This window comes from Nycticebus coucang, chromosome 17 (assembly GCF_027406575.1).
Source record: "Nycticebus coucang isolate mNycCou1 chromosome 17, mNycCou1.pri, whole genome shotgun sequence".
Classification (NCBI taxonomy): Eukaryota; Metazoa; Chordata; class Mammalia; order Primates; family Lorisidae; genus Nycticebus; species Nycticebus coucang.
The window spans coordinates 36649199-36910993 of NC_069796.1; the positions used below are offsets into that span (position 1 = coordinate 36649199).

The following is a 261795-nucleotide window of genomic DNA, read 5'->3' on the forward strand; positions in this document are numbered from 1 at the left end:
TATAATTTAAGGAATTATTGCTAACCCTTTTAAAGCTGACATCCAGGCCAGGTATGGTGGCTCATACCTGTAATCCTAGCAAGACATCAGTTTATTAAAAGACCAGGGCAGACTCAGCACCTGTAACTCAGCAGCTAGGATGCCAGCCACATACACTGGAGCTGGCAGGTTCAAATCCAGCCCAGACCTGCCAAACAACAACTACAACCAAAAAACAGCCAGGCGTTGTGGTGGGCACCTGTAATCCCAGCTACTTGGGAGGCTGAGACAAGAGAATTGCTTAAGCCCAAGTGTTTGAGGTTGCTGTGAGCTGTGATGCCACTGTACTCTACCTAGGACAACAGCTTGAGACACTGGCTCAAAAAAAAAAAAAGAAAGAAAGAAAGATGACCAGGGCAGTTGTGTAGAACATTCCATCTTCTGAATTTTTCTTTTCTTTTTTGGGGGGAGACAGAGTCTCTTTTACCCTGGGTGTGGCGTCATAGCTCACAGCAACCTCAAACTCCTAGACTCAAGTGATCCTTTTATCTCACTCTCCCAGGTAGCTGGGATACAGGCATCTGGCATAATGCCAGGCTAGTTTTCTTATTTTTAGTAGAGACTATGTCTCACTCTTGTTTAGGCTGGTCTCAAACTCCTGAGCTCAAGCAATCCACCCTGCTCAGTCTCCAAAGGTGCTGGAATTGCAGTGGTAAGCCATTGGGCCAGTCTTTCTGATTACATCTTTACAGTGTCCTGTAGACCAGTGTATCTCCTACATTATTGTAAGTCAAGAATTTGGAGTAAAGGCTTGATACATGGTACAGGCTGGGTGTGGTGGCTCATGCCTCTAACACTAGCACTTTTAGTGAGGCTGGAGGATCACTTGAGGCCAGAAATTTAAGACCAGCCTGGGCAACAGCAAGACCCCATCTCTACAAAAATTAAAAAGTTATCCAAGCATGGTGGCATGTGCCTGTAGTCCCAGCTGCTTGGGAGGTTAAGGAGGAAGATTACTTGAGCCCAGGAGTTTCAGGTTGCAGTGAGCTACTACTGATGATGCCACTGCACTCCAGGCTGGGCAACAGGGCAAGACCTTGTCTGAAAAATTAATAAATGGGGCGGCGCCTGTGGCTCAAAGGGGATGGGCACCGGTCCCATATGCCAGAGGTGGCGAGTTCAAACCCAGCCCCGGACAAAAACTACAAAAATAATAATAATAATAATAATAATGAAAAATAAATAAATGAGGCCAGGCGTGATGGCTCACACCTATAATCCTAGCACTCTAGGAGGCCAAGGCAGGTGGGTTGCTTGAGCTCAGGAGTTTGAGACCAGCCTTAGCAAGAGTGAGACCTCTGTCTGTACTAAAAACAGAAAAGCTAGCCAAGGGGGTGGCACCTGTGGCTCAAGGAGTAGGGTGCTGACCCCATATATCAGAGGTATCAGGTTCAAACCTGGCCCCGGCCAAAAACTGCAAAAAAAAAAATAAAAACTAGAAGAGAAAAACTAGCCAGGTATAGTGGCACACATCTGTAGTCCCAGCTACTTGGGAGGCTGAGGTAAGAGGAGTATTCAAGCCTAAGAGTTTGAGGTTGCTGTGAGCCATGATGATGCCACAGAACGCTAGCTACCCAGGGCAACAGAGTGAGATTCTGTCTCAAAAATAAATAGAAATAAATAAATAAAATAAGGTGCACATTTAGTCTAGAATGCATCACAGATGAATAATATTTCATTTTGCATTCAATCAAGAGATATATAATATTTGAATGCATTACATTCATACAATGTAATGAATTTTCATATTTCATATGAAAAATTGATGATTATGATAATGATAGTCATTATCATAATCATTCCTTCCCCAGGCCCAAATGTATTTTATAAATAGTTTTGTGGGTTTTTTTTTTCTTTTTGAGACAGACTTTCACTTTGTCTCCTCCGGTAGAGTGTGGTGGCATCATAGCTCACAGCAACCTCAAACTCTTGGACTCAAGCGATTCTCTTGTCTTGGCCTCACAAGTAGGTGGGACTATAGTTGGCCACCACAACACCTGGCTATTTTTTAGAGATGGGGTCTCACTCTTGCTCATGCTGGTGTTGAATCTGTGAGTTCAGGCAATCCACCTGCCTCGGTCTCCCACAGTGCTAGGATTACAGGCATGACCCACTGTGCCCAGTGGTTTTATAATTTTTTTTTTTTTTTATTGAGGCAGAATCTTACTTTGTTATCCTTGGTAGAGTGCAGTGGCATCATAGCTAACAGCAAACTCAAACTCTTGGGCTCAAGCAATTTTCTCCCCTCAGCCTCCCTAGTAGCTGGGACTACAGGCACCCACCTGGCTATTTTTTGTTTTGTTTAGCAGACCTGGTCCAGGTTCAAACCCACCAGCCCTGGAGCATGTGTGCGGCGCCCTAACTACTGAGCTATGGGCACCAAGCCAAGTTTTATAAAAAGTTTTAAAGTAGGCGCCTGTAGTCCCAGCTACTCGGGAGGCTGAGGCAAGAGAATCGCTTAAGCCCAGGAGTTGGAGGTTGCTGTGAGCTGTGTGAGGCCACGGCACTCTACCGAGGGCCATAAAGTGAGACTCTGTCTCTACAAAAAAAAAAAAAATAAAAAAATAAAAAAATAAAGTAGGGCGGCACCTGTGGCTCAGTGGGTAGGGCACTGGCCCCATATACTGAAGGTGGTGGGTTCAAACCCGGCCCCAGCCAAACTGCAACAACAAAAAAAATAGACGGCGTTGTGGCAGGTGCCTGTGGTCCCAGCTCCTGGGGAGGCTGAGGCAAGAGAATTGCCTAAGCCTAGGAGTTGAAGGTTGCTGTGAGCTGTGATGCCACAGCACTCTGCCGAGGGTGATAAAGTGAGACTCTGTCTCTACAAAAAAAAAACAAAAACAAAAACAAAAAAAGTTTTAAAGTAGGGTGGCACCTGTGGCTCAGTGAGTGGGGCACCAGCTGCATATACCGAGGGTGGTGGGTTCAAACCCAGCCCGGCCAAGCTGCAACAACAACAAAAATAGCTGGGCGTTGTGGCAGGTGCTTGTAGTCCAAGCTACTTGGGAGGCTGAGGCAAGAGAATCGCCTAAACCCAGTAGTTGGAGGTTGCTGTGAGCTGTGATGCCAAGCACTCTACAGAGGGTGATAAAGACCCTCTACAGAGGGTCTCTTAAAAAAAAAAAAGTTTTAAAGTAAAGTTTAAAGAACAGTATGATGAACGTTTGGGTATCTCTCACCTAGAATGAACAATTGTTAATATTTTGCTAACTTTGAGGTAAGAAAATTGCTTAAACACAAGATTTTGAGGTTGCTGTGAGCTGTGATGCCAAAGCACTCTACCGAGGGTGACAGCATAAGACACTGTATCAAAAAAAAAAAGTTTGTGCTGACTTTGCTTTATCTGTACATGTGTCAAAACACTTTTCTGGGGCAGTGCCTGTGGCTCAGTGGGTAGGGCGCCGGCCCCATATACCAAGGGTGGAGGGTTCAAGCCCGGTCCTGACCAAACTGCAATAAAAAAAAATAGCTGGGTGTTGTAGTCCCAGCTACTCCGGAGACTGAGGCAAGAGAATCGCCTAAGCCGAGGAGTTGGAAGTTGCTGTGAGCTGTGTGACACCATGGCACTCTACCAAGGGCCATAAAGTGAGACTGTCTCTACAAAAAAAAAAAAAACACTTTTCTGGGCTGGGCATGGTGGCTCATCCTTGTAATCCCACCACTTTAGAAGGTCAAGGTGGGAAGACTGCTTGAGGCCAGGAGTTCAAGGCAAGCCTGAGCAATATAGAAAGAACCCAACTCTACAAAAAATAGAAAAATTAGCCAGGCATGGTGGTACACATCTATAGTCTCTGCTACTTGGTAGGCTGAGACAGGAGGATCACTTGAGTCCAGTAGCTGAAGGCTGCGGTGAACTATGTGTGCTACTATACTCCAGCCCAGACAACAGAGTAAGAACCTATCTCAAAAAAAAAAAAAAATTAAAATTAAAATAGCTCACTGGAGCCTTGGCTCATACCTGTAATCCTAACACTCTGGGAGGCCAAGGCAGGTGGATTGCGTGAGCTCACAATTTGAGAGAAGCCTGAGTAAAAGGGAGACTCTGTCTCTATTTTTTTTTTCTTTTGTAGTTGAGATTTTATTGGTAGTGTTGAGCATCAGTACAGATATTTCAATTTGTACACTTTTTTTTTTTTTTTTTTGGCCGGGGCTGGGCTTGAACCCGCCACCTCTGGCATATGGGACCGGCGCCCTACTCCTTGAGCCACAGGCACCGCCCTGTACACTTTTTTTTTTAAGAGACAAAGTCTTTTTTTTTTTTTTTTTTTTTTGAGACAGAGCCTCAAGCTGTTGCCCTGGGTAGAGTGCTGTAGCATCACAGCTCACAGCAACCTCCAGCTCCTGGGCTCAAGTGAGTCTCCTGTCAGTAGCTGGGACTACAGGTGCCCGCCACAACACCCAGCTATTTTTTGGTTGCAGCCATCATTGTTGTTGGGCAGGCCTGGGCTGGATTCGAACCTGCTAGCTCAGGTGTATGTGGCTGGCGCCTTAGCCGCTTGAGCCACAGGCCCCGATCCTAGAGACAAAGTCTTACTTTATCGCCCTTAGTAGAGTGCCATGGCATCACAGCTCACAGCAACCTCCAGCTCTTGGGCTTAGGCAATTCTCTTGCCTCAGCCTCCCAAGTAGCTGGGACTACAGGAGCCCACCACAATGCCCAGCTATTTTTTGTTGCAGTTTGGCCGGGTCTGGGTTTGAACCCACCACCTTCGGTATATGGGGCTGGTGCCCTACCCACAGGTGCTGCTCTGTACACAATTCTTTTTTTTTTTTTTTTGAGACAGAGCCTCAAGCTGTCACCCTAGGTAGAGTGCTGTGGCATCACAGCTCACAGCAACCTCCAACTCCTGGGCTCAAGCGATTCTCCTGCCTCTGCCTCCCAAGTAGCTGGGACTACAGGTGCCCACCACCACACCCGGCTATTTTTTGGTTGCAGCCATCATTGTTGTTTGGCGGCCCGGCTGGATTAGAACACACCCCCACCCTCAGGTGTATGTGGCTGGCACCTTAGCCACAGGCGCCAAGCCTATACACAATTCTTAACATACATATCTAAAATCTAAAAAGCCATTTATTGTCTTTTTTTTTGTAGAGACAGAGTCTCACTTTACTGCCTTCAGTAGAATGCCATGATGTCATAGGACTCACAGCAACCTCTAGCTCTTGGGCTTCCACGATTCTCCTGCTTCAGCCTCCCGAGCAGCTATAATTCTTTTTTAAACAGTTATTCCAGTGACTTTCCAGATTAACATTTGGAGGCAAATTTTCCTTAAGAGGATACCAAATACCAGTATCTTCAAATGTTGATAAGCTGTTAGTAAGTCGCACCAATTGACACTTGATTACCATATATGCTATATGCTCAGATTTTCTGTCCTTCACAGCACAGAAACAAAGTTATTAGGAAAACAGAAGTATCACAACCAAAGATGTTATAGAGTGTACACAGTTCTGACAGGAGAGCCATGATCACAGGAGTGGTTTTCTTTAGGAAACAGTTCTACCACAAAACAACATGGGCACAGAAATAATTTAAAATGTTCAAACATTAAATGCAGGACTGGGACTCCGTACTACCATTTAGTATGCTTTGTATTAAACGATATAAAAACTAACCCACCCCCACCCACCGGGCGGCACCTATGGCTCATTCGGTAGGGCACCGGTCCCATATACCGAGCATGGCGGGTTCAAACCCGGCCCCGGCTGAACTGCAACCAAAAAATAGCTGGGCGTTGTGGCGCGTGCCTGTAGTCCCAGCTACTTGGGAGGCTGAGGCAAGAGAATCGCTTAAGCCCAGGAGTTGGAGGTTGCTGTGAGCTGTGTGATGCCACGGCACTCTACAGAGGGCCATAAAGTGAGACTCTGTCTCTACAAAAAAAAAAAAAAAAAACTAACCCCCATCTATGGGATGTTAAGCTCATACCCAAGACAGTCAAAGCCTCCCATTAATTCAACATCCCACACTATTTTCTGATTGTACCAAAAAGTAAACCAGCAAATGACTTCACCTCTTAAAAAAAGCATTTACACTTAAAAAATGGGATGAGGTGGGCGTTGTGGCGGGTGCCTGTAGTTCTAGCTACTTGGGAGGCTGAGGCAAGAGAATCGCTCAAGCCCAAGGGTTTGAGGTTGCTGTGAGCTGTGACACCAGAGCACTCTACCCAGGGTGACATAGTTAAATAAGGAAGTTTCTTTTTTCTTTTTTTTTGAGACAGAGTCTCATTATGTCGCCCTTGGTAGACTGCTGTGGTGTCACAGCTCACAGCAACCTCAAACTGTTGGGTTCAAGCGATGCTCTTGCCTCAGCCTCCTGAGTAGCTGGGACTACAGGTGCCCACCACAATACCCAGCTATTTTTAGAGATAAGGTCTCACTCTTCCTCAGGCTGGTCTCCAACTCCTAATCCACCTTGGCCTCTCAGAGTGCTGAGATTACAAGCATGAGGACTGCGCCTAGCCTTCTTTAATACTTATTTTTAAAGACATAGTTTATTTCTCTTGTAGTTACTTAAACCTTTAGAAATAATGTTTTTTTCAAAAAGTAGAAAAAAGGCCAGGCTTGGTGACTAATGCTTGTAATCCTAGCACTTTGGAAGACTGAGATGGTTGAACTGTTTGAATTCAGAACTTCAGAGACCAGTATGAACAAAAGCAAGACAGGTCTCTAAAAACAGCCATCATTGGTGGGCGCCTTTAGTCCCATCTACTCAGGAGGCTGAGACAAGAGAATTACTTGAGCCCAACAGTTTGAGGTTGCAGTGAGCTATGATGCCATGGCATACTACTAAGGGCAACGTAGTGAGATTCTGTCTTAAAGACAAACAAACAAACAAAAAAAACCCAAAAGTAGAAACACAGCCTTTTATAGCAAGATAGTATGTGATTTATTCTTTTGAAGATTTTATTTCAATAAGGTTCTTCTGTAATAGGATAGTGCCAAAGTTTAGGTTTGTTGGGATTATTTTCTAGCAGCCAATCAGCTAACCACACCTACGGAAAAAAGAAAAACAACCATAAATTAAAAATGTTTAAATTTCTTTCAATATATATCAACTAGAAACCTAAACAGTTTTCAGAATTAAGAATAAGAAAATGACCACTAAAGGCTTGGTGCTCGTAGCACAGTGGTTACAGCACTAGCCACATACACCAAGGCTGATGGGTTCAAAGCTGCCCGGGCCAGCTAAAACAATGACAACTGCAACCAAAAAAAAAAAAAAAAAAAATAGCCGGGCGTTGTTGCAGGCGCCTGTAGTCCCAGCTACTTGGGAGGCTGAGGCCAGAGAATTGCTTACGCACAAGAGTTTGAGGTTGCTGTGAGCTGTGACACCATAGCACTCTACGAGGGTGACATAGTAAGAAAAGAAAAAGAAAATGACCATTAGAAATCGAAACATTCTTATTTACATTATGTAAAACTGTCAAGAATAGATCCAAATTGGAAAGGAAGAAGTAAAACTATCTCTATTACAGAAGGCATGATCCTGAATCTTAAAAAACCTCAAAGAATTAGGCGGCACCTGTGGCTCTAAGGAGTATGGCACTGGCCCCATATACAGAAGGTGGCGGGTTCAAACCCGGCCCCGGTCAAAAGCTGCAAAAAAAAAAAAAAAGAAACAATTTGACGAGAATATTTCAGATTGTATATGAAACCAGCACATTGTACTCCTTGATTGCACTAATGTACACAGCTATGATTTAACAATTAAAAAACAAACTCAAAGAATTCACAAAAAAGCTATTAGAGCTAATAAATTCAGCAAGGATGCTTCCTACAAGATCAATAAACTAATGCTGTGTTATATATATCAGCAATGACAATCTAAAAAAGAAATCACTTGCATTTACAATAGCATTAAAAATACCTAGGAATAAATTTGACCAATGAGGTGAAAGACTCATGCACTGATGAAAGAAGGAAAATCTATATATATGGAAAGACATCCTATGTTCACGGATAGAAGACTTAATATTATTAAGATGTTAGTACTTAATAATATTAAGATGTTGGTACTACCCAAAGCAATCCACAGATTCAATGCAGTCCCTATCAAATTTCCAATAGCCTTTTTTCCCAGACATGGAAAAGCCAATCCTTAAATTCATGTGAAGGGCTCTGAATAGCCAGAATAATCAAGAAAAAAAACAAACTTGGACAACATGTATTTCCTGATTTCAAAACCTCCTATAAAGCTGCAGTTATCAACAGCACAGATATCAAAGTTGTAATGACGGGCGGCGCCTGTGGCTCAGTGAGTAGGGCACCGGCCCCATATGCCGAGGGTGGCGGGTTCAAACCCAGCCCCGGCCAAACTGCAACCAAAAAATAGCCGGGCGTTGTGGCGGGCGTCTGTAGTCCCAGCTGCTTGGGAGGCTGAGGCAAGAGAATCGCGTAAGCCCAAGAGTTAGAGGTTGCTGTGAGCCGGGTGACGCCACGGCACTCTACCGGAGGGCGGCACAGTGAGACTCTGTCTCTACAAAAAAAAAAAAAAAAAAAAAGTTGTAATGACATAGGAAAGATTAGCATGGTTCCTGTGGGAGGTGACATGCAATTTGTAAAGCATTCCATGAAAAGAAATGAGAGAATCCATTTATAAACCCATGCATTTATGGCCAATTTTTTCTTTTTTAATGAGACAGGGTCCGTCTCTGTCACCCAAGCTAGAGTGCATTGGCCCAATCACAGCTCACTGGAACCTCAAACTCTTAAGCACACGTGATCCTCAGCCTCCTGAAGGATTACAGGTATGAGTCACTGTGCCCAGCTCTTTCTGTGTGTGTGTGGTAGAGATGGTTTTTTTTTTTTTGTAGAGACAGAGTCTCACTTTATGGCCCTCTGTAGAGTGCCGTGGCCTCACACAGCTCACAGCAACCTCCAACTCCTGGGCTTAAGCGATTTTCTTGCCTCAGCCTCCCGAGCAGCTGGGACTACAGGCACCCGCCACAACACCCGGCTATTTTTTGGTTGCAGTTTGGCCGGGGCCGGGTTTGAACCCGCCACCCTCGGTATATGGGGCCGGTGTCTTACCGACTGAGCCACAGGTGCCGTCCTAAAAATGCTTATTTTAAAAAGGCTCTCATACTATCAATGTTTCAGAGAACACAATGTTTTAAACAGGAAAACTACAGACAATATTCTTTAGTGTGAATAAAAAGATTTCTTACAAAAGGATCTGCTGGTTTTTGCTTACAAAGCTCTGTGAGTCCTCCAAGCAGAGTTGGTGTTACGTATAAATTTAAATAGTCCTTAGCAGACTGTCCAATTGGAATTGGCTCAATAATCACTGCAAATACAAATGTATTCTTATTAAAACAAACATAAATGATTAAATATTATATAGTCACTAATACATTCTTTTTTTGTTGTAGTTGAGACAGAGTCCCACCCTATGCTCTGAGCAGAGTGCAATGGTGTCATAGGTCACTGCAACCTCAGACTCCTGCTGTGGGCATCCCACTGCCTCAGTCTTCAAAGCCAAAGCCACTGGGTAACAGGCGTTTGCCATGGCGCCCCGCTGGTTGTTTTTTTTTTTTTTTTTGCAGTTTTTTTGGCTGGGGCTGGGTTTGAACCCACCACCTCCGGCATATGGGGTCAGCGCCCTACCCCTTTGAGCCACAGGCAGAGCCTGTTTTTTTTTTTAAGGAGTTGGGGTCTTGGGCGGAGCCTGTGGCTAAGTGAGTAGGGCACCGGCCCCATATATTGAAGGTAGCAAGTTTGAACCCAACCCCAGCCAAACTGCAACAAGAAAATAGCTGGGTGTTGTAGCGGGTGCCTGTAGTCCCAGCTACTTGGGAGGCTGAGGCAAGAGAATCACTTAAGCCTAAGAGTTTGAGGTTGCTGTGAGCTGTGACACCATAGCGCTCTACCGAGGGCAACACAGTGAGACTCTGTTTCAAAAAAAAAGATAACTCAAAGGAATGGATACGGAATATGTGACAGATTGGTAAAACAAAAATATGTTAAGTAGACAAATCCATCTGTATATAAATATCTATTTCAAAAAGTAGTTTCTGTTTGCTTAGAATCAGGGACCTTCTTGCTTTTGATTAAAAAAATAAATGAGGGCTTGGTGCCCATAGCACAGTGGTTATGGTGTCAGCCACATACACTGAGGGTGGTGGTTTCGAGCCCAGCCCCAGCCAGCTAAACAACAATGTCAACAGCAATAAAAAAACAGCCAGGCATCATGGCAGCACCTGTAGTCCTAGCTCCTTGGGAGGCTGAGGCTAGAGAATTGCTCAAGCCCAAGAATTAAAGGTTGCTGTGAGCTGTAATGCCACAGCACCTCTACCAAGGGCGACGTAGTAAGACTCTGGCTCAAAAAATAAATAAATACATAAATAAATTAAAATAAATAAATAAATAAGAAACTTTTCAGGCTGTACAGAAAGGAAAGCAGTAGGCCTTCACCTGAGAGAATTACATAAGCAAAGGAACAGTTATTAAGCAGGCTGAAGGGCCAGTGCGGTGGGAAGTTGACAAGTCATTGTCAGGTCAGGTCAGCTTCACAATGTCACCAATTCTGTTACGACTAAAAATTAATAGATGAAGTGTTCAAAAAACGAAATTTATTTATTTAGAATTCATAAATTCAGGCGGCGCCTGTGGCTCAAAGGAGTAGGGTGCCGGCTCCATAAACTGGAGATGGCAGGTTCAAACCCAGCCCCAGCCAAAAACTGCAAAAAAAAAAGTTTAGAATTCATAAATTCCAGGCAGTGCCTATAGCTCAGTGGGTAGGATGCCACCCACCTACACCAAAGCTGGCAGGTTCAAACCCGGCCCGGGTCAGCTAAAACAACAATGACAACTGCAACAAAAAATAGTTGGGTGTTGTGGCAGGTGCCTGTAGTCCCAGCTACTTGGGAAGCTAAAGCAAGAGAACTGTTTGAGGGCGGCACCTGTGGCTCAGTGGGTAGGGCTCCAGCCCCATATATCGAGGGTGGAGGGTTTGAACCTGCCCCCAGCCAGCTAAAACAGCACTGGCAATTGCAACAAAAAATAGGCATTGTAGCAGGTGCCTGTAGTCCAGCTACTTGGGAGGCTGAGGCAAGAGAATCGCTTAAGCCCAAGAGTTGGAGGTTGCTGTGAGCTGTGATGTCACAGCCTCTACCGAGGGCGACAAAAAAAAAAAAAAAAAAAAAAGAATCGCTCGAGCCCAAGAGTTGGAGGTTGCTGTGAGCTGTGACACCACAGTCCTCTACCCAGGGTAACAGCTTGAGACTATGTCTTAAGAAAAAAAAAGAATTCATAAATTCCAGGTCAAAAAAAATAGAACTCATAAATTCCAGGTTGTATCATAAGTTATTCAATAAATGTGAAATCACCAAAAAAAAAAAAAAAAATCAGAGGCAGCACCTGTGGCTCAAGGAGTATGGCGCTGGCCCCATATACTGGAGGTGGCAGGTTTAAACCTGGCCCCGGCCAAAAACTGCAAAAAAAAAAAAAAAAAAATCAGGAGCTTATAAATCTCCAAGATGGTTTTTAGTTTTCTGAATGAATTGCCAAGACAGTTTTCAGTTTTCTAAATGTTCTTCAGTAGAAAATACTGAGGAACAGGTCTAAATGACTCAGGGAAAAATTACATGCCAAAAAAAAATATTCGAAACTGTTTAATGCTTTAAATTTTTTCCTCTATAATGAAAAAAAATCACTAAATTTACTTTTGCGCTAAAATATTTTTTAAAAAACCCAAAACCTTGGTATTTTTCCTCAGTCTATCCATTTTTAAAAGATTCACAACTGGGCGGTGCCTGTGGCTCAGTCGGTAGGGCACCGGCCCCATATACCGAGGGTGGCGGGTTCAAACCCGGCCCAGGCCAAACTGCAACCAAAACATAGCCGGGCGTTGTGGCGGGCGCCTGTAGTCACAGCTACTCAGGAGGCTGAGGCAAGAGAATCGCTTAAGCCCAGGAGTTGGAGGTTGCTGTGAGCTGTGTGAGGCCACGGCACTCTACCGAGGGCCATAAAGTAAGACTCAGTCTCTACAAAAAAAAAAAAAAAGATTCACAACTTCCATGAAAGGATAGCAACAAAAAAGAGCCCAGTTATTCATTTTACAAGTACATGAGACTTTTTTAGGCAAACAATAAGTTTGTTACAGAAGATGGTAATTACTGAATAATTATTGAATTACTAAATTATTATTACTGAATAATTCCCAAGAGATATTTTTTTCATGTGTAACAAACTTTACTGAAGCACTAGGGTTAACTAGAAAGAGTTACAACAGACAATATTTTTAGTCCAAGAGAAAAGAAAGAAGGAAAAAAAAAATCAAGCTCTTCTCAAAAGATTCCCTAGAGGGCACAATTTAATTTTAAGGAACTATTAACTTTTCCATTTATAACTTCAAATTTTTAGGTAACCACAACTTGAAAATATCAGAAAATATATTGGGAAAAAATCCTTTTATATTCCTTTGAAGCTACATCCCTCGAATAAAAGAAAGAACAAATAATAAAGAAATGCAGTTGACAGATTAGTCATTTGTAACTTACCTTCAGGAAACATGAAACGAATTTCTCTTTCTGCTGCAGCAAAGTCATTACTCCCATGAAGTGCATTTCTTAGGTCATCTGTGCCATAAATTGCTCTGAGACTAAAAACAAGGTAGAGGTGATATCTATCCAATCTGATATCGTTTCCTTACTTTATATGCATGCCTTCTACTTAGGAACTTTATAAAAGCATTGCCACCATCTCACATATGGGGCCTTTGATCTATTTTATTTTTATTATTTTATTTATTTTTTTGAGACAGAGTCTCACGTTTGCCCTCAGTAGAGTGTCATGGTATCATAGCTCACAGCAACCTCAAACTCTTGCCTCAGCCTCCCAAGTAGCTGGGACCACAGGTGCCCCCACAATGCCTGGCTATTTTTAGAGACAGGATATTGCTCTTGCTAAGGCTGATCTCAAACCTGTGAGCTAAAGCAATCCACCCACCTCAGCCTCCCAGAGTACAAAGACCTTCGATCTATTTTAAATTTAAGCTTAAAAATATCTAGATGAGGATCAAAGAAAATAGAACCTCCATAGTTGAACATCTCCCTACACTCACCACCTCTTAAGTTGACCTAATTTTCAAAGGCTAGACATGCACCACATGTATGTATTAGTACAGTAGGCCTAGTTCCTTATATTAACCACCTCCATATGTCTCCTTGGGTTCTACTGTAGGTTCTACTGTATATTTAAATCTGCAGGAGGGGCTTGGCGCCTATAGCTCAGCAGCTAGGGTGCCAGCCACATATACTGGAACTAGAAGGTTCAAACTCAGCCCGGGCCTCCCAAACAACGACAAGTCCAACCAAAAAATAGCCAGGCATTGTGGCAGGCACCTGTAGTCCCAGCTACTTGGGAGGCTGAGGCAAGAGAATCACTTAAGTCCAAGAGTTTGAGATTGCTCTGAGCTATGATGTCACAGCACTCTACCGAGGACTGCATAGTGAGACTCTGTCTCAAAAAAAAAAAAAAAATCTGCAGGAGGGATACACTGGAAAAATAGGGAGTTCTCCGGGTGAAAAAGAGATGTTGTTTTTTGAAGAGAAAGCAATGTATATTCAAAAGTGCAAGAATTCAATGTCCTCTTATTTCTAGACATTAGTGATAATGCTGAAAATGCTCCTATATTACCATTATTCTTTTAAAATACCATCTCAATCACTCCATGAAAAATTCTACTTCAGTGGCAGTAGAGGATGAGAGAAGAATAAAACTAATCAACCACAAATCAGACATTTTCTGAGGCCTTTAGTTGTATGTGGCATTAAGATAGACATCTTAATAGTTAATATGTAAAATGAACTCCCTCCCCACCAAAATAAAAGTTAATTTAGGGCAGCACCTGTGGCTCAGTGGGTAGGACGCTGGCCCCATATACCAAGGGTGGTGGGTTCAAACCCGGCCCCAACCAAACTGCAACAACAACAAAAAAATAGCTGGGTGGCAGGCGGCTGTAGTTCCAGCTACTCAGGAGGCTGAGGCAAGAGAATCGCCTAAGCCCAGGAGTTGGAGGTTGCTGTGAGCTGTGTGACGCCATGGCACTCTACCAAGGGTGATAAAGTGAGACTCTGTCTCTACCAAAAAAAAAAAAAAAAAGTTAATTTAAGTAAACTTCTGTATGGGCGGCACCTGTGGCTCAGTGTGTAAGGCGAGGCGCTGGCCCCATACACGGAGGGTGACGGGTTCAAACCCAGCCCTGGTCAAACTACAACAAAAAAATAGCTGGGCGTTGTGGCGGGCGCCTATAGTCCCAGCTACTTGGGAGGCTGAGGCAAGAGAATCGCCTAAGCCCAGGAGTTGGAGGTTGCTGTGAGCTGTGACGTCACAGCACTCTGCTGAGGGCGATAAAGTGAGACTCTGTCTCTACAAAAAAAAAGAACGAAAACTTCCGTATGAAAAGAAATTCCCATCACAATAAAGTCAGATTTATTTTCATTTCCACAGATTAGATTTCTGGGATTTTTGTTTTGTTTTGTTTTGGAGACAGAGTCTCACTTTGCCACCCTCGTTAGAGTGCTATGGGGTGTCATAGCTCTTGGGCTTAAGCCATCCTCTTGCCTCAGCCTATCGAGTAGCTGGGGTCTGCCACAAGGCCTGGCTATTTTTAGAGATGGGGTCTCACTCTTGCTTAGGCTGGTCTTGAACTCTTGAGTTCAGGCAATCTACCTGCCTTGGCCTCCCAGAGTGGCAGAATTATAGGCATGAGCCACCACGCTTGGTCTCCACAGAAATTTCATCCTACCCACACCATACCCTCCCTCATTTCCTAGGAAAATTACCTGTCTGGGTGTGTCTCCTTAGCTACTAAGCTATTACTTGGTCCCAAGAGTTCTTTCCAGAAAGAGATGGCTTTATGTCTAGCTAATATCATGGCAACAAGTGGCCCAGAACTCATATAAGCTGTTAAATTGGGAAAAAACATTTTTCCATACTGTTCCACATAAAAATTACTACATTGCTCAGGGCTGAGATGCAGTTTTCTTCTCTGTAAGAGAAACAAAAGTTAACAAAAGCATTTAAAATGACAGTTCAAAGATACCTCACTAAGTCATTAATAACTTGAAACTAATACCAATCTGATTATGAGATTTATCCTTGTATTGTGTTGTTTTGTTTTTTCAGAGATGAAGTCTCACTAGGTTGCCCAGCCTGGTCTCTAAATCCTCAGCTCAAGTGATCCTCCCACCTCAGCCTTCCAAGTAGCTGAGATGATAAACACGCACAACCACACCCAGTTCTATCTTTCTATTTTTAAGAAAGGACATGATAAAATCATTAAATGTATGATGTAAATAAGAGAAATTATGGCTGGGTGTGGTGGCTCACGCCTGTAATCCTAGCACTTTGGGAGGCCGAGGCAGGTGGACAGCTTGAGCTAATGAGTTCAAGAACAGCCTGAGTAAAAGAGAGACCCCGTCTCTACTAAAAATAGAGTGAGTCAAGCGAATCACTTGAGCCCAAGAATTGGAGGTTGCTGTGAGCTATGACACCACAGCACTCTACCCAAGGCAACAGCTTGAGACTCTGTCTCAAAAAAAAAAAAAGAGAGAAATTATTTAATCTATGCAAGAAAAATGATTTCAGTTTGGCAGCCTCCCTCAGCATATGGATTCTTAATGACAAATTTATCATATCTCCTTCTTAAAATAAATAACACGCCACTGAACAAACTGGACTTTGGAATATTCCAAATTCATCTTTCCCTATGTATTTTTGTTATTTTCCTATTTTTGGTGAAATTTTCCTTCATTATTTTTGCTTATCTGTGTCATTCCAATTTTAGTATATGTGCTGCCAAATCAAGCAGCCTCCATTATTTTTGGAGCTCCAATATTTCTGATCATGGTACCTAGAAATAACATACAGTATATTGATACAGTAAAAAAAAAAATTTCACTTTAAATATATGTGTTCTTTTTTTCTGGTTCTGCCATAAATATGTTGAATCACTGTAACCCTAACAAAAATTACTTGGTTGTATGTTTCTCAATTTGAAAGATTATGAAATGTTTTAGACAAATACATACTATAGGGAGGCGCCTGTTGCTCAAAAAGGAGTAGGGTGCCGGCCCCATATACCAGAGGTGGTGGGTTCAAACCCGGCCCTGGCCAAAAATTACAAATACATACCATGCCTTTTACAAAGAAAAGACTACAAAAATTCATGGTATCTGATTCCACCATTCTAATCTGAAAGTATGCTTTCCTGGGCTGTGCCTGTGGCTCAGTGAGTAGGGCGCTGGCCCCATATGCAGAGGGTGGTGGGTTCAAACCCAGCCCTGGCCAAACTGCAACAAAAAAATAGCCGGGCGTTGTGGCGGGCACCTGTAGTCCCAGCCGCTCGGGAGGCTGAGGCAAGAGAATCACGTAAGCCCAAGAGTTAGAGGTTGCTGTGAGCCGTGTGACGCCACGGCACTCTACCCGAGGGTGGTACAGTGAGACTCTGTCTCTACAAAAAAAAAAAAAAAAGTATGCTTTCCCTAAAAGCAGCTATTTTTGAGTATAGTACTTAAAAAAAATCAACTATTAAGGTTGAGGGAGGTGGTTCATGCCTATAATCCCAGCACTCTGTGAGGCCGATGCAGATAGATTGCCTGAGCTCACAGGTGGAGCAAGAGCGAGACCCCGTCTCTAAAAATAGCTGGGCCATCATGGCAGGCACCTATAGGTCCCAGCTACTTGGGAGGCTGAGGCAAAAGAATCACCTAAACCCAAGAGTTGGAGGTTGCTGTGAGTTGTGATGCTATAGCACTCTACCAAGGGCAACAAAGTGACACTCTGTCTCAAACGAAAAACAAACAAACAAAAAAAACAACTATTACTGCTGTTTTTCAAGCCGGAAGTACTAGGATTAGGCATTAGCACTAGGTGTGAGCCACCATGCCTAGCTAAAATCCTTCCTGATTAAGGCAGAAATCCATCTTTCTAAAATGGGTTAGATTTTCCTGAGAACATAGTATGAATTTTACCAAGTGATTTATCCCTAAAAGCCCTTTCCAAAACCCGTTTCCTCAGGTTTCAGAAACTTGGTAAAACTGCTTGATTTACAGCAAGTGATCTAAACCGCTGAGAGTAAGTTTAGAAACATGCTTACCTCTGTAGCTCAGCATTGCTATGAAAAGGACCTGCTGGACAGTATAATATTCTCATCAGCAAAGGACTAGTTACTATGAAAAAAGGTGCTGATGGCCTGGTTCTCATAGCTCAGTGGGTAGGGCAACAGCCACATACACCAAGGCAGGTGGGTTCAAACCCGGCCTGGGACTGCTAAACAACAATGACAACAACAACAAAAAATAACGGGTGGCTCGGTGCCCGTAGCTCAGTGGTTAGAGTGCCAGCCACATACACCAGGGATGGTAGGTTCAAACCCAAACAAAATAGCTAGGCATTGTGGTTGTGGCAGGTGCCTGTAGTCCCTGCTACTTGGGAGGCTGAGGCAAGAGAATCTCTTAAACCCAAGAGTTTGAGGTTGCTGTGAGCTGTGATGCCACAGCACTCTACCAAGGGCAACATATTTAGACTGTGTCTTAAAAAAAAAAAAAAGTGCTGACATTTGCTCTCATGCTGAAATTCATATAGTGAAGAAATGAAAGATGTCTGAAAAGTTACAAAAACATGATTTAGCATAACTTTTGATTCTATTATCCTATAAAATTAAGACCTGAAAGTCTTAATTCTTATGCATGTTGGTGTTTTTTTGTTTGTTTTGAGACAGAGTCTCACTATGTCGCCCTTGGTAGAGAGCCCTGGTGTCACAGCTCACAGCAACATCTAACTCTTGGGCTTAAGTGATTCTCTTGCCTTAGCCTTCCAAGTAGCTGGGACTATAGGTACCCTCCACAAAGCCCAGGTATTTTTTTTTTTTGTCGTTGTTTAGCAGGCCCAGGCCAGGTTCAATCCCACCTGCCTTGGTATATGTGGCGTGAGCCCTAACCACTGAGTTACAAGTGCCGAGCCCCCGACTCCCTTTTTTGGAGATAGAGTCTCACTTTGTCACACTTGGTGGAGTGCTGTGGCATCATAACTCACAGCAACTTCAAACTCCTGGGCTTAAGTGATTCTCTTTCCTTAGTCTTCCAAGTAGCAAGGACTATAGGTGCCCACCACAATGCATGGTTATTTTTAGAAAAGGGGTCTTGCAGGGCAGTGCCTGTAGCTCAGTGAGTAGGTTGCCAGCCCCATATACTGAGGGTGGCGGGTTCAAACCCGACCCCAGCCAAATTGTAACAAAAAAATATCCGGGTGTTATGGCAGGCGCCTGCGGTCCTAGCTACTTGGGAGGCTAAGGCAAGAGAATCACCTAAGCTCAAGAGCTGGAGGTTGCTGTGAGCTGTGACGCCATAGTACTCTACTGAGGGCGACAAAGTAAGACTCTATCTCAAAAAAAAAAAAGAAAGAAAGAAAGAAAAAAAAAGAAATGAGGTCTCACTTTGGCTCATACTGGTCTCGAACCTGGGAGCTCAGGCAGTTCTTTGGTCTCAGCCTCCCAAGTGCTGGGATTAAGGTATGAGCCACTTTGCCCAGCTATATTGGTGTTTCAGGTTTTTGGTTTTTTCTTGCTGAGTTTAAAAAATAAAACCTCATTTATTGCAATATAAACCCTTACCTGTCACATGCTCCTTAACAACCGGGGGAAAGTTCCCTTTACAGGTATGCTAGCCAATGCAGCATATATATATTTTTATTTTAAAATATTTTATTTTATTTAAAAACATTTTACATAAAAAAATAAATACTGCAAACTGGAAAGGCCTTACCTGTGAACTGTTTCAGTGTTTTTGGACTTGGTACTCGGTTGAACTGCCTTGGGGAGAGCTTCAGCAGGAGTGCGGAGAACTTTGGGCATTGTCTAGGGCCCCAGACTGAGCCGCTGAGCCAGACGGAGCTAACAGTATTCGGCTGTGGGCTACAGGGAGCCACTGTGAGAGAACTGCCCTGGCAAGCTCCGCCCTCAGGGTCGCAGAGCAAGGCTTGGGTGGGAGCTAGTAACCTAGTGACTGAGCAGCCTAAAGGCGGGGACTGAGCTGCCTTACAGCCTTAACCCTCAGGGGCAGAGTGAGACTGGTTTTGGCACACTGGAGCCTCGGGCTGTTGCCCTGGGTAGAGTGCCGTGACATCATAGCTCATAGCAACCTCAAATTCCTGGGCTTGGCACCACCTGGACCTCCATAAGAGCTGCGCCCACCGGGCCTCCGCATGCCCTGAACAAGAACTGTGGGAACCGCACAACCCTGAGTCCTCCCTCCTGTACTCTCCCTGCCTCCACACCGGCCCGCTCATCTGGCCAGGGACACTGGTAGCCGTGTGCCCTCTGGAGCCCTCCCTGCCTCTGCGCAGAGCCCTTCTCCTGGCTAGAGACTGCTGAAGCCTTGGGCAATCTGTGCCAAACTCACTGGGCGCCAGGCACTCCCAGAACCGTGTGCACCACCTCCCGCCCTATTGCTGGATTTGGGTGTGTCACACTCCGGAACTGCTTCCAAACCAGAACTCTCTAGCTGGGGCACCCACAGAGGAACTACACAGGGTCACTCCCTATAAAGATCAAGCAACAATAGAGTGATCCCGCTGGGGTCTAATCTTGGAGAGACACCTCCCCAACTCTGAGGACGGCCAGAGGCAATGGTGAAAAACAATCATGAGGCGAAATCAACAGAAAAACTCTGGCAATATGAATAATCAGAGTAGATCAACTCCCCCAAGGATCAATGGGGCAGACACAGCACAAGATCCCATGCACAAACAAATAGCTGAGATGTCAGAAATCGAATTCAGAATCTGGATAGCAAATAAGATCGAATTAGAATTCCAAGCAGTAACCCAAAAGATATCTCAAGAATTTAAGGAATTCAAAGACCAAATGACCAAAGATATTGATACATTGAGACAAGAAGTTGCAGCCCTCAAAGATCTGAGAAACACAGTAGAATCCCTCAGCAACAGAATGGAGCAAGCAGAAGAAAGGATTTCTGACATTGAAGACAAAGCTTTCAAACGCTCCCAAACTCTCAAAGAGGAAGAGAAATGAAGGGCAAAAACAGATCACTCTCTCAGAGAGCTCTGGGACAATTCGAAGAAAACCAATATTCATCTTATAGGGATCCCCGAAAGTGACAAAGTGACTTCACAAGGCACAGAGTCTCTTCTCCATGAAATTATGAAGAAGAACTTTCCAGACATGCCAAGAGATTCTGAAATTCAGATAGCAGACAGTTTCAGAACTCCAGCATGACTCAACCCAAGTAAGACATCCCCCAGACACATCATAATCAATTTCACTAAAGTTAATATGAAGGAGAAAATTCTGAAAGCAGCCAGACGAAAGAAAACTACCACCTACAAGGGCAAGAATAACTGCAGATCTCTCTGCTGAAACCTTTCAAGCTAGAAGAGGATGGTCACCGACTTTTAATCTCCTAAAACAAAATAACTTTCAACCCAGGATCCTGTACCCAGCTAAACTGAGTTTCATTTATGATGGAGAAATTAAATACTTCAATGACATTCACATGTTGAAGAAATGTGCCATAACTAAACCAGTTCTCCAGGATGAATATTGGACCTATCCTCCATAAAGACCAGCGTAATCTTCCACCACAAAAGTAAATCCACCCAGGGCGGCGCCTGTGGCTCAGTCGGTAAGGCGCCGGCCCCATATACCGAGGGTGGCAGGTTCAAACCTGGCCCCGGCCAAACTGCAACCAGAAAATAGCCGGGCATTGTGGCGGGTGCCTGTAGTCCCAGCTACTCGGGAGGCTGAGGCAAGAGAATTGCTTGAGCCCAGGAGTTGGAGATTGCTGTGAGCTGTGTGAGGCCACGGCACTCTACCGAGGGCCATAAAGTGAAACTCTGTCTCTACAAAAAAAAAAAAGAAAAAAAGTAAACCCACCCAGAAAATTCTGATCAAATTCTAACTTCCACAGTCACAAAGGATTAAAAACGTCCACCGGATTCTCAAAAGGCTTATCAATATTCTCAATTAATGTGAATGGTTTCAATTGTCCTCTAAAGAGGCACAGGTTGGCTGACTGGATACAAAAACTCAAGGCAGACATCTGCTGCATACAAGAATCACATCTTACATTAAAAGACAAATATAGACTCAAGGTGAAGGGATGGTCATCTATACTTCAGGCAAATGGAAAGCAGAAAAAAGCAGGCATTGCTGTCCTATTCACAGATGTAATAGGCTTTAAACCAACCGAAATAAGGAAGGATAAGAATGGACACTTCATCTTTGTTAAAGGTAATACTCAATATGATGAGATCTCAATTATTAATATTTATGCACCGAACCAGGACACAACTCAATTTGTACGAGAAACTCTAACAGACATAAGCAACTTGATTTCCTCCAGTTCCATAGTAGTTGGAGATTTTAACACCCCTTTAGCAGCGCTGGATAGATCCTCCAAAAAGAAGCTAAGCAAAGAAATTTTAGATTTAAACTTAACCATTCAACACCTGGACTTAACAGACATCCACAGAACATTTCATCCCAACAAAACGGACTTAACAGAGAACATTTCAGAACATTTCATCCCAAGAAAACTGAATACACATTCTTCTCATCAGCCCACGGAACATACTCCAAAATCGACCACATCCTAGGCCACAAATCTAACCACAGCAAATTTTAAAAAATAGAAATTATTCCTTGCATCTTCTCAGACCATCATGGAATAAAAGTTGAACTCAATAACAACAGGAACCTGCATACCCATACAAAAACATGGAAGCTAAACAACTTTTTTTTTTTTTTGAGACAGAGCCTCAAGCTGTCACCCTGGGTAGAGTGCCATGGCATCACAGCTCACAGCAACCTCCAACGCCTGGGCTCAAGCAATTCTCATGCCTCTGCCTCCCAAGTAGCTGGGACTACAGGCACCCACCACAATGCCTAGCTACTTTTGGGCTGCAGCCATCATTGTTGTTTGGCGGGCCCAGGCTCAATTCGAACCCACCACCTTAGGTGTATGTGGCTGGTGCCTTAGCCACTTGAGCCACAGGCGCCAAGCCATGGAAGCTAAACAACCTTATGCTGAAGGATAGATGGGTTATAGACGAGATTAAGAAGGAAATCACCAAATTTTTGGAACAAAACAACAATCAAGACACAAATTATCAGAACCTCTGGGATACTGCAAAGGCAGTCCTAAGAGGGAAATTTATAGCACTGCAAGCCTTCCTCAAGAAAACGGAAAGAGAGGAAGTTAATAACTTAATGGGACATCTCAAGCAACTGGAGGAAGAACACTCCAACCTGAAACCCAGCAGAAGAAAAGAAATAACAAGAATCAGAACAGAATTAAATGAAATTGAAAACAAAACAATTATACAACAGATCAATAAATCCAAAAATTTTTTTTTGAAAAGATCAATAAAATAGATAAACCTTTGGCCAACCTAACCAGGAAAAAAAGAGTAAAATCTCTAATTTCATCAATCAGAAATGTTTTTGTTTTTTTTTTGGCCGGGGCTAGGTTTGAACCTGCCACCTCCGGCATATGGGACCGGCGCCCTACTCCTTGAGCCACATGTTAATGATGAAATAACAACAGACCCCTCAGAAATTCAAAAAATCCTTAACGAATACTACAAGAAACTCTACTCTCAGAAATATGAAAATCTGAAAGATATCAACCAATACCTGGAAGTACGCCACCTACCAAGACTTAGCCAGAACAAAGTGGAAATGTTGAACAGGCCTATATCAGTTCTGAAATAGCATCAATTATACAAAATCTCCCTAAAAAGAAAAGCCCAGGACCAGATGGCTTTACGTCAGAATTCTACCAAACCTTTAAAGAAGAATTAGTACCTATATTACTAAACCTCTTCCAAAATATAGAAAAAGAAGGAATATTACCCAACACATTCTACGAAGCAAACATTACCTTGATCCCCAAACCAGGGAAAGACCAAACAAGAAAGAAAATTATAGGGCAGCGCCTGTGGCTCAGTCGGTAAGGTGCCGGCCCCATATACTAAGGGTTCAAACCCGGCCCCGGCCAAACTGCAACCAAAAAAACAGGCGGGCGTTGTGGCGGGTGCCTGTAGTCCCAGCTACTCAGGAGGCTGATGCAAGAGAATCGCTTAAGCCCAGGAGTTGGAGGTTGCTGTGAGCTGTGTGAGGCCCCGGTACGCTACCGAGGGCCATAAAGTGAGACTCAGTCTCTACAAAAAAAAAAAAAAAGAAAAAAAATTCTAGACCAATATCACTAATGAATATTGATGCTAAAATACTCAATAAGATCCTAATAAACAGAATCCAACAACACATCAAAAAAATTATATACGACGACCAAGTGGGATTTATCCCAGGGTCTCAAGGCTGGTTCAATACACGTAAATCTATAAATGTAATTCAGCACATAAACAAACTAAAAAATAAGGACCATATGATTCTTTCAATTGATGCAGAAAAAGCTTTTGATAATATCCAGCATCCCTTCATGATCAGAACACTTAAGAAAATTGATATAGAAGGGACATTTCTTAAACTAATAGAAGCCATCTACAGCAAACCCATAGCCAATATTGTATTGAATGGAGTTAAATTGAAATCATTTCCACTTAGATCAGGAACCAGGCAAGGTTGCCCATTGTCTCCATTGCTCTTTAACATTGTAATGGAAGTTTTAGCCATTGCAATTAGGGAAGAAAAAGCAATCAAGGGTATCCACATAGAGTCAGAAGAGATCAAACTTTCACTCTTTGCAGATGATATGATCGTATATCTGGAAGACACCAGGGATTCTACTACAAAACTTTCAGAAGTGATCAAGGAATACAGCAATGTCTCAGGCTACAAAATCAACACCCATAAATCTGTAGCCTTTATATATACCAACAATAACCAAGCCGAAAAACAGTCAAGGACTCTATTCCTTTCGCAATAGTGCCAAAGAAGATGAAATATTTGGGAGTATACCTAACAAAGGATGTGAAAGATCTCTACAAAGAGAATTATGAAACTTTAAGAAAAGAAATAGCTGAAGATGTTAACAAATGGAAAAACATACCATGCTCATGGCTGGGAAGAATCAACATTGTTAAAATGTCTATACCCAAAACAATATATAATTTTAATGCAATTCCTATTAAAGCTCCATTGTCATACTTTAAAGATGTTGAAAAAATACTTCATTTTATATGGAATCAGAAAAAAACTCGAATAGCCAAAACATTACTCAGCAATAAAAACACAGCAGGAGGAATCATGCTACCAGACCTGAGACTGTACTATAAATCGATAGTGATCAAAACAGCATGGTACTGGCACAAAAACAGAGTATATGTCTGGAACAGAATAGAGAACCAAGAGATGAATCCAGCTACTTACCATTATTTGATCTTTGACAAACCAATTAAAAACATTCAGTGGGGAACAGACTCCCTATTTAACAAATGGTGCTGGGTAAACTGGCTGGCAACCTGTAGAAGATTGAAAGTGGACCCACACCTTTCACCATTAACTAAGACAGAATCTCACTGGATAAAAGATTTAAACTTAATACATGAACCCATAAAAATACTCGAAGAAAGTGCAGGGAAAACTCTTGAAGGAATCGGCCTGGATGAATATTTTATGAGGAGGACTCCCCAGGCAATTGAAGCAGTATCAAAAATACACTACTGGGACCTGATCAAACTAAAAAGCTTCTGCACAGCCAAGAACATAGTAAGTAAAGCAAGCAGACAGACCTCAGAATGGGGGAAAATATTTGCAGGTTATACCTCTGATAAAGGTCTAATAACCACAATCCACAGAGAACTCAAATGTATTAGCAAGAAAAAAACAAGTGATCCCATCTCAGGGTGGGCAAGGGACTTGAAGAGAAACTTCTCTAAAGAAGACAGATGTACGATCTACAAACACATGAAAAAAAGCTCATCATCCTTAATCATCAGAGAAATGCAAATCAAAATTACTTTGAGATATCAGCTAACCCCAATAAGAGTAGCCCACATAACAAAATCTCAAAACCAGAGATGTTGGCTTGCATGTGGAGAAAAAGGCACACTCCTACACTGCTGGTGGGAATGCACACTAATATGTTTCTTCTGGAAGGATGTTTGGAGAATACTTAGAGACCTAAAAATAGACCTGCCATTCAATCCTATAATTCCTTTACTAGGTTTATACCCAGAAGACCAAAAATCACAACATAACAAAGACATCTGTACCAGAATGTTCATTGCAGCCCAATTCATAATTCCTAACTCATGGAAGAAGCCCAAGTGCCCATAGACCCACGAATGGACTAGCAAATTGTGGTACATGTATACCATGGAATATTATGCAGCCTTAAAGAAAGATGGAGACTTTACCTCTTTCATGTTTACATGGATGGAGCTGGAACATATTCTTCTTAGCAAAGTATCTCAGGAATGGAAGAAAAGTATCCAATGTACTCAGCCCTACTATGAAGCTAAATTATAGCTTTCACATGAAGACTATAACCCAACTATAGCACAAGACTATGAGGAAGGGGCCAAGGAGGGGAACGGGACGGGGTAGGTTAGGATGGGGGGAGGGTAATGGGTGGGGCCACACCTACCGTGCATCTTAGAATGGGTACAGGTGAAACTTACTAAAGGCAGAATACAAATGTCTACATACAATAACTAAAAAAATGCCATGAAGGCTACGTTGAACAGTTTGATGAGCATATTTCAGATTGTATATGAAACCAGAACATTGTGCCCCTTGGTTGCACTAATGTACACAGCTATGATTTAACAATAACAAAAAATTAAAAAATTAAAAAATAAAATAAAATAAAAATAAAATGTCTAGGGAGACAAAAAAAAAAAATATATATATATATATATTGTTTTGAGACGGAGTGTCACTGTGTTGCCCTTGGTTGAGTGCCGTGGTGTCACAGTTTCAGAGCAACCTCCAGCTCTTGGGCTTAGGCGATTCTCTTGCCTCAGCCTCCTGAGTAGCTGGGAGTATAGGCACCTGCCACATGCCCAGCTATTTTTTGGTTGTAGTTGTTATTGTTGTTAGGTAGGACTGGCCTGGGTTTGAACCCGCCAGCTCCGGTGTATGTGGCTGGCGCCCTAGCTGCAGAGCTAGAGGCAAGGAGCCAATGTAGCATAATTTTTAAAATTAAAGGGTTAATCTTAAACTAAAAGTGATACTTAATGATTCCATTGGTTGCTTTAAAATTAGATCAGATGAAACTTTGAAATTAGGTTGTATATTTTCAAAGAGCAGCAATGATTTCAAACACTATCAGAATGGAACCCTTAGTTTATAACAAAGAAAACACTGCCACCTACTGAAACGATAAATAATTTTCCAGAAGATTTGACTCCTAATTATATAAAGCCTATTTTTTTTTTCTTTTTTGTATTTGGCAACAGTCTCACTTTGTCACCCTTGGTAGAGTGCCGTGACATCATAGTTCACACCAACCTTAAACTCCTGGGCTTAAGCAATTTTCCTGCCTCAGCCTCCCAAGTAGCTGTGACTATAGGTGCCCACCACAGTACCCAGCTATTTTTAGAGACAAGGTCTAACTCTGGCTCAGGCTGGTCTCGAAACTGTGAGCTCAGGCAATCCACCTGCCTTGGCCTCCCAAGTGCTGGGATTATAGGTGTGAGCCAAGTCACCGTAAAGAAGGCTATTTTTTTAATCTTTAGATCTCAAATTTGAAGTTTGTAATAGTTGATTCAATTTTTATTAGTGGCTCCCAGTTTTCCTAATATTAAAGTTCGTCTTTGCCAGAGTCTTTTAATTGTACTAAATATTTCCTTATACTTTCTTATACCATCCCTACCCTCAGCCTCTACCTATACTTTAAAGCTCAGCTGCAATCTCATATCTTTCCTAAATAAGCAATATGATACTATATAAGAAAATAAAAAATGGAAATTCAAATGAGAATAGTACAAAAACGGTAGATTACAAATATTGAGTTCTAGGGTGACGCCTGTGGCTGAAAGGAGTAGGACATTGGCCCCATATGCCAGAGGTGGCTCAAACCCAGCCCCAGCCAAAAACTGCAAAAAGAAAAAACTGAGTTCTGTGGGCAGCGCCTGTGGCTCAGTCGGTAAGGCACCGGCCCCATATACCGAGGGTGGTGGGTTCAAACCCGGCCCCTGCTGAACTGCAACCAAAAAATAGCCGGGCGTTGTGGCGGGCGCCTGTAGTCCCAGCTACTCGGGAGGCTGAGGCAAGAGAATCGCTTAAGCCCAGGAGTTGGAGGTTGCTGTGAGCTGTGTGATGCCATGGCACTCTACCGAGGGCCATAAAGTGAGACTCTGTTCTACAAAAAAAAAAAAAAAAAAAATTGAGTTCTGGATTGGTGCCTGTAGCTCAAGGGGCTAAGGGTGCCAGTCACATACACCAGAGCTGGCGGGTTGGGCAGCCTGGGCCTGCCAAATAACAATGACAACTGCAACAAAGAAGTAGCCGGGTGTTATGGCAGGCACTTGTACTCCCAGCTACTTGGGAGGCTGAGGCAAGAGAATCGCTTACGCCCAGGAATTGGAGGTTGCTGTAAGCTGTGATGTGACGGCACTCTACCCAGGGCGAGAGTTTGAGGGTCTATCTCAAAAAAATAAATACAAATAAAATAAAAAATAAAATATTCCGAGTTCTATTTGACAATTTTTTTTTTTTTGAAGCAGAGTCTCACTTTGTTACCCTTAGTAGAGTGCTGTGCCATCACAGCTCAAAGCAAACTCAAACTCTTGGGCTTAAGCGATTCTCTTGCTTCAAGTAGCTGGGACTATAGACATCTGTCACAACGCTCAGCTACTTCTTTGTTGCGGTTGTCATTGTTGAGGCTGGGTTTGTACCTGCCAGCTCCAGTGTATGTGACTGGCCCCCTAGCCACTGAGCTACAGGTGCCGAGCCCCTATTTGACAATTTTTTTTTTTTTTTTTTGAGACAGAGCCTCAAGCTGTCGCCCTGGGTAGAGTGCCGTGGCATCACAGTTCACTGTAAGCTCCAACTCCAGGGGTCAAGCGATTCTCTTGCCTCCGCCTCCCGTGTAGTTGGGACTAAAGGCGCCCACCACAACGCCTGGTTATTTTTTAGTTACAGCTGTCATTGCTGTTTGGCGGGCCTGGGGTTGGATTCCAACCTGCCAGCTCAGGTGTATGTGGCTGGTGCCTTAGTCTCTTGTGCCACAGGCATAGAACCTATTTGACAATTTTTTTTTTTTTTTTTGTAGAGACAGAGTCTCACTTTACTGCCTTCAGTAGAGTGCCATGATCTCACAGGACTCACAGCAACCTCTAGCTCTTGGGCTTCAGTGATTCTCCTGCCTCAGCCTCCTGAGCAGTTGGGTCTATAGGCGTCCGCCATAACGCCTGGCTATTTTTTGGTTGCAGTTCAGCCGGGGCTGGGTTTGAACCCGCCACCCTCGGTATATGGGGCCGGCGCCCTACTCACTGAGCCACAGGCGCCACCCCCATTTGACAATTTTTAACAACAGTATTTACATTCATTTTCAAAACTCTAGATTGACAATGTTTACCGCTGCAGAAGAAATATAAGGCATAAAACATTAAATATTTCAATGCGTAAAACATTAAATATTTGAATTAGCCCAGACTTGTAGCAGGCATCTATAATCCCAACACTCTGGGAGGCTGAGGCAGGAGGATCCCTTGAGCTCAGAAGTTGTTTTGTTTTGTTTTTTTTCCAGACATTCTCACTATGTCGCCCTCAGTAGAATGCCCTGGTGTCACAACTCACAGCAACCTCAAACTCTTGGGCTTAGGCAATTCTCTTGCTTCAGCCTCCGAAGTAGCTGGGACTACAGGCATCTGCCACAATGTCCAGCTATTTTTTTTTTTTTTTTGTAGTTGTCATTGTTGTTTAGCTGGCCTGGACCAGGTTCAAACCTACCAGCCTTGGTCTATGTGGCTGCGTAGCTCCCCATTAAGCTACAGGCACTGCAGAGCTCAGAAGTTTGTGACCAGCCTGAGCAAGACTGAGACCCTGTCTCTACTAAAAATAGAAAATACAGGCTTGGCGCTATTAGTGGTTAGGGCGCCAGGCATCGGGGCTGGTAGGTTTGAATCCACCTGGGCCTGCTAAAAACAAAAAATAGCTGGGCGTTGTGGCAGGTGCCTGTAGTCCCAGTTACTTGGGAGGCTGAGGCAAGAGAATAGCCTGAGCCCAAGAGTTTGAGGTTGCTGTGAGCTATGACGCTACAGTACTCTACCTAGGGGAAATAGTGAAACTCTGTCTGAAAAAAAAAAAGAAGAAAAATTAGATGGGCATTTGGTGGGAGCTTGCAGTCCCAGCTTCCTGGGAGGTTGAGGCAGGAGGATCACTTGAACCTAGGAGTTTGAGGTTGCTATGAGCTAGGCTGATACCATGGTACTCTAGAATATTTGTAATAATTACAAATATTCAAAATTTGAATATTATTATTACAAAATTTGTAATAATTGAAAAAAAATGCCAAAGCCTAAAAGGTGAAGATCAAATGATTAAGCTAGGGTTCCAAAACAAAGGATAGTACATAGAAACTAGGTAGAATGACACAGATTCACATGTAGTAATCTGGAATGCTGAGACTTGATTTTTTTTGTTTTTGAGATAGAGTCTCACTATGCCATCCTTGGCAGAGTGCCATGGTGTCACAGCTCACAGCAACCTCAAACTCTTGGCTAAAACAATTCTCTTGCCTCAGCCTCTGGAGTAGCTGGGACTATAGGCCCCCACCACAATGCCCGGCTATTTTTTGGTTGCAGTTGTCACTGTTGTTTAGCAGACCTGGGCCGAGCTCAAACCAGCCAGTATACGTGGCCGAAGCCCTAACCACTGAGGTACAGGCGCCGAGCCTGAGAGACTTTGTAAAGGGGATTAAGGGAAGGGAACTGCTCTATTCTATGGGAAAAAATTTGTAAGTACATAGAAAACTTCTGGAAGAAGAGAAAGTGGTATGTGGACACCTCTCTTTGGAAACTTGGTCTTGGGGTGGGAGAGGACAGGTGAAGGAAAAGTCAATTTTCTCATCTTATTATGGCCTTTTGAAGTATGAAAAAATTTAAAACGTTCACATATAACTTTTATACTTAAAAGAATAAACCTAAATGTAATGCTAAACACTAATGATGTTAATTGGTGGGCACATTTACATAGTCATTTTAAAAATTTAAGAAAGAACAGAAAAAGAAAGCATGATCATCATTATGGGAAGTTACCTGAACAACAGTGAATCCAGATCTGAGAATAATATCTTGTATCTCCTCCTCTTTGTCAACAATATCTGGTTTAATAATGGCCAGAGTTTTTTCTACATGTATCTGAGGTGGGGGCATGGATATCTCCATTCTGGCTTTTCAGGGTACAATTTTAGAGTTCCTGACAAGTATCAACTGGAAATTCAATGTAATGGTGATTAAGAATAGCAACATTAAGTACTTAATTTTATTAATTTATAAAGGTAGAAACCTCCATGTGTTTTTTTTTTTGAGACAGAGCCTCAAGCTGTCGCCCTGGATTAGAGTACTGTGACATCACAGCTCACAGCAACCTCCAACTCCTGGGCTCAAGCGATTCTCCTACCTCCACCTCCCAAGTAGCTGGGACTACAGTCGCCCACCATAACGCCTGGCTATTTTTTGGTTGCAGCCGTCATTGTTGTTTGGCGGGCCTGGGCTGGATTCGAACCCGCCAGCTCAGGTGTATGTGGCTGGCGCCTTAGCCACTTGAGACACAGGCACCGAGCCCATGTGTTTTTCTTTAAGCGGGGTCTCAATAAGATTTCTACTACATACAAACCAAGCCCCGAGTTTTCACACCTGCTTTCCCTGAGATCAAAAGAACTAAGGGGCTCACATGACCAGAAGCCAAGGGCGCGCAAGAGGCCCAGGAAGGCCTGGAACTAGCGCAGGTTGCGGGGTGGGGGGGACACGGAAACGCTGCGTGCCACTCCCAGACAGATGAGCTACTCACTCCATTGTCTTAGTAAAGTGTCCCTGCCCCTGCAGGGTCCCCAAGTCACCCGGGACTCTCAGCTGTACCAGCAAATTCCGAGTTTGACTCTATGAGCACTCACCACAGCACTCGCCTTCTGGTGTTATTACTTGTTGCTAGGAGACCCGAAGCAGAAGTCCCAGCTTGCAGACGGTGGCTGCAAAGGGCCCAACCCAGCAAGGCGTTTCAATGCCTCTGGCCAGTTAGGCTCATCCAAGAAAGGGAGCTAGCTATAGTCGTTTTTATTCTCCTTATGCATCTTTAGAGCACTTCATGTTTTCTTTTTCCTCATCATTTATCTTATCTCATCCTTGCCCCGGTTGAAAGATGCTTCGATTATCTTCACTTTATAAATAATGAGACAAATCAGACTCTCCCCATCCCCTTCAAGGAGGCCCATGTCAAATATCTTTTTTTTTTTTTTTTTTTTGTAGAGACAGAGTCTCACTGTACCGCCCTCGGGTAGAGTGCCGTGGCGTCACATGGCTCACAGCAACCTCTAACTCTTGGGCTTACGCAATTCTCTTGCCTCAGCCTCCCGAGCAGCTGGGACTACAGGCGCCCGCCACAACGCCCGGCTATTTTTGTTGTTGTTGTTGCAGTTTCACTACGTCACCCTCGGTAGAGTGCTGTTATGTCACAGCTCACAGCAACCTCCAACTCCTGGGTTTAGGTGATTCTCTTGTCTCAGCCTCCCAAGTAGCTGGGACTACAGGCGCCAGCCACAGCACCCAGCTATTTTTTGTTGCAGTTGTCATTGTTGGTTAGCTAGTTCTGGGCTGGGTTCAAACCTGCCAACTTCAGTGTATGTGGTTGGCGCTGTAACCACTGTGCTACGGGCGCTGAGCCCATGTCAAGTATCTTTACTCATTTCACCAGATGACGTTGTAACCTCTTATCCCAGCTTCTGTAGTCATTAAAAAACAACATTCGGGCTGGGTGCCTGTAGCTCAAGTGGCTAAGGCACCAGCCACATACATCAGAGCTGGTGGGTTTGAATCCAGCCCTAGCCTGCCAAACAAGGACAGCTACAACAACAACAACAAAAAAAAAAAAAACAACCGGGCGTTGTGGCTGGCGCCTGTAGTCTGAGGCAAGAGAATCACTTCAGCCAGGAGTTTGAGGTTGCTGTGAGCTGTGATGACACAGTACTCTACCCAGGGCGACAGCTTGAGGCTCTGTCTAAAAAAAAAAAAAAAAAAAACGGCAACATTCAGTTTGTAAAATAACATTTATTTATGGAGCATTAATAAACAGTTTAAACTAATTATCTCTAATAAACCTATGGATTAAAGGTGGCATAAACCCAAAAGTCAGATTCCCTGTTTTTTTAATATTATTTGCACAGGCATCATTGACTCCTTGGTTGTGAGTTAAGGTATTATTATTATTTTTTTTTTTTTGGCCGGGGCTGGGTTTGAACCCGCCACCTCCGGCATATGGGACCGGCGCCCTACTCCTTGAGCCACAGGCGCCGCCCCTAAGGTATTATTCTTACTAGAAAAGACAACAGAGAAGCAGTAAACAAGGATCTTCTATGGATTAGAGTCTCAGGGAGAGGTTCAAACTCCAGAAAAGGTTAGGGTAGCAGCTCTAGTTTGTCTTCCATCATCCACTTGGTTGGCTTGTTCTCATTCCACACTAAAGTCTCCTTTTTTGTCTAACCAAGCACTCAGCACCTACAGAGTCAAGAAACAGATAGCAAGCTATGACTCTTAAAAACTGCAAAGGATCAAATGTATTCAACTAAAGGGCTTTTTTAAATTTTGTTCTTATTTTTTTACAAACCTGGTATTGGGCCAGGGGCAGTGGCTCACATCTGTTATCCTAGCACTTTGGGAGGCCGAGGCAGGTGAACTGCCTGAGCTCAGGAGTTGACCAGCAGGAGCCAGAGCAAGACCTCATCTCTAAAAATAGCCAGGTGATGTGGCAGGTACTGTGTCCCAGCTACTTGGGAGACTGAGGCAAGAGGATCCATAGAGCCCAAGAGGATTGATCTGAGATTGCTGTGAGCTATGATGCCAGAGCACTCTAGGAAGGGGGACAAAGTGAGACTCTGTCTCAAAAAAAAAAAAAAAAAAAAAATACATGGTCTTGCTCTGTTACCCAGGCTAAAGCACTGTATTGTGATCACAGCTCACTGCAGCTTCCAGCTCCTGGGGTCAAGCAATCCTTCTGCCTCCGCCTCCCAAGTAGCTGGGGCTAGCATAGCCAACTATTTAAAAAAATATTTTGTAGAGCCAAGCGTGGTGGATCATGCCTGTAATCCTAGAACTCTGGGAGGACAAGATGGGTGGATTATTTGAGCTCTGGAGTTCAAGATCAGCCTGAGCAAGAGGGAGACAATGTCTCTACTGAAAATAGAAAACCTAGCAGCTGAGTGTAAGGATACACACCTGTAGGCCCAGCTATTCAGGAGGCTGAGGCAAAAGGATTGCTCAAATCCAGGAGTTTGAGGTTGCTGTGAGCTATGACACCAAGGCACTCTGCCCAGGGTGACGGAGTAAGGGTCTTTCTCAAAAAAAAAAAAAAAATGTAGAGATGGAGTCTTGAACTCCTGGCCTTTGGATTTCCAAAGCACTGGGATTTATAGGTGTAATCTAATGTGCCCAGCTTCAACTATATATTTTTTTCTTTAAACCACAATGCTGCCCAGAAAAAAAATTCTCAAATGTCTTCTGGCTACTATGTCTTATCCCCTAAAGATAGGGAAGTGTGAACATACATTAATAGCAACAGATGTAGCAACTAAAAAATAGCAACTCCAGCCTCTGATTTGCAGGTTTGGCTCTCTGACTTGAGGCTCTGGAAGCAGAAGTTCCCATTTCTTATCTATCTCCAGCTCTCTTCATTTTCTTTTTAAAAATTAAAAAATAATTTTCCATGCCTAAATTAAAGATATTACCTCTTTTGAGAGCTCTTCACTACTACTTAGCTTCTTATACTACTTTACTATCCATTAAAGCTGGACCCACTGAGGCTCCGGGTTTTCCAAACCAGCAAGCACAATATCAATGCTTCAGGATCTTGAATCACCTCTAAAGATAAACTGAGGTCACTTCAGTATCACCTTTACTTTAACAGATGTTCTGAAATCAGATTCCAGAGGCTATACTACTTTTTCTTGTAGCTTTCTTTCTTTTTTTTTTTTTTTTGTAGAGACAGAGTTTCACTTTATTGCCCTCGGTAGAGTGCCATGGCATCATACAGCTCACAGCAATCTCCAACTCCTGGGCTTAAGCGATTCTCTTGCCTCAGCCTCCCAAGTAGGTGGGACTACAGGCGCCTGCCACAACGCCTGGCTATTTTTTGGTTGCAGTTCAGCCGGGACTGGGTTTGAACCCGCCACCCTCGGTATATGGGGCCGACGCCCTACCGACTGAGCCACAGGTGCCGCCCTTCTTATAGCTTTCTAGATACAATACCTGAATCTGCTCCAAGACTTCTCGCTGCATCTCCCTAGCCATATGGTACACATGATGATCAGAGTCATTGTACATCACAGCATTTTGAAACATCAGCATCAGGTCCCGTTGGAAGTGGACCATGCTGCGAATCCGTCCCTTGGACAGATTCCTCTTCAGGCTAGTTAAGTCCATGGGTCTGCAGGTAGCCAAGAGAAACCAGAGGAAATCAAACCTTCCTGTGGAACATGTGGTGACCTAGTATGTTCTCTTAGAGAACTAAACAGTTAATGAAAATTGCAAAGATAACAACCCCCATGATATAATAAAATAGTTAACATTTTACTATTTATAATAGGCCAGCACTATGCTAACTACTTTCTATATTAACTCACTTAATCTTCTCAGCCTAGAAGTTAGGTACCATTATCATCTCCATTTGAAAGATGAGGAAACTGAGATCTAAAGAGGTAAAGTATTTGTCCAAAGTCATACAGCCTGGAGTCCAGTTGAGAGGTAGCTTGACTTTAGAGGCCACAAGCAAAGCCACTCTACTTTACTATTACGGGAAAGGTGCTGGCTCTAGGTTTACTAAAGTTGTAAAAAGCTACAATGATCAGTTTATCACACAGCAGTCACTGACTGTTTACAATGTGTAATCATACATTATGTATTTAATCTACTTCTCTTACTGCGTAAGTCAAAAACTAAGAATTGTTTTTCCTTTCATGCAGATGAAAAGAATAAGAATTAAGTGAATAGTAAGACAAATCTTTTTTTTTTCTGAGAGTCTCAGTATGTCACCCTCAGTAGAGCGCTATGACATCATAAGCTCACAGCAACCTCAAACTCTTGGGCTTAAGCGATTCTCTTGCCTCAGCCTCCCAAGTAGCTGGGATTATAGGCATCGTTCACAATGGCCAGCTATTTTCTTGTTGCAGTTGTCATTGTTGTTTAACTGGCCCAGGCTGGGTTTGAACCCAACACTCTCAGTGTATGTGGCTTATGCCTTATCCACTGAGCAACAGGCGCCGCCTTTTTTTTTTTTTTTTTTTAAGATACAGTCTCACTCTGTTGCTCATGCTAGAGTGCCATGGTGTCAGTCTAGCTCACAGCAACCTCAAACACCTGGATTCTCAAGGCGAGAAGACCCCTTGAGCTCAGGTGTTTGAGACCAGCCTGTGCAAGCATAAGACCCCGTATCTACTAAAAATAGAAAAACTAGCTGGGTGTTTATAGCACATGCCTATAGTCCCAGGGAGTGGGAGGCTGAGGCAAGAGGCTCACTTCAGCCCAAGAGTTGAAGGTTGTTGTTAGCTATGATGCCATGGCATGCTACCTAGGTTAACAGAGTAAGACTCTGTCTCCAAAACAAAATAGAACAAAACAAAAAAACTCTAGATTCAAGCAATCCTCCTGCCTCTGCCTCCCAAGTAGCTGGGATTATTGGTACCCATCATAATGCCACGCTAATTTTTCTCTTTTTAGTAGAGACGGGGCCTTGCTCTCGCTTAGGCTGATCTCAAACTCCTGAGCTCAAGGGATTATCCTGCCTCTGCCTCCCAGAGTGCTAGGATTACAGGCATGAGCCACCATGGCTGACTGATAAATTATTATTTTATAAGACACAGAGAGAGCCATACAGTGTACAAGGAGGACTAACCTTGGAGGTAAAAATCTGGAGTTTAGTTTTAGGTCTGCTATTAACTGTTAGTTGATCAAAAGCGAGTCAAGACCACTTTTAGCCTAGTTTCCTCATTTACAGAGTGAAGGAGCTTGTCTCTGCTCTGGTTTGAATGATGATACCCCCTCCAAAATTCACACTGAAACTTCACTCCAATGGGACCGAACTAAGAGGTGTGGTCTTTAGAAAGTAATTAAGTCATGAATCACTCTTCCCTCAAGAATGGGATTAGGATCCTTGTGAAAGGGATGCAGATAGAAGAGTGAGCCCTCTTGCCTTTTTGTCCCTCTGCCATTTGAGGACATAGCATTCATCTCCCCTGAAGGATATAGCAACAAGGAACCATCTTGAAAGCAGAGAGTAGTCTTCACCAGACACCAATCCTACCAGCACATTGATCCTAGACTTCCCAACCTCTAGGACCATAAAAACTATGGTTCTATTTTTTTTATAAATTACCCTGTCTATGGTATTCTGTTATAGGAACGCAAACAGACTAAGTCTCCAAAGGTCCTGTCATGATCTTTTATATTTTATTCTCTTATTACTATATTTATTTATGATGGCATTTTAGATGATCTATGCTATAAAAATCAAAAATAGTTCAATCAATGAATGTTTGTAACTTCCGTTTGGATTAACATTTTTGTCTTAGCATGCCTATAACCAACCGCCTAAGTGAATACAGGATTTTGCTCCAAAAGAACAGAAATAAAAACTATTTATGTGTGTGTGTATAATTTTTTTTTTTTTTTTTTTGCAGTTTCTGGCTGGGGCTGGGCTTGAACCTGCCACCTCCAGCATACGGGGCTGGCGCCCTACCCCCTTGACCCATAGGTGCCACCCCAGAAACAAAAACTATTAAAGGCCAATTTAAGATTATGATGAATGGATCTTACTACTTAAAATTCAAAACTTAAAAAAAAAGGTAAATAAAAAGCCCACATAAACATTTTGTTGCCTACATCTCTCTCTCTCTTTTTTTTTTTTTGCAGTTTCTGGCCGGGGCTGGTTTTGAACCCACCACCTCCAGCATATGGGACTGGCGCCCTACCCCTTTGAGCCACAGGCATCGCCCCCCTACATCCCTTCTTTCTTTCTTTTTTTTTTTTTTGAGACAGTCTCAAGCTGTCGCCCTGGGTAGAGTGCTATGGCATCACAGCTCATAGCAACCCTAAACTCCTGGGCTCAGGCGATTCTCCCACCTGAGCCTCCCAGGTAGCTGGGACCACAGGCGCCTGTCACAATGCCTAGCTGTAGCTGGCCTGGACTGGGTTCAAACCCGCCAACTTCAGTGTATGTGGCCAGCACCCTACCCACTGAGCCACGGGCACAGCCAGCCTACATTCCTTCTTAAATGAAAATATGAAGCTTACCACAACTTTACAAACTTGTTCAAAATATATCTTGAAGTTTGTAAATAAATGTAACTAAATGTAACTAAAGAAATAATCTAATAGATGGGAAATAAAGAATGAATAGGCAGATATAAAAGCAACCAACCTTTCTTGACCCCTTTTCCACTGACCTTTTCACCACATCCTTGTACCCTGGGGCCTGCCTTTCTGACACAGGCTTCAGAAATGGACTGCTGAACCTGTTAAGGGACAAACCCAGAGATGATGAAAAAACCCTGGAAAGTCATTCTAAATAAGGAGAATAGCTATGAACAAGAACACTTAACACTACAGAGTATGGCTCATTTTTTCTTAGACTTCCCTTAACGGAATACAGACTGTAAGCATCATTGTGGAGAAATCTATTAGCTCCTTCTTGCCAAACAAAGGCAGGAGAATTGCTTGAGCCCAGGAGTTGGAGGTTGCTGTGAGCTGTGATACCATCACACTCTACCCACAGCAACAGCTTGAGGCTCTGTCTCAAAAAAAAAAACAAACCAAAAAACCTGTAAAATATTTATTATTATACTGATATTTTCTCCAGTTCCTGAAGCTCTCTCTCTGTGGAAAAAGAATCCACCATATTGAAAGGGAATATGAATATGTGTGTGTGTGTATATATATATATAAATTTTTTTTTTTTAAACAGAGTCTCACTATGTCACCCTCGGTAGAGTGCCCTGGTGTCACAGATCACAGCAACCTCAAACTCTTGGGCTTAAGCAATTCTCTTGCCTCAGCCTCCCAAGTAGCTAGGACTACAGGCATCTGCCACAATATATGTATATTTTTGGCATGATTTCTCCCTCTGTTGCCCAGGCTGGAGTGCAGTGTCCCCATCATCACTCACTGCACCCTCAAACTCCTGGGCTCAAGCAGTTCCTTCACCTCAACTTTGAAAGTAAATAGGCCTACAGGCATTTACCAGTATGCCCAGAAAATTTTTCTACTTTTTTGTAGAGATAGTTTATTGCTATGTTGCCCAGGCTGGCCTCAAACTCCTGGCCTCAAGCAATCCTCCTCCCTTGGCCTCCCAAAGTTCTAATATTACAGGCATAAGCATCATGCCTGACCAGCATATATATTTAAAATACAAATTTTGTCATATAATAGAAACCAATTTCTTGAAGTATTTTTATACAGACTGCGAAAGCGGCTTTGAATGCTTACAGATAAGCCATGCTCAGGTACAGGATCTGCCTCTCAACTACGGCTCATATAAGGAATGAACATTCTTTTATGTTTAAGCCCTAATAAGTGTTGCTGCTTCAGTTCTGAACATAATCTTATTACCACTTTGGAGACCTACCTGTGACTGGCAATCATCTTCCAGACTGGCAGGACTGTCTTCTTAAATAGTGAATGATCCTTAACAGGGACAACTTTGCATAAATCAACCCTATGGGATAAAACACAAGAGAAAAGAGATAGTAACCTCATATACTGCCTCCCAGGTGGATAATGAGGTTTTTCCAAGACATACTGCTACTAATTAACAACTGAAGATCTCTGTCTCCTCTAAAGGTATCTGGCCAAGCAGATTTATTTATTTATTTATTTTGTAGAGACAGAGTCTCACTTTATGGCCCTCGGTAGAGTGCCGTGGCCTCACACAGCTCACAGCAACCTCCAACTCCTGGGCTTAAGTGATTCTCTTGCCTCAGCCTCCTGAGTAGCTGGGACTACAGGCACCCGCCACAACGCCCGGCTATTTTTTGGTTGCAGTTTGGCCGGGGCCGGGTTTGAACCTGTCACCCTCGGTATATGGGGCCGGCGCCCTACCGACTGAGCCACAGGCGCCGCCCTGGCCAAGCAGATTTAATTACTATTATCTATTGCTTTCATATGTATTCCAAATTTTAAGATAAAGATGTATTTGCCATCCAAGAAGTTTAACTGTCATGAAATAAAACATCTCAGGCTGCAGATTTCCGGCTGTCTGTATAATCACCGTATGTCATCTTAGCACTCTTGCTTATACACTTACACAGGGATTTATAGCAAAGCAACTGAAACTGTTCTTTACTGATCTAGATTTCAAGCTAGATCCTATTTAACAAAAATTTTAAATCCATGTATGGCTCAGTTTATACCTTCAACAAAAGAACATTAGAAAAATTATTGGTCCTACATGTGAAGAAGAAAATTATAACATGTATGTGGGGGGTGTATGGGTGATCACTGTATAATTTTTTCAACTGTACTTTATGTTTGAAAAATTGCCTCATAGGGCGGCGCCTGTGGCTCAGTCGGTAAGGCCCCGGCCCCATATACCGAGGGTGACGGATTCAAACCCGGCCCCGGCCAAACTGCAACCAAAAAATAGCCGGGCGTTGTGGCAGGCGCCTGTAGTCCCAGCTACTTGGGAGGCTGAGGCAAGAGAATCGCTTAAGCCCAGGAGTTGGAGGTTGCTGTGAGCTGTGTGAGGCCACGGTACTCTACCGAGGGCCATAAAGTGAGACTCTGTTTCTACAAAAAAAAAAAAAAAAAGATTTGTTGTTGTTGGCTCAGCACTTGCAGCTCAAGCGGCTAAGGCACCAGCCACATACACCAGAGCTGGCGGGTTCAAATCCAGCCTGGGCCTGCCAAATGATAATGACAACTACAACCTCCCCCCTCCAAAAAAAAACAGCCAGGTGTTGTGGCGGACACCTGTAGTCCCAGCTACTTGGGAGGCTGAGGCAAGAGAATCATTTATGCCCAAGAATTGGAGGTTGCTGCAAGCTGTGATGCCATGGCACTCTACCCAGGGTGACAGCTTGAGGCTCTGTCTCAAAAAAAAAAAAAAAAAAAAAAAGATTTGTTGTTGCTGTTGCAGTTGTCATTGTCATTTTAGCTGGCCTGGGCTGGGTTTGAACCCACCAGCCTCGGTGTACATGGCTGGTGCCCTACCCATTAAACTATGGGTGCAGCCCGTATTTTCAGAAAATGAAAAAAAAAAAGAAAAATTATTGGTTTTGCCTTCCCACAGGCAGCATGGGTGAATCTGCAGTGTAGTGAAGAAAAAACACCAGATCATACTGTATGTATTCTTTTCTTTCTTTCTTTTTTTTTGAGACAGAGCCTCAAGCTGTTGCCCTGGGTAGAGTGCTGTGCCATCACAGCTCACAGCAACCTCCAACTCCTGGACTCAAGCGATTCTCCTGTCTCTGCCTCCCGAGTAGCTGGGACTATAGGCACCCACCATAATGCCTGGCTATTTTTTTGGTTGCAGCTGTCGTTGTTTGGCGGGCCTGGGCTGGATTCAAACCTGCCAGCTCAGGTGTATGTGACTGGTGCCTTAGCCGCTTGAGCCACAGGCGCCGAGCCTTTTTTTTTAGAGACAGAGTCTCACTTCGTGACCCTTGGTAGAGTCGCATGGCATCACAGCTCACAGCAACCTCCAGCTCTTGGGCTTAGGTGATTCTTTTGCCTTAGCCTCCAGAGTAGCTGGGACTACAGGCGCCTGCCACAACGCCCAGCTATTTTTTGTTGTTGTTGTTGTTGTTGTTGCAGTTTGGCCAAGGCTGGGTTGGAACCTGCCACCCTTGGTATATGGGGCCAGCGCCCTACTCAATGAGCCACAGGTGCTGCCCAAAGTAATATTTTTTAAGAGACAGGGCTGCTCTGTCACCAGGGCTGGAGTGTAGTGGCATGATCATAGCTCACTTCTTGCAGCCTCTAACTTCTGAGCTTGAACAATCCTTCTACCTAAGTCTCCCAAGTAGCTGGCACTACAGTCATGTGCCACAACACCCAAATTTTTTGTAGAGACAGGGTCTCTCTATGTAACCCAGGCCACAAGCAATCCTCCTGGCCCGGCCTCCCAAAGTTCTGGGATTACAAGTATATACCACCACATATACCTAGCCCCAAAGTAATTTTTATTTTATTTTTTGCAGACAGAGTCTCACTATGTCACCCTCTGTAGAGTACAGTGGCATCACAGCTCACAGCAACCTCAAACTCCAGGGCTCAAGCGATTCTCTTGCCTCAGCCTCCCACGTAGCTCAGACTACGGGCACCTGCTACAACGTCCAGCTATTTTTGTTGTTGTTGTTGTTGTTATCATTTTTTAGCAGGCCCAGGCTGGGCTCAAACCCGCCAGCTCCAGTATATGTGGCTGGCACCATAACCACTGTGCTACAGGTGCTAAACCTAGAGACAGAGGTCTTACTCTGGCTCAGGCTGGTCTGGAAAGCCTGAGCTCAAGCAATCCATCTGCCTTAGCCTCCCAGAGTGCTAGGATTACAGGTGTGAGCCACTGCGTTGGCCACACCAAATAGTTTTTTTTTCCCTTTATTTTTTTGAGACGGAGTCTCATTTTGTCACCCTCGGTAGAGTGCCATAGCATCACAGCTCACAGAAACCTCAAACTCTTGGGCTTAAGTGAGTCTCTTGCCTTAGCCCTCCTAAGTAACTGGGACTACAGGCACCCGCCACAACATCGAGCTATTTTTTATTATAGTTGTCGTTGTTTTAGCTGGCCAGGGCCAGGTTCAAACCCACCAACCTTGATGTATGTGGCTGGCACCATAACCACTGTGCTACGGGCGCCAAGTCACCAAGTAAACTCTTTTAAATTATACTTTGTACCTTAGCCTCTTCCTTTTATGTTGAAGTTTGTATAATATTTGACGTGAGGGGATAATCTGACTCAGCAATGTTTCTTGAATAAATGACGCTAGTTTAAAGAGAAGGATTATTCATGAAAGAGATTATTTTCTTTGAGATAGAGTTTTGTTCTATGACCCTGGCTAGAGTTCAGTGGCATCATGCACTCTGCAACATCAAACTCTTGGGTTCAAATGATCCTCTTGCTTCAGCCTCCCAAATAGCTGGGACTACAGGCATGTACTATCACGTCCAACTACTTTTTCTATTTTTTGTAGAGATGGGATCTCTCTTTCTCTTGCCCAGGTCTACCTCAAGTGATAGTCTCGCCTTAACCTCCCACAGTGTTAGGATTACGCTGGCAGGAGCTACCACGACGTAGAGATTTTTAATGTTGACGAAATAGACTTATGCATATAGACTTCTATTTATATGAAATTGTTTTTCTTTCTTTCTTTTTTATTTTTATTAATTTATTTTTTTGAGACAAGAGTCTCAATATGTTGCCCTCAGTAGAGTGCTGTGGCATCACAGCTCACAGTAACCTCAAACTCTTGGGCTTAAGCCATTCTCTTGCCTCAGCCTCCCAAGTAGCTGGCACTACAGGCATCCACCATAACACCCAGCTATTTTTTTGTTGTAGTTGTTTAGCTTGCCTGGGCCGGATTCAAACCCGCCACTCTCGGTGCATGTGGCTGGCACCAAAACCACTTTGCTATGGTAGCCGAGCCTTTTATTTTATTTATTTATTTATTTGCAGTTTTTGGCCGGGGCCAGGTTTGAATCCACCACCTCTGGTATATGGGGCCAGTACCCTACTCCTTGAGCCACAGGTGCCGCCCTAACCTTTTCTTTTTTATTTTTTTGAGATAGAGTCTCAAAATGTCACCCTGGGTAGAGTGCTGTGGCGTCACAGCTCATAGCAACCTCAAAATCTTGGGCTTAAGCAATTCTCTTGCTTCAGCCTTCCAAGTAGCTGGGACAATAGGTGCCGGCTACAACGCCCAGCTATTTTTTGGTTGTACTTGTCATTGTTGTTTGGAGACCCAGGCTGGATTCGAACCCACCAGCTCTGGTTTATGTGGCTGGTGCCCTAGCCCTTGAGGTACAGGCACTGAGCCTATTTTCTTTTTTTAAAGAGACAGAATCTCACTCTGATGCCATGGCATCGTATGTCACAGCAACCTCAAATTCCTGAACTGAAGTGATCCTCTTGCCTCAGCCTCCCGAGTAGCTGGGACTACAGGCACCCACCGCAATGCCCAGCTATTTTTTAGAAACAGGGTCTCGTTCTTGCTCAGACTGGTTTCAAACTCCTGAGCTCAAGTGATCCACCAGCCTTGACCTCTCAGACTGTTAGAACTACAGGCATGAGCCACCTCACCCGGCATAATTCTATTTTTTGTATTTTCCAACTCTAATTTCCTTTGTTTTAACTTATGAAAAGTAATCCATTTCATGATAACAGATTCAAATAATCATAAGCAGAAGTATAAATCTTAACAACCTTGGATAAAAATATATACTTACAGCTTTGAGGAGGTAGCATGGCTGAAAAGGATATCCATCAGAGGAGTCTCTGGAATGCTGAAGCCATCATCACCCTCATCTAAAGGGGGCTGCTCTTCCATTTCTGACACATACCCTTCACTCTGGTCTTCCTCTTTAGATTCTTGCTGAGCCTCTCCCTGTGAATGCTAGGAAACACAGGAAATTTTTGAAGGAGATTTACTATCTGCATGATAATTTTACTTTCACAGAGTAAATTCTTTAAATTCTTTTTTTGTAGAGACAGAGTCTCACTGTAACGCCCTCGGGTAGAGTGCCATGATGTCACATGGCTCACAGCAACCTGTAATTCTTGGGCTTACGCGATTCTCTTGCCTCAGCCTCCCAAGCAGCTGGGACTACAGGCGCCTGCCACAACCAGGCTATTTTTTTTGTTGCAGTTTGGCCGGGGCTGGATTTGAACCCGCCACCCTCAGCATATGGGGCCGGCGCCCTACTCACTGAGCCACAGGCACCGCCCAAATTCTTTAAATTCTTAAGGTAAGAAGAGGCCAATTATATAAAGCCATAAAAGAAATTAGAGAAAACTGACTTAACTGGACCCAAGTCAATGAATTCTTAGTCACAATCTTCTAGAACTTTGACTTTGTATATCCCCCCTCAAAATGAAAAACCAATATTTACTCCAAGTCTAGATGGATGTTGTACTTTTTAAAAACCATCACTTGGGTGGCACCTGTGGCTCAGTGGGTAGGGCGCCAGCCCCATATACTGAGGGTAGCGGGTTCAAACCCAGCTGCAGCCAAACTGCAATAAAAAAGCTGGGCATTCTGGCGGGACCCTATAGTCCCAGCTACTCAGGAGGCTGAGGCAAGAGAATCACCTAAGCCCAGGAGTTGAGGCTGCTGTGAGCTGTGACCCTACAGCACTCTACTGAGGGCGATAAAGTGAGACTGTATCTCTTAAAACAAACAAACAAACAAACAAACAAACCATCACTCTCCCCTGTGATCATGAAGTTAAACTACTCTAGCTGGCCAGATGATATTAATAATGATAATTGGATTAAATGTTACTGATTTTTGCTCATCAACCCATGAATGGATCAACAAACTGTGGTATGTGTATACCAGGGAATACTATTCAGCCATTAAAAAATATGGAGACTTTACATCTTCTACATTTACCTAGATGGAGCTGAAATACATTCTTCTTAGTAAAGTATCGCAAGAATGGGAAAATAAATATCCAATGTACTCCATTTTAATGTGAAACCAATATATAAACAATTACATGCTCATATGAACAATAAAACACAACTATAGTCTAGTACAAGGGGAGAAGGAGGCAGGAGAGGGAGGGGAGGAGGATGATTGGCAGAAGGAGGGAAGGCATGAGGCAGGATCTCACCTAATATGCACATTGTGAGGGTATATAATATGCCCCCTGGGTGAGGGGCTCTTTTACAACTGGAACTTTACTCTGGAAGTGAGAACAATGGAACCTAAAAATTTGTACCCACATATTAATTATGAATTTTTTAAAAAATAATAAATTTTACTGGGCGGTGCCTGTGGCTCAGTGAGTAGGGCGCTGGCCCCATATGCCAAGGATGGCGGGTTCAAACCCAGCCCCGGCCAAACTGCAACAAAAAAAATAGCCAGGCGTTGTGGCGGGCGCCTGTAGTCCCAGCTACTTGGGAGGCTGAGGCAAGAGAATCGCATAAGCCCAAGAGTTAGAGGTTGCTGTGAGCCGTGTGACACCACGGCACTCTACCGAGGGCGGTACAGTGAGACTCTGTCTCTACAAAAAAAATAAATAAATTAAATTAAATTTTACTGATTGCTTAGTATAAACCAGGCACTATGCTAAGGGCTTTACATGAATTGTCTCACCTAAACCTCATAGCAAACCTACGAAGTAGAGCACTGTTATCCCATTTTTAGCACGGAAAGCTGAGGTTATAACATTTTCACTAATACACCTAAGGTCACACAGCTAAAAATGATGGTGAAACTAGGATTTGGACCTGAACAGTTTAGCTCTGTGGAGTTAGCCTATGTGCTCTAACCATTCTGCTCTGCCTCCCTTTGCAGCAGACCAAGGACAGGTGAGGTATGCACTTACCCCCTCTTCACTCTCTGTGGGTAGTCCCTGAACTACACGAGTAGCTGAGGGAGCTGTAGCCACTTCTGGCTTTCCATCTTCTCCCAGTGGCTTCTGTTCAGCTTCTAAGAGGTCTACGTTGGCTGAACACTCTTTGGTCTCACTACAGGGCTCCCCTTCTCCTTCAGCAGTTTCAATTTCCTTTCCCTCTTGTTTGATACCAGCTGGAGGGCAACAGCCTTCATTTGACTCTTTGCTGCTAATGCACAATGGCTCCATTAAGTAAGCTACCTACAATCAAAGGTTATTATTAGATGCATAGGAACACCAATGGAAAGCAATATCCACATATCAACAATACCAGATGCTGGCTGGGCATGGTTGCTCATGCCTATAATCCTAGCACTCTGGGAGGCTGAGGGGGGTGGTCTACCTGAGCTCAGGAGTTCAATACCAGCCTGAACAAGAGACCCTATCTCTAAAAACAGCTGGATGTTGTGGTGGGCACTGAGGTTGCTGTGAGCTATGATGCTACAGCACTCTACCCAGAGTGACAAAGTGAGACTCTGTCTTAAAAAAAAAAAAAAAAAAAACCCAAACCAATGCCAGACGCTTATACTGTTATTGTGACTAAGTCCGAGATGATAAATTGGTTTAATTAATTCACACAATCATTTAAAATTGTATATATTACAGGTATTAGGCTAGTTGCTGGGGATATTACAGTGAACAAGACAGATACAGTTCCTGCCTCTTCTCGGAGCCCATGTTGTATTTTTCATCTTAAGTGTCAACTCTGATTAATTTTTTTTTACTTTTTATGTTTTTAAGACAGAGTCTCACTTTGTAGCCCTCGGTAGAGTGCCGTAGCGTCACAGCTCACAGCAACCACAAACTACTCTATCTAGTGATTCTCTTTCCTCAGCCTCCCAAGTAGCTGGGGCTATAGGCACCTGCCACAATGCACAGCTATTTTTAGAGACACGGTCTCGCTCTGACTCAGGCTGGTCTGGAACCTGTGAGCTCAGGCAGTCCACTCGCCTTGGCTTCCCAGAGCTAGGATTACAGGCATGAGCCACTGCACCCAGCCTTCAACTCTGACTTAAAGTGGCTACCTAAAAAGTGTTGAAAATTTTGTCTATCACAGACACTGCAGAGAAAAGTGGCAACATTCAAACTAGATGCTTGCTGATTTTGACCTAAAATCTCCCAAATGTGTTCAGTGGCAGCATAAACTCTCTGTACAATTCTGTTTATTTTTGGTCCTTAGTTCTTTTTGGGGTTTTTTTTGTTGTTGTTTTTTTTTTTTTTTTTTTTTTTTTGTAGAGACAGAGTCTCACTTTATGGCCCTTGGTAGAGTGCCGTGGCCTCACACAGCTCACAGCAACCTCCAACTCCTGGGCTTCAGCGATTCTCTTGCCTCAGCCTCCCGAGTAGCTGGGACTACAGGCGCCCGCCACAACGCCCGGCTATTTTTTGGTTGCAGTTTTGGCCGGGGCCAGGTTTGAACCCGCCACCCTCGGTATATGGGGCCGGCGCCTTACCGACTGAGCCACAGGCACCGCCCTTTGTTGTTGTTTTTTAAATTTTATTTCCTTGCTGTTTTTGTTGTTGAGACAGAGTCCCACCCTATGCCCCTGAGCAGACTGCAATGGCATTGTAGCTCACTGCAACCTCAGACTCAGGCCGTGGGTATCCCGCTGCCTCAGCCTCTGGAAGCCGCTGGGATTACAGGCGCTCGCTGCAGCACCCAGCCAGGTTTTTCCACTTTCTTCATGAGTCGGGGTCTCACTCTCGCTCAGGTGAGTCTCAAACTCCTGAGCTCAAGCAATTCTCCCTCCTCGGCCTCCCACAGTGCTGGGATTACAGGTGTGAGCCACCACGCCTGGCTGGTCCTCAGTTCCTAACTAGGGTAATAAAGACAATTTAAAATACTACCTTGAAGCATAATGACAATTTTAAGGAGAGTTTGGGCAAGTGTAACGTCTCACAATTCTGAAAGAATCAATTACAAGGATACTTATAAGACAATCTTACATTCAGAAATTCTACTTACTGTAACTCAGGCCCCTTATGTTCAGATCTTAGAACATCCAGTCAAAAAGTATGTATTTGGTGCAAATTCTGTATTAGCACAATGTGCTAAGGACATAGCAATGAACTCTGTTCCTAACACTGTGGAGCTCGTATTTTAGTATTAAGAGTAGCAGAAGCAGGCAGGGGTAAGTGTTCTCTTAGAAAGTTTAGGCTCTTTCAGTTTTGGAAATAATAGCTCACCATTACCTCAGAGAGAAAGTGGAGGAGGTTCTGGCGGCTGATTTGCTCTGACTCTTCCTGAGATTCCTCACTGACTCCATCCCCTACAAGAAGTTCACTATGTTCTCTCCCTGAGCTGCTTTCCTCTAGTTCTTCAGCCCTCGGATCCTCAGTTTCCCTCCAGCTGCTCACATCAAGATCCAGACTGGAGTCCCATGAGCTGAAAAGGGACCTGCAGTCGTTGCTCAACTCAGATTCATTGGGACAGTCTTGTTGAGAATCCAACCAATCCCACTCACGTCTCATCTGTAAATACACAGGGAAAAATGAATTAAATTCCTTCAAATCAATTCCTAAGGCATCTCCATCCTCTTAAGTTCTATAGAAAAGGAACCAGGAATTTCCTTTTTTTTTTTTTTTTCAGGAATTTCTTTCTAATCATCATTAGGAAGAGTTAAAAACTAGTTGAAGGGAGATATTGGGAAATGAAATTATCTTCGTCTTTGGGAATAAAGAAAAAGATCCACATCAGTTTAATAGACATATCAAATGGTACAATTCAGTATAAGAGAGATATTATCCAATAGTTTTTACTTGGATTTCATCATACTCCCAAAGAAGGAAAAGAACTGGAGTCTGTCTTCCTCTATCCCAAGTCACCTATAAACTCAACCGCGAGGCAATAAACTTGAGGGGCAAGAATGTTTTCCTTAGTGTGTACATATTTTTTCTTTTTTTTTTTTTAGAGACAGAGTCTTAGTGTACCGCCCTCGGGTAGAGTGCCATGACGTCATACAGCTCACAGCAACCTCCAACTCTTGGGCTTACGCGATTCTCCTGCCTCAGCCTCCGGAGCAGCTGGGACTACAGGCGCCCGCCACAACGCCCGGCTGTTTTTTGGTTGCAGTTTGGCCAGGACTGGGTTTGAACCCGCCACCCTCGGCATATGGGGCCAGCGCCCTACTCACTGAGCCACAGGCGCTGCCCTAGTGTGTACATATTTTTAACATAGTAACTATTCATTAAATCTTTAAAATACATTTCAAGATTACCTTTGGGATCCTTCTGGTCATATCTATTACTTCTCAAAGTGAGAACTGAAACATCAAGTTTTATTATTTTTTGTTGTTGTTGCAGTTTGGTAGGGGCTGGGTTTGAACCTGCCACCCTTGGTATGTGGGGACGGCGCCCTACTCACTGAGTCATAGGTGCCGCCCAGAAACATCAAGTTTTAAAAATACCTTCCCTTGCCTTCATTACAATACTACACTGTTCTGGTTTTCCTTATACTTTTGTCCTCTCCTTTTTATAACTTTCTTTTTTTTTTTTTGGTTTTTGGCCGGGGCTAGGTTTGAACCCGTCACCTCCGGCATATGGGACCGGCGCCCTACTCCTTGAGCCACAGGCGCCGCCCTCCCTTTTATAACTTTCAATAGATCCTTGCCCTATATTTTCTTTCTTGGCCCTCTGCTTCTTTATTAATACTTTATTTCTTCACACACACTCACACACACACACATATATATATATTTTTTTTTTTTGAGACAAGAGTCTCACTATGTCACCCTTGGTAGAGTGTCACAGCTCACAACAACCTCAAACTCTTGGGCTTAAGCAGTTCTCTTACCTCAGCCTCCCAAGTAGCTGGGACTATAGGCGCTCACCACAAAGCCTATTTTTTGGTTGTAGTTGGCCTGGACTGGATTTGAACCCGTCAGCTCTGGTGTATGTGGCTGGCACCCTAGCCGCTGAGCTACAGGAGCCGAGCCTATTTATATGTATTTTTTGAGGCGGTCTTACTCTGTTGCCCTGGCTAGAGTGCCATGGCCTCGGCCTAGCTCACAGCAACCTCTAACTCCTGCATTGAAGGGATCCTCCTGCCTTAACCTCCCCAGTAGCTGGGACTATAGGCACCCCACCACAATGCCCAGCTAATTATTCTGTTTTTAGTAGAGTTGGGGACTCGCTCTTCCTCAGGCTGGTCATGAACTCCTGAGCTCAAGCAACCCTCCCACCTTGGCCTCCCAGAGTGCTAGGATTATAGGCATTAGCCACTATGCCCAGCCTTAATACTTAGTTTAAATAATCTGTATATATTTTGAGGTTTTAACTCTGACCTCTATTGAGCTGGCTCCCAAATCTCTCCTCCTTTATTTCTTACATGCATTCTGGTCTAATTTCTCCATGCATCCACAAGTCAATTCCCTTTGGATGCCCTACCATCCGCTTCGACGTTAATATTCCTAAAACTAAAATCACTTTTCTTATCTCTAAAGTCATTTGCTCTTCCCAATCTCCTTATCCTTAGCACACTACTATTTTCTTAGCATACAGAACTCACAATTCTGTTTTGACCCATTGTTCAAGCAAATCCCTTTCCCAGTTTTCTTCCACAATAACTTTTCTCAATGCCATGGTCTCCTGGTCAGTGTCTCTATTTTTATTTCAATCTGCTCTCAACAAATGTAATCCCCACACTCTTGACTTTAGAATAGCTATCTATTCTAGTAATACTAGAAGATTACAAGGGAAGATTTTTTTTTTTTTTTGTAGAGACAGTCTCACTTTACTGCCGTCAGTAGAGTGCCGTGGCATCGCACGGCTCACAGCAACCTCCAGCTCTTGGGCTTACGTGATTCTCGTGCCTCAGCCTCCCAAACAGCTGGGACTACAGGCGCCCGCCACAAAACGCCCGGCTATTTTTTTGTTGCAGTTTGGCCGGGGCTGGGTTTGAACCCACCATCCTAAGTATATGGGGCCGGCGCCCTACTCACTGAGCCACAGGAGCCGCCCAAGGGAAGAGATTTTTAAAACTTAATGTTTCTATTCTCTATTCATAGTCTGTCTCAAAAAAAAATTACAAATGTACTTAGAATAGGGATTATACTAGGACGGTGAATCACTTAAGAGAATCACTTAAGCCCAGGAGTTGGAAGTTGCTGTGAGCTGTGTGAGGCCACGGCACTCTACCGAGGTCCATAAAGTGAGACTCTGTCTCTACAAAAAAAAGAAAAAAAAGAAAAAGAATAGGAATTATACTAAGGAATAATGAGTTTTAGGTACTGAAGGGAGAAAACAGGGCTAACTATAGAGGACTGGCAGATTAAGTTTATATCTTAGGTGTAAAATATATTTATATCATAAATATATAATATTTATATTTTAGGTGTAAACTCATTCCTTAGTATACCCCTATTCTAATTACATTTGTAATTTTTTCTGTAATTACATAGTAATCAGTATTACTATGTCACCCTCTGTAGAGTCCCAGTATGTCACAGCTCACAGCAACCTCAAACTCTTGGGCTGAAGAGTTGGGCTGCGCTCAAACCCGCCAGCCTCAGTGTATGTGGCTGGCGCCCTGCTCACTGAGCTACAGGCGCGACCTGTAATTATTTCTTATTGCCCCCACCACAGATACCTATACCTTCAACTCAGCTTGCTAAGCTCATCCATAACCTTCCTACCAACCCCAAATCTGTTTTTCAATGGACCTTTTCCATAAATGTAGCCAATTTTTGGTGCTTTGGTGTCCGTGGATTGCTTCAGGAATCCACTATAGGTATTTCATTTTCTGACTTCTGGACTGACAGAACTTCTTTCCATTACCTCACAAAAACTGTTATGTTCTACTTCCTTAACAAGCTTTATAAATAAATAGTTCCATTCAAGACAAAAAGATCTGTGACTTCTAATCATATTCTTCTTAAACTCATCTTTCTCAAGAAGGCTTAGAGTACTAGACTATACTCTAGCAGAGGTATCCAACCTATATAGCCTGTGGGTCACAGCAGATTATCTGAAGCCTGTTTTGCTTATCTGTGGTGTCAGATATTGTGAAAAGTATGTACAGACCCCCCCTTTTTTTTTTTTTGCTTACCAGCTTTCATTAGTGTTTGTGCATTTAATGTGTGACCCAAGATAACTCTTTTATTTTTCCAATGTGTGGCAGAAAAGAAAAAGGTTGGACATCCCTGTTAGATGATATATATTATAAAAGGCCTTCTCTTATATAAAAGGGTTATTAACTAGTTCATTTCACCAATGAGTTAACTTTTTGTTATTTAGTACAGACGTTGGAATAGACCTCAGGTGATAAATTTGGTAATTCTTCAACTGAATTTAGCCTTCAGATAGCAAGCAATGTTAAAAACTCTTTGTATACAAGTCTTACTCATAGAAATAGATAGGAAAGAAATGGTAATACATTACCATAAGAAATACCATTTTCAAAGGTAAGTGTTGAAACAAATGTTCCTGAGATTAAGATCAATGCTACCTACATCTATGCTTTCATCTTTTTTTTTTTTTTTTTTTGAGAGTCTTACTATGTCGCCCTTGGTAGAGTGCCGTGGAGTTACAGCTCACAGCAACCTCAAACTCTTTGGGCTTAGGCAATTCTCTTGGGACTACAGGTGCCTGCTACAGAGCCTGGCTATTTTTTTGTTGCAGCTGTCATTGACATTTAGCTGGCCCGGGCTGGGTTCAAACCTACCATGTGGTCAGCACCATAACCACTGCACTAAGGGCGCCGCCCATGCTCTCATTTTAAGGAAATTCCATGAATAGAATTCTGAAAACCTTAAGTTTTCTCAAACATTCAAAAAAGGCTGAATAAGATAATCCTTACCACACAGGCAACACTTTAAAACATTTAATTATAAATTCAATCTTGGTTATTTACCTTCTCCTCAGCTGCAGAAAGCAGCTTGTAAGAAAGTGGTCTTACTTAACAATCTCATTTCCATAAATGGTAAAACAATTACCATGCAGAAGAAATCAGAAGTTTCAAATACACACACACACACAAACCCACCACACGAAAGGCTAGAGTTTTCTTTAAGTTTATTGTATACGCACATACTTCACAGGGTTTTTTTTTTTTTTAAGACTGTATAATACACAAGACAGTATAAACTAGCTACCATCTGCTAGCTACACATGAGGACACTAACACAGCCCATGATTTCTGCCCTAAAACAGGCAACTGTGCTACTCTAACTCTCTGAGAGAGATTTTCCCAGCTCATGTCATGTGGCCCTGGCCAGGTGTTTCCTCTTCCATAACTTCCACTTCTGGAACTAGGCCCAAGAGCCCAAGCTTTATCTTGTTTGCTTCTTTTTTAGATTCAGCTCAAAGAGGAGGTACTCTGAGGCTTCACTTTTTCATCTTCATATCTGCTTCAATGGCACAGCGGCGTCCCCTGGTTCCCCCATCCTAGATGATAGGCAGAGAAAGAGCATGAGTTGAACAGGTTAGGAGGTAAGAGAGTGGATGCAATAGGAACACTGGGGATTTGGTTTCTTGGGGGAGAGGGAAGAGAAGCAGCAGAAAAATCCAGAGGGATGAGGGGTATATTTCTGTTTTCCCATAGAGTAAAGAACACCTGGTAGTTTGTGACAGGAAATGTTGGACAGAGTATCTTGCTCATACCCACCACAGAGGTTCTTAGAATTTACCTGGGGTCCCATAGAATGACTATTAGTCATCCCACCCAGGCCCAAATCATGTGCAAAGGAATAGGAAGAGTAAAAGAAAAGGTGGGAGAATCAGAAAAGGGTAGTGGATGATGAGGTGCTTGGCTAACATACCTGTCCAGCTGTTGGTCCCTATAAGAAAGGCCTTTCCTGCAGACTGACCCTGGCACTAGTTCCCTAGCACCTCCTGACAGTTGTTTTCCATGAGATCAGGACAATCAGAAGGCTTCTTTCCATTTGCTGCTCTCTCCCTGTAGCCCAGCTCCTTCCTCTTGTGCAATACTTTGCTGTCTTCAATAGATAAAAGATCCTATTGACCAGCCTTGCAAGAGCCAGCCAATGGCTTGGAATCCAGCGTCACTGTTGCAGGCCAGTAAGCAAGAACGGAGATTATAGTGTTTTGTCTGTGGTATAGGCTGAGAGGCCTGTAGGCAAGATGAACTAATGAAATTTTTGCTGGACCAGGCCATTTTTACATTTCTAATATGCCTACATTTCTAATTAGTCCTATTTCTAATAGGACTCTAAAATTTTTAGAGCTCATGAACATAAGTTGCCCTCGAAGCAATAGTAAGAATAAAAATAACCACCTTGCATTTGTACAACACTTTAGTTTTTTTTTTCCCCCCAAGCCAGTTCCATACCTATTATCTCATTTTATCCTCACAACATCCCTGTGAGGTAGGCTGGACAGGTACCTCTTATATTAGCTCCATTATACAGATGAGGAAAACAAAGTCCCAAGAGATTATCCAATGATCATAAGATGATGTAGTTTTCTAGCCTGATGCCCCTTCCATTACATCATGTCTCACTGTCTCATAATAACAGAGTCAGCCACTTAATTCATGGAGGGAGAGAATAAAAGTCATTAAGCCAACTCTAATAAACTTGTCCTATAATTCTGCCAGCCACTACCATATGCAGTGGTCATTTTTATGGAGATCTTTTAGCTTAAATCTTTTAGTTTTGCAATTTAATTTTAGGAGATGTGCTGAGGACTTCCAATATGAGGAACACTGTTAAAAAATCAGCTATCAGCTGCTGCTCTGAGCAATCTTCCATTTATAAGAAAAGAATTTTAAAAGGTGGAGCCAAGAAATGAGGAGCAGGTCCTTTACTCCCAACAATACCTCATTTCAGCCCAGTGATTTCATCAACAATCCCTACCCAGCTCCTACACACGCACACATGCAGAAAGACAAGAATGCAGAAAAGACAGTTCTTATTCAATGACCTGAATAAACAGAAGTTTAAGACATTGCCACAGTCTGCACAATGGGTTTCCCTCTGCCACCCACCCACGGCTGGAGCTGAGATTCAATGTGGCAACACCACCCCTTGCAGCCATTCAATACTTACAAAGAGAGAGAGAAGGAAGGCAGGAGAGCCCATGGGGACACTGTCCTGTTAGAGGACAAACAAACACTGATCAGGTTCCACGGAAACTCTCAGCCACAAGCACCCCAAACCTCAGGACAGAGACACAAGCACCATGCATACATACAAAGACAAAATTTTAAAACTCAAGAATAAGAGGAAAGAGATCCAAAAGCAACCTAACCATTATCCTCTGAAACAGGAAATGATGGTCCCCAATTGCTGCAAGCTAAATCATTTCTCCCACCTTAAGAGCACTCTCTCAGAGGAATTAATAATTCACATTCAGCTCATAATTTTCCCATGTGACTGGACCTCTCTCGCGTAACAGGTTTCTTCAATGTTTACAGAGAAGCTAACAACCAACACTCTAAGATCTATGTGTTTGTATACCATTGGAATGTAGAAGCCTAGCAATAACAACATAAGATTCACTGGATGCTTCAGGTTTTTAACTGGAACACTGGCATATAAGCTCTTTCCTGGTTTCCTCACCTTCTCTGAAGCATCCTGTTTGCGGGTAGAATCTCTCCCTCGAAGACTTTTAGCACTGATACCAGACTCAGATGTTTGCATAATCAATTGTGTGGCCAAGAATTGCTGTAGGGAGAAGGAACAGGGTTGGCCATAGAGACCTAATCCAGTAGGGAAGAATTATGACACTTTAGGCTTTGTAAATAGAACTTTGTAGACTACCCTTCTATGCAAGTGTTTTTGGAATGATTGGAAGCTTAGCATGTTGGGTTGGTTTTTTTTTTTTTTTTTGAGACAGAGTCTCACTTTGTTGCCCTTGGTAGAGTGCCATGGCTTCACAACTCACAGCAACCTCCAACTTTCGGGCTTAGGCGATTCTCTTGCCTCAGCCTCCCGAGTAGCTAGGACCACAGACGCCCACCACAACGCCTGGCTATTTTTTGCTGCAGTTTGGCCGGGGCTGGGTTTGAATCCACCACCCTCAGTATATGGGGCTGGCGCCCTACTCACTGAGCCATAGGCGCTGCCCAGCATGTTAGGTTTTAATTCTAGTTGTAACAGGCACACGGGAAAGACTCTGAAAATACCAAATAGTCCTAATTTTTTTGCTACAATAAAGGCTATAATACAGGATCAAAATCTCTATCATCTAAGAATAAGAAAAAGGATAAAACTGGGATGAACCAAAGGTATTCAGAAATTTCAGTAATTTGGCAGATTATGCAAAGATATATTTAGGTCATTAAATATGAAATGTCCGATTCCAAATCAATAGTTTATTATATCTCAAGCAAGCAGCAGTACAATTAACCACAGTATGCACCTGAAGTATTGACAATTTTGCCATCTCAATGGTAGTTTATTTATGCCAGCAGTGAGAAAGCCTACAGAGCAAGTGGTGATAAAATTGCAAAAGGCATTTCCATAGCTTGTTAATAAGAACTGAATATTTTTCCTTGCAAGAAGTAGTCCAAAGCCTGGAAGTGGTAGTAAATACGGTCTGGTAAATACAGTTGATGACAGCGAGTTTCCAAGTCCAGCTTCTATAGTTTGAGCAGCGATGACTATGCAACATGTGGTTTAGCATTGTCTTGCAAGAGAACTGGCCTGTCTCTATCGGCCAATCTTGCCTGCTTAACTGCAAGCATCCTCATCATGTTGTCCAGTTGGATGCAGTACACATCTACTGTAATTGAGTGACCAGGTTTCATTAAGCTGTAATGGATAATACCAGTGCTGGACCACCAAACAGACACCATTAGCTTTTGTTTTTGATGAATATTTGGTTTTGGACTACATTTCAGCACTTCATCTCTATCCAACCATTATGACGAATGCTTGCAATTGCCAAAAGGAATGTTATGTGTTCTTCATCACAATATGGTGTAGAAATAGTTCAACTTTATGTCATGACAGCAAAGAAAGGGAAGCTTTGAGATGCTTTTTCTTCTGACGCTAATTCATGTGGAACCCATCTATCCAGCTTCTTTCCTTTGTTAATTTGTCTCAAGTGGTCCAAAATTTTTGGAATAGTAATGTCAAATCTTGCTGTTAATTCACCCATGGTTTGAGATGGATTTGCTTCCACTATAGTTTTCAGCACATCATTCTCCACCTTGGTCAAAAGTACCCCATGTGGCTCATTTTCAAGATTAATATCACCAGAATGGAACTTCTCAAACCACTGACATACTATACAGTCATTAGCCACATCCTTCCCAAATACTTTGTTGATATTTTGAGCTGTCTGTGTTGCACTGGTTCCATGATGGAACTCATATTCGAAAATAACACGAATTTTTGACTTATCCATGGTTTCACAATAATTGCTCTAAAAAAAATTTGAAAGATAATCACAAGGCAAAATGTGCGTTTGAAAGAATGAATAAAGTAAGATGTATCCAAGTAAATGTCAAGGATACCAAATGTCAAACTTAGTACTTAAGAAAATCGGACATTTCATACTTAATAACATTCCCTCAAGTTCAACATCTCAAAGGGTACCCAGTAATGCAACTACAGGAGAGAAGTAGGTTATCTGTAATAAAAAGGCAGAAACTCTTATTTGTTAACGATCTACTCTGTACCAGGTACTTCACATAATTCAAACATACACATTCACCATTTAAAAAAAAAAATTTTTTTTTTTTTTGACATAGTCTCACTTTGCCACTCTTAGTAGAGTGCTGTGGCTCTTACAGCAACCTCAAACTCTTGAGCTCAAGTGATTCTCTTGCCTCAGCCTCCCAAGTGGCTGGGACTACAAGGCACCCACCACAATGCCCAGCTAATTTTAGAGATGGGGTCTTGCTCTGGCTCAGGCTGGCCTCGAACTTGTAAGCTTAAGCAATCCACCCGCCTTGGCCTTCCAGAGTGTTAGGATTATAGGCATGAGCCACGGTGCCTGGCTCCACTTAAAAAATACTGTATTAAAAAAAAAACAAAACTGAGCCAGGCGCAGTGGCTCATGGCTATAATCCTAGCACTCTGGAAGGCCAGGGAGGGTGGGTTGCCTGAGCTCAGGAGTTTGATACCAGCCTGAACCAGAGCGAGACCTTACCTCTAAAAACAGCTGGGCATTGTGGCAGGCACGTGTAGTCCAAGCTACTCAGGAGGCTGAGGCAAGAGGACTGCTCAAGCCCAAGAATTTGAGGTTGCTGTGAGCTGTGACCCCACAGCACTCTACTGAGGACAACAAAGTGAGAGTCTGTCTCAAAAAAAATAAAAAAAATAAAATAAACTTCAAGAAACTGAAGTTATTTGCCCAAGGTAGAATATCTATCATAATTCTTTTAACAAATCAGAGAAAATAAAAATAAATTTAGCAAGAAAATTATGTTCCAAACTGTGTTCCTGAAATATGAATCTTTCTCTTGAGTTATTTTTGCTTCATCTTTACTAAAACACAAAGGACTGTCAAAATACCTGGATCTGCTCCAAGACATCTCGTTGCATCTCTACTGCCATATGATAGACATCATGGTCCGAGCTATTATACATTACAGCATTCTGAAACATCAGCATAATGTCACGCTGAAATTCAGCTGTGCTACGGATCAGTCCATTTTCAATGTTTTTCTTAATAGTTGACAAATCCATAGGCCTAAAAAAAGAACAGGGTTAAATGACGGTGGAGGCAGGACTTAAGACTCACCTAAATCCCTAAATCCATGATCACTTTGTAGATTTTCTCACATACACCTTCAGTCTCACCTGCCAGGGCTTAAATGCCAATCTTTCACCCCAAAACATGCATTTAACCCCAAAAAACAAAGTGGATCTGTATAATAAACATTGATAAAGGGAATAAAGGGGTATAAAGTATAAAGTATACATTTAGTCCCAAAAAACAAAGTGGATCTGTATAATAAACATTGATAAAGGGAATAAAGGGGTATAAAGTATAAAGTATAAATTCATTTATACTATCAATCATGACCTGGCCACAGGAATGGTCAGTTTAGAACTTGATCACCCTTGTATCAAAAATGTTTACTATCTAATGTAAAACTTCACTAAGACTGGACAACTTAAAATTTAGACAAATTAGCCTGCTGGATGGACCGTGGCTTACCTCTGAACAATGCTGTGGTAGCCAGGTGCTATGTCATCTGTAACAGGCTGCAGAAAGACATTGGCATACCTATCCAAAAAGAATAAGACAGAATCAGATTTATTCTCCAGAAGCACAGGAGAAGAAATTTACTCTAAGTAACTAACGGTAGCTAACACCAGCAGTCTCACAGACACTTAGTCAGACTTTATTCTAATCACGAACAAAGAAGAGGAGCAGGACAAAACGAACCTACAGATTAGGAAAGCCCACTCACCTATGATTAGCTGCAGCTCTCCATACAAGCATGATGGCTTTCTTCCAGATTTTTTGTGCTTGAATAGCTTCTTGATCCTCACTACAGACAGAACTGAAATAAAGATAAAGGAATTTCACTAGACACAAAGTTAAAAAAAATATAAAAGTCCTAGCTTGGCACCTATAGCTCAAGCGGCCAAGGCGCCAGCCACATACACCAGAGTTGGCGGGCTTGAATCCAGCCAGGACATGCCAAACAACAACTACAACCAAAAAATAGCCGGGCATTGTGGCCGGCGCCTGTAGTCCCAACTACTTGGGAGGCTGAAGCAAGAGAATTGCTTAAGCCCAGGAGTTGGACGTTGCTGTGAGTTGTGACGCCATGGTACTCTACCCAGGGGGACAGCTTGAGACTCTGTCTCAAAGTAAAATAAAATAAAATAAAAATTTTAAAAAGTCCTAATTCTTTCAACTATTTGTTCCAAGCCAAAAAGGAGAATATGAGAAAATAAGATCAAAGAAAAGATCTCTCCTGCTTCTCAACTTTACTGCCTTGGCCTCAAAGAATTTCAGATACTCACAACTGTGACGAAGCAGGGCTACTGGGGATGGAGTCTGCCAGTGTGTGTGACTGCAGCGTAGCATTATGTATGCTAAAACCATCATCACTCTCGCTCACAGGGGGCTCATTATCCATTTCTGACAAATAGCCTTCTCCTTGATCTTCTTCCTTTGGCTCCTCCAAGCTGGCCACTTCACTGACTCCATCTTCTTCCTCATCCTCACCTGGAGCATCCTTAGACACAGTATGCTCCAGTCAATAAATGCAAGCAAAATTATCCAGTAAGCATCATTAGACATGATTGGTCTTTTGGTTAGATCAGTTCTAGAAATGGCCTCACACTATTCCTACTGAGCCCTCTATCACTTACTTATACTGCCATCTACTGTAGACACTGACTAACAAAGTAATCCAGAACCTGGACAAAGAATATGACCCAGGATCTTTTAAAAAGGAAGGGAGAAAAAAAAAGCTATTTACTTAAAACTAAGCTAAGAGGCATTCACTCCTTTTTTCCCCTTGCTCTTGAGAGGAACTCCGACCCTGGGCACAAAGTTATCAAAAATAGTTTTTATTTTTGTCTCATCTGATGGAGCAAGCTCACACCGTATCACCTTCCCCCCCTCCCCACACCATATCACTTCTAAGTCTGTTACTGTAGCTTTAGTAATTCTAAGATGAAAATTTTATTTCATTATTATTGTTTTGAGACAGAGTCTCAAGCTGTTGCCCTGGGGAGAGTGCCGTGGTGTCATAGCTCACAGCAACCTCCAACACAAGCTCAAGCAATCCTCTTGCCTCAGTTTTTCTATTTTTAGTAGGGACAGGGTCTCGCTTTTGCTCAGGCTGGACCTGTGAATTCAAGCAATCCATCTGCCTCGGACTCCCAGAGTGCTAGGATTACAGGCGTGAGCCATGGCACCCAGCAGAAGAAAATTTTAAATGATTCTCTAATAATTTGATTTCCTGTATATTCTCGCTGTCTCTGGTATCCCTATTCAATCTAAATCACTTTGTGTGTACCAAAGCTTCTTTATGCACTGTATGCAAAGAAAGGACTGTGATATTCACAAATTCTTTCAGATGGGAAGCACATGTTGCTGTAATACTCCTGTATCTGACTGTCCACTGTAGCTTGTCCCCATCCAACTCCTTACCAGTCTCATCTCTGAGAATAAAGATGTGAGTTTACTGAAATAAGTACTGCAAGGAAATCTAATCACATGGCAAGAGGAATAAAGAAAATTCTGAAATACCTTTATCTGGCTTCCAAAAATAGCCCCTGATTCTTCTTTCAATGAGTCTGCAGAGGAGAGAAAGACTACCTGAAGATTTTTCCACCTTAGCCTCCCCTTCCTATGGACTGCAATCCCCTGTGGCTCTCCTTTCCACACTGACCTGTTCTACCTCCTCTACTTGCCCACAACCCACAATCCCTTAGAAGCCAAAACAAATCATTTCAAATTAGTTACAGAGAGTACAGATTTCCCTGGCCTTTATTTACCTGACATTTCAAATTTGTGCTGAGTCTCTGCCTCTAAAGGGTCGTCAATGGGATTTGAGCCATGTGATGGAGACAACATGCTTTCAGGAGATGCCTGGAGACCAAAAATAACAAATACCCTAAGAACTCGTAAATCACCATAGCTCACACAATTTTATTCCTTGATGACAATGAGACTATAGAAACAAATTCTAAGTCCTACTCATGATATGATTCCAATAGTCACCTTAACAGGAATCGTACATGTGCATATAACACTGTGCACAACCTATGGGCGCTGGACACATTAACTGTGTCAGAACTCAGGAATGAAACAGGAAATCCAAAAGTCTATATCTAAAGTATAGCTCTCCATACTCCCAGCCCCTGATCTTATTAAATACCTCTGTCTTCACAGTTGTTAATGGAGTCTCATTGCCTTTCGCACTGGCAACATCTGCTTCAGCAATCTCTCCAGTTGTAGTACTTCTGGGTTCCTCATCCATGTCCTGACTCCTAAGTTCTGGTGGCTCCATACTTGTAGCTGGACCAACTCCAGCTACTATTTCAGCCCCTGAAATGCCTGGCTCTGGTTCTGCAGGTTCCACCTTGATCTCGACACTTGGCTCCCTGATGTCCACCAGTTCATGGATTCCCTTGTTTTCTGTTTCCTCAAAGTCTAGTCTTTCTTGCTTGACCGTCATCTCTGGTGTAGGTAGAGGTACTGGCTTGTCCCGCTCCTGCTGCATAGGGTGCTCCCAGGGACCAGGCAGAGACTGGGGATCATCATTTTCTTCACAAAATGACAGTGCTGCTTCCACTGCTGCTACATCCAGCACCTCAGGATGATCATCTACCTGTCCCACAATACACAGACTAATGAGGTCACAGAAAAAAAGCCCATGTCCCTCAATTTTGTTAGCACTCAACAAAATTCAGATGGTCTGAATCTGCAGCTTCTCTCTCCATCTTATCAATGTACTAGAGGCAACCAACGGATAGGCACTGTCATGTGCAAACCAGTAATATAGGAATGCCTGGGGAGATGTCTAGTATGTCAGCAACACAGATGGGCAGGATAGTTTGTTTGGTTTTATTTTGTGAAAATTGTTTAAGTAATTTTTACTACAAGAAACAAGGAGAGACTGAGGAGTGAAGACTAGATAGAAGCCATGAAAGACTCTCTGAGGCTTTGCTGAATAGTTACCTTATCCTCAATGATGGCAATGATGTCTCCAACAGTCTCAAAGTCCAGCTCTTCACCCGTGTAAGACACTGCAATATCCATCTTCTCAGCCAGATCTAAATCTTCCTTCCCATCTATGCTAGGAGCCTTTGATCCTCCAGGGACCTCTGCTACCCCTGATCGAAAACACTCTTCTTTGATAGAATTAATAATCATGGAGATTTCACTGCTATCCATGGAAACAGTCACAGTATGTGGATCCCCCACAGCCTCCATGGGAACACAGGTGTCAGGCTGACTCGCTGAATAACAGGAAGAGAAAAGTATCTCAGACATTTATTGGGTACTAAGTGACCACTCAGAGATCATATCAGTGCTGTAGACAGATCTGTACCCACACAATTAAAAGTCAGAAAAGGTTACCATACATTGCCTCTGATTTCCTTTCCCCGGTTTTATTTAGAAAGGTGAGAATACACTCTCAAGGCTGCTTATATTTTACATTTAGCCATTTCCCCCCAATGCATAAATGCCCACCCTCCTCTTTAATCATCCTTTTTACCCCTAAGGATAAAGATAATACATGTCAACAGAAGCCTCTGAATTGGAGCTGATGATCTTGGTTATCTTTCTCTCACTGAAACTCAAAACAAAACTTTGGACCTAGTGGCTGCTCAGGGACGCACCTGGAGCTATACTTTCAGGAGTGGAGACAGCCGGAACAGAGGATGGTGCTGGCAGCGCAGGCATCATGACAATGGTAGCCTGGGGCACAGACTCTACAGGGGGTGGCACAAGTTTAACTGGAGGCTCACTGGCAACAGTAGTGAAGGAAGCAAGAGGTGTGGTGAACTGTGTAGGACCAGCTTCTAAAAGCCGGGAAAGAGTGGGAGCACCTAACAGACAAAGAGGTATATAAAATGAGGTAAAAAGAAAGCACATGAACAAGAAGCAATGGCTACCTTAAGACTCAACTAATCTGAATTGATATGGCCTTTTAGAAATAAATGAAAAAAACCTCGACTAAGAAAATTTTTACAGTCTTTTTTTTTTTTTTTTTTTTTTTTGTAGTTTTTGGCCAGGGCTGGGTTTGAACCCGCCACCTCCGGCATATGGGGCCCGTGCCCTACCCCTTTGAGCCACAGGCGCCGCCCCAGAAAATTTTTATAGTCTTAAAGGATAAGAGCAACTCTTATGTAAAATAAGCATTATCACTTATATCCTTAACCTTCTCTAACCTTCCTTAAGATCCTCCTCTAAGTTAGAAGTGAACAAAAATAGATGAAAATATTTTGTCAGAGGAAAATTAAACAATTGACAAAAAAAAGTAAAAAAAAAAACTGGTATGGGTAAATCACTTCTGCTAAAGTTTAGCACACTATAAATGACCCAAATTAACACCACGCAAATAGCAATACCTAAAGTGTCTAAGGTATTTTATGGGCTTTTCTTTTGTAGAGGCAGTCTCACTGTACCGCCCTTGGGGAGAGTGCCGTGGCGTCACACGGCTCACAGCAACCTCTAACTCTTGGGCTTACGTGATTCTCTTGCCTCAGCCTCCCGAGCAGCTGGGACTACAGGCGCCCGCCACAGTGCCCGGCTATTTTTTTGTTGCAGTTTGGCCGGGGTTGGGTTTGAACCCACCACCCTCGGCATATGGGGCCGGCACCCTACTCACTGAGCCACAGGCGCCGCCCGGCTTTACATTTTCTAATTTAATTCTCACTACATCCTTGTCAAGTATATATATCACAATTAACAAAAGAGGACACTGAGGCTCAAAACTAGTGGGTGGCAGCCCTGAGATTAAAGCCCAGTTCTCTGGTTCTAAATCTTATTCCCCTATTCTTAGTCTCAGGATATCTGCACCTTTTCATGATTTTAAAAGCCACAAAGAAGCAGCTTCACTATTATTCTCATCAAAATCTATACTGTGATCAATCAGGGATAGGAATATTTTGAAGGTGAAATGGATTTATTATCTACAGCACTATCTTATTTAATTGGTTAAGGTTAGCTCCAAAAGTAGTTGGGCTCTAAATCTGGGATTGACAATTGCTTAGTAACAAACACTGAAAATGAGGGCAATCAATGCAAAGTTCAACATCTCTGAAGTGGATGAAGGAAAAGTGGTAACTTACCTGAGGCAGCAGGGGAGGCTGCAACAGTATTGGGTGTTTGCTGTATCTCCCCACCATGTATCATGGGAAGGACCCCGCCTACCTCCAGGAGGACACCAGTACTGTTCAGGTGACCAGAAGCCACAGCCATCTCACTCTCATTGACCTATCAGGGAAGAATAGAGGTGAAGGCTACACTCAAGCTTTCCTTTACTACCACTTCCCAAAAAAAGCTCCAGCAGTCAATATAATTTCATGAAAACTAGTAGGTAACATCCACAGAGATAATTTGAGACCCAAGGGAAACTCTAAACTTATTTGACAAGATTTCTCTGGAGAAGAGAACCAAAATAATTGTGGTTCAGATACCTCAGGACCCAAGGATACTATCATCTTACTAGATTTTTAAAAAAGATTAACATTTAACTAGATCTCTTCCTCTTTTCAACTTTTTCCCCATGTCACATTTTAGGTCCCAGGCACTCCCTTCCAAATACTAAATCACCACAGCTCTCAAACACCCACAGAAGTCTCCATACCAGTCTGGGGCTAGTAGGCAAGAGGCTGCCCTTCTTCAAGAGCTCTGACAGCAGAGGGGAGGGGGGTGGAGTTGCTTTCTGTCCAAGCATCTTTTTCTGGGGTGAATCATCTGTTACTGGGGTCATGGGGGCTTCTAAGGGTGCAGAGCCTGGAGGAAGGGTGTCAGGAATCCCAGGAAACGAGGTGACTGGGGTACTCGGCAAAGTCCCGGGGGTTACCTAAGAGACAACAGAGAACCTTTATCTGACTCTCAAATTATGAAAGGTTCCCTCCTAATCTGGATGTGTTAGTGTGTCTACCTGTTACTTTATTAGTCCTAAGTGGAATTGCCCAGAAACCCTCTACCCCTCCTCTCAGCCCTATCTTTCTACACCATAATTTTTTTCTCTTTCACCCAATCAAATCCACAATGATCCAACCATTCCACCCAAACTGCCTTTTACAAACTCCTTATCCACTACCAAAATTCTATTTATAAGAAAATTGTCTCTTATTTTATAAGACTAGTAGTCTAAGCACACAATTCCTTAACATAATCTTTTACCTATCTCTCAAAAGGTTAAAAGCCTCTATGTTTTTAGGTCCAACCCTATATCAAAAAACAGAACAGGGTAAATTAAGTCTTTAGCATTCAGACCAACAGAGGAAGGTGTCTTCAGGCCAAAAGTGGTGTCCTCATCACTCAGCTTTTCTGTTGGCTTATTGCCCCTTGCCAATCAATTCCCACAGAAATATACTCACCCCAGAGGTGGCCTCTTCTATAGTGGTTGGAGTCAAGTCCCCAAGTGGATAATCACCTCCTGGGGAGGCAGAATCTATAGGAGAGCGGACCATCACAGTAGGTAACCTCCGAGGGGGTGTTTTTACTGCTTGACGAGCTAGAACATAAAAGAGGACAATGTCCAAATCATCAAGATTAAATATAAAACTAGACACTACCCTGTTATTACACAATAAAGGACAAACAGGAATGTTGTACTCCTAAGTTTGGATTAGAAAGCTTTAACACTTCCTGTCTCGGCACCTGTAGCTCAGTGTCTAGGGTGCCAGCTACACACACAGGAGCTGACAGGTTTGAATCCAACCGGGCCTGCCAAACAACAATGACAACTACAAGCAAAAAAAAAAAAAACAAAAAAAACAAAGAATGGCCAGGCGTTGTGGTGGGCACCTGTAGTCCCAGCTACTCGGGAGGGTGAGGCAAGAGAATCGCTTACGCCCAAGAGTTGGAGGTTGCTGTGAGCTGTGACACTATGGCACTCTACCCAGGATAAAAGCTTGAGACTATGTCTCAAAAAAAAAAGCTGTAACACTTCTGAAAATGGGTAACTTTATAGCCTAATTTTTCCAAGGGCAATTCTCACTAAAGCAAACTTTTTTAATTATCCCACAGGCCTTAGAAGTAGGAAAGCGGTTTAAATACTCTCTAATATCCTCGTCAGCAAGTTCAGATTTTTTTTTCAAGAAAGGGGAAAAAGACTCTGGGAAGCATAGGCGGATGGATTGCCTGAGCTCACAGGTTCAAGACCAGCCTAAGCCAGAGCAAGACCTCGTCTCTAAAAATTGCTAGGCGTTGTGGCAGGCACCAGTAGTCCCAACTACTCAGGAGGCTGAGGAAAGAGAATCACTAGATAGAGTCCAAGTGTTTGAGGTTGCTGGGAGCTATGATGCCACAGCACTCTACTGAGGGTGACAAAAAAGGGGGACAGGAGAGGCCATATGAGATTACTCATGCCTGTTATCCCAGCACTTTGGGAGCTAGAGGTGGGAGGATCACATGAGTTTTGTGACCGGCCAGGGCGACATAGTGAGAACCTATCTCTACAAAAAGTAAATATTAGCTGGATGTGGTGCATGTGCCTGTAGTCCCAGCCACTTGAGAAGCTGAGGTAGGAGGATCACTTGAGACCAGGAGTTAAAGGTTGCAGTAAAATGCGACTGTACCACTGCACTGGATGACAGAGCAAGACCCTGTCTCTTAAGAAAAATAAATAAGGCTTGGTGGCCGTAGCACAGCAGTTACGGTGACAGCTACGTACATCGAGGTTGGTGGGTTCAAAATCGGCCCGAGCCAGCTAAACAACAATGATAACTGCAACAAGCCGGGTGTTGGGTCAGGCGTCTGTAGTCCTAGCTACTTGGGAGGCTGAGACAACAGAATTGCTTAAGCCCAAAAGTTTGTGGTTGCTGTGAGCTGTGACACCATGACACTCTACTGAGGGTGACATAGTGAGACTCTGTCTCAAAAAAAATAATAAAATAAATAAGAAGGGGGAAAAGATGTCATTGGCCATCGGCTCCTAGCCAATGTGTTCCTAGAGTTTCAAAAGCTTAAGTGTCTCCCTTTACTAGTATCTAACTTATTCTCAATCTTTACACAGGCCTTTCATTGCAAAAACCTTAATTATCCTCAATGTCTTAGTGCACCTTTGTACTAAAAATTTCAAATCTAGTGAGATCTGAGCAGAACTTTTTCTAATAGGTTCTTCCTGGACATTAAGGGATGTTTGTATTCTGTTACAAGAAAAGATAACAGAAAAAAAGTGTGCAAATAAATTTAAGCTAGTAGATTTTATGTTACAAATAATCTTCGACTATTATTAGCATGTAGTATTATATAATCAATCACTGAACAGAAGCACTAGGTTCATCTTACCCTGATATGCAGCATCTGTAGCCTTCCTTTTTACTTCAGCCTCCTCCTCCTCCAATTTCTTCTTCCTAAAAAGGAAATTAAGGGTTAAGCCAGCCCTAGCTTTTCCCCATTCTTTGCAATGCTCTCAAAAAGAAATGTTTTGCTAGGTCAGTACCTTCTGAAGGAAAAGGCCTAAATAGGAATTCTAGTCAACAAAACAAGAGAATTGGGGTATACTTCCTTCCTTTTTCTTTTTTTTTTTTGAGACAGAGCCTCACTATGTTGCCCTGGGTAGAGTGCCGTGGCATCACAGTTCACACCAAACTCAAACTCTTGGGCTTAAATGATTCTCTTGCCTTAGCCTGCCAAGTAGCTGGGACTATAGGTGCCCACCACAATGCCCAGCTATTTTTTTGTTGTGGCAGTTGTTGTTTACCTGGCCCAGGCCAGGTTCTAACCTGCCAGCCTCAATGTATGCGGCTGGTGCCGTAACTACTGTGCTACAAGGTGCTGAGCCTGGGTTATACTTTCTAACTCCCAGTTCTTCAGTCAGGAAAACTAAAATGTTCCATCACATTACCTTCTAGGACTTATACCATCCCACCCCAACCCAGCAGGCCACTCTGCAGCTTTCCCTTCCAGAATTTGTCTCAAGTCTACAGGAATGGCAATGGAAGAAACAGGCAGATTACCCAAGGGGTAAAGAGGATAAAAGAGAAAAAGGAGCACAGATTGAAGAACAATATAACCCACATTGCAATGTCATTGCAAAGCTCATCCAGTCTGCTGTCCATGTGTCCAGCTTGAATTAGTTCTGCATCTCTCTTTAGTCGTCTATAGGAAGAAAGAGATGCAGGTTAACTGGGTATTTTCATCTACTATTTTGAAAATTCTGACCAATCCCCAAAGTCAGCTCCTCTTGTCTTTCCCAACCTTTTGGCCTTCTGATAACTACCTGTATCTTTCCTGGGTTTCTTTTATCACTTTCTTTAGTTCCTCAACTCGCTCAGCAGTTAGTTTCCGAACAATGACATCTTCAACAGTTTCCACCACTTCTCCTTTTTCACCTCGTTTCCGCCTGCGAAAAATTGAAAAAAAAATCAGTATTCAAATAAAATATTTGTTCCCATTCCCATATGATTTCTTTGAGCCTTTTTTTTTTTTTTTGACAAGAGTCTCACTATGTCACCTTGGTAGAGTGCCCTGGAGTCACAGCTCACAGCAACCTCAAACTCTTGGGCTTAAGCAATTCTCTTGTCTCAGCCTCCCAAGTGACTGGGACTATAGGTGCCTGCCATAACGTCCAGCTATTTTTTTTGTTGTAGTTGTCACTGTTATTTGGCAGGCCTAGGCTGGGTTCGAACCCACCACCCTTGGTGTATGTGGCCAGTGCCCTAGCCACTGAGCTATGGGTGCAAGCCTCTTTGAGCCTTCTTACCACTTAACCATAGATAATTTCTGCTATATTTTTACCACCCAATAATATAAATATAAACCAGATTTCCTCAGTAAAGACTCCATGAAGGGATTTAGCTAAAGCACCTGGCTTTGTACTCACTTTGGAGTCTCAGTGGTCTCTAGAAGCTCCGAGTATTGAGAAGCACAATGCTAAGGAAAAAAGTGAAACTGTGATGAGCAAGGCTAAAAAAGAAATGACCTTAAAAAGTTTCAACAAATTGTATAGAAAGGACAGCTATGTGTAACATGTGAGTAGTTTTTAGCAAGACAAAATTTTTTTTTTTTTTGAGACGAAGTCTTACTATGTTGCCCAGGTTTGAGTGCCATGGCATCAGCCTAACAGCAACCTCAAACTCTTGGGCTCAAGTGATCCTCTTGCCTCAACCTCCCAAGTTGCTGGGAGGACAGACACCTGCTACCATGTTCAGCTAATTTTTCTAGTAGAGACAGGGTCTCACTCTTGGTCAGGCTGGTCTTAAACTCCTGAGTATAAGTGATCTTCCCTCCTTGGTCTCTCAGAGTGCCAGGATTACAGGCATGAACCACCTCACAGGGAGAGCAAATTTATACTCAAATCAGTTCAAAATAATCAATACCAGGGCACAGAAAAAGGGAGTTTTAGGGCTTAGAGTTTGTGCATTTGGAGAAAGCCAACATATTAGCCAATATTTACACGCAAAATTTGCTGTGCTAAATCTTTATATGTATTACCCCAATTAACTTTACAGTAATCCAGAAACAATCCTTACCTTATTTTACAAATAATATCACAGGATCTCAGTCTAAAATTTTTAGGTGGCATCATACTCAACCCAGATTTGTCTAACTCTAAACTCTTGTTTTTTTTTGGCAGTTTTTTGGCCAGGGCCGGTTTTGAACCTGCCACCTCTGGTATATGGGGCCAGCACCCTACTCCTTGAGCCACAGACGCCATCCTCAAGCTTAGACTCTTAACTGTTATGTTACAATTATAAGGAGAGTTTGTAATACGAGAATACATGAGTGAATTAGTAAATAGTGTGGAAAAAAGAAAGGGCATTCTCAACTATTCTGCTTCATGGTCTAAAAGGCTGGTAATTAAAAGGCATGAGGTAGTGAAGAACTTCACATTTCGCATTTCAAAGCCTGCTCTAATAGATCACTTGCTTGAAAACTTACTTTTTTTTTTTTTTTTGAGACAGAGTCTTACTTTGTTGCCCTCTCATGCCATGGCGTCACAGCTCACAGCAACCTCCAGCCCTTAGGCTAAGGCGATTCTCTTGCCTTAGCCTCCCAAGTAGCTGTGACTACAGGCGCCTGCCACAAGGCCTGGCAATGTATTTCTTTGTTGCAGTTTTGGCTGGCGCCGGGTTTGAACCCACCACCCTCAGTATATGGGGTCGGTGCCCTACTCACTGAGCCAGACACCATCCTAGAAACTTACTTTTTGAGAGAACCAGTCTGGAGGGCGGCCAGGTTCTGCGAAGGGTTTGATCGCTCTACTAACTGATACCCTATAAAATAAGAAAAGCTTTATTATAAACTAAAGAAACAAAAGAAAGAAGTATGGTGAGAATTTAAGGTCTGGAGTTCAAACTTTGGAATAAACTTTCATCAAGAAGTTTTCTATAATATCTGGCTGTGGAAAATAACACAACTACTTAAAAGTCATTTAAAGAGAAAAAGTTATTGTCAAACAGTTTTTCTGAAAGTTGTATTTACTAGGTGAAGTAAAGTACATATAGTAAAGTATTATTTCTGTTCATTGGGGAAAATATTTTTATGTCACTTTTGTTCTGGTTTGTTTCTTTTAAAAAGGATCTTTCTTGGGCGGCGCCTGTAGCTCAGAGGAGTAAGGCGCTGGTCCATATACCGGAGGTGGTGGATTCAAGCCCAGCCCTGGCCAAAAACTGCAAAAAAAAAAAAAAATCTTTCTTTTTTGAGACAGTCTCACTATGTTGCCCTTGGTAGAGTGCTGTGACATCACAACTCACAGCAACGTCAAACACTTGGGCTTAAGCAATTCTCTTGCCTCAGCCTCCCAAGTAGCTGGAACTATAGGCGTCTGCCACAATGCCTGGCTATTTTTTGGTTGCAGTTGTCATTGTTGTTTAGCTGGCCTGGACCAGGTTAGAACTCGCCAGCCTTGGTGTATGTGGCCAGTGCCCTACTCACTGAGCTGCAGGTGCCAAACCTAAAAAAGACCTTTAAAAAAGCAACTAGTAATACATTCCAGAACCAAAAATGTTATTATCTTTTAATCCACTAATACAGCTCCTGATAATGTAACGTAAGGCTCTAATTCAACGAAAGGAGAAAGTACCAGCCAAGATGTTCATGTAAATTTGACCTGAATGATAAACAGTTGAATTTTTCCTAAATGCCCAAAAGAGGCTATCTAAATTATCACACCTCAATCCTGTGAAATATTAAATATCCCATAAAAATAATAATGAAACATATTCAGTGATGTGGAATATATTTATAACATACTAATTGAAAAAAGGATAGGGCGCTGGCCACATACACCAAGACTGGTGGGTTTGAACCAGACTGGGGCCAGCTAAAACAACAATGAAAACTATAACAACAACAACAACAAGATAGTCGGCCGTTGTGGCAGGTGCCTGTAGTCCCAGCTACTTGGGAGGCTGAGGCAAGAGAACTGCTTAAGCCCAAGTGTTTGAGGTTGCTATGAGCTGTGATGCCATGGTACTCTACCCAGAGAGATAGCTTGAGACTTTGTCTCAAAAAAAAAAAAAAAAAACAAAACTAAAACAAACAGGTTTGGCTCCTGTAGCTCAGCGGCTAGGGCACCAGCCACATACACCGGAGCTGGTGGGTTTGAATCCAGCCCAGGCCTGCCAAACAAAAATGACAACTACAATCAAAAATAGCCGGGCATTTTGGCAGGCGCCTATAGTCCCAGTTACTTGGAAGGCTGAGGCAAGAGAATTGCTTAAGCCCAAGAGTTCGAGGTTGCTGTGAACTGTGATGCCACGACACTCTACCCAGGGCGACAGCTTGAGATTCTGTCTCAAAAAAAAAAAAGAAACCAAACAATTGCCGGGCATTGTGGCGGACACCTGTAGTGCCAGCTATTTGGGAGACTGAGGCAAGAGGAAGACCTGAACCCAAGAGTTTGAGGTTGTTGTGAGCTACAATGCCACGGCACTCTACTGGAGGTGACAAAGTGAGATTCTGTCTCAAAAAATAAAAATACTAAAATTATGAATAATTATAAAAATTATTAAATATTAAGATTTGTTAAATCCAGGTAGAAAGTACATGGGCAAACTATATTATTCTCCATACTTCTCAATGGGGTTGAAATATTTCTGAACCTCCAAAAGAAATGTTTAAATTTTATGTCGGGATGATGATATCTCAGAGTGATTTTTATAAAAAGTATATTGTTATATACACTCTCAGAGGGTGAGGAGGACAGATTGCCTGACCTCACGAGTTCAAGACCAGCCTGAGCAAGAACGAGCGCCAGTCTCTAAAAATAGCCAGGTGTTGTGGTGAGCGCCTGTAGTCTCAGCTCCTCAGGAGGCTGAGGCAAGAGGAACGCCTCAGCCCAACAGTTCGAAGTTGCTGTAAGCTAAGATGCCACAGCATTCTACTGAGGGTGACCAAGTGAGACTCTGTCTCAAAAAAAAAAAAAAATTGTTATATAGCTAGCTATCGGAAAAAATAAAATTTGATCCAAACTTCACACCTTATACCAAGAAAAACTCCACATGGATCCAAAATTAAATATATTTTTTTAAAAGTTAAAGAATTATTTTATAATGTTGGACTGGGGAAGGACTTTCTAATGATGTCACAAAATCCAGGAGCCATAGAAGAAAAACATTAGTAAATACACTATATGTAAAAATTCTTAGCGTAGGGGCGGCGCCTGTGGCTCAGTCGGTAAGGCACCGGCCCCAGCCAAACTGCAACCAAAAAATAGCCGGGCGTTGTGGCGGGGCGCCTGTAGTCCCAGCTACTTGGGAGGCTGAGGCAAGAGAATCGCTTAAGCCCAGGAGTTGGAAGTTGCTGTGAGCTGTGTGAGGCCACGGCACTCTACCGAGGACAATAAAGTGAAACTCTGTCTCTACGAAAAAAAAAAAAAGGGAAAAAAAAATTCTTAGTGTAAAAATGCCACCATAGGGCGGCGCCTGTGGCTCAAGGAGTAGGGCGTCGGTCCCATATGCTGGAGGTGGCGGGTTCAAACCTAGCCCCGGCCAAGAAAAAAAAAAAAAAAAAAAATGACACCATAAGCGATACTAATTGGCACACTGGTTAAAAAAAGAAGAAAAAGGGCAGCGCCTGTGGCTCAAGGAGTAGGGCGCTGGTCCCATATGCCGGAGGTGGTAGGTTCAAACCCAGCCCTGGCCAAAAACCACAAAAAAAAAAAAAAAAAAGAAGAAAAAGTATCTTATTGTTCGAACGGCTAATCGCGTATAAAAGCTCCCCCACCCCAAATTAAAGACAAAGGCTAATAACCAGATACAAAAAGGACAGTTTACAGAAAAGAAAATACAAGTGGCTCTTTAGCATACAAGGATTGGTCAACTTCACTCAACTTAAAATAAATGCAAATGAAAAATACAAAATACTGGCTGGCAAGTTGGCTCACATCTGCAATCCTGGGAGGGAAGTTGAGAGGGAGGATCACCTGAGGTCAGGGTTTCAAGACCAGCCTGAGGGGCAGCCAGGTGTGGGTGGTGCACACCTGTAGTTCCAGTTACTTGGGATGCTAAGGCAGGAGGATCACTTGAGCCTTGGAGTTTGAGGATGCTATGAGCTAGGCCAAAGCCATGGCACTCTAGCCTAGCAACAGAGCAAGACTGCCTCAAAAAAACAAAACAACTTGTCACCTTTGATAATATTGTTGAAGATCAAAAACATCTAACAACACATTCTATAAGACAAGGCACAGAAAAACAGGCACTCTCATATGTTATCAATGGGAATATAAATAAAACAATCTCTAAATAGGAAAATTTTAAATATTTATCAAATTTTATTTTATTTTTTTGAGACAGTCTCACTTGATCACCCTTGGTAGAATGCCATGACCATCTTAGCTCACAGCACCCTCCAAAACTCTTGGGATCAAGTGATTCTCCTGCCTCAGCCTCCCATGTATCTGGGACTACCAGGTGCCTGCCACAGCACCCGGTTACTTTTTTTTCCTTTTCTTTTTTCGAGACAGTGTCTCACTTTGTCACACTCGGTAGAGTGCCATGGCATCACAGCTCACAGCAACCTCAAGCTCTTGGGCTTAGGCTCAGCCTCCCGAGTAGCTGGGACTACAGGCACCCACCACAGTGCCCGGCTATTTTTTTGTTGTTGTTGCAGTTTGGCAGGGGCTGGGTTTGAACCCGCCACCCTTGGTATATGGGTCCCGTGCATTACTCACTGAGCCACAGGCGCCGCCCATCACCTGGTTACTTTCGAGCCAGGGTCTCACTCTGGCTCAGGCTGGTCTCAAACCCAGGAGCTCAGGCAATCAAACTGCTTCAGCCTCCCAAGTGCTGGAATTATAGGCATGAACCACCTCGCCCAGCCTATCAAATTTTTTTTTTTTTTTTTTTTTTGAGACAAAGTCTCACGCTGTCACCCTGGGTAGAGAGCCGTGGCGTCACAGCTTGTGCACAGCAAACTCAAACTTCTGGGCTTTAGCGATTCTCTTGCCTCAGCCTTCCAAGTAGCTGGGACCACAGGCGCCCACCACGATGCCTAGCCATTTTTTGGTTGTAGTTGTCATTGTTGTTTGGCAGTCCCAGTCCCAGGCTGGATTCGAACCCACCAGCTCTGGTGTATGTGGCTGGCGCCCTAGCCACTTCAGCTATAGGTACAGAGTCACAGCCTATCAAATTTTATAAACTCATAAACTCTGACCTGGCAATTTTACTTTCGGTTAATCTCACAGATACACAATCATCCCTTCCTATATGAAGACTAATTCAGGCTGGGTGTGGTGGCTCATGCCTGTAATCCTAGCACTTTGGCAGGCCCAGGCGGGTGGATAGCTCAAGCTCATGAATTCAAGACCAGCTTGAGCAAAAGCAAGAACTCAGCTCTACTTAAAAAAAAAAAAAGAAAGAAAAAGAAAAATTGAGGCAAGAGGATTGCTTGAGCCCAAGAGTTGGAGCTTGCTGTAAGGCACTCTACCCAGCGCGACAGCTTGAGACTCCTATCTCAAAAGAAAAAAAAAAAAAAAGACAACGACTAATTCAAGGACTCCTCATGTACACCAAGGTAGTCTGGCAGTCTGCCCTGCAAAACCTGTGTACTTAGGAAAAGCCTGCCCTCCATATAAACAGGTTTTGCATCCTGGAAATACTGTATTTTGATGTATAAAATGGATCCACACAGTTCAAACTCATGTTGTTCAAGGGTCAAATGCAATTTATGTATAACCATACAAGGTTATATTTGTATTAGTAAATGTCCATCAGAAAGGTACTAGTTAAATAAATTATAATGAATTCATAAAACAGAATACAGGTACCATGTAGCTGTTTTTAAAAAAAGGGTATAGGGAATGAGCCAGATCTTCAAATACAGATATACAATGATCTCTAAGATATAGTAGGAAGTTAAAAGAAAAAGCAGCAGGAGTAGCAAGGTAAAGAACACTAAGTCCAGTATATGACCATTTGTGTGAAAAAATGGGGAGACCAGGTGTGTTGGCGCACACTTGTAATCCCCGCACTTCAAGAAGCCTATTAAGCTACATCCTGGTCCCTCAATATTGCACACTGTACTGATGTCATCAAACATGCAGGATATTAACCCCTTTTGGGAGTTTGCTACCTAGGTAGTTTTCTAACTTTCCTCCCGTAATCCTAAAAAGGGTGTAGAAAGGTTTGCATTCTATCATATCATTTTTTTTTTATTTACTTTGTTTTTCTTGAGACAGGGTTTCACTCTGTCACCCGGGCCAGAGTACAGTAGCGTCATCATAGTTCACTGCAAACTCAAACTCCTGAGCCTAAGCAATCCTCCTGCCTCAGCCTCCCAAAGTGCTGGGACTACAGATGTGTACCACCATGCCTGTAAAGACAGAGTTTCACTCTTACTCAGGCTGGTCTTAAACTCCTGGCCTCAAGTAACCCTCCTGCCTCAGTCTCCCAAAGTGTTAGGATTACAGGCATGAGTCACTGTGCCTAAAAACTATCTATTTTTTAAATGATAAAGCTTTTGAAATCTGTAATACTTAAAGCAACGAAGGAAGTTATTGAGCTCTTTTGAACAGTTCATATTTGCTTTTAGCTAGAATATCAAATCAGGCTAACATTGATTTATCAAAGACTGACATGAAGCTATGACTAGCAGGTACATACACCTTTAATAAATGAGAAAAAAAAAGAAAAACTATTTTAACAAGAAAATTTTGTGATGCACAGTATTTATGAGGTTTTCTAAACATCATTATGCACATAACATAGATCTAGCAATTTCACTTCTAAGCAATAAATCCTACAAAAATATTGACACAAAGATCAGAAAACTATAAACCTAAATGTCAATCCTAGGTAAATTTAAAACAAATTATGGAAGATCCAATCAGAATACCACTCAGTCTTTTAAAGTCTTCTGGTGTAGAAAGAGACCCATGAGGGGCGGCGCCTGTGGCTCAGTCAGTAAGGCGCCGGCCCCATATGCCGAGGGTGGCGGGTTCAAACCCAGCCCCGGCCAAACTGCAACCAAAAAATAGCCGGGCGTTGTGGCGGGCGCCTGTAGTCCCAGCTACTCGGGAGGCTGAGGCAAGAGAATCGCTTAAGCCCAGGAGTTGGAGGTTGCTGTGAGCTGTGTGAGGCCACGGCACTCTACCGAGGGCCATAAAGTAAAACTCTGTCTCTACAAAAAAAAAAAAAAAAAAAAAAAAAAAAAAAAAAAAAAAGAAAGAGACCCATGAAATTATTCTAAAAATTTTTTTCTATTAATAGAATCATGGAAGGAAAGATATTGTTTCAAATTTTTTTAAAAGTTGAAAACTAGGGCAGCGCCTGTGGCTCAGTGAGTAGGGCACTGGCCCCATATACCAAGGGTGGGCGGGTTCAAACCCGCCCCCAGCCAAATTGCAACAAAAAAAAATAGCCATTGTGGCGAGCGCCTTTAGTCCCGCTACTTGGGAGGCTTAGGCAAGAGAATCGCCTAAGCCCACAAACTGGAGGTTGCTGTGAGCTGTAACACCACAGTACTCTACCAAGGGCAACAAAGTGAGACTCTGTCTTTATTTTATATATATATACATATATATAAATATATATATGTATTTTCTTTTTCTTTTTAGAGACAGAGTCTCACTCTGTCACCCTCAGTAGAGTGCCATGGCCTCACAGCTCAAAGCAACCTCCAGCTCAAGGGCCCAGGTGATTCTCTTGCCTCAGCCTCCCCAGCAGGTGGGACTACAGGCACCCGCCACAACGCCCGGCTATCTTTTGTTGCAGTTTGACCAGGGCCAGGTTTGAACCTGCCACCCTCGGTACCTGGGGCTGGTGCCCTACTCACTGAGCCACAGGTGCCGCCTGAGACTCTTGTCTTTAAAAAACAAAAGTTGAAAACTATGTATATATAATGTTCCTGTTCTTTTTTAAGCTTAGAATTAGGCATAAAAAAATGTCTACAAGGACACATGCCAAAGTATAAAGAGAGACTTCTCTACTAGGATTAGGAACCTCAGGATGCTAATGAGAACTTTCACTTCATATGACTTGGGCCCTTTATTTGCAATCATTACCCTTTAAAAAAAATGATAGATTAAACTGTATGAATTTATTGTGTACAATATAATGTTTTCAAGTACAAATAATCATTGTTTAATCTAGCTAATTATTATATACATTACTTCACGCTTATCATTTTTGTGTTCAGTGTAAGTATTTTTCAAGAATATGATATACTGCTCGGTGCGCTGCCTGTAATCCCAGCACTTGGGAGGCCAAGGAAGGTGGATTGTCTGAGTTCACAGGTTCAAGACCAACCTGAGCCAGAGACCATCTCTAAAAAATAGCCGGGCACTGTGGTGGGCACCTGTAGTCCTAGCTATGTGGGAGGCTGAGGCAAGAAAATCACTTGAACCCAAGTGTTTGAGGTTGCTGTAGTCTAAGATGCCACAGCACTCTACCAAGGGGAATAAAATGGCTGGATGCACAGGCTCAGGCCTGTAATCCTAGCACTCTGGGAGGCCAAGGCAGATGGACTGCCTGAGCTCAGAAGTTTGAGACCAGCCTGAGCAAGAGCAAGATCCCATCTCTACTAAAAATAAAAAACACTAGGCAGGTGTGGTGGCGGGCACCTGTCCTACCAGCCTCTCCAGAGGCTGAGGCAAGAGAATCACTTAAGCTCAACAGTTTGAGGTTGCTGAGACTTAGGACGCCTGGGCACTCTACCCAGAGCATAGAGTGAGACTGTCTTAAAAACTAAATAAATAGGCTCGGCGCCTGTGGCTCAAGCAGCTAAGGCGCCAGCCACATACACCAGAGCTGGCAGGTTCGAATCCAGCCAAGGCCTGCCAAACAGCAATGACAACTACAACCAAAAAATAGCCAGGCATTGTGGCGGGTGCCTGTAGTCCCAGCTACTTGGGAGGCTGAGGCAAGAAAATCGCTTAAGCCCAGGAGTTGGAGGTTGCTATGAGCTGTGACACCAGGGCATTCTACCCAGGGTGACAGCTTGAGGCTCTATCTCAAAAATAAATAAATAAATAAATAAAAACTTACGTACAGGCGGCACCCGTAGCTCAGTGGGTAGGGCGCCGGCCACATACACCAAGGCTGGTGGGTTTGAACCTGTCCCGGGCCAGCTAAAGAAACAATGACAATTGCAACAACAACAAAATAGCCGGGTGTTGTAGTGGGCACCTATAGTCCCAGCTACCTGGGAGGCTGAGGCAAGGGAATCACTTAAGCTAAAGAGTTTGAGGTTACTGTGAGCTATGACACCATAGCACTCTACCCAGGGGGACAGCTTGAGACTCTGTCTCCCCCCCCTCCCAAAAAAGAAACATACATACAGACTTGCAGTTTACTACGCATCAATTCTACCACAAAAAAAGCTGTTAAAAGGGAATGAAAAAAAGGAAAAAAGAAAAAAAAAGAGGGAATGGTTGTGCATACAGTTTGTCTTCTGGTTATCTTATAGCCTACAGTGGCTGCCTGAACTTCTGCTATGATGCCCTTATTCCATCAATAAGTAGAAGGAAGGTTACACCTGTTCCCTTTTAACAGGAAGGTGGAGCAGAAAAGATAAGAACCTGACTCCCTATTGTCACTATGAAGCTGCTTTTAACACCTGTGGTCTGCTCACCTCTAGAATTCATTTACATATGAGAGAAATAAATGAAATTTCTGACTCATTTCTTTGTTGCTGTTGCTTTTTCTGTTGTGTTTTTGTTTCTACAGTGGCCATGTATTACTTTAAAAATTAGATTTAAAAAACAAAAAATAAATGCTAGAATGTAGGACAACCAATAGAGTATCAAATTCTATAACCAAATATTGTATGAAAGTTAAATTCAAAATGGAGAACGCAAAAAAGGGAGGGGCAAGGGACTGACACAGAGGAAGCCATCTAAAACGAGTTTGTTTTCGAGAAAGAATCTCACTTTGTTGCCCTCAGTACAGTGCCGTGGCCTCACAGCTCAAAGCAACCTCAAACTCTTGGGCTTAAGCGATTCTCTTGCCTCAGCCTCCCAAGTAGCTGGGACTATACGCAACCACCATAAAGCCCAGCTATTTTATTATTTTTTGGTTGCAGTTGTCATTGTTTTAGCTGGCCTGGGCCAGATTCAAACCCACCAGCCTTGGTGTATGTGGCTGGCGCCATACCCAAGGAGCTATAGGCACTGCCCTGGCTCAAACCTGCCAGCCTTGGTGCATGTGGCTGATACTGTAACCACTGTGCTACAGGCCGCAACCCAAAATGATAGTTTTGAACTGTGCCCAATACCACAGAGCAAATGCATGTTACTAGACTGTATGGACTGTCTGGGCAAAGCAGACAGACCCAACCCAGGATTCCCTTGTTAGATATCTAGGTGCCAAAAAAGCAGAAGTTCCAATAGGGAAATGATACTTTGCTGGGGCACTTAGAGATCCCCCCAAAATATATTTCTGGTCCCAAAGAAATTTTTTTTTTGAGACAGAGTCTCACTTTGTCACCCCTGGTAGAGTGCTGTGAAGTCATAGCTCACAGCAACCTCAGACTCTTGGGCTCAAGCAATCCTCTTGTTTCAGCCTCCCAAGTAGATGGGACTACAGGTGCCTGCCACAACGCCTGGTTATTTTTAGAGACAAAGTCTCACTCTAGCTCAGTGGGTAGGGTAGTGTTCTGATCTCAGAACATGAAAGCTCAGGTAATCTGCTCACCTCAGTCTCCCAGAGTGCTGGAATTATAGGCGTGAGCCACTGTGCCGGGTGTTGTCCCAATTTTTGATGGAATTTAGAATGAAAAAAAGGGGCAGAGATGAAAGTCTGGTTGTCTCTCATTTTGCGGGGGGAGTGGGAAAGAAATACATATGTCATAACTAAACTGCATGTAACCAGCCTTAATACTGACTAGAGTTCAGATTGGCTTCTTATGGTTAAATCAGTATGACTGCATTTTGTACTAGCAGTAATACTAATTGTTCAGCAAGTGTCATTTTTTCCTTTCCAGTGATTTCAATAAAATTGATGCTCATTTGGATTAAGTTTTAAAAATATTTCCTAGAAACTCACAAGTTTTTTGTTTTTTGAGACAGTCTCACTCTGTTGCCCAGGCTAAACTGCTGTGGTATCAGCCTAGCTTACTATAGCCTTGAACTTCTGGGCTCAAGCAATTCTCCTGACCTAGCCTCGCAAGTAGTTGGGACTATAGGCACCCACCACAAGGCCTGGCTCATTTTTCTATTTTTAGTAGAGACAGGGTCTTGCTTTTGCTCAGCCTGGCTTCAAACTTTTTTTTTTTTTTTTGAGACAGAGTCTCACTATGTTGCCCTTGAGAGTGCCGTGCTGTCACAGCTCACAGCAAGCTCAAACTCTTGGGCTTAAGCAATTCTCTTGCCTCAGCTTCCCAAGTAGGTAGGACTACAGGTGTCCACAACACCCAGCTATTTTTTGTTGCAGTTGTCATTGTTGTTTAGCTGGCCTGGGCCAGGTTCCAAGCCGCCACCCTGGGTGCATGTGGCTGGTGTCTTAACCACTGCCCTATGGGTGCCATGCCTGGTCTCAAACTCTTGACCTCAAACCATCCTTCCACCTCAGCCTGCCAGAGTGCTAGGATTACAAACAGGCATGAGCCACAGCACCCAGCTACAAATTAAGTTTTCTTTTTGTGGGGGACACAGAGTGTCACTGTGTCACCCCTTGGTAGAGGGTTGTGGCATGATATTACCAAATTCTGTTACCAAATATTGTATGAAATATTTGGTAACAATATTTCATATTGCTGTCGCAGCAACCTCAAACTCTTGTGCTCAAGCTAGTCTCTTGCCTCAGCCTCCCAAGTAGCTGGGACTAAAGGAACCTGCCACAACACCCAGATATTTTTTTTTTTCTTTTGTAGAGACAGGGTCTCACTTTATGGCCCTTGGTAGAGTGCCGTGGCCTCACACAGCTCACAGCAACCTCCAACTCCTGGGCTTAAGTGATTCTCTTGCTTCAGCCTCCCAAGTAGCTGGGACTACAGGCGCCCGCCACAGCGCCCGGCTATTCTTTGGTTGCAGTTTGGCCGGGGCCGGGTTTGAACCCGTCACCCTCGGTATATGGGGCCGGCGCCTTACCGACTGAGCCACAGGAGCCGCCCAACACCCAGCTATTTTTAAAGGCGAGGTTTTGCTCTGGCTCAGGCTGGTCTCGAACCTTATGAGCTCAGGCAATCCACCCACCTTAGCCTCTCAGAGTGCTAGGATTATAGGCGTGATCTATCACGCCCAGCCTTAGAAATTAAGTTTTATTTTATTTTATTATATTTTTTAAGAGACAGAGTCTCACTTTGTCACCCACAGTAGAGTGTCGTGTGTCACAGCTCACAGCAACCTTCAGCTCTTGGGCTTAGGCGATTCTCTTGCCTCAGCCTCCCAAGTAGCTGGGACTACAGGTGCCCGCCACAATGCCCAGCTATTTTTTGTTGCAATTTTGGCTAGGCTAGGTTTGAACCCACCACCCTCTGTATATGGGGCCGGCGCCCTGCTCACTGAGCCACAGGTGCTGCCCTACAAGTTAAGTTTTAAAAAGTGTTTTCTTCTACCTATTAAACATTTGGGTTGGGAAGCTGAGGCAGGAGGACTGCCTGAGCCCAGGAGTCTGAGATTGTTGTGAGCTAGGCTAAGGCCACAGCACTCTGGTCTGGATGACAGAGCAAGACCCTATCTCAAAAAACAAAACAAAATGTAACTTGTTAGCTCACAAGTAGGTAAAACCAAACAAGCGAAAACACCCCCTAGACTCAGTGCCCATAGTTCGGCAGTTAGGGCGCTGGCCACATGCACTGGGGATGGTGGGTTTGAATCCTGCTGAGCCTACTAAACAAACAAACGAACACCAACAAAAACAATAGCCTTGGCCCAGGGCCTGTAGCTTAGTGGTTAGAGCACTGGCCACATATCTCAGGGCTGGTGGGTTCGAACCCACCAGGGCTGCTAAAGAATGGTAATTGCAATAACAAAAAAAAAAAAATAGCTGGGCGTTGTGGTAGATGCCTGTAGACCCAGCTACTTGAGAGAATGAGGCTAGAGAATGGCTTAAGCCCAAGAGTTTTAGGTTGCTCTGAGCTGTGACCCCACAGCACTCTACTGAGGGCAACACAGACTCTGTCTCAAAAAAAAAAAAAAAAAAAAACACCCCTAAACCACTGGGGAAACATTCTTCATTATCTTACCTAACCGAGAAAGACTAAGCACAAGATTGACTCTGTACTCATTAGTTAAAGCAACTCAGCCTGAGCGAAGGCAAAGGCTAAAGCTGATCCATTGAATTAGGAGTAGGGCGCCGGTCCCATATGCCAGAGGCGGCGGGTTCAAACCCAGCCCCGGCCAAAAAAAAAAAGACAGGAAGGTTACTTTTTTCTTAGTCTTTATTGCCAATCTATTTAAAACTTACTGTTATTAAAATATCACCTTATAATTAACTGAAGACATTTCAGAGAGACATATATAATTTCAAGTAAAGAATTTTAGGGCGGCGCCTGTGGCTCAAGGAGTAGGGCGCCGGTCCCATATGCCGGAGGTGGCGGGTTCAAACCCAGCCCCGGCCAAAAAAAAAGAATTTTAGTATTTCTCCAATTTTTAAAAATTATTCTAGGGCGGTGCCTGTGGCTCAGTGAGCAGGGTGCCAGCCCCATACACCGAGGGTGGCGGGTTCAAACCCGTCCCCGGCCAAACTGCAACAAAAAAATAGCCGGGCGTTGTGGCAGGCACCTGTAGTCCCAGCTACTCGGGAGGCTGAGGCAGGAGAATCGCCTAAGCCCAGGAGTTGGAGGTTACTGTGAGCTATGTGACGCCACGGCACTCTACCAAGGGCAATAAAGTGAAACTCTGTCTCTACAAAAAAAAAAAAAAAAAAAAAATTATTCTAAAAAAAATTGTTTATTAAATTTTTTTTTTTTTTTTGGAGATAGTCTTGCTCTACGGCCCAGGCTAGAGTACAGTGGCATCATTATAGCTCGCTGCAACCTCAAACTCCTGGGCTAAGCTATTCTCAGCCTCCTGAATAACTAGAGCTACAGGAACACATCATTATGCATGAACCATTTTTCTTAGTTTTTACAGAGATATTGCACAGCTTAGTCTCAACTTCTTGACCTCAAGTAATCCTCCTGCCTTAGCCTCCCAGTGCTGATATTAGATATTATAAGATGAACTACTGTGCCCTGCCACATTTTTTATGAGAGATCTGTTTTTGTTGTTTTTCTTTGTAGAAAACAGTCTCACAGTTGCCTGCAGACGGACATCAGCCTAGCCCAGCAACCTCAAACTCCTGGGCCATCTTCCTGCCTCTAGAATATACAAATCTAAAGACAGAAAATAGGTATGTGACACATTCTTCTTAGTAAAGTATCTCAAGAATGGAAAAAAATATATCCAATGCACTCAATACTATTATGAAACCAATATATAAACATATACACTCTTACAAGTGATAAAACAGAAATATAGTCCAACAAGTGGGAAGGGGTAAGGAATGAGAGGGGAGGAGAAGGGGTCAAGAGGGAGAGGGTAACTGGTGGGAGCTCACCTAATATACACAACACAGGGGTATATTTCAAAATAACTAAATTTTAAATGTCTTACAACAAAAAATAAGTGAGGTGATAGCTGTGTTAATCAGTTTGATTTAAACATTCCACATTGTCTATCAAATCATCACATTACATTATACCCCATAAACATATAGTTATGATTTTAAACTGATAAGAACAGATACTACACTTAATTTTAATTAAAAATAAGAAAAAAAAATTTTTTTTTGAGACAAGAGTCTTCCTTTGTCGCCCCCAGTACAATACCGTGGCATCATAGCTCACAGCAATCTCAGATTCCTGGGCTTCAAATGATTCTCTTGCCTCAGCCTCCTGAGCAGCTGGGATTATAGGTGCTGGCCACAACACCTGGCTATTTTTTTTTTTTTTTTGAGACAGAGTCTTACTATGTCGACCTGGGTAGAGTACTGTGGCATCACAGCTCACAGCAACCTCAAACTCTTGGGCTTAAGCGATTCTCTTGCCTCGGCCTCCCAAGTAGCTGGGACTATAGGTGCCTGCCACAGCACCCAGCTATTTTTTGTTGCAGTTGTCATTGTTGTTTAGCTGGCCTGGGCCAGGTTCGAACCCACCACCTCGGTGTATGTGGCTAGCGCCTTAACCACTGCGCGACAGTTGGTGAGCCATGCCTGGCTATTTTTAGAGGTGGGGGTCTCACTCTAGCTCCGGCTGGTCTTGAACTTGTAAGCTTAGACTATCTGCCCACTTCCGCCTCCCTAAGTGCTGGGATTTCAGGTGTGAGTCACCGCACCTGGTTTTCTAATATAAAAAATTTTAAGTCTCCCCCCCAAAAAATGTAAAGCCAAGAAAACAAAATAGAGTAGGTTAGTGGTTACTTGAGGATAAGGGAAGGACATAGAGTGACAGTTAACAAGTAAAGCATTTCTTTCAGAGAAAACAACAATGTTCTGGTGATGCTTACACAACTCTTCAACTATACCAAAAACATGGGACTATACACTTTAAGTGGGTTAATTTTATGGTATGTGAATTATATCTCAATAAAGCTGCTAAAAAAAAGAATGCTGAGGGGCATCAATAGCTCAGTGTTTAGGGCACCGGTCACATGCTCTAGGGCTAATGGGTTTCAACAGGCCAGGGCCTGCTAAACAACCAAAAAAAGGTGGTGCTCATAGCTCAGTGGATAGGGCCACATATACCAAGGCTAGCAGGTTCAAACCCAGCCAGGGCCAGCTAAAATCAACAATGACAACTGCAACAAAAAAATAGCTGGGTGTTATGGCAGGTGCTTGTAGTCCCAGCTACTTGGGAGGCTGAGGCAAGAGAATCGCTTAAGCCCAAGAATTTGAGAGTTTGAGGCTGCTGTTAGCTGTGATGCCAGACCACTCTACAGAGGGCAACATAATGAGACTCTGTCTCAAAAAATAAATAAAAATAAAAAAATAGCCAGGCATTGTGGCCAGCGCCTGTAGTCCTCCCAGCTACTAGGGAGGCTGCAGCAAGAGAATCACTCAAGGGTGACAAAGTGAGACTCTGTCTCAATTTAAAAAAAAGTGCAATTTAAAGTTAAATATAATTAACTATAGGAATACACCAAATAAAAAATACCCCCGAATTTCTAAGACCTAACATTCTGGATACCTTACCAGTTTTGATCCCCACTCCTCATGACAGAAGATGCTAAGCACAGCTTCTCTCTGATGGACCATGGTTCTGTGGGGCCAGTGCTCAGCAGCTTGTGTTCTGAAAGGAAAGAAGGCTTAGAAACACGGCTAATACAGTAGTTCCAAGCCCCGGAAGGAGGACTAAAAGCCTAATGCAAAATATCCCAACTTGTCGACAGAGTGAGCTACTAGCGCCAAATGTTTATTTTCACCACTCGAGTGAAATATCACCACCGGATGTAGTATCTATTTGTTGCGTGCGAATTATAGCAGAACATTTTTTCTTCAAATACCATGGGTTCAAGCTCCGTTCCATTAAAAAAAACGGGGAACATGGGATTAAACAGTGCAATCTAAAGCCTCAGTTTTAAGAATTCGGCACGTTCATTCTAAACTGAACGCGAGGGCTTATTTCCCAAGATTCCGAGGTAGCAGCCCCTCCTACTGTCCCGCCTCCTCTTAGCATAAACTTGTTTACTTCTCTCAGCTCCTCCCCATCAACTACTTTTAGAGGCCTAAAAGACCTCTTCTTTCCATGACACAGAAAAATGGCTGAAACGCAGCAAACGCAATTTCCTCAGTGGCAAAAAGCTTATCGTCAAAACAACTCCCGCTGTTCACAAATGCTGGTCGGAAAATGAATGGCTCTTTGAAATGCTGACCACTCCGTGGCTCACAGATCTCTTCGACTGCACCCGAAAATTTCTAAAGTACCTTTACGCTTACCCCGCCGAGCTCCTACCATAAAAGGATTCACTGAGCTGCTTATCTCAATCCTACGCTTCCTCCCCAAAATACAAGACCCTAGGTTTCTCGGCCTCCAAACAACGGCCTCCAGGACGCCGTCGAGTTCAGGTCTCTGAAAACCGAGGCTGTCAGGCAAACCACTCGTCCCACTCCCCGAGCGTGTAACAGAAATGCGGCGCCTCGCCTAGGCTCTACAAAGGATTTCCACCTGGGCGGCGCCTGTGGCTCAGTCTGTAAGGCGCCGGCCCCATACACCGAGGGTGGCGGGTTCAAACCCGGCCCCGGCCAAACTGCAACCAAAAAACAGCCGGACGTTGTGGCGGGCACCTGTAGTCCCAGCTGCTTGGGAGGCTGAGGCAAGAGAATCGCGTAAGCCCAGGAGTTGGAGGTTGCTGTGAGCTGTGTGAGGCCACGGCACTCTACCGAGGGCCATAAAGTGAGACTCTGTCTCTACAAAAAAAAAAAAAAAAAAAAAGGATTTCCACCGATAAACGGCGCAGATACTCACTGCCAGTTCCTGTCGCCATCTTGGCCCCGAAGTCTCCCACCTCAGAGGAGTAACAGTCCACTAAGGCCGAAACCGGGGAACTCTGGGAAATAGAGTACTGGCGTTGATTCGCAGTGACTCTTGGGAAACGTAGTTTCCCCCAATCCACGACGAAGCAAGCGGCCTAAACCAGTTGTCTCGTCCGCTTTTCGAAACGAGTATTACTAAAAGAGGACAGAGGATGGCAACTAAAACCTCCGGACCTCCTTTAGGCTTCTTAAGAGAGAAATGTCTGGGGTTCAAGGAAAAGGGTTAAGTGGAACGAATCCCAGGAGAAACTCCGAACTCGCGACAGTTGGTATCCAGGACCCACATTAGAGTTAGGTTGTGAAGCCGAAGTTAACGGCTTACGAGGCTTCTCCGCCCCCTGTCCTTACGCTGATTGGTAGCAGCAGGCTTCGTTATCCGATTGGCCGAACGAACTCAGCGCGTAATTTAAAATATTGTATTAGTAACAAAGCTGCACCTCGTGGGCGGAGTCGGGCTCTCAGACTGCGAAAGTCCAAGTTCTGCGACCGGGTGGGTGTGAGTGGGCCAGTACCCCAGAAGTAACAAGTGTCACGTCTTCGGGTGAGTGTGCGGCTGAGCTGGAGCCCGTGTTATCAGCTTTTGCCTACGCGGAATAGGCTTTCAGAAAGCGGAGCTGCAGTCATCTCTTTTTTCTTGATAGTGCACCTCGGTTTGGAGTGAGGTTGAGAGAACCTAGGGATTCTGACACCACCTCACAGCAACCGCGGGCGAGACACCCTCTTAATTTCTACTTTTGGAGCTAGATATCTGTTGATTCAGGTCCATGTGCAGAACTGCCGCTTAAACTGAATTAAATGATTAACTCGTTCTTTCATCCTCTTATTCTTTGCCAAAAACTGGAGGGGAAAGGGAGTAGTAATTCAGTAAGCAGGACCGGGTGTCCTGGGGCAAGGGAATTGTTTTTTACCTAGAATTCATAGGCCCTCCTGTCCCTTAAGGTTCTGCTCCCTACTCTTGTCTCTCTATAGACCCAGGGAACTCCTGCCATTATGTCACAAGGGATCCTTTCTCCGCCAGCCGGCTTGCTGTCAGATGAGGATGTCGTAGTCTCCCCCATGTTTGAGTCTACAGCTGCAGATTTGGGGTCTGTAATACGCAAGGATCTGCTGTCAGACTGCTCTGTCATCTCCACCTCCCTAGAGGACAAGCAACAGGTAAAGGAATTGGGAAGTGGGTTGGGGCAGAAAGTGATATCCTTAGCTAATAGTTGTCCATAGGGGGCAGCATGTGGTCAAACACTAGCAAACCTGAAGATCTCAGAGATTAACTGAAAATTAAGGGTATGGGCTGGGTGTGGTGGCTCACACCTATAATCCTAGCACCCTTGCATTCAGGAGTTCAAGGAGACTGCTCTCTACTAAAAATAGAAAAAATTGGCTGGGTGTGGTGGCAGCAGTCCCAGGTACTTGGGAGACTGAGGCAAGAGGATCACTTGAGCCCAGGAGTTTGAGGTTAATGTTAACTATGACACCACCATGCTCTAGACCGGGGCAACAGAGTAAGCCTCTGTTTAAAAAAAAAAAAAAAAAAATTGGTCATGCATGGTGGCTCACACCTGTAATCCTAGCACTCTGGGAGGCTGAGGCGGGTGGATCGCTTGCACTCACAAGTTCGAGGCCAGCATGACCAAAAGCAAGACCCTGTCTCTACTAAAATAGGAAAAATGAGGCAAGGGGACCGCTTCAGCCCAAGAGTTGTAGGTTGCTCTGAGCTATGATGCCACAACACTCTACCCAGGGCAATAGCTTGAGACTCTGTCTCAAAAAAAAAGAAAAAAAAAATTTAAGGGCATGTCAAGTGAAGTTATGTGTCCAAAAACGCTGTTATTTGCTTTACATTAATGAAATACCCTTAAATGCATGCGCTCCAGTTACTCTCTTGTGGGACGGATGATAGTTATCTTTTCTTCACCAAGAAGCCCAGCTGTGTTAAATAATTTACATAAGTCATACTGACATTAAGAAGGTGGAATATGGCCGGATACAGTGGCTCACACCTGTAATCCTAGCACAGGGAAGCTGAGAAGGGTGGATTTCCTGAGCTCAGGAGTTCCAGACCAGCCTGAGCAAGAGTGAGACCCTGTCTCTAAAAAAATAGCTGGTGTTGTGGCATAAGGCTATAGTCCTAGCTACTCAGGAGGCTGAGCCAAGAGAATCACTTGAGCCCAAGAGCTGTGACTGTGAGCTATACCACAGCACTTGGTATACCAAGGGCAAAAAAGTGAGACTCAAAAAAAAAAAAAGTGGAACGTACATTTAGATTTTAATAATATCAGCCATATCTCCCATGTATTGAGCCTTGCCTTCTGGTAAACCAAGGTTATTGATGTTTGTGGCCAGATAATTCTTTCTTATAGGGGGCTTTCCTATACATCATAAGATGTTTAGCAGCATTTCTGGCCTCTACCCACTAAATGTCAGTAATATCTTCCCACTTGTGACAACCAAAAAATATCTCCAGACATTGCTAAATGGCCCTTGGAGGTGAAATAACCCTGGTTGAGAACCACTGAACTAGGCTCGTATGCTAAATATTAACATAACTTGGCACGTTTTATCCTCTTACAGATTTTCCCTTATCAAGTGCCATGAGAGCAGGGTCTTTGATGATGTCCCTCTTTGTAGACTTTCAGAGCCTGTCAGTGTTTCAGGGCCATAGTAGGCACTCTTTAAATATCTGTCAAATGAATGAGGTGGGTGCTATTATTAACGCCATCCTACAGGTTAGGCAATGGAGGCAAAGAGAATTTAAAGAACTTAGGACTTGGCCAGGCACATTGGCTCTCACCTGTTATCCTGGCATTCTAGGAGGCTAAGGTTGGAGGATTACTTGAGTTCAGGAATTCAAGAACAGCCTGAGCAAGAGCAAAATCATGTCTCTTAAAAAAAAGAAAAATTGTGCCCAGCTACTTGGAGGCTGAGGCAAGAGAATTTCTTGAGCCCAAGAGTTTGAGGTTGCTGTGAGCTATGATGCTACAGCATGCTACTAAGGGCAACAAAGTGAAACTCTGTCTCAAAAAAAAAAAAAAAACTTTCTACTGAAGAAAGTATTTCTTGTCCTGCAGTCTGAGCTAAAAACAAATTCCCCCCTTGTGAGGCCCTATGATAATTCCATTGTGACACTATTAACACATGCTCCAAAAGACAGCTCAACTGACAAATGATAATCGATAAAATGTGATTATGTCCATACAAGGGAAAGTTATTCGAGCATAAAACAGAATGAAGTACCAATACATGTTATAGTATGGATTAACCTTGAAGACATTATGCTAAATCAAAGAAGCTAGTCAAGAAGACCACATATTGTATGTTCCATTTGCATGAAATGTCTAGAGTATGCAGATGGGGAGTCACTGCTAGTGGAACAAGTCCTAATGGTTTCTTTTTGGGATAAAAATGTTCTAAAATTGATTGTCATAATGGTTGCACAACTCTGTAAATATTCTAGAAACCACTAAGTTGTATACTCTAAGTGACAAATAGTATGACATGTGAATTATATTTCAGTAAAGCTGTTATATGTAAAAAAGAAAAAAAAAAATTAACCGAGTGTGGTGGCTCATGCCTATAGTCCCAGCTACTGGGGAGACTGGAGCAGGAGGATTGTTTGAGCCCAGAAATTTGAGGTTACAGTGAACTATGGTGATCCCACTGCACTCTACTTGGGGCAACAGAGTTAGACTCTGTCTCAAAAAAGAGAGAGAACTTGGGACTCAAATTCAGGTGTGTCTGCCTCCAAGGTGCTTAACTACTATGCTTTGCTTTAGTAGCATGGCAAGCCAGGTTTGCAGGATAATGATAAGACAAGGAAGGGTAACAAAGTGGTAAAAAAAAAAAAGTCCATGTGAGCTAGAATTGGGGTTACGTTACCACGATTTCTAGGACCTGTGCTGTGCTTATTCATTTGCTCAGAGGTAACTTTTAAAATTAATCTGTGGTTCTGGGTTGGAATTCTGCCACAGGTTACATCTGAGGATATCACAGAGAAGGTGAAAGTATACCTGAGGGTCAGACCCTTGTTACCTTTAGAGTTGGAACGACAGGAGGACCAGGTGAGTGTCTAAGGAGGGAGGATTTAGAGTGGAATGATGCAGTATAGAAAAAGATTGCCAGGAATGTTACCTTCTGTAACAACTTTATTTTCCCCATTCTCAGAGTTGTGTCCATATTGAGAATGTGGAGACACTTGTTCTACAAGCACCCAAGGACTCTTTTGCCCTGAAGAGCAATGAGCGAGGCATTGGTCAAGCCACTCACAGGTTTACCTTTTCCCAGGTATGGAGGGTACTGGTCTGTGAATAAGGGACCAACATTTTCCAGTACCTTTATTCCCTCTGTAGAGAGTAAGCTTATCCTTCCTTGTATATGCACATCTACAATTTTGTATATGCCCTAGTTATGTGTCAGTCAATGTATCTAGTAATTTATGTGAATCAATTCCCAGAAATTTATGATCCCTATTCTCCTGACAAGGATACTGTGGCTCAGTGAAGGTAACATTGCTAAAGCCATGAAACTAGAGTTAAGTTCCACCCATCTCCGAAACCCACACTTGTGACCATTAAATTGATTGTCCCATTGTGTGTGTATAGCATCAGGCTTAGTGCATAGCATTCCTTAAATATATGTTGATTTGAGCAAAAGATGGACTAGCAGAGAATGGTTGAATCATTAGTGTTTAGGGACTAGCCGACAGCACTGCAGGAAGAAGCCGCTTCAGCAGTTGCCAGAGCAAATCACCCAGGAAGAGATACATCAGCTATGACTGCTCAGAAGGCAAGTGGATAGGCCTTTGAGAAACTGGGTCTATCTCTAGATCTTTGGGCCAGAAGTGGGACAGGCATCTTTCTTCAACCTGACCGTGAAGGAGATGGTAAAGGATGTACTCAAAGGGCAGAATTGGCTCATCTACACATATGGAGTCACCAACTCAGGGAAAACCCACACAATTCAAGGTGAGTAGGAATGCTTCGCAGGATTATTTTTGGCCTTGTGATGTCTCTAAATTTTGATGCTCTCAGTTAGGGGGAGAAAGGTACTTGCCTCAGCTATCCATCTTTGGTATGCCTCCAGGTACCATCAAGGATGGAGGGATCCTCCCACGGTCTCTGGCTCTGATCTTCAATAGCCTTCAAGGCCAACTTCATCCAACACCTGATCTGAAGCCCATGTTCTCTAATGAGGTAATCTGGCTAGACAGCAAGCAGATGCGACAGGAAGAAATGAAGAAGCTTTCCTTGCTAAATGGAGGCCTCCAAGAGGTAAAGTGTTAGTATCCATGGAGGCAAAGGCAGGAGGTACAAATCTTGGCTAAGTTTTGTGCTTACCCTCTCCCTGTGCTCCTCCAGGAGGAGCTGTCCACTTCCTTGAAGAGAAGTGTCTACATTGAAAGTCGGATGGGTACCAGCTCCACCTTTGACAGTGGTGTTGCTGGGCTCTCTTCCGTCAGTCAATTTACCAGCAGTAGCCAGTTAGATGGTAAGTATCGTGACTGGATTCTGAGCCAAATAATAGTAGGAACCCACTCCCTGTTCCCAACAGCTGCCTGGAGTACAGACCAGAGTTTTTAACCTGAGCTCTGCCTTCTGTAGCCCCTGCAGGCCAAAGGGCAGATGGACTATTCCCAGGGTTGATGTTCTGTACATTGGCTTCTTCTTCAGAAACAAGTCACCGATGGGCTCAGCCAGATACTGCCCCAGTAAGTGTACCAGCAGATATTCGCTTCTCCATCTGGATCTCCTTCTTTGAGATTTACAATGAACTGCTTTATGACCTGTTAGAACCACCTAGCCAGCAGCGCAAGAGGCAGACTCTGCGTCTATGCGAGGATCAAAATGGCAACCCATATGTGAAAGGTATGAGAATGTGAAAGAGACTGGTATGAACCCTGGAGAATTGGGGAGAGACTAGGAAGAATCCTGTGTTCCTATCTTACGTTCTTCTCTCCTTTGGCCTCAGATCTCAATTGGATTCATGTTCAAGACGCTGAGGAGGCCTGGAAACTCCTGAAGGTTGGTCGTAAGAACCAGAGTTTTGCCAGCACCCACCTGAACCAGAACTCTAGCCGCAGGTGAGTCGATTATGAAAATAAACCCTTCACTGTGTTCAGGGAAACATTAGTCTTCTGCCTGGTCATGAAAGATGTGAATGACTTTTTTCTTTTTCTTAACTTCCAGCCATAGCATCTTCTCAATCCGAATCCTGCACCTTCAGGGGGAAGGGGATATAGTCCCTAAAATCAGCGAGTAAGTTTTTCAATTTAGAACTCTGGGCTTCTTGGCTGTAAATGATAGTTTGGGGAGCATGAAGGAGGTCCTCAGAGGAATTAATTTTTCTCCTTCCTGCATACAGATTCTTGGTGGGCTCTACACCCCACCCCCACCCCCGAACTATACAAAGGGCTGGAAGGCTCATAACATGTGAGGTCTTTATGTATGTGCATCATTCTAGGTTGTCACTCTGTGATCTGGCTGGCTCAGAGCGCTGCAAAGATCAGAAGAGTGGTGAACGGCTGAAGGAAGCAGGAAACATTAACACTTCTCTGCATACCCTGGGCCGCTGTATTGCTGCCCTGCGCCAAAACCAGAACAGGTGAACTTTTTTTTTTTTTTTAGAGACAGGGTCTCACTTTATGGCCCTCGGTAGAGTGCCGTGGCCTCACACAGCTCACAGCAACCTCCAACTCCTGGGCTTAAGCGATTCTCTTGCCTCAGCCTCCCGAGTAGCTGGGACTACAGGCGCCCGCCACAATGCCCGGCTATTTTTTTTGCAGTTTGGCCGGGGCCGGGTTTGAACCCGTCACCCTCGGTATATGGGGCCGGCGCCTTACCGACTGAGCCACAGGCACCACCCCAACAGGTGAACTTTTAACAGTAAGCTAGGAGGGCCTGGGGCTCTGTAGTTTGTTAACAGGCTCTTCCTAGTTACCACTAGTGACAGTGCTAGGATACTCCATGGGCTTGAGTTCTGCTAATAGTTTTATTTTCTCTGACTCTCTCACAGGTCAAAGCAGAACCTGGTTCCCTTCCGTGACAGCAAGTTGACTCGAGTGTTCCAAGGCTTTTTCACAGGCCGAGGCCGTTCTTGCATGATTGTCAATGTGAATCCCTGTGCATCTACCTATGATGAGACTCTTCATGTGGCTAAGTTCTCAGCCATTGCTAGCCAGGTGAGAAGTTAGGGGTGTGATCGTTATGTTCACTTTGAGCTGATAACTTTAACTAATAATTTATTTTTTGAGACAGAGTCTTACTCTCACCCTGGGTAGAGTGTTGTGGCATCATAGCTCACACCAACCCTCAAACTCTTGCCTCATCTTACAGAGTAGCTGGGACTATGAGCACCTGCCACAACACTCAGCTAATTGTTCTATTTTTAGTAGAGATGGAGTCTTGCTCTTGATCAGGCTGGTCTCAAACTCAGAAGCTAAAGCGATCCACCCATTTCAGCCTCCCAGAGTGCTAGGATTATGGGCATGAGCTACCATGCTTAGCTTTGAGCTGGTAACTTTAAGAAAGCTATTAGGTCAGGGTGGGGCAAAGGGGAAAAGGGGGGGGGAAGAAATCTACTAGTACTAGTTTTGGAGTCAGTGAGTCAATTAAGGTTATTCTTCCCCCACCCCCCACCAGCTTGTGCATACCCCACCTGTGCAACTGGGATTCCCATCGCTGCATTCATTCATCAAGGAACATGGTCTTCGGGCATCTTCCAGCTTAGAGAAAGGAGCTAAGGCAGACCCAGGCCTCGATGATGACATTGAAAATGAAGCTGACATCTCCATGTATAGCAAGGAGGTATAGCCACTTAATGGCTAATATTTTCTATGCTGCTTTCTAGGTGGGTTTGTACCTCTTTCGGACATAGGCATCTATCTGATGACCTCCCACATGCATGTCTCTCTTAGGAACTCCTACAGGTAGTGGAAGCTATGAAAGCCTTGCTCGTGAAAGAACGACAGGAAAAGTTGCAGCTGGAGATGCAGCTCCGTGAAGAAATTTGCAATGAGATGGTGGACCAGATGCAACAACGAGAACAATGGTGCAGGTACTGGCTGAATGACCCCTTTTGCTCTGTCACCTGGGATAGAGAGTGGGAAGTGGGGACTAGGATGGAGTTGTGTCTTGAGATCTGTCTTGCAAATTCATGCCTCAAAATCTTCACTCAATTCTCTTTTTTCATTTTTTAACAGTGAACACTTAGATACCCAAAAGGAACTATTGGAGGAAATGTATGAAGATAAACTAAAGATCCTCAAGGAGTCACTGACGAGTTTTTACCAAGAGGAAATTCAGGTAAATTGCCCTGAATTTTTATTCTTATTTTTTTGAGACAGCCTCATTTTGACACCCTTGGTAGAGTGCTGTTACATCATAGCTCACAGCAATCTCAAACTCTTGGGCTTTAGTGATCCTCCTGCTGCTGCCTCCCAAGGAGCTGGGACTACAGGTGCCCGCCACAATGCACATCTATTTTTAGAGACAGGGTCTCACTCTTGCTCAGGCTGGTCTCAAACACCTGAGCTCAAGCAATCCACCAACCTTGGCCTGTCAAGAAGCATATTTGTTCCTTTGTTCAGTCATCTGGTCATGCACTATCTGTCTGACTCTGGACAGAATTGTACTCTGTTTCCCTCCTAGGAGCGGGATGAAAAGATTGAAGAGCTAGAAGCTCTCTTGCAAAAAGCCAGACAGCCAGTGACCCATCAGCAATCAGGGTCTGAAATCCCTCTACGACGGTCACAAAGGTTGGCAGCTTCTCCTTCTACCCAGCAGCTCCAGGATATTAAAGCTAAACTACAACAGTGCGAAGCAGAGCTAAATTCCACCACTGTAGGTAAGGACTTAGAGAAGGAAGCACAATAATGGTTCAGGGAAGAACTGTTACTCAAACCTGGGTCTTCTGACTCCTATTCCAGCATAATTTCCTCAACTGTGAGCTATATCCCTTTGAGCTTTTATTCTAGGATGTACATGGCCTCACTTTTTATATTTGCTGCAAGCTCCTTATTTCTCACTCTGTCATCCTTGGTAGAGTGCTCTTGGGCTTAGGCGATTCTCTTGCCTCAGCCTCCCGAGTAGCTGGGACTACAGGCGCCTGCCACAACGCCCAGCTACTTTTTGTTGCAGTTTAGCCAGGGCTGAGTTCGAACCCGCCATCCTCAGTATATGAGCCGTAGCCCTACTCACTAAGCCACAGGTGCGGCCCTGCTGCAAGCTCCTATTAACTCAGTTAAAGAGGTAAGTCCAAGGCTAGAAAACCTACACATTGACGTTTTCTGTTTCCTTCCCTCAGAACTGCACAAGTATCAGAAAATGTTAGAACCACCACCCTCAGCCAAACCCTTCACCACTGATGTGGACAAGAAGTTAGAGGAGGGCCAGAAGGTAAATAACCTGTCTCTGCTATCAAAGCTTTTACCTAAAGTAAGTAATCCAACACTCTTTATCACTGATTCATGTGAAAACAAGATAGGTTTTTGTGCAGTTCAGAGAGTGGATTCTTAATTCAGCTGACTAGGCTTTCTAGTTTTATTTCTCTTCAAATGGCTACCCAACCCGTCCAGATCTCTGTCCTAGTTGATCTTGGCTACAGTCTGATTCCTACTCCCTTTTTCAGAATATAAGGCTTCTTCGGACAGAGCTTCAAAAACTTGGTGAATCTCTCCAGTCAGCAGAAAGAGCCTGTTGCCATAGCACTGGGGCAGGAAAACTTCGTCAAGCCTTGACTGCTTGTGATGACATCTTAATCAAACAGGTTAGGCATCCTATATATACCCCTGTCTCCTACCAGCCTACTCCAGTGTATGTATGTGAGAAGGGGAATGAGAACCAGAAGAGAAAAGTAAATATTTTTAGGCTGAACATATTTCCTTACAATATAAAAACAAATGCTTTTTTTTTTAAAAGCATTTACTAAGTACCAGGAACTATACTAAGTAATTTTCAGGCATTTTCATAACATCTGTACAAAGGTAGATAGTCCTTCTATTCAGCACTGCTTATGTTTTGGTCTCAAAAGAAAATACTCTGTTCAGTTGTGAGCTCTGCCCATAATAAGTTAATCTTTGAAGAAATAGTGGTGAGTCATAACTGGTAATGGATGGTATATGCATTGTACCTTACCTCAGCCTGGATGCGGTGGCTCACACCTGTAATCCTAGCACTTTGGGAGGACAGGCTGATGGATTGCCTAAGCTCAGGAGTTCAAGACCAGCCTGAACACGAGCGAGACCCCATCTCTAAAAAATAGCCATGCGTGATGGTGGGCATCTGTAGTCCCAGCTACTTGGGATGCTGAGGCAAAAGAATTGCTTGAGCCCAAGAGTTTGAGGTTGCTGTAAGCTGTGCTACCATAGCATTCTACCAAGGGCAATAAATAAAACTCTGTCTCAAAAAAAAGTATTACCTTGCCTTCGTGTTACTCTAATATGCCAGACAGAACTGTGTTTTCTGTAACTTTATTAAATTTCCTTAGGACCAGACCCTGGCTGAGCTGCAGAATAACATGATGCTAGTGAAACTGGACCTTCGGAAGAAGGCAGCATGCATTGCTGAGCAGTATCATACTGTGCTAAAACTCCAAGGCCAGGCTTCTGCCAAAAAGCGCCTTGGTGCCAACCAGGAAAACCAGCAACCAAACCAGCAACCCCCAGGGAAAAAACCATTCCTGCGAAACTTACTTCCTCGGACGCCTACCTGCCAAAGCTCAACAGACTGCAGCCCTTATACGCGGATCCTGCGCTCAAGGCACTCTCCTTTTCTTAAATCTGGGCCTTTTGGCAAAAAGTACTAAGGCTGTGGGAAAGGAGAAAAGCAGTCATTGCCCCAAGGTATCTTAAGAACAGGTCTCTTTTAAGTTTTCCCATTTACCTAGAACTCTATTCAGAAGGCAATACTCAGACACTAGTTGTTTTTCCTCTTTTGTATTATAATCACCTATGTAATCTTATGTTTTTTTACTTATATGGTTTCTATGCACACAAGAAAATTATATTAAAGACATTGTTGTTCACATTTTTATTTGAATTCCAAATGTAGCAAAACCATTAAAAGAAATTATAAAAAGGGGCAGAAAAAATTGAGAATCAAACATCATTCTGGCCCATGGGAGCCTTGCATAGGCACAGCAGTGGAGACCAGTAACTAGTGTACAGCTAGTCTAAGAAGGCTTAGTAAGAAATGAATTCAAGTGGCATTAGGTAGTCTAAACCTTCCCTAATAGAAAATGAGATATCAGACCTTAGGAGATGAATAGGTAACAGTTATGTCCTGGGAATAAGGATGAAGGGTGAACTCTGAGCTCAGAATGATCTATAGCCATCTACTGTACAAATTCACTACAGCAGACATTACAGTCATAGCATATTACCTCCTACTGAACACAAGATGCACAGGCCTGAAATCCTCCAGGAGTACCACAAGAATGCTTTACCTTGTCTAGATAGATAAAAGCTGAAAAAATATTCTGTAGGAGATAAGAGGGAAAAAAAAAAAACAGGCAATTACATTGAAAATTTGTTAAAACAGACCATCTTGAAGTGAGTTTATTCTTATCTTTATAGTCACAAAAGTTATTTCCAAAATGTCTACAAAATTATCTGTAATCCTGTCGCCTTGCTTTCCTTTGGTAGGAGTACAGCTAACACGATAGCCATGTTTTGCCCTCTATCTAACTCTAGCAAAGTACTTCCAATTTGAAAGCTTTTAGAAGACTCCTCCTCAAAAATACTTGGGAAGATTATCTTCCTAGAGTAAGTATGAAGAATGTATAGCTCCAATCCAATTAAACATAATCTCTGACATCAGAAATGGGGGTCATGCTGCAAGGTTATTTCTATACATTTTACATTATCCTGACAGGTAACTTGGTGCCCCTACTGCCATCAGAAGGTAGAGTGGTTAACTTTTCTCCCTTTCCTCTCTCCTACTTGCAGCATTAAAACTTTATTCCTGTAGCATTGCCTGTGCTAAAATGCTGTAAAGATTATTTGGGGTGGGGGTGGCTCTGAGAAGAGCCCAAGATCCAAAGCCACTCTTGACAGAAGGGAGATAGAAATCCTTCTACCTGGCAAAAGACAATGTCTTCCTGCCAGTATTATTCTGTCAATCTGCTTCTGAAGAGATTATATAAACTGTCACCATGGAGCTGTTTCCATCTGTAGATGTGGTCCTTGGAAGAACAGATATGACCGTTCTATACATGGAGGTAAGGCTTAAGATGGGGCTAGCAATTTGCTGGCTTAAAAGCAGCCAACTATGGTGTGACAGAAGATAAGTTGAGTGGAGAAACTCTGCGTGTGGGAGTGTTGTTAGCAGAGAGTGAAGCAGGAAGGAAAAAGGGAGCAGGCATCTCAGTGGAGGGAGTCTCGCCTTGGTTTCGAAGCTGTAGGATTTGCCGGAGTAAGGCCTTACCTTCTTCCCGGGTCTGAAACAAAGTTAGGCAACTGTTTCAAAATATGCCCAAAGCTTTTCTCAAAATAGGTTATTAAGATAACTGATATACAAGTTCTACATATCAAGGTAGGGTTTCTACTTATGTTCTTATCTACGTTCCACTCATGCTAAAAATCAAATGTTCTGGGCGGCGCCTGTGACTCAGTGAGTAGGGCACGGGCCCCATATACCGAGGGTGGCGGGTTCAAATTTGATCCTGGCCAAACTGCCACAAAAAAATAGCCAGGTGGCTCAAGTAGCTAAGGCGCCAGCCACATACTCCTAAGCTGGCGGGTTCGAATCCAGCCAGGGCCCGCCAAACAATGACAGCTGCAACCAAAAAATAGCTGGGCATTATGGTGAGCGCCTATGGTCCCAGCTACTCAGGAGACTGAGGCAAGAGAATCTCCTAAGCCCAAGAGCTGGAGGTTGTTGTGAGAGCGACAAAATGAGACACTGTCGCTAAAAAAAAAAAAAAAAACAACAAAAAAAATCAAATGTTCTATCTTTTTTTTTTTTTTTTCAAATGTTCTATCTTAAAACCCAAACCCTTTATTAAGGATGGGACACTCACATCATTGAATGCACAGCACTTTTGGGCACAAGTTGAAGCTTCATCCCACAGCTTGCACTTAAAATAATACTGGGCCAGATAGCGGAAAGCAGTGCTTTCCTCTAAGTGTTCCACTATTTCCTAAAAGGGGAAAACAGAAATGGCTGAGGTGATGATATTAAGATCAGCAACATCATTCTCATGCTATGATACATACCCCACAGGAATAGATATCTTGGATATACTTGATGTAACATTGGGCAGCCTGTTCTGACTCAGTCAATTGTTCATGAAGCCTACAAAAGAAATTGGTCTTTAAGTATGAATCCAATCTTGAAGCAGGTAAGTCAGAAAAAGTAAGACCAAAGAATGACAATATAGATAAATACAAATTTTGACATAAGGCTGGGCGTGGTGGCTCATGCCTGTAATCCTACCACTCTGGGACCCTGAGGTGGGTGGACTGCTTGAGCTCCTGAGTTCCAGACCTGCCTGAGCAAAAGTGAGACCCTACTTCTACTAAAATAGAAAAACTGGAGGCAATGGCTTGGCACCTGTAGCTCAGTGGCTAGGGCACCAGAGTTGGTGGGTCCAAATCTAGCCTGGGCCTGCCAAACAACAATGACAACTACAAACAAAAAATAGCCAGGCGTTGTGGCGGGCACCTGTAGTTCCAGCTACACGGGAGGCTGAGGCAAAAGAATCGCTTACACCCAAGAGTTTGAGGTTGCTGTAAGCTATGACGCCACGGCATTCTACCCACGACAACAGCTTGACACTCTCTCTCAAAAAAAAAAAAAAAAAAGAAAGAAAGAAAGAAAAACTAAGGCAAGAGAATCGCTTAAGCCCAAGAGATGGAGGTTGCTGTGAGCTATGACGCCACAGCACTCTACCCAGGGCAACAGCTTGAGACTCTGTCTCAACAAATTTTGACATAAATGACACCCCAAGACCTAGAATAGTATTAGTTATCAAAATTTAGGATCATTACTCTGCTACCAATGATGGAGAGTTAGTAAATACTTAATCTGGACAGAGTCTCACTATGTCAACCTCAGTAGATGCCTTGGTATCACAGCTCACAGCAACCTCAAACTCTTGGGCTTAAGTGATTCTCTTACAGCCTCCTAAGTAGCTGGGACTACAGGCACTCGCCACAATGCCTGGCTATTTTTTATTGCAGTTGTCATTGTTTAGCTGGCCCAGGTTGGGTTTGAACCCACAAGCCTTGGTATATGTGGCTGGTGCCATAACCACTGTGCTATAGGTGTCAAGCCTGGATAATATATTGTTAAAAAAATTCTCTGGTAGGCTCGGCATCCATAGCTTAGTGAGTAGGGCACCATATACCAAGGCTAGTGGGTTTGAGCCTGGCCCAAGCCTGCTAAACAACAACAATTACAACCAAAAATAGGCAGGCATTGTGGCAGGTGCCTATAGTCCCAGCTACTCAGGAGGCTGAGGCAAGAGAATCACTTAAGCCCAAGAGTTTGAGGTTGCTGTGAGCTATAACACCACAACACTCTAACGAGGGCAACATAGTGACACTGTCTCCAAAAAAAAAAAATTCTCTGTTAATACCTAGAGTAAGTTTTAAAAAGACACCATGCAACTGATTTTTTTCTGAGAACTAATAAAAGAACGAGCAGGAATGATTGCATTTGAGAAACTCTTATTTCTGAGTTATTTGTAATTTTTTTCTGGCCCTTATCAGGAATAGATCAGTACTTTAAGTTGTCTTCCTAGACTGTTCTGATTCAAATTCCATTTCATTTATTTGTTCAATTCATTCTTGATCCCTTGCCTAATAGGAAAGCAATTCTCCCCTGCAGAGTGGCACTCTCTAGAACAGGTGTCCTCAAACTTTTTAAACAGGGGGCCAATTCACTGTCCCTCAGACCATTGGAGGGCCAGACTATAGCTTAAAAAAAAAAAAAAACTATGAACAAATTCCTATGCACACTGCACATATCTTATTTTGAAGTAAAAAACAAAACGGGAACAAATACAATTCACACTGCCTCATGTGGCCCGCAGGCTGCAGTTTGGGGACCCCTGCTCTAGAGTCAAGATGGCTAAATTAACAGACTAGCATTCATACATGCTGGTACATCCCCACAACCATGAACGATGGTGTGTAGATGGAAGGCCCTAAGAACATGCAAGGCCTACCATCCCAGAACAGCCAACAGAAATATCAGTAACATTTCACTCACTTTGCCAGTTTCACCAGAGCCATTTTCTCCACATCTCCCACGGCGTAAGCTCTCCAATAACACTGTCAAAAAAATACCACCGTCCCATGACTAATAACATAGAGGCTAGGCTCCTACAAGCCTCCCAAAGTTCAGAGTTGCAGATGCAAGGCATTTGTACTAATTCTGATAGGTCCAGGCTTCATATTGACATGCCCACTGACCTTGACTTTGGCCAAGCTTAACTTCTACCTTATGTACTTATAAATATTCAGACTTTCTTATGCAAGTAGATCAGAATATGGAGAAATTAAAGCACAGATAGCCCAACCTTTATGTAAACAATAGATCCACTCAAATACTTTAGGACCCAATTTCAGGTACCTTCTTGGCTTCCACTAGCTGATTGAGTTTCTCATAACATTCTCCTAAAGCAACCAGCATACGAGAATCGTTGGGCCTAAAAGAGAAGAAAAACTGACAGTCTAAGCAAAGACTTTATCAATAAATGGAAGTCTTCCCTTGAAGAACTACACAGCTGCTATTTCAAATCTATGCAAGGACTAGTCTTTAACCTAACACTTCATAATTAGATAACTTTGTTAATTATATTGTTGACCCACTAGTGGAATACACTAAACAAATGACCAAGCTCCATAAAATGGCTCACGCCTATAATCTCAGCACTTCGGGAGGCCAAGTTTGGAGGATCCCTTAGGCCAGGAGTTTAAGACCAGCCTGGGCAATATAGTGCAACCCCCATCTCTACAAAATATTAATATTTGTTTTGAGATAGAGTCTTACTTTGTCGCCCTTGGTAGAGTACCACGGCTTCATAGCTCACAGTAACCTCAAACTCTTGGGTTCAAATGATTCTCTTGCCTCACCCTCCCAAGTAGTTGGGGTTATAGGTACTCACAACACCACCTGGCTATTTTTAGAGGCGGGGTCTTGCTCTTGCTCAGGCTGGTCTTGAACCTATGAGCTTAGGCAATCCACCCTCCTCGGCCTCCCAGAGTGCTAGGATTATACATGTGAGCCACTGCGCCTGGCCTCAAAACATTAATATTTAAAAATTAGCCAGGCATGGTGGCATGCACCTGTAATCCCAGGTACTCAGGAGACTAAGGCAGAAGGGATGCTTGTGTAGGATTTTGAGGATGCAGTGAGTTAAGATGACACCACTATACTCTAGCCTAGGCAACAGAAAAAGACCCTGTCTCGAAAAAAGGCCAAACAGTATTTAAAACATCTAAACTCAGAAGACCATTCACTGTGATTCATCAGTAGCTATCAAAGAAAAGTTATCAGCTCTTCCAACACCAAATACACTGTCAAGTTACAAGACTTAACGATTATTAGCAATGCTGAAAAAGAAAACAGACTTACCGAAGCTGATGGGCCCGTCTGTAATAATAAAGACAGTAAAATGGCATCTTAAGGATTTCATAGGTCTGCCCAAGGCCATACCACGCTCTGTAGTCTCGTTTATTGACCTCAATGGCATGTCTAAGAAATGGAAAAGATAAGACTGAGAAGAGGGCAGAAATCAAGGTTAGCAGTATGCAAGCTCAACAGACGCTCCTAATACAGCAGCAATCTGCTTTACCTCACTTCTCAAGTAGGTGCTCACCTATAAGCCTGGATAGCAGCAGATGTATTCTTCATTTCCATGTACTCATGTCCCATCAGCGTCCAGGCACCAAGATACCGAGGATTCAATTTCAGGGCTCTCTGGAAATATAAAGCTGCCTTCTCATGCTGAGAACGTAAACTGTAATAATTGCCTGATTAAAAACAAACAAACAAAAATGAATGTCTAGAAAAGTAAAAATACGAGTCCATTAAAATAGACAGCATTGGCTTAGCACCTGTAGTTCAATGGTTAGGACACCAGCCACATACACGTAGTGGGGAGGGGGTGGGGCCTGGCAGGTTGGAACCCAGCCCCAGCCTGCTAAAAACGACAATGGCTCGATGCTCGCAGCTCAAAGAGTAGGGCGCCGGCCACATACACCAAGGTTGGTGGGTTTGAGCCCAGCCTGGACCTGCTATAATAACAATGACAACTACAACCAAAAAATAGCTGGGTGTGGCAGGCGCTTGTGGTCCCAGCTACTTGGGAGGCTGAGGCAAGAGAATAGCTTAAGCCCAAGAGTTGGAGGCTCCTTGAGGTGTGATGCCACAGCACTCTACCAAGGGCAGCATACTGAGACTCTATCTCACAATAAATTAATGAATTAATTAATTTAATTAAAATAAAAACGACAACTACAACAAAAAAATACCCAGGTGTTGTGGCAGGTGCCTGTGGTCCTGGCTACTTGAGAGGCTGCGGTAAGAGAATCGCTTAAGCCTAAAAGTTTGAGGTTGCTGTGAGCTGTGACGCCACAGCACTCTACTGAGGGCGACATAGTGAGACTCTGTCTCAAAAAAAAAAGAAAGAAAACAAAGACAGCCTTCTACCAAGTGGGTATGAAACCATAATCTATTCCCTTTTAAAGTCCTGGCAAAAACCCAAACTATACACAAGGAAAATATCATCATTCCCTGGGGACATACACTGCATTTTAATCTATCTAGTTTTTTATTTTTATTTATTTATATTTTATGAGACAAGAGTCTCATTATGTTGCCGTGGGTAGAGTGCTATGTTGTCACTGCTCATAGCAACCTCAAACTCTTGAGTTTGAGCAATCCCTCTAGCCTCAGCCTCCTGAGTAGCTGGGACTATCATAATATCCAGCTAGTTTTTCTATCTTTAGTAGGGATAGGGTCTTGCTCTTGCTCAGGCTGGTCTTGAATTCCTGAGCTCAAGCAATTCACCCCCAACTCAGGGTCCGTGACAGCTAAGATTACAGGTGTGAACCACAGTATCCTACCTTTTATTCTAGTTTTTGAAAAGAAGTGTTCCCAAACACTGCAAATTTTTCTTCGTTTTATCTCATCTGGATACAACATTTATATATACATGTTCTATCTATCCTTTTGTTTTTCCAATCTCTAAGTCAGTGGTTCCCAACCTTCCTAATGCCATGACCATTTACTACAGTTCCTATGAGTCTCGACCCACAGATTGAGAACCACTGCTCTAAGTGGAACCAGATACACATTTTCTTTCTTTCTTTTTTTTTTTTCTTTTCAGACAGAGTCTCACTATGTCACCCTGGGTGGAGTGCCGTGGTGTCACAAGTCACAGCAACCTCAAACTCTTGGCCTTGAGCAATTCTCTTGCCTCAGCCTCCCAAGTAGCTGGGACCACAGGTGTCCACTACAACGCCCAGCTATTTTTTTGTTGCTGTTGTCCTTGTTGTTTAGCAGGCCCAGGTCAGGTTTGAACCCACCAGCCCCAGTGTATGAGGCCAGCAACCTAACCACTGAGCTACAGGCGTTGAGCTGGAGATAACCACTGAACTACAGGTGTTGAGCTGGAGATACACATTTTGTTAGTAGGAAATCTTCTGAGTATGCTTTAGACTGGTGGTTTTCAAACTACATTCCTTAGAGCCTAGATTTCTAAAAAGGTAACTCAAGGGTAAAAAGGTAGAGCCCTGTCAGCGAAGAGACAACCTGTTGAATGGGAGAAAACATTTGCAAACTGTTCCTCTGACAAGGGACTAATATCCAGAATATAAAAGGAACTCAAACAACTTAACAATAAGGAAAACAAACTAATAATCCCATTAAAAAGTGGGCTAAGGACAAGAATGGATATTTCTCAAAGACATACAAATGGCAAACGGGTATTTAAAAAAAATTCAACATCAATAATCACCAGGAAGGGAGGCGCCTGTGGCTCAGTGGGTAGGGCGCCGGCCCCATATACCAAGAGTGGTGGGTTCGAACCCCACCCTGGCCAAACTGCAACAAAAAAAATAGCCAGACGTTGTGGTGGGCACCTGTAATCCCAGCTGCTCAGGAGGCTGAGGCAAGAGAATCGCCTAAGCCCAGGAGTTGGAGATTGCTGTGAGCTATGACACCACAGCACTATACCAAGGGCAATAAAATGAGACTGTCTCTAAAAAAAAAAAAATAATAATAATAATAAAATAATCATCAGGGAAATGCTTATCAAAACCACAATAAGCCATCATCTTACACCAAAGAAATGAATTTTTTTTTTCTTTGAGACAGAATCTTATTCTGTTGCCCTTGGTAGAGTGCCGTGGCATCATCATAGCTCACAGCAACCTCAAATTCTTGGGCTTAAGCAATTCTCTTGCCTCAGCCTCCCAAGTAGCTGGGACTACAAGTGCCCGCCACCAACGCCCAGCTAATTTTTTGGTCACAGCTGCCACTGTTGCTTGGCGGGCCTGGGCTAGATTCGAACCCGCCAGCCCAGGTGTATGTGCCTGGCACCTTAGCCAATTAAGCCACAGGCGCTGAGCCAGACCTCAAAAAAAAAAAGATTATTAAAAAAAAGAACCCCCCCCCCAAAAAAAGAAACTCTTAAATTATTCTGCATATATATATCTCCCTATATATGATTTTAATTGGCGTAAAGGACATTGGTATCAATGTGATTACCCAATCACCAATTCCTGTTTAGACAGGACATTCCTAAATGTCTTCTAAGTCCAACTGTCTCCCTTCATTCCTCTTGCCAATACATCAGCTTAGGCTCTTATCCCTACACTAGATTATTACAACAGCTTCCAAGCTCTTCTCCCTGCCTCTAATCTTCCCCCTTTCTAATCCTCCCAGCACATTGTCTCTAGGCATCATTCTCACTCACTGGTTAAATTCCTTGTTTTTTTTTTTGTTGAGGCAGAGTTCTACCCTATGCCCTGAGCCTCCAGGGCCACTGGGATTACAGGCGCTCACCACTGCGCCCGGCTGGGTTTTTCCATTTTTTTCACGAGTTGGGGTCTCACTCTCGCTCAGACAAGCCTCGAACTCCTGAGCTCAAGCAATCCTCCCGCCTCAGCCTCCCACAGTGCTGGGATTACAGGCGTGAGCCACCGCGCCCAGCTCACTGGTTAAATTCCTTCAGAAGATTCCTATTGCCTAAAAATGAAATCTAAACTTTCAACAAGGCATAAAAGGCCCTTTAAGATCTGACCCCTATTTGTACATTCTTACTTGTACTTACTTTGTACTTCTTACTTTTCCCATCATGGGACACTGAATTATTTCAAGCACAATGTCTATTGCATACTTTGATGTCTCAATACTGATATGCCCTTCCCAAGTCAGCCCTTCTTCTCCCTTCTTGAACATTTTTGCTCCTGCCCACCCTTCAAGTATCACTTTTTTCAAGAAGGCTTCCCTAGGCTCGGCACCCGTAACACAGTGGTTATGGCGCCAGCCACATACACAGAGGATGGCGAGTTTGAACCCAGCCCTGGCCAGCTAAATGACAATGACAACTGCAACAAAAAATAGCCGGGGCTCAGAGTCTGTGGCTCAAGCAGCTAAGGCGCCAGCCACATACACCTGAGCTGGAGGGTTTGAATCCAGCCCGGGCCGCCAAATGACAATGACAGCTGCAACCAAAAAAAATAGCCGGGTGTTGTGCCAGGCACCTGTACTCCCAGCTACTTGGGACACGGAGGCAGGAGAATCGCTTGAGCCCAGGAATCAGAGGTTGTTGTGAGCTATGATACCATGGCACTCTACCCAGGGCAACAGCTTAAGGCTCTGTCTCAAAACAAACAAACAAACAAAAAATAGCCGGGTGTTGCGGCAGGCACCTGTACTGTACTCCCAACTACTTGGGAGGCTGTGGCAAAAGAATCACTTAAGCCCTAGAGTTTGAGGCTTTGAGCTTAGATGACATAGCACTCTACTGAGGGTGACATACTGAGACTGTCTCAAAAAAAAAAAAAAAAAAACAAATAAAAATTTAAAACTAATTAATTAATTAAAAAAAAAAGGCTTCCCTAATCTCAGACTGGATTAGTTACCTTTCCTGTGTGTTTCCTAAAGGATATATGTTAATATGCTGGTTTACCTCAATCATAACACTCAACCCAAAGATTTATAGTTGCCATAATTCAACTATCCTGGTCTTTAATGGCCAATAAAAATTGATAACTACTGGCTCGGCTCCAGTAGCTCAGCAGCTAGGGCGCCAGCCACATACACCGGAGCTGGTGGGTTCAAATCCAGCTCGGGCCTGCCAAGCAACAATGACAACTGCAATTGGAAAAAAAAAAAAAAATAGCAGGGCACTGTGGCTGGCGCCTGTAGTCCCAGCTACTTGGGTTTTTTGTTGTTGTTTGTTTGTTTGTTTAGAGACAGAGTCTCACTTTGTTGCCCTCGGTAGAGTGCTGTAGCATCACAGCTCACAGCAACCTCCAGCTCTTGGGCTTAACGCAATTCTCTTTCCTCAGCCTCCCAAGTAACTGGGACTACAGGCACCCGCCACAAAGTCCAGCTACTTTTTTGTTGCAGTTTGGCAAGGGCCAAGTCCCAGCTACTTGGAAGGGCAGGGCAAGAGAATTGCATAAGCCCAAGACTGAGGTTGCTATGAGCTGTGACGCCATGGTACTCTACCCAGAGCGACATAGTGAGACTCTGCCTCAAAGAAAAAAAAAAAAAGATTACTACTACACAAAGCACAGTGCCAGCACCCAGAAGATGCTAAAGACATGTTTTCTGAATAAACTGGAGCTCTACCCTCACTATAATGGATTTTATAGTTTATTCATAATGCTCTGACATGGAAAGATAATTTGTTCTCTGTTTACCTTTGTTCCTACATTTTTTGTTAATTCTTTTTTTTTTTTTTGTAGAGACAGAGTCTCACTGTACCGCCCTCGGGTAGAGTGCCGTGGCGTCACAGAGCTCACAGCAACCTCTAACTCTTGGGCTTACGCGATTCTCTTCCCTCAGCCTCCCAAGCAGCTGGGACTACAGGCATTTTTTGTTAATTCTTACTTCCTATACTATAAGATAACTTCCTCAAGGGCTAGAAATATTTATTGCATAATTAATGAATTAAAATTCCATCCTAGGCCAGCTATGGTGGCTCACACCTATAGTCCTAGCACTCTGGGAAACTGAGGCGAGAATACTGCTTGAGGTCAGGAGTTCAAAATCATCCTGAGCAAAGCAAGACCCTGTCTCTACTAAAACAAGAATAATTAGCAGGGCATGGTAGAACAGGCCAGTAGTCCCAGCAACTCAGAAGGCTAAGACAGGAGAATTGCTTGAACTAGGAGTTTGAGATTATTGTGAATTAGACTGATGCCATGGCACTCTAGCCTGGCCAACAGAGATTCTATCTCAAGAAAAAAAAAAAAAAATTCCATCCTGACCTAGTAAGCTAGAAAGATACAAATGTATGATCTCTACGTAATGTGACCAAAGACCCAAGAACAAATATCTCCTTTTAGTTACCATGAAACCTAAGCTTTCAATCACAACCAACCAAACTTACTTTTATACAGGATTGGTCACTCACCTATCTATAACTGATTATCAGGCCGCAGAGCGTGCCCAAGAATATAAGGCCATGCTATCAATCAAGAATGATTCTGACCTCCAAAGGACATTTGGCAATGTCAAAGCATATTTTTAGTTTGTTAACAACTAGCTGAAGAAGGTTACTGCCATCTAGTAATTAGAGGTCAGGAATACTGCTCACATTTAACAATGTATGTATTGCTCAGCACTCAACAACAACAAAAAAATTATCCAGCCTCAGACTGAGATACACCAATATAAGGAAAAAGGAACTCTCATTTCTTTTCATAGGATTAGAAACTCCTACAAGCTTTTTAGTTACATTAAAGTATAAAACATATATACCTCTGCTCCAACCTTTCACTGCTGGGAATTTATTACATAGAAATAATTGCATACATTTGCAAGAATATAAGGCCAGGCACGGTGGCTCACACCTGTAATTCCAGCACTCTGGAAGGCCAAGGCAGGTGGGTTGCCTAAGCTCACAGGTTCAAGACCAGCCTAAGCCAGAGAGAGACCCCACCTCTAAAAATAGCCAGGCATTGTGGCAGGTGCCTATAGTCCCAGCTAATCGGGAGACTGAGGCAAGAGAACTGCTTGAGTCCAAGAGTTAGAGGTTGTTATGAGCTATATGAGTGCCACAGCACTCTACTGAGGGTGACAAAGTAACACTGTCTCAAAAAAATGTATACAAAAAAAAGAAAAAATATATATATATACATATGTGTACATGTACAAAGATGTTTCCTGAAACAATACTTACATTAACAAACACTGGTTACAACTTACCTAATATTAACAGAAAATGATTACATAAACATGATGGTATACCAAAAAATACTAGATAACCATCAAAAATAACATAAATTGGCTGGGCATGGTGGCTCACACCTGTAATCCCAGCACTTTGGGAGGCCAAGGTGAACAGATCGCCTGAGCTCACAAGTTTGAGCCTGAACTACAGTGAGAACCCCATCTCTAAAAATAGCCCGGTGTTGTGGTGGGCGCCTATAGTCCCAGCTGCTTGGAAGGCTTAGGTCAGAGAATTGCTTGAGCCCAAGATTTTGAGGTTGCTGCGAGCTATGATGCCAGGGCTCTCTACGGGGGGCAACAAAGTGAGACACTGTCTCAAAAAAAAAAAAATAAAAACCCCACAAATTAAAATGTACTAACATGGGACCCAGTGCCCGTAGCACAGTGGTTAAGGTGCCAGCCACATACACTGAGGCTGACAGGTTCGAACCCAGTCTGGGCCAGCTAAGCAACAATGACAACTGCAACAGAAAAATAGCTGGGCGTTATGGCAGGCACCTGTAGTCCCAGCTACTTGGGAGGCTGAGCCAAGAGAATCACTTAAGCCCAAGAGTTTGAGGTTGCTAGCAGCTGTGACACCATGGCACTCTACCAAGGGCAACAGCTTAAGACACTGTCTCAAACAACAACAAAAAAAAGCACTAACGTGAAAAAATGATAAAGATATATAATTAAGTTGAAATAAAGGATGTTACAAGCAGTATGTATAATGATACAGATTTTGCAAGTATACAACTCACACAAACACACATATTTTTAATATTTGCACAGAAAAATATTCTGGAATCATGTTCACCAAACAATTTTTGGGGTATGTTTGCAGTGGGCTTTCACATTCTGTGTTATATAATTCTGTTACCTTTGACAGTTTAATATTGTTCTTTTCACATTTATGTTACTTATAATAAGGACAAATCTTAAAAGAAAAAATATAGTTAACTCTTACCAATTACACAGCACGTTTCCACACGATATTTATCAATCTCACAGAGGTTATGAGCCAGATAACTCAACTCAGATTTCATGCTCTGAAAGAAAAAGATGACATAAGCACACAAAAAAGAGCCCCCTAAATTACTTTTTCTATAAATAACACAACTGAGAGACAATTCAACCTAGGAGATTAAAGCACAAAAGAGCTTAATCAAGTCCAAGAAAGGAGATCAGCTCACCCTAACATACAGGAGGTTGGAGAATGTGTCCATATTTTCAATTCTGTATGGGTCTTGCTTCCTTAACTCATTAAAAATGGAGAGGGCTTTGTCAATATCTATAGAAAGAAGAAAAACAGTTCAGAAAACAACACAATGTACCTCTCAGGACCTGATGGTATTTCATTGTCCTTATTCACTCACCTCTGATATTGTGATAAGCAACTGCAATTTGGGAAACAATATAGGAGCTCTTAGAGAAGCCCACATCAATGAGATTCTGATACTTTTGCAGGGCCTCCTCTATCAACTGCAACTCCGTGTATATATGTGCCAGAAAAAACTCTTTCATCCAGGTGTCTGGCAAAGACAGGAACTTCAGCTATCAACAGGAGAAACAGAAACACACTTAATATAATTGACCTCTCCCAAACATACATCCAGGAACTATCTTTATTATCTAAAAGAATTTATCACTAAAAATTTATTAAGAGTATTGGGCGGCGCCTGTGGCTCAGTGAGCAGGGCGCCGGCCCCATATACCGAGGGTGGCGGGTTCAAACCCAGCCCCGGCCAAACTGCAACAAAAAAATAGCCGGGCGTTGTGGCGGGCGCCTGTAGTCCCAGCTACTCAGGAGGCTGAGGCAGGAGAATCGCCTAAGCCCAAGAGTTGGAGGTTGCTGTGAGCTGTGTGACGCCACGGCACTCTACGGAGGGCAATAAAGTGAAACTCTGTCTCTACAAAAAAAAAAAAAAAAAAAAATTTATTAGAGTACCAATAATGAACACACTTATAAACATAATTAGGAGGAACAGCCTAGTTGGAAAAGGGTTCAAAGAAAAGGAAGAACTGAGGTGAATCTTAGAGGATGAGTAGAAATTGAATAGAAAGGGAAAGGAAGAGAAAGAAGACAATATTCTAGGCAAGGGCAAAAATATAAGTAGAGACAAAAGAGAGTCATGATGAACGTGGGTGAGTAAGATGAGGAAACTAGCTTGGTTTGAGGAGAGACTATGTACTGGGAATACTGGAAAAAATGATTCGGTAGGATAGGTATTGCAGTGCAACAGAAAATAGGATGTAATAGGAAATGTCTGCAAAGTTTTAGCAAGAGAATGGCATGATGACATGGGTGCTTTAAGAATAAGTTTGGAGGTGGCTCACATTTGTAATCCTAGCACTCTGGGAGGCCGAGGCAGGTGAATTGCCCAGAGCTCACAGGTTCTAGAGCAGCCTAAGCCAGGGCAAGTGTTCATCTCTAAAAATAGCCAGGCATTGTGCCAGGCACCTGTAGTCCCAGCTACTCGGGAGGCTGAGGCAAGAGAATCGCTTAAGCCCTCGAATTTGAGGTTCCTGTGAGCTATGATGCTACAGCACTCTACTAAGGATGACAAAATGAAACTGTCTCAAAAGAAAGTCTGGAAATAGTATGCAGCAGGGCTTGGAAATGGAAAATGGAAACACTAGACAGAAAGCATCTGTTACTTATAAGCAATCCAAATTTTAGATGATAACAGAAATGCCAAAGGAAACAAAAACAAAAAGATGTATACAGGAAAGTAACCAAGGCCATGGCAATGTCTCATGACTGCTACACAAAGGGAGGTAAGGGAAAGGGAGGAAACAAATGTGACTCTGAAGGATCAAGACTGGGTACTTGGATACCTGTGAGAATCTATCAAGTTGGGAGGAAGATAGAGAATTTGGTACACAAAATGAGAAATTTAATTTTGCCTATTTTGAGTTCAGAGATATAATAAACTTTTGTTGAAAGTAGGCAAGACATGATTGCAAGAGGGACTTTACCTAACAATTGCAATCAGTGTAACCTGGCTTATTGTACCCTCAATGAATCCCCAACAATAAAAAAAAAAAAATGGGAAAAAAAAAGAAAGTACAGTAGGAAATTAGAGATAGATGAATATAAGTAATCCAAGATAAGATTTCAGACAGATACAGTAGCATGACTTATAACTGGATGAAGTCAACCTTTGACTTTTTTTTTTTTTTTTTTGGTTGCAGTTCGGCCGGGGCCGGATTTGAACCCGTCATCCTCGGTACATGGGGCCGGCGCCTTACCGACTGAGCCACAGGTGCCGCCCAACTTTTTTTTTTTTTTTTTTAATTGAGACAAAGTTTCACTTTGTTGCCTCAGGCTAGAGTGCTGCAGCATCAGTTTATCTAACAGCAACCTCAAACTCCTGGGTTCAAGCAATCCTTCTGCCTCAGCCTCCCAAGTAGCTGTGACTACAGGCACCTGCCACAATGCCCAGCTAATTTTTGTTGTTTGTCTTGCTCTTGCTCAGGCAGGTCTTGAACTCCTGAGCTCAAGAGATCAATCTGCCTCCTTAGGCATAGAATTACAGGCATGAGCCACTGGACCCAGCCCAGGCTTTGACTCTTTAGAACTAACAAAAGGAAGTCTATTGTTGCCTGCATTAACTACAACAAAATTAACACTATAGACAATGTCCTCTAATCATGACAAATAAAAAGAAGTTTATAAAGCAATGCCATATACCTTATTACCTTAATAAACAAATCTCCAAATCTTTACAGAATGCACAACAGGTCAGAAGCTATTTTAATATAATCCTTAATATGAGAGAAATCTTTCCTATAGCATTTTCTTTCTTTCTTTCTTTCTTTCTTTTTTTTGTAGAGACAGAGTCTCCCTTTGTCACCCTCAGTAGAGTGCTATGGCATCACACAGCTCACAGCAACCTCCAACTCCTGGGCTTAAACGATTCTCTTGCCTCAGCCTCCCGAGTAGCTGGGACTACAGGCATCCATCACAACGCCTGGCTGTTTTTTTTTTTGGTTGCAGTTTGGCCAGGGTCAGGTTTGAACCCACCACCCTTGGTATATGGGGCCAGCACCCTACCCACTGAGCCACAGGCGCCACCCTCCTATAGCATTTTTTGAATTGGGGGAAAAACCCTAACATTTAATAGTTACAATAAAAAACCCGAATGTGAAAACATGAATATGAAAAAATGTCCTAATATATCTAGATGCAAATCCAACAGCAACTACTGAGTAAGAGCTAGTCATTAGTCTTTCAAATAAAGATCTAATTCATAGTTAATTCATATTTTTAAAAGATTATGAAATTTAATGAAATGAGAAGTAATGAAAGAGACTACAGGTGCAGCAAAAAGTAAGCTATTAACCAAAGGTCAGACAAAACTTCCTCCACCTCTACGTTATTACAAAATTACATAAGCCTTGAAGCAAAGGGTTCTTCACTTAGCTCATCTCAATTTACCATCTCTTTGTCTGTGATCAAGTTACAGAGTTCTAACCAGGCTCCCCAATGCAAAGGCAAAACATGAGTAGCCTCCACAAACACATCAATGGCCTCTTTCACCAAGTCCAGTTTTCGAAGCACCACACCATACCTGGGAAAAAAAGGAAACAATCAAAGTTAATGCTTTACAACATCTTCCTTCAACTCAGGAGGTCATGTTCTAGAAAGTTCCAAATTACTCTAACACTTACAGATACAGGCCAAATCCATCAAGCTCCCGAGCTTGGTGTTTTTTGCTGAGCTCCACTCTCAATTCTCTAAGAGCCTCATTTTTCACTTGTCCTTTCTCCAAGGGGCCTAAGAAAGAAATAAAACCTCTGACCCAAAGGTAGAATGCTGACTTTGATATTCATAGATACAGATATTCCCATTAACACCAACCAAAATTATACCTGAAACCTCTGGCAAACACTCCGAAGTGGCTAATGATATCTTACACAACCCATTTACTTTATTCCAGAAAGTGCAACTGATAATGGATCAGCAGCCATATTTTGTTAAGCCCATATAATTTTTTAAAAATATGAATTAACTATGAATGTTTAATAGTCAGAAACCTCAACTAAAAAAATCTGAATTTCAGGTTGCAGAGAACAGGGAAAGAACAAGGAAAGAAAACCCTAACAACATTAGACCTAGATCTCCCACAAGGCAGCCGTCAGCCACAGCTCAGTAAGAACCAGGCAGCTAAGATAAGTTATATACTTTCTAATTTGCAAAAATCATCCTCAATCCATTTATGTTACCTGCCTGGCTCCTGCAGGTATTTAAGTTTGCAACTCTGTTTCTTCGGTCAAAAGGTAAAAGAAAAATTCTTACCTAAGCTATCAACTGTTTCATCATCTTTCTTTTTTTCTCCAGACTATAAGAGAAAAGAAAGAAATAGGTCTTTTATCAGTATATTCCCAAACTAGCAGCCCAATTCTATCTAATGGACCAACTTCAATCAACATGACACCTATCATGGTCACTAAGTTTTGTTTTGTTTTGTTTTTTTTTGAGACAGAGCCTCAAGCTATCACCCTTGGTTGAGTGCCATGGCATCACAAATCACAGCAACCTCAAACTCCTGGGCTCAAGCGATTCTCCTGCCTCTGCCTCCCAAGCAGCTGGGACCACAGATGCCCACCACAATGCCCAGCTATTTTTTGGTTGCAGCCGTTATTGTTTGGTGGGCCCGGGATTTGAACCTGCCAGCTCAGGTGTATGTGGCTGGCGCCTTAGCAGCTTGAGCCACAGGCGCTGAGCCTTTTTCTTTTCTTTTTTTTTGAGACAGAGTCTCAAGCTGTCACCCTGGGTAGAGCACTGTGGCATCACAGCTCATACACCCTCAAACTCTCAGGCTTAAGGGATTCCCATGCCTCAGCCTCCCAAGTAGCTGGGACTACAGTCACCTGCCACAACACTATTTTTATGTTGTTGTTGTAGTTGTTATTGTTGTTGTTAGCAGGCCCGGACCGGGTTTCAACCTGCCAGCCCCCTGTATGTAGCTGGCGCCCTAAGCACTGAGCAATGGACACCAAGCCCATGGTCACCAAATTTAAACAACTATTGAGGGGCTCCCACTGGCCAAATCAGAGTTAATGTGACCACCAAAATAACAAAATGGGCTCGGTGCCTGTGGCTCAAGCAGCTAAAGGGCCAGGCACATACACCTGAGCTGGCGGGTTCAAATCCAGCCTGGGCCCGCCAAACAACAATGACACCTGTAACCAAAAAAAAATAACCAGCAGGCGCCTGTAGTCCCAGCTACTTAGGAGGCGGAGGCAGGAGAATCGCTTGAGCCCAGGAGTTGGAGGTTGCTGTGATGCCATGGTATTCTACCCAGGGCAACAGCTTGAGGCTGTGCCTAAAAAACAAACAAAAAAACAAAATAATAAAGTGATATATTATAAGCAATTAAAAATGTAGAAATCCAGCTCAGTGCCCATAACTTAGTGAGTAAGGTGCCAGCCACATACACCAAGGCTGGCGGATTCGAGCTCAGCCCGGGCCTGCTAAACAATGACAACTGCAACCAAAAATAGCCAGGTGTTGTGGCAGATACCTGTAATCCCAGCTACTTGGGAGGCTGAGGCAAGAGAATCGCTTAAGCCCAAGAGTCTGACGTTGCTGTGAGCTGTGACACCATGGCACTCTACCAAGGGCAACATAATAACAATCTGTCTCAAAAAAAAATTTTTTTTAATTAAAAAATATATATATAGGAATCTGTGAGTCCATACTGATACTATGGGAAGGGAAGGCAAGGTTCTTAGAATAGATGTCAAGCATCAAAAGAATGCTAGAATTGAAGATCATCATTCTGCAGCATCATAGTAAAGAGTGCTTCAGAAAAAAAATTAACAGTCGATATTAAATTTAAAGGGAAATTTTTATGGGGAGCAGGATATTTGCATGGTCTCAAAGTATATCCTGACAGATTGCTAATTAGTTCCAAGGGAAATAACAGTTAATACACAGTACAGGAAATGGACAACATATTGACCAACTGATCAAAATTAACATTAGCAATGAAGGGTTTATGGACATCGTGTATCACCAGATGCAACACCCTGTGAAGAAACATCAGATATATCCAAAATGAAGAATGTTCTAAGGGTCAAAATTGATAGAAATGTACAACACAAAGATTGAACCCTAATGTAAACTGTGTTCTTCTGTTGATAATGATATAGCAATGCCTGTTCATTGAGTACAACAAATATATCACACTGGTGTAGGTGTAGAGAGGTAAAATGGGAACTCCAATTCTGACTGCACTAAAAAAACAAAGTCTATTAATTAAGAAAAAAAAAGAAGGGCAGCGCCTGTGGCTCAGTGAATAGGGCGGTGGCCCCATATACCAACAGTGGTGGGTTCGAACCCAGCCCCAGTCAAAATGCAACAAAAATAGCTGGGTGTTGGGGCGGGCGCCTGTTATTCCAGCTACTCGGGAGGCTGAGGCAAGAGAATCGCCTAAGCCCAAGAGCTTGAGGTCGTTGTGAGCTGTGACACCACAGCACTCTACCGAGGGCAGCAAAGTAAGACTCTGTCTCTAAAAACAAAACAAAAAGAAGAAGGGCAGCGCCTATGGCTCAAAGGAGTAGGGCGCCAGCCCCATAAGCTAGAGGTGGCGGGTTCAAACCCAGCCCCCAGCCAAAAACTGAAAAAAAAAGAAGATGACCAAGGTGACTCATACATATAATCCTATCACTCTGGGAGGCTGAGGCATGTAGATAGCTTTCGCTCAGAAATTCGAGACCAATCTGAGCAAGAATGAGACCCTGTCTCTACTAAAAGTAGAAAAACTAGCCAGGTACAGTGGTCCATGCCTGTAGTCCCAGTACTTGGGAGGCTAGGGCAAGAAGACCTCTTGAGCCCAAGAGTTTAAGGCTGCTGTGAGCTATGATGGCCTAAGAGTTTGAGGCTGCTGTGAGCTATGATGATGCCACAGCACTCTACCCAGGGAGATAAAGTGAGACTCTGTCTCAAAAAAAAAATATATTAAAAAATAAATAAATAGGGCGGCACCTGTGGCTCAGTCAGTAAGGTGCCGGCCCCATATACCGAGGGTGGCAGGTTCAAACCCAGCCCCGGCCAAACTGCAACCAAAAAATAGCCGGGCGTTGTGGCGGGCGCCTGTAGTCCCAGCTGCTCGGGAGGCTGAGGCAGGAGAATCGCTTAAGCCCAGGAGTTGGAGGTTGCTGTGAGCTGTGTGAGGCCACGGCACTCTACCGAGGGCCATAAAGTGAGACTCTGTCTCTACAAAAAAAAGAAAAAATAAATAAATAAATAAATAAATAGGGCGGCGCCTGTGGCTCAGTTAGTAGGGCGCCGGCCCCATATGCCGAGGGTGGCGGGTTCAAACCCAGCCCCGGCCAAACTGCAACAAAAAAATAGCCGGGCGTTGTGGCAGGCGCCTGTAGTCCCAGCTACTCGGGAGGCTGAGGCAAGAGAATTGCGTAAGCCCAAGAGTTAGAGGTTGCTGTGAGCCGTGTAAAGCCACAGCACTCTACCGAGGGCAGTACAGTGAGACTCTGTCTCTACAAAAATAAATAAATAAATAAATAAATAAATAAATAAATAAATAAATAAAATAAAGAAGGAAATAGAAAGCAGAGAGGGGAGAACTGTAAACTTTAATAAAATCTCAATGTCATAAAAGACAAAGAAAGGCTGTTCTAGATTAAAGGAGATTAAAGAGAAATGATAAATAAATGTAATTAATGATCCTAGAGTCTCCACACTAGACTCAGGAGAAAAGCTATAGAAGACACTGCTGGATCAACTGACAAAAATCAAAATACAACAGTAGATTAAACCATGGTACCATGGCGGCACTCATAGCTCAGAGGGTAGGGCGCCAGCCACATACATCAAGGCTGGCAGGTTCGAAGGCCCGGGCCACCTAAAACAACAATGACAACTGCAACAAAAAAAAACCAGCCGGGCATTATGGTGAGTGCCTATATTCCCAGCTACTTGAGAGACTAAGGCAAGAGAATCACTTAAGCCCAAGAGTTTGAGGTTGCTATGAACTGTGACACCACAGCACTCTACCAGGAAACAGCTTGAGACTGTCTCAAAAAACAAAAAAAAAGGGCGGCGCCTGTGGCTCAGTGAGTAGGGCGCCGGCCCCATATGCCGAGGGTGGTGGGTTCAAACCCAGCCCCGGCCAAACTGCAACCAAAAAAATAGCCAGGCGTTGTGGCGGGCGCCTGTAGTCCCAGCTGCTAGGGAGGCTGAGGCAAGAGAATCGCGTAAGCCCAGGAGTTGGAGGTTGCTGTGAGCCGTGTGGCGCCACGGCCCTCTACCCGAGGGCGGTACAGTGAGACTCTGTCTCTACAAAAAAAAAAAATAGCCGGGCGTTGTGGCGGGCGCCTGTAGTCCCAGCTACTCAGGAGGCTGAGGCAAGAGAATCGCTTAGGCCCAGGAGTTGGAGGTTGCTGTGAGCTGGGTGAGGCCACAGCACTCTACCCAGGGCCATAAAGTGAGACTCTGTCTCTACAAAAAAAAAAAAAAAAATTTTTTTTAAATTGAAAAATAAATAAACCATAGTATCAATGTTTTTGATCAATTTACTGAAGGTAGGCCAGGCACAGTGGCTCACTCCTGTAATCCTAGCACTCTGGGAGGCCAAGGCCAATGGATTCCCTGAGCTCACGAGTTCTAGAACAGCCTGAGCTAAAGCGAGACCTCATTTCTAAAAATAGCCCGACATTGTGGCAGGCACCTGCAATCCTAGCTACTTGAGGCTGAGGCAAGAGAATCACTTGAGCCTAAGAGTTTAAGGTTGCTGTGAGCTATGACACCAGAGCACTCTACTAAGGACAACAAAGTGAGACTGTCTCAAAAAAAAAAAAAAAAAAAAAAAGGAAGAAAGAAAATATCCCTATTCTAAAGAGATACACACTGAGGCATAATCTGCAACTTACTCTCAGATGGCTCAGAGAGAAAAAATTGTGTGTGGAAAGGGATAATGAGAGAAAAAAGAAAAAAAATACAGCAAATAGAATAAAATGTTCACAATATATGACTCTAAACAAAGGGCATATAGGTATTCTTACTATTTATTCCTTTTTTTTTCCTTTGTGAGACAAGAGTCTCACTTTGTAACCCTTGGTAGAGTGCTGTAGTGTCACAGCTCACAGCAACTGCAAACTCTTGGCTCTAGCGATTCTCTTGCCTCAGCCTCCCAAGTAGCTGGGCCTGTTAGCACCTGCAATAACACATGGCTATTTTTAGAGACACAGTCAGGCTGTTCTAGAAGTCGTGAATTCAAGCAATCCAATCACCTCGGCCTCCCAAAGTGCTGGGATTACGTGTGACCCACTGTGCCCAGCCCTTGCTACTTATTCTTGGAGCCTTTCTGTCAGTTCAAAATTCTTTTCTTTTTTTTGTAGAGACAGAGTCTCACTTTATCGCCCTCGGTAGAGTGCCGTGGCATCACACAGCTCACAGCAAACTCCAACTCCAGGGCTTAGGTGATTCTCTTGCGTCAGTCTCCCAAGTAGCTGGGACTACAAGTGCCCACCACAATGTCTGGCCACTCTTGGTATATGGGGCTAGCGCCCTAACCACTGAGCCATAGGCACTGCCCTTCTTTTTCATTTTTTAAGAAATTGGGTTTGGTATGTTATTCAAGTTGGTCTGAACCTTCTGTCCTTGGAGGATCCTTTCATCTCCACCTTTGGAATCGCTGGGATGTAGGCATGAGCCACCATGCCAGACTCTCTAAGATTTTGACTACTCTAAGTATCTCATGTAAGTGGAATCACGCAGTATTTGTCATTTTTGTGACATGGCCCCAGCCAAACTGCAACAAAAGAATAGCCGGGCATTGTGGCGGGCACCTGTAGTCCCAGCTACTTGGGAGACTGAGGCAAGAGAATCACCTAAGCCCCAGAGTTGAAGGTTGCTGTGAGCTATGTGACGCCACAGCACTCTACCGGGGGTGATAACATGAGACTCTGTCTCTACAAAAAAAAAAAAAAGACAAAAAAAAGAAAAAGAAATTGGCTAGGCATAGTGCATACCTGTAGCCCCAGCTACTTAGGAGGCCGGAACCCAGGAGTTGACAGTTGCAGTGAGCTATGACTGTGCCACTGCACTCTAGACTGGGCAATAGAGTGAGACCCCATCTCTTAAAAAAAAAAAAAATCACAACAGGCTCAGTGCCCATAGCACGGTGGTTATGGCGCCAGCCACATGCACCAAAGCTGGAGGGTTGGAACCTAGCCCAGGCCTGTTAAACAATAATGACAATTCCAACAACAACAAAAATAGCTGGGCATTTGTGGCAGGTGCCTATAGTCCCAGCTACTTGGGAGGCTGAGGCAAGAAAATTGCGTAAGCCCAGGAGTTTGAGGTTGCTGTGAGCTGTGACACCATGGCACTCTTCCTAGGGTGACACAATTGAGACTATCTAACAAAAAAAAAAAAAAATCACAACAAAGAATGGTGGTTGCCAGGACTATAGGGAAGGGGCAATGGGTAGTTACTGTTTAATAGGTGTAGAGTTTCAGTTTTATAAGAATAAAGCATTCTTGAGAGATGGATAGTGGCTACACATTACCAATATATTTAATACCATTGAATTATCCACTTAAATTGTTAAAATAATAAATCTTATGTGTACTCTACCACAATACAAAAAATGGGGGAAAAATGCTTAATTAAACATAGTCTATAACTGTAAGAAGCTACTACTCTTGACAAACCCAAATTATGCTAATGTAGGTAGAGTATCCCAAATCATAAATGTGAAATCCAAAATACAAAACTTTTTTTTTTTTTGAGACAGAGCCTCAAGCTGTCACCCTGGGTAGAGTGCAGTGGCATCACAGTTCACAGCAACCTCCAATTCCTGGGCTCAAGTGGTTCTCCTGCCTCAGCCTCCTAAGTAGCTGGGACTGCAGGCACCTGCCACAATGCCCGGCTATTTTTTGGTTGCAGTTGTCACTGTTGTTTAGCAGGCCTGGGCCGGGCTCAAACTGGCCAGTATATGTGGCCAGAGCCCTAACCACTGAGGTATAGGCGCCGAGCCCAAAATACAAAACTTTTTGAGTGCTCAAAGAAAATGCTATTTGGAACATTTCAGATTTTGTATATTTGGAATAAAGATGCTCAATAGCTAAGTATAATGCAAACATTCCAAAATCTGAAAAAAGTCGAAAATCTGAAATACCCCATGGCCAGCATTTCAGATAAAGAAGCTCAATCTGTACCTGGAAATGAACATATAAAATGTTTTTTAAAATCTCATTTACAGGGGTGGTGCCTGTGGCTCAGTGGGTAGGGCACCAGCCCCATATACCAAGGGTGCCGGGTTTAAACCCGGCCCTGGCCAAAACTGCAACAAAAAAAATAGCCGGGCGTTCTGGCAGCCGCCTATAATCCCAGCTACTCGGGAGGCTGAGGCAAGAGAATCACCTAAGCCCAGGAGTTGGAGGTTGCTGTGAGCTGTGTGATGCCATGGCACTCTACCGAGGGCAATAAAGTGAGACTGTCTCTACAAAAAAAAAAAACCAAAAAACAAAAATCATTTAGAGGGGCAGCACCTGTGGCTCAGTGAGTAGGGTGCTGGCCCCATATACCAAGGGTGGCAGTTTCAAACCCAGCGTCGGCCAAACTGCAATGAAAAAATAGCCAGGTGTTGTGGCAGGCACCTGTAGTCCCAGCTACTTGGGGGGCTGAGGCAGGAGAATTGCCTAAGCTCAGGAATTGGAGGTTGCTGTGAGCTTTAATGCCATTGCACTCTACCGAGGGCTATAAAGTAAGACTCTGTCTGCAAAAAAACAAACAAACAAACAAACAAACATTTAGATAGAAGATAACAATACAGAGAAAGTATGTTCATAATGCTCTAAAGTAAAACAAGTTATCCTACATTTTTTTATTTTTTTAAGTTATTCCTAAATTATATTCAATAGTCAAAAAACAAAAACAATAGATATATTATAAATAAAATTGTAATTGAATTTGGAAATTTAAAAATCAATTGAGGATTTTTAAATTAATTCTTACACAATAACATCAATTTATAGGCATAAAGAACCATATTTAGCCTAAAGCAAATAATCAGGTGTTACCAATCATCCTGTAATTCCTAAGAATATTTCCTTCCATACTGTCATTTTTTTCAACCTTTATTCATAGTAGCTTTTTTTTTGTGGAGACAGAGTCTCACTACACCGCCCTCGGGTAGAGTGCCGTGGCGTCACACGGCTCACAGCAACCTCTAACTCTTGGGCTTACGCGATTCTCCTGCCTCAGCCTCCTAAGCAGCTGGGACCACAGGCGCCCGCCACAACGCCCGGCTATTTTTCTGTTGCAGTTTGGCCGGGGCTGGGTCCGAACCCGCCACCCTCAGGCATATGGGGCCGGCGCCCTACTCACTGAGCTACAGTCGCCACCCCATAGTAGCTTTTTAAATTATTGTTAAATACATTCACTCATGGCCCATTGCTAAGCTATTTAAAAGATTAAATTTTTTCCATTTGGTTGTAAATACAGATGCTTCACTGAAAGCAGAATGACATTTTAAAATGGTCCTCACCAGATATCTGGAATACATGTATAGGAAATAGGCTTTCTTGCTATTGCAACCATGTAGGAAATGTGCTGCCCGATCATATTCTTTAACATCAAAGTAGGCCTTTGCCAGGGTGTAAGCATCCATATCCTGAGCATCCTCCTAGAAAAGAGACAAGTTTATGTAAGTAGTTGGGAATAGGACAACAGAAGTTCAAATTATAGATGCATTTTAATTAACTTCAAGATGTAAGAAAAAATGATTATTTTTATCTTCCCAAAACCTAACATATGTATAGATACATATATACTGTATACCATTTTATCTTATTTTATTTTTATTATTTATTTTTTTGAGACAGAGTCTATGTCACCCTCAGTAGAGTGCAGTGTTGTCACAGCTCACAGCAACCTAAACTCTCAGACTTAAGCAATTCTCTTGCCTCAGCCTCCCAAGTAGCTGGGACTACAGGCCGGGCTCAACCCCACCAGCCTTGGTGCATGTGGCTGGCACCATAACCACTGTGCTACAGGTGCTGAGCCAATGTATATTATTTTCTATGTTATTTTTGTATCACGTAAGGCCACAGAATTGCTTTTTTCTAAATACTTTAAAAAAATAAAAAGTTGGCTCGGTGCCTATGGCTCAAGTGGCTAAGGTGCCAGGCACATACACCTGAGCTGGTGGGTTCGAATCCAGCCCAGGCCCGCCAAACAACAATTACAGCTGCAACCAAAAAATAGCCAGGTGTTGTGGTGGATGCCTGTAGTCCCAGCTATTTGGGAGGCAGAGGCAGGAGAATCATTTGAGCTTAGGAGTTGGAGGTTGCTGTGAGTCACAGCACTCTACCCAGGGTGACAGCTTGAGGCTCTGTCTCAAAAAATTAAAAAATTAATAAAACAAATAGAAAGTCTGGGCAACACTCAGTCTCACTTTGTCGTCCTTGGTAGAGTACTCATCATAGCTCATAGCAATGCTCATAGCATCATAGCTCATAGTAGGCATCATAGCTCACAGCAACCTCAAACTCTTGGGTTCAAGTGATTCTCTTGCTTCAGCCTCCTGAGTAGGTGGGACTACAGACACCCACCACAACACCTGGCTATTTTGTGTGTGTGTCTAACAGGCTGGGGCTGGGTTCCAACCCACCAGCCCCCTGCATGTGGCAGGCGCCCTAACCACTGAGATACGGGTGACGAGCCAGTGAGATGAATTTTTGAGCAGGTAAAAGTCACCCCCAAGTCACCTGCCTACTGTGCGGGATGCCTAGGTGTCACGATCTGCCTGAGCCCTCCATACCCCCCCAAAAATAAGAGTAATGTATGCTTCACTCTTTTTTTCTTACTTATTCTTCTTGAAAATCTCCCTATCCTAGGCCGGTCACAGTGGCTACGCCTGTAATCCCAGCACTCTGAGAGGCCGAGGAGGGTAGATTGCCTCTGGCTCAAGACCAGCCTGAGCCAGAGAGAGACCCCCGTCTCTAAAAGCAGCTTGGCGTTGTGACGGGCACCTGTAGTCCCAGCTACTCAAGAGGCTGAGGCAAGAGAATTGCTTGAACCCAAGACTTTGAGGCTGCTGTGAGCTATGACAATGATACTCTACCATGACAAAGTGAGAATGTCTAAAAAAAAAAAAGGCAGCGCCTGTGGCTTAGTGAGTAGGGTGCCAGCCCCATATATCCAGGGTGGCGGGTTCAAACCTGACCGCGGCCAAACTGCAACAAAAAAAAAAGTTGGGTGTTGTGGCAGGAACCTGTGGTCCCAGCTACTGGGGAAGCAAGAGAATCGCCTAAGCCCAAGAGCTGGAGGTTTCTTTGAGCTGTGACACCATGGCACTCTACTGAGGGCAAGAAAGTGAGACTCTATCTCTAAAAAAAAAAAAAGAAAGAAAATTCCCCCTTCCCCACCACCACAGGGCCTGGCCCTGTCATGCAGGCTGGAGTGCAGTGGCAAGATCAGAGCTCACTGAAGCCACAAAACCCTGGGTTCAAGTGATCCTCCTGTCACAGCTTGTGCACTACCACACTCAGCTACCTTTTATTTATTTATTTTTTTTTGTAGAGACAGAGTCTCACTGTACCGCCCTCGGGTAGAGTGCCGTGGCGTCACACGGCTCACAGCAAACTCTTAACTCTTGGGCTTACGCGATTCTCTTGCCTCAGCCTCCCGAGCAGCTGGGACTACAGGCGCCCGCCACAACGCCCGGCTATTTTTTGGTTGCAGTTTGGCCGGGGCTGGGTTTGAACCCACCACCCTCGGCATATGGGGCTGGCGCCCTACTCACTGAGCCACAGGCACCGCCCTACCTTTTATTTTTCTAATCTTTTGTTTCTTTTCTTTTTTTTTTTTTTTTTTGCAGTTTTTGGCTGGGGCTGGGTTTGAACCCGTCACCTTGGGCATATGGGGCCGGTGCCCTACTATTTTTTAATCTTTTAATACAAGTGAGGTCCCGTTATATTGACCAGGCTGACCTCAAATACCTGGCCTCAGCCTCCCAAAGTACTAAGATTATAGGTGTGAGGTACCTGACTGGCCTATTAATATTATCTATAGATAAGAAGGCTGTCACTTAAGAATGGAGAAGCATGAATCCTATGTAGTCAATTTTAATATGAGGACAATTAATGACAATTAAGGTATTGGGGGGGGGAGGAAAAGCAGAGAGAGGGAAGGAGGGAGAGGGGTGGGGCCTTGGTGTGTGCCACACCTTCTGGGGGCAAGACATGATTGCAAGAGGGACTTTACCTAACAAATGCAATCAGTATAACCCGGCTTATTGTACCCTCAATGAATCCCCAACAATTAAAAAAAAAAAAAAAAGAAGAAGGCTGTCACTTAGAAATAACTTCCACATTGATGCTTTTGACTAGAATATAGATGCAAATCTACTTGAAAGTCATAGAATATTATGTCCACTCTACCAAGTAATCTCCCCCTAATTAGTAATCAAAATAATGATGACAAAAGTTATTTATTTTTTTTTTTTTTGGCCGGGGCTGGGTGTGAACCCGCCACCTCCGGCATATGGGACCGGCGCCCTACCCGCTGAGCCACAGGTGCCGCCCGACAAAAGTTATTTTTATTGAGTCTTATGTGCCAGTAGTTTATTGAGTCTATTATGTATCATCTCATTTAATTCTCCCAATAACCCCATTAAGTACATACTATTATTATCCACATTTAGAAGATGAAGAAATTGTGGCTCAGGAAATTAAGTTGCCAAAGGTCACTAGTTTGACTGAGATTTGAAACCAGGGCTGTCTCAATCCAGAGTCCACACTCTTATCCATTTTTCTATGCCAATCAGACAATAGTGTAGGAATTATTGTAAAAATTTTTAATTTTTCTCACCCTTAGTCGTAATTATTACTGTGAGATATCCTTATAACATTTACTACTATGAGACATACTTATGTTAGGTTGCGCTACAAAACGTGAAAGGCTGAAATCTTAAACAATAATTATGTATTAATTCACTCTAACTTAAATTAAAACACCACGAAATCTTTCAAAGTTCAAGAAAACCACGCGGAGAAAAATCACTTTATAACACCGAGCTCTTTTTTTTTTTTTTTTTTTTTTTTTGTAGAGACAGAGTCTCACTTTGCGGCCCTGGGTAGAGTGCCGTAACATCACCGCTCACAGCAACCTCCAACTCCTGGGCTTAGGCGATTCTCCTACCTCAGCCTCCCAAGTAGCGCCCGCCACAACGCCCAGCTATTTTTTGTTGCAGTTTGGCTGGGGCCGGGTTTGAACCCGCCACCGTCGGTATATGGGCCGGCGTCCTACTCACTGAGCCACAGGCGCCGCCCTAACACCGAGCTCTTTAAATGCTTTAATTCCCTCTGCAAATATTTCTGCTAAACATTTGCGCCCCTCCAGTGACAGGACACTCACTACTTCTTGAGGCACACCCTCCACAGATGGAAAGCACACTGTTAACACGTCCTTACCTCAGTAACAGGCGGCGGCGGCTGCAGCTCCGCCAGGGGCAAGGCCGGGAGAGAGAAGGCCAACTCCGCGGACCTGAAAAACCCACACAAACTCATCAGCTCCACAAGCCCCCAAGGCCAAGGATCCAGGCCCTGGCCCTTCTGACCCTGACATCTCACCATTTGCTACTGTGCAGTAGACCCCGCTCCCGGGTAAGGCCCGCAATAAGTAGTAGCTGCTTTTTGATCTCTCGCAAATCCGAGAAATCGCCGTTCGTGGACAGCACAGGCACCACTGGCGCCGTCACAGCCACAGGGACTGCAGAGGTACTCGCAGCCATTTTCCTGACTTGTGACACTCTAGCCAATCACCGACGATAATAGAGGCTGCCCGGCTGCACCAAAAAAAGGCTACCTGTCATTGGTCGTCTCTTGATTAAAAAAAAGCCAATCCAAAATCTCACTTCCGGTAACATCACGAAGAGGCGGGAAAAAAGAGACAATTGCATCCGCGATTGGCCAAGAGGTACTGAGGCGGGAAAGTTAGAACCAAAAAAGGGGAGGGAGGAGCCACGACCTCTGGGCGGGGCGCGAAGGAATGAGTGACTGAGAAAGATAAACATGGAAGTCGGGGGTGGGAGTAGAGGCAAGACCGGGTACAGAAGGAAGCGTGCCCTTTAGCGTAGGGGTTATGTGATTGGACGAAAAATAGGAAGTAAATAAAGAATTAGGTGCAAATTCTAGGCGGATTCTGTGCTAGGGCATGAGAAAGCACCGTGTGTGTACTAGAAAGGATGCAAAAATCCTCCCCGTTTTTTTTACCCTTACAAACTGGGAGGATGTGTCTCTACATGTGGAAAATCTTCCTCTCTCTCTTTTTTTTTCCTCGGTAAAGTGCTATGGCGTCACAGCTCACAGCAACCTCAAACTCTTGGGCTTAAGCGATTCTCTTGCCTCAGTCTCCCAAGTAGCAGGGATTACAGGCACCCACCACAACGCCCGCCTATTTTTCTGTTGTTGCAATTGTCATTGTTGTTTAGTAGGCCCTGCAGGCTCAAACCAGCAAGCCTTGGTGTATGTGGCCAGCGCCCTACTCACTGAGCTACCGGCACTGAACCAAATCTTTTTCCTCTTTATCGACCCTCTTTCTTAGCCCAGAGGGGAAAAAGATAGCTAATATATATTGAGGATTTACCCTGTTACAGCTTCTGCACCGTTTGATCTTCACAAGTATAATCTGATTTAGGAGGATCCTAGGAGTTCAGCACCACCCTGGGCAACCTGGGGAGACTCCATACCTAAAAAATTGGGTGGGGCTGGAATCTGGTTTAACCCTAACAACAGCATATGATATTTGTATCATCCCAATATTATGGGTAGGAAAATGGAAGCTCAGAGAAATTCCATCACTCTTCAAGAAGAGAGTCTAGATTATAATTCAGATCTGACTCCAAAGCAGCCCAGTGTCTTTTTTTTCTTTTTTTGTTTTTGTTTTGTTTTTTTTTTTTTGAGACAAAGTCTCACTTTGTTGCCCTTGTTAGAGTGTTGTGGTGTTGCAGGAAGACGAGGCCCAAGGAAGAGAAAAAGCACCCAAACATCATGTTTATAAGAGGAAGGGCTTTATTCACAGGCTAGGAGCTTACGGCATAGAAGAATTCCAAATGTTCACACTCCCAGACTGGCTTGGTCTTTCCCTTTTTTCCTCCAATCAAAAAGTTCCAACCAACGGATACCTTTCTCATTGACCAGTTTGAATCAAGTGGAGATGCTATTCCAGCCCCCACAAAACTACAGGATTTCACAGAAGTAGAAATTTCCAAGTTAAGTTTACAAATTCTGAAGAGCTGAGTCACCCTGGAGAGGACCCTGCAGGTGTATCCCTGTGGTCTTCTTGAGAAGACGTGTTCTCCTAGACCTCACCTTTCTCGAGTATCCTCTCTCAGTGGCTTCACAGCTTACAGCAACCTCAAACTCCTGGGCTCAAGCAATTCTCTTGTCTCAGCCTCCAGAGTACCTGGGAGCACAGGCACCCGCCACAATGCCCAGCTATTTTTAGAGATGGAGATCTCCCTCTGGCTCAGGCTGTTCAACTAGCAATTTCAGGCAATCCACCTGCCTTGTTGTGAGCCACTGCACTGGCCAAACCCAGTGTTCTTCTTTCCTTTTTTCTTTTTCTTTCTTTCTTTTTTTTTCTTACCATCCCATATCTTCTTTAATTTCAAAATATTCAAATATTAAGGAGGTACCAATGTTTTTGTTACATGGATAGCTTTTGTAATACTTGAGTCAGGGCTATAACCTTTTTCCTTTCTTTTTTTTTTTTTTTTTTGAGACAGAGTCTCATTTTACTGCCCTCAGTAGAGTGCCGTGGGGTCACACGGCTCGCAGCAACTTCCAGCTCTTGGGCTTATGTGATTCTCTTGCCTCAGCTTCCCGAGCAGCTGGGACTACAGGCACCCACCACAACGCCCGGCTATTTTTTTGTTGCAGTTTGGCTGGGGCTGGATTTGAACCCACCGCCCTCAGTATATGGGGCTGGCGCCCTACTCACTGAGCCACAGGCGCCACCCATAACCTTTTTTCTTTTTGAGACAGAGTTTCAAACAGTTGCTCTGGATAGAATGCCATGGCATTCCAGCTCACAGCAACCTCAACCTCCTGGGCTTAAGCGATTCTCTTGCTTCACCCTCCCAAGTAGCTGGGACCACAGGCGCCCACCACAACACCCGGCCATGTTTTTTTGCTGCGATTGTCATTGTTGCTCTAGCGGCCCATGCCGGCCTGAACCTGCCAGCCTCGGTGTATGCAGCCAGCGCCCTACCCACTGATCTACAGGTGCCGCGGAGCCCAGTGTTCTTCAACATGTGAACATTTTCAACCTTTTTGCTTTTAATCCAAGAGCCTTTTCATAGTGGTATACTAACTTATTAACTCTCTTAAAAACTTTGGTCATTCTTTGGATGTCATATGTATAGTAGTGATTTTAAGTAAGCATGTTTCTTTTTTTTTTTTTTGAGACAGAGCCTCAAGCTGTCCCCCTGGGTAGAGTGCTGTGGCATCACAGCTCACAGCAACCTCCAACTCCTGGGCTCAAGGGACTCTCCTGCCTCCGCCTCCCAAGTAGCTGGGACCACAGGTGCCCACCACAACGCCCGGCTATTTTTTGGTTGCAGCCATCATTGTTGTTTGGTGGGCCTGGGTTGGATTCAAACCTGCCAGCTCAGGTGTATGTGGCTGGTGCTTAGCCACTTGAACCACAGGCGCCGCGCTGATGTTTCTTTAGATTAATGTTTTGTTAAAGGCTGTTTAATAAAGTTAACTTAATTGCATTATAATGCAAATCATATATAGTATATGAAGGCAAAATTGAACATTTTTGTCTCACAAATGATGCATGTTTTATATTTTTTTCCTTTTTTTTGTTTAGAGACAGAGTGTCACTTTGTCACTCTCGGTAGAGTGCTGTGGGGTCACAGCTCACAGCAACTAGGCTAGGGCAATTCTCTTGCTTCAGCCTCCCGAGTTGCTGGGACTACAGGCACCGGCCACAATGCCCCGCTATCTTTTCCTTTTTTTTTTTTTTTTTTGAGACAGAGTCTTACTATGTCACCCTATTTTTTGGTTGTCATTGTTGTTTGGCAGGCCCAGGCTGGGTTCGAACCTGCCAATTCTGGTGTATATGGCTGGCGTCCTGGCTGCTGAGTTACAGGCACCGAGCCTGTTTCTTTCTTTCTTTTTTTTGTTTTTTTTTTTTTGAGACAGAATCTCACTTGGTCACCCTTGATAAAGTGCCCTGGCATCTGAGCTCACAGTAACCTCAAACTCTTGGGTTCAAGTGATTCTCTTGCCTCAGCCTCCCAGGTAGCTGGGAGTACAAGCACCCACCACAACACCCGGCTATTTTTAGAGATGGGGGTCTCAATTTTGCTCTTGGTCTGAAACTCGTGAGCTCAGGCAATCCACCCGCCTCAGCCTCCCAAGTACTGAGATTACAGGCATGAGCCACCGCATCCCACCTCTATATATTTGTTTTATATTTATTATTTAAGAAAAGGCCCAAACCATACCTCATGTTCGTAATCCCAGCACTCTGGGAGCTGAGGTGGGCAGATTGCTTGAGGTCAGGAGTTTGATACTAGCCTAAGCAAGAATAAGACCCTCCACAAAAAACAGAAAAATTAGCCAGATGTGGTGACACACACCAGTAGTCTCAGCCACTTGGGAAGCTGAGGCAGGAAGATTCCTTGAGCCCAGGTGTTACCAGCCATTGTTCACTTGAACAGCCATTTCATTCAGGGCACTGCTGGTCAGGTCCTAACAAAGCCAGATGAGTCTACTTGCTGACATCTGGAGGTTGTTTATTCACTTCCAAGGCCTACTGTCAGATAAGTTGGGGATCTGGACTCAATGGTACCAGTTAAGGACCCAGGGCACTCTGTAAATGTTGACTAACTGTAAATTTAGTCTAGAATAAAAATATTTTGAAGACACAACCACTTTAAGATAGGAAGATAATGTGTAGCTTTGTAACCTATGAGGGGGAACCTGTTAGACACAGACTATGATGAGTAATAACATTGCTGATGTTTACTGTGAGAATAGAAGGGAAAGAGGGGAAAAAGCACTTCTTTGGGAAGATACCCCCACTGCTCTCCCGAATCACTGGCTTTTCTATAAATAAAAGTGAAACTGTTGATGTCTCATCTGCTTCTCCATTAATTGACCGGGGTGACAGTCAGGTAGACTCCTTGGTCCAGCAACACAAGAGCTTGAAGTTACAGTAAGCTATGATGATGCTATTGCACTCTAGCCAGGGTGACAAAGTGATAGCCTATCTTGAAAAATAAAAAATTTTTGAATTTTATATTATTGAATGGCGTCTGTGGCTCAATGGGTAGGGTGCCGGCCCCATATACCGAGAGCGATGGGTTCAAACCCAGGCCCAGCCAGCTAAAACAGCAGTGGCAACTGCAACAAAAATAGCCGGGTGTTGTGGTGGGTGCCTGTAGTCCCAGCTACTCAGGAGGCTGAGGCAAGAGAATCGCCCTAGCCCAAGAACTGGAGGTTGCTGTGAGCTGTGACGCCGCAGCACTCTACCGAGGGCGACAAAATGAGACTCTGTCTCAAAAAATTTATTTATAGAATGGGTACAGGCGAAACTTACTAAATGCAGAATACAAATGCCTACATACAGTAACTAAGAAAATGCCATGAAGGCTGTGTTGAACAGTTTGATGAGAATACTTCAGATTGTATATGAAACCCACACATTGTACCCCTTGATTGCACTAATGTACACAGCTATGACTTAACAATAAAAATAAATAAATTTTTTAAAATTTTTTAAATTTTTAAATTTTTTAAAATTTTTAAAAATTTTTTAAATTTTTTAAATTTTTTAAATTTTTTAAATTTTTTAAAATTTATTTATTTTTTACTGCGACAGAGTCTCATTATGTTGCCCTTGGTATAATACCGTGGTGTCACAGTAGGCGCCCACCACAATGCCCGACAATCTAAAAATTTTTTAATTTAATTTAATTAATTAATTTATTTTTTTGAGATAGAGTCTCACTATGTCATCCTTGGTAGAGTGCCCTGGTGTTACAGCTCACAGCAACCTCAAACCCTTGGGCTCAAGTAATTCTCTTGCCTCAGCCTCCCAAGTAGCTGGGACTACATGCGCCCACCACAACGCCCAACTATTTTTTTTGTTGCAGTTTGGCTGGGGCTGGGTTCGAACCCGCCACCTTCCATATATGGGGCCGGTGCCCTATCCACTGAGCCACAGGCGCCGCCCAAAATTTTTTAATTTTAAAAAAGAAAGAAAGGACTCGGTGCTCATAGCACAGTGGCTACAGCACCAGCCAGTTCGAACCCAGCCTGGACCATCTAAACAACAGCTAAAACATCTGCAACAAAAAGTAGTAAGGCGTTGTGGCGGGCGCCCGTAGTCCCAGCTACTTGGGAGGCTGAGGCAAGAGAATTGCTTAAGCCCAAGAGTTTCAGGTTGCTGTGAGCTCTGACACCACAGCACTCTACTGAGGGTGACGTAGTGAGATTCTGTCTCAAAAAAATAAATAAATAAATAAAGGCCAGTGCAGTGGCTCGTGCGGGTAATCCCAGCACTTGGGAGGCAGAGGTGGGTGGATTGCCTAACTCTACATGTTCCAGACCAGTCTGAGCCACAGCGAGATCCTGTCTCTAAAAAATAGCCAGGCATTGTGGCAGGTCTGTAGTCCCAGCTACTTGGGAGACAGAGGCAAGTGGATCACTTGAACCCAAGCGTTTGAGTTTGCTATGAGCTAAGACGCCATGGCATTCTACCAAGGGTGACCAAGTCAAACTCTGCCTCAACAACAACAACAAAATAATAATAATAATAAGTAAGGCTCGGCCCCAGTGGCTCAGGCAGCTAAGGCGCCAGCCACATACACCTGAGCTGGTGGGTTCCAATCCAGCCTGGGCCCGCCAAACAATGATGGCTGCAACCAAAAAAGAGCCAGGCGTTGTGGTGGGCACCTGTAGTCCCAGCTACTTGGGAGGTGGAAGCAGGAGACTCACTTGAGCCCAGGAGTTGGAGGTTGCTGTGAGCTGTGATGCCATGGCACTCTACCCATGGCATCAGCTTGAGGCGACAGCTTGAGGCTCTGTCTCAAAAAAAAATAATAATAATAATAATAACAATAATAATAAAAAGGGAAAAGAAAAAAGAAGAAAAGCATGTTTTGTTAGCAAACTGAACTTACATCGTATCATTGGCTGCTTGTGCCAAACTCCCTTGGTGGCCAAAGGCAGCTGCAGTGCCTGGGGTGGGGGCAAGGTAGCCAAGATAGAGAACCCATCTTGCTGCAGATCCATGCCTCGAGGTATTCTGTGTCCTTGGCTATTGCCCCTGGCCAACTCCTTGTGGAGAGGTCCCCCTGCCTCAGGCCAAGAGGCTGTGTATCAGCTCACTGTCATGGCTAGAAGCTGGTGGCAGGTACTGGAGCCTTGGGGTCCCCTGGAAGCCCCTACCTGCCCTCCACTGTGGTTTGCCCCTCAAAACATTATGGGGTCTTTTGTTATGTGAACATATCCTGGAAATAAATAAATCTTTCTGTAACAAAAATTACATTATATATCTACCCACATATAAACACTGAATATATATTTTTTCAAGGTTAACAGGAACTTTAATGTTTGTTCACTGCTCAAATTCAAGCTCCAATATTCTCATGATAACACACAAAAACATGCAACAATAACTGAACACCACTCAGCAAGACACTGCCACATGTCAACATGAACTCGGCTCTGAGACACTGATATATCAAGTTTACAAAACCTTGCCAAGTTGTTTGTACAGTGCTGCCAATGCAAGCACATGGTGACAAGTTCGCAAACTTAATCATAAGACCTTGTAATGTATACTCTGTGCCAGGCATTGATTACATGCATAATCATGTTTAAACCTCATAATAACCTTATGAGTTAGGCATCACTGCATAGGATTCCTATCTTATAAATGAGCTAAGTAAGGCAAAGTAAAGTCATTCATTCAATATCACCAAGTAGTTAAGGGGAAGGGTTGGGATTAGAACACAGGCTCTTAACTAGATGACCCTGATCAGGTAAGCTCCATTCATGCAGGAGAACCTAGAGAACTGGATGCCACAGAGAAGCTTGACTACAGGCACCCACCACAATGTGTGACTAGTTTTTCTATTTGTAATAGAGATAGGGTCTCACTCTTGCTCAGGCTGGTCTGAACAGCTGAGCTCAAGCAATCTATCTGCCTCAGCCTCCCAGAGTGCTAGATAACAAATATCTTGTGTTTAAATGTTCACACATTAACACTGCAAGTAGGCTGGAAGTGGGGCGAAGATGGAAGTATCTGTTCCCAGTGACTGTGAGCTGGTGTCCTGTACTCAGGGCACCCTTTAGAACGCAAGCTCAAGGGAAGGGGGCCAAATTAAGGTCATTAAAGACCCTTATAGGACCTGATGTGGTTAGCTTGCCCACAGGAGCAGGTCCCTGGATCTGCAGCTTTTTTTTTTGACACAAAGTCTCACTTCTCATCCTTAGTAGAGTGCTGTGGCATCACAGTTTATAGCAACCTCAAACTCTTGGGCTCAAGTGATTCTCTTGTCTCAGCCTCCCAAGTAGCTGGGACCACAGGCACCCACCAAAATGCCTGGCTATTTTTAGAGATCTCACTCTGCCTCAGGCTGGTCTTGAACTTGTGAGCTCAGGCAATCCACCCACCTCACCCACTGGGATTACAGGCATGCACCACCTTGCCTAGCTGGATTGGCAGCTTTTACACGAGCGTGCTGGACACGTTTTTGCCAGATTTCATCCTGAACCTCTTTGCTCCAACCTCTTCTGCTGAAGAATCTTTTTTACGTGTAGTAATATCTGATTTATTTGTGTTTACTGCTGCACTCCTAATACCTAGAATAGTGCCTAGATGTAGCCCTAAATCTTTCTTGAATGAATGAGTGAAGAACAGTGAATCTAGACACCCGATTCTGGCCAGATGGCACTTCCAGCATGCAGGCTTTGAGGATCTTTCAGCATCAACTCCTGGGGCTGAATTAGCTATACCACATCTAAGTCATAGGGGTGGGGATGAGCAGGGCACTCACAGTTGACCTCCAGCATTCAGAAAGGTGAGCCCATGGCAGGGGATACTTCTTATTCTAGGAGTTAGAGTTCATACAAATCCTACACAACCACAAAGACTGCTTTACTATGGTTTTATGCACAGCAAGCTCTTCCTCTTTTAAATTTTGGTGGCAAAATAAAAAGGTCTTCAAAGAGACAGGAAAAATTCAAGAAATAATCATTATACAGTGTCAGGTTCAAACAGACATGATTCAGTGTGAATACACATGGACAAACACTGAAATAGAAACAGGGAACTGTTAATTTAACAAGAGACTCCATTATGTCTCTCCCACCCCCAAAGCAGGGGGCTGTAACTGAGTCAGTAACTATTTTAATCCCCCATGCATATAAGATGCAAAAATGGCAAAGGACTGAACAGACCAACCACTACTCAGAAATACGTAATTGTTCATGGATGAGAATGAATTTAAGTGTGTTACTTCTTCCAGACAAGTCTGCTGAGCAAAATGTTACCCTTCCACTGAGCTCTTTTTAGTGCAGCGTTGTGATCATAACTCACTCCAACCTCAAACTCCTGGGCTCAAGCAATCCTCTTGCTTCAGCCTCCTGAGTAGCTGGGACTATAGGCATGTGCCACCACACCTGCTAATTTTTCTATTTTAAGTAAAGACAGGGCTCTCTGTGGTGCTTAGGATGGTCCCAAACTCCTGGGCAGGTGCTCTTCCTGCCTCAGCCTCCCAGAGTGCCAGGATTACAGGTGTGAGCCACTGCCTGGCTTGAGCTGGTCTTTGAGCTCTATGCTGGTATAAATCCCAATGCCAGGGCAGGCAGATGATGACATTAGTGAGAAGGTGAACACCCAGCCATAGGACATAGTGGGGCACAGACAGTGGGGTTTACTGTCAGTGCTGCTGCTGTGGTCCTAGCAGCAATGGCAGTACCAGGAGGACCAGCACTCTCAGGACACATCCCATCCCACTGGGGTTGCATTCTTTTATATAACTATTCTGTTAAACACTGAATATATTTTGAATAAATACCAACACATAGAATGAAATATAACTGTTTTTGGCATCATGGGTAGTTAAATACTTTTATGACAGAGTCTCACTTTGTCACCCTCAGTAGAGTGCCATAGCCCTGCTGTCATAGCTCATAGCAACCTCAGACTCTTAGGCTCAAGAGATTCTTTGGTTTCAGTCTCCCCAGTAGCTAGGACTAAATGCCCCCACAATTCCCAGCTATTTTTTGGAGACAGGGTCTTGCTCTTGCTCAGGCTGGTCTCAAATTTGTCAGTTTAGGTAATCTGCCTATAATCCCTGAGTGCTGGGATTATAAACGTGAGCCACCGAGCCTGGCCAGCTTTCCATTTCTTTATGGAGGTTTTTGTTTGTTTGTTTGTGACAGAGTCTCACTATGTAGCCCATGGTAGAGTGCTGTGGCATCACAGCTCACAGCAACCTCAAACTCTCGGGGTTAAGTGATTCTCTTGCCTCAGCCTCCCAAGTAGCTGCGACTACAGGCGCCCACCACAACGCCCAGCTATTTTTTTGTTGCAGGTGTCATTGTTGTTTAGATGGGCCGAGTTCGAACTCGCTACCCTCAGTGCATGTGGCTGGCATTGTAACCACTGTGCTATGGGCCCCGAGCCTCTTAATGGAGTTCTTTTTTTCTCTTCAGAGATAGGGTCTCACTATTTTGCCCAGGCTAGACTCAAACTCCTAGGCTTTAGGTATCCTCCTGCCTTAGCCTCCCAAGTATCTAGGACTGCAGGCATACCACAACACCCATATAAGACTATTCCTTTTTTTTTTTTAATTCTAATCCTGTGACAGATTAATATATGAACTAATCTTGAACCCTAACTCCCTGCTAGGATCTTTACATATCTGATTACTACTCTTGACAAATATATAAGGCAGGTATCATTTTTCCTCATTTTACAGAGTAGGAAGCAGACTGAGATGGGCAACTTACCTGAGGTGACCTCAAATTCTGTCCAACTAAAGCTCATATTCTAGTGGAGCGCATTGGCTCATGTCTATAATCCTAGCACTCCGGGAGGCCAAGGCCAGTGGATCCTTTGAGCTCAGGAGTTCAAGACAAGCCTGAGTAAGAGTGAGACCCCATCTCTATTGAAAATACAAAATATTAGCCAGGCATTCTGGTGGTAGTCCCAGCTATTCAGGAGGCTGAGACAGGAGGATCTCCTGAATCGAGGAGTTTGATGTTGCTGTGAGCTAGGCTGACATCAGGGCACTCTAGCCTAGGCAACAGATGGAGACTCTGTCTCAAAAAACAAATAAATAGGCCAGTGCAGTGGCTCAGGCCTGTAATCCTAACACCCTGGGAGGCCCAGGCAGGTGGATTGTTTGAGCTCAGGAGTTTAAAACCATCCTGAGAAAGAACAAGACCCCATCTCTACTAAAAATAGAAAAACTAGCTGGGCATAGTGGAGGTGCCTGTGGGCCCACCTACTTGGAGAGACTGAGGCAAAAGGATCGTTCAAGCCCAAGAATTTGAGGTTGCTGTGAACTATGATGCTGCAGCACTCTACTGAGGGTGACAGAGTGACACTGTATCTAACAATAAATAAATAAATAACAAGTAAAGCCTATATTCTGCCACTACATTTTCATAATGTTAAAAAATTAATATTTCTCAAGGGAGGTGCACACAGCCTGTCTCTGCTCAGATGCAATAAACGTATGGTCTTGGGGAAAAAAATTAATACTTTTTATTTGTCCATTTTACCATTTACAAATCATTTGCAAATGTTATGTTATTGAATCCTGTGAAATAGACATTATGTCCTTTTTCAAATGATGATAATATTGTACCTTTTTTTTTTCCAGTTTTTGTCCAGGGCTGGGTTTGAACCTGCCACCTCGGGCATATGGGACCAGCGCCCTACTCCTTTGAGCCACAGGCGCCACCCTGTACCTTTTTTTTTTTTTTTTGAGACAGAGTCTCACTTGGTCACCCTCAATAGAGTGCAGCCTCAAACTCTTCGGTTCAAGCGATCCTATTGCGTCAGCCTCCCAAGTAGCTGGGATTACAGGTGCCCACCACAATGCCCGGCTATTTTTAAGAGATGGGGTCTCACTCTGAGCTCAGGTTGGTCTTGAAACTGTGAGCTCAAGCGATCCACTTGCCTTGGCCTCCCAAATGCTGGGATTACAGGTGTGAACCACCGTGCCAGCCCCCACCTCACCCTCACTTTTTTTTTTTTTAAATAACTCTTTAATCATATTCACATAAGGGGGATAAAGGGAAACACCTGGCTGACTGGGGAAGGGACACAGGGGCCCTCAAATTACGGCCCGCGGGCCACATGAGGCGGTGTGATTGTATTTGTTCCCGTTTTATTTTTTTACTTCAAAATAAGATATGTGCAGTGTGCATAGGAATTTGTTCATAGTTGTTTTTGTTTTTTTTTAACTATAGTCCGGCCCTCCAACGGTCTAAGGGACAGTGAACTGGCCTCCTGTTTAAAAAGTTTGAGGACGCCTGGATTCTCCCTTTGTCCCAATGTCTGCTGGCACAGTTCTGAGATCACACACACAAATGGGGGTAGGCTAGGAAGTAGAATAAGGGAGAGGACTGAAGAGACAAAGGCAAGGAGGGAGAGGAAGGGTTTGCAGTAAGCTCAGTCAGTGGACTCTAACACAGATTCACTCAGCGCAAGGTCCCAGTAATGTTCAGCCCCAGGCTTTTTGAAATGCTCACAAGCCATGTTCTCTGTAGGGCATGATTTGAACTTTGTCTCTCCAAAGCTCCGGTCTTTGGTTGTACCCTCCCTGACTAGTACACATTTGTTGGTTTTCTTCACAGATTCCTCATCAGATTCTTCATCATCATCTCCCTTCATGTTAGATGACTGTTCATTCCACTTTATCCGATGCAGCATGAAACGCTTACATTTCTTCTGGGTTTTGGTGCCCCCTTCCACTACTACCACGTTGACATCCTAATGCAGTACCACCCCCCTGTCAGGTACAGTTGCCCAGCATTGGCCTCAATCTTGAACTTGTTGGCTGGGTTGCTCAAATTTTGAACTCTATATACAGTTTCGTGTACCCCCGTGAAATGTCTTCTTTAAGCTTTTTAATTTTCTTGACCTTTCTCTGTTCTGCTGTAAATTTTTGGGCAGTGTTGGCCTCTTCATGCGCTTTCTGTCTTTTTGCCATCTGACTGGGTTTCCCGCAAGTTCATTCTGTTTTTGTAGAGTAGGCATTTAGGGTCCCTTGTGTTGAGAATGTGCCTTAGTTATGAACTGTTTATTAAAATAATTGCCTGTGCAGATATGTTGTGCTGCACATAGTATCCACTGAAAAAGCAAGAATTGACCACCCAGCTCAGCTATCTGTATGCAAGTTACATGCTTAAATGTCCAGATTAATATTTCGGTTCTTATCAGAAATCTCAATTGCTGGCTCAGCGCCTGTGGCTCAAGCAACTAAGGCGCCAGCCACATACACCTAAGCTGGCGGGTTCGAATCCAGCCTGGCCTGCCAAATGACAATGACGGCTGAAACCAAAAAATAGTGGGCATGTGGCAGGCGCCTATAGTTGCTACTTGGGAGGTGGAGGCAGGAGAATTGCTTGAGCCCAAGAGTTGGAAGTTGCTGTGAGCTGTGATGCCACAGTACTCTACCCAGGGCCACAGCTTGAGGCTCTGTCTCAAAAAGAAAAAAAATAAAAGAAAGAAAAGGCTCGGCACCTATGGCTCAAGTGGCTAAGGCGCCAGCCACGTACACCTGAGCTGGTGGTTGGAATCCAGCCTGGGCCCGCCAAACAACAATGATGGCTATAACCAAAAAATAGCCGGGCATTGTGGCAGGTGCCTGTAGTCCCCAGCTACTTGGGAGGTGGAGGCAGGAGACTCGCTTGAGCCCAGGAGTTGGAGGTTGCTGTGAGCTGTGATGCCACAGTACTCTACCCAGGGCGACAGCTTGAGGAGAAAGAAAAGAAAGAAGGAAAGAAGGAAAGAAAGAAAGAAAGAGATCTCAATTGCCATTGGTCATGCCAGTAATCCCAGCACTTGGGAGGCTGAGGCAGGTGGATCTCCTGAGCTCACGGGTTTGAGACCAGCCTGAGCCACAGCGAGACCCCTGTTTCTAAGAAATAGTTGGGCATCGTGGCGGGGGCCTGTAGTCTCAGCTACCTGGGAGGCTTAGACAAGAGGATCACTTGAACCCAAGAATTTGAGGTTACTGTGAGCTGCGATGCCACAGAACTCTACCGAGGGTGACCAAGTGAGACTCTGTCTCAAAAAAGAAAAAGTAAATAAAGATTAAGAACTGATTATGTTCTATATTTGAGTAGTGGGTCATTGTGTTTCTGGGTGGGGGTTGCTTCTTTTTTTGAGACAGTTTTATTTTGTGGCATCACAGCTCACAGCAACCTCAAACTCTTGGGCTCAAGTGATCCTCTTGCTTCAGCCTCCCAAATAACCAAGACTACAGGCACCCACCACAATGCCCAGCTACTTTTGGAGATGTGGTCTCACTTTTGCTCAGGCTGGTCCCAAACTCCTGAGCTCAAGCGATCTGCTCGCCTCTGCCTCCCAGAGTGCTGGGATTACAGGTATGCGCCACTGCACCTGGCCCAATGGTGTTTCTTTTAATAATTTTTTTTTTTTTGAGATAGGGTCTCATTTTATCGCCCATGGTAGAGTGCTGTGCCATCACAGCTCACTGCAACCTCCAACTCTTAGGCTTAGGTGATTCTCTTGCCTCAGCCTCCCGAGTAGTTGGGACTACAAGTGCCTGCCACAACGCTGGGCTATTTTTTGTTGCATTTTGGCTGGGTCAGGTTCAAACCCCCCACCCTCGCTATATGGGGCCGGTGCCCTACCCACTGAACCAGAGGCACTGCCCTCTTTTTTTTTTTTTCTTTTTTATTGTTAAATCATAGCTGTGTACATTAGTGCAATCGCCTGTACCCATTCTAAGATGCACCATAGATGTGGCCCCACCCATTACCCTTCCTCCACCAAAACCTCCCCCCTCCCTTCCCCTTCCTTGGCCCTTTCCCCATAGTCTTGTGCTATAGTTTGGTTATAGTCTTCATGTGAAAGCTATAATTTAGCTTCATAGTAGGGCTGAGTACATTGGATACTTTTTCTTCCATTCCTGAGATACTTTGCTAAGAAGAATATGTTCCAGCTCCATCCATGTAAACATGAAAGAGGTAAAGTCTCCATCTTTCTTTAAGGCTGCATAGTATTCCACGGTATACATGTACCACAATTTGCTAGTCCATTCGTGGCTCGATGGGCACTTGGGCTTCTTCCATGAGCACTGCCCTCTTTTAATATTCTTTGAACTATACTAGTCCATTATTTGCTATGTATAAGCATACTTATATACTGCCTATGACATGAATGTATCATGTTTCACAAATTTTAAAAAGTTTAAAAAACAGTAAGAAAGGGCTTGGCACCTGTAGCTCAGCAGCTTGGGCCCCAGCCACATACACTGGAGCTGGAGTGTTAAAATCCAGCCCAGGCCTGCCAAATAACAATCACAACTACAACCAAAAAATAGCTGGGAGTTATGGCAGACACCTCTAGTCCCAGCTACTTGGGAGGCTGAGGCAAGAGAATCGCTTAAGGGCGGCGCCTGTGACTCAGTGAGCAGGGCGCCGGCCCCATATGCCGAGGGTGGCGGCTTCAAACCCAGCCCCGGCCAAACTGCAACAAAAAAATAGCCGGGCGTTGTGGCGGGCGTCTGTAGTCCCAGCTACTCGGGAGGCTGAGGCAGGAGAATCGCCTAAGCCCTAGAGTTGGAGGTTGCGTGAGCTGTGTGATGCCACGGCACTCTACCAAGGGCCATAAAGTGAGACTCTGTCTCTCCAAAAAAAAAAAAAAAAAAGAGAGAATCGCTTAAGACCAAGAGCTGGAGGTTGCTGTGAGCTGTGATGCCATAGCACTATACCAAGAGCAACATAGTGAGACTCTGTCTCAAAAAAAAAAAAAAGGGTAAAACAGAAAGCATTTAAAGATGCTAAATACAACTCCCAGGCTTCTCGCACATGACAGCTTTGGTGACAACTTTATCCAATTCTGATTGCCCCCTTGAATGTTCTACTGATCTTGGAGTAGGCTGGTCACACCTGAAGGTCTTCCTGTAAAAACGCTATGGCTTTCTCCTGCTGTGATTCCAGATATGTCCGACAGGTGGAGCCATTCCCTCCCACCCCGCTCTTCAAAGGGCTTGATTAGAAAAGCTGTTGTCAAAGCTGCATTGGACCAGATACCAGAGAACAAACTAGGGTGAGAGGCTATTACTGGAAGAACTCACTAAATCTAAACCTAGTGAGGACTGAAAGAACAGTCAATTCCTAGAAAGAATTCTTAACTTCAGCATTATTTACAGTTTGGGCTGGTTAATTCTTTGTTGGAGGGTGAAGGGGAAGTTGTCCATATATTCAGTTAGCCACTTAGTCCCCGTGTGTCAAACTCTGGGAATAGACTGTTGAATAAGACAGTCAATCCTGGGTGGTGCCTGTGGCTCAAGGAGTAGGGCGCCAGTCCCATATGCTGGAGGTGGCGGGTTCAAACCCAGCCCCGGCCAAAAACCACAAAAAAAAAAAAAAAAAAGATAGTCAATCCCTACACTCAGACATTTTTATCTAAAGCAGGCGTCCTCAAACTTTTTCAACAGGGGGCCAATTCACTGTCCCTCAGACCATTGGAGAGCCGAACTATAGTTTTTAAAAAAAAAAAACTATGAACAAATTCCTATGCACACTGCACATATCTTATTTTGAAGTAAAAAACAAAACGGGAACAAATACAATTCACACCGCTTCATGTGGCCCGCGGGCCGCAGTTTGAGGACGCCTGATCTAGAGGGAGAGAAAGATAATAAACAAATGATCGTACAAGGAATTGTTTAATAACAAGTGGGATGAGTGTATTGAAGGAAATGTTTAGAGACCTATGACAGGAGGCTTCTGTTAGGCTATGGCCAAAGATGACCATACGTCCTCCCATCTCTGGATACATGCCTTTTTGTAATGTGACTTTGAACCAAGAGGTGAGTCTATATCCCTGCTTGCTTTTGAATTTGCATTAGCACTGTAATTTGCTTTAACTAGTAGAATGCAGTGAAAATCATGTTATGTGAATTCTGAGCCTCAGCCACAAGGGACTTTGTAGCTTTAACTTTTGGTCTCTTGCTGTCCTAAAGCCACCAGGTAAAATAAGCCTCCTAGCTATGCCAGATGTTCCAGTGGTTCCAACTATTCTGGCTGAAGTTCAAGACATGTGAACGAGGCTTTGCAAAACCAGCCAGCAATCAGTCAACCCAACAACTGACTGCAGCTACAGAGGTGAGCCCAGGTAAGACTGAATACAGCCAAAATTACAGAATGATGAACAAATTCTTGGTTGGGGTAGTTTATTACTCAGCCACAGACAAACAATACAAGATCCTAACCTGGTCTAGCAGTAGGGGAGTGGGGCAGGAGAGGCTTCTATGAAGAAGTTAGGTTCAAGCTGAAACCTAAAGGATAAGTGGCAGTCAGCCTCATAGAAGGTGGGAGAGGGGCATCCAAGCAGCAGAGACAACAGTTTGAAGGCCTTGAGCTAAGAAAGAACTATATATCTGAGGACCTAAGCAGGAACCTACATCACAAGATGGTCTAAAGAGAGAGGCAATCCCAGAATTGTAGGCAATGACTAATGAGTAGAGTGCTTTATTACCAACCACCACTCACCTCCATCCCTGAAATTACTTTTAATTTTTATCATATTCAGGATACATTCATGGTCTGTGTCAAGCATGTAAATTTCATCTACTATGTATGTTGAAGAATTAAAAGGTTGAAAATACAAATGTACATTAACTTGCCTCCTAGAAGTTTGGGAAAAAGTGAGTCATAGTCTTTGGGGATGAACAATATGAAGATGACAAGGCAGCCTGAGCACAGGGAAAAAATGTATTTTTAATAGCTGTGATGACCATCAAAGCTATTATGGCCCCATCTTCACTGATCTAAGCTCATACTTAAAAGGAAATTTACTTGAAAAGCCCTTTCTTCGCATAATGGAAAGGCAGGCTTTTCCAATTCCATCTCTCCAAGGTAATGGCCCCAGGATATAATAGGAGCATTGCTGCCAGCTTTGCTTATGGGGGTTCCCAGCCTGTGTGCCCCAGCCTGGGTACACCCCCTTCCTAGTGTCCTTCATCCCTAGTATTCAATAAAGTTCCCCTAAGGATGCCTTACCTCCGAGGTCACTGCTGAGAACTGTTAGAAAGAGAGGAAATTGATTGGACTGACATCACTGTGTTGCTCAGCCTCTTTGTTTGTCTAGGGAGGATGATGCCGTGGGAGCTCCTGTGCAAGGGCAACAGCCTGAGCCTGATTGCAGCAGGCTTCCCATCATGCAGACTAGAAGGGTCCTTCACACAAAATCTTACACTTGCACCACTCATTGATTTCAGAGGACTGAAGAGGGAGGAGAGGCTGGGCCTGCCAATTAAACTGCTTTATCTTGTTGAGAAGATGAATCTACTGGTAGTCCCTACCAAAAGAGGGGGACATTTGCATTTTTTAAGTATAAAAGCAAACATTTAGAATAATAAAATCAGTTATAACAAATTACACAGTTTTTAAAAATGACAAATTCGGGGCACGGTGGCTCATGCCTGTAATCCTAGCACTCTGGGCGACTAAGGCATGTGGATTGTTTGAGCTTAGGAGTTCGAGACCAGCCTGAGCAAAAGCTGGACCCCATCTCTAAAAAAAATAGCTGGGCGTTGTGGTGGGTGCCTGTAGTCCCAGCTACTTTGGAGGCTGAGGCAAGAGGATCACCTGAGACCGAGTCTGAGGTTGCTGTGGGCTATGAGGTCACAGCACTCTAGCAATGGTGACAAAGTAAGACTCCATCTAAAAAAAACCCCACTAACAAATACCATAAGCATTACGAAATCATGGGGTAAGGAGCATTACCACAATGTTTTCATTAATTAACTGCCTGACAAACTTCATAGTCCATGTTTTCCTATAGTTTAAGCTACAAGCTTTTTTTTTTTTATTTGAACCCTTTCACTTTACCAATACTGGCTTACAAGAGGTCCCTTTTATTTTTCTTGTTCCTATATTTTGAGGGTTTTTTGGTCTAAGTGTAAGAGACAATAAAATGTGAAAAATACAGTGATCTTAAGTGTACAGTTCAATTAACATTTTTACATACGTGCACACTCAAATAATCCCCACCCAAATCAAGATAGAGAACATTTCTGAGAGGAGTTTACTCTTAATCTGGTTTTATTACAAGTAATACTTTTTTTTTTTTAACATCAACTGAGTTCCAGGTGGTAGGATAAGTGCTTTACATGCATAATATTATTTGATCCTTGCAACAAAGTACTATTATCATCTCCATTTTACAGACAAAGAAACTGAAGCTTTGAGAATTTAAATGGCTTGCAAAAGGTCACCCAAAAAAGTAGGTGTTAGAGTGGCACTTGAACCCATGTCTGTCAGACTCCAAGGCCCACGGGCCTAACCACTGTCATAGCAGTGGGCACCTATTAGAACTACTTCAAAGTAACCTGTTGCCTCTTTTATTTTGTTTTATTTTGTTTATGTTCTCAGGATCCTCTAGGCTCCTCTTTAAAACCTGGATGAAACAATCTCCTCTCGCAGCATACTGCCTCCCACAAGCTCAGTGCGTAATTCCTGCCTTCTGAAGAAAACAGGACCCTTAAACAGCATGCTGTTTCCGGAGTCAAACAGTCCTTAGTTCAAGTCCTTCTTTCAACCACTTACAGCCAAGTGACCATAAGCAATGTACTTCATCTCTTAGAATGATAGTTTTCTCACCTGGAATAGAAGAATGTAAAAGCAGTTTATTTATAGGGTTGTTCTGGGAAAGAGAGATCACACTGTGCGTAGTAGGTACACCACAATTGATGAGTTTCCAACAGGCACAGGGTCCAAGGTCCTTTCACATTTGACAGATTCCCAGCTGGTTCCAGGTCAGGAATGAATCAACCACAATAAATTTAGGACTGGCAGAAAATAAAAACAAGTGGTAGGAAAGGTGAGGGGAACTAGGAAGATGAAAGATCTATGTATGCTGAGGTGGGGTGGGGTGGCTCATGCCTGTAATTCCAGAGGCTGGCACTCTGGGAGGCCAAGGGAGGTGGATATTGCATGAGCTAAGGGGTTTGAGACCAGCCTAAGCAAGAGTGAAACTCCATCTTTACTAAAAATAGAAAAATTAGTCTAGTTGAACATAGTGGGTGGGTGCCTGGAGTGGAAGGCTGAGAGGCAAGAGGATAACTTGAGGTTGCTGTGAGCTATGATGCTACAGCACTCTACCCAGGTAACAGGGTGAGACTCTCCAACAACAACAAAAAAGACCATGTATTCCGAGAGGGACTGAGATATGAACGGGGAGTCTTTTTTTTTTTTTTTTGTAGAGACAGAGTCTCACTGTACCGCCCTCAGGTAGAGTGCCGTGGCGTCACACGGCTCACAGCAACCTCTAACTCTTGGGCTTACGCGATTCTCTTGCCTCAGCCTCCCGAGCAGCTGGGACTACAGGCGCCCGCCACAGCGCCCGGCTATTTTTTTGTTGCCGTTTGGCCGGGGCTGGGTTTGAACCCGCCACCCTCGGCATATGGGGCCGGCGCCCTACTCACTGAGCTACAGGCGCCGCCCACGGGGAGTCTTTTTTATTTATTTATTTAGTTATTTATTTATTTTGAGACAGGGCCTCAAGCTGTTGCCCTGGGTAGAGTGCTGTGGCATCACAGCTCACAGCAACCTCCAACTCCTGGGCTCAAGCGATTCTCCTGCCTCCGCTTCCCAAGTAGCTGGGACTACAGGCGCCTGCCACAATGCCCAGCTGTTTTTTGGTTGCAGCCATCATTGTTTGGCAGGCTGGGGCTGGATTCAAACCCGCCAGCTCAGGTGTATGTGGCTGGTGCCTTAGTAGCTTGTGCCACAGGTGCTGAGCCAATTTTTTTTTTTTTTTTTAATTTCAGCTTGCTTGTTTATTCTTCTTTGTTTGAAGTACTTTTTTTTTTTTGGTTTATTTTCTTTTTCTTTCTTTTTTAAATGTTCTTCCTTTGGTGATTCTCTTTCTCGTTGCCTTCCCAGTAGCTGTGATTACAGACGCTCACCACAACGTCTGGATGCTGGGGTCTTACGCTGGCTCACTGCTGCTCATACTGGTCTTGAACCTCCCAGCTCAGGCAATCCATCCGCCTCAGCCTCCCACAGTGCTGGGACTATAGGCGTGAGCCACCACGCCCAGCCTGAATGGGGAGTCCTCAGCTGGCACCTCAGGCTCAGGATTGAACTTTTACAGGGGCAACCTTGATGCTGAGCATTTAAGCCCCCCTTGTGTTTAAATAGCCCTCCAATGGGCGGCACCTGTGGCTCAGTGAGTAGGGCACCGGCCCCATATGCCGAGGGTGGCGGGTTCAAACCCAGCCCCGGCCAAACTGCAACAACAACAAAAAAAAATAGCCGGGCGTTGTGGCGGGCGCCTGTAGTCCCAGCTGCTCGGGAGGCTGAGGCAAGAGAATCGCGTAAGCCCAAGAGTTAGAGGTTGCTGTGAGCCGTGTGACGCCACGGCACTCTACCCAAGGGCGGTACAGTGAGACTCTGTCTCTACAAAAAAAAATAAATAAATAAAATAAATAGCCCCCCTTACCCAGCTACTCGGGAGGCTGAGGCGAGAGAATCTCTTAAGCCCAGGAGCTGGAGGTTGCTGTGAGCTGTGTGAGGCCATAGCACTCTACCCAGGGCCATAAAGTGAGACTCTGTCTCTACAAAAAAAATAAAAATAAAAAAAACAAATAGCCCTCCAAACATCTCACAATTCACTCTGGCCTACCCCAAGGCTCATCTGGATGTTGGGAGACCACTGAAATTCCCCTTTTTCTCTTTCTCCTTCTCTGGCCTCTAAGCTGAGACTGGTCCTGGGCTGATCCAGGTCCTACAGACACACCTCTACAGTGGTAATATCATGCTGGAGGTGGCTTTATGATCTTCTCTGAGGGGCCAGTCAATGGCAGATGACCATCCTATCCATACTGCCCTAAGAAGAAGAAAATCATGAGTTTCTATTTATTGAGCTGCATGGGGTACATGAGCATGTAGGCACTATGTGCCTAGTTTCTGACAACCCTTATAATAACTCTGGTAGGGCCAGGCACAGTGGCTCATAACTGTAATCCTAGCATTCTGGGAGGCCAAGGTGGGTGGATCACATGAGCTCAAGAGTTCAAGACCAGCCTGACCAAGAGCAAGACTCAATCTCTAAAAATAACTGGGGCATTGTGGTGGGCACCTATAGTCCCAGCTACTTGGGAGGCTGAGGCAAGAGAATCGCTTAAGCCCAAGAGTTTGAGATTGCTGTGAGCTGTGATGTCACATCACTTTACAAAGTGAGACTCTGTCTCAAAAAAAAAAAAAAAAACCCCGAGAAGGAAATGCTATTTCCTTCTTTTCATTGATGAGGAAAGTGAGGCTCTGAGAAGTTAACAGATATGGCACAAAACTAGTGAGTGGCCAAACCCAGATTTATCTCAAAACCCTTCTTATATTAACCCATTTTAAATTAACACACATTTAAATTAACCTTTTGTAGTAAATATTAATGTTCCAAGATTGTAGAGGCTCAGCACTCGTAGCTCAGAGAGTAGGGTGCCTGCCACATATACCAAGACTGGCGGGTTCAAGCCAGCCCGGGCCTGCTAAATGACAATGACAACTGCAACCAAAAATAGCTGGGCATAGTGGCCAGTGCCTGTAGTCCCAGCTACTTGGGAGGCTGAGGCAAGAGACTCGCTTAAGCCCAAGTGTTTGAGGTTGCTGTGAACTGTGATGATACAGCACTCTACAGCGGGCGACATAGTGAGACTCTGTCTCAGAAAGAAAGAAACTGAGGCTCAGAGAAATTTAAGCGACTACTCTGTAATCAATCACACAATTATTTCTTTGACCCATTTACTGTCTGTTTGCTAATCTCCCACCTCTGGTCCCTGTTGGCTGCCCACATAGAGCATATAGAGCTCATCAGTTGCTGCTTCAGATAGGAGCTGGCTGGGTAAATGTCTAGGCCCCCCTACTAATACCCAGTGCTGCTGGAACCTCTTCTCAGCCCCTGCCTCTGAAGGTCCCTTGGGCCCAAAGAAGTGTGATGACCTCAGATTGGGCCAAAGGCAATAATCAGAAGCTGCCAGCATTGAGCCTGGGGTGGCAGCCAGAAGGCCCCAGAGCAAGTCTGATTTAATCCCATAATGGAATGTGATTCAGATAAGGCTTTTATTGGCCCCTCCTTGACTGTGGAACAAAAAGACCATCCCAGAGTCAAGGAAGGATACTTTCTACTGTCCCTGAGCTGCCCAGAGGTCCAGAAAAGGTTGCCCCCACTGGAAAATTCTGAGAAAAACAGAGATATCAAGGGACATTTGACCCAGATTTTCAGGACTAGAAGAACAGCAGGGAGAAGAGGTGGCTGGGGATTCCACACATTCAGGAAGGGAGGACATTTAACTCAAATAACATTTAAAATAATAGCGATAAAAATTTTAACAGCTATTATTTGTTAGGCACTATGCTAAGCATTTAAATGCATTATCTCACAAAGCCCTCACAAAATGCCTATACAATAGGTAATATTTATCACCCTTATTACAGAAGACAAAATCAGACTCAGGCAGGTAAATTACGTACCCAAGGTCACACAATTGCTAAAGTGGGATAGCTGGAATTTACCCCCAAATCTGACTGATTCCACTGACCCTTGGCCTCACTGTGATGCTGATTGATGGTACACAATCACCAGGGCTTAGCCCCTGAATCTTTATTTGCCTGGACTTCACATGCTTCCCCGCTCCAGGAAGCTTTATGAAACCACAGCCTGCTATCTCCCCATCACCCTAAAAGAGAGGAAATAAAGGATAAAGCCAGGTGACCTGACCAATCAGGAGCAGAGGGGCTATCTACTCCCGCCCCCCCCCACCCCCCCACCCCACACTTCCCAACTCCCAGGGGCAACCACACCAAAGGCAAAGTGGAGTCTGGCCTTCTGCCAATTGCTTTCTCTGTCCCTCTGCACCTCCCCCCAGCCCCAACCTCTCCATCCTCAGTTCTCATTTTTTCCTAGAGCAACTTTACTTTCCAGGCTTCTACCCCACCGATCTTGTTCATTCAAGAATACTTTTAAGTACTCACTGTTAGCAATAGACTGGGAATTCACCTCCCTTGCCAGAGAGGAACATATACAATGCAATATTAATAGTAATAATAGCTAACACTTACTGAGCACTTACTATATGCCAGTCACTTTTCTTTTGTCTTGAGCTGGAAAATGTAGACAGAATAAGTAAGAGCATTTATGTCAATTGCAATGAGACTAAGTCAAACATAGGGAAGGATCTACGATTCCATGAGATTTCTCCCAGTATCCTCTCAGGAGGCAGCAGAGCGTGATAACAAAGAACGTGGACTCTGGGTTCAGGCAGACTAGAGTCTGAGGTCAGCTCCATTACAGACAAGCTGTGCGTTTATAGAAGCTAATTCTCTGAGTCCCAGTATCTTCATCTATAAAATTTAGGGGCGGCGCCTGTGGCTCAGTCGGTAAGGCGCCGGCCCCATATACCGAGGGTGGCGGGTTCAAACCCGACCCCGGCCAAACTGCAACCAAAAAATAGCCGGGCGTTGTGGCAGGCGCCTGTAGTCCCAGCTACTCGGGAGGCTGAGGCAAGAGAATCGCTTAAGCCCAGGAGTTGGAGGTTGCTGTGAGCTGTGTGAGGCCACAGCACTCTACCGAGGGCCATAAAGTAAGACTCTGTCTCTACAAAAAAAAAAAAAAAAATTTAAATAATGACAGTTCTAATCTCCAAGGGTTGATTAAAGAAGTGGTATGTGTAAAGTGCTTAACAAAGTCCATGACCCATAATAATGTATAGCAATTATTACTTACTAAAATAATGCCAAGGTGAAATAGGTAAATACTACCGACTTTTTCTTTTTTTTTTTTTTGGTTTTTGGCCAGGGCTAGGTTTGAACCTGCCACCTCTGGCATATGGGACTGGCGCCCTACTCCTTGAGCCACAGGCGCCGCCCACTACCAGCTTTTTTAAGCTCTTCAGACATCAGCAGGATTTTTTAAAATGTACATAGTTGACTCGGCTAAAGTGGCTCAAGTGGCTAAGGCGCCAGCCTCATACACCTGAGCTGGTGGGTTTGAATCCAGCCGGGCCCACCAAACAACAATGACGTTGCAACCAAAAACCAGCTGGGCACTGTGGCAGGCGCCTATAGTCCCAGTTACTTGGGAGGCAGAAGCAGGGGAATCGCTTGAGCCCAGGAGTTAGAGGAATGCCACAGCACTCTACCCAGGGCGACAGCTTGAGGCTCTGTCTCAAAAAAAAAAATAAATAAATAATAATAATAAAATGTACACAGTTGTATTTGATTGGACTTAAAATTACTGTGCAATTTAGGACTGAGAGGGCAAGGGCTTTCCACATCCACATTGTTCTATCTGCTCTTGTAAGCATATATGGTGGGAATGGGAACTGTTATAATAGAAATTGATCAAGGTTGGGCAGCGCCTGTGGCTCAAAGGGCTAGGGCTCTGGTCCCATATGCCAGAGGTGGTGGGTTCAAACCCAGCCCTGGCCAAAAACCACCAAAAAAAAAAAAAAAAAAAAGAAATTGATCAAGGTGACCACATATTGATGTAAACTGGTGGGTTTGGGCATGAATTACAACAGGGAGAGTCAGAAGGGAAGAATTTTTGTATTTGGTTTCTTTTTTTTTTTTCTCTTTATTTTTTTGTATTTGGTTTCTTTACATACTAATTTCCTAAGGTTGCCATAACAGTTCAACAAACTGGGTTGCTGAACAATAGAAATTTATTGTCTCACAGTTCTGGAGGTTGGAAGTCCAAAACTAAGCAGAGTTTAGCAGAGTTGGCAGAGTTTGTTCCTTGGTTCTGAGAGAGAATCTGTTTCATACCTCTCCCCCAAGTTCTCAAAGTTTGCAGGCAATTCTTTGTCTTTCCTTGGCTTATTGCAACACCATCTTGACATCTGTACCTTCGTCTTCACATCACAGTCTCCCTGTGTGTATCCAATTTCCCCCTACACACAGACCACACATACACGCCTTTTTATTTTCTTTTTGTTTTTCAGCCACCCCACTGCCATGCTGAATCTGACCCCAGATTTCACCAAATGCAGGGCTGTTACGTAATTAAGCGCTGGGGTGGCGTGACACGCACCCAGCAGGCTCAGAGATCAGCCCCCTCCAAACCCTCTCTCCCAACCCCCTCTGCTCTCTTCTCTCGGAACCTCACCTGGCCTCCCAGCCATGCTCCACACCACCCTCTGCAGACTGCAGTGCAGTCCCACCAATTATTTAAAACCCCTCGGCTTCCAGGCTGCCTAGAAGAGGACAAACACCTCTGCCTCTACCCAGAGCATACTTCGTGTTCTTCATTCACAAATATCACCCTAACTCCTAAAAGAAACCTAAAAAATGGGGCGGCGCCCATACCACATACACAGAGGCTGGCGGGTTCAAACCCAGCCCTGGCCAGCTAAACGACAATGACAACTGCAACAACGACAACAAAAAATAGCTGGGTGTTGTGGCTGGCGCCTGGAGTCCCAGCTACTTGAGAGGCTGAGGCAAGAGAATCGCTGTGCCCAAGAGTTTGAGGTTGCTGTAAGCTGTGATGCCTTAGCACTCTACCCAGGGCAACAGCTTGAGACTCTGTCTCAAAAAAAAAAAAAAAGAAAGAAAGAAAAAAAATTGACTCAGCGCCTGTGGCTCAAGCAGCTAAGGCGCCAGCCACATACACCTGAGCTGGCATGTTCGAATCCAGCCTGGGCCCGCCAAACAACAATGACGGCTGCAATCAAAAAATAGCCGGGCATTGTGGCAAACACCTGAGGTCCCAGCTACTTGGGAGGCAAATGCAGGAGAATCCGTTAAGCCCAGGAGTTGGAGGTTGCTGTGAGCTGTGATGCCACAGCACTCTACCCAGGGCCACAGCTTGAGGCTCTATCTCAAAAAAAAAAAAAAAAAGAGATGTAAGCCTGGGCGGCGCCTGTGGCTCAGTCGGTAGGGCGCTGGACCCATATACCGAGGGTGGCGGGTTCAAACCTGGCCCCGGCCAAACTGCAACCAAAAAATAGCCGGGCGTTGTGGCGGGCGCCTGTAGTCCCAGCTACTCGGGAGGCTGAGGCAAGAGAATCGCTTAAGCCCAGGAGTTGGAGGTTGTGTGAGCTGTGTGAGGCCACGGCACTCTACCAAGGGCCATAAAGTGAGCCTCTGTCTCTACAAAAAAAAAAAGAGATGTAAGCCTAAACAATTGTGTAATTATCTCCCCCACTTTTTTTGAGATAGAATCTCATTATGTCACCTTCAGTAGAGTGCTCTGGTGTCACAGCTCACAGCAACTTCTAACTCTTGGGCTTAAGTGATTCTCTTGCCTCAGTCTCCTAAGTAGCTTGGACTTTGTTATTGTCATTGTTGTTCGGCAGGCCCGGGCTAAGTTCGAACCCACCATCCCTGGTGTATGTGGCTGCTGCCCTTGCCACTGAGCTACAGTCGCCGAGCCTAATTTCTCCCCCTTTTTTTTTAATTTTCCCCTTTTAATAAGGACACCATTCTTATTGAATTACTGCTCCAGTATGACCTAATTTAAATTAATTACATCAACAGTGACTCTTTCCAAATAAGGTCATATTCTGAGGTATTGGAGGTTAACATATAATTTTTTTTTTTTTGAGACAGTCTCACTTTGTCACCCTCGGTTAAGTGCCTTCGCATCATAGCTCACAGTAACCTTAAACTCGTAGGCTCAAGTGATCCTCTTATCTCCACCTCCAGAGTAGCTGGGACTACAGGCACCTGCCACAATGCCCAGCTATTTTTAGAGATGGGGGTCTCACTCTGGCTCAGGCTGGTCTCCAACTCCTGAGTTCAGGCAATCCACTGCCTCAGCCTCCCAGAGTGCTAGGATTACAGGTATGAGCCATGGTACCAGGCCCAACATATGAATTTTTATGGGGACACAATTCAACCCATAAAATGTAATGACTTTTGGCTGGGAGTTGTAGCTCATTCCTATAATCCTAGCACTCTGGGATGCTGAGGCTGAGCTCAGCCTCAGGAGTTCAAGATAAGCCTGATCAAAAAGCAAGACTGTGTCTCTACTAAAAATAGAAAAAAATAGCCAGGTATTGTGACAGGGTGCCTGTAGTCCCTGTTACTCTCTATTAGGGAGTCCGAGTCAGGATGATCAATTGCTTGAGCCCAGGAGTTGAGCTTGCTGTGAGCTAGGCTGACACCAGGGCACTCTAGCCTGGGCAACAAAGTGAGACTCTGTCCCCCCTCTCCAAGAAAAAAAGTATCTCAAGACTTCTTGAGGAGTCTCAAAACCTTCCTTTTTTTTTTATTTCCAGCTCAAAATTTTTTTTTTTTTTTTGTAGAGACAGAGTTTCACTTTATTGCCCTGGGTAGAGTGCCGTGGCGTCACACAGCTCACAGCAACCTCCAACTCCTGGGCTTAGGCGATTCTCCTGCCTCAGCCTCCCAAGTAGCTGGGACTACAGGTGCCCACCACAACGCCCGGCTATTTTTTTGTTGCAGTTTGGCCGGGGCTGGGTTTGAACCTGCCACCCTCAGCATATGGGGCCGGCGCCCTGCTCACTGAGCCACAGGCGCCGCCCCGGCTCAAAATCTTAAACTCTTAAAAATTTAAGAATTGAGGCAGCGCCTGTGGCTCAAAGGGGTAGGGCACCAGCCCCATATGCCAGCGGTGGCGGGTTCAAACCCAGCCCCGGGCAAAAACTGCAAAAAATAATAAATAAATAAAAATTTAAGAATTGGTGGAGGCAGGGCCTGGCACGGTGGCTCACAACCTGTAATCCTAGCACTCTGGGAGACTGTGGCGGGTGGATTGTCTGAGCTCACAGGTTCAAGACCAGCCTGAGCCAGAGTGAGACCTCACCTCTAAAAATAGCCGGGCATTGTGGCAGGCGCCTATAGTCCCAGCTACTAGGGAGGCTGAGACAAGAAAATCACTTGAGCCCTAGAGTTTGAGGTTGCGGTGAGCTAGTATGCTGCCATGGCACCTACCAAGGGCAACAAAGTAAGACTCTGTCACAAAAAAAAAAAAAATTGATGGGGCTGGACAGGATGGCTCATGCCTGTAATCCTAGCACTCTGGGAGGCTGAGGTGGCCAGCCTGAGCTAGAGCTAGACCCCCTGCCTCTTAAAAAAAAAAAAATAGCTGGGCATTGTGCCAAGCACCTGTAATCCCAGCTACTTGGGAGGCTGAGGCAAGAGATTTGCTTGAGCCCAGGAGTCTGAGGTTTCTGTGAGCTACGACACCATGGCACTCTACCAGGAGCTGAAAGGGAGATTCTGTCTCAAAAAAAAAAAAAGGGCGGCCCCTATGGCTCAAGGAGTAGGGTGCTGGCCCCATATGCTGGAGGTGGCAGGTTCAAATCTAGCCCTGGCCAAAAACTGCAAAAAAAAAAAAAAAAAAAACGTAATTATTGTTGGGGTGGTGCCTGTGGCTCAAGGAGTAGGGCGCCTGTCCCATATGCCAGAGGTGACGGGTTCAAACCTAGCCCCGGCCAAAAAAGAAAAAGAAGGCGGCCAGGTGCTAACGCCTGTAATCCCAGCACTTGGGAGGCTGAGGTGGGTGTATTGCCTGAGCTCACAGGTTCTCCAGCCTGAGCCAGAGCGAGACCCTAATTCTAAAAAATAGCCAGGTGTTGTGGTAGGTGCCTGTAATCCCAGCTACTTGGGAGGCTGAGGTAAGAGAATAGTTTGAGCCCAAGAGTTTGAGGTTGTTGTGAGCTATGAGGTCATGGCACGCTACCAAGGGTGACAAAGTGAGAATCTGTCTCAAAATGAAAAAAGAAGCATTACCAGGCTAGGCACAGTGGTGCATGCCTGTAATCCTAGCATTCTAGGAGACTGAGGCAGGAGGATTGCTTTTGCTCAGGAGTTCAAGACTAGTCTGAAGAAAAGCAAGACCCTGTCTCTACGAAAAATAGAAAAAGTAGCCAACTGTTGTGGCTGGAGCCTGTAGTGGCAGGAGGATCACTTGACCTCAAGAGTTAGAAGTTGCAGTGATCCATGATGATGCCACTGTATTCTACCTTGGGTAACAGCGTGAGACTCTGTCTCACAAAAAAAAAAGAAAGAAAAGAAAAGCATTCTGAATGCTATAATGACCTAGTTGACCAGACTCCAGATTTTCTTCCGAACTTCCAAACTCCAAACTTCCAAACTGACACATAAATTTGTGAACAATATTTTATTTTATTTTATGACAAATCTCATTCTGCCATCCTGGGTAAAGTGCCGTGGTGTCATTATAGCTCACAGCAACCCCAAACTCTGAGGCTCTTGCCTCAGCCTCCTGAGTAGCTGGGATTACAGGCGCCTGCCATGACTCCTGGCTAGTTTTCCTACTTTTAGTAGAGACAGGTTCTCCATCTTTCTCAGGCTTCTGAGTTCAAGCAATCCTCTGGCCTCAGCCTCCCAGAGTACTAGGATTATAGGGATGAGCCATTGCACCCCAGATTTGTGAACAATTTTTTTTTTGAGATAGAGTCTCACTATGTCGCCTTCAGTAGAGTGCTGTGGCATCACAGCTCACAGTAACCTCAAACTCTTGGGCTTAAGCAATTCTCTTGCCTCAGCCTCCCAAGTAGCTGGGACTACAGGCGCCCGCCACAACACCCGGCTATTTTTTTGTTGCAGTTGTCATTGCTGTTCAGTTGGCCCAGGCCGGGTTTGAACCCATCAGCCCTGGTGTATGTGGCTAGTGCCCTACCCACTGAGCTACAGGCACTGCCCAACAATTTTTTTTTATTAGAGACAGAGTTTCACTTTATCACCCATGGTAGAGTGCTGTGGCGTCATACAACTCACGGTAACCTCCAATTCCTGGGCTTAGGTGATTCTCTTGCCTCAGCCTCCCGAGTAGCTGGGACTACAGGCGCCAGCCACAACACCTGGCTATTTTTTTGTTTGTTTGTTTTGTTTTCAGTTTGGCCAGGTCTGGATTTGAACTTGCCACCCTCCGTATATGGGGCTGGCGCCCTGCCCACTGAGCCACAGGTGCCGCCCAACAATTTTTAATAATTATTCCTTTTTCTTTTTTGTAGAGACAGAGTCTCACTGTACCGCCCTCGGATAGAGTGCCGTGGCGTCACACGGCTCACAGCAACCTCTAACGCGATTCTCTTGCCTCAGCCTCCCGAGCAGCTGGGACTACAGGCGCCCGCCACAACACCCGCCTATTTTTTTGTTGCAGTTTGGCCGGGGCCGGGTTTGAACCCGCCACCCTCGGCATATGGGGCCGGCACCCTACTCACTGAGCCACAGGCGCCGCCAATTATTCCTTTTTCTTAAACACTTACTCTAGCATCTGATTTAATCTTCACAACAACGCTTCCAGGTGGGCATTATTATTCCTTCCTTACAAATGGTGAGGCACTTGAGGCTCAGAAAGATTAAGTGAGAAGTAGACAAGTCAGCAGTGAACTGGCATTAAAAATCTGGATCTGTCTGCTCCAAATCCTGTGCTCTTTAACGTCTAGGGATAGGAGGCTTATGCAAAGGTGGTAAAGAGAAATTTTTAGTTGCTGAACTAGTTTAAAACCATAATCTGAAATATGTTTGTATGATCCACAAACTTCCTTAAATTGCATTTATATCAATGACTCTCATAGGCCTGCAGCAACATATGTGGCAGTCAGAGTAGGTTCAAATAAAGAGCCTTGTCCAGGGGCACAGGTGGGACCCCCTGCCCCAGGCTGTGATGGCTAAAGACCTCTTCTGTTATCTGCAGTTGTTCTTTTATCAAGGGAAGTTTCTTGACCTCCACAGACTCTCTAGCATTCAGATTCTTTCCAGTCACTGGAGAGAGTATGGGTTAAGACGCTCCTCTCCTTTTGGCGGCGCCTGTGGCTCAAAGGAGTAGGGCACTGGCCCTATATGCCAGAGATGGTGGGTTCAAACCCAGCCCCGGCCAGAAACTGCAAAGAAGAAGAAGAAGCTCCTCTCCTACCTCCCCTTATACCCTTCCTCAGCAAACTTTGACCTCTTTAGTCCCTTTGCAGGTAAAGGAGATGGTACTCCCCCCCACCCCACCCCAACCCCCCCCACACACAACTCACAAAAGAAGGCACAACAAGGATTTCTGATTCAGGGGGAAAACTACCTCCTTTACACTTGGCTTCTTTTCCATTAAGATTGAAAGTTTCAAATCAATCAGGAGAAAATTGCCCTTGGGACCGTTGAGCAGACATCTTCGCTCAAATCAGGCCCTGAATGCATGTGTCAAAAGCACCTCACACTCTTGTTCATTGCTGGGCAAGTCTCTGGGGGGCGCTTCAATTGATTTGGAAGCATTCAGTTAGATCTAACATTCATTGCACACATCTTCTGTGTATTGTAGCTGCCAGGCCAGCCATCTGATTACTACTTCACATTCGTTGGTCCAGTGGGCAAGATGATCTACAAGGTGATAGGGAAAATACTAGGGAATGAAAGACAGAGCTGCTGTACTCCACATTGCAGGATTACTGAGCTGAGATGACTAAAGGCAGTAAAACATCATTTCTTTTCTTTTCTTTTTTTTTTTTAAGACAGAGTCTCACCAGGTTGCCTTCAGTAGAGTGTCGTGGCGTCACAGCTCACAGAAACCTCAAACACTTGGGCTTAAGCAATTCTCTTGCCAAGTAGCTGGGACTACAGGTGCCCACCACAACGCTTGGCTATTTTTGGTTGCAGTTGTCATTGTTTTTTAGCAGGTCCAGGTGGGCTCGAACCCGCCAGCCTTGGTGTATGTTGGGGTACCCTACTCACTAAGCTACAGGTGCCAAGCCTAAAACTTCCCCAGGTTTTAAAAGAATTATGGAAGGAACTGTCATTGAACAGCTATCACGTGCAGGTGTGTGGTGTACATTACATTGTTAGTCTTCGTAACAACTCTACCAGGTAGATGCTATTATTACCCTCATTTATTTACAGGTATAGGTGATATTTTAGGTATAGAAAGTAGAATTTTTAAAACAATAAGAAATGACAGGTTGGATGAAGTGGCTCACCCCTGTAATTCTAGCCCTCTGGGAGGCCAACATAGGAGGATTGCTTGAGATCAGGAGTTTGAGAGCAGCCTGAGCAAGAGTGAGACCCTGTCTCTACTAAAAATAGAAAAATTAGACAGCTATGTGGCACACAATTTGAGTCCCAGCTACTCAGAAAGCTAAGGCAGGAGGATTGCTTGGCCCAGTTTGAGGTTTCAGTGACCTATGAGGATCCTAATGCACTATACTTAGGGGAGGAGAATAAGAGGTCTTATTCTCTTTCTCTCTTATTATTTTTTTTCCTCAATCTGTTGCCCTGGGTAGAGTGCCATGGCATCATTGTAGCTCACAGCAAACTCAAATCTCTTGGGCTCAGGAGATCCTCTTGCCTTAGCCTCCAGAGTAGTTGGGACTACAGTTGCTCACTACAAAAGCCCAGCTAATTTTTCTATTTTTAGTAGAGATGGGGTCTTGCACTTGCTCAGGCTGGTCTCAAACTCCTGAGCTCAAACAATCCTGCTTTGGCCTCCCAGAGTGCTAGGATTATAGGTGAGAGCCACCATGCCTGGCCTGAGACTCTTGCCTCAAAAAAAAAAAAAAGATAAATAGGTTTTATGGGTGGACTGTTGTCTTTATTTAATTTTGATTCTTTTGAGACACAGTCTCACTATGTCACCCTAAATAGAGTGGTGTGGTATCACAGCTCACAGCAACCTCAAGCTCTTGGGCTCAAGTGATTCTCTTGCCTCAGCCTCCCAAGTAGCTGGGACTACAACACCCGCCACAATACCCAGCTATTTTTTGTTGCAGTTTGGCTGGGGCCAGTGCCCTACCCACTGAGCCATAGGTACTGCCACTGGGCCATTATCTTTAAAACAAATTTCTCTCACAGAAAGTACCTGGGAGGGCGGTTCAGTGGCTATCATTCTCTTACTGCTTTGCCCCACTGTTATCTTCTATAAGAAACTTTAAGTGTGTAGATTTTGTGGTCAGAGAGATGCGGGTTCAAATCCTGGCTCTCATAGTAGTCAGGAAAATGAACTCACTCCTATGTATCTCAAACACAGAGATTTTAATACTACGACTGCTTAGATGATAGAAGAACTGAGAAGTCTGAGGAAAGTTAGGCAACCCAGAGATTAGCAAGAACAAAAAACCACTACCTTTTAGTCTGGAGGCCAACGAAAGGAGATGGAACCAGAAGTGACCAACGCCATGGGTATCCTACTTTCTCCTGTCCTCCTGCCCCTAATCTTGTGCCAGTGGCTCATATTGGCCAAACTCAGCCAAAAGCCACCAGCCATGAAATCCTGGGAAATGCAATCAGCTGGGAGGTAGGATGGGCAAAGGGCAAGGGTGGCCTACCTGTGACATAGGTATTAAAGGAGAGCAATGGATCTGAGGACAAACAGGCAAATGATGAGCCCCGCTCTTGCTAGTTTCAAGTTCCTCCATTAGAAAATGATTTCTGGGCTCTGCGCCTATAGCTCACTGGCTGGGGCGCCAGACACTGCACCAGAGCTGGCGGGTTCAAATCCAGCCTGGGCCTGCCAAACAACAGTGGCAACTACAACCAAAAATTAGCTGTGTGTTGTGGTGGGCACCTGTAGCCCCAGCTGCTTGTGGTGGCACCTGTAGTCCCAGCTACTCCCTCACTTAGGAGGCTGAGGCAAGAGAGTCACTTAAGGCCAAGAGTTTGAGGTTACTGTGAGCTGTGACGCCACAGCACTCTACCCAGGGTGACAGCTTAAGACTTTGTCTCAGAAGAAAAAAAAAAGAAAATTATTTCTGTCTCACAGGGCTGTTGTGAAAATTAAATGAGTAGATGCAAACAAAATGCTAGCACAGTACCTGGCTTCTATTATGGAGGCAGCTACAACTAATTTCTCCCTAGATAGGAACACCAAGATTCAGACAGATTACATGATTTGCTCCAAGAAAGAGCTGGGGGACCTGGGAAATCTGTGTGACCTTGAGCAAGAAGTCACATCATTTCTTTCTTTCTTTTTTTTTTTTTTTTTTTTTTGTAGAGACAGAGTCTCACTTTATCACCCTTGGTAGAGAGCCGTGGGGTCACACAGCTCACAGCAACCTCCAACTCCTAGGCTTAGGCGATTCTCTTGCCTCGGCCTCCCAAGTAGCTGGGATTACAGGCGCCCGCCACAACGCCCGGCTATTTTTTTGTTGCAGTTTGGCCGGGGCCGAGTTTGAACCCACCACCCTCGGCATGTGGGGCCGGCGCCCTACCCGCTGAGCCACAGGCGCCGCCCACATTTCTTTCTTTCTTTCTTTTTTTTAAGACAGAGTCTCACTATGTTGCCCTCAGTAGAGTGCAATAGGGTCACAGCTCATAGCAACCTCAAACACTTGGGCTTAAGCGAATCTCTTGCCTCAGCCTCCCAAGTAGCTGGGACTAGAGGCGCCCATCACAACCCCGGCTATTTATTGTTGCAGTTGTCATTGTTGTTTAGCAGGCCCAGGCCGGTTTCGAACCTGTCAGCCTCTGTGTATGTGGCTGGTGCCTTAGCTGTTTGAGCCACAGGTGCTGAGCCCACATCATTTCTTTAATGTCCTTACCTACCCACTTCCTCGGTTGCTCAGGGAATTCATTCCTTTGGCAGATACCTGCTGAGCATCTGCGTTGTTCAAGGCAGTATGGGTGCAGGTAAACAAGGCAGACCCACCTGCTCTCCTGGATGTTATACGGTCCGGAGGGAAGGACTGTGAACAGAAAGTTAAATAGATCACCACATAGTGACACTGTGATAAGCAAGTGCCTGAAGGAGAAGTGTTCTCTGTGACGGTGGATTGCAGGGGGTCCCGGCCTGGTCTGGGGAGGTCAAGGAGGCTTCCCTGGGACTTCCAGGAGACCTGAAGCACGAGTTGCGACCTGTTGAGGAGCCAGGGCCCAATGGGCTGGCAATTGGAGCTCTCTGGAACGCTTAAACATAGCGCTCCCAGCTTCCCCTGGGCCAGGCCAAGATGCTCGCCTCCAACGGCCTCCTGCAGTCACGGAGGGCCCACGGCCCACGAGGGCTCTGGGCTGCCCAGGCGGGGGCGCCCGCGGAGGCCTGGCCTTCCTGGCAGCGCACCGCACCCGGCCGGCGGTCCGACCCAGCCCAGGCTCCCGCGCTTTGCCGGCCCCGCACCCCCTGCAGCCGCTGATCGTCCGCTAATGCGTATCGAATTTTTGTTGAATTCGGCCAGTGGCTCACGCAGAGAGCGCGGCGGCGGCGCTGCCAGAGCCTCTTAATCCCCTTTGAATCGATCCCGCCACTAATGACATAACCTTCTCCCCTAATTAACTGACAACTGCATTAGGCGGCGCGCCTCCTCCGCACGCCGCCCGCGGCCTCCCCCGCAGTCCAGCTTGCTCCGGCGCAGGGCACGGGGCACCGGCGTAGCAGTTACTGCCCGGACTAAAGCCAAGGTCCCGCGCCGCGGCCGAGGTGCGGGCATAGTGCTTCCGGATTTGGATGCACCTGCCAGCCGCATCACCTCAAAACGCCTTTGCCATTAGTATGACTTAACATACTTTAGCTTACTGATTCATTATAACGACCCAAGAGACAGACAATTGAAATTGAGGCTCGGAGAGGTGGAGGAACATAAGCAATAACCGCGGAAATGCAGCAAGCTACCGGGCGAGCAGGACGCCCACCCTCCTGAGTCAAGTGGACTGGGAGTTTGTGTTGTTCATCCCTACAATACCCTGCAACGTGTAATTTAGACTATATCATAGGTATTAAATATGAAACACTTCACAGAGTAACTGGCAGATAATGAGCACTCAATAAATTTGTGTGACTAGATAATTACTGGCGATTGTAATTTATATTTATTCTCCTTTGCCTCACCTTACCTGGAGATACCCTTTTCAGTTAAGTAGTCAAGTTTTGTAACTCCCTTTTAAATTTAATTAATTAATTAATTTAGACAGAATCTCACTTCCGTGTCCTGGGGCAGAGTGCTGTGGCATCATAGTTCACAGCAACACTTCAAACTCTTGGGCTCAAGGGAGCCTCCTGCTCAGCCTCAGAGTAGCTGGGACTACGGGCCTGCACCGTAACACCCGGCTAGTTTTTTTTGTTTTTTCTTGTTTTTGCTGTCTTCCTGGGTAGAGTGCTATAGCATCATAGCTCACAGCAACCTCCAACTCTTAGGCTCAGGCCATCCTCTTGCCTCAGTTTTTCTATTTTTAGTAGAGACTGCATCTCACTTTTGCTCAGGCTGGTCTTGAAATTGTGAGCTCAACAATCAATGTAACCCGGTTCTTTGTACCCTCAATGAATCCCCAACAATAAAAAAATAATAATGATAATAATAAAAAAGAAATTGTGAGCTCAAGCTATCCATCCACCCTCCTCATCCTCCCAGAGTGCTAGGATTACAGGCATGCGCCACCACACCTCGCCAGTTTTTTCTATTTTTTGTAGAGATGGATTATTGCTCTTGCTCAGGCTGGTCTGTAACTCCTGAGCTCAAGCAATCCAACCGCCTTGGCCTCCCAGAGTGGTAGGATTACAGGCCTGAGACATCTTAGCTGGCCTCTGTAATTTCCTGGACAGCAATGAGAGCAGAGGCACCAGTGTGTGGTCTCTTGCCAAGCACAAACACAGGAGTCCCACACTTTGTATAATTATATTTATTTATTTATTTATTTATTTTTGAGACAAGGTCTCCCTCTGTTGCTCCAGCTAGAGTGCAGTGGGATCATCATAGCTCACTGTAACCTCAACCTGCTGGCCTTGAGTCACCCTCCAGATTCTGCCTCCCAAAGTGCTGGGATTACAAGTGTAAGCCATGGTACTGGTCTCCAGATTTATTTATTTATTTGGAGACAGTCTTAAGCTGTCACCCTGGGTAAAGTGCTATGGTGTCATAGCTCACAGCAACCTCCAACTCAGGCTCAAGCTATCCTCTTGCCTCAGTTTTTCTATTTTTAGTAGAGACAGGGTCTCGCTTTTCACTCAGGCTGGTCTGGAACTCCTGAGCTTCAAGTAATCCACCCGCCTCGGCCTCTCAGAGTGGTAGCATTACAGGCGTGAGCCACGGCACCCGGCCCTTGGGCTCCAAATTTTGTATAATTTTCAGAGGATCAATTCTCTCTCTCTCTTTCTTACTTTCTCTCTCTCTTTCTTTCTCCGTTTGCAGGATTTAACCTAATTTTCACTTGTAAAATATAAATGCTATTTTTAGTTCTGTTCAAGATACACTTTCTGGCTGGTCCAAGTACAGTGGTGTTTACAACTAATTGATCAAAATCAGTTACAGATTCCTTTGTTCCTTCTCCACTCCCACTGCTTCACTTGATTAGCCTTAAAAAAAAACCAAAAAGATCCACGTTCTAACCCCTACTACCTTCAAGTATGACATACTAGGGGTTTGTGGTAATGTTATTAATCTGGGCAGGACCTTTTCACATGTGTACTGTTACTGAAATGATCTGGCTTCTGCTCATTGTTTTACTCTGATTCTCCTTTCACTCTGGTGTTCAATGACTTTATTTTCATGTTTTTATGTTATGTACTTTTTTTTTTTGGTAGAGACAGAGTCTCACTTTACCACCCTCGGTAGAATGCCATGAGTCACAGGACTCACAGCAACCTCCAGCTCTTGGGCTTCTGCGATTCTCCTGCCTCAGCCTCCTGAGTAGCTGGGACTACAGGCGCCCGCCATAGCACCCAGCTATTTTTTTGTTGCAGTTCGGCCGGGGCTTTGTTTGAACCCGCCACCCTTGGTATATGGGGCCGGAGCCCTTCTCACTGAGCCACAAGCGCCACCCCGTTATGTACATTTTTATAAGCTTCCTCCAATGTCTTCTGGGATGAGGCAGAATATGAACAAATATATTTTAAAATATAACAGATGAAATAGTAATTCAAGTATCCAGCCAATTTTCATTAAGTTGAATTGGCATTTAAAGTAAACTGAGGCTTGGAGAGATTCATAAAATTGTTCCAGCAGGGCAACCAGACTTCAGGACTGGAAACTCCCTTTCCATGCTTCATCCACTGATTCTTCTTTTCCTCTCCACTTGTTGAGAGTCACCTTGCCACCCATGTTCCTGAGATATCATACTGTACACTTTCTGCAGGAAAATCCTGGATTTGACTTGTCCTTAACATCTAACACTGAAGTAAATATTAGATAAATATATCACCCAACCAGCCATTTCCCCCTCCTCTCTGACAAACCTATCAGGTTTTAGATCACTTTTAGCAAAACGGTCTACTACTTTTTAGATCCAGAGACTGAAGCTTAGCAATATTAAGCAACTTTACGGAATTCATTGTGGTTTCCCTGAGATTCAACCCCGGATTTCTTTTTTTCTTTTTGAGACAGAGTCTTACTCTGTCACCTTGAAGAGTGCTCAGGCATCATAGCTCACAGCAACCTCAAACTCTTTTTTCACCCTCGGTAGAGTGCCATAGTGTCACAGCTCACAGCAACCTCCAACTCTTGGGCTTAAGCGATTTTCTTGCCTCAGCCTCCCAAGTAGCTGGGACTACAGGTGCCTGCCACAACGCCCGGCTTTTTTTGTTGTTGTTGCAGTTGTCACTGGTGTTTTAGCTAGCCAGGGCCGGGTTTGAACCTGCCACCCTCGGTATGTGGGGCTGGCGCCCTACCAATTGAGCCACAGGCGCCACTGAACACCCGGCTATTTTTTAGAGATGGGGTCTTGCACTTGCTCAGGCTGGTCTCGAACCTGTGAGCTCAGGCAATCCACCCACCTCGACCTCCCAGAGGGCTAAGATTACAGGCGTGAGCCACCACATCCGACAGCAACCTCAAATTCTTGAACTCAAGCCATTCTCTTGCCTCAGCCTCCTGAGGAGCTGAGATTACAGGTGCCTACCACAATATCTGGCTATTTTGTTTAAAGACAGGGGTCTCATCTCTTGCTCAGGCTGGTCTTGAACTCTTGAGCTCAGGCAATCCACCTGCTTTGGCCTCCCAGAAGGCTAGGATTGCAGTCGTGAGCCACCTCACCCAGCCTTCAGCCCCAAATTCTTTAGACTACAGTATGCTTTCTTTGACCAACTAAAGGGCTGTAGTCCCTAAAACAGTCTTGAAATGTAATTCCTGAGGAATGGAGTGTATGTATTTGATTTGGGAGTTCATTTCTGGGCTTCACCACAGAGCTCCCTCTCTTCCCTCATGGGGGTGGAGGGAGCCAGCCTAAATCAGAAGGTCTTTTTGAGAAGCCACAAGGAGGCTTTGTGACAGAGAATGTTAAAAGGGCACAGGCAGAATCTGCCTGGGGCAAAGTTGGGAAATAAAGCAAATCTATTAAGTGCTAGGCTTACCCCCACTAGGGGGGTAAGGAGTGGTGAGATCACCTCCCTTCTGACATCCACTATCTGATACCTTTGTACTTATCCCCTGGGCCTCCTTCCCTTCTTTCCTAAGAAATACACTGTCCATCTCTGCCTGTTGAGCTTCTCTTTATCCTTTGATGCTCTTCTCAAATATTTCCTCCTCCATGAAGCCTCAGTGATACCCCCTCTTAGGAGTCTTGGAGGTCTTGGAATATATATGCACTTTCAAAATAAGCTCAGAACCTGCTTCAAATTCAATTCCCAGTGATTAGCTTTGTGACCCTGGGCAAGATTTAACCTCTAGACATCTGTTTCTCTATTTATAAAATGGGAATAATAATGCCTGCCTTCACAGGGTTGTGAGGAAGTTTAAACTGGATTATAGATTGGCAATAAAGAAAAGATATTAACTATATGAGTGTGTGTGTGTATTCACGGCCTGACTCTCTCCTCTAGGGAAACCTAGAGGGGGAGTGAGGGTTGGATGGGGAGCTGCTTGGTGTATACAACTCAAAGACAAGTTTTGCTGCGTATATTTTTTAAGACTGTGCAATCATTCTTCATAATTTTTTTCAAATATTGTGGATGCCAGATTGATACCACCACGTGGAGAAAATATCATGAAGAGGCTTGGTTTTTAAAAGGATACACATGTAGGGTGGCACCTGTAGCTCAGTGAGTAGGGCACTGGCCCCATATACCAAGGGTGGTGGGTTCAAACCCGACCCCGGCCCAACTGCAACAACAACAAAAAAACAGCAGGGCGTTGTGGCGGGTGCCCATGGTCCCAGCTACTCGGGAGGCTGAGGCAAGAGAATCACCCAAGCCCAAGAGCTGGAGGTTGCTGTGAACTGTGTGACACCATGGCACTCTACCAAGGGTGACAAAGTGAGACTCTGTCTCAAAAAAAAAAGGATACACATGTAAAACTTTTCTTTCTTTTTTTTGAGACAGAGTCTCAAGCTGTCGTCCTGGGTAGAGTGCTATGGCATCACAGCTCACAGCAACCTCTAACTCTTGGGCTCGATCAATCCTCTTGACTCAGTTTTTCTATTTTTAGTAAAGATGAGGTCTTGCTTTTGCTCATGCTGGTCTCAAACTCATGAGCTCAAGCAATCAACTCGCCTTGGCCTCTCAGAATGCTAGGATTACAGGTATGAGCCACTGCGTAAGGCAGTTACGCATGTAACTGTAAAGCTCTTAATGCAGTGTTTCATACTTACCAAGTACTCAAATAATGAAGTTCCTTGCTATTCTTTGTCTGCCTTCATAAAACTTGTCTTCATCTTTGTGCCAACCTACTGCCTGCCCTACCCAGCCAACAGTAAGGGCTTAGCAGGAAGAAACCCAGAACCAACCAGTCTGGGAAGACCAGGCTCTTGAAACAAATGCCTTAACACCAGCTGAGCACAGCAATTTGTATCAGGGTCAGCACCAGGAAGAGGCTATTTGCAGGCATCTTTCTTGTGGGGGATGGGCTCTCTCATTCTACTTGTCACTGTTCCCAGCCAGACACAGGGCACTTCATCCTCTCACCCACACACATTGACCTCTGCCCTGGGATGTCACCAAGGGGTCAAGGGCCAAGGAGCTCCTCATGACCAAGCATGCCAAGCCAGAATTCTGTACACCAGTTCTCTAGAACTGCCTGTTCCACAGGGGCTGGCTTGCACAACAGCAGGCCTGTATTTGGGTGTGTCCTCAGAGGACACCCTTCTTCAGGGAAAGTCGGGTGGGGAGATGACTGACAGGAAGACCTGGAAGCATCTCCTCTCACAGAACTCCAGTCACAGCAGACCTCCCAACACTCCCACCCTTCCAGTTTTTGCATTTGCCCATTCTAATCACTGGGGTGCCTCTCCCTCCTTTCTATCTAATTAACCGTACTCTCTTTTCAAGGCCTGACCCAAATAGCTTCTCTTCTAGGAAGCCATCCCTGTAACCTGAAAGGGTTCCTTCAGACCTCATCTTGGTCTCTGTTATAATTTAAGATGTGGGTTCTCACCCCAACACTGGATAAATGCAACATAGAGAGACTGTGCCTGGGAATAAGGGGGACTGAGGTTTCATTACTGGATCAGTCACTTGATAGCCCCTATAATCTTGGACAAGTTGTTTGGTTTTGCTAAGCTTCTTTGTAAAATCAGGAAAATAAAATAGGATAGTTATGAAAATTAAATGGGGTAATGCTCATTACACCATCAGCATGGTGCCTTACATACATTAAGCTCTCATGTTAGCTATTATCATCTCTGTCTCTCTTCCACCTCCAAACCCACCCACAGTATCTCAGATAAGGCCTTGACCAGCTCAATCTCTGAAGGTGGAACTTTATCAAATCAAGTTTCTCGGTGGCCCCCATAGCTCAGTCAGCAGGGTGCAGGCTACATATACCTAGGGTGGCGGGTTCGAATCCAGTCCAGGCCTGCTAAGCAATAATGACAACTGCAACCAAAAAATAGCCGGGGGTTGTGGAAGGCACCTGTAGTCCCAGCTACTTGGGAGGCTGAGGCAAGAGACTTGCTTAAGCCCAAGAGTTTGAGGTTGCTGTGAGCTGTGATGCCACAGCACTGTACCCAGGGCGACAGCTTGAGACTCTGTCTCAAAAAAAGAATCAAGTTTCTCAGGTTATAAATATGAAAAGGCTTCCTCCAGAGAGAAGCAGAGATACTGAAAAGAGATTGAAATTTCTTTCTTTCTTTTTTTTTTTTTGAGACAGAGTCTCACTTTATTGGCCTCAGTGAGTTCTGTGGCATCACAGCTCACAACAACCTCCAGCTCTTGGGCTTAGGCAATTCCCTTGCCTCAGCCTCCTGAGTAGCTGGGATTACAGGTGCCCACCACAACACCCCGCTATTTTTTTTAAGAGATAGAGTCTTACTTTGTCGCCCTCAGTAGAGTGATGTGGCGTCACAGTTCACAGCAACCTCAAACTCCTGGGCTTGGAGTGATTCTCTTGCCTCAGCCTCCCAAGTAGCTGGGACTACAGGTGCCTGCCACAATACCTGGCTATTTTTTTGTTGCAGTTTGGCCAGGGCTGGGTTTGAACCTGCCACCCTCAGTATATGGGGCCGGTGCCCTGTCCACTGAGCCACAGGCACCGCCCAGCTATTTTTTTGTTGTTGTTGCTGCAGTTTGGCAGGGGCCATGTTTGAACCCACCACCCTCAGTATATGGCGCCACCGCCCTATTCACTGAGCCACAGGTGCTGCCCAGAGATTGAAATTTCTAAGAACCAGAGATCCCAAGAGAGGAATGAGGGCAAGAACCTATGATTATTGATCACACGGGATATAGAGGGAAAGCTGGAAGGTTATCTGCTAAGGAAATGCTTCAGTTGGGGAAGAAAAAATCTTTTCCTCTACCCTCTTATTTTCAGTACCTGGAGCCCTTCAAATTAAACTAACAAAAGACAAATAAACAGGAAAAAAGGGGCACACAATTTTTATTAATATTTATATGTATAGGAGGTAACAGAAAAGAAGTGAAATTTGAAGAAGCCATTAGTTACATACCCTTTTAACAAAAGAAATATTTGGGCTTCAAGGGACGGTGAATTGTGGGGAAGTAACTACAAAATATATGGGAGGAACTAATGGAAGATAAGTGCTATTTTAGGAAGGTCTGTTTATGAAAACTCATCTTGGTGTCAATTCATCATTTTTGATGATAAGAGTCACTTTTCTCACTCAGGCACGGGGAGGAAATTTGTGCCCTGCTTTCAGGCAAAGAAGGAGAGGGCAGAGATAACTTCCTGCTTTTGTTGATTCTCAGTTGTCTTCAGCTCAACATGATCTTATGCTAAAGTGGCATATTTGCGGTAGTATATCAGATCCTCTTCACTTTGCCTTCCTCTTCAACTGCCAGGGCCAGAAATCTAGTAAGCCTGACAGTAGCAAAGTCTCCTTCTGTAGCCATAAACAACCTCAACTCAGATCCAGCTCACAGGGTAGTTCTGAGACCCAGAGGTCCTTCACAGAGCCTGGCCTGCGTTCCTACATTCCACCCTTTCAGGGAATTCAAGAAGGAAACACAGACAAGATGTTCCTAAGCCTGGCAGGAAGCCACAGAAGAAGCAGAGCTACACCTCAGGTGATTGTTAAAATCTGCCTCAGTTCTCTGACAAAAGTCTGTGGTTCTAGGGTTTCTGCTGAGCGACAGGGCCTTCTCTGAGAACTGCCTTCAACTAATAGGTCTGAGATCCTGTAATTAAGTTAGTAGTGTTTGTCTTTATGTTTCTTTTACCCAGTTAATAGGCCTGGGATGGACTCTGGACCCAGAAAAGCCAATTTACAACTGAACCCAGACAATCAAATTTCTTCCCTCCGTGGATTTGCAATTGGGGTGGGAGATCAGGCAGCTACAGTCACTGGGCTTGGCAGGTCATGCAGAGGAGTAGGTCTGCAGAAGGAATGCAGCACATGGCCCAAGACATCACACCTTCAGGGATGGGGCTCAAGACTCTGTTTCCTGGCTCACCAGTCCTAGCTTTCCCAATACCTGACTGAACTCCCTGGGATCAGGTTGCATGACATTCCCTTTTTACTAAGTAATTCCAACGTTTCTGTTACTTGCAGCCCAAAGACCTTTGCATAAGATGCTAACTTCCTCTGCCTTCATAATCTGTTCAAGGTGCCACAGGGTCTGTGCTACAGATCCAAAGTTCTGGCTTCCATCCTGAAGTTCAGACTTTGAAAAGAAAGTTTCTCAGGGGCAGCCAATGGAGGGGGAGTCAGCAGCTATCACCTTACCACTGTTCCAAGGCAGGAAGCAGAATACAGGGTATCTACAGTTCCCCTCCTAGAATTAACAGTAGTAATGCCTGCCATTTACTGAGTGTTCATTCTGTATCAGGCATGATGCTAAGTATCATGAAAATTTCTAGTCCTCACAACAATCTTGAGATGGTTTTAAATATTTTTTTACTATTAATCTAAATTAAATATATATACCTTTCATTATCCAAATTATATATGTGTGTGTATATATATCATGCTTATAAGCTTTTATAGTAATAGGAAGCCAAAAAATTGCTAACCAAAACTAGCATAATTAGTAGAATCATTACTTTATATTGTCTATTAGTCTTATGGCTGAAATTAAATTGCTGATATTGTATTTATTAAAAACAAAGTAGGGCCAGGTACAGTGGCTCACACCTGTAATCCTAGCACTGTGGGTAGATGGCCTGAGCTCACAGGTTCAAGAACAGCCTGAGCCAGAATGAGACCTGGTCTCTAAAAATAGCCAGGTGTTGTGGAGGGCACCTGTAGTCCCAGCTACTCGGGAGGCTGAGCCCAAGAGTTTGAGGTCACTGTGAGCTATGACGCCACAGCACTCTACCGAGGGTGACCAAATGAGACTCTATCTCAAAAAAACAAAACACACAAAAAAACCCTGCTGGCTCAGCACCTATAGCACAGTGGTTATGGCGCCAGCCACATAGACCGAGGGTGGCGGGTTCCAACCAGCTAAACAACTGCAACCAAAAAATAGCCAGATGTTGTGGCGGGTGCCTGTAGTCCCAGCTACTTGGGAGCCTGAGGGAAAAGAATTGCTTAAGCCCAAGAGTTTGAGGTTGCTGTGAGCTGTAACGCCACAGCACTCTACCCAGGGTGACATGGTGAGACTCTGTCTCAAAAAAAAAAAAAAACTGCAACACTTTAAGTTAGGTATTCTATTGGCATCTCCACCTTAGATGAGGGAACAGTGGCTCAGAAAGGTGAAGAGTGTTTCCCAAGGTCAAATAGCTGAGTGTTACAATCAACCAGGATAACTGAAGAGTCTCAACTGCCCAACTTAGAGGTCTAGTTGTCAGAGTCCTGAGCTGCCCCTTCATTAACATGGTGGAACATGAATAGGCAGAGACAGATACTGCCTCTTTTAAAAATACTCAAGTCCTGGGACAGGGCAAGTGCTTGTTGAATGATGGGTGAATTTGGAGGTAAGTGTTTAAAAGATAGTCTGCTCCACCCCAACCGTGGACAGCCTGTAATTCTCCACCTACCAGTATTGCCAGCAGCCCTTCCCACCTCGCTGCTCAGAAGTTAGTCTAATGGCATTAACCATCCCAGCCAGCCATGATACCATTAAAAGCTTTAGTCTAGCCAATACACTCCCACCCAGGGTCTTGGCTCTGGGCCCTGGACTAGAAGAGTGGTCTGGTTGTTTACCAGAAATTTGGACCTTCTTCAGAGAAAAGCATAGATGACCTATTAGTCTAATTCAGGCACTTAGCAAGGAATGACTGTACCATTCACACCCCCAGCCTCAGGCTAATGGAGCCAAGGCAATTGGAGAGGACTTGACTGCTCAGAGATCTTCCTGGAAGGGGAAGCAGGAGGAAGAAAGGTCGACCCACCCGGTGCCCCACTGGAATTTGCAGGGAGGCAGCCTGGCTGAATGTTTTCAGGGGCTGGGCAGGCTATGCAGATATAAAAATATATGTAGAAAGGTTTGCCTATTCCACCCACCACTCTGGAAACTCTGTGCACATGGTACTCACAGTCACCTACCTCATTGCCTTAAAAATTAACTCAGCCAGGCGAGGTAGCTCATGCTTATAATCCTAGCACTCTGGGAGGCAGAGGCAAGTGGATTGCCTGAGCTCATGAGTTGGAGACCAGCCTGAGCAAAAGCAAAACCCTGTCTCTACTAAAAATAATTTAAAAAACTGAGGCAAAAAGATTGTTTGAGACCAAGAGTTGGAGTTTGCTGTGAGCTATGATGCCATAGCACTCTAGTCAGGGCAACAGCTTGAGACTCTGTCTCAAAAAAAACAACAACACAAAAACACAAACTTAGGGCGCCCATAGCTCAGTGGTTAGGGCACCAGCCACATGCTCCGGGGCTGGTGGGTTTGAACCTGGCCCCAGGCCTGCTAAACAAACAAACAAACAAATAGCCGGGAATTGTGGCAGGCACCTCTAGTCCCAGCTACTTGGGAGGCTGAGGCAAGAGAATCGCTTGAGCCCAGGAGTTTGAGGTTGCTGTGAGCCATGATGCCACAACACTCTACCGAGGGTGACAAAGTGAAACTCTGTCTCAATTGAAAAAAAAAAAAAACTTAGAGGGATCACACAGTGGCTCATGACTAAAATCCTATCACTCTGGGAGGCCAAAGCAGGAGGATCACTTGAAGTCAAGAGTTCAAAGCCTGAGTGAGACTCCATCTCTACTGAAAAATAAAAAAATTAGTTGGGTGTGGTGGCATGTGCCTGTTGTCCTAGCTACTTCTGAAGTTGAAGCAGGAGGATTGCTTGAGCTCAGGAGTTTGTGGTGCTGTGAAGTAGGCTGAAGCCATGGTACTCTAGTCTTGGAGACAGAGTAAGATTTTTTCTGGAAAAACAAAAACAACTTAACTCAGAGAAGAATGGGAAGACAACCAAATGTCCATCAATGTAGAACTGGTGCTTAAATAAACTATGCATGTATGAATATGCATTCTTACAAGTCTATGTCATGCAGCTGATAAAAATAATGATATAGCTCAATTCTTTTTTTTTTTTTTTTTTTTTGTAGAGACAGAGTCTCACTTTATGGCCCTCAGTAGAGTGCCGTGGCCTCACACAGCTCACAGCAACCTCCAACTCCTGGGCTTAAGCGATTCTCTTGCCTCAGCCTCCCGAGCAGCTGGGACTACAGGCGCCCACCACAATGCCCGGCTATTTTTTTTTTTTTGGTTGTAGTTTGGCCGGGGCCGGGTTTGAACCCGCCACCCTCGGTATATGGGGCCGGCGCCCTACCGACTGAGCCACAGGCGCTGCCCAGATATAGCTCAATTCTATATGGATGCTAAAAGATATCTGTGATTTTCACTTTGACACACAGTGTGTGACCCCACTTATGTAAAATTATACATATCCATAGATTCTCAAGGTCCCAGATGTGCAGGGAGCAGTTAGGAAGTTTAAGAGTGGGATTTAAAAAATTTTGCTTTCTTCTTTAGAATTACCTATAGTTTGTTCAAATTCTCTATAAAAACCACATTGTATAATTATTAACTTTTTTGAGTTCTTACTGTGTCAGGCACAATGCTTTTACATGGATTACCTCATTCTTTATGAGGTGGGTTCCATGCTTTTCCATGTTACAGACATGGATAGTGAGGCCCAGAGAAGTTAAGCCCAAGGTCACATAGCCTGTGACTGACAAAGACAAGTGTTGTTGGACGATTAAATGAATTAATGCACGTACATGCACACAGTGCACCATAGTACTTGGCACACAGTAGAGGCTCAATAAATGAGGGTTATTATCATAATTATTCTATAGCACTTATCATACTACATTTGCTCTTATTCACCATCTTGTTTAACTGCTCTGATGCATAAAAGATATGAAAATAAGATCTTAAGGGCGGCGCCTGTGGCTCAAGGAGTAGGGCGCTGGCCCCATATATCAGAGGTGGCAGGTTCAAACCCCACACCGGCCAAAAAAAACTGCAAAAAAAGAAAAGAAAAGAAGATCTTAGTTTTGGCTGGGTGCCCATAGCTCAGTGGTTAGGGTGCTGGCCTCATGCACCGGGGCTGGTGGGTTTGAACCCAGCCCAGACCTACTGAAACAAACAACATAATAGCTGGGCACTGTGGCAGGTTCCTGTAGTCCCAGCTACTAGGGAGACTGAGGCAAGACAATTGCTTGAGCCCAAGTGTTTGAGGTTGCTGTGAGCTGTGATGCCACAGCGCTCTACCAACAGCAACAAAGTGAGACTCTGTCTCAATAAAAAAGAATAAAAAAAAGATCTGAGTCTTATTACCTTGGAATCTTTTGCACTCAGCACAGGGTATTGCAGAGCCAAAACTCATTAGGTGCTTGTTGAAAGAGTGAGTGAATAAATTAATAGACAAATATCCATAGCTCTGTAAATGTATTCTTCCAACTACTTTGCATGGGTGGGTGTTTCCTCATCTCAATAGGATTACAAATTACCTGAAATCAAAGACCAATCTCTGCTTCCCTCTGGCCCCCATTATGATCTAGAGCAGGTGCTGAATAAATGCTATGGTTGACTAACGGCCCCCACCTCAGCTGCTATGGCAGAACCCAGGCAGTATCCCAGAAATAGCTGGAGCTGGGACAGATCTCAGGTCCACAGCCTCACATAAGCTATTTTTTCTTCCAATTCCACGTCTAGAATACAGAGGGGCTGTGAGACTTGCCTGAAGTTATACAGGTAGTGGTGGTAGGGTTGCTGTGTCTCTTTATCACCTGGCCTGGGCTCTTCTATCTGTAACACCTCTTAATTCTGAATAAATTCACAATTTGAGAAAATGGGAAAGGAGTGAGGTCTTAAGTCAAAGTGTTTAATCATGATCCAAGAGGCCAGGGGACTTGGGATAGTAGTAGGAATAAAGCAAAGTCCATGGTTCAGCTCTTGGTGGCCAAATGTTCTGCAGGATCTGGGGCAGAGCAGTGCAGGCAGCAGAGGAGGAGAGAAGGGGACAGGAGTGTTGCTCTAGCCTTCCTAATAGTGGGCAGTGTCTTTCTAGGCTGCCTCAGGACACCCAGCCCTGCCTACCTGGAAAATACAAGGGAATAACTGATTTGTTAGGCTCTGGGTTATCCTAGTAGTTGGGAGGAAAGGATCAGGAGAGAGCTTGGTAGAGCTGGTCACCACCAGAAGATATGACTAAATTGTGGTCACCAAGTCCTAGGGAGGGACAGCACGAATCAGAAGTGGAGGTATGGGTAGAGGGAACAAGAACCCAGCCAGTAAGAATCTGGAGGTAATAACCCCTACTGTGGCCTCATCTAGGGCTAACTGGATGGACATGCGGGGTGGTGTCAGGGTTGCCACATTTATGCCCCACATGTCCTTTCTGATGCTGTCCTATCCCCAACACTCACAGGCGGCAAGTCTGGCTGGGTATGGGGGAGGGGAATAGGGCCACCAGGGAAGTTGTCTACCAGAAGCTCAGGAGCAGAATCAAGGTAAGTATGCAGGAGAAAAGAGAGGGCAGCCAGGGTAGTGGCCTCAGAGCAGGATTTCTGTTCTGTGGAAGAAATGGAAGAGTCAGTTCAGAGGACCATCTTCACCTTCTTCATTACCCCAACCTCAGTCAAGACTGCCCCCTTCTCCTGAGGTGACCATTGAAGGTCTATGACTTTCATGATAACAGGGAGGGTAACTCCCTACCTAAGCCCCTTTTCTGCCTGGTTTAGGTTTTCCCCAACTGGTCCAGTAAAGGAATGAGGGGTATAAAAGAGGAGCTCCCACCTGGTGTTCCATCACAGCAAAGGTAGAGTCTGCCCAATCCCGGGAGAAGAGTTGGCTGTGAAAACGCATCTTGGCTGCAATGGCCTCCACTGAGGAGAAGAGAAAAGGCATGTTGGAAGGGCATGGTGGCAGGAGATTTCTCAGGTTCCCAATAAAGGGAAGGGAATGTCAAGGTCCCTGAGATATAGGGGAACAAATGGGTAGGAGGTGGAAATGGGATATTGTCTCATTCTGCTTGCTTGTTCCTTGATCTGGAGAGGTCCACACAGGTTGAACAGGCAGTGAAGGGGGTCTCTCAGGGAAAAGGAAGAAAGGCCCAGCTGGGGGGGTGGAAGCCTATGCTGAGAAGAGAGCTGCTCTATCTGAAGGAGGTGGACAGAATAGGTCTGGGCCACACAATTGACCTTTTCCTTCCCCCTGGATCTAGATGACCCGGACACAGGTGCTGGGAGCAAGTGGAGCACACTCACTGAGGCAGGGGTTTCGGGAGAAGAACCCTTCCAGCTGTTCACACTCTTCCTGCAGATTGCCACTGCCTCGACAGGTGCAGCTTAAGGCAACACTGGTGTTGACGTTGCTGACAAAGTTGGGGGTCATGACAGTTCCTGTGGGGTGAAGAGGGGAAGGGATTCTCAGGACCTAGGATAACCCATCCTTCCCCACCCATCTCAGAACCACACCATCTGGGTTCAGTCTCTAGAGCATTCTTCCCCTCAGGTCTGACCAACCTGTGGCTCCTACACACACCCTGAGCCTCACCAATCAGCCCCAGGTATGCTCGTAAACATCTGGACTGCTCTGTTGCACAAGTCCCTAGGATGTCCATGGGATGGCAATGGGTCTGGAAATCCACCAGGCGTGACCTGGAAGAAGGGAAATTTCAAGAGTTTTCATTTGGGCACACTGCAGTTTTTACTCTTGCTGCCCCTTTAGCTTGGCATGCCCATTGTCATGACAAATCCTGCTGGGTCTTCAGAGCTGGCCCAGGGTCTTCTCCTCAGTGAAGCCTCCCCATTACAATTAAATGCACCATCACAGGCCCCACAGCATATCAACCTGAATTTGGGCTCCACCATCTTTAGTTATGAGAGCTCAGGCAGCTTTTTAACCTAGTTCCTAAACTGTAAAACAGATGATAGCAGCACTACCTCATGGATTTTTGTTAAGATGAAATAAGAAAATGCTGGCTCAGCACCTGTAGCTCAGTGAGTAGGGTGCAGGCCACATACAACCAAGGTGGCGGGTTTGAACCCAGCTTGGGCGTGCTAAATAATAATGACAACTGCAACCAAAAAATAGCCAGGTGTTGTGGTGGGTGCCTGTAGTCCCAGCTACTCAGGAGGCTGAGGTAAGAGAATCACTTAAACCCAAGAGTTTTGAGATTGCCGTGAGCTGTGATGCTACAGCACTCTACCAAGGGCAACATAGTGTGATTCTGTCTCAAAAAAAAAAAGTCCCAGCTACTGTGGAGGCTGAGGTAGGAGGATCACCTGAGCCTAGGCAAGACTTTGTTTCTAAAATAGTAAAAAAAAAAGAGAGAATACATGCATAGCATTTAGCATAGGGCTGATACATATTAAGTATTTAATAAATGTTGGATATTGTTATTATTAACACTTATCCTACAATAGCTAAAGCTAGTTTTCTTTGGGTGATATAAGTATTTCAGCAGTTTTCATTACATTTTGCCTTATGTGAGGTTTACTTCTCTGTTACTCCCACTCAACTGTGAACTCATTGAAGGCAAGGACAATATCTTCATCACCTAGCCCTGGATCTATTATGTAATAGTAATAACTACTAGCACAATAATAGGTGATAGAGCAGAATGGTAAGCTGGCCACAGTGTAATCCTAGCATTTTTATTTTTTTATTTTTATTTTTTTTTATAGAGACAGAGTCTCACTTTATGGCCCTCGGTAGAGTGCCATGGCCTCACACAGCTCACAGCAACCTCCAACTCCTGGGCTCGAGCGATTCTCTTGCCTCAGCCTCCCGAGTAGCTGGGACTACAGGCGCCCGCCACAACGCCCGGCTATTTTTTGGTTGCAGTTTGGCCAGGGCGGGGTCTGAACCCGCCACCCTGGGTATATGGGGCCGGCTCCCTACCGACTGAGCCACAGGCGCCGCCCAGCACTTTTATTTTTTTTGACACAGAGCCTTACTCTGTCACCCTGAGTAGAGTGCTGTGGTGTCATAGCTTACAGCAACCTCAAACTCTTGCGCTCAAGCGATCCTCTTGCCTCAGCCTCCCAGGTAGTTGGGATTACAGGCACACCTTATAACACCCAGCTAGTTTTTCTATTTTAAGTAGAGGCAGGGTCTCACTCTTGCTCAGGTTGGTCTTGCAAGCCTGAGCTCAGGCGATCCAGTCTCCCGAAGTGGTAGGATTACAGGCATGAGCCACTGTGCCCAGCCAATCCTAGCACTTTGTTTGTTTTTTTGAGATAGAGTCTTACTTTGTCATGCTTGGTAGAGTGCCATGGCATCATAGCTCATAGCAACCTCAAACTCTTGGGCTCGAGCAATTCTCTTGCCTCAACTACCCAAGTAGCTGGGACTACAGGTGCCTGCCACAATGCCCAGCTTTTTTTTTTTTTTTTTGGAGTTTTTAGCCAGGGCAGGGTTTGAACCCACCACCTCCGGTATGTGGGGACAGCGCCCTACTCCTTTGAGCCACAGGTGCCACCCAATGCCCAGCTAGTTTTAGAGAGGGGTCTCACTCTTGCTCAGGCTGATCTCGAACTCCTGAGCTCAGGCAATCCACTCACCTTGGTCTTGCAGAGAATCCTAGCACTTTTTTTTTTTTTTGAGACAGAGTCTTAAGCTGTCACCCTGGGTAGAGTGCTATGGCATCATAGCTCACAGCAACCTCCAGCTCTTGGGCTCAAGTGGTCCTCTTGCTTCAGTTTTTTGTATTTTTTAGTAGAGATGGGGGTCTCACTTTTGCTCAGGCTGGTCTCAAACTTATGAGCTCAGACAATCCACCCGCTTTGGCCTCCCAGAGTGCTAGGATTACAGGCATGAGCCACCAGGCCTGGCCAGAATCCTAGCACTTTGTAAGGCCAAAATAGGGGGGATGACTTGAGGCCAGGAGTTTGAGACCAGCCTGGGCAACACAGGGAGACCTCATTTCTAACAGAATAAAGAAATTAGCCAGTTGTGGTGGCACATGATGTAGTCCCAGCTACTTGGGAAGGTGAAGTAACAGGATTGCTTGCGCCCAGGAGTTCAAGGCTACAGTGAGCTATGATGTGTCACTGTATTCTAGCCCAGGCAACAGAATGAGACTCTTTTTACACATACAAAAAAGAGAAAAAAGTAAAAAAGAATACAGATTCTAGGCCAGACCCTCTGCATTCCAAATCTAACCTAATAAACCTGACTTACTAGTTTGTTGCTTACTTTCTGGTATGGTTTCTTCATTTGTAAACTGAAGATTGCGCTAGCACTCTGAGAGGCTGAGGTAGGTAGATTCCTTGAGCTCAGGAGTACAAGACCAGCTTGAGTAAGAGCGAGACCCCCATATCTTCTAAAAATAGGAAAATAAGCCACACGTCATGGTGGGCACCTGTATTCTCAGCTACTCAGGAGGCTGAGGCTGGAGGATCCCTTGAGCCCAGGAGTTTGAGGTTGTTATGATGTAGGCTGAGGCCATGGCACTCTAGCCAGAGGAACAGAGTAAGACTATGTCTCAAAAAATAAAAATATAAAAATAAAATACAATGATAAATTTTAAGAAAATAAAAAATGCAAATTGAAGTTGATAAAATATTAATAGCATCTATCTTCCAGGGTTTTTATGAGGTTTACATGAGCTAATACATGTTTAGTACTTAAAACAGTATCCAGCCCGTAGTAATTACTCAGTACATGTTAGTATTATGATTATTGAGAACCCTGACTATGTGATGGTTTACAGATGAGAAAAGTGGTAGTCAGACAGGTTAAGTAATTTGTCCAAGGTTACAAAGAATTAAGTAGTAAAGCCAAGTTGAAACCAAGGTTACTGTCAACAAATGTCACTTAATGGACCATAACTTCAACTTGGCAAATGTTTTGTCCTGAGAAAACAGAAAAAGCTAGATCAGAATTTCAGATTTCTTGGAGAATATGCATCAAATACCTTACAAATCCTCATGTCTGGGCGGCACCTGTGGCTCAGTGAGTAGGGCGCCGGCCCCATATACCGAGGGTGGCGGGTTCAAACCCGGCCCTGGCTAAACTGCAACAAAAAAATAGCCAGGGGATGGGTGGCACCTGTGGCTCAACGGAGTAAGGTGCCAGCCCCATATGCTGGAGGTGGTGGGTTCAAACCCAGGCCCAGCCAAAAACTGCAAAAAAAAAAAAAATAGCCAGGGGTTGTGGTGGGTGCGTGTAGTCCCAGCTACTCGGGAGACTGAGGCAGGAAAATCACCCAGGACCAGGAGTTTGAGGTTGCTGTGAGCTGTGATGTTACGGCACTTTACCAAGGGCGATAACATGAGACTCTGTCTCTACAAAAAAAAAAAAAAACAAAAAACAAATCCTCGTGTCCTTTGATCTGGTAAAGGCACTAGAAGCGACACAACCTAAGTGATAATTACATTTGTGCATAAAGATGAAAGAGCATGAGGGAAATTTATTGTATCATTATTTATAGCAATAAAAAAAAACTAAATATCCAACAATAGAGAAATGGTTAAAGTGTGGGGCATCTATATAATGAAATAATACAATGCAAGACATTTAAAAATCAAGTTCTAAAGGACAGTGAATGAAAAAATAAGCACTACCAATTTGTGAAGCACTTACTCTGCCCCAGTAAACTAAGCACTCTACGTAAATCACGTCATTTAATTCTCACCAGAATCCCATGAGGTCTGCATTATTTCCGTTTTTACAGAGGACTAAACAGAACCTTAGGGTAAGCGATGGAATTTTAGGTCAAGTGTTGTGCTCAAGATTATAGGGACCCTGGAGTTAAAGTCACATCTGTCTGACTTCATAGCTTGTCTTAGCACTACTCCATCTTTCCTCTACAGAAAAATGCCCATGAGATATGTACCATAAGTGAAAAAAAGCAAGACACAGATATATTCCCATAATGCCCACTTTTATTGTAAAAAAAAAAAAAAAAACTGGAAGGACACGTTCCCAAAGTATGGTAGATTATCTTTAGGTGATGGAATTTTGAGGGTTTTGTTGTTGTTGTTGTTTTACTTATGAGAGAGAGTCTCATTTTGTCGCCCTTGGTAGAGTGCTGTGAAGTCACAGCTCACAGCAACCTCCAGCTCTTGGGCTTAGGCGATTCTCTTGCTTCAGCCTCCTGAGTAGCTGAGACTACAGGCGCCCACCAACGCCCGGCTATTTTGTTGTTGTTGTTGCAGTTTGGCTGGGACTGGGTTCGAACCTGTCATCCTCAGTACATGGGACCGGCGCCTTACTCACTGAGACACAGGCGCCGCCCAAGAATTTTTAGTTATTTTTAAAATACATTTTGTGTGCATATTTATTTATTATTTTTATTTTGAGACAGTTTCACTCTGTTGCCCAGGTGCGATGCTCCTAAATAGCTGGGACTACAGGTGCCTGCCACCATTCAGGGCTAATTTTTATTATTATTATTTATTTATTTTTTTTTGTAGAGGCAGAGTCTCACTTTACCGCCCTCGGTAGAGTGCCGTGGCCTCACACAGCTCACAGCAACCTCCAGCTCCTGGGCTTAAGCGATTCTCTTGCCTCAGCCTTCCGAGCAGCTGGGACTACAGGCGCCCGCCACAACGCCCGGCTATTTTTTTGTTGCAGTTCAATCGGGGCCGGGTTTGAACACGCCACCCTCGGTATATGGGGCCGGCGCCCTACTCACCCAGCCACAGGCGCCGCCCGTGGGCTAATTTTTCTATTTTTCAGTAGAGACATGGTCCCTCTTTTTCTCAGACTGGTCCCCAACTCCTGAGCTCAAGGAATCCACCTCCCAGAGTTCTAGGATTACAGGCGTGAGCCACTGCGCCCAGCCCATTTTGTCTATTTCCCGCGGTTTTTATTTTTTGAGAAAAGTTTCGTGAAATATTCAAGGTGACTATTTGATGAAGCAGCCTGTGGGCCCACAGTTCCCTGGGGGTTCTGACCCAGCCCGGCACAGAAAGGCAGTCAGGAAGGAGTGGCGTTGTGTCACGCCCCTGCCCACCCTGCTATCCGCCCCCCGCCCCGCCTCCCGCGCACCTGCACAGCGGGTCCGAGAGGCAGAGGCTCCGTAGCTCCAGGCAGCTAGGGGCCACCGACGGCAGCGCACAGCTGGGGGCGATGGTGTTTTTCCGGCGCTCCCCACAACCACGGTCTGTGGGCGCGCACGGGCAGAGCAGCATTCCCTGCGCGTGGGGCTCTGCCGCCTTCTCGAAGAAGGTGAGCAGCTGCCTAAGGCAGGCTTGGCGCTGGCAGCGGGCCCCAGAGCACGCCTCCCCGTAAGCTTTGCGCAGCCGCTCACACTTTTCATTAAGAGTACACAGAGTAGTGAACTTGAGGCAGAGGTCTGAGTCTGGAGGGAAAAGGGCACCAAGTCACTAGGTTGCCTCCTCCACACGCTTGCAGCCCAGGATCCCTAGGAACCTCGAAAACACCTGATTTGACAAGGGATAGGAGAAAAAGGAGGACTGTTCTGAATATAACCACTCCTAATCCAAGGCTTTCCCTCTACTCACAACCTGGTATTCCGAAGCTTTCTCCATCCCACTGCTCATCTTCACTAAATACATCATCTGAATACATCTAACAGCCATTTATCTGGAACTCGAGTGGCCAGGGAACTCAGATAACCACAACCTCAATGCTATGCAGTGAAGTCTGATAGTGGAAATCATGACCTAGAGGCCCTGCAACATTCTAAAGCACTTTCTAAATGTCCAAAAGAGATATAACCAAATTCTATTCAGGCTTCTAGTGTGGCTGGCACCTGTGTATTCTGTTCAGTTTTAATGTCACCTACCCTTCTTTCATTTACTGATTCATGCACACTCTGTTCTTCATATTTTGAGTTTCAGGAAATTATGGGATTATTTCTATTAACAGAATATTCCAGCAGCCAGGAAATCAACTGGAACAGGTGATTCACTGATTCCTTATAACTAAGAGTTTGTTGTATAAATCTCAAACTTATTTTCTCAAAATACTAACTCTAATATATAGAAATAACAGCAAAGCTCATATCTTTCTCAAAAGAGTGCATGTGTGTGCAGTCTCAATTAAGTCAAGCCTCACTTTCCTGAAAAACATGCATCACAGTCCTTGCCAGACAGATGGCTCCCCACCCTGAGTCACCCCTGTGTGGAGTCACATTCTCTCTCACTATTTTTCCTACCCAATACCTCGTCCATCCCATTAGAATGGTTGAAAACAAGCAATTTCCGAGTCTTTAGGGACAAAAAAGCTACTTTCCTAGCTGCCTTGAATGCGGGTAAATACTCCATTTCAGTACATTTTTTTTCTGAGACTGCTGCCACTCCCACCATACCCTGTGTAGAGACCTGCCTTTTTAAAGCACGGAGCCCTAATGGTCTCTCTTCAAATGCCTCCCTAATAACTGCTGTTCTCAGATGATGACTCCTATGAGACAAGACCATGTACCACAGCTCAGTCTTCCACCCTGACAGTCTTCTTTAGTCACCTGGCAGGCTAGAAACTCTTCCCCTGTAAGCCTTCCAGCTTGTGTTCCCCACTAGCCACCTTTCCCTTGGAGTCCAGGACCAGCCCCCCAATTCCCAGCCTAAGCTTGCCCTCCACACCTGGTTTGAGCATGTTCAGTTTGTTGAGATTGATTTTCCAGGGTTTGCTGGTCACTGTGTCTTCATAGGGGGAGATGTCCAGCTCATATTCACCTAGAGACAAGGTGGGAAGCACCAGCATGCTGAGAGCTGGGGTAGGGTGGCAACAGGAAGGGCTGAAGTTGCTGGGTCAGACCTCAAAGCCCTATGGAGAAAAGGAAAAGGCACAGCCTCTCCCAAACTAGCTGCCAGTTGTGCAGAGATGAGAGAAATGCAGGGCCATAAAGGTGTAGGTTGGGCTCCACAAATAAGTTGGTAAGAATAATAAAAGCTACCATTTGTTGAGCATATCATGTGCTAAGCACTATGGTATAAGTGACATATATATACAACTCATTCCATCCTCCTAAAAACCTTTCAGTAGGTAAGAAGAAATAGAGGATGACAAAGGTTAAGTATCTTGCTCAGGCTCAATTAAGCTAAGAAGTGGAGCTGGAATTTGAAATCAGGACTATCTGATTTCAGAGTCTGCTTCTAACTGCTGGACATACGACCTGTGGGTACAAAATCAGGCAAGGAGACTCTGACTTGTTTTCTCCTGCTATTAGGAAAGGAACAGTGGTGGACTCCCTGTTCAGGCCCAGCTGCTTGGCTGTGGAGATGCATGGCATACAGAAGAAATGGAAGTGAGACCAGGTACTGAATTGAACCTGATTGAGAAAAACAGAAGAAAAAGACACAATGATCTTGAAGCAAAAACACCTCAGTCACCCCCATGGGGCTCTGCACTGCTTAAAGGTACTTATTAGGTCTTATAAAATAGCTGTATAGGGCCGGGTGTGGTGGCTCATGCCTGTAATCCTAGCTCTCTGATAGGTGGGTGGATTGCATGAGTTCACAAGACCAGAGTGAGACCTCATCTGAGGTGAGCCAGAGTGAGACCTCATCTCTAAAAATAGCCATGTGTTGTGGAGGGAGCCTGCAGTCCCAGCTACTTGGGAGGCTACGGCAAGAGAATCGTTTGAGCCCAAGAGTTTGAGATTGTTGTGAGCTATGATGCTACGGCACTCTACCAAGGGTGATAAAGTGAGACTGTCTCAAAAAAAAAAAAAAAAACATAGCTGTATAGGCTGGGTGAGGTGGCTCACGCCTGTAATCCTAGCATTCTGGAAAGTGGATTGCTTGAGCTGAGGAGTTTGAAAGCAGCCTGAGCAAGAGAGAGACCCTGTCTTTACTAAAAGTAGAAAAAACTAGTGGTTATTGTGGGCACCTGTAGTCCTAGCTACTTGGGAGGCTGAGGCAAGAGGAGCTCTTGAGCCCAAGAGCTTGAGGTTGCTATAAGCCATGATGATGTAATGGCACTCTACCCAGGGCGGCAGAAACCCAGGGCAGCAGAGGGAGACTGTCTCAAAAAAAAAAACCCCAAAAACTTTATAGTTCATATAAGAAGTAGAGTTTCTTGGCTTGGTGCCCATAGCTCAGTGGTTAAGGGTGCTGGCCACATGCACGGGGGCTGATGGGTTCAAACATGGCCCCAGCCTGCTAAACAACAGTGACAACAACAAAAACAGCCAGGCATTGTGGTGAGTGCCTGTAGTCCCAGCTACTTGGGAGGCTGAGGCAAGAGAATCATTTAAGACCAAGAGTTTGAGGTTGCTGTGAGCTGTGATGCCAAAGCACTCTACTGAGGGTGAGATAATGAGACTCTGTCTAAAAAAAAAAAAGTAGGGGCTCTAGCCAGGTGGTGGTTCATGCCTCTAATCCTAACACTCTGGGAGGCTGAGGAGGGTGGATTGCTTGAGCTCACGAGTTTGAGACCAGCCTGAGCAAAAGTGAGACACCCCTCTCTACTAAAATAGAAAAACTGAGACAAGAGGATCGCTTGAGTCAAGAGTTGGAGGTTGCTATAAGCTATGACGCCACGGCACTCTACCCAGGGCAACAGCTTGAGACTCTGTCTCAAAAAAAAAAGAAGTAGGGGCTCAGTAATGTTGATTAATAAATCTTGTTGGAAGAGAGAGGTGAGTGAACTAAACTTTCAGGGATGTCTCCCAATAAACCTTTGTAAATGTATCTCTAGGAGAAGAGAAATATGGATAATGTTAGGCAAACAGGAGAGGATAGTCTAGACAATTGGGAAGACCTAGGAGTCCTCTCAGTAAAAGTAGAGAGGTGAGAGGATTTGAAAAAAAGTCTCATCTTAGGGGAATATCTGAAAGAGAAATAATTAGGATGGGGAGTAGAAAGCAGGGAACCAGAAGTGTGGTAAGCTGTATTATTGTTTCCAAGTATTTGCTACCTGCCATGTGGGCCATGTGACTTTCACTCCTACTCTGAGAGGCATACACTTCCCCACCCTACTGATGGTAGACATGGCCATGTGACTTGCTCTGGCCTGTGGATTGTGAGCTGAGTGATATAAATCACATCTGAGCAGATGCTTTAAGAACACTTACATGGGCTTGGTGCCTATAGCTCAGCAGCTAAGACACCAGCCACATACACTGGAGCTGGCGGGTTCGAACCTAGCCTGGGCCTGCCAAACAATAATGACAACTACAACCAAAAAATAGCCAGGTGTTGTGGTGGGTGCCTGTTGTCCCAGTTATTTGGGAGGCTGAGGCAAGAGAATCACTTAAGCCTAGTAGTTGGAGGTTGCTGTGAGCTGTGACAACACGAAACTCTACCAAGGGTGACATAGACTCTGTCTCAAAAAACAAAAACAAAAAAGGAAAGAAGGGGAAAAAAAAAAGAACACTCACATGGTTCTGCTCTTACTCTTTTCCTTCTACCAGCCTGGGTCTTCAGAAGAAGACAAATAGAAAAGAGACAGATGGCTCGGCACCTGTGGCTCAAGCAGCTAAGGTGCCAGCCACACACACCTGAGCTGGCAAGTTCAAATCTATCCCGGGCCCGCCAAACAACAATGACGTCTGCAACCAAAAAAATAGCCAGGCGTTGTGGCAGGTGCCTGTAACCCCAGCTACTTGGGAAGCAGAGGCAGGAGAAAAGCTTGAGCCCAGGAGTTGGAGGTTGCTGTGAGCTGTGATGCCACAGCACTCTACCCAGGGTGAGAGCTTGAGGCTGTCTCAAAAAAAAAAAAAAAAAAAAGAAGAAGAAGAGGCTCAGTGCCTGTGGCTCAAGCAGCAAAGGTGCCAGCCACATATGCCTGAGCTGGCGGGTTTAAATCCAGGCCGGGCCCACCAAACAACAATGACGGCTGCAACCAAAAAATAGCCGGGCATTGTGGCGGGGGCCTATAGTCCCAGATACTTGGGAGGCTAAAGCAGGAGAATCGCTTGAGCCCAGGAGTTGGAGGTTGCTGTGAGCTGTAATGCCATGGCACTGTACCCAGGGTGACAGCTTGAGGTTCTGTCTCAAAAAAAAAAAAAAAAAAGGGCAGCGCCTGTGGCTCAAAGGAGTAGGGCAGTGCCGGCCCCATATGCCAGAGGTGGCGGGTTCAAATCCAGCCCCTGCCAAAAACTGCAAAACAAATGAATAAATAAATAAATAAATAAGAAAGAAAAGAAGGGCGGTGCCTGTAGCTCAGTGAGTAGGGCACTGGCCCCATATACCGAGGGTGGCGGGTTCAAACTCGGCCCCGGCCAAACTGCAACAAAAAACATAGCTGGGCGTTGTGGCAGGCGCCTGTAGTCCCAGCTACTTGGGAGGCTGAGGCAAGAGAATCGCCTAAGCCCAAGAGCTGGAGGTTGCTGTGTGCTGGGATGCCACGGCACCCTACCGAGGGCGGCAAAGTGAAACTCTGTCTCTAAAAAAGAAAAAAAGAAAGAAAAGAAAAGAGACAGAGCCAACTCATGGAGACCTGTATTAGATGTGTAACATGAGCAAGGAATGCATTTTTATAGTTGAAATCCAGAAATTTAGGGATTGCTTGATTGTTACTGCAGCATAACCTAGCAAATTCTTACTAAAAATACAATTGGTACCTAGAAGAGGAGTGCTACAGTAATAAAAAGACCTAATATGTGTGGCATTAGCTTTAGGACTGGGCAGGGGGTGGTGAAGAAACGGTTACTGGGTGCTGGAAAGATGGCAGGCCTTATTATGCAGTGGCAAAGCATTTGGTAAAATTGTTGCTTGTATAACTTGGAAGGAAGATGAAACACTGAATGAACTTGTGCTGTAAGGGGAAGAAACTAAGAAGAAGGTTACTAGTATGTTTTGATGCCATTGGCTGCATTTGGCAAGGTACTACACAAAAGATACAAGTTCAGGAAAGAATCAGCCAGTTCACAAGGAGAGTGGAAATGCAAAAAAGGATCTAGAAATTTCAGGACTTGCAAGATTAAGAAATGCAGCTGTTTATCATAATCAAAAGGTAAAAGATAAAAATGAAAAATGCTTTGAATGATATGTTTCATTACAATTCAGCCTTGGAAAAAGAGCAAATTAAGTATGTGAATATCATGCCATTTGTGGAGCTCTCTTAATTGACTTAAGATGGTACCCAATAAATCCTGCCAGTTGGACAAATGTATTCAGTAAAAAAAAAAACTAAAGTAGTAGCTCTTCCACAGAAGCCTGATAAGGGCAAGGTACTTCTAATTAGGTCTAGAAAAAGATGTATGTCTTGCATTGGGAAAGGCTACTGGATCCTGAGATAATAGAAACCAAAGATATAAGAAGCAATTATGTATTCAGAGTGTTGTGCTGCTAAGAACTACCAGCCTGGATTAAAAGAGACTGTAACTATGTGAGACTTAAAGTGCTCCCACATTTCTCAGGCAGGAAGCAGGCTGAGAATGCTGCTCAGTTCCCAAAGAGGTTGTGGTCCCCAGTGCTCTTTTCAAATGTGCCCAGAGAGAATAATGGAAGAAGAAGGACCTCACAGAAGGCTGGGCCAAGAGCCCTGGCAACATGGAAATTGGGCAACTACTCCCACAGAGCAAAAACAGGGCTGTATTCATTTATTTATCTACTTATTTAGACAGAGTCTCACTCTGTCATCTTGCGTAGAGTGCTATGGCATCCTCATAGCTCACAGCAACCTCAAACTTTTGGGCTTAAGCGATTCTTCTTGCCTTAGCCTCCCAAGTAGCTGGGACTATAGGCGCCCGCCACAACGCCCAGGTATTTGTTGTTGTAGTAGTTGTCATTGTTATTTAGCAGACCCTGGCTAGGTTCAAACCTACCAGCTCTGGTGTATGTAGCCAGTGCCATAACCACTGAGCTACAGGCGCCAAGTCAACGCCTGGCTGTTTTTAAAGGTGACGTCTTGCTCTGGCTCAGGCTGGTCTCCAACTTGTGAACTCAGGCAATCCACCTGCCTCGGCCTCCCAGAGTGCTTGGATCACAGGCGTGAGCCATGGTGCCCAGCCCAAACATGACCTTATCAAAGAACAACCTCCTTTCCCAGGGATTTGCAATGTTTGTCTAGCAGGATTTCCAAATTGCTATGAATCAATGTCTGCTGCGTGCTTCCTATTCCTTCCCTTACTAAGAGTGTTTACTGTGGTTATCCTGTTTCATTTGTATGCTGAGTATGTAGAGTAGACAGATGACTTGTCTTTTTAGTTTGTAGGTTTCTAGATCAAGAGGAGCCACATCCAGACCCAGTACAGAAACTATCATGAGATCCTAGATTTGAAAGCCTGAAGTCATGTTTGGGTAGAACTTTTAGGACATCTTCCCTGGAAAGTGGGTGGGTATATTTTACTTGTGGAAGAAAAGAAAATGAATATTTTGACCAAGTGGTGCCATATGGTAGGTTGTATTATTGCTTCCAGTGACTCTTTGCCCTCTCTATAAGATTGAATAACTTCACTTGTTACCATGTGGTTTTCCTTTTTTTTTTGTTTGTTTTTGAGACAATCTCACTCTGTGGCCCTGGGCAGACTGACATGGCATCATAGTTCACAGTAACATCAAACTCCTAGGTTCAAGTGATCCTCCCGCCTCAGCCTCCCGAATAGCTGGAACTATAGGCACCTGCCACAATGCTAGGCTAGTTTTTCTCTTTTTAGTAGAGAGAGGATCTTGCTCTTGCTCAGGCTGGTTTTGAACTCCCGAGCTTGAGCAATCTGCCCGCCTCAGCCTCCCAAAATGCTGGGATTATAAGTGTAGCCACCAGCCCAATTGACCAGGTGATTTTCAATATCTCCCTGTGGGAGAGCATACTTCCCCACCCGTGATGTCAGGCTTGGCTATGTGCTTTGCTCTGTCAGTAGAATGTAAACAGTAGTGTATTTAAGATCTGAGTGGAAGCTTTAAAACATATCAAATGGGGCAGCGCCTGTGGCTCAGTCGGTAGGGCGCCGGCCCCATATACTGAGGGTGGCGGGTTCAAACCCGGCCCTGGCTGAACTGCAAACCAAGAAATGGCTGGGCGTTGTGGTGGGTGCCTGTAGTCCCAGCTACTCGGGAGGCTGAGGCAAGAGAATCCCTTAGGCCCGGGAGTTGGAGGTTGCTGTGAGCTGTGTGATGCCTGGGGACTCTACCGAGGGCCATAAACTGAGACACTGTCTCTACAAAAAAAAAAAAAAAACATATCAAATGGCCGGGCCAGGTGGCTCGCGCCTGTAATCCCAGCACTCCTGGAGTCTGAGGCAGGTGGTTTGCCAGAGCTCAGGAGTTTGAGACCAGCCTGAGCAAGAGCGAGATCCCATCTCTAAAAACTAGCCTGGTGTTGCATGGTGCCTGTGGCTCAAAGTAGTAGGGTGCCGGCCAGTATGGGGTGGGTTCAAACCCAGCCCTGGCCAAAACTGAAAAAAAAAAACAAAACAAAACAAAAAAACAACTAGTCCTATGTTGTGGCAGGCGCCTAAAGTCCCATCTACTCGGGAGGCTGAGACAAGAGAATCCCTCGAGTCCAGGAGTTTGAGGTTGCTGTGAGCTATGACACCATAGCACTCAATCCTAGGACGACTGAGTGAGACTCTATCTCTAAGAAAAAAAAAAAAAAATCAAATGGTTCTACTAATGCTTATTTCCTTCTGCCATGAGAAAGGAAAATTCCAGAGAAATGCTACACCTTTTTCCGGGATCCCAGAATGAAGAAGACATACGAAACAGCCAATACAGTACACAAGAAAGAACTAAACCTTGGTATTGCAAGTCACTGTTTGGCTACCACCACATAATCCAGCCAAAGCTGACTAATCAAGAGAGGAGTCTATGGAAAGAATCAGAGGAAGCTCCTCTCTTTGGCTCTTTCTGTGCCTTCTCTCTCTTATGATCTCCTGTCTGCTTAATGAGTATCTTTTCTGTTAAAAACTGGACCAAGATGCTACCTCCAAGGTAGCTTGTGGATTACATGGACTTTGGAGCCTGTTTATGGGTTAAGACTCTTTTCCCCACCTCTTCTCCAAACTCTTATACTCCAGGAGCTCCCAGATTGGGCCTCGGCCTGGTCAGAGCTCTGCCAAGTGGAAGCTACCTGCTGCCAGTAGGGAGAAGAGAGGGCAGTTGTTGAGGGCCCAAAAGGATACTGTCAACTCCTCCCTCCACTTCTCCCTGATGTCAAATGGTTCATTATTATCCCCCATGTGGCCTATATCCTGTAGGATTACAAAATAATCCCCAAGGGCCATCTTCCCTAGCTTAGGTCCCTCTGGCCTCACCAAGATTGTGGGCACGGTGAACGGTCCAATAGATATTCAAGCAGGTAGCTTGGTTCTTCATGCGACGGTGGCACGTGCAGCCTTTCAGAGAGCTGTTCCTGAGTTGCTGTGCTGCCTCTAGGCAGTCTGCAAGGACTGAAGGCTCCTCTGAGGGCAACGGGGTGCTTATACTAGAAGTGCAGGAATCCAGGTGGTGATAGGCCGCGTTGCATGTGGGATCAGCCTGGCACTTCCTCCTGGCCTGGATACAGCTGTTCATGAGCCGGCCCTCTGTGGGAAGGGGTTCTCCTGTAGAAGAAGTGACCAGGTGAGGCTCACATAAGGTCAGAGTAGCTGTCTGGGAGTACCAAGTCATAAAGTAGGGTGGAAAGGTATTCCTGACATAACCTTCAGAAAGTCTTAGGGTAGCACAAAAGGCCTTTAGGAGTAAGTATGGAAAGAAAGAAGCCCAGCAGGACAGGCAGTCTGTAGCCATCACAACCTGGGCAGAATAGATAAGGCCCAAGAAGAGATGGGTGTTTAAAGAGAGGCAGGAGAGGAAGGCTCAGGAGGCAGGGGAGGAAGGCTGTGTAAAGCTAAGCCTGATGACCCCACGAGGGACAGGATGCTGGACTGAACTATGTCCTGGGCAGGGCTAGTATCATTACCAGAGAGTTGAGGATGGGCAAAGGAGTACTAAATGAGAGTAACAACTTTGAGTCTTCCATTAAAAATAATTTTAAAATACCTTACATGGGAACTGTTGCAATTGCTAGAAGAGTAGAAAGGGCTGACTCTCTGACTCTGTCTCTCACTCAAAAATACTAAGGTGGGATATATCCCACACCTGGAGGAAGCCCCTGCATCCTAGGATTTAGGGTCTCCAACATGGGATAATGGAACAACATCCTTCAAAGGAAAAATTCCACAAGTCATTCTTAATTTTTTGCTTTCTTTTGTATTATATGGTGGGGGGTTTTTTGTTTTGTTTTTTTTGCAGTTTTTGGCCGGGACTGGGTTTGAACCCACCACCTCTGGTATATGGGGCCGGCGCCCTACTCCTTTGAGCCACAGGTGCCACCCTCTTTTGTATTATATGTTTAATCCAACAGGTCCTCGCAAGTCCTCAACATCTGAAATCTGTCCACATTTTTCCCATGTCTGTTACAACCTCCTTAGCTCAAGCCACCATCCACTCTCTCCCACCAAGGCTCCTTACTGGTCTCCCTGATTCCATCTTCTAAACCCATTTTCCTATACCATTCAGATTCAGATTCCTTTTTCTTTTTTTTTGAGACAAGAGTCTAACTATGTCACCCTCAGTAGAGTGCTGTCGCATCACAGCTCACAGCAACCTCAAACTGTTAGGCTTACACAATTCTCTTGCCTCAGCCTCCCAAGTAGCAAGGACTACAGGCGCCTGCCACAACACCTGGCTATTTTTAGAGACAGGGTGTTGCTCTTGCTCAGGCTGGTCTCAAACCTGTGAGCTGTGAGCTCAGGTAATCCACCCGCCTCAGCCTCCCAAGTGCTGGGATTACAGGCGTGAGCCACCACGCTTGGCCTATGCCACATTTAAAAAATCTATTCATTGATTAATGGAGATTTGAGTTGTTTCTACCTTCTGGTTATTATAAACAGCACTTCATCCTAGCACTCTGGGAGGCCAAGGCTGATGGAGTCCCTGAGCCAAAGCATGACCTCGTCTCTAAAAATAAATAGCTAGGTGTTATGGCAGGTGCTTGTACTACCAGCTACTTGGGAAGCCGAGGCAAGAGAATTTCATAAGCCCAAGATTTGAGGTTGCTGTGAGCTATGATACCACAGCACTAAGGGTAACAAAGTGAAACTCTATCTCAAAAAACTAAAAAAAGGGTGGTGCCTGTGGCTCAGTGAGTAGGGTGCTGGCCCCATATGCTGAGGGTGGTGAGTTCAAACCCAACCCCGGCCAAACTGCAACAATAGAAAAAAAAATAACACCTTTGTGGAGAGCTCCTGTGGCTGAGTAGGTTGGGCACCAGCCCCATACTGAGGGTGGTGGGTTCAAGCCCGGCCCCGGCCAAACTGCAACAAAAAAATACCTGGGCATTATGGAGGGTGCCTATAGTCCCTAGCTACTCAGGAGGCTGAGGCAAGAGAATCGCCTAAGCCCAGGAGTTGGAGGTTGCTCTGAGTTGTGATGCCACGGCACTCTACCAAGGGCGATAAAGTGAGACTCTGTCTCTCAAAAAAAAAAAAAAAAAGCACTTCTGTGAATGTTCATCTACAAGTACTCATTTGAATACCTGTTTTTGATTATTTTGAGTATATACCTGGGAGGCAAATTGCCAGGTCATGTGGTAATTCTACAATTAACTTTTTGAGGAGCTGCCAAACTGTTTTCTACAGTAGTTACACCATTTTACATTCCTACCAGCAATGTATATGGATTTCACTTCCTCCATCCTTGCCAACCCTTGTTATTTTCCCGTCTCTCTACTATTTAATTAATTAATTTATTTTTTGAGACAGAGTCTCTCTCTGTTGCACTGGGTAGACTTCCTTGGTGTCATAGCTCAAAGCAACTTCAAATTCTTGCTTGGGCATGAGCAGTCCTCTCTCCTCAGCCTCCCTAGTAGTTGGGACTACAGATTCCCGTCACAATGCCCAGCTAATTTTTCTGTTGCTTTTTTTTTCAGTAGGGGGGGGTCTCACTCTTGCTCAGCTGGTCTTCAACTCCTAAGCTCAAGCAATCCACCCACCTTGGCCTCCTAGAGTGCTAAGATTATAAAAGTGAGCCACCATGCCCAGACTCCTTTTTTTTTTTTAAATTATAGGCATCCGTGTGAGTATAAAGTGGTATCTCATTGTGGCTTTCACTTGCATTTCCCTAATGACTAAGGATGTTGAATATATTTTTTAATGTGTTTGTTAGCCACTTGTTCATCTTCCTTGGTATTAACTTTTTATTGAGGTATATAGAAAAGTACATGAATCAAAAATGCATAGCTTGGCTCGGCGCCTGTGGCTTAAGTGGCTAAGGCGCCAGCCACATACACCTGAGCTGGTGGGTTCAAATGCAGCCTGGACCCACCAAACAACAATGATGGCTGCAACCAAAAAATAGCCAGGCGTTGTGGCAGGTGCCTGTAGTACCAGCTACTTGGGAGGCGGAAGCAGGAGAATTGCTTGAGCCCAGGAGTTAGAGGTTGCTGTGAGCTGTGATGCCACAGCACTCTACCCAGGGCAACAGCTTGAGGCTCTGTCTCAAAAAAAAAAAAAAAAAAATGCATAGCTTGGCTTGGTGCCCATAGCTCGATTGTTAGGGCGCCAGCCACACGCACCAGGATTGGTGGGTTCGAACCCAGCCCGGGCCTGCTAAACAACAGTGACAACAACAACAAAATTGTCTGGGTGTTGTGGTGGGTGCCTATAGTTCCAGCTACTTGGGAAGCTGAGGCAAGAAAATCTCTCAAGCCAAAGAATTTGAGGTTCCTGTGAGCTGTGACACTACAGTATTCTTTTGAGGATGACATAGTGAAACTGTTTCAAAAAGAAAAAAATGCATAACTTGGTGGGGCATGGTGGCTACTTTCTGTAATCCTTTAATTTGTATTTTGTTTTTTTTAAGCAGGCCCTGGCTGGGTTCAAACCCATCAGCCCCAGTGCATGTGGGCTAACAACTGAGCTACGAGCCCCTCAGCCATCATCCCTGTAATCCTAGCACTTTGGGAGGCTGAGGTGGGAGGATCATTTGAGGTTAAGAGTTCAAAACCTGAGCAAGAGTAAGACCCTGTCTCTACTGAAAATAGAAAAATTCGCGTAAGCCCAAGAGTTAGAGGTTGCTGTGAGCCGTGTGACGCCACGGCACTCTACCGAGGGCGGTACAGTGAGACTCCGTCTCTACAAAAAAAAAAAAAAAGAGAAAATAGAAAAATTAACTGGGCATGGTGGGAGGCACCCGTAGTACCGGCTACTCCAGAGGATGAGGCAAGAGGATCACTTGACTGAGAGTTTGAGGTTCCTGTGAGCTGTGTTGAGGCCATAATACTCTAGTCTATCTCGATGAATTTCATAAATTAAATACACCTGTGTAAGCAGAATCCAGAAAAAGGTACAGAACATTACCAGTAACCCAGAAGCTCTCCTCCAGTCACTGTTTTCCCAAGGAAACCAGGAAAACTAATCTGTTAAAGATTAGTTTTACCTGTTTTTTAATCACACAACATGTGTGTCTTGGTATATTTTGCTCAATTTTGTTTATGAAATTCACTTATACCGTTAAGTGTACTTGTATATAGCTTATTTTCATTGTTCTTTCCTGTTTTCCTTTTTCTTTTTCAGACAGAGGCTTACTCTGTCACCCTGTAGCTGGGACTACAGGCACTCGCCACAACAACCTGCTATTTTTGTTTTTATTTATTTATTTATTCATTTTTTGAGACAGAGTCTCACTTTGTCACCCTCAGTAGAGTGCTGTGGTGTCACAGCTCACCGCAACCTCAAACTCTTGGGCTTAAGAGATTCTTTTACCTCAGCCTCCCAAGTAGCTGGGACTACTGGCACCTACCACAATGCCCAGCTATTTTTTTGGATGTGGGTCCCACTCTTGTGCTGGCTGGTCTCGAACATATAAGCTCAGGCAATCCACCCTCCTCAGCCTCCCAAGTGCTGGGATTATAGGCATGAGCCACCACACCAGGCCTTTTTTTTTTCTTTTTTGATACAAATTCTTAAGCTGTTGCCCTAGGTAGAGTGCCCTAGCATCACAGCTCACACAAACCTCGCTCTTGAGTTCAAGTGATTTTCTTGCCTCAGCCTCTGGAGTAGCTGGGACTACAGGCACCTGCCACAATGCCCGGCTATTTTTAGAGATATAGTGTCGCTCTTGCTCAGGCTGGTTTTGAACTCCTCAGCTCAGGTGATCCACCCATCAGTAGGTCCGCCTCAGCCTCCTAAAGTGCTAGGATTACAGATGTGAGCCACTGTTCCTGACCACAAATAATATTTTTAATGCAATATTTTTAGAAGTTAGGCGGCACCTGTGATTCAGTGGGTAGGACGCAGGCCCCATATACCTTTGGCAGGTCCAAACCCATCCTGGCCAAACTGCAACAAAAAAATAGCCGGGCGTTGTGGCTGGCACCTGTAGTCCCAGCTACTCAGGAGGCTGAAGGAAGAGAATTGCCTAAGCCCAGGAGTTGGAGGTTGCTGTGAGCTGTGACGTCACAGCACTCCACCGAGGACGATAAGGTGAGACTCTGTCTCTAAATAAATAAAAATAAAAATAAAATGAAAATATGTTTAGAAGTTGAAATTAATGTGAAAAAATCTATGATGAACAAAATATTAAATTTTTTTTTTTGAGACAGTGTCATACTATGTCACCCTTGATAGAGTACCATGGCATCACAGCTCATAGCAACCTCAAACTCTTGGGGTCAAATGATTCTCTTGCCTCAGCCTCCCACATAGCTGGGACTACAGGCACCCGCCACAACACCTGGCTATTTTTTCATCGCAGTTGTCATTGTTGTTTAGCTGGTAAAATATTAAAATTTTAAATAAATAGTTACAGGACCATGAGGAGGCATGAAGCAAAAGAAAAAAATTAGTACTGATCCTTCCATTATTTCTGAATTGAACATGACACCACTTTTCAAACTTTAAGGTGCATCAGAATTTCCAGTGAGCTTGTTAAAATTCATATTCACAGGCTGGGTGTGGTGGCTGCCTGTAACCCTAGCACTTGGGAGGCCAAGGCAGGTGGATTGCCTGAGCTTACAGGTTCTAGACCAGCCAGAGCCAGAGCAACACCCTGTTTCTAAATAATAGCCGGGCGTTGAGGCGGGTGCCTGTAGTCTCAGCTACTCTCAAGGCTGAGGTAATGGATCATTTGAACCCAAGAGTTTGAGGTTGCTGTGAGCTAAGACACCATGGCACTCTACCAAGGGTGACCAAATGAGACTCTGTCTCAAAAAAAAAAAAAAAAAAAAGGGCGACGCCTGTGGCTCAGTGAGTAGGGTGCCAGCCCCATATACCGAGGGTGGTGGGTTCAAACCCAGCCCCGGCCAAACTGCAACAAAAAAATAGCCAGGTGGGGTGGCGCCTGTGGCTCAGCGGGTAGGGCGCCGGCCCCACATGCCGAGGGTGGTGGGTTCAAACTCGGCCCCGGCCAAACTGCAACAACAAAAAAAAATAGCCGGGTGTTGTGGCGGGCGCCTATAATCCCAGCTACTTGGGAGGCTGAGGCAAGAGAATCGCCTAAGCCTAGGAGTTGGAGGTTGCTGTGAGCTGTGCGATGCCATGGCACTCTACCAAGGGCGATAAAGTGAGACTCTGTCTCTACAAAAAAAAAAAAAAAAAAATAGCCGGGTGTTGTGGCGGGCGCCTGTATTCCCAGCTGCTCAGGAGGCTGAGGCAAGAGAATGGCGTAAGCCCAAGAGCTGGAGGTTGCTGTGAGCTATGTGACCTCATGGCACTCTACCGAGGGCGGTAAAGTGAGACTCTGTCTCTACAAAAAAAAAAAAAAAGTATATCAGAATGTATAGTTCAAAAAAACATGTGATAATCTTACCTGTGGAAGGTGAGGGAAAATGTTTTTAATATTTCAAAAAATGAATTTAAGGAAGGAATTTATTAGATTTTACAACTTTATCAAAAGGGGGACATTTAAACAGGTTAAGGAAATTCTAAAAGTTTAAGAAGTTACATCAGGTAGGTACCCAATAAGTGGTTGCTAAAAGAAATGTAGCAGGGCAAGGCTTATTGCTGTGAGTGGATTAAATAAATATTTAACTGGACTAAATAATGAGTCATAACTATTTTCAAAAGAAAACTTAATTTCTTAGCTGATAGTTCACCAGGTTTGAATAGTGGTAAATTTAGGCGCATCCCAGCCCAACAAAGTGGGAACTTGGGCCCCACTAAATTTCACCTCAACAAGAATAAGCTTGTTTTTCCTGAGTTGTGAAACAAAGATCTTGATCCAGAGCAAAGGTCACACATTGATACAGTGTGCAGATGTGTTTTTTCAATTGACATAGTATTTCTTTTTTTTTTTTTTTTACACAATATTTTCTTAAAGTTGTAATTAGTGGCCAGCATTTAAAAAAAAAATTTTTTTTTTGAGATAGTCTCACTTTGTCACCCTCTGTAGAGTGCTGTAGTGTCACAGCTCACAGCAACCTCAAACTCTTGTGCTTAAGTGATTCTCTTGCCTTAGCCTCCCAAGTAGCTAGGACTATAGGTGCCCACCACAACACCTGGCTGTTTTTGTTGTTGTTGTCGTCATTGTTGTTTAGTAGGCCAGGTTCAAACCTGCCAGCCCTGGTATATGTGGCTGGTGCCCTAACCACTGAGCTACAGGCGCCAAGCCTAAAAATTAGATTTCCTTAGCTCAAACATTCATGTAAAAAAAGTCAGATTTCACATTAAACTATGGATTTTCAATTTCTCTTGAAAAATGGAAACTCCTGGCCCACAATGTAACAACTGTAGTTAAGTAATGACTGCCCCTTTTTGACAAATCATGCCTTTCCCAATTACAGACCCCAGCACTCCCAGAGGTTCTCAAACTGTGGGTCTCTACTCCTTTGTAACAATAAAAATACATCTGGACATTAGGAAGGTTGAGAACCACTGCTACTGTATTTGCCCCACCTCCTCATTTATGCTGCCACTGCTATATCTATTTCTAGTCAGCAGCCTGGCTTTGGAAATTGGTTTTCTGCTTCTTGGTACATAGAGAATGAGTAACTGCAAAATGGGCCACATCAGGTTATGCTTCAGGGCACAAGATCCTCCTTTGTGGCTAGGCACAGTGGTTCACAGCTGTAATCCTAGTGCTCTAGGAAGCCAAGGCAGGAGGATCATTTGAGCTCAGGAGTTCGAGACCAGCCTGAGCAAGAGCAGGAGCCCATCTCTACTAAAAATAGAAAAATTAGCCGGGTATTGTGGCATGTTCCTGTAGTCCCAGCTATTCAGGAGCTTGAAACAGGAGGATAGTCTGAGCCCAGGAGTTTGAAGTTGTTGTGAGCTAGGCTGAGGGCATATCACTCTAGCCTGGAGCAACAAAGTGAAACTGTCTCAAAAACAAACAAAAACATAACTTAAAAAAACTGTCATTTGTTTCTCCCCATGAGGTCCATAGGTCAGGTACCCATTTTATGGATGGGTGAACAAAGCAAAGTAACATTCACCAGGGGAACAGCAAGTCAAGACTGAGTTAAGGCTAGAACCCAGATTTTTCAGTACATGATGCCACTTCCCTGTGAATTGGAGGTCTCTTTTATTGCTGGCAGTGGTATTTTCTACTCAATTGTTCAAGTTCTCTGTTGATCTCTGCTTTTAGGGAGCCCTCGGCCCACATGGCAGCTCCTGGGTAACTGTTTTAGAGATTTCCAGCAAGGCTAATTAACCAAAAACCATTGCTGTCAAATATTACTGTGGAAAATAGATGTTACCCATTCTGCTTTATTGAACTAGTTAATGAGGAAGGTGTATAATGTTTACCCCTGATCCTCACATGCAGCCAGCCATATCTTTAAGATTAGTTGAATTTCCTGAACAATCAAAGCAGACTGGTGATGTCTTTCTGCCCTGATTTATTGATGGAGCCAGTGTTTTCCCTCCTTCTTTCCATATCTGTCTCACTACCAAGAATGCTTTTCTGCAGAACCATTCTGCAGATAAGGTTTTAGGGCAAGGTATGAGATCTCTGTCTCAGGACAGGAGTCCCAAAGGAGATTCCATGTACTCAGCCCACTCTCACAATTCCAGGGATAGGGATCTTAGATCTCAGGCTGCCCGTCCTTGGAGCAATCGCATGGTTCTAAAACCAGGCCTTGGACTACGTATTCCACAAAACATCTATTGTGGATCTACTTATTTCCACAGGCAAGGCACTGTGCTGGTCAACTTGCAGGGAAAAGGCCGTCCTGCCCAATAGTGAGTTTTCTGCACTAATTAAAATAATAATTACGTATATCCTAAGGAGGGGCGGCACCTGTGGCTCAACGGAGTAAGGCCCTGGCCCCATATGCTGGAGGTGGTGGGTTCAAACCCAGCCCTGACCAAAAACTGCAAAAAAAAAAAAAAGTATATCCTAAGGAGAGGGAGAGAATCAGTAGTTTGACAACCAAATAATGATACTAGCAATTTCTGGGCAGTAGTCTATAAGCCTAATTTGACAAGTCATTTCTAACAAACTTCTCTTTCTTCATTTTACCTAGTTTTTGCTACCTCAGTCCTTAAAAGTGGATGGGATAAAGCCCACATGGCGCACATGGCATTCCTGCTTCTGATTAGATTTCTCCTTGGTTCCTAGAAACGCTGTCTTGGTAGTGGTCTGGTTAAGGGTTGTTCTCTGACTGTGGACCTACCTTAAAAGAGGGAAGAGGGGGATCTGGCATCAAGGAGATGCCTGGGTGGCTATTAGTCGCCCTCGATTAATCTACATCAGTTCGTACACTGTATTAGGCACAGAAGTCATCCCTTGCAGGCGCCCTGGGCTTCCTCCTCCAGTCCCCCAGGCTGGGATGGATGGGTGCCCGGGAACAGGATGGCTACTGTGTCTTCTCTGGGGGGCGGTGACCCGGGACCCGCCTGCACTCTCACCTCCACCTCCTCCTACAGCCCTGTCAGTGCATTCTGAGAGTACGCACGGACCACTCACCGGCTCTGAGCGGCAGCGGCGGCAGCAGCAGCAGCAGCAGCAGCAGCAGCGGGACCGCGGGCGGCGGCGATCGAGGGCTCTGCGGGCGCCCCATGGCGAGGTGTGGACGCCGCGCGCAGCGCTCCTCGCACTAGAGCTTCCCGAGCTGGGCTCCGGCTGCCCGCGCCTCCCACCGCCTGCTCCCGCCCCTCCCTGTACGACGCCTGCACTCTCCCACTAGGGTCTCGGGCGCCGCCCTCCACCTCCAAAGCGCGCGTCCGCCCCGCGCCGCCTCCTCCATTGCACCCAGAGCGGCGGCGTGGGGCGGACGGGGTACCCGCCCCGGTGTGGAGAAGGTGCTTCTCTTCCAGAGTCTAACCACCTGCGGCCAACTTCGCTTAGCAAGATATTGGGGAGCTGCAACGGAAGAATTGCCAGCCCCGGGGTCCCCAAATATTCTCCCCCAAAGAACACCTTTTCTCACTTTCCGGAACCCCCCTCCCCCCAAACACATACCAAAGAACAACAGCGAACTCCACAAGTGAAATCTTGTAACAAAACTTGAACAAATCGGCACAAGGGCACTTGCATTTCTAGTATGTTTTTCTCTTAGAAGTTGCATATCTGTGATCTCATTTTCCTCTCATAGGTGGTTGTTATGAACCTCGGATTCTGCAAATATGAGTCGCAGACTAATGGGGTGACTTCGCTGAGAGCACAGACCTGCCGCCAGATCCCGGGATCTTTACCGGTTTACCAGACTAGACACCAAATTCAGCCTCTTTGGTGTCACGAGGGAGGATGTAAAGATTACTCTCCTCAGATTAAACAGCGGAGATTTCCCTGGGCCAGAGATCACTGAGGAACATGACTGACTGGAGAGGCCATGTAGAAGCCCCATCGTTTTCAGATGATGGGAAAACCAAACTACTCTACCGGAGTGAAACACAGGTAGAAACCACAGCTGTGTCCACAACCCAGGATATCTACTCCTAAGGACAAGGAATTTATTAGGCCTAGGTCTGGGCTGGATTCTCACCAGATCCCAGGCTAAAGACAGACGCGGAATGACTTGGGAGAATGAAAATTGGGCAGTGCACAGAAAGAGAGAAAGGGAAGAGAGAGATGAAAAGGAGTGGAGGGTTTCATCCTCTAACCCTCCAACACCCACCCCCTCCTTACTGCCATAGCCTGCTGGCAACAGGCCAGGAGGGAGGGTATTGAGAATCACAGCATAAACCTCTGAGATTTATTGGCTGCTGCTTCTGAATATGGCCATCCTGCTGTGGCCTCTGGGGGGCATTTGCCGATGTAATCAGCCCAGAAAGAGAGTCATTCCAGCCGGGGTGTAAATCACCCTTCACAAAGCTAGGGGAGAGACATGTGGCCCTAGATAAGGAAGGAGAATCATGTGGCCTCTGTGCCCTTCCCTCCCTTCCCCTGCCCAGGGGGAGCTGCTTCCCGAACTGTAATGCACTTTAAATGGAGTTTATGCTTTGTTTTCATCTCTATCTGCCCTGCCAGGTTTACAGGAGAGTTGTGAAAGTGAACATCTGGCTACTCAGCTTTTGTTATTTCTTTTAAGAGACAGTCTTACTTTGTTGCCCTCGGCAGAGTGCCTTGGTGTCACAGCTCACAGCAACCTCAAACTCTTGGGCTTAAGTGATTCTTGCCTTAGCCTCCCAAGTAGCTGGGACTACAGGTGCCTGCCACAACGCCTGGCTATTTTTTTGTTGTAGTTTTCATTGTTGTTTAGCAGGCCCGGGCTAGGTTCTAACCTGCCAGCCCCGGTGTATGTGGCCAGCACCCTAACCACTGAGCTATGGGCACCAAGCCAGCTACTCAGCTTTTGTACAGGGCCTATTTTCCCCCAACTCCACCTTACCTCTGTGTACCTCTACCAAGCCCTCCCCTCCATGAAGGATAGGCAATCCTGTAGCTGGGGAACTGACAGGCCCACTCTGGCTATCAATTCAAAAAGGAATTTATAAAGCAAAATGTAACAATTTTAGGTGGAAAGGGCTGAGACCCACAGACCAATAAAGGTGGAAGTGCACCTGAGCAAGGTGACAGGTGCCTGTAGTCCAAGCTACTTGGGAGGCTAAGGTGGGAGGATCCCTTGAGCCCAGGAATTTGAGGCCACAATGAGCTATGAACAGCCACTGCACTCCAGCCTGGACAATGAAGAGAGATCCTGTCTCAAGAAAAAAAAAAAAAAAGTGAAGTAGTCAAAAGGTATCATTTCTGCCCTCTCCCACTTCCAACAACCAAGCCAAATGAAGTTTGGAGTGGGACTGGTGGGAAAGGGCGTTTGTTCAGAGTGCTTATTCAAAGTGTCTGTTCAATGCTATCTCCATGGAATGGACCAAGAATGCAAGAGCAGTTTCAAGCTAATGGCCTGTGAGGAATGCCCAATTCTACCTGCAAGAGGTCAGACTTTTTGTGAGAGAAAAATGAATTGCCTGGAGCATATTTCTGTCCAGGCACTGGGGTGGAAAGCCTGATATCACTGGGCCTTTAATGAGGATTGGTAACCAAGGCTTAGGGGAGGGTTGAGGAAGCCTGCGCAAATAAATATAACTCTAAGACTAATATTGATGCCCTCTAGCACACCCTCTCCCCACCAACCGTGTTCTCTGAGACTGCCAACACCTGCTAGATAGGCAGCATTGCCGTTGGGAACCTTGTGGATAATGACAAATGAGCCAGTCCTTTCTATAAAGATGATGTTACTCAGCCATCATTCAATTCAATAATGTCTTTTGAGACTGATTACAGGTCCAGCTTTGTGCTAGGTGCAAAATGATTAAGATTCAAACTCTGCCTTGTGGAGGGCTTTACAACCCACTGAATGGGCACAAACGTCCAAAGTTTCTGTATCTTACTCCACTTTCATCTGTATTCTTGATTTCCCCTCTTATTGTCAGGCTATATGGAATCTGCCTCCTCTCAAGCCCTCTCTGCCTGTTGAGCTTTAATTCCTACTGCTATCCTAATCCAGGATGTTAGCAGTATAATGAATAGTTCAGGCCACAAGCTTTACAAGACTGCTTGGGTTCAAATACCATTTCCAACATTGGCTGGGTGACTTTGGGAAAGTCACTTAATTTTTCTGTGCTTCTACTTCTTCATCCGTAAAATTAAGGATGATATCAACAAGTAACAGTTGTGAGGATCAAGGAAATGTATATATAGGATAAAGGGCTTAATATTATGCCTGGCGCATAGCAAGCACTGATTAATATTTCCCCAGGTGGATTATAGGTGTCATTCTATGAAATTAGCCAGCTCCCACCACCAACCTGCTGATTTGGAACTGGAGGCTGCAGTATTTCTTCCTTTTGCTGAATGTACTACTGGGCCAGAGTGCTTGTAGGAGGATGGGAACAGAGAGAACCATTTTCTACCCTTCAGTTTCTTTTCTTCTTTTTTCTATAAAGTCTTGTTCTGTTGCCTATGCTGGAGTAGAGGTGTGATTATATCTCACTGGAGCCTCAAATTCTAAGGCTTGAGGGATCCTCCCCCCTCAGCCTCCTGAGTAGCTGGGACTATGGGACTAAGGGACTACCATTTCTGGATATCAGTTTCTTGAAGGCAGGAATTGTGTCATATTTTGGAATTGATAACTCCAGATATATATGTTTAAAAGAATTGGTACTTCTGGCTCAGCGCCTGTAGTTCAGCAGCTAGGGCACCAGCCACGTACACCGAGCTGGTGGGTTTGAATTCAGCCCAGGCCTGCCAAACAATAATGACAACTACAACCAAAAAATAGCCCAGCATTGGGGCGGGTGCCTGTAGTTCCCTCTACTTGGGAGGCTGAGGCAAGAGAATTGCTTAAGCCCAAGAGTTTAAGGTTGCTATGAGCTGTGACACCACAGCACCCTACCCAGGGCAACATAGCAAGACTCTGTCTCAAAAAATAAAAATAAAAAAACAAAACATTGGTACTTCTTGAACTGAATGGGGAGGGAATCCCCCACATTTCCCACTTTACACTTCTGATAAAATAAATATTCCTGGGCGGCGCCTGTGGCTCAGTGAGTAGGGCGCCAGCCCCATATGCTGAGGGTGGCGGGTTCAAACCCAGCCCCGGCCAAACTGCAACAAAAAAATAGGCGGGCGTTGTGGCGGGCGCCTGTAGTCCCAGCTGCTTGGGAGGCTGAGGCAAGAGAATCGCGTAAGCCCAAGAGTTAGAGGTTGCTGTGAGCTGTGTGACGCCACAGCACTCTACCCGAGCGAGGGCAGTACAGTGAGACTCTCTCTACAAAAAAAATAAATAAATAAATATTCCTCCCTTCTCTATAGCAGGTCAGCTGGTCCTGGGCTAGATGGAAAACCAGGTTTTTATTTTTTTGAGACCGAGTGTCACTATGTCACCCTGGTTTGAATGCCCTGCGTCACAGCTCACAGAAACCTCAAACTCCTGGGCTCAAGTGATTCTCCTTTTAGTGTCTACCTGTAACCTTGTCTCCCAAGCCCAAGCAAACCTCATGGTCAAATTATTTTTTAAATACTCATCACTATACTAGTGAGGTGCCCCCAATTCTCAAGAACCTACAATTGATGCTCTTAATGGATTTAACATCCAATACAGTGCTAACCCTAGAAAAACACATTGTTCTTTGATAGTCTGGAGCCATACTGCTGTGGTTCAAATCCCAACACCATTTATTAGCTGTGTGACTTGAAACAAGTTATTTAATCCCTCCAATTTATATACACAAAATGAGTTTAGGAAGTCTTGCATACATAAAGCACCTGGAAAATGTTAGGTACTATTATTATTCCTGAAAATAACATTCATCAAATAACAGTCCCTATACAGGGGAGGTTCTTATGGGAAAACGTTGCCTTTTGGGGAAATACAATTTTCCACGAAGTAGATAACTAATTGAGCCTAGTTTTTATTGTGCAACTCAGGATTTCTACTTAAGACTACTGATATGTGAACACATGTACATCAATCTCTTCTCAGGTTGGTGTTTAATTATACTTTTTTGGGGAAATGATCCACTAAGGCAGGAGGCAGTGAGTCAGGGGCTCCTCCTTACACTTGGAAGAAATGCTTCAAGTAGTTTCCTCCTCAAGCTACTAGGAATTCCTGCGTGGCAGAGAGAACAGGGGGCACACATGTGGGTGGAAGAGGAACAGCATCTTTCCCTCAGTCATCTTTACCTAATGCAGTAGCAGCTTTTCTCTCTGTATTCCCCCAAGCCCTTCTGAGCTCTGAGCTCAAGGACTTAAGGATAAGGTCTGAGAGGTAGTTTTCCTCTTGACAGGCAGGAGCTAGGAACAGAGGCCACAGCCTTCAGTTGGCTGGCTTGGAGAATACAGCAGTGCCCTCTGCTGTGAGGCATGCATGCAGCACTCCAGGGCAAGAGCACATGAAATCCTTGCAGGAAAAAAAAAAATTAGTCCAGCCACTCACTTAGGGACAGGCATGGGCTGCCCTAGGGCTACCCTCCTCTCCTATTCACTTCCTGCTGCAGAACCTAGGAAGATGTTATTTTTCTCTCCATTCTTTCTTAGCCTAGGCTTCAGAGGATTTTGTCCTTTTCTGGTGGTGGGTTATCAGTAAGTACTACTAGGTTAAGACCAAAGAATGACAATGTTCAGTCAATACTATCACTGCCCAAGGCCAAGTAGGGCTATAACTGCAAATAAAAGCCTATACATCTTAAAGAGCCCTAAGAAAGAAAAGCCAGGGGTATTGCTGAAGAATGCAGTTTAAAAGGTTTTCCTGAAGTCTACCAGATTTTGCTTTGCATTTTTATTTCTAGCTTCCTATATCACAAACCTCTACTTCTAACCATCCTAAATCCTAAGCTTATCTTTGTGAGATGTGAAATGGAGTGGAAAAAATAGTTTGGAGAAGGGAAAAGTTGAAACCTCAGAGTATAGACAAGGAACATTTTGAGCCCAACTCAGATCTACATCATCTGCCTCAAAGAATGCCAGTTGTTCTTTGGGAAAGAACTAGGATTAAAAAAAAAAAAAAATAGCAATTGTCTTGGTACCTATATACTACATGGTGCTGAGTCTGGAGTGTACTTTTAGGTAACATACCAGATACCAGGAAATGGCCTTGAAAAGTAAAGCCTAAACTGGGCATGGTGGCTCACACCTATAATCCTAGCACTCTGGGAGGCTGAGTTGGGTGGATTGCTTGAGCTCATGAGTTCGAGACCAGCCCGAGGAAGACCCAGACCCTGTTTCTACTAAAAATAGAAAAACTGAGGCAAGAGGATCGCTTGAGTCTGAGTAGGAGGTTACTGTGAGCTATGACACTACAGCACTCTACCCAGGGCAGCAGATTGAGACTCTGTCTCAAAAATAAATAATCCTAGGGTATTACTGAATAATACAGTTTGGAAGGTTTTCCTTAACTCTGCAATAGTGTTTCTCAGCTTTAGTTAGCATGCATAAGAATCAACTGAAAAAATCTTGCAGATTTTTTTTTAATTTTTTTTTTTGTAGAGACAGAGTCTCACTTTACCGCCTTCAGTAGAGTGCCATGATGTCACAGGACTCACAGCAACCTCTAGCTCTTGGGCTTCAGCGATTCTCCTGCCTCAGCCTCCCGAGCAGCTGGGACTACAGGCTCCCACCACAACGCCCCGCTATTTTTTGGTTGCAGTTCAGCCGGGGCTGGGTTTGAACCCGCCACCCTCGGTATATGGGGCTGGCACCCTACTCACTAAGCCACAGGCACCACCCAATTTTGCAGATTTTTGTTTAAAAGAAAAAAAAAATCTCCTGGGCTCAGCATCCATGGCTCAGTGAGTAGAGCACCAGCCACGTACATACACCAAGGCTGGCGGGTTTGAGCCCAGCCTAGGGCCTGCTATACAGCAATGACAACTGCAACAAAAAAAAAATAGCCAGGTATTGTGGCAGGTGCCTGTAGTCCCAGCTACTCCAGAGGCTGAGGCAGGAGAATTGCTTAAGCCCAAGAGTTTGAGGTTGCTGTGAGCTGTGATACCACAGCATTCTACTGGGGGTGACATAGTAAAAAAAAAATCATCTGAAAAGAAAGATTTTTAAAAACTCAGGGTTTTGAGCAATGACAAAGGTTCTGGTTTAGTAGATTTATAGGTCTCAGGTGAGGCCTGGAAATTTGCATTTCAAACAAGTTCAGATGATGGTAATGGTTTGGGGTCCAAACTTTGAGAACTACTGGTTTGGAGGAAAGCACTCTGGTCTCAGCTATGAATAAAGATAGCCACCCAATTATGTCTGAAGGAGTTTAATTTGGTGATCATCTCTTTATACAGATCTGGGAGCAGGCTGGGCTCATGATCATACCTCTCATTTTGTAGTGTTTATTTTTCCATTTTAAAAAAAGGGAGAGGTAGAAACAAGCAAATTACAGAGAAAGAAGCTGGGCGACTCTCTTGCACAGCCAGAAACAGTGAGAGAAAGAGTTGGCTAGCTTGTGAGAAAACATGAGTAATCGGGAAGAGGAATACAAGAGCTCCCGGAAGCAACACAAATCTCCATGTAACCCAAGGCTGCAGTCTTATAAAGCCAGCTCCAGGACTCAACCACAAGCCACCAGGTTTCAACTCTACTGAAACCTAACCAATCCCCAAGAATGAGATTTCAGGGCGGCACCTGTGGCTCAAGGAGTAGGGTGCCGGTCCCATATGCCAGAGGTGGCAGGTTCAAACCTAGCCCCGGCCAAAAACCAAAAAAAAAAAAAAAAAAAAAAAAGAGAATGAGATTTCAATAGTGGTAGCCTGTTGTTCTGCAGATACCTTTAACAATCATGGGTTTAGCCATCTAGAAGATGGCCTGTTTCTGCAGCATCTTTTGGTGACTCCATAGTTGCCAGTGGCTGCTCCATTATCATGGTCTCATGTCTTTCACCAGGAGGGCAATCTGGTCCCGTAGCTGGAGTTCCCCTTCCCGTGCTTTGCTCTGGCTTTGACACCTCAGCAGCTCAGCCTTGTGGTCCTGGTGATGCATAGGGCAGTAGCTCTGTGGTTCACACAGCATCTGAAAGGTAGGGGACAGAGTAAGGGATTTTTTTAGACCTCTGAACTCTATTAACAGAGAAGCTGCTGCTAGCAGTAAAGAGGAGCCCCAATTTCTTCTCAGAGTGCTTTGTAGGCCCTGCGAGTTGCATGCTAAAGTTTGTTCCCCAACAAGTCCAGGCTCCTCCCATTCTCCCATATTTCTTTTACCAAATATTCTGGAAAGAAGTTTCTGTAGCCTCCTTTAAGGATATACAGCTCTGGGTAGTACAGTATAGGATACTTGTTCAGAGCCCTGTCCTCTTCTCTCAGAGAGCGGCACCTTTAGGAAAATCAGAGAGATGAGTGGGTTGGAAATAAAGTTGGAATCTTAGGGATCATTTGCCGGAGAGAGGGAAGAAAAAGACAATTGCTAACCCCAAAAAGGACCTTCTGATCCCACTACATTAGTTTGCAAAACAAGGTCCAAATAGCACCGTTTTTCTTCCACCGAGGCCTTCTCATTCCCAATCCCTTTTCCTTTATTACTCCTAACTTTTCAACTGTAGAAACATCTTCCTTCAACCTCCATAATATTCTTCAAACTGTATCAGAGAGCATTTATTTAGTCAGTCTCTGCCTGAACTCATCTGGGAAGTTCATCTCAAGATCCACTGCCATCACCCACCCTATCCCATGTAGACTCACATCCGGGGACCCCTCTCTGAGGAAAATTCACAGTGGAACACGATGATTATTCTCTTCTGGGTGTCCAAAGGGACAATGGGCTTCTTCAGAAAGAAGTTATATAGTTCTTCCTGACTATACAAGTTTAAGGCTCCCTGTAGAAAAATAATTTATTTTTTTGAGACAGTTTCACTCTGTCACCTCAGTAGAGTGCAGTGGCATCACAGCTCACAGCGACCTCCGACTCTTGGGCTTAAGCAATTCTCTTGCTTCAGCCTCCCAAGTAGCTGGGACTACAGGCGCCCGCCACAAAACCCAGCTATTTTTTGTTGCAGTTGCCACTGCTGTTTTAGCTGGCCGGGGCTGGGTTTGAACCCGCCACCCTCGGTATATGGGGCTGACGCCCAGCCCACTGAGCCACAGGCGCCGCCCTAGAAAAACAATTTTTTTTTTTTAGAGACAGAGTCTCACTTTATCACCCCGGGTAGAGTGCTGTAGCTTCACAGCTCACAGCAACCTCCAACTCCTGGGTTTAGGCAATTCTCTTGCCTCAGCCTCCTGAGTAGCTGGGACTACAAGCGCCTCCCACAACGCCTGGCTATTTTTTTGTTGCAGTTTGGCAGGAGCTGGGTTTGAACCCACCACCCTCAGTATATGGGGCTAGCGCCCTACTCATTGAGCTATAGGTGCTGGCCTAGAAAAAGAATTTTTTTTTTTTTAGAGACAGTCTCACTGTACCGCCCTTGGGTAGAGTGCCATGACGTCACACAGCTCACAGCAACCTCTAACTCTTGGGCTTACGCGATTCTCCTGCCTCAGCCTCCGGAGCAGCTGGGACTACAGGCGCCCACCACAACGCCCGGCTATTTTTTTATTGCAGTTTGGCCGGGGCTGGGTTTGAACCCGCCACCCTTGGCATGTGGGGCCGGCGCCCTACTCACTGAGCCACAGGCGCAGCCCTAGAAAAAGAATTTTAACAAATATTTCCTCAGAGCTTGTGGACAGTGCCAATACTTAGAAATGACTAGAATACCAATCTGATATGTTTGGGCCAGAAAAACTAGACTATAAACACTCTCAGGGCAGGGACATAAGTATATATCTCTATATCTACCCCCAGGGCCTGGTATAGAGCTAGGCATATAGTATTGTTCTATGGATAATAAACGTTCATAGAACTGAACCACCTTAAGTGTAGAGGTCATTACAAGGAATGTCCATGAGCAGTAAGCGTTTGTAAAGTGCTTCTCAGATTAATATATTTCTAGGTAGGAGCCTTTGAGGGAGAATGGTCTAGGAGGGAAAGGGAAGAAAGTTTCTCAAGGTATTAAAACAGGAATGAGGGCCAGGTGCTACTAGTAGTTCATGCCTGTAATCCTAGCACTCTAGGAGGCCAAAGTGTGAGGATCACTTGAGCTCAGGAGTTCATGACAAATTTGAGCAAGAGCAAGACCCTGTCTCTACGAAAAATGAAAAAAATTAGCTGGGTATTGTGGCAGGATGCTAAGGCTGAGGCAGAAGGACTACTTAAACCCAGGAGTTTGAGGTTGATGTTAGTTAGGCTGGAGCCATAGCACTCTAGCCTGAACAACAGAGTGAGACAAACAAACAACAACGACAAAAAACAGGACTGAAGACGTTAGGTTTTTTATTTTATTTTATTTTTTTGTTGTTGCAGTTTGGCCGGGGCTGAGTTTGAACCCGCCACCCTCGGCGTATGGGGCCGGCGCCCTACTCACTAAGCCACAGGCGCCGCCCGACGTTAGGTTTTTTAAATTAATTAATTAATTTATTTTTGAGACAGAGTCTTATTTGTCACCCTCAGTAGCAATTACCTTGGGCTCAAGCAATTATCTTGCCTCAGCCTCCCAAAGTAGCTGGGATCACAGGAGCCTGCCACAACACCCAGTTTTTTAGAGATGGGGTCTCACTCGAGCTCAGGCTGGTCTCAAACTTGTGAGCACAGGCAATCCACCCGCCTCAGCCTCTCAGAGTGCCGGGATTACAAGCATAAGCCACCATGCCTGGCCTAAGACTTCAGTTTTGTGTGTTCCAAATGTATAATCTCTGAGTTCTAGTGTTCATAGGACCCTTTGTCTACGCACTTTACTAAATAAAGAGCTATTCTGGCCCCCAACCCCACTAATGCCCATAGTGCAATCTCACCTGGATATGTCCTCCCAGGTACTCATAAGGATAGCGGCAATCAATGATATAAAACTTCTCAATCAGACCCTGGAACTTCCCCAAGAGTAAGGCAGCCACCTGCACAGAAACAATGATTAAACACCTTGCTCACTGCCATCTGAGAGAGAGAAGAGTCAATGATATAGTTCTTCATGTGCACATTCCATTAGTCACGCAGGATTCTGCTGTATGCCAGACTCCAAGTTATCCTATATTTGAAATGTGGCAATGGTTCAGTCCTACCCCACACAAGAGGATGAAATAGGAAGTATACTTTTTAGAGAACCAAAAGATGTGGCACTGCTGGGACACCAAGAAAGACCACATTCCAGCAACACATCTAAGGGCAGACATGGCTGTAATCAGCCTCTAAAGACATACCTAAGGACTTCTGCAGGGCAGAGATAATAAATAGAGATCTTGATTTTGTAGGAAGAGATAGAAAACAGTTCCCCACCTGCCATTGTAAAGGAAGAAAGCAAGTCTTATAGAAAAGGATATGGAAAGGAAAAGGTTGATACCTAGATGAGGGTAACTTAAGCTAAGTATAGGAGTATAAGTTGGTTCAATCTTTCTGGGAGAAACTTTGTAAATATGTATAAAAACAATTGTAATTATACTCTGACTCAGCAATTTCTTTTCTAATATATTGAGTAAAGAGAAAAAAGCACACAAAGATGTAAGTACAATCCTACTCATTTTAGCATTGTTTTCAAGTTATCAAAATATTAGAAGTCTGGCTCGGTGCCTGTGGCTCAAGTGGCTAAGGCGCCAGCCACATACACCTGAGCTGGCGTTTTCGAATCCAGCCAGGGCCCACCAAACAACAATGATGGCTGCAACCAAAAAAACAGCCGGGTATTGTGGCGGGTGCCTGTAGTCCCAGCTACTTGGAAGGCAGAGGCAGGAGAATCGCTTGAGCCCAGGAGTTGGAGATTGCTGTGAGCTGCAATGCCAGGGCACTCTACCCAGGGCAACAGCTTGAGGCTCTGTCTCAAAAACAAACAAACAAACAAAAAAATTAGAAGTTGGGTGCAGTGGCTCATGCCTGTAATCCTATCACTTTGGGAGGGTAAAGTGGGAGGATCACTTGAGGCGCAGAGTTTAAGAACAACCTAAGCAATGTAGCAATAATCCTGTCTCTACAAAAAATTTTAAAATTAGCCAAGCATGGTGGCATGTACCTGTAGTCCCAACTACTCAGAAGGCTGCTTGAGCCTAGGAGATTGAGGTTGCAGTGAGCTATAATGATGCCACTGTACTCTAGCCCAGGTGACAGAGTGAGACCCTGTCAAAAAGAAAGGGGAAGGAGAAATGGGAAGTGGGAAGAGGAAAGAGGGAGGAAAGGACGGAAGGAGGAAAGGAAGGAAAGGGAAGAAAGAAAGAACTATTCAATAGGGCGGCGCCTGTGGCTCAGTCAGTAAGGCGCCGGCCCCATATACCGAGGGTGGCGGGTTCAAACCTGGCCCCGGCCAAAGTGCAACCAAAAAAAAATAGCCGGGCATTGTGGCGGGCGCCTGTAGTCCCAGTGGAGGCTGAGGCAAGAGAATCGCTTAAGCCCAGGAGTTGGAGGTTGCTGTGAGCTGTGTGAGGCCACAGCACTCTACCCAGGGCCATAAAGTGAGACTCTGTCTCTACCAAAAAAAAAAAAAAAAAGAACTATTCAATAACAAGGTTTGGATAAGGTATACATGTCAGTAGAATAGAATATTGTAAGCTATTAAAATGATATAGATATCTTATTGGTTTAAAAAGATGTTTATAATGTGTTACCAAGCTAATTACAACACTACATGTTCATCATGAGCCCACTTTTTTTTTTTTTTGAGACAGGGTCTCACTCTGTTGTCTGGGCTAGAGTACAGTGGCATCATCATAGCTCACTGCAACCTTAAATTCCTGAGGTCAATCTTCCTGTCTCCTGCCTTGGCCTCCCAAAGCACTGGGATTATAGGCATAAGCCACTATGCCTGGCCAAAAGGGAGTCTTTTAAATACAGCTTCAATTGAATAAGGAGTTTATGTGAGTGAACATAGTGAAAGAAAAACAAATGGAAGTGGGGATTTTAGGGACAGAACAGACCAGATGGCAGCTTATGTAACCAGTTACCATCTCCAGAAATCTGCTTACTGTTTCTGGGTTGATATACTTCAGATCTTGGTGTCTCCCCGACACGGTTGGCAGTGCACATACCTAGAAATATACAATAGCTGAAATAACAGCAAGTATTCCATGTCCAAGTTTGAGATCAAGACCCATACATTGTCCTCCTTTCCAAATAACTCTTAAAACCCCAGAATCCTTCAAGAATCAGTGGCCTCTATAATGTGCTTAAGCAGCGATTTCATTTCTAAGAATTGATCCCAAGGAACCAATCAAGGACATACACAAAGTTTCAGGTTTCCCTTCCGATGTCTATCTCAGTATCACTCATACAGCAAAACTATAAAACTAAATATCCTATAAGAAAGGATTTATTTCTTTAAAAAAAATTTTGTTTTTGAGACAGCTTTTGTCACCCTTGGTAGAGTGCTATGGTGTCATACCTCACAGCAACCTCAAACTCTTGGGCTGCAGTAGCTCACTTGCCACAATATCCCAAGTAGCTAAAGGCATCTGCCACGACACCTGGCTATTTTCAGAGCCGGGGCCTCACTCTTGCTCAGGCTGGTCCTGAACTCCTGAACTCAAGCAATCCACCCGCCTCAGCCTCCCAGAGTGCTAGGTTTACAGGCATAAGCCACTGCGCCCAGCCTCTCCTAATATAATATTAAACAAGGGAAACAAAATCAACAGATCAGGCGCCTGTGGCTCAGTGAGTAGGGTGCCAACCCCATATACCAAGGGTGGTGGGTTCAAACCCAGCCCCAGCCAAACTGCAACAAAAAAATAGCTGGACAGTGTGGCAGGTGCCTGTAGTCCAGCTACTTGGGAGGCTGAGGCAAGAGAATAGCCTAAACCCAGGAGCTGGAGGTTGCTATGAGCTGTGATGCCATAGCACTCTACCAGGGGTGATAAAGTGAGACTGCCTCTCAAAAAAAAAAAAAAAAGAAAAGAAAAAAAAAAAGAAAACCCAACAGATCACGAAACACCATAAACATTTTGGAAGAAAAACAAAAATGCATTTTGTGTATGTTTTTGTGAACACACATAGAAAAAAGTCTTTAGGCTGGGCACAGTGGCTCAGGCCTGTAATCCTAGCACTTTGGGAGGCTGAGGAGGGTGGATTGCTTGAGCTCAGAAGTTTGAGACCAGCCTGAGCAAAAGCGAGACCCCATCTCTACTAAAAATAGAAAAACTGAGGCAAGAAGATTGCTTGAGCCCAAGAGTTGGAGGTTGCTGTGCGCTGAGATGCCATGGCACTCTACCCAGTGCCAAAGATTGTGACTCTGTGTCAAAAAATAATAATAATAAAATAAAAGAAGTCTTTAAGGATGGGCAGAGTAGCTCACGCCTATAATCCTACCACTTTGGGAGGCCAAGGCAGGAGGATCACTGGAGCTCAGGAGTTCCAGACCAACCTAAAGAAAAATATGGCTCAGTGAGTAGGTCACTGGTCCCATATACCGAGGGTGGTGGGTTCAAACCCAGCCCCAGCCAAACTGCAAAAAAAAAAAAAAAAAAAAGCTGGGCGTTGTGGTGGGCACCTGTAGTCCCAGTTACTTGGGAGGCTGAGGCAAGAGAATCACCTAAGCCCAAGAGCTGGAGGTTGCTGTGAGCTGTGACACCACGGCACTCTACCAAGGGTAACAAAGTGAGACTCTGTCTCTAAAAAATAAACAAATAAACAAATAAAAATAGAAAAATTAGCCAGGTACGTATCATGCACCTATACCCAGGAGGCTAAGGCAAGAGGATCATTTGAGCTTAAGACTTTGAGGTTGCAGGGAGTTATGATAATGCCACGGCACTCTACCTGGGAAAAGAATGAGACTGTCTTCTTATTTCTTTTTTTTCTTTTTTGTAGAGACAAGAGTTTCACTTTATTGCCCTCGGTAGAGTGCCGTGGCATCACACAGCTCACAGCAACCTCCAACTCCTGGGCTTAGGCGATTCTCCTGCCTCAGCCTCCCGAGTAGCTGGGACTACAGGCGCCCGCCACAATGCCCGGCTATTTTTTTGTTGCAGTTTGGCCGGGGCTGGGTTTGAACCTGCCACCCCCTCGGCATATGGGGCCGGCGCCCTGCTCACTGAGCCACAGGCGCCGCCCAAGAGACTGTCTTAAAAAAGAAAAAAAAAAAAAGAAAAGACTTTGCAACCTCCAACTCTTGGGCTTAAGCAATTCTTTTGCCTCAGCCTCCCAAGTAGCTGGGACTATAGGCACCCGCCACAACGCCCAGCTATTTTTCTTTGTTGCAGTTCTCATTGTTGTTTAGTAAGGCCAGACCAGGCTTGAACCCACCAGCTTTGGTATATGTGGCTGGCATCCTACTCACAGAGCCACTGTGCCAAGCCAAAAAACACCAAAGTCTTTAAGAGTATGTATCAAGCAAGAATTAACTCTGGTTGATAAGGTTTGGTATAATTACTATCATTTTCTAACTTTTCTTTAATGACCCAGCATTATTTATGCAATTAAAAAATATTTTTACTGGGTGGCGTCTGTAGCTCAAGCAGCTAAGGCGCCAACCACATACACCAGAGCTAGTGGGTTCGAATCCAGCCTGGGCCTACCCAACAATAACAACTACAACAAAAAAATAGCCGGCTGCTATAACAGATGCCTGCAGTCTCAGCTACTTGGGAGGCTGAGGCAAGAGAATTGCTTAAGCCCAGGAGTTGGAGGTTGCTGTGAGCTGTGATGCCACAGCACTCTACCCAGGGTGATAGCTTGAGACTCTGTCTTAAAAAGAAAAAAAGAAAAGAAAAGAATCAGACTCAGAATGACAGTGAAATACAGAATGGGTATAAGCAAACTCACCTTGGAGAAATCACCAATCAGATGCCCCTGGTTAGCATCTTCCTCCAGCATCTGAGGGATATTAATGTCACAGAGAGAGGCTGTCTTCTTTAGACCTAAGCCCTGAAAGTGACAAGATTCCTACTCACCCCTAGTCCCCATGTTAAAGGCTTAAAAACTGGGGTTGGCTGGCTCGGTGCCCACAGCACAGTGGTTATGGCGCCAGCTACATACACTGAGGCTGGTAGGTTTGAACCCAGTCCCAGCCAGCTAAACAACAATGACAATTGCAAAAAAAAAAAAAAAACAATAGACGGGCATTGTGGCAGACGCCTGAAGTTCCAGCTACTTGGGAGGCTGAGGCAAGAGAACCACTTAAGCCCAAAGAGTTTGAGGTTGCTGTGAGCTGTGACACCACAGCACTCTACTGAGGGCGGCATGGTAAGACTCTGTCTACAAGGAAAAAAAAAAAAGAAGGCTTGGGGAGGGGCCCACGAAATCTGCATTGCCAAGAAATTCCTTCATGATACTGATGTGGCTACCCCAGGGACCATACCTTATAAAAGAGATCTAGATCTGTTCCAATATAATAGACATTAGCCACACATGGCTATTTATTTTAATTAAAACTTAAGAAAAATTAGTCAGGGCTCGGCGCCTATAGCTCAGTGGCTGGGGCGCCAGCCACATGCACTGGAGCTGGTGGGTTCAAACCCGGCCTGGGCCTGCCAAACAACAACTACAACCAAAAAATAGCAGGGCTTTGTGGCAGGTGCCTATAGTCCCAGCTGCTTGGGAGGCTGAGGAAAGAGAATCACTTAAGCCCAAGAGTTTGAGGTTGCTGTGAGCTGTGACGCCACAACATTCTACTGAGGGCAACAAAGTGAGACTCTGTCTCAAAAAAAAAAAAAAAAAAATTAGTCAGTCTGCTGCGTATCTGAAGAGCTACTGAAGAGACTGAAGCAAGAGGATCACTTGCGTCTAAGAATTCAAGGCTGGGGCGGCGCCTGTGGCTCAGTCAGTAAGGCGCCGGCCCCATATACCGAGGGTGGCGGGTTCAAACCCGGCCCCGGCCAAACTGCAACCAAAAAATAGCCGGGCGTTGTGGTGGGCGCCTGTAGTCCCAGCTACTCGGGAGGCTGAGGCAGGAGAATCGCCTAAGCCTAGGAGTTGGAGGTTGCTGTGAGCTGTGTGAGGCCACGGCACTCTACCCGAGGGCCATAAAGTGAGACTCTGTCTCTACAAAAAAAAAAAAATAAATGAAAAAAAAAAAGAATTCAAGGCTGCAGGCTGCTCTGATCATGCCTGGAATAGCCACTGCACTTGAGCCTAGGCAACAGAGTGAGACCCTGTCTTATCAAAAAAAAAAAAAAAAAAGGCTCAAGTGGCTAAGGCGCCAGCCACATACATCTGAGCTGGCGGGTTCAAATCCAGCCAGGGCCTGCCAAACAACAATGACAACTACAACCAAAAAATAGCCGGGTGTTGTGGGAGGCGCCTGTAGTCCCATCTACTTGGGAGGCAAAGGCAGGAGAATCGCTTGAGCCCAGGAGTTGGAGGTTGCTGTGAGCTGTGATGTTACAGGACTCTACCCAGGGCGACAGCTTGAGGCTCTGTCACAAAAAAAAAAAAAAAAAAAAAAAAAAACTTGAGCAAATTAAAAATTTAGTTCCTTAGCTCCATCAGCCACATTTTAAGTTCTCAATAGCTACATGTGGCTACTGGATACTGTATTGGGCAGATATAAAACATGTCCACTTCAGAAAGTTCTGATAAGTAGCACTGTTCTAGATAATTGGCTCATCTTTTTTTTTTTTTTAGAGATAGTCTCGCTTTGTTGCCCTCGGTCGAGGGCCATGGCATCACAGCTCATAGCAACCTCCAGCTCTTGGGCTGAGGCGATTCTCTTGCCTCAGCCTCCCGAGTAATGCCCGGCTATTTTTTTGTTGTAGTTGTTTAGCTGGCCTGGGCTGGGTTCGAACCTGCCACCCTTGGTGTAACCACTGTGCTATGGTGGTGAGCCAGAACATTGTTTTTGTTGGAACAATTTTATTTTGGAACAATGACCAATAGAAGGATAGAACATTCTTATAAGACACTATACCATGCAAGTTTCTCCTAGAATACTTCATAGGTCCATCTAAATACCATTTTATTAGCCTTTTAGTAACTGTAGTCTCCAAAAGTCAATTATAACCTTATTCATCCTCTTCAAGGCCCTCACCTAACCACCTGCTGAGTCATCAGATTACTTCAAATTTTTACTTTGCTGAGGTGATGAAAGACCATTGAGCATCCTCACTTATCAGCCTTCATCGTAACTTTATATATTTCTGTCCTAACACTACAGTAACTAACCACGAATTGTGTACTACACTAAAATAATTCAACATTCTAAATTACCTTGAATTGTTTTACATGTTTTATGTTCAATAACTCACTTGATCCTCATAACAATCCTATAGAACAGGTATTAGAAAAATCTGTCTTTTATTAAATTAAGAAATTGAGGGTGGTGCCTGTGGCTCAGAAAGTAGGGTGCCGGCCCCATATACTGAGGGTGGTGAGTTCAAACCCAGCCCTGGCCAAACTGCAACAACAACAACAAAAAGAATACAAAAATAAATAAACTTAATTAAGAAATTGAGGCACAGGGAGATCATATGATTCACCTAGAGTCACACAGCTAAAAGTGGAAGAGACAAATTATGAACCCAGGCAGTTGGGCTCCAGAGGCTACTTTCTAGACCACCATACTACTCCATTGACTCACAAGCTCTTGACATTTCCCTTGAATCCAAGATAATCTCAAACTTGCCCTTCAATGGAGGCTGGGAATACTGTTAATCATCCTTAGCCGTTATAGTTTTTCTCAAAAGAAAACATTCAAGTATGTTTTATTTAATTCAAAGACAGAATCTTACTATGTTGCCCTCGGTTGAGTGCTGTGGGATCACAGCTCACAATAACCTCAAACTCTTGGGCTTAAGAGATTCTCTTGCCTCAGCCTTGGAAATAACTGGGACTACAGACGCCCACAACAATGCCTGGCTATTTTTTTTGTTATTGTTGTCATTGTTGTTTTAGCACGCCCTAGCAGGGTTCAAACCCACCAGCCCCAGTGCATGAGGCTGGTGCCTTAACCACTGAGCTAAGGCACCGAGCCAGGACAGTCATTTTTAACAAATGGTACCGGGGAAACTAGATTTCCACATGCAAAAGAACAAAGTTAGCGCCTTTCCTCATACCATATACAAAAATTAACTCAAAATCAATCAAAGACCCTAGTTTTAAGAGCTAAAATTGGGCCGTGCCTGTGGCTCAGTGGGTAGGATGCTGAACCCATATGCCTAGAGTGGGGGGTTCAAACCTGGCACCAGCCAAACCGCAGCAAAAAAATAGCTGGGCATTGTTACACCTGTGGTCCCAGCTACTCAGGAGGGGCTGAGGCAAGAGAATCACCTAAGCCCAAGAGCAGGAGGTTGCTATGAGCTGTGATGCCACAGCACTCTACCAAGGGCAAGAAAGTGAGACTCTGTCTCTACAAAATAAATAAGTAAATAAAAGAGAGCTAAAATTATAAAACTTAAAACATAGGAGGAAAGTTGCACCATTCAATTTGGCAATGATTTCTCAAGTATATCAAAAGCAAAGACAAGAAGAAGTGGAAAATTAGACTTCAAAATTAAAATTTTTTTTTTTTTTTTGCATTGAAGGACATAATCAAGAGAGTAAACATGGCTCTGTGCCTGGGGCTCAAATGGCTAAGGCACCAGCCATGTACACCTGAGCTGGCAGGTTCAAATCCAGCCTGGGCCCACCAAACAACAATGATGGCTGCAACCAAAAAATAGCAGGGCATTGTGGCAGGCGCCTATAGTCTCAGCTACTTGGGAGGCGGAAGCAGGAGAATCGCTTAAGCCCGGTAGTTGGAGGTTACTGTGAGCTGTGATGCCACAGCACTCTACCCAGGATGACAGCTTGAGACTGTCTCAAGAAAAATAAAAACAAAAACAAAAAGAGTTTTTGTTTTCTCTATAGAGTAAGAGAAAATATTTGCAAATCATATCTGATAAGGGACTGATGCTCAACATCACTAATCATCAGGAAAATGAAAATCAAATCACAATGCACAATGAGATGCCTTTTTTTTCTTTCTTTGTAGAGATGGGGTCTCTCTATGTTGCCCAGGCTGGCCTAAAACTTCTGGGCTTAAGCAATCCTCCCGTCTCAGCCTCCTAAAGAATGAGGATTAAGGATCGTGATGCACTACATCCAGTCTACCACTTCACATTCGTTAGGATAGATATTATCAAACCCAGAAAATATTGCTGTTTTACCTCATAAGTTTTCAAAAAATAATAATAATTTTTTTTTTGAGACAGAGCCTCAAGCTATCACCCTGGGTAGATTGCCGTGGCATCACAGCTCACAGCAACCTCCAACTCCTGGGCTTAAATAATTCTCTTGCCTCAGCCTCCCAAGTAGCTGGGACTACAGGCTCCCGCCACAACGCCCGGCTATTTTTTGGTTGCAGCCGTCAATGTTGTTTGGCGGGTGTATGTGGCTGGGGCCTTAGCTGCTTGAGCCACGGGTGCTGAGCCAATTATTTTTTTTAATTAAAAAAAAAAAAAAAAAAAAAAGAAAGAAATTCAGCTCAGCTCCTGTAGCTCAGTGGCTAGGGTGCCAGCCACATACACAGGAACTGGCAGGTTTGAATCCAGCCTGAGCCTGCCAAACAACAATCACAACTACAACCAAAAAATAGCTGTGTGTTGTGTTGGGTGCTTGTAGTCCCAGCTACTCAGGAGGCTGAGGCAAGAGAATTATTTAAGCCCAGGACTTGGAGGTTGCTGTGAGCTATGATGCCATAGCACTCTATCGAGGGGGACAAAGTGAGACCCTGTCTCAAAAACAAAAAAACAAAAAAACCCTGAGTCTTAGAGTGTTTAATTGTTTTTCAAACAGTCATATCTCTAGTATATAAGGACTAAATCCAGGCAGTCTAAATCTGCTATACCCTATTTGCCTTGTAACATGACTAAGTTAAAAAACACACCCACTAGCCGGGCGTTGTGGCGGGCGCCTGTAGTCCCAGCTACTCGGGAGGCTGAGGCAAGAGAATCGCTTAAGCCCAGGAGTTGGAGGTTGCTGTGAGCTGTGTGAGGCCACGGCACTCTACCGAGGGCCATAAAGTGAAACTCTGTCTCTACAAAAAAAAAAAAAAAAAAAAAAACACACCCACACTGCTACTCGTTTCACAGAAATGAAGCTGATTCATAAATGCTAAATGCCTCAGAAACTGTCTTTGGTATAACGGTATACAGCCTATAAGCTGTTCTCAACCTGTGGGTCAGGACCCCCTTGTAACAATGAAAATATATCCTGCATATCAGATATTCACATTACGATTCATAACAGTAGTAAAATTACAGTTATGGAGTAGCAACGAAAATAATTTTATGGTTGGGGGTCACCACAACACAAGGAACTGTATTAAAGGGTCAGGCATTAGGAAGGTTGAGAACCACTGCTATAAGCCACAGGTTTCAGATATATCTCTTAGTGATATGGAGAGGATAAAAGGAAATGAAAGAATATAGCACAAAACACCTGAAAACTCATCTTAGGTATATCTTTTTTTTTTTTTTGTAGAGACAGAGTCTCACTGTACCGCCCTCGGGTAGAGTGCCGTGGCCTCACACGGCTCACAGCAACCTCTAACTCTTGGGCTTACGCGATTCTCTTGCCTCAGCCTCCCGAGCAGCTGGGACTACAGGCGCCCGCCACAACGCCCGGCTATTTTTTTGTTGCCGTTTGGCCGGGGCTGGGTTTGAACCCGCCACCCTCGGCATATGGGGCCGGCGCCCTACTCACTGAGCTACTGGCGCTGCCCAATCTTAGGTATATCTTAAACATTACTATTATTCTAGAGGTACCACTTATACTAGATTACTTTGCTGGGGATCTAATCAAACTACTGACTGGAACTTGCTCACTCAGCAGTAAGAAGATTCTCATGGTCTGGGGCGGCACCTGTGGCTCAGTGGGTAAGGCGCTGGCCCCATATACCAAGGGTGGCAGGTTTGAGCCTGGCCCTGGGCCAAACTGCAACAAAAAATAGCTGGGCGTTGTGGCAGGCCGCTGTAGTCCCAGCTGCTCGGGAGGCTGAGGCAAGAGAATGGCCTAAGCCCAAAAGTTGGAGGTTGCTGTGCACTGTGACGCCATAGCACTCTACCGAGGGTGATAAAGTGAGGCAGGCCTAAAGATTGAAGACCACACCTTCTTGATCTCTGTTAGCCCTAGCTTTTAGCACAGTGGCTGCAACATATTAGACATAAAACATAGTTAATTCAAAAATGAGTTGTTGGGCCAGGCATGTTGGCTCATGCCTGTAATCCTAGCACTCCGGGAGGCCAAGGTGGGAGGATCACTTTAGGTCAAGAGTTCAAGACCAGCCTGACCAAAAGACCTCATCCAAACTAAAAACAGAAAAATTAGCAAGGTGTTGCAGCACATGCCTATAATCCCAGCTATTTGGGAGGCCAAGGCAGGAGGATTCTGTGAGTCCAGCAGTTTGAAGTTGCTGTGGGTTAGGTTGAGGCCATGGCAGGCAGCCTAACTCTAGCCTAGGCGACAAAGTGAGACTGTCTAAAAAAAAATCCAAAAAGGGGTGGTGCCTGTGGCTCAGTGGGTGGGGTGCCGGCTCCATATACCAAGGGTGGCGGGTTCAAACCCCACCCCAGCCAAACTGAAAATAGCCGGGCTTTGTGGCAGGTGCCTGTAGTCCCAGCTGCTCGGGAGGCTGAGGCAAGAGAATCACCTAAGCCCAGGAGTTGGAGGTTGCTGTGAGCTGTGTGACTCCATGGCACTCTACAGAGGGCGATAGAGTGAGACTGTGTCTCAAAAAAAAAAAAGAAAAGAGAATGCATTGTTAAACTAAACTAAATTTGGCCTAAAGATGCCTGTGTACTTGAGTCTTTACATAACAAATTGCAATCTAACTTAGCACATAAACTAACTAAAAGCCTAATTTAGGAGTATACTTTTATAACAAAGTCTCAGGCAATAACAGTAGTTGAGCTTTAGTCAATTGCAAATAACCAATTTTTCAAACCATGTTCAAATAAGGCAAACACTGGGCTGTAACCAATCATGTTGTCTCTTTACCTCACTTACATTTTCTGTACTTGACTTCTGTTTTCTGTCCATGTAATGCTGCCTGCCCACAAATACAACTGGAGTTTCAGGCTCAGCGACCGTAGCATAGTGGTTACGGCAGCAGCCACATACACCAAAGGTGGCAGGTTCGAACTCAGCCTGGGCCAGCTAAACAACTGAAACAAAAATAGCTGGGCATTGTGGAGGGCGCCTATAGTCCCAGCTACTTAGGAGGCTGAGGCAAGAGAATGGCTTAAGCCCAAGAGTTTGAGGTTGCTGTGAGCTGTGATACCACAGCTCTCTACTGAGGGTGACATAGTGAGACTCTATCTCAAAAAAAAACAAAAACAAAAAAACTAGAGTTTCAGTAAATCTGTTCTGTTTTTTTTTTCTGTTTTTTCTTGTAGAGACAGAGTTTCACTTTATCGCCCTCGGTAGAGTGCCATGGCGTCACACAGCTCCCAGCAACCTCCAACTCCTGGGCTTAGGCGATTCTCCTGCCTCAGCCTCCCGAGTAGCTGGGACTACAGGCGCCTGCCACAACGCCCGGCTATTTTTTTGTTGAAGTTTGGCCAGGGCCGGGTTTGAACCCGCCACCCTCGGTATACGGGGCCGGCGCCCTGCTCACTGAGCCACAGGCGCCGCCCAGAATCTGTTCTGGTTTTAAAGGATGCCCAATTCACTCATCATTCTCTGGTCAAACAAATTCTGCTAAATTTAATTTGTCTAAAATTTTTCTCTTAACAGAATAAAGGAATGTGAATAATGCCAAGCTTCCTTTATTCTGTTAAAAGAAAAGGTATTTAAATAATGCAAAGATAAAAACATCAGAGAACACTTTACCTTGGCCTCTTGATCTTCCAGGGAAAACTTCATCAATTCATCTGAAATCTCTTCTACCTGGTCTTCTCCGATATCTAAACTTTTATCCAATTTTGGAACAGTAGTAATGGGACTGCCCAGATACTTCATTTCACTTTCCACCAAGTTTCCATTGCCCTATCAAGTATATGGACAACATTACAAACTATGTATAACATATCAAAAACCTAATGTAAGAGCTAAAACTATACAATTCTTAGAAGAAAACGGGGGAAAACCTTCATGACACTGGATTTGGATCACTAAAAATACAGATAAAAAAGAAAAAAATGGTTAAATTGGTTTTCACCAAAATGAAAACTTTTTACATGTCAAAGGCTGGGTACAATGCCTCACGTCAGTAATCCTAGCACTCTGGGAGGCCAGGCGAGTGGATTCCCTGAAATCATGAGTTCCTGATCAGCCTGAACAAGAGATCTGTCTCTAAAAAAAAAAGCTGGGAGTTGTGGCCTATTGTCTCAGCTACTTGGGAGGCTGAGGCAAGAGAATCACTTAAGCCCAAGAGTTTGAGTTGCTGTGAGCTGTGACTCCATGACACTCTACCAAGGGTGACAAAGTGAGACTCTGCCTCCAAAAAAAAAAAAAGCAAAAGAAGAAAAGCTTTTATGTGTCAAAGGAAGGACACATAGTGGGGCGGCACCTGTGGCTCAGTGGGTAGGGCACCGGCCCCATATACCGAGGGTGGCAGGTTCAAATCTGGCCCCAGCCAAATTGCAACAAAGAAATAGCTGGGCTTCGTGGCAGGCACCTGTAGTCCCAGCTACTTGGGAGGCTGAGGCAAGAATCACCTAAGCCCAAGAGCTGGAGGTTGCTGTGAGCTGTGATGCCATGGCACTCTACCAAGGGTGACAAAATGAGACTGTCTCTAAAAAGAAGTGAATAGGGGCTTGGTGCCTGTAGCACAGTGGTTACACCAAGGCTGGCAGGTTCAAGCCCAGCCCAGGCCAGCTAAACAATGACAACTGCAACAAAAAATAGCCGGGTGTTGTGGCAGGTGCCTATAGTCCTAGCTACTTGGGAAGCTGAGGCAAGAAAATCACTGAAGCCCAAGAGTTGGAGGTTGCTGTGAGCTATGACTCCACAGTACTCTACAGAGGGTGACATATTAAGACTCTCTCAAAAAAAAAAAGAAGTGAATAGGGAGCCGGGCCTGGTGGCTCACGCCTGTAATCCTAGCACCCTAGGAGGCCAAGGCAGGTAGATTGTCTGAGCTCATGAGTTCAACACCAGCCTCAGCCAAAGCAAGACCCTATCTCTAAAAATAGCCAGGCATTGTGGCAGGCGCCTGTAGTCCCAGCTATTCCAAGGACTTAGGCAAGGGGCTAACATGAGCCCAACAGATTGAGGTTGCTGTACGCTATGATGCCACAGCACTATACTCAGGGTAACAGTGTAAGACTCTGTCTCAAAAAAGAGAATAGGGAGGCAGGAAGATGGCGTTAGGCCAGGAATTTGAGACTAGTCTGGGCAACATAGTGAGATCCGGCTTCTATTAAAAAAAAAAAAAAAAAAAATGGTCGGGCATGGTGGCTCATGCCTGTAGTCCCAGCACTGTGGGAGGCCAAAGTGGGTGGATTGCCTGAGCTCAGAGGTCCGAGACCAGTATGAGCAGCAGTGAGCCAGAGTAAGAGCCCGTCTCTACTAACAACATCAAAAACAGCCGGACATTGTGGTGGGCCTCTGTAATCCCAGCTACTGGGGAGGCAATGAGAAAGAACATTGCCAGAGGAAGAAGAAAATGAACAACAAAAAAAAGAGTACTTCAAACGAAGAAGAATGAACAAGCAAGCTGAAAAAAAAAGAAAAAAGAAAAAATTAGCTAGGCATGGTGTTGTACACCCATAGTCCTAGCAGGAGGATCACTGCAGACCAGGAGTTTATCACTCCACTATACTCCAGCCTGGGGAACAGAGTAAGACTCTGTCTCTAAAGAAAAAAAAAAAGCAAAAAGGCAGCACACAGGATGGGACATATTTACAAATCATATATTGGACAGGCATTAATTTCATAACATATAAAGAACTCCTGTAACTCATAATAACAAAGCAACAAAAATCTAAGAGGTCTTGAACATTTCTTCAAAGAAGATATTCAGTGGCCCATAAGCACAACTAATGTGATATAATAGAATGGCTATTATAAAAACAAGAAGTGGGGCGGCACCTGTGGCTCAAGGAGTAGGACGCCGGTCCCATATGCCAGAGGTGGCGGGTTCAAACCCAGCCCCGGCGCGCGCGCACACACACACACATACAAAAAGTGCCCTTGATGTGGGAAGCTGAGGTGGGAATATAGCTTAAACTCAGGAATTCCAGACCAATCTAGGCAAGATTGAGACCCTGTCTCTACTAAAAATAGAAAAATTGGGGCAGTGCCTATGGCTCAAGGAGTAGGACACTGGCTCCATATGCCAGAGGCAGCTGGTTCAGACCCAAGTCCTGTCAAAAATAAATAAATAAATAAACAGAAAAATTAGGGCAGTGCCTGTAGCTCAGTGGGTAGGGTGCCGGCCAAATAAACCGAGGCTGGAGGGTTGAAACCCAGCCCAGGCCAGCTAAAAGAACAATGACAAATACAACAACAACAACAAAATAACCGGACATTGTGGAGGGTGCCTGTAGTCCCAGCTACTTGGAAGGCTGAGGCAAGAGAATTGCTTCAGCCTGAGAGTCTGAGGTTGCTGTGAGCTATGATGCCACAGCACAATATAGGGAGGGCAGTATAGTGAGACTTTGTCTCAAAATTATAAAAAAAAAAAAATTAACTGGGCTCGGCGCCTGTAGCTCAGTGGCTAGGGTGCCAGCCCTGTACAATGGAGCTGGTGGATTCGAATCTAGCCGGGGCCTGCCAAACAACAATGACAACTACAACTAAAAAAATGGCTGGGTGTCGTGGTGGGTGCCTGTAGTCTCAACTACTAGGGAGAATGAGGCAACAGAATCACTTAAGCCCAAGAGATGGCGGTTGCTGTGAGCTGTGATGCCACAGCACTCTACCCAGGGCAGCAGCTTGAGACTCTGTCTTAAAAAAAAAAAAAAAAAATTAGCTGGACATAGTAGCAGGTGCCTGTAGGCCCAGCTACTCAGGAGGCTGAGGCATAAGGATGTCTTAAGTCCAGGTGTTTAAATCTAGCCTGGGCAACATAGCAAGATTATATCTCTAAAAAAAAATAATAATAATTAAAAATTAAGGTATTCTTTATACTTAAAAAGTAAAGTAGAAGGGGAAAAAAGCCTAAAAAAAATTTCTCCTCCGGCGGCGCCTGTGGCTCAGTGAGTAGGGTGCTGGCCCCATATACTGAGGGTGGCGGGTTCAAACCCAGCTCCGGCTAAACTACAACAAAAAAATAGCCGGGCGCTGTGGCAGGTGCCTGTAGTCCCAGCCACTCGGGAGACTGAGGCAAGAGAATCGACTAAGCCCAAGAGCTGGAGGTTGCTGTGAACTGTGACGCCATGGCACTCTACTGAGGGTGATAAAGTGAGACTCTGTCTCTAAAAAAAAAATTTCTCCTCAAATTTAAGCAGAAAGATCAGAGGATATATGGCTCCTCTCTTTTCCTGCTCAAACTTTACTTTTCCTTCCCTATTTCTCATCCAAGTCACTTTAGAAAAATTCAAAAAGTTGTAAATCCAGACCTGCCATTCCATAGCCTATAACCCTGAAATGATCCTTAATGATATGTTCAGTGACTCACCAGCAGAAAAAGGGGAGACACATAAGGCCCCCCTAATCTCTTTTGCAATCTCAGGTTCATGGGTGCCTGCCACTTTAAGGGTTTCAAAGTATTGTTTTCCTGCATAAAAAAAAAAACTGCATTAAAGAGAAGTGTTAGTTGGTTCTGCCCAAAACATTTCATCTGATGAAGCCACGAATAACCCTCACAAAACACATTAAATGTAACCAAGGCTAACCCTATATTCTGAAGATGCAAATTATGGTTTAGATTTGATGTATGACTTATAGATTTACTTTGGAGGATACTAATTTATGGTCACAAGTATGTAGTAAAAGGGGAGGAAGTCTGCTTAGGAAGAAGATGGTAAGATTTATAAAAGTGAATCAAGGAAAAGCTGATTAGAACCACCAAATACACAGGCTTATTTTAGTCAAGGTAAGAAAAGAACAGCAGCTATCTTTTATGCATACTGACCTAGGGAAAGGAATGGGAGGCACAGGGAAAAAAAGATGCCTAGAAAAGAGGATTAGAGAATTATCTTAGTGATTAGGTAGCTCTGGAGAGGCCAGTTTCAACTTGGAACATAAGGATGGCCTAAGGCTTAGATAAAAACTATGTCTTCCTCAGAACAGGGGCTAAAAAGCTAGAGTAAGAGGGAAATAAGAACAAACTAAGAAATCTACTTGAGTGTTAAGCCATGAAAATAATCCGTGAACAAGTTGCGCAAATTATCCATATGTGGTATCTGTTAAAAATAAGAACTCCTGGCTGGGCGAGGTGACTCACACCTGTAATCCTAGCATTCTGGGAGGCCCATGCGGGTGGACTGCTTGAGCTCATGAGTTCAAGACCAGCCTGAGCAAAAGAGAGACCCTGTCTCTACTAAAAAAAATAGAAAAATTGAGGCAAGAGGATTGCTTGAGCCCAAGTTGGACGTTGCTGTGAGCTATGATGCCACAGCACTCTCCCCAGGGTGACAGCTTGAGACTCTGTCTAAAAAAGCAACAACGACAAAAACACCTCCTAAATACCTTATATTGCAGTAACAGTAATTTTTGTCTTCAACTTGATCAACTAAGCATAATTAGTAATTATAACCAGCAATGCAGGACTTGGAACTTGATCTCTTAGAACTTGGGTCAAACCCTAATTAAAACAAAACAAGGCTTGGCACCTGTAGCTCAAGCAGCTAAGGTACCAGCCACATACACCAGAGCTGGAGGGTTCAAATCCAGCCTGGGCCTGCCAAACCACAATGACAACTACAACCAAAAAATAGCTGGGCATTGTGGTGGGCGCCTGGAGTCCCATCTACTTGGGAGGCTGAGGCAAGAGAATCACTTAAGCCCAGGAGTTGGAGGTTGCTGTGAACTGTGATGCCAAAGCACTCTACCCAGGGCAACAGCTTTATGCTCTGTCTCATAAAAAAGAAAAAAAAAAAAAAAATACTTATTTTCCCTAAAGCAATGCAGTTTCCTTGTCCAGCACACTAAGGTATAAACAGCTCTAGGTCTCACAATGGTATCAATGGATTGCTTTACGCAAAGGAATAAAAGCGCTAATATATCTGGGTTTCCATTAAATACTCACATTTTCTTTATTTGCAGATGATCCACGCTTTGCATCTTTCTTTCTGTGGCCATGGTTCAAACCATTTGGAGTACTACAAAGAAGCTGTGCCTAAAAGAGTGTGCTAAGACCATCAGCATTCTCAAGCTACAGGTGAGTTGGAAACCCTCTACCTCCCACCTGAGAAACAAACACAAACTTGAAAGAGGGGTTACTCACTGAACTGCATTTCATAAGGTGTTGGTGATGATTTCTATGGATTAAAACAAACTGCCAGTCAGGTAGTTATTTTTTTTTTTTCATTACGGTTAAGAATAATTTTTTTTTTTTTTGTAGAGACAGTCTCACTTTATCGCTCTTGGCAGAGTGCTGTGGCATCACACAGCTCACAGCAACCTCCAACTCCTGGGCTTAGGAGATTCTCTTGCCTCAGCCTCCCGAGTAGCTGGCACTACAGGTGCCCGCCACAATGCCTGGCTATTTTTTATTGCGGTTTGGCTGGGGCCGGGTTTGAACCTGCCACCCTTGGTATATGGGGCTGGTGCCCTACCCACTGAGCGGCACGCGCTGCCCCTATTTGATTATTTTTCCGTAGGTTGGAGCATTCCAACTTTTCCTTTCTTTCATTCTAGAAGCCCTATTCCTAATTGATATGTCTCTTCCAATAACAATATATAGGATATTCTCTGTGGTAAATATTAAGACTCAAGTGACATTCTGGGACATAGCACTCACTTCCATAACAACATATATATAGATACACAACAAATAGATGAGGGTGGCGCCTGTGGCTCAGTGGGTAGGGCGCTGGCCCCAAATACAGAGGGTGGTGAGTTCAAACCCGGCCACGACCAAGCTGCAACAAAAAAATAGCCAGGCATTGTGGCGGGTGCCTGTAGTCCCAGCTACTCAGGAGGCTGAGGGAAGAGAATCGCCTAAGCCCAGGAGTTGGAGGTTGCTGTGAGCTGTGTGACGCCACGGCACTCTATGTAGGGACTTGACACTCTGTCTCAAGAAAAAAAAAAAAAATTTTTAAAATCTCCAACAATATCCAAAATAGTAATAATAGCAAACATTATAAAATGTTTGGTATGTGCTAGATACGTATTTTTCATTTAATCTTTATGATAGCTATTTATGAGAAATGATATTATTATTTCCATGTTATAAAGAAACTAAGGTGCTGGGCCGCACCTGTGGCTCAGTCGGTAAGGTGCCGGCCCCATATACCGAGGGTGGCGGGTTCAAACCCGGCCCCGGCTAAACTGCAACAACAACAAAAAAAAAATAGCCGGGTGTTGTGGCGGGCGCCTGTAGTCCCAGCTACTTGGGAGGCTAAGGCAAGAGAATCGCTTATGCCCAGGAGTTGGAGGTTGCTGTGAGCTGTGTGATGCCATGGCACTCTACCTAGGGCCATAAAGTGAAACTCTTGTCTCTACAAAAAAAAAAAAAAAAAGAAAGAAAGAAAGAAACTAAGGTGCAATGCAGTTAAGAAACGTCAGAGTTGGCTCGGTGCCTGTAGCTCAAGCGGCTAAAGCACCAGCCACATACACCAGAGCTGGAGGGTTCAAATCCAGCCCGGGCCTGTCAAACAACGACAACTACAACCAAAAAATAGCTGGGCATTGTGGCAGGCGCCTGTAGTCCCAGCTAGTTGGAAGGCTGAGGCAAGAGAATCATTTAAGTTCAGGAATTGGAGGTTCCTGTGAGCTGTGATGTCACACTCTACCCAGGGTGGCAGTTTGAGGCTCTGTCTCAAAAAAAAAAGAAAGAAAGAAAAAAATAAGAAACATCAGAGTCACAGCTGGTGAAGTAGGAAGCTGCCTGAATCCAGAAATTGATTCCAGAGTCTGCACTTTTAATCTCTAAGATATAGAGCTTCTCACATGCAAATTAAAGCCTATACAGCCTACACCTGTAATCCCAGCACTTGGGAGGCTGAGGCAGGTGGATTGCCTAAACTCACAGGTTTTATTATTTATTTTTGAGACAAGAGCCTCACTCTGTTGCCCTGAGTATAATGCTATGGCATCATAGTTCACAAAAAACTCAAACTCTTGGGCTTGAGTTTTCGTCCCTCAGCCTCCCTAGTAGCTGGGACTATAGGCAAGTGCCACTATGCATAGCTAGTTTTCTTTTCTTTTTTTTTTTTGGCCGGGGCTGGGTTTGAACCTGCCACCTTTGGCATATGGGACCGGCGCTCTACCCCTTTGAGCCACAGGCGCCGCCCCATAGCTAGCTTTCTTATTTTAGTAAAGACAGGGTCTGGCTCTTGCTCAGACTGGTCTTGGAACTCCTGAGCTCAAGCAATCCACTCACCTAGGCCTCCCAGCGTGAGCCACCCAGTTTGGCCTTCCCCTCATTTTTTAAGATAATTGTGATTGTATGTGATGATTAAAATGAATAGCCTTAGGCCATATGCTCCCACCTGTAATCCTAGCACTCTGGGAGGCCCAGGTGGGAGTACCACTTGAGCTCATGAGTTTCTGAGACCCTGTCTCTACTAAAAAGAGAATTACCACGGATTATGGCAGGTGCCTATAGTTCCAGCTACTTGTTGAGGTTGCTGTGAGCTATGATGATGCCACAGCACTCTAACCTGGGCAAGAATAGCCATCAATTCCCCAACAGTATTAATTACATCTGAGAAATTTAGAAGTATTCAAGGTAAAGATCTGGGCTTGAAACACACTTATACCCAAAGTGAAAGGTTTTGTACTCTGTAGAGCAGGGGTCCTCAAACTGTGGCCCGTGGGCCACATGAGGCGGTATGATTGTATTTGTTCCTGTTTTTTGTTTTTTTTTTTTTTTAGAGACAGAGGCTCACTTTATCACCCTCGGTAGAGTGCTATGGCATCACAGCTCACAGCATCCTCCAACTCCTGGGTTTAGGCGATTCTCTTGCCCAGGCCTCCGGAATAGCTGGGACTACAGGTGCCTACCACAGCGCCCGGCTATTTTTTTTGTTGTTGCAGTTTGGCTGGGGCTGGGTTTGAACCCGCCACCCTCGGTATATGGGGCCGGTGCCTACTCACTGAGCGACAGGCGCCACCCCGTTTTGTTTTTTTTACTTCAAAATAAGATATATGCAGTGTGCATAGGAATTTGTTCATAGTTTTTTTTTTTTTTAACTATAGTCCGACCCTCCAACGGTCTGAGGGACAGTGAACTAGCCCCCGTTTAAAAAGTTTGAGGATGCCTGCTGTAGAGTCTGCGTAGGATAAAATCTCCCCAGTACTAAAAGGCATGGGACTAATTTAGCAACAGAACTTACATCTCAGCTAACTGCATTTCTTGAGATCCTGAAGAATCCAAGTGACCTACTATCAGATATGAAGAATCAGTAGGGGAATTATCTTATCCACACATCCTGTTTTTCTTTTGGATTTTCTTCATTACCAGTAAGCCATATTCATTTCAAAGGCTGAGCTTTTGAACACAAAGCTCCTTGATTAGTACCCACTTCATGGTATAAAGTATAAGGCACAATTTTATGGAGACTTAAGAATTTATATGTGTCACTGAAAGAAAAAATGATGGGAAGCAGTGCACTATGCTAACTTACAAAGATATTTTTTTAGAAAAAATAGAAATGAAAGCTTGAAATTAGGACAAATACTAGAATGGTTGAATAATGAAACATTCCTTTTGGGCACAGACCTATATAAACACATCAGAAATAGTTGGCAACATTTGTCTTTATTCTGGTTTCTTTGCCTATCCTGAGATTAGACTAGGGCATGAAATATCTCATATCCTAACTATTGCACTTTCATTCCCACCATTAATCAGTCAACAAAATATATTCTTTCCTGTTTAACTGTTCAAATGCAAAGTGACTCCTATTAACAGTGCTATTATTGTTCTCTTCTCATTGATTTACTCATTCTTCTCAAAAATCCTCTACACACAAAATTCCATCTTCTACTCTCACTACCTTCCATCTCTATCCTACTCTCCCTGTCTTCTCCCTTAAAAGTTATTCTTCCCTTTGAGGCCTTTGCCTCCATTTTTCCTACCAGCTTCATCAGGGTCTGTAAAAGTGGTAAGCTGAGTGGCAGACATCTCCCCACTGCTAAGATTCGAAAGATCAAGGCAACATTTTGGGGTTCCTCTGTTGAGACATAATAGTACATCAAGATTGTTTTCAGGTTGTAGTATCCTTAAAAGGCAAAGATTATACTATCCTTTTCATTTGAAACATCCCTCAATGACTATCAGAGAATCTGACCAGTTCAAAATAAATCTAATTGCCTTTTGGAAATAGAATGGGCTGAGAAAAATCTCCCACTACAATAATCTCTACTTTATTTTCTCCTTACCAATTTTTTTTTTTTTTTTTGGCCAGGGGTGGGTTTGAACCCACCACCTCCGGTATATGGGGTCGGCGCCCTACTCCTTTGAGCCACAGGTGCCGCCCTCCTTACCAAAATTTTGAGGCAGGATAACTATTTTTTTCTTTTTTTTTTTTTTTGAGATGGAGTCTCACTCTTTCACACTGGGTACAGTGCCAAAGTATCATAGCTCACAGCAACCTCAAACTCCTGGGTTTAAGGATTCTCCTGCCTCAGCCTCCCAAGTAGTTGGGACTATAGACACTCACAATATCCAGCTACTTTTCCTATTTTTAGTAGGGATAGGGTCTTGCTCTTGGTCAGATTGGTCTTGAACTCCTGAGCTCAAGCAATCCACCTGCCTTGGCCTCACAGAGTGCTAGGATTACAGGTGTGAGCCACCTCCCCTGGCCTAATTTTGTTTTTCACAAAGCCCAAAGTTTTTATTGCCTGCTGGTGATGGAATGTCTTGTCCCCACATCCTCTGCCCTATGCACCACAAACTCACAGATTTGATTTCTCCCTTAAGTCTTAGAAAACTATTTCTCAGGTACTTGTCTTTGTTAGCTGAGGCATCAGGACATGGCATGATCAGAATTTAAGGTACAATAACACTGGTTTTTTTTTTAGAGACAGAGTCTCACTTTGTCGCCATAGGTAAAGTGCCATGGCATCACAGCTAACAGCAACCTCCAGCTCTTGGGCTTAGGTGATTCTCTTGCCTCAGCCTCGCGAGTAGCTAGGACTACAGGCACCTGCCACAACGCCCTGCTATTTTTTTGGTTGCAGTTTGGCCAGGGCCAGGTTAGAACCCACCAGCCTCGATATATGAGGCTGGTGCCCTACTCACTGAGGCACAGGCTCCGCCCCCAAAACACTAATATTAATACTAATGAAGCGACCAACTTATATAATGCAATACAGTTTTCTAAGACTTTTTCCAGACATCATAAACTTTGATTCTCACAAGATGCCTCATAAGGTAGGAAGAGATTATTATTTGTTCACAGAAAAAAAGCCAGAGACTCAAAAGGATCACACAGTCAAGGTCAGAGGTCAGACTTAAATCCTGACCTATGAGCTAGGATAATTTAAAAAGCAAACAAAAACCCTTAATTGTTTAGAAAATCAAACGAATAGGCTACATACTATTTCATCTCATCTAAAAAGAAAAAGAAAATCAAAGGAATAAAATAAAAGTGGATTTACCCAGACAAAATGCTTAGGTTTGAAGACTCCCCAGGCAGTTTGTCCACTGGTGTTCTAGGAAGACCTGGACAGATGGTAAAGGAAGTGTCTCTCTCCAGAAGCAGGTTTAACATCTTCCTCTGATTGAACCTAAAACTGGGTCCTGAGTCAGAGCTCCCCTCCTCGGGTGTGGATGAGATGAGTTCTGTAGACATGGTCTCCGAGTTCTTACCAAGAAAAAACAAAACCTAGATAAGAGAAGTAGAACATCATCTATACAGGTACATCACAGTTCATTCAGCTTTCCAAATTCCTTCACCAAAGAAGAAAAAACAAAAATAAATTCCTTCACCCTTTCCCGCCAAGCGGATCAGTATTAGGTAAGGGGCACCCCCTAAGGGCGATTCACAGCCCGGCTGAAAGTTAAAACACACTTGCTGGAAGAGGCTTAGTTTTTTCGTTGGAAACTGAACTTACCGACGAAAGGCAACCTCAGGACTTTTAAAGGTAGAATAAAGAGGACTTTGACTTGTTCCAGGCCACAAAGTTCAAGACTCCTCACAGGAAAGTATTCAGGTCTCTTAATTTGCTATTATGCTCATTCAATCCCGTGAACTTCCTTTTCGGGCTCCCGTCTGGACCCTAAAGGTGCAAAAGGGGTCTCTGTGATTCCGTGAGGGAGACGGCTCCATGCTTACCTCAAGTTTGGAGGCTGACACTTGCCTGCGGGAGAAGGGAAAGTGGATAGGGATTGACACAAGCGAAGACTTGAGCAGAATAAAAGGAAATCTAGAGAAAGGATGCAGTTAACCAGACCACGATTCTACTTCTCGACTGGGTAGGTCAGAGTCGGGCTTTGCCGGTCGCCGGGACCGACAGCGGAAGTTATGACTTCTGTGCTGGAATACCAATAGCCACAGGTGTTGACCGTTCAAACCTTCCGCCCTCTCAATAACCTATCAGCACTCGCCTCTCAGTTGGGTCAGCCAATCTCCGAGCGCGTGCCAGAACCCCGCCCCCCACCACGGCCAATGGTTGGGCTCGTACATCTCGCGGGAGGAGAACGCTACTTCCGGCCAGAGCAAAATTTGCCCCGCCCCGGAGCCAGAGCAGGATGACGATTGGTCTACCATCGTTAGGCATGCCACAGGGTAAGCTCCGCCCAACATGGAGCCTGAGGCACCATCGGCTCTCCCTCTGGCCAATCGTCACACCTTTTCTGAACTCTTCTTTTGCTTTGCCTCCCGAGCCCCGGGAGATTTAAATTGTGCTTCGTTGGCTGTGATCATTCGTTAGGATAGTAATAAGAGAGATTGAGTGGAAAGATGTTTTGAGCGTTTCATTTTCTTGCTTCTTTCGCATGTCGTTACGGGGACCGTTCCTTCTTAGTTTCGCTACCCTTTCGCTGGAGATGGAGTATTTGCCTTTTTGTGGCAGGTGTTGAGGGGAGACAGGTGTATTTATGCTGAGCGGCACTGGCCCCTTCCACGACCTTTTCTTGTTCGAGGTCCCTTCTTTTGCGCAGCATCTGAGAGATGCTAGATTGTGTGGGTAAAAACAAATTCCCTTTCAGGCGGCGCCTGTGACTCAAAGGAGTAGGGTACCGGCCCCTTATACAAGAGGTGGTGGGTTCAAACCCAGCCCGGGCCAAAAACTGCAAAACAAACAAACAAACAAAACAAAAAAACAGATTCCCTTTCAGGGAAACTAGAAGAGCTGAATCATTTCTTGGCATAATCCTTATCACAATCCCAGGGATCACAAACTTTTATTGTTAATAGAAATTTGAACACTGACTCGGTGATATTTTGAAAAAAAAAATTTTTTTTTTGAGACAATCTCAAACTGTCGCCCTAGGTAGAGTGCAGTAGCGTCACAGCTCACAGCAACCTCCAACTCTTGGGCTTGCACGATTCTCTTGCCTCAGCCTCTCAAGTAGCTGAGACTACGGGCGCCCGCCACAACGCCCAGCTAGTTTGTTGTTGTTGTTGAAGTTGTCATTGTTTTAGATGGCCCCAGGAGGGGTTCGAACTTGCCAGCTTCCGTGTATGTGACTGGCCCTCTACCCACTGAGCCACGGGCGCTGCCCATGAAATTCTTAATGTTAAGGATTTGCTTTTATTTATTTGAGACTGAGTCCCACTTTGTTGCCCCTGGTAGAGTGCCATGGCCGTCATACCTCACAGCAATTTCAAACTCTTGGGCTCAAGCAATTCTCTTGTCTCAGCCTTCCGAGTAGCTGGGACTACGTTTGCCCACCACAATGCCCAGCTATTTTTTAGAGATGGGGTCTTGCACTTGCTGGGGCTGGTCTCCACCCTGTGAGCTCAGGCAATCCCCCGCCTGGGCCTAAAGAATTTGCTTTTAAATAATCCTGTTGGGTGAGTATGGATGAAAGATTTTCCTTGAGTTTTGGGTGCTAAGGAGAGGAGTCTATCATATTTGTGCTTTTCAAGGTTTAATGTGCCTACTAAACACCTGGGGATCCTATTAAAATGCAGATTCTAATTCACTAGGTCATGTTGTAGCACACAATTCTCCACTTCTAATAACCTCCCAATTGATTTTGATGTAGCTGATCCTGGGACCATACTTTGAGTAGTAAGGCATTTGCTATAGTCTACTTCAGTGTATATTTGAAATTTTCCATGGTAGAAAAAAATGTTTAGAATAACCTGAGAAGCCCTTTAAAATGCAGGCTCTCAAAATGATGGTTCAATAGGACTGGTGTGGAATCTAGGAATTATCAAAGTCTCCAAGTGCTATCCATGCAGCTGGCTTGCAAACCACACTTAGAGAAACAAAAGTCAAAAATGAAAACTTGGCTGGTTGAGGTGGCTCACGCCTGAAATCCTAGCACTGTGGGAGGCCAAGGTGGGTGGATTGTTTGAGCTCAGGAGTTTGAGACCAGCCTGAGCAAAAGCAAGACCCCATCTCTACAAAAAATAGAAAAACCAAGGCAAGAGGATCACTTGAGCCCAAGAGTTGGAGGTTGCTGTGAGCTATGACGCCACAGCACTCTACCCAGGGCTACAGCTTGAGATTCAAAAAACAAAATTAATCTTTCATAAACAAGTCAGAAATATCATCTTTGTCTGATGTTAGGATCTTGGTGGTAGCAGTGGCTGAGAGGCACAGTATAGTCATCCTGTTTTCATCCTAATACCCTTTTCATCTGTAGAATCTACTTCTCCAGAAAGAAGGTATGTGAAGACTCTTTGTCTTCTAGGATAGATACAGTGAGTGTGGGAGTTAGCACAGAGCCTTGCCATGCCAGGTAAGTTTGAAAATCAGGCTGGGGATTAAGAGAGTGTGAGATGAGTTGATTTCTGCTTTGATGACTAAAGTATAATCAATCACACTTTGTGTGACACTATTACTTCCTTGCAGATGGGAAAAAGAGACAGATGAAGTTGTTCTCCAGCGACAGCAAAAGCAGATAGATTATGGCAAGTGCAAATGGGGACCTGCAGCAGGTCCCCAAGTAAGTGCACTTGTGGGTGGTCACAAGAAGGGTGTCAACCAAGTGGCTTTGGTTCATTGTCAGGTGATGGAAAGATATTAGAATCTGAGGGCTCTAACAAAGTTGCAACATTACTAAAACTAACCTAACCCTCAAAAATAAGTTTCTGAGGCCAGGAGCAGGGGCTCACACCTGTAATCCCAGCATTCTGGGAGGCTGAGGCGGGTGGATTGCTTGAGCTCACGAGTTCAAGACCAGCCTGAGCAAAAGCGAGACCCCCGTCTCTACTAAAAATAAAAAAACTGAGGCAAGAGTATCGCTTGAGCCTAAGAGTTGGAGGTTGCTGTGAGCTATGATGCTATGGCACTCAACCCAGGGCAACAGCTTGAGAATCTTGTCTCAAAAAAAAAAGTGTCTGAGATTTTCTCAAATGGAACAAGCATTCAGTAGCACATACCTATAGTTCCAGCTACTTCGGAAGCTACTTTAGAAGAATGCTTGAGTCCAGGACTTTGAGGCCAGCATAGGCAATACAACAAGATCCTGTCTCTGTCATGGGGGGAGGACTTTTAAAAGCTCTATCCAGTTTCCTAATGAGGCTGTTTCCCTCTCATTTTTACCACCTCCTCGTGACTCTAGCTGATTTAGCTAATTGCAACATACTTAATGAATTATATGCAAGCATACAAACTGATGTGTGAAAGCTAGAATTACTTTGAAGTGAAGTAAATAGTCTTTTATATCTTGATTTCTTAAGTAGTTGGAATATATCTAATTTAACCTTCCCACAAGAAAGAATGTTAGGGAGTGGGTGGTTGGGTGTGGTAGCTCATCTCTGTAATTCTGGTACTCTGGAAAGCCGAGGTGGGGGGATTCTTGAGGCCAGGAGTTCAAGACCAAGATGAGCAAGAGTGAGACCCAATATCTACTAAAAATAGAAAAATTATCCAGGTATAGTCGCACACACCTGTAGTACTCTAGAGGCTGAGGCAGCAGGATCAATTGAGCCCAGGAGTTTGAGGTCACAGTGAGCTATGATAACACCACTGCACTACAGCCAGGGTGCCAGAATTAGACTCTAACCCAAAATAAAAAAGTAGAAAACTTAGCCTGATATAGTGGTGCACACTTATAGTTCCAGCTAACTGCAAGGCTGAGGCAGGAAGATCACTTAGGCTCAGAAGTTTGAGGTTGTAGTGAGCCGTGATGATGACAATACACTCTAGCCTAGGCAACAGAGACTTTGTCCCAAAATAATAATAATAATAATAATGATAGGCTTGGTGCTTGTGGCTCAGCGGTTAGGGTGCCAGCCACATACACTGGGGCTTGTGGGTTCAAATCCGGCCCAGGCCTGACAACCAACGACAACTACAAAAAAATAGCTGGGCCTGTGGTGGGCACCTGTAGTCCCAGCTACTTGGGTGGGTGAGGCAAGAGAATTGCTTAAGTCCAAGAGTTTAAGGTTGCTGTGAACTGTGATGCCACGGCACTCCACCAAAGGCTATAGTGAGACTCTGTCTCAAAAAAAAAAAATTATGGAGTGGGAAGTTTGGCTTTTAATATGATTTTTATTTACTTTTTCCCTTGTATTGAGGGCATTAATCACATGTCATTCTTGGGGAATCCCTATGTAGGCTCCTGATTTACGGTGCTAAGTAGTGAACTGTGTCCCTTCACCTTGACCTCAATCTGACCTGTTTGTTGTTACCAGGGCACAACGACAGCCAGGGCTTCACCCTCAAACACCAAACAAGAACAGGAAGTATAGCCGTCGCTCCTGGGATGCCCAGATCAGACAGTGGAGAAGAGCCCTACATTCCTGGGAACCCCCTCAGCCAGCCTCTGCAGGGCAGGGGGTTAAGGGGTATGTTTTCTGTTCCTGGTTCCTTTCATGAGTGATGAGCTGAGGCCTACCTCTACCTACTTTTCAGTGGTTTAGTTTTCACTGGGTGAAAAGGAAGGATCTGAATGAGTACATGTTCCTTGGAGTCTCCTACCTTCTTGGTGAGGAAACAGTCTCTTAGAGCCAATGGATTCTACCCCTTTGGATGACCTCCTGGATAACTGGCTCCAGGAACTGGAACCCTCAGAACATGGATAGAGACCAGGAGAAAGCCCAACTAGTATCCTCTGCTTAATACCACTAGAGCAGGGGCAGAGATGGGGTTTGGCTTATGAAGGCACAATTAAGATGGGGTTCAAAATAATGACCCAAGAACAAAAAAGGGCAGCAGAAATACACTGCAGGAATAAGAAAAAAAAAAAAAAAAACCTCAGGCAGCACCTGTGGCTCAGTGAGTAGGGCGCTGGCCCCATATACTGAGGGTGGCAGGTTTAAACCTGGCCCTAGCCAAACTGCAACAAACAATAGCCAGGCATTGTGGCGGGCCCCTATGGTCCCAGCTACTCGAGAGGCTGAGGCAAGAGAATCGGCCTAAGCCCAAGAGCTGGAGGTTGCTGTGAGCTGTGACGCCACATCACTCTACTGAGGGTGACAAAGTGAGACTGTCTCTAAAAAAAAAACCTCAAAGTAGCACAAGGAGATTTAATTATGGGCAGGAGTGTTGGGCTGCCCTGGTGTGGAGGGAGCTATTTTATACTTGATGAAAGGGGGGATATCTTGCCTTTGAAGTGAGGCCTAAAAACCTGACTTGCAGATTTGCTTTTTTAAAGTATCTTGGTTTTTAAATGTTTTGCAAATGAGCCAATGCCTACTTCTTTTACTTAACCTTTTAACTTTAGTAAGCATGGTTCCTAATAGAAAGAGGAACAGGATAGTGGTAAAGAGCAAAGGCTTTTTTTTTTTTATTTTTTTTTTTGTAGAGACAGAGTCTCACTTTATGGCCCTTGGTAGAGTGCCGTGGCCTCACACAGCTCACAGCAACCTCCAACTCCTGGGCCCAAGCGATTCTCTTGCCTCAGCCTCCTGAGTAGCTGGGACTACAGGCACCCGCCACAACGCCCGGCTATTTTTTGGTTGCAGTTTTGGCCGGGGCCGGGTTTGAACCCGCCACCCTTGGTATATGGGGCCGGCGCCCTACCGACTGAGCCACAGGCGCCGCCCAGAGCAAAGGCTTTTAGTCTCAGACTGCCTTTTGATAACTTTTGCCAACCTCTTGGGCTGTTTCATCTGTGAAATAAGATTTTCATTTGATTATAAGCAAAAATGAGAATACATATTTATTTAAAGTGTGTAGCATGGTGTCTGGCACATAAGTCTGATTATTGGACACCATGTCTCCTATACTTATTTAACGTATGTAGCATGGTGTCTGGCACATAAGTGTGATTATTGGACACCATGTCTCCTATACTTCATGGCCCTTGCCTCTGCATCTTCATTTTTGCCAAGGGGAAAATATGTGGTGCAAGGTAAATCTCCCCACCCCCCATTTTCTCAATTAGTACTATACGTTACTTTTCCTCTACTTTTCTTTTTCAGTTTACAGACTTGATTCCTGCCTCCTCCCCTCCCTGGCTCTGTGAGGAAGATCCCCACCACTAGCTCTACTTTGTAGCTGATCACAACTACTTACCTGTCCCAATCTTGAGAAGGGCACAAAATATTTAGAGAAAACAAATGTCTTTCAGAAAGAAGACCTGCTGCTAAGTGTAATAGTGAAGATTATTTGTATTACCACTACTGTGCAATCAATTATAAAAGAAATCTGAAACTGGGCTCTACAAAGGGATCACAACAAAGCATTGTTTAAAACTTCTCTTTTCCCTTTTTTTTTTCCTCTTTGATGCTAACTAAGACTCAAATTTACACTGGAGCCAGAAACCATCTATACTATTTCTTCACCTACTATCAGCTACGTTCAAATCTTTTTAAAAAGGACATAAACTTTGGCTGAGGTGGGAGGTCGTGGTAGTGATGGAGACTTAAAAAAGGTGGTTTCCTCTTCACGAAGAACAAATACAGCGCCGTCAACACCTTTCCCCCATCTGCCTATTTCCTCCCTCCCTTTCAGTCTTAAGGAAAGTGGTCCAGGTATAACTACCGTACTTCTCCTCCCACGTCCCCCGCCCCACGCAAGCAACTGAACCGCCTATGATGTCATAATCACAATCCCATTACCTCATCCTGCTAGGGGAGGGAGGCGAGAGGAAGGAGAGGGAGTGAACAGATCTCGGCCATCCTGAGCTTTATAAAGTGTTCTGGGTGAAGGCAAATTACAGAACCAAGTGGAAAAGGCCCCGCTGCCACCACAAATCCTGCTTTTTTAAGGTTCCAGCCGATCCGGCAGCTAGAAGACGGGCTCCTGGGACCAAAAGCAGGCCCTAATCGGTACTTGGACTACGCTTCCCAGCAGCCTTCGCGCTGCGGACGGGTCCTTTTGCTGGGGGAAGGGGGATTCCTTCAGCGAGGTGGCCATAGAGGGCGGGGTAGGAGAGCAGGTGAGAGGCACGGTAGCTAATTCTCTTACGCGGTCTGAAGCGAGTGGGCGGCCGCATTTGGGCCGAAGTAGGAACTGGGGGCAGGGGTGGGGGCTTTGTTTACCTTCTTCCGACATGGCCTCCCCCGCGGGTTTTAAGCTATGCCTCCAACTGGGTCCATCCACTCTCAGCGATATTTTGGAGGGGGTGAGTCGTTAGTGAGGAAACCACTCCCATTCTTAAATCAAAGCCTCAAGCTGGTTCCAGACATCGCTGCCGGAGAAAGACTCTGAGAGATAAACGACACGGGGCTGGGGCCTCTGCTGCCGGTTCAGGGGGATTCTGCGAATCGGAGCTATTCCCCCACTCTCCTCAGGGACTCCTTGGTTCGCGCCAGCGCCTTTTAAGGGCACCGTGGGGCGAACGGAGCGCTCAGAGCTGCTCCAGCCGTGGCCTTGGGAGCTGGAAGAGCCGCGGTAGGTGGCGGAGGGCAGGTGGCACTGGGGCCTCGGGGCGGGTACCTCGAGCGTCCCTCCCTCCTTCTCTTTTTCCTTTCCCTAGTTCGGCCGCACTGGCGGCCGGGCCTCGCAGGCCGCCTCCGCGAGGATAGCACGGGACCTAGTGGGGGAGGGGGAGGGGGAGTGCTAAGTCCCAGACTCCCTATCCCCTGCGTCCTGAGTTCGCTTCCTGCGGCCAGATGATGGAACCTGAGTGGGAAGAGGCAAGCGACAGGCCCCCCTGAGCAAGCCCTGGCGCCCACCCCTGGGACCTGCGGACGCCCCATGCCCCACCCCACGGGGACAGGCAGGGCAACAGAGGGAGAGATTGAAGATTGGAGGGGCCTAGCCTTTTCCTTCTTCATAGGGCTGGGGGGAAGGGTGCTCGCCACTTGTCACCCCATGCCCATCAGAACCATATGGGAGAAGAGCACTTGAGTCTCCACTTGCCTGTCCGTGCACCTCCTTGCCTCATGTTTTCCTTAAGTCTCCCCTAGAGATGTGGATCTGGGACCTGGGGGGAAGGTCCACAGGAGATTTGTGACTCTCCTCCCCTTTGGGCTGACTTGATCCTATGTTGTCCAGGTTTCAGCACAATGTCAGCATCCCTGAAACACAGATGTCAGGGGTTTTTGCCACCCAATAAAAGATGGGGTGGAGGTCTGGTCTTTATTTTAGAGTACTGGTAGTGGAGGGAAATCTTGGACTGAGTTAGGCCTGGTGGGGTTGCTGGAATGGCCTAGCGGCCTTCTGCTCTGAAGGGCTGTGCCGGGTGCCAGTTGTTAAGCTGAGAAGTTTTAACTTGTTTAGTGAATGTTCAGGGCTTTTCAACCCTTCAGGTATACAAAATGGAAGGGGAAGGAAGGCGGCTAGAGAGGGTTTCTTACACTTTTTTCAATGCCTGCCTGAGAAAGGAGAGGCCCCTCGTGGAGCTGGTTTGCCTTCTTTTGTGTCCTGGTTTGATTCCTTATGGCTTCCGTTCTGTTCCCCCTCTCAGCCTGGCCTGTTTTAGGAAACTCAGGCTGAGAGTATCAGTTGCTTGGTGGTAGTTGTATTGTTCCAATTACCGCTGTGTGTGGCCACATCCCAACAATTAAGATGCAGAAAAACACAAAATCACCCTCTTCACTTGATCCTAGAGAGGACTGGGAGTTTGCTGTTTGTCCAGCCTCATGAAAAGCTTGAAATCGTTTTCTTCACTCCCTGCTCCTCATTGCTGGTCAGCCTAAGGCCTGGGGTCTTTAGGGTAAAAGCCTGCAGTTAGGTTCCTTCTCTGGGTGATTTTTTGAGGCCAAAGTTAAGAAACCAAGAGCAGAAGAGATAGAAGCTTTAGTTTCTCCCATAAGAATATAGAGGAAGCAACCAAAATGAGCTCTCAGGAAGCTAGAACTTTGTTCAGGGTGGTAATAATTATGCATGAAAATGATAGTTAACTATAATGATGATTGACTTCTACACCTTTCTTCCAAAGAACTCCAAGTACAGGCAAGTGTATTTCTTTGCTTTTTCTTGTGGCCTCCCTCTGAAGTAGGAATGAGATAGAAATGAGTCCCTCTTTTTAGTAGAGCGTGATCTGCCCCCAAGGTCACAGAAGAGAGAGCCCTCTTGGACTTCCCTTCCTGTGCTGGTTAGGAAGGATGGCATCCAGCTGAGATAGAGACCCTATTGCCTTCTTTATCTTGATTGTATCATTACTTATGGCATTCTGAGGCTTTGAAGAGTCGTAAACAGGAGAAATGAGAAATAGAAGTTGATGTGGACTTCTGATTTTTACAGGTCAGATGGTATGCTTTTGTACATTTTAATGTTTCATGTTATATATTGTTCCTGTGACAGATTAAGATTATTCTGCCCACTTTACGTATGCGTAAACTGAGACTGAGGAGTGTTAAATGATCTGCTAAAACTATCACAGCAAATCAAATTAAGATTTAAATTTTTTTTTTTGAGACAGAGCCTCAAGATGTTGCCCTGGGTAGAGTGCTGTGGCATCACAGCTCACAGCAACCTCCAAATCCTGGGCTTAAGCAATTCTCTTGCCTCAGCCTCCCAAGTAGCTGGGACTACAGGCACCTGCCACAATACCCAGTTATTTTTTGGTTGTAGTTGTCATTGTTTGGCAGCCCGGGGCTGGATTCGAACCCGCCAGCTCTGGTGGCTGGTGCCTTAACCACTTGAGCTACAGGCACCAAGCCAAGATTTAGATTTCTTGATCATTTGTGCTCTTGACTGCCAATGCTACATCCATTCTGACCAGCCTGTCTGCCTGCTGGTCATTCCTGGTAATTAAGCAGAACAAAATCAAAGACACTAAGTCAACCTCCCCTCTTCCCTTGAGCAAGACCCCCTTGGGGCGTTGTGTAGGCTTGAAGTCTATTCTCTGATAGTTGATTCCTATTAGAAATTGACCATCAGAAAGAATCTTGTGTCCACAGGCTTTGAGTCAGGTCAGGTAAAAACTTAGTTGCATGAAGTCATGCAGTTGTTTATAACATCCATGGAGCTGAAATGTAATTGGAATTACGCTGACCATTTCCTTATCCTCTTTACATTTTGCAAGAGAATATACATGGTGTCTTTTAGAAGATAATAATCAGCTGTTCAGGCTATGGGAAGACACAAAATCCTATTACTCTTGTCTGAAATAGACAGTCATGCCTCTAACTTCTACTCCTCCTTGTTCTCTGTTACTATTTCTGTAGTCTAGGAGAGGGTTACTCTCTTTGATTCTGAGCGGAAGATTAAATATTGGGCTGGCCTGGATGAAAATAACTATTTAGGTATCCCTTTGTCTCACTGGAGCTGTTTTCTAAGTGGTGCTAATATTCCAGTTAAAAACAACAGATGGTAAACCAGGGTAGGAGTGAGAAATAAGTTTCAACTTGATTGTGAACTCCAGTTTATTTTACTGGGTATCTGGAGTGCCAAGTTCAGAATGTTTCTGAGGTTGTGTTGTTAGCTTAGCAGGAAAGAGCTGTGATCAATTTATGATGTCTGCCAGAGGCCTGGCATAAGGGTCCTGTGGTATGTGTGCCATGCATTTTCCATCTCTGGACCAGGTACATTTCTAATATCACCTGGGGCTGGTCCCTCTAATTGGCAGACTCAGCAGGCATGACTGGAGAGGGAAGTCCCAATGGTGCTAGAATGGTGCTACAGTGGCAGAAGACGGCTCACGAGTGAGGTCTGGAGAACGACAGGAAAGACATCCATCATTTGCTCCAAAGTGTGCAAGTCAAATCCTGGGGAGAATCATGATAACCTTGATCACTGAGCAGCTACAGAAGCAGACATTGGATGAGCTGAAATGCACACGCTTCAGCATCAGTTTGGTAAAAGACCAGTCTTCCTGCTTCTCCGCCACCCCCTCCCCCTTTTTTCTGAGGCTGTTTGTTGCTACTACTTTACCCTTGTCCTGTGCTGTATGAATCATAGTACTTGTACTAGAAGAGCCCACTAAAGGCTCAAAACCCAGCCCAAAAGGAAGGGGGCAGGGATTTTTCCACAATAGAGAAGGGACACCAAAACTTGGGTGGAGAAGGGTTTGAAATGTTGGAAGATATGGATTGTTTTACTCACTAACTTTGGGAAGAAGAGGAAGAGAACACTTTGGAGTCTCTATCCCTATAGCTCATGAATGCAAGGGAGAACTGCAGAGGGCTTCCTGGAATTCTGTCATTATGTCTGAACCTGAATCATGATGGATATTATCTTTTTCTTAGCCTTTGCCAGATCATGCAGACATCTCCAACTGTGGGAACCCTTTTCAGCTTGTGTCTGGTAAGGCACTATGCGTTTGAATACGTGTGTATGCCCATGTCTCTATCCACACATTTTTACTGGTTTTCCTGTGACCACAGTGGGCTAGTCTACTTCTAGAAAATTTCTTACCAGAATCACCTTCTGAGATTGGTGTTGTCTTCCATTTCACTGCCCTAGCATGAAAATTATTTACTTTGCTCTTATTCTGGCCTTATGGGGACATTTATGTTCTAACTTTTTGAATCAGTAATATATTCATATGTTTCAAAAAAAAAAAAAAAAAGATTTTTTTTTTTTTTTTTTTAGATACGGAGTCTCCCTTTGTTGCCCTCAGTAGAGTGCCGTGATGTCACTGCTCACAGCAACCTCCAGCTCTTGGGCATAGGTGATTCTCTTGTCTCAGCCTCCCGAGTAGCTGGAACTACAGGCGCCCACCACAACGCCCAGCTATTTTTTTGTTGCAGTTTGTTTGGGCTGGGTTTGGACCCGCTACCCTCAATATATGGGGCTGGTGCCCTACTCACTGAGCCACAGGTGCTGCCGGTTCAAAATTTTTTAAATAACAAAAAAAGTTTTACTGAGAAAGGTGTCCTTTCCTTTCCTGTCCCCTGTCCACCTAGCTCCTATCACCTCCTAAAAGTAACTTTTTCTTGTACATTATATCTGACCACCAAAATTTCTTTATACAAATAGGTGCAAATATACAGGTATATATTTATTCCCTCTTTTGTTTTTTTTAACAAAAGGTTTCATACTGGCCTGACATGGTGTCTCACACCTATAATCCTAGCACTCTGGGAGGCAAAGGTGGGTATATTGCTTGAGCTCAGGAGTTCCAGACCAGTCTAAGGAAGAGTGAGACCCTGTCTCTACTAAAAATAGGAAGGGACAAAGGGCCAACTCTAGATTCCTGGCTAGCTGGCTGGAATTCTGCAAGGGCTAGCTATTTGGAGTAACTACCATTAACTGGGGGTTGTGGTGGGTGCCTATAGTCCAAACTACTTGGGAGGCTGAGGCAGGAAGATTGCTTGAGCCTAAGACTTCTTTTTTTTTTTTTTTTTTTTTTGTAGAGACAGAGTCTCACTTTATGGCCCTCGGGTAGAGTGCCGTGGCCTCACACAGCTCACAGCAACCTCCAACTCCTGGGCTTAGGCGATTCTCCTGCCTCAGCCTCCCGAGTAGCTGGGACTATAGGCGCCCACCACAACGCCCGGCTATTTTTTGGCTGCAGTTTGGCCGGGGCCGGGTTTGAACCCGCCACCCTCGGTATATGGGGCCAGCGCCTTACTGACTGAGCCACAGGCGCCACCCGAGCCTAAGACTTCTATGTTGCTGTGAGCTATGATGATGCCATGACACTCTACCCAGGGTGACAGAGTGAGACTCTGTCTCAACAACAACAACAAAAAAGATTGCATACTGTATGTTATTCTGTACTTTTTTTTTCTTTTTTTTGGGTAGAGACAGAGTCTCACTTTATTGCCACAGTAGAGTGCTGTGGCGTTACAGCTCACAGCAACCTCCAACTCCTCGGCTTAGGCGATTCTCTTGCCTCCGCCTTCTGAGTAGCTGGGACTACAGGCACCAGCCACAACACCCAACTATTTTTATTGTTGCATTTTGGCCGGTGCCAGCTTTGAACCTGCCACCATTGGTATATGGGGCCGGTACCTTACCCACTGAGCCACAGGCGCTGCCCAACTTCTAAAAATATTGTATTGAAATACTATTTGTGGCCAGGAACGGTGGCTCACATCTGTAATCCTAGCACTTTAGGAGGCTGAGGCATGGGTGGATCACCTGAGCTCGAGTTCAAAACCAGCCTGAGCAAGAGTGAGACCATATCTCTAAAAATAGCCAGGCATTGTGGCAGGTCCCTATAGTCCCAGCTACTTGGGAGGCTGAGGCAAGAGAATCTCTTAAGCCCAAGTTTGAGGTTGCTGTGAGCTGTGATGCCACAGCACTCTACTGAGGGCAACCTAATAAGACTCTCTCAAAAAAAAGATGAAAATAGCTCAAATTGTATATAAAACCAACACATTGTACCCCATGACTGCATTAATGTACATAGCTATGATTTAATAATAATAAAAAATATATATATAGCTATATATTATCATAATTTATTTAACAAATTTCCTTTTGTACATGTATATTATTTCCAGTCTTTTGTTATGACACATAAAACTATAGTGAAGAACTTTGTACATGTGTCATTTTTCACATGTGAAAATATGTCCAGGATATAAATTCCTAGATTATGAATTTATCAAAGGGCCTGTGGTGATGGGAACAATAATTAAACACCTGAACTCTCTAACCCATCCTGCTGGACTAGTCAGCATTTCAATTTCTTTTTTTTTTTTTTTTTCCTTTGAGACAGAGTCTCACTTTGTCATACCTTACAGCAACCTGAAACTCTTAAACGTAAGTGATCCTCTTGCCTCAGCCTCCCAAGTAACTGGGACTATAGGCACCTGCCGCAGTGCTTGGCTATTTTTAGAGACAGGGTCTTACTATGGCTCAGGCTGGTCTCAAACTCCTGAGCTTAAGTGGTCCACCCACCTCCACTTCCCAGAGTGCTAGGATTACAGGTGTGAGCCACCACACACGTTCTCTGCATCTCATTTTCTATTCTGGGATACCTGGTAAGGGGAGTAAGTTGGCACAAGCATCTTAACTCATTCTCTTCCTCCTATTTATTAAATACTTACTGAGAGCCAGGCATTGTGCCATGAGTACAAAATAGGACCCAGGGTACCAGCCTTTGTGGAGGTTAGTGGAGGAAAAACTGTTGACCAAATAGTCACGTGAGTTTTGCCATCATCAAGTCTGACTTCATATACTTGCCTTTTCCTCCAAATAGCCAGCCCCTGAAGAATTTCAGCCAACTAGCCAGAGGAGTTTGGAGTTGGCCCTTTGCCCCTTAGCTGTCTCCAAAATGTCACAATTTTGGTTGGAATACAGTGAGTTAGGATCGTTCCTTTTTTTTAAGACAAGAGTCTCACTTTGTTGCCCCCGGTAGAGTGCTGTGGCATCATAGCTCACAGCAACCTCAGACTCTTGGGCTCAAGTGATTCTCTTGCCTCAGCCTCTGAGTAGCTGGGACTACAGATGCCCATCACAATACCTGGCTACTTTATTTTTTAGAGACGGAGTCTCTCTCTACCTCAGACTGGTCTCCAGCTCCTGAGCTCAGGCAATCTGCTTGCCTCAGCTTCCCAGAGTGCTGGGATTACAGGTGTGAGCCACCGTGCCCAGCCTAATCATTCCTTTTAGTCTATTTCCCCTTCTTCCCCTTGATCCCTCAATCTGGGTTTAAGAAAGGCCTAGGGTAAGGGAATTAGAGCATTTGGGTGGCCAGACACAAAGGAACATGAGCAATACAAAGTTTTAGGGTTTCCCAGGCAGAGGTTCTACCATCAAAGGCCTTTTCTAACCTGTTTAACCTAGGAATAAAAGTGATCTCTTACCTGCTTGATTACCTCTTGGCAGCCCTAATTCCTGTCTTGGTGCTGTTGACATCTGAGAAGTGGAAAGGCCAAGGAAGGAGAACATAGGCAGACCTGCTTTTCCGCACTTGGGGAGGGGGCAGAAGTGGAGGTGTTTGGCAACATAGGGCTGGGTGGAGTGGAGTAAGGATTGAGAAGGGCACATAGACATGTTTGTTTTTCTTGATTTGTTTTACCTTTGAGAGAGCATGGCAGGCGATAAATGAAATAAGTTTTTGATTCCAAGTAGTTTCTTAAAATGGAGGCAGTACAGTATAGTGGTTAAGGAAGGTAGTCTTAGGCCAGGTGTGGTGGGTCATACCTGTAATCAGTCTGGGAGGCCAAGGCAGGTGGATTGCTTGAGCTCATGAGTTCAAGATCAGCCTGAGCAAAAGTGGACCCCGTCTCTACTAAAAATGAAAAACTGTGGCAAGAGGATCCCTTGAGCCCTAAGAGTTTGAGTTTGCTGTGAGCTGTGAGGCCACAACACTACCAAGGGTGAGAAAGGAGACTCTGCCTTAAAAAAAGAACGAAAGAAACATATCCTCAGCATCAGACAGACCTGGGTTTGAATCCTGTTTTGGTTATTTGATTGCTATGTGATTTGGGCAAGTTACTGAACCCTCATCTGTGAAATGGGGATGATGATAGTGCCAACCTCATGAGATTTGGGGGATATCTCACATGAAATGTTCAATACATTTGTGGCACATGGTAAACTCTTATAAATATGTTAGTATCATTAATATTTTTTATTATAAATGCCTTCCAGAAGGTGCTTCCTGGAGGGGCCTGCCCCACTGTTCCTGTGCTGAGTTCCAGGACAGCCTCAACTTCAGCTACCATCCCTCAGGCTTGAGCCTGCACCTCAGACCACCCAGTCGGGGAAGCTCCCCCCAGGAGCAGCCCCTCTCCCAAGTCCTAAACCCCGAGCCCCCAGACCCAGAGAAGCTTCCTGTGCCCCCTGCTCCTCCCTCCAAGAGGCACTGCCGCTCACTCTCAGTGCCCGTGGACCTGTCTCGCTGGCAGCCAGTGTGGCGGCCCGCCCCCTCCAAGCTGTGGACTCCCATCAAGCACCGGGGCAGTAGTGGAGGGGGTGGGCCGCAGGTGCCTCACCAGAGCCCTCCAAAGCGGGTCTCCAGCCTCAGGTTCCTCCAAGCTCCCAGTGCCTCTTCTCAGTGTGCCCCAGCCCACAGACCCTACAGCCCTCCATTCTTCAGCTTGGCCCTGACCCAAGATTCCTCTCGACCCTGTGCTGCCTCCCCTCAGAGTGGCTCCTGGGAGAGTGATGCTGAGTCTCTGTCACCTTGCCCACCTCAGCGTCGCTTCTCCTTGTCACCCAGCCTGGGGCCACAGGCAAACCGCTTCTTGCCCTCTGCCCGGAGCTCCCCAGCATCCTCCCCGGAGCTGCCCTGGCGACCTCGAGGTCTCCGCAGCCTTCCTCGAAGCCGCTCACAGCCTTGTGATCTGGATGCCCGCAAAACTGGGGTCAAGCGGCGCCATGAGGAGGACTCCCGGCATCTGAGGCCTTCCTTGGACTTTGACAAGATGAATCAGGTGGGACTGGCAAGACTAGGGGAGCTTAATTGGGAGAGGGATGAGGGCAATTCTGTCTCTACTTTTGATCTATCCCTTAGCTGTATGCTCTCCTGACAGGACCTGCTTGTCTGAGTTTTTGCTAGGGTGATCTGCTATCCCTGTTTGCTTGGGAATGTCCTAGTTTTAGCACCAAAGTTCCCCATCCTGGGAAACTTCAGGCCTGGGGATTTCAGGGAAACTGGGTGAGACCCATGTTAAACCTTCTAGCAGGGATCCCAGATTGTCCTGCCAGAGGCACTTTTCCTCTTCTCTAAGAATGTGTAAGCCACAGAAGTCCCATCATCTGCCCCACTCCTTCTTGTGTTCAAGGCTGGTTTTGCCACTTGCCTTCACTGCTTTAAGTGTGTCTGTGAGAGTTTAAGCAAGATGGTCTGCTACAGTGTTCATCTCTTCCACAAATGTTTTTTGACTTCCTTGTGTGGTTGTAAGTATTGTATACCCTTGCCCATTGCTTTCATATTCTTTCAAGAGCACTGGTCACAAACCTGTTTGAGAATTTATCATTCATACAATCATCCAACTGGTCAGCAAACATTAATTGAATACCTACTATGTACTTAACTCTGATTAGTCACTGGCAGTACAGAATAGTGAGATAAGCAGATGGTTCCTGCCTGCATGGAGCTTATAAATGATCTGTTCTTGAATCTCTTGGAAACTGTGGGCTCTTTCCTAAGAAATGTGCATGTACACTAAATTTGCGAAATTTTATCAGGGAATTTACAAACTTCACCCTAAAGTGTAGGATTCCTGCCTTCAAGTAGAACTGAGAAGGACTCTTTGAAATACATCTTAGGGGTGGTGCCTGTGGCTCAAGGAGTAGGGCACCGGTCCCATACGCCGGAGGTGGTGGGTTCAAATCCAGCCCCGGCCAAAAACCACAAAAAAAAAAAAAAAAAAAGAAATACATCTTAGGATGTTCCGGGAAGTATCATTCTTTGTCATCTTAACTTTTGTTGTTTGTTTGACAGAAACCATACTCAGGAGGTCTCTGTCTCCAAGAAACAGCCCGGGAAGGCAGCAGCATCTCTCCACCATGGTTTATGGCCTGTAGCCCCCCACACCTCTCTGCTTCCTGCAGCCCCATTGGGGGTTCCTCCCAGGTGCTGAGTGAAAGCGAAGAGGAGGAGGAGGGAGCTGTGCGGTGGGGGCGGCAAGCACTGAGCAAGCGGACATTGTGCCAGCAGGACTTTGGGGACCTGGACTTGAATCTCATTGAGGAGAACTAAAACTGAGAAGCTACTTCCTGGGGCCACACAGACTGACTCTCTTACGGCTACTGACAAGTGTCGAGGCCCCAAGGCTGGGGGCCCAGCCTGGGAATGGGGGTGAGTGGAGGGCTTCGACTCAGGGCAGCCGGAAATCTTCTTGCTCCAGCAAGCTCGACCATGCCAAGAGACTGGCCGGGACAAGATAAATGGAGCTGGTGGTGGGAGGGACAGCCCCAGAGCAGACCTTTAACTTGGCGGCCCTGAGTGTGAGTATCCCTGCCATGAAGAGAGCAATGGGCAGGGAAGGAAGGGGTCTGCTGACCCCAGCTCGGGGAATTTCACTAGCCCCTTTGCTTCAAAGGGCACTTGTGTCTTAGAATTTGGCCAGGGTTGGGGGTTCAGTCAGCCTCCTAAGAGAAACTGTGTGAGAGTGTGTGTGTGTATGGAAGTGTACTTGAGGAAGAGTGTGTTTGTGTAGCCTTAGGGGAGGAAGGCTCCTTAATTGCAGAGCATCATGATACCCCCAGGATCTTGAGTTTTTACAGGACAGCAGGCTTGTTCAAGAGTCATGAGGGGGCAGAAAGTTTTTCTTTTTTCTAAATAGTGCTGGAACCAGACTTGTATTTCATAGCATCATTGACTCTAAAAAGGATTTTGTTGTGGGGTACAGCAGGGCCTTTTAAAATGCTGTGACCTCAGCTAATGGTCATTTTGTTAGCCCCACCCCCTCCCTACTAGATGGATATAGTACTGGAGGATGTAGGGGGGTTGCCACATTTATTTTGAGCTGGCCTTGGCCCTTTTTTCCTCATCAGATTGTCTAGGCTTATATAACCTGCCTCTTTGACTGTCTTGAGTGTACATGCAAGCATACCTGGGCAAATGAGGCAAGATCGAAAGGTTCCATCTCTTTCTTTTTTCACTCATAGGGGGACCCTCTTCCCCTCTCCCTCTGTTCTTCCAGGTCAGAGACAAGGCAGGAAGGGGCTTATGTGGGTCCCCAGCATCTATTGAGGCATATCTGCATCAAGAGCAGTGATATTTAGTCCCCTGTGGACATGGGTGAGCTCACCCCTACACTACCCTTTGGAAGCAGACTGTAGGAAGCCTGTTCTTACAAAATCTAGGCCCTGCTTATTTTCCAACCTACTTGAGAAAGGGGAAGGGGTTTTCAGCATTTAATAGTCTGCTTGTCTTCCACTCCTGCCAGGAAATGTTTATTTGCCTCTAATTGGCCCTGAGAGACCATCAGGAGATTGGGGCTCAGCGAGGGATTGTCTTAAGGATGTGTAAAACAAGGCTGTGAGAAGCAGTTAGGAGTTTGTTGTTGAATTGAATTTACTTTTTTGTTTTTCACTCACAACTTCAGCCAGGGCAGCAGTTCCCAGTGATAAGTTTAAGTATATTGGTAAGTCTGGCACCGGTGGAAACATATACTGAAGCTGCTGTCACAATAGCTTGTGAGGCTTTGTACAGCTTTGGCCGAATGACCAAATTGGACCTGCCCCTTCTTGTTTATTATAAGAACGGCATTTTTCTCTTCAATTTCCTGGGTATCTTAGGACTTGATTCCTCATAAGGCCAAGGTTGTCTTCATGGAATTAAACCTGATGTTTTGTAGGTCTCCCACATATCAGACAAGAGCATCAGTGAGGCTTCAGCCTCCTTTTCTCTACTCCAGAGGGGGCCATGTCTTCATGAACTTCTGGCCCTTTGAGGCTCTGCTCTTCCAGGGCTCCTCCCCATCCCTTGGCTAGTTAACCACTGGGCTTCCAGGTTTCTAGGGGCCTGAGAAAGGCTCTTTGGAGAATCCAGGTAAACTGTGAGCCCAGGAGTTGCCCATGTTTGGTTTCATCCCTTCCCTGGCTCTTTTCCCTCTTTAGGCCATAATTTCTCTGGTGCCAGCATCTTTTTCTCCTGGGGCATCCTCCTGGTCTCTCTGCAGCAGATTGGCTGTGCCAGCTTCCAGTAGGCTGCTGGCAATACCAATGGGGTCTCTGAAGGCCCTAAACTGAAGTGAGGGCAGTAATTCTTCCTCTATCCTGGCTTCCCCAAAGCCCTAGGGTACCATCCTTCGGGGAGAAAGTCTATAGTTACTATTTTAATTCCATTAATTTAAGTACAAAAAGTTACACTATCGTAACTATCATCTTGCTTCCCAATTCATGGCCCTGGAACAAGCCTTTTCAAGAAGTGGTTCATTTTGCTTTACACAATAGATCTATTCCAACAGTTCTGTATAAACCAAATGCTATTTTTTAATGCATTTGGACTGCTAACCATTTAAAAGCAGCCTATGATTGCTTCTTTTGTAAAGCAGGCAACTTCCCTCTACTTTAGCTGTTTTTACTATATGGATTTTCACATATTGGGCTTACCCAGAGTGGAGCACACCTCCAGGGCTTGTGGCTGATGCTGGGTAGATGTCTGCATCTGTGCTGTGTGTGTGGTGTGGCTGGCCAGTAGGTGAGTATTCCTGCGTGTGTGAGTGAAGCTACTCCCAGGCTGGTGCTCTCCTCCTGTGCCCGGTGACTGCCCAGTGGCAGCCCCAGCTGCCCTTCACTCCCACCTGCTGCCAAAGTCCCTGTGCTAATGGGATTACGAGTATAAAAAGTGGAAAAAAAATTTCGTAAACTTTGTTTTATATAAAAAAAATCCATAAGTCTGTGTGTGTTAAACATGAGGTTCTGCCTCTGTGGCTGTGTTTGAAAAAATAAAGTTTTATTAGAATAATCCATTTTCCCAAGCAACCTTGTGTACAACAGTGTCTTCTTCCCTTCCCACAAAGAAAGTCAAGGAGGAAATAAGGACAAGGCCAACTAACTGTTCCGTCCCCTTCCTCTAAGAACTGGGTAGGATTTTCAAAAAGAATAATCAATATCTAGTCTCTTGGCCCATCACTGGCCACGGCAGTCATATTGTATGGCCCAAGGACTCTGTTAAGTCCTTGGTTATTTATGGCAGTCTGGTTTGGTCTTTGTTTCCCTTCTACTTACACCTGTCTTCTCTCTGCTGTTACTCTCACTTCCAACAGGGTGAAGTCAAGTATTATAAATGATTCCAGCTTCCTGAGAAATGCTTGGTGATATAGTCAGGAACTTGTCTAGATTGGTTTGTAGGCTTTGGGAGATGGAGAGAAGGCAATGAGGGAAGATGGGCAGGAATCTTTCTTTTCTTTTTTTGAGACAGAGCCTCAAGCTGTCGCCCTGGGTAGAGTGCTGTGGCGTCACCGCTCATAGCAACCTCCAACTCCTGGGCTCAAGCGATTCTCTTGCCTCAGCCACCCAAGTAGCTGGAACCACAGGTGCCAGCCACAACGCCTGTCCATCTTTTGGTTGTAGTTGTCGTCGTTTGGCAGGCCCAGGTTGGATTTGAACCTGCCAGCTTGGTTATATGTGGCTGGCACCTTAGCCACTTGAGCTATAAGCACCAAGCCAGGAATCTCGTAAGAGTTTTCATGTTATGTCCTGGAGAAATGTCATCAGAATTCAGATTCCAAAGACCTAGGCAGTTTCTCCATCCTAAAAATACTGTTTTTGGAAAATTATCCTAGCAGCGAAACATCTTTTGTCTTAGAAGAGGTATTTTCTCTAATGCTTCAATTTGGAGTGTTCATTTGCTGAAAGAAGCTCTCTTCAGAGCTTTCTATTCTATTTTCTTCACTCTTATTTTTTTTTTGAGACAGTTTCACTTTGTCACCCTTGGTAGAGTGCCATGGCATCTACCTTAAGGCAAAACATGACAGTTCACAGCAACCTCAAACTCTTGGGCTTAAGGGATTCTCTTGCCTCAGCCTCGCAGTAGCTGGGACTACAGGTGCCCGCCACAACGCCCGGCTATTTTTTGGTTGTAGTTTAGATAGCCCAGGCTGGGTTTGAACCCACCAGCCTGGGTGTATGTGGCTGGCACGGTAACCCCTGTGCTATGGGAGCCGAGCCTCTTCCCACTATGTTAACGTTCTTCCAATGTGTGTGGGTGAAGTGTAGTTGTTTAGAGATCTGGGCAAGAGCCTCTGTCCCTAAGGCTTAGCCTTTCTTTATCAGTTGTGATGCTAACTTGCCAGGCAGCAAGAAGAGTCAAGTTGCTTAGCCTCCGTCCTAGTTTTCTTCAAATTGATGGCACTCATTGTTGATTACCAATGAAGTGTGCAGGACAGGATTGGTTTGACTACCTGGAACAAGGAACCTTTCCAGGGGCACAAATACACCCTAGAAAAACAGTGGGAGTTGTCAACTGCCGTGGAAACATGGTGGGGCTTTGAGAGGTAGGGTAGGGCAGTGTCATGTGGTAAAAAGAAGCTTGGAGTTCGTTTTTTTCTTTCTATAAAACTTTCATTTCAACTACTTTTGTAGCAGGGGTAGTTTGAAAGTCTTAAATGACTTTGTTCCCTTTTTTTCTTTCTTTCAAAAATTTTTGTTGCGTTTTCTACTGTATATTTTATGTAAGGCTAAGTGTGATTTCATTTTGCACTCCTGAAGTCTCACTAGTGTAGGAAAGAATGTAAACTCCACGAAGGCAAGGATTTTGTTTTATTCAGAGCAGTGTGCCCAACACAGGAAAAGTTCCTGACATTTGAAAAGTACCTGCCATTATTTGTGAATGCATCTCATCTTTGCTCTTCCCATCCCTGAACTTAGGTACATTTCTGTTTCTGTGTGAGATACCAGCCTTACACCCTGGAGTAATGATTAAAGCTCACATGAGAGAAAATCCCAGCAGTTAATTTTGATAGAAAAGCTGCAAGGCAAAATAGCCGGGCATTGTGGCGGGCGCCTATAGTCCCAGCTACTCGGGAGGCTGAGGCAGGAGAATCGCCTAAGCCCAAGAGTTGGAGGATGCTGTGAGCTGTGTGATGCCACAGCACTCTACCCAGGGCAATAAAGTGAAACTCTGTCTCTACAAAAAAAAAAAAAAGAAAAGCTGCAAGGCAGGATAGGTTCTGTATGCATTCACCTTTGTTTCCCTCCTACCAGCTACAGCTTATAGGTCATGTGCTTTGAGAGGTGGCTCTCAGCCCATAAAAACATTGAGTCAGGCCTCAGGTTGGCTGTGGAAGATGGAAGTTACAAGAAATAGGGAGGAAATGTTTTCCTTGGTGCTCTGCAGGTTTTGTTCTAGAACAGCGGTTCTCAACCTGTGGGTCATGACCCACAGGAACTGTATTAAAGGGCTGTGGAATTAGGAAGGTTGAGAACTACTATTCTAGAATGACTTACCTAGATTTTTTATACTTTTACTAAAGTCGATAGTTGGTACCCTTCACCCCCAGCATTTTGCTACCAAAAAGTAGGTCAAGGGTGTAGACAAGGTTATGGACAGAAGATAACCATAATAGGTAGTAAGCACAGAAGACTTGAAGAAAGAACCAGCTACTCCACTTTCCTGTCTATGGGGCAGACAGTGAAAAAAACACCCAATATTATAGCAACAATCATAGGTTATTACTAGATTCTTTCTGGTTTGTATTTGGTTTATACATACTCATTCTCTTATCTGTAAGACCAGAGAACATGCTAATCTCTGACATTACCAATGTTAAATGATAGAAATTTCCTACTGTCTACTACAATGAATAACAATCTAGCCCAA

General features: G+C 44.6%; 8 protein-coding genes across 22 annotated transcripts; 2 read left to right on the forward strand and 6 right to left on the reverse strand.

The window, feature by feature from the left end:
• Window positions 1–6895: 6895 nt before the first annotated feature.
• NME5 (NME/NM23 family member 5) lies at window positions 6896–31106 on the reverse strand. Of its 2 annotated transcripts, none has more exons than XM_053566662.1 (6): window positions 31086–31106; window positions 30229–30402; window positions 14826–15031; window positions 12540–12640; window positions 9207–9325; window positions 6896–7031 (listed from the first exon to the last, which is right to left on the reverse strand). In XM_053566662.1, the coding sequence occupies exons 2-6, from the start codon at window positions 30355–30357 to the stop codon at window positions 6948–6950; spliced, it is 639 nt and encodes a 212-aa protein (XP_053422637.1). In that variant the 5' UTR covers window positions 30358–30402; window positions 31086–31106; the 3' UTR covers window positions 6896–6947. The 2 variants fall into 2 exon arrangements, with proteins under 2 accessions (XP_053422637.1, XP_053422636.1); XM_053566661.1 differs by lacking the exon at window positions 31086–31106 and adding an exon at window positions 31032–31080.
• Window positions 31107–32519: 1413 nt separating this feature from the next.
• LOC128568514 (bromodomain-containing protein 8-like) lies at window positions 32520–48258 on the reverse strand. Its single transcript, XM_053566200.1, has 7 exons — window positions 47980–48258; window positions 45718–45987; window positions 43612–43778; window positions 38798–38887; window positions 37620–37688; window positions 34429–34606; window positions 32520–32682 (listed from the first exon to the last, which is right to left on the reverse strand). Exons 1-7 carry the CDS (start codon window positions 48256–48258, stop codon window positions 32635–32637), a joined length of 1101 nt encoding a protein of 366 aa, XP_053422175.1. The 3' UTR covers window positions 32520–32634.
• Window positions 48259–52794: 4536 nt separating this feature from the next.
• BRD8 (bromodomain containing 8) lies at window positions 52795–87300 on the reverse strand. Of its 8 annotated transcripts, XM_053566238.1 has the most exons (22): window positions 87181–87282; window positions 85908–86004; window positions 70502–70571; window positions 69179–69228; window positions 68576–68698; window positions 68374–68454; window positions 67642–67706; window positions 65727–65863; window positions 64985–65203; window positions 64467–64611; window positions 63012–63221; window positions 62347–62627; window positions 61544–61996; window positions 61161–61254; window positions 60913–60959; window positions 59676–59890; window positions 59114–59206; window positions 58858–58926; window positions 58209–58386; window positions 55305–55409; window positions 54792–54836; window positions 52795–53169 (listed from the first exon to the last, which is right to left on the reverse strand). In XM_053566238.1, the coding sequence occupies exons 1-22, from the start codon at window positions 87197–87199 to the stop codon at window positions 53110–53112; spliced, it is 2856 nt and encodes a 951-aa protein (XP_053422213.1). In that variant the 5' UTR covers window positions 87200–87282; the 3' UTR covers window positions 52795–53109. The 8 variants fall into 8 exon arrangements, with proteins under 8 accessions (XP_053422213.1, XP_053422215.1, XP_053422218.1 ...); XM_053566240.1 differs by lacking the exon at window positions 54792–54836 and having other exon boundaries at window positions 87181–87284; XM_053566243.1 differs by lacking the exon at window positions 64985–65203 and having other exon boundaries at window positions 87181–87281.
• Window positions 87301–87656: 356 nt separating this feature from the next.
• KIF20A (kinesin family member 20A) lies at window positions 87657–98275 on the forward strand. The gene is made up of 19 exons (XM_053566032.1): window positions 87657–87789; window positions 88218–88403; window positions 91214–91303; window positions 91407–91526; window positions 92068–92206; window positions 92325–92512; window positions 92600–92729; window positions 92912–93106; window positions 93210–93321; window positions 93428–93496; window positions 93702–93842; window positions 94254–94419; window positions 94880–95044; window positions 95155–95294; window positions 95440–95542; window positions 95888–96083; window positions 96543–96634; window positions 96867–97004; window positions 97725–98275. The coding sequence occupies exons 2-19, from the start codon at window positions 88239–88241 to the stop codon at window positions 98040–98042; spliced, it is 2667 nt and encodes an 888-aa protein (XP_053422007.1). The 5' UTR covers window positions 87657–87789; window positions 88218–88238; the 3' UTR covers window positions 98043–98275.
• On the reverse strand, window positions 98245–128442 carry CDC23 (cell division cycle 23). Of its 2 annotated transcripts, none has more exons than XM_053566037.1 (16): window positions 128246–128442; window positions 128087–128159; window positions 124159–124296; window positions 115938–115980; window positions 115310–115415; window positions 115077–115209; window positions 112012–112189; window positions 111829–111926; window positions 111603–111684; window positions 104064–104217; window positions 103820–103939; window positions 102815–102890; window positions 102452–102513; window positions 100453–100531; window positions 100257–100376; window positions 98245–98714 (listed from the first exon to the last, which is right to left on the reverse strand). In XM_053566037.1, the coding sequence occupies exons 1-16, from the start codon at window positions 128404–128406 to the stop codon at window positions 98622–98624; spliced, it is 1716 nt and encodes a 571-aa protein (XP_053422012.1). In that variant the 5' UTR covers window positions 128407–128442; the 3' UTR covers window positions 98245–98621. The 2 variants fall into 2 exon arrangements, with proteins under 2 accessions (XP_053422012.1, XP_053422011.1); XM_053566036.1 differs by lacking the exon at window positions 98245–98714 and adding an exon at window positions 99139–99674.
• Window positions 128443–171544: 43102 nt separating this feature from the next.
• On the reverse strand, window positions 171545–203553 carry GFRA3 (GDNF family receptor alpha 3). Its single transcript, XM_053566047.1, has 8 exons — window positions 203280–203553; window positions 193646–193933; window positions 186087–186179; window positions 184531–184843; window positions 179086–179189; window positions 178797–178931; window positions 178327–178415; window positions 171545–178102 (listed from the first exon to the last, which is right to left on the reverse strand). Exons 1-8 carry the CDS (start codon window positions 203371–203373, stop codon window positions 178013–178015), a joined length of 1206 nt encoding a protein of 401 aa, XP_053422022.1. The 5' UTR covers window positions 203374–203553; the 3' UTR covers window positions 171545–178012.
• Window positions 203554–210466: 6913 nt separating this feature from the next.
• Window positions 210467–238674, reverse strand: CDC25C (cell division cycle 25C). 6 transcript variants are annotated; one of them, XM_053566039.1, is made up of 14 exons: window positions 238499–238674; window positions 237822–238027; window positions 236298–236392; window positions 235553–235601; window positions 232498–232531; window positions 232300–232389; window positions 230728–230826; window positions 226995–227150; window positions 219012–219113; window positions 216221–216283; window positions 214070–214168; window positions 211925–212058; window positions 211448–211559; window positions 210469–211259 (listed from the first exon to the last, which is right to left on the reverse strand). In XM_053566039.1, the coding sequence occupies exons 2-14, from the start codon at window positions 238013–238015 to the stop codon at window positions 211110–211112; spliced, it is 1377 nt and encodes a 458-aa protein (XP_053422014.1). In that variant the 5' UTR covers window positions 238016–238027; window positions 238499–238674; the 3' UTR covers window positions 210469–211109. The 6 variants fall into 6 exon arrangements, with proteins under 6 accessions (XP_053422016.1, XP_053422014.1, XP_053422013.1 ...); XM_053566038.1 differs by having other exon boundaries at window positions 237822–238048; window positions 238278–238674; XM_053566041.1 differs by having other exon boundaries at window positions 210467–211259; window positions 219012–219062; window positions 237822–238674.
• A 10572-nt stretch (window positions 238675–249246) lies between these two features.
• Window positions 249247–258956, forward strand: FAM53C (family with sequence similarity 53 member C). Its single transcript, XM_053566048.1, has 4 exons — window positions 249247–249475; window positions 249866–249923; window positions 254169–254953; window positions 255967–258956. The coding sequence occupies exons 1-4, from the start codon at window positions 249398–249400 to the stop codon at window positions 256222–256224; spliced, it is 1179 nt and encodes a 392-aa protein (XP_053422023.1). The 5' UTR covers window positions 249247–249397; the 3' UTR covers window positions 256225–258956.
• The last annotated feature ends 2839 nt before the right edge of the window (window positions 258957–261795 follow it).

Excerpts from the sequence above, each read along its gene's own strand:
- NME5 (XM_053566662.1), bottom strand. The coding sequence starts at position 30,357 with ATGGAGATATCCATGCCCCCACCTCAGATACATGTAGAAAAAACTCTG. Across the intron at positions 15,032-30,228 it reads CTGGATTCACTGTTGTTCAG|AGAAGAAAACTGCATCTCAG; the intron begins GTAACTTCCCAT and ends TTTCTCTTACAG. Across the intron at positions 7,032-9,206 it reads AAAAACCAGCAGATCCTTTT|GTGTGGTTAGCTGATTGGCT; the intron begins GTAAGAAATCTT and ends TTTTTTCCGTAG.
- LOC128568514 (XM_053566200.1), bottom strand. The coding sequence starts at position 48,258 with ATGAGACGTGAGTGGGATTGGTTGGATTCTCAACAAGACTGTCCCAAT. Across the intron at positions 37,689-38,797 it reads AAGATGATTGCCAGTCACAG|GTTCAGCAGTCCATTTCTGA; the intron begins GTAGGTCTCCAA and ends GTCCCTTAACAG. Across the intron at positions 32,683-34,428 it reads AAGTCTTGGAGCAGATTCAG|GTGCTGAGTGCTTGGTTAGA; the intron begins GTATTGTATCTA and ends TTGACTCTGTAG.
- BRD8 (XM_053566236.1), bottom strand. Across the intron at positions 65,204-65,726 it reads TAGAAGAGGCCACCTCTGGG|GTAACCCCCGGGACTTTGCC; the intron begins GTGAGTATATTT and ends GTTGTCTCTTAG. Across the intron at positions 59,207-59,675 it reads AGCCCTGCTTCGTCACAGTT|TTCTGTCTGTAGTGAGGATC; the intron begins GTGAGTATCTGA and ends TCTTTATTTCAG.
- KIF20A (XM_053566032.1), top strand. The coding sequence starts at position 88,239 with ATGTCACAAGGGATCCTTTCTCCGCCAGCCGGCTTGCTGTCAGATGAG. Across the intron at positions 91,304-91,406 it reads TGGAACGACAGGAGGACCAG|AGTTGTGTCCATATTGAGAA; the intron begins GTGAGTGTCTAA and ends CCCCATTCTCAG. Across the intron at positions 94,420-94,879 it reads TCTCAGCCATTGCTAGCCAG|CTTGTGCATACCCCACCTGT; the intron begins GTGAGAAGTTAG and ends ACCCCCCACCAG.
- CDC23 (XM_053566036.1), bottom strand. The coding sequence starts at position 128,406 with ATGGCTGCGAGTACCTCTGCAGTCCCTGTGGCTGTGACGGCGCCAGTG. Across the intron at positions 124,297-128,086 it reads CGCCGCCGCCTGTTACTGAG|GAGGATGCTCAGGATATGGA; the intron begins GTAAGGACGTGT and ends TCTCTTTTCTAG. Across the intron at positions 104,218-111,602 it reads GGAAACGTGCTGTGTAATTG|GCAATTATTACAGTTTACGT; the intron begins GTAAGAGTTAAC and ends GTTTTTAATCAG.
- GFRA3 (XM_053566047.1), bottom strand. The coding sequence starts at position 203,373 with ATGGGGCGCCCGCAGAGCCCTCGATCGCCGCCGCCCGCGGTCCCGCTG. Across the intron at positions 184,844-186,086 it reads ACTGAACATGCTCAAACCAG|ACTCAGACCTCTGCCTCAAG; the intron begins GTGTGGAGGGCA and ends TTTTCCCTCCAG. Across the intron at positions 178,932-179,085 it reads AGCATACCTGGGGCTGATTG|GAACTGTCATGACCCCCAAC; the intron begins GTGAGGCTCAGG and ends TTCACCCCACAG.
- CDC25C (XM_053566039.1), bottom strand. The coding sequence starts at position 238,015 with ATGTCTACAGAACTCATCTCATCCACACCCGAGGAGGGGAGCTCTGAC. Across the intron at positions 236,393-237,821 it reads AACCTAAGCATTTTGTCTGG|AGGAACCCCAAAATGTTGCC; the intron begins GTAAATCCACTT and ends ATGTCTCAACAG. Across the intron at positions 216,284-219,011 it reads TGATTGGTGATTTCTCCAAG|GTATGTGCACTGCCAACCGT; the intron begins GTGAGTTTGCTT and ends GTATATTTCTAG.
- FAM53C (XM_053566048.1), top strand. The coding sequence starts at position 249,398 with ATGATAACCTTGATCACTGAGCAGCTACAGAAGCAGACATTGGATGAG. Across the intron at positions 249,476-249,865 it reads CACGCTTCAGCATCAGTTTG|CCTTTGCCAGATCATGCAGA; the intron begins GTAAAAGACCAG and ends TCTTTTTCTTAG. Across the intron at positions 254,954-255,966 it reads ACTTTGACAAGATGAATCAG|AAACCATACTCAGGAGGTCT; the intron begins GTGGGACTGGCA and ends TTTGTTTGACAG.